Source organism: Artibeus jamaicensis, unplaced genomic scaffold, assembly GCF_021234435.1.
Source record: "Artibeus jamaicensis isolate MK-2021 breed Jamaican fruit bat unplaced genomic scaffold, CSHL_Jam_final scaffold_1019, whole genome shotgun sequence".
In the NCBI taxonomy this organism is placed as follows: Eukaryota; Metazoa; Chordata; class Mammalia; order Chiroptera; family Phyllostomidae; genus Artibeus; species Artibeus jamaicensis.
The window spans coordinates 6,572,438-6,808,328 of NW_026522025.1; the positions used below are offsets into that span (position 1 = coordinate 6,572,438).

General features: G+C 41.6%; 2 protein-coding genes across 3 annotated transcripts; one reads left to right on the forward strand and one right to left on the reverse strand.

The window, feature by feature from the left end:
• Nucleotides 1–47,528: 47,528 nt before the first annotated feature.
• PRKAA2 (protein kinase AMP-activated catalytic subunit alpha 2) lies at nt 47,529–104,916 on the forward strand. The gene is made up of 9 exons (XM_037148516.2): nt 47,529–47,708; nt 70,253–70,394; nt 84,801–84,894; nt 85,463–85,607; nt 87,090–87,177; nt 89,191–89,415; nt 93,553–94,057; nt 95,899–96,025; nt 97,356–104,916. Exons 1-9 carry the CDS (start codon nt 47,615–47,617, stop codon nt 97,592–97,594), a joined length of 1,659 nt encoding a protein of 552 aa, XP_037004411.1. The 5' UTR covers nt 47,529–47,614; the 3' UTR covers nt 97,595–104,916.
• A 3,608-nt stretch (nt 104,917–108,524) lies between these two features.
• On the reverse strand, nt 108,525–213,996 carry FYB2 (FYN binding protein 2). Of its 2 annotated transcripts, none has more exons than XM_053655466.1 (20): nt 213,523–213,996; nt 176,618–177,374; nt 173,404–173,565; nt 171,627–171,657; nt 154,668–154,768; nt 148,192–148,226; nt 145,766–145,797; nt 142,577–142,679; nt 139,821–139,980; nt 129,775–129,889; nt 129,644–129,684; nt 128,106–128,169; nt 127,015–127,110; nt 124,942–124,970; nt 123,322–123,382; nt 117,157–117,234; nt 114,636–114,726; nt 113,730–113,886; nt 113,604–113,637; nt 108,525–113,285 (listed from the first exon to the last, which is right to left on the reverse strand). In XM_053655466.1, exons 1-20 carry the CDS (start codon nt 213,757–213,759, stop codon nt 113,264–113,266), a joined length of 2,406 nt encoding a protein of 801 aa, XP_053511441.1. In that variant the 5' UTR covers nt 213,760–213,996; the 3' UTR covers nt 108,525–113,263. The 2 variants fall into 2 exon arrangements, with proteins under 2 accessions (XP_053511441.1, XP_053511440.1); XM_053655465.1 differs by having other exon boundaries at nt 171,627–171,660; nt 213,523–213,995.
• Between the last annotated feature and the right edge of the window lie 21,895 nt (nt 213,997–235,891).

The following is a 235,891-nucleotide window of genomic DNA, read 5'->3' on the forward strand; positions in this document are numbered from 1 at the left end:
TTCAAAACAGGCAGTACCTGGCTATTTAGTCAGAGTCCTGACCTCTTTCCCCTTAGGCTGTCAAAAAAAAAATGACAACAGCCAACAAAACATTAGCCATCCAGTGTGAATGAATCAAAAATTATATCTATTTTTTGGTCAGATTGGCAAAAAATATATTTTTTGGTGTGCTGCAGAATTTTAGTAAGTAGTTTATGTGTGTCATGAGATAAAAAAGTTGAAAATCACGGATCTACACTGAGTAAACTTTCTCCTCTGTCTAAAGTACACAAGGGAAAGATTAGTGGTCTCTCCAAATGGTACTTTAGCTGTGTGTGTCTGGGAGGGGGGGTGGGGTGTGGGCGTGTGTGTATACACATATACACACTTATGTGTGTTAGTAACTGAATTCATATATATATACATATTCTATATCCATATCTACTGTATATTTATGTCTGTATTTACTCACCCATCAAATTTCATGAGCATCTATTCTATACTAGAATTCATGCTACATGCTAGAGATAATCCAACTAAGGTTTGTGATCCCTTTCTTCAAAGGAGTCATTTTTAGTAGGAGAAAAACGTACACAAACTACGTGCCATATTATCATGGCACATACCACATTTTATTGTAAAGACTTAATTGTTTTCTTCGAAAGGCTTTAATCTCCTCCAGACAAAAGACAGACCTTCGTGCCTACCATGGTACGTGATAAGCCTTCCGAAGGTAACTGCCGAATGAATGGCTAGCAGAGAGTTGTAAGTTCCACACAGGGCAGGTCCGAAAGTCTGCAGATAAGTCAGAGCTGCCTAACACAATTGTAACAGGTGTATGATAATTTGAATACACACAAACCAAAGTGTGAAACTTCTACTTCACAACGTATAAACTTAATCCCAGAGAGATTATTGTTATAAATGTGAGTGATAAAATACAGCTTTTAGAATGAAAAAACGAGAACACAGTTATGCCCTTGGGGCAAAGATTTCTTATACAGGAATAGAAAACATCAATGAAAAAAAGGGATGTGAGTTGGAATTCATCAAAACTAAGAATTTATATTTATAAAATACATTCGAGGGAACAAGCTATGGCCTGTGGGCTAAATTCACCCTGCTACGTAAGCTCAAAATAGTTTTTACACGTTAACACGGTTGAAAAAAGTCAAAATAAGAACAATATTCTGTGATACATGAAATGCACGTGGAATTCAAAATTTCTTGTCCATAAATAAAGTCTTACTGCAACACAACCGGGCCTACTCATCTAGCGCGGGGGGGGGGGGGGGGGCTTCCGCAGCTGCGCATGCGCCATGGAGGCAGAGTCGAGTGGCTGCAACAGAGATCGCGTGGCCTGCGAAGTCTGTAATATCTACTGCCTAGCCCTTTACAGAAAAACCTTGCTTACGGCTAAAATACACAAGTAAGAAACTAAAAAAGCAATTAGGTCAGATTAGGAAAATACATCCTCTTCCACAAAGAGGACTTATATTCAGAATATATAAAGAACTACAAATCAGTCCGAAAAATACAGACAACCTCTTGGAAACTTTAAGAGGGCAAAGGGTCTTGAAGACGTATTTCACATATAAGAATATATGAATGGCCAATAAGCATAGGACAAGCTGCTCAACATTATTAGTTGTTAGTGAAATGCAAAATAAAACCACAATGAAATATTACTATATACCTATCTAAATGGCAAAAATTAAAAATCTCGACACTATTAAATGTGGGCGAAATGTGGACCAGCCGGAGTGAAAATTGGTATAGCTACACTGAAAAATTTTTGGCAATACCTTTTCAAACCAAACACATGCATGTCCTATGGCCCAGCAATTCCACTGTCAGGCTATGCCCCACAAAGGTGAGGGCATATGTTCACCAAAGGACAAGTACAAGAAGCTTCGTGGCTGCTTTATTCATGATAGCTCACAAGTGGAAGCAACACAAATTTCATCAAAAGGAGAATGGGTAAACAAATGATCTCTCATATGATCGAATACTATGCAGTAATGAAAAAGAATGAACTACATATATACAGAGGAGCATAGATGAATCTCTCAGACATAATGTTGAAAAAAGAAATTGGCACTAGAATGTACACTATATTGCTTTACAAGAAATAGAAAAAGAATTCATTAACCTGTAATGATAGAACTCAGAATAGTGGTCACCCAAGGGGCACGGGTAAGAGGAAGCCTTCTGCGTGCTTGACCTGGGTGGTGCTTACACATGTATATACATATGTGAAATATAGTGGTGTGAAAGTAATATGTGAACATAAAGATTTTGCATTTTACTGCATGTATGTTCTATCACATTAAAGGCTTAAACCATAATAAAGTAGCAAAAGTATAAATGAGGGAGAAAACAATTATGTATGGTATGAATGAAAAAAGGGGGAAATGGGTGATTTTTTTCAATTTTCCAGATTGTTAACATTGATTAAATTTATCCACTTGATGTTTGGCCAATAGAGTTACTAATTATTCTGGAAATTGAATCTCGTTCATTGTCCCGACTGCAAAACAAATGCCAGCTGCACCTTGCTCTTGGCCCACATTAATGGCTATTGTTGTATGAACATCTTGACCACAGATAATTCTTAGCTACCTACCTTACTTAGTTCTGCATAGACAATGCCCCCTCAAAAAAACAAACAAACAAAAAACATTTTTCAAAGACATTTCAACTTAGAGAGAAAAAGATGGGGAATGTGAGAAATTCCATACCAAAGGCAAAGAAGTATAATGCTTTTATAGAATGTAGTGAATTAAATGGTTACCACCCCTAAAAAGATATGTTGCTTTTGGGGGGGATCCTCACCTGAGAATATGTATTGATTTTAGAAAGAGAGGAGGGTGGGGGGAGAGGGAGAGAGAGAAACACTGATCAGTTGCCACTCACGCGCGCCTAGTTGGGAGATCAAATCTGCAACCCAGGTATGTGCCCTAACCGGGAATTCAACCCACAACTTTTTGGTGTAAATAATGGGGATGCCCCCACCTACTGAGCCACTCAGCTAGAGCCCAACAGATATGTTTCTGTCCTGAGCACCAAAAACTGTGAATATAACCTCATTTTGAAAAAAGGGTCTTTGCAGATACAATTGTTAAGAGTCTTGAGATAGGATCATCTTCGATTACCAAGACGGGACCCAAATGTAGTAAAAAATGTCTCAGTAAGAGATAGAGGAGAAGTCAGACGTAGAGAAGACCGCGTGAAGATGGAGGCAGAGACTGCAGTACCGGCCAATAACGCTGGGGCACCGCCCCCAGAAGGCGGAGTGGGCGAGGAGCGGATTCTCTCCTAAAGCCCCAGATGGAGTGCCCTCCTGCCGGACTTTGGGTTCTGGACTTCCAGCCTCCAGAACTATGAGAGAACATATTTTTATTGCTTTAAGCCGCCCAGCTGGTACTAATTTGTTAAAGTAGCTCTAGGAAACTCATATATTGAGTTAATGAATACATTATCTTCTTCAGCTCAACAGAAACTTTTTTTCCCTTTAAATGTTGGAGGGATGAGGAATTGGAGTACAGAAAAACAGGTGCAGGAAGACGCAGCCTTTGCCCTAAACATTCCCTCTGCTGGCACGTTCTCTAGGCCTTTGCTTTACTCACCATATCCACATCCCTCCTGGCATCCTGGCTTTATTTTTCTTCACAAAATGTATGTAGTTTTACTTGTTTCTTTCCTGTCTTCCTCACCAAACTGCAAACCTCCATTAGAATAACAAGTTTTGTCTTTTTTTCCCTTTAGTCAAAATGCCTGGCACTTAGCAAATATTTGTGGAATAAATGAGTAAATGGATGAATGCATGAATGACTGGGAAGACCCACACAAAGGCCTCAGGAAGAGTTCGTGATAATTTTAGATACTGAATCAGAGTCGTCAGGTAAGGAAGCCTACTTCGTTGTCATTCACCAGCTAAAAGACACAGCTCTGGGGCTCTATCTCTTAGCAGCCGAAGTCCCGTACCGAATTCACATTTGTCAGGAGTTTTACTGTCTAAGTTGAGTTCCATAGTTGCTGACTGCATTCTGTCTCCCCAACTTGGCTTGTCCCTCTCCTCTTAGACAATCCTGTCTTCATCTTCCTCTCCTCGGGCAATGTTCACTGGCCTTTATCTCCCATCTTAAACTGTTGAGCAGTGTCCTGGGTGTTCCCATTTTACGAGAGTGTCTCAGGTTAATCTAACTTGGATAAAAGTTAAAAGTTTCATCAGCAAGAATTCAAGTGGAAAAATAAGGAAGGAAACTTCAGTAACATTCTTTGAATGTCTACTACACACTGCTTCCTTTCATATGTACTATGTCATCTCTTCATGTTAACCCTGTAAGATAATAATAATAGCTACCACTTAAATTGTGCTTACTATACGCCAAGCCCAAAGCACTATGCATGTGTTATTTAATGCATACACTATTTAACAACCCTATGACTTAGGTATTACTATTATTCTCATTTGGTAGTTAAGAAAATGAGATTCAAAGAGGTTAAGTAACTTTCCCAAGGTCACGCAACTATAGTCACGGTGGAGCCAGGATCCGAATCAGGCAGCTGGCATCCAAAATTTGTGCTCTTAACCAACAAGCTGTAATAACCCAGTAGGTTATTATTGGCCTATTAAAAGTTATTGTTAGCTTCATTAAGAAATGAAAGAATCAGCAGGCAGAGAGCTGAACAAGCGGCATTGTTCCTTCTCAGACCCCTCCCCCACATAAAACTCCACAACACAGCAACTTGGGTTGCCCTGCCCTGGCAAATACCCAAGGCTCCACCTTTTACTACATAACAGGCACAGAAACAACAACAAAAATGGCCCAAATGAAAGAACAGGTCAAAACTCCAGAAAAAATACAGCTGAGTGATGAAGAGATAGCCAGCCTATCAGATACACAGTTCAAAACAGTGATGATTAGAATGTTCACAGAAATGGTTGAGCATGGTTGCACAATAGAGGAAAAAGTGAAGGCTATGAAAAGTAAAATAAAGGAAAATGTACAGGAAACTAGCAGTGAAAGGAAGGAAATTTGGACTCAAATCAAAGATTTGGAATAAAAGAGAGAAGTAAACATTCAATAGGAGCAGAATGAAAAAATGAGAGTTCAAAAAAATGAGGAGAAGCTTAGGAATCTCCAGGACAACTTTAAATATTCCAACATCTGAATCATAGAGGTACCAGAAAGAGAAGTGGAAGAGCAAGAAATTGAAAACTTATTTGAAAAAATAATGAAAGAGAACTTCCCAATCTGGCAAAGGAAATAGACTTCCAGGAAGTTCAGGAAGCTCAGAGAGTCCCAAAGAAGTTGGATCCAAGGAAGCACACACCAAGGCACAGCATAATTATATTACGTAAAATTAAAGATGAGTACAGAATCTTAAAAGCAGCAAGAGAAAAGGAGAGTTACCTCCACAGGAGTTTCCATAAGACTATCAGCTGATTTCTCAAAAAAAACATTACAGGCAAGAGGGGGCTAGAAAGCAGTATTCCAAGTCATGAAAGACAGGGACCTATATCCAAGATGACTGTATCCAGCAAAGCTTTCATTTAGAATGGAAGGACAGATAAAGTGCTTCCCAGATAAGGTCACCAAGCCCTTATTACATGAAATGTTAAAAGGACTTATCTAAGAAAAGGAATAAGATAAAAATATGAACAGTAAAATGATAACAAACTAAGAACTATCAACAGCCAAACCTAAAACAAAACAAAACAAAAACAAAAACAAACTAAGCAAACAACAAAAACAGAAACAGAATCACAGAAATAGAGATCACATGGAGGGTAATCAGCAGGGAAAGGAAGGCGGGGAATAGGGGAAAAGGTACAGGGAATAAGTTGCATAAATGGTGGGTAGAAAATAGACAGGGGGAGGTTAAGAATTATGTAGGAAATGGAGAAGCCAAAGAACTTACATGTATGACCTATGGACATGAACTAAGGGGGGTGGGAAATGAGGGTGGGAGGGTATGTGCAGGGTGGAAGAGAATAAAGGGGGACAACTGTAATAGCATAATCAATAAAATGTATTTAAAAAAGAAATGAAGGCATCAGAAAAAAAACTTTTCTCAATGTCAAATAGCAAGTAAATGGCAGAGCCAATATTTGAACCCAGTGTAAACTATGTTTCACAGCACCTGTGTGCATATCTACTTGGTTGTTTTCGAATGCATCTCAAACTTAACATATCCAGGACTACATCACCAAAAACCACTCTTCCCCTTAGGGGTCTCCATCTAAGTAAATGGAATCCCCATCTACTTATCTACTCCATCCCTCATGTCCTACATCCAATCAGTGACCAACTTTAATTGATTCGTCCTCTAAAGTATACCCCAAAATTAGTTTACTTTTGTGTTCAATTCAACCATCTTTTCTTCCTCATCTACTGCAATAACCTTTTCCTTACTATTTCTACGTTTGTCCACTGTTAATTCTCCACAGACCAGCCAGAATTTTTTAAATGGAAATTTGTGTATGTCATGTACCTGCTTCATTCCCTTTACAATTTTGAGGTATATAATAAAATTAAATATCCTTCATAATGTGGTCATTATTTAACTCTCCAGCTAATTTCTCAGCTTGATCATACACTCCAGAGACACTGGCTTTCCCTCTATTTTTCATAGACATTAAGTTCCTTCCTAATATGTGGTGTTTGCATATATTATTCCTCTTATTATGTTCTTTCCCTCTTTTCTTTTACCTTCAATTTTTAAAGAACAGCTGTAGAGAGATGTAATTCACATACCAAAAAATCCATTCATTTAAAGTGGTTTTAATACATCTACTGAGATGAGCAACCACAACCAAAATAAATTTTAGAACATTTTTTATCATTTCCAAAATAAACTTGTACACATCAACAGTCACTCCCTATTTTCTCCAATTCCTCCAGCCCTAGGTAGTCACTAACCTACTTTCTGTTTTTATGGATTTGCTTGTTCTTGACACTTCTTCATTTAAATGAAGTGTCATGCAATACGTTGTCTTTTGTGACTGATTTCTTTCACTTAGGATAATGTTTGCAAGCTTAATCCAAGTTGTAGCACATACTAATACTTCACTTTTTTTTTTTTACCAAGCATTATATATCCATTTGGTGACATTTGAGTTGTTATTATGAATAATGCTGCTATAAACATTTGCATGCTTGAAGAGACTTTAGCCTTTATTCAGAGTGAAATAAAATTCTGGTTTTTTATTTGATCCTTATTGTATTTTTTCCATTACCATTTAGTTTGCTTATACTCATCTTCCCCCAGTAAAATTCTGTTTTTAGAGCGAGGGTCAGAGGAGTGATGACTTATGTTTTAAAAGAATATTCTGGCTGTTTTGAGAATAGTCTGGGGGTAGGCAAAGGTAGAAGCAGAGAGTCTAGTTCCAAGAGACAGTTGTGGATTGATTTAGGTGGTAATGGTTGAGAAGGTGGTGAGAGAGGTCACATTCCAGAGATGGTTTAAAGGTAGAACCAAGAGGACTTGTTGACAAAATGGATATGTGGTAGGAGAAAAAGAGAGACATCAAAGATGACTTCCAGGTTTTTTGCCTGAGTAACTGGAAGAATGGAGCTGCCATCTATAGAGATGAGAAAGACTGAGTGAAGACAGAGGTCTGGGGAGGCAATATCAGGAGTTGAGTTTTGGACATGGGAAATTTGAAATACTTATTAGTTATTCAGGGTGTCAAGTAGACAGATAGATATATAATATAGAAACAATTTTATTTGTCCTTCTAACACCAAATAACTTGTGTACCAGTTTAATCTTGTATTCACTCAGTAAAGAATTAGTAGATTCCTATTATGCATAAGGCATAGCTGTAGATATCCAATAAAGATAGTCCAACTCTGATTATGCCGGAGACGGTGTTGTACATGCTGCCAATAATCAGTGAGCAGAACGTGGGGTCAGGAGACATGAATATTAGTTATGTTTCTGTTCCAGCTGGTTTTGTCGTCTTGGGCAGTATCGTCACTTATGTGTGCCTCAGTTTCTTCAACTTTAAATGGAGGGTTGTACAAGATGATAGTCAAGATCACTACCCCCCCAGACACACAGAGCACCCAAAATCATTCCACTTGCTTATATTAATTGGAAGCCAGTGAACATCATTTGTTTGGAACTTTGCTGGGGAAGGAATTTCCTTTTGTCAATTCACTGGGCAAATAAAAAGTTGGTCTATATATTCCTGACTGTCCAGGCACTTCTATGCCTTTGTTTCTCTTCCATGAATTTAATAATCTCTAGTCTTTAAAAAATAAACAAGCAAATGAGTCTTTATTATTATTATAAGACTAATACCATTTCGGTGTGGGTAAAAATAAAAGTTATGTTGCCTCGCCTTTTTCTAGGCTGATTTCTCATAACACTATATTTACACATCTGGTGTGGCATTTACGACATTCTGCCTGCTATTACAGTGGTTTGTGTGCTTGGAGATTGTACGTTTCATGAGACCAGTGACTGTGTTCCACTCGTTTTTACAGTTCTCATAGTGTTTAGCTCAGTGCCCTGTCAGTAACAGACACCTCCAAAATGTGTACTGAACTCATAAGCAAGTCAGTAAACTATCTGTATTAAAATATATTTTTAAAAATTTAATATACAATAAAATAAAAATTTTCAGAAGGGCCCTTCTAATGTTTGTGGGTGGTTTCTCTGCTCTTCTGAGCCTTTATGTGATATTATTATACCTCTTCTGATTTTATGCCCACCTATGAATGAGGGCATGGAATTCTCTCTGGCACATGAAAGATATTTTCAATTTTTTAAAGTAGCACAATGAAGATATTATTGCAAATATAATCAGCAATTTGAATCCCAAGTCTGTCGTTAAGCCGCTGTGTGACTTTGGGCACGTTACCACCTCTTCCTGAAGCTCAGCCCCCACGTGGCGGTGAGAAACGCACCTTGCACACCAGGTTAACACGGGAACACGGGGAGAAAGTAAGTGTGGGGCCTGGTGGTGGGCTGAGAGGACTTCGTTAAAAATTAGCCTTTAAAAAATGATTTATGAGAAAATAGACTATTATTGCATTACTTTTGCTGTTAAAATGATCAAAATTCTTCAATGTAATACTTTAGTAGACTCCTACTTTAATGCTAAGATTCTATAGATATTTGACTTGAGAGACATGCTCTATAATTTTCAAATTATATTTATTATTAACATGAATATATATAAATGTAATATGCTTACATATATTATATAGTTATATCTTATTTGTGGACAGAATTCTGTTCAAAGAAAGTTTACAATTTATGTCACCCCGGTCATCACACGTGGCTGCACAATCCCAGGGTTCCACCCACGTGCACGCCCAGGGGGCTCCAGCCTTGCGCAGCAGAATGGTCTTGGTAGTCAGCTGTGCAGTTATGAAAAGAATGGGGGACTTAGCACAAACACCTAATAAATTCTGTGAGCATTTTAGGAGACATATTTATAATGATTTTTTAAACTGTATGTGCCAGTGTTCATTATTACTAGTACTAAAAACATAAAGAAAAAGCTATGAGACGAACACTAACAGAGAGTAGACTGAAGAGGTAGAGCTAACTAGATAGAGGTATAGGCGTAGGTATGCCCATGACTTCTTCTTTGGCAGAAGTGCTTCCCGTCATTCTGTTAATGTAGGTCTGGGTGTTATTCTCCAATAAGAAGTGTTCTCACACAGAGGTGCAGTTACACTTAGTTAAAAATTATATATCTCAATAAATAAATCTCAATGTCTAAAAATACATGCAAATATATTACATAGGTATATTTAAATGCATAAATGTTGTACTATACATCTTTTCTCATGCCTACTTACCTGTGTTTCAACAAATTATCCATTTATTCAATAAATATAATTGAACATTGACTCTTACTAAGTCCTAAGAACAAAAAATTGCCCTCAAGATGGTCACAGATACACATCGTGGGTCCCAGAGCTCATGAAAAACCATGAAATAAACTTAAAATGGAATGTGTGTGGAATCCAGTATATGGGGTTAAGCCTCGTAAAAAAGGGGAGTGGGGTGGGATGTAAAGACCATCCCTAATTACCCTGGGGTAAAATCCTCTTAGTAGAAAAGAATTAAGACACGTGAGTCAGACCAGAGCTCAATCTGATCTTTTGACAAAAGGAACTGAGTCAAGTAGGACATTGACTCACTATCAGATGTATTGTTCCAGCCAATGGGGAAGAATGTACAAAGCTCTTTGTGGGCCAAACGCAAATGCTGGAAGGGGAAGACATTCTTTTGCTCCCAGGCATGACCTGCGATACCAGTAAAGGCAGAAGCAGCAGAGCTGGAATGAGCCCAGCTGGTGCCAAAGCAGCAGGGACTCCTGGAGCAGAAGCAACACCAGAGAACTTCGTTCAAGGCCCCAGCAGAAAAGGCTTGGGGACCGGGGATCCTAGTGACTTTACTGGGAAAGTTTAATAATGCTACTGGAAGTGCCTTGGTAGCAAGAATAAAGAGTTTCACAAAGGGGCTTTGTTGTCCCTCAGTCTCTTACAAGAATGATAAACCTATTTATCCTTAAAAAAAAAAAAAAGGTGGGCCTTCTTTTCTACAATATTATTTAAACTCATTTTCCCCGTGTTTTAACCAGTTTGTCCTATAGAGACATTATTTTACAGTGGAATCTGGGCAAAGTATCTCGTCTAATGCCCTAACCTGTGGGTTGGAGTGGGGATCAGAAAAACTATCCCAAGGTAATCTTTTGTTCGCCCTTGAGCATTTTTTCTAGGTCTTTTTCCTGGGATAATTGGTAGTTATTCAGGTTGCAGGATTTGATATAGATACTCTCTTAGAACAGGGAACAGGGGAGAAAATATTAGGGCTGTTTGAGGAAATTTCTTAACCCTTAATAGGCATGTTTCTAAATGTTTAACTTTGGAGAAAAGTGGATGTTTTCCTTAAGTTACGTAAATGACACAGTTGATGTATTGCGATAGTGCCGAGTCAGATAGGATGTACTACTTACCAGCATGTGTGGCCATGGGCAAGCTATTTCTTGACCTTTCTGATCCATAAGATGAGTTACATCTGCTTGCATATAGTGTTCCCATGCAGACTAAATATTGTACATAAAGTGTTAAATGAAATGCTCAACTCATGGTAACTTTTTATAAATCAGTGACATCCTGGGACTACTCCTTAGAAACTACATTCTTTTATGAAGGATTAATACTTCAGGTTTGGTAACTAGATGAAATGCTCAAGTTTCTAAAGGGTACAGACAAAAGAGGAAACAAGTGTATGGTGATTCTGTATCAGGAAAAGAGAGGCATCTAAACAGAAAAGGCTAAGGACAAAAACACAGGACTAAGAGCTCACACTCTGGTAGGCCAATAAAACATTGCATCTGAAAAAGCCTGGGAGACTGTTTAAATCTTCCTGGGCTTTGTAATCTGACCTCCAGATTACTCTATAGCATCTAGAAAGAAGAAGGGGTGATAGCTCTGAACCACTGCCCTCTGTAATTTACAGGTTGCAAAGCTGGTCTGTGTATCCATCTTTGCTACAGAAAGAAGGCACCTCAGCAAGATTATTTTTCTTTTTTTTTTAAGATTTTATTTATTTTTAGAGAGAGGGGAAGGGAAGGAGAAAGAAAGAGAGAGAAACATCAGTGTGTGATTGCCTCTCGTGCACTCTCTACCCGGGACCTGACCCAGCCCATGTGCCCTGACTGAGAATCCAACCAGCAACACATTGGTTGGTTCCCAGGCCAGCGCTCAGTCCACTGAGCTATACCAACCAGGGTGAATTACTTCTTGAATGCATTAAAATCTCTAAATGTTAGAGCTAAAAGGACTCTAAATTGTAGCTTGGATTTCATTTTGTACTAAAAAATCATCTTACAGAGACTAAGGGGCTTGCTTAAAACGATAAAAAGCCCCCAAAACAAGATCCAAGATCTTCTCATCCCTTGTCCTGTGTACTTTCTACTGCACATTGTTTCTGTTTCTGCTTTGCTTTGAGTGTTTTGGGGTGGGAGGTGTTGCATGTGAAGGATTATGTTTCAACAAAGAATCAGGGGAAAGAAGGAGCCTTTACAGCCACACTGTAGTAGGCAGTTAGACAGACATGAGCTGAGCAGGAACGACATGCCACGTACAGAAGGTCTCCAGAACAGAAAGCCCCCAGTGCCTAGCAAAGGACAATTGTGGGCTGGGACCTTGCCCCCAGAGTACTGTCTCCTAACCTATCATATCACTGGTCATGCAGTTTAGACCCCCCTGACCTTTCCTATGGTAGTCCTGTGGTAGACCCCTTAGAGGAGGATCAAGGGGGCTGGAGAACCATCTCATAGGACTCCCATGCACAACCACTCCCTTAAACATTAAGCCCTAGAGACATGGCCCCTAGGCCTCAGCTGTGTTTCAGCTGCAGGCCCAGAAAAGCAGCCATCCAGCAATGTTGACACCCTGGCTGATATCAGGATAAGCACCATGAAGGACCCGCACTGGTGCCGACCAATCAGGAAAGGCCTGACAGGACACACCTGGAAAGCTAATGACTGTTCTCTTTCTATTGAGATCCTCCCCTGAGGTCTCAAGATAAAACTCCTTAAGATAAGACTCAAGAAGGATTCCCAGTCTTCAGGAGTTTTATCTTTCTCTGGAGCACACGTTGCACTTTCCCCCCTGCTTCCCCAAGGTGTGTTCTCATTGCCTACCTTTTTCCTAAGTTTCAAGGGCCCTTCTTTTGCCTCTGTAACTTGTTTTGTAAGCCCACTCAGTCCAACTGGCTCACTTTTCCTACTTCTGTGACTTTCTAGATAAACTTTCTGTTATAATTTGAGTTTCTTCGCTCTGAATTCTTTCTTTGCCAAACTCAGGTACTGAGGTTCCTGTACCGAGGTCCAATAGCATCCCAGTGCCCTTTTGCTGCTAACAGTAGGTCTAATCCTGTGCCCCTAACCCATAATTTTTACATCTGTGATTTTCAACCAGAAGTATTGGGAAACACGGGATGATGTTTTTACAGTTGTCACTATGACTTGGAGGTTGCTACATGCAACCCATACATGCGTATAGTGCGTGACTCAGAAGTGCTACAGAATTTGGCACAATAAATCATCACGCATAAGTGCAGTCGTGGTCCTGATAGAAAAAAATGATGTGCTGACCACGTTTCAGGCTTCGTGCTGCTAAATATTTAAATATATTATAGCCTATTTAATTTACACAATAAATTAGTAAGATAAGTAATATAAAATGTTTGTTTTACAGAGTAGAGAACCAAGGCACTAAAGGAAAAACTTGCCTGTATGTATATGATACATTTGGTATATATGTGATACATATGGTATATCCTATATGGTGCCATATATGATATACATGATACACATATGATGTGCATATATGTGTGATGTGTATATGTACATGTGTCATATATTAAATACATATAACACCAAACCACAAAATATCTGGAGCATGAAAAATGAAAAACCATTAACCATATCTTACTACATTAATACAATCACTTTTCACATTTTTATATATTTTCGTCTAATATTATTGTCTACATGTCTGGCTTTTAAAAATACAATAATATGAGCCCTGGCTGGTGTAGCTCAGTGGACTGAGCGCGGGCCTGTGAACCAGAGGATTGCAGTTCGATCCCCAGTCAGGGCACATGCCTGGGTTGCAGGCCAGTTCCCTGCAGGGCAGTTCCCAGCAGGGGAAGCACTAGAGGCAACCACACATTGATGTTTCTCTCCCTCTCCCCTTCCCCTCTAAAGATAAATAAATAAAATCTAAATAAATAAATAAAATAAAAATATAATAATATGTACAGAAGTGCAACTTTACATTTTTAATTTCCATTAACACATTATAAACAACCCCTCACTGCTATGTAGTCTTCATAGCCATTATTGTTAAAGAAACTATAGCATGCAAATTAGTGGCTGTACCATAATGTTATCAAACATCACTTTTTGGTCCTCTTTATTCATTACATGCATAAGAAGAATATTTATCATTTATCCTCTCCTAAATAACCTCTTATATACTAAACTGAGGGTCCTTATGACTTTGATTGAAATTGGCTTTAAATCCTAGCTCTAGAGTCAGTCCATATATACCAGAGGCCTAGCCCTCACCACCCACCCCCCATCATCAATAACCCCCAGGGCAGCAGAAGACACTAGCCCAAACCTCTGGCAGGCTAAGCATAGCATCTTGACCTGAGTTATGTTCCAGCTCTTCATCCCTAAGGTGGAATAGCCCCTGACTACTTCTCTGTGAAAGTAGACAAAGGGACACTGAAAAAGACCTCTGAGCTGTCCTTAAGACCTGAAAAAGTTATTATCCTCACCCCACTCCTGACTAATCAGCTCCCAGCTCCCAACCCCTAAACCACAGTGTCTCGTGAGTTTGCTCTATAGAATCTGTAACCTACATGTCATTGGAGAGTTGAAGTTTTTGAGCACTAGATTCCCATTTTCCTGGATGGCACCATTCACAATAAAATAGCCAATATTTTCCACATTTCTCTGTATCTACTGTATGGCTCTGCCAGCAGCAGGTAGACAAATTCTTTTTTGTAACATATATTTCTCTCCCCCCCTCCCTGAAAGTCTTACTCAGGTTTCAGCTACACTTTTGATAGTTCTAGACTCCCTCTCTGCCTCTGTTCAAGCTAGTCCTGTATGTGAAACACACTTTGACCTTTCTATTTTTGGCTTCTCTTTTAGAGGAAGCCAAAAATAGTTCTATTTAGTGCATTCTCTGAAAAGTTTTTTTTGAGAGGCTACTATAATTTGAGAGGCTACCTGTGTGTTTAGGTATACTTTGTGCTCACATTTGTCAGAAAAACTTATTATAAAAAATTTTTACTTCCATCATAATGGAATAACCGGTAATAGACTTGTCCTCCTATCCTAAAAATAACTAGAAAAAAGAACAAATATGTGAAATGATTGTTTTCAGGATTTGAGCAATAGGCATAACAACGCTCTGATTACTGAAAAAAAAAAAAAGAAACAAGTGAAGATCTCTGTGATTGCCCATCTTTGTTCTTGAAGTCACTCTGCAGAATATGGTGCAGGGAGAAAGCATAAATAGCACAGCAGCCTAACCGAAATGAGAAGAAAAAGAGATCAGAGGTCGAGGAAGCTGAGATGACTAGAATTTACAGAGCCGAGGGCCAGAGCAGTGGGAGCTGAACAGAAAAAGATCTCCAGTGAGCTGCATGGAAACCTACTGAGACTTGATGAATACTAAGCTGTAATAGATAGAGTAAAACTTCAGGGGGCTGGAGAAAGAATGATGAAGGACTGCATGCTGAATAATTCTCAGAACTCTCAGGACGTTGGGGAGATACTGAAGTTCCAACAACTTAAAGAGACATTATTGAGCATCTATAGCATACAGTAGAAACCTGAAAAAAATCATACCAAAGTAGTAGAACTAAACTAGTTCTAGAATAAAGGTTACTCTGGGTCAACCCTACTAAAATTTAAAATCAAGTCTCAAAAGTATTAAACTAATTTACCACTCTTTTAAAAAAGACATCAGAATTGATGATACCTGACACCATAACATTACCAGGTCTAACTTCCAATGAAAACTTTCTACACACGAGAAGAAGGAGGAAAATGTGATTCATAACCAGGAGGAAAATAAGTTAGTACTAATGACCCAAAAATGACAGAGGTAGCAGGAACTTTAAATCAGTTCAAGGATTTAAAGAAAAATGTAAGTATAATATAGAGAAAACTAAAGACTAAAAAATAAAATAGAAATTATACAATTAAAACATACAGTATCCCAAATAAAAAATTCACTAAATGGGTTTAGCAAACTAGATAGTACAGAAGGAAAGATCAGTGAATTTGAAGACGCAGTAAACTGAAATATGCCCAAAGTGAAGCACAGAGAAGAAAAAGACTGAGCAAGAATAAAGAGTAACAATGACTTGTGGGATAATACCAACTCACACAGTATACATGTATTTCAATTCCCAAAGGAGAGGAAAAATAATGACTAAAAAGTGTCCAGATTTCATGAAAACTATAAACCCACAGACCCAAGAAATTCAACAAATACCAAGCGAAATAAACATTTGCGTGCACACAAACACAAACAACAAACCAAGGCATATAGTAAATTACTTAACACCAGTGTTAAAAATAATATATCCCTGACTGGGGTGGCTCTGTGGATTGGGTGTCATCCTGCAAACTGAAAGATTGCTGGTTCTATTCCTGGTCAGGGCACATGCCTGGTTTATGGGTTTGGTCCCTGGTTGGGGTTGTGTGAGAGGCAACTGATCAATGTTTCTCTCCTTCTCTTTTTCCTCCCCTTACCCTCTCTCTAAAAACAAATAAATAAAGTATTTTAAAAACTATCTAAATGCACCTAGAGGAAAATAGACATATTACACAGAGGGGGCATTGTCAGAAAAAAAAATGCTAGCCAGAAAAATTAAAATGTATCACAATATTTAAAGCATTGAAGGAATTGGGGGAGGAAGTCAATCTGGAATTATATATTCAGGAAATACATCCCTTAAAAATGAGGTTAAATATAGCCCTGGCTGGTGTAGCTCAGTGGATTGAGCATGGGCTGTGAACCAAAGGGTCGCCAGTTTGATTCCCAGTCAGGACACATGCCTGGGTTACAGGCCAGGTCCCCAGTGGGGGCCGGGTAAGAGGCAACCACACACTGATGTTTCTCTAATTCTCTCCCTCCCTTCCCTTATCTAAAAATAAATAAAATCTTTTTAAAAAATTAGGTTAAATATAGATTCTTTCACACAAAAACTGCATGAATATATTTCCAATAGACCTGCACTGCAAGAAATAATAAAAGAAATTCTTTAGGCTAAAAGATTATCATTCCAATGGAAATTGAGGCATAGCTTGCCCCTGATACACAGTAGTGGTCCAGTTGCTAAAATGTTCAGGTGGTGATTTAAAGAATATTTTGGTGAAGGAGGATGACTTCTTAGGTGTGATGGCCCAACCATGAGAATGAGAGAAATGATCACAAGGATGATGGAATTGTGGACAATGGAATTGGCTAGTTGTCACTAAGTTGTATCTTACATATCCTCTGTCTTGCATAGGGATAATGAAAAGCTAAAAACAGTTAACAACAGAAAACTAATTGTGAAGGCCAGAGAGCCTCTGTTACCTTAGAAAGATGCCCTTATCTGCTGTCCTGAGAAAGCTAAAAACCAAACTCAGAATTAAATAGAGTTCCTAGCTTCAAAGACCATTGAATACATAAATAAAGACGGTCTATAATGCCACTATCAAAACCCTGGGTGGGAAAATCTGGGATCCTGATACATCGGATGGGGGTAATTGTGTAGATGCTCCTAAATAACTTTCCCCCTAGACTTATTGGAGCCTGCAGAGGTGGCCTACCCCTCCTCACTAAGAGCTAGCACTCTGGAGACCTCTCCTCCATCATTCAACTCAGTCCCAGATGCCAAGTCAAAAGCTGTACAGAGCGGCAGCACAACCCAGCCAGGTTCATTTTGGACCTGATAAGGTAGGCTAGGGTCTGTATTCTAAATGAGCTGTGAGAATTAGCCAGCATGTTCCAGATGGAGTCAAGGGGATGTCACGTGGGACTGAATTTTGAGAGCATTTTATCCAAGGGGCTGGAACATAAGATTGAGGAAGAGTTTATTGACTTGGGGAACTTTCTTCAGCCCTGTGCTAGAAAGGGCGGATTCCCTAGGGCAATCAGGGAAGAATGCATAAAATCCTGTGAAGCCTACTTCACTAATACTCTCAATTTAAATGATAAGGGACCAAGCAAGAAGTGAGTTCGTTCCCCAAAGTTTTATGACCCTTTGGCTATCTGACCCTGATTCAGAATAAGCCCTCAGAGTTCCATGAATGTTATCTATTGTTTAATCATTTTTGCCTGACAATGATAGATGAGCTTTACTCCTATGCAAATGGAACCCAATAAAAGCTTGTCAAGGCAAGGACTGGGGCGCTGCCCCCTGAGAGAGTGGCCGAGCCATCCCTTTTCCTCCACAGGACTCAGCAGTCCATGTGAATTTGTCTTGTATCTCATCCACAATGCAGTGGACCCTGCTTGCTGGTGCCCATGTCAGAGGACAGAGAGAATAACATGCTTAGGCAATGGGCATGCTGGAGCCAACATATCATGTGAGACCCATGAGAGGACTTCGTTTCATGAAGGTTCCAAAGATCACACAATTGACTAAGGTCTTCAGGTGTGTATCAGTGAGAGAGACATCAGCATCACTAGGAAGTTTGGTGGTAGCTCTCTTCTAAAGGCCAGGGTGGACAGTAGGCCGGGTAGGGGAACTTGGTTTATTGAGAGGAAGGGGGCTGTGGCCAAGTGGTGTCACTTAACCACAAGAAGCCCAGGGTTCACCATTGTAATGAACAAAATTGATGTGCCATCCAAGAGGACTTGACCCACAGAGTTGTGAAGATGGTTGCTAGAACACTGTGTCTCTAGGGGAAAAATAGATAAGCAGTCAAAAATAAAAAAGGTACTGCTCTATCTCTAATCAAAACAAAGCAAGAACAGGTAAACAGGGGGCTGAGCACAGTTGCTTCAATAAAAGTTTATGATTGTTTGCTTAGTTTCTGGGCCTGTGCCAAATACCAAACCTGGATTCTATCTCTTTCGGTGGGGGTCCAGTCAGGAGACAGAAATAACACTGTGATTTAATAAGTGAAATGCAATATAAAACATTACCCAGCTATCATAAAAGAGTAAGTATAAGGGATAAATGTATCTTGGGATTGAGGAGAATAATCAAGGAAGGGCAAACATGGTCAAAAGTTCAGAGCTCATTGGAGAAGGTGTAGAAGTCCAGTACATGATCAAAAATTCTCTGAATTTTCAGACCAGAGCTAGTCCATAGTCACTGGGGAAGCAGGAAGTACCGTCTGGGGCACAGGTAAGCCACAGCCAGTGGTTGTGCACAGGCTGTAGGAGAAAGAGACTTCCATAGCTAAGGGAGCTGAGTTTGTCATCTATTTCTCTGTGAGTACTGGAGTGATCTCAAAAGAATTCATCCCACACCATATCCTTACAGGCATTCTGACTCCATAAAGGTCAAACAGTAATCACTCAAGCTTCCGAGGCACAGCCTTCCACTGGCACTTTATCACAATCAACCACAGCTTGATTAATTGTGAAGCCATTGCGTGCACGGGCTACTAATATCCGTTTCCCATTAGCAATGCACTCAGCATGGCACTAAAAATAAAAATGCCACCTCTGGAGTCAAGCATAACAAGAACCAAAGGGCATGAGTAAACTGCATAATCAGATATTCGACATCCCCAAATAACCCTCCTTGTGGTTAAGTATCCACTCCTTAGGCAGAAGTGGACTGCATGGCACACAGGTGGACTGAAGTACCACTTACAGGTGCACCATTCAGGCTTCGAGGGAGACCTTGCTGTCCAGCTACAGTTGCAAAGACAGCTTCCATTTTCAAGGCCTTCAGGATTCATTGAACTGAGAATGAAGTTCTTCGTTTTTGAACTGTGACCTTACTCTTTCAGGCAATCCCAAGCCAATGGCTACAGTGAGTGTATGTATGTTATGAACTGAAAGCCGTGTGCCCCCAAATTCATATGTTAAAATACTAATGCCCAGTGTGATAGTATTACTAGGTGGGGCTTAGGTCATGAAGAGGAGCTTCTTATGTTGTGAGGGTAGAGTCCTCACAAATGGGATTAATGTTCCCATAAGAGGCCCACAGAGTTCCATAGTCCTTTTCACCAAATGAGGACGTGGCCTGGGGTCTGTGACCCGGAGGAAGCTTCTCGCTCAGTCATGCTGGCACCCTGACCTTGGACTTCCCGTCTCCGGACCTGTGAGAATTAGATTTCTGTCAGAGTTTGTACATTTCCTAGCCTCGGTGTTTTGTCAGATTGGCATTTGCAGCCTTACGTCCTCCCTTTGTTGGTAACCTATCAAAATATCTATGGTTTGTCTTTAAAAAAATATGCAAATACTAATAAATGTGTGCTTGTGTATAATACATATATAAATCCTCCTCTCCCTTTTTTAGATAAATGGTAACATACCATACATGCTTTCTCCTCCTTGCTTTTTATACTTAACACTGTATCTTAAAAATAACTCTATAGTAATAAATAGAAATCTTTTTTCCTTTTTTTACATCTGCTTGATATTCTATTATATGAATGTGTATAGCATGTTCATCTAACCCTCTATTGATGATCGAGGGTTGCTTTCAGAGTATCATTATCAGTTTATCTTTAGGACAGAATTTGAGAAGTATATAATTATTAAGTCAAAGAACAAATTAATACATAATTTTACTAGATATTAAGTGGCATTCATTCTTTAGTTTGCCATGAAATCCATTTCTGCTCTTTAACTTGCTATCTCCCTTCAAGCAGCCTGTCTCGTTTCAATCAAACAGGACAGACAGTTGAAATTTCATTCAGCATTTCTTTTATTCCCTGCCATCATCAAAGTAGACACAAAATTAAAATCATTTGCCTTCTAGGGATGTTTCAAATTGAGTTCTGGCTTTCGATCCCTGAAGCCACCGCTTTAACGTAAACCTTTGTGAACACTTGGTGTCTTGGTACACAGGCCAGAGTACGTGAGAGGATCTGACTTGGTTGGAAGGTCAGGGAATGCTTGTATAAAAAATAAATGCTAAATTTGTATCTGAGGACCAGACAGCCATTTACCAGAAAAAGGGCATTCCAGGCAAAGGGAAAGGATATGTTAAGGTACTGTCGTGAGAGGATGCACAGAGGGTAGGGAGAATGGAAAGAAATCCGATGAATTAGAAGTATAACGAATAAAAGAAAATAAACTGGAGAGGCAGGTTGAGGCCAGAATGTGCAGGTTTGTGAGCTAGATTAGGAATTTTTAATTTTATTCTAAAAGATAGAGAGACCATGTAAAGATTTGAAACAGCAGGGCAACATGATCACATTTGGGGATTGAAATGTACTTCTCACAGTTCTGGAGACTGGAAGTTCAAGATCAGGGTGCCAGCGTGGTCCTCCTGGCTGCTGGGTGATCAAATACTGAAGTACTCCAAGTGGAAGACATTGAGGCACCTTGGCAGCAGTGGGGGGTAGCACAGTGGACAGATTCAAGAAATATTTTTTAAAGATTTAATATAAATTAAATTAATGTAAATATTTAAAAATCTCTACAAACAGGGCCTAGTAATGGATTGTTAAGGAAGTGTTTCTCTTCATGTTGTTTCTGCTTCCATGTCTTGATGGACAGGGATACCAATCACTGAAAGACAGCCAGGCTGGGCAGTGAGTCAGGTAGGTGGGAAACAATGCATTGGGTTTTTTTGAACAGGTTGAGACGGAGCTGCAGTTGAGATTCTAAGATAAGATAGTAAGTCCTTGATGGAAATCAAGGTCAGGGGAAAGAACTGGGTTGGTGTTATACACGTATGAGTCATCTGCAAATGACATCATGGGGGTATATGAGAATGCCTTGGTTTGTAATGAGGAGGGCAGAGGCCTAGACCAAGTCTTGAGGACTGACACTAACAGCCAGAAGAGGAAAAGCAGCACACCAATGTAGGAAAGAAATCACAACATGTGAGCAGGGTTAAAAGGAAGCAGGGAAAATAGAATGTATCAAGGAGAAATGCTTACTTGTGTAGATTGCTGTTTGAGGTTGAGTTAAAACGAAGCTATAAAAAATCATCACTAGATTGAGCAACAGAGAAGTCGTTGGAAACTTCTGTAAGGGCAGTCTCAGTGAAGTAGTGGAGCTGGAAGCCAATTTAAAGTGAGCTGAGGAGTGATTAGAAGGAGAAAAAGTCGAGACAGCCTTCCCTTTAGAGTCGTTTGCCTGGAAGAGGAAGTACAGAAGTACAAACAGAATTGCATGTCGACCTGCAGTGAAGAGAGGACTGTTACAGATGGTAGGGTGTTTTAAATACTGATGGGACTGATACAGTAGAGAGAGATTGTTGCTGCACAAAGGAGAGGAGAGTGAGGAGGCAAGCCCCTGAGATGGCCAGGTGGGAATCAGATCTATATGGAGGAACCGGCTGACTGTAGACAGGGCCTCTTCATCAGATGAAATAGGGAAGAAGGAGGAGACGAGGGCAGGCAGAGGTGGGTTTGTTGATCAAGTGATAAGATAATGAAAGAGTACCCATCTGATGGTTTCTATTTTCCCAATTAAATTTGAAGTGAGGTTGCCCATTGAAGGTGATAGTGATGGGGCCAGGAAGTATGAGACTAGAGAGCCTTTGAAACAGGTATCTCAGAGAATGCAAAAGGGAGCTCCTAAGACTAATGTTGGATGGTGGTTGGACAGCGTCAACAGCTCACTTTACTCGTCAACTGACAATGTTCCTATTCTTCTGTATTTGCCATCCTGTCTTGCAAATTAATCCAAATTGATCTCTACAAGAGTTTGGTCTGAATTAACCAGAAAATGGTTTTGATTCTCCACTTATGTCTTAGCCTGGATCTCCCACAACAGAGCCTGAGCAGAGGGCTTCTGTGCTCTTATTTTACTAAGGAGTTCAGTTCCTGGGCAGAAGACTGAAGGGCAAGGAGGGTTTAGCGAGGAGTTGAGAAAGTTATGTTAGTCATTGCAAAGTGCAAATGGTTGCTGGATTTCAAAGATTGTGCTCTTACAAATTAGGATGTGCTGTATCTCAGGACTACCCTCGGGAAGGAAGCGCATAGAAAAGACGATTTTATCCACTGGCTATGATCTGAACTCCCAGGTTGTAAATGCCTGGGTGTAGGCAGACATCTAATAGGAAGCTCTGGGCTGGGAGGAGAGACAGCAAGATGGAGTTAAGAGATGAAGTGCTCTCAACTTAGGTCTGTGTGAATTTAGAGCCCTTACAGAGCTGGCTGACCCCACAACAGCTGGAATGAGGGACAGATACATCCAAAGATATATCTGATACAATTCACAGCTTGGAATATCGCTTACTTGATTTGACCAAACACAAGAAAAACTTTAGAAACACAGGCAATCACGGAAATCAACTAGCTGTTTCTAGCCTGCGTGGTGAGCTGACCAGAGGTTTGAAGATGCTTTTTATATAGTAGGAGAAGTTGAGATTTGCTTTGGGTAGACTTGTTATGCAAGAAACAATTTTTGAGTTATTTTAACAGAGCAGAAGAGAGCCAGGGTTTTGAATGCTGACTTTTTGGCCTTGATCATAAAGCACTCCTGTCCTGCCACTAGTGTTCACAAGTTCATTGGAGGGAAATGCATAAGGGGTGGTTCTGCCTGGGTCTCAGTGGTGGTACTACCAACATTGTGTGACAGGACAATTTCTAGTTACATGGTACTGCCCCAGGGGCTTCAGGATCTTTTTGTCTCTGCCCCCCACCTCACCTCACTGCATAGCAATTGCTACCCCCGGAGGACTGAAAATACTGCCACACATTTTCAGATGTGCCCTGGCACCTGGACCATTGAGAACCTGCAGGAGCAGTGGATGGGAAGCTCCTGGCTTAGAGATGAGGAACTAGGGCTTAGAGAAGATATGGAACAAGGTCACCTTAGAGATAAGCTGTGAGTAGGTACTCAATATCTAAGTCCTTTTCTAAATCCTATTTCTGTATGGAGGGCCTTTAAGTAACTTTATAGCACTCTGAGTATATTTGTCCTATGACACAACGCATTAAAAAATTCTATTTTTACATAGCTGTAGTCCATAAAGTGAGATTCAGTTGTAAGAGTGTCACGGTAGCAAAGATAGAATGGATGATGCATCAGAGAAGAGTCACAACGCACGATGACTGTTGCCGGTGACTGCTAGAGAGAGCACGGAAGGAAACTGAACAAACCACGCTGTTTAGCCTAGACATTAGAATGAGGATTTGGTGATGGCCTGCGAGCATATGAAGGGTTTCCAGGCAGAGACTGCTGTGTGCCTGTGGTACGTGGTACAGTCTGAGGGGTTATGAGTTCATGGCGATCGCCTTGGGAGAGTGTCTGTACAGTGTCTGAACGCTGATCAAGCACTTCCATATACATTATCTCATTTTAATAATCTTTGTAGCATTGAGTTAAAAGTGTAAATGTTGTGTGTATCTTACGTACACATGTAAAAGATGAGAAACAAACATTACTAATAAAAATGTGAGAAGGGACTATCGAATATAAACATATCCAATAACCCAGGTTTTCATTAGGCAGGAAGGTGGGAGTTCAGGCCTGACTACCTAACATCCAGGTGATATAGGGAGCTGATTGATTTAATTGAAGGTATAGGTATGTATTATATGATCTGACTAACTGAACAAACCAACAAAACATCAATCAAAGTGAAATTAGTTTAAAAAATATGTATGCATGACAAATTGCTTTCATTGAAAACAAACCCCAAATTTTAGAAAATAGTGGAGTTAGGAACACAGGATTATGGGCAATGCACCAGACACAATAAAAAGGCAGGGCAGAGATGGTATACGAGGAAAGTCTGGGAAGAAGAGAGTTTTGAGAACTCCTTATGAGAACACAACTACATGCAAGTTGCAACCACGTATTTAATTGTTCATGAGAAATTGCCCCTTCTGTTATCTGTGTCTGTTAGCCCCCCAAAGTAGAAATGGGCGCCTGATGTAAAGGGTCAGAGCGATTGACTAAGGATTTCCTGTTTGCTGCATTTATTATCTTTCTCTTTGACAGTATTCAGTCAACAAATAGAGTGCCCTGTGTGTTCTATTTGCATGTGCCAGGCACACTTGTAGTTGCTGGGGACACAGTAGAGAACAGAGTAGATATATCTATTCTTGCCCTCATGAAGATTACTTTCTTGTGGGGATGGCGGGGGAGGGATAAGAAATTTAAAAAAACAAAGTAAAGCAAAATAGTATGTAAACGGTGATGAGTGTTACAAAGATAGCAATGCAGGGAAAGATAATAGGGACTATTGGCACATCAGAGAAAAATTATAATATTCGTTGCTCAGGATAAAATATTAAGTGAAAATGCAGGACTGAAAACTGCATGTAAGTACATTGTCTATTATTACATAAAACTACACTTAACACAATACACATAGAAAATAGAATCAAAGGGAATACTGCTAAAGATTAAAGTGATTTTTTAATTGATGAAATTAGGAGTGAAATTTAAAGTGCTTTTCTTTATATTTGTCATTGGATTAGTGTTTCTATGATTAGCATGCATGGCTTTTATAAATTAGAAACAATAAAAATTAAAAAAATTTCCACCTTACTAAATAGAATGGTTCACATTTCAGCACAGTATAAATGTATTGTACTAAATAGAAGCTAAATAGCTAAATGTATTAGCTAAATAGAAGAATCATTAGCTAAATAGAAGAATTAGCTAAATAGAAGAATCATCTTCTACAGAGATAAAATAAAACCTTCCCGAAGCACCCCATAACTTTTTTCATCATCATTCACATTTCTTCAACTGAAATGTTATTTAATTTTATTTGTTTTTCTTTCTTTTTAATTCTTCTTTATTGCATTCATTGGTTGATTCTTGTATGTGCCCTGACTGGGGGTCAAACCTGCAACCTTGGCGTATCAGGACGACTCTCTAACCAAATGAGCTACTCAGCCAGAGCAGGAAATATTAAATTTAAAATTTTTGCACCCAAAGCCCCCGAGTTCTCTCCCCAACTCACCTAACTGCGCATAGGGTAGTTATTAGCTGTTTTCTTGTGTTATTAGCCTCCCCTGAGTGGCAATACAACATAGTGGTTGAGAACCTAGATTCCAGAGACCGGCAGCCTGGGTTTGAAGGCCACCTTGCTGCCCACTAGCTATGTGGCTGGCCACGTTACCTAATTTTTCTGTGTGTTTCCCACTCAGAAAACGGGATACGTATAATTTCTACCTTATAGATTATTGTGAAGAAGAGTGGTTTCATTCATGTAGAGTGCTTGGAACGATGATCGGTATATATTAAATACTATTCACTATTATTCTAAATTTAATTTTCCGGAAGGCAGGGACCACATCTGATACTTCTCTATATTCTTAGCTACAGTTAAGCACAGTGCCAGGAATGCATCCGTCCATTCCATCTGCCTAGGACCTATCATGCGGGAAACAGGTGAGATCTGGTGTGGGTGAGGGGAAAATGAAATGTCCGGCATTTTTCTCTATTATGTCTGTAATCCACTCTATCATTGTTTCACGTAGATAGCAGATACGAAGGCAGAAGCTCTGAGAACTTAAAACCGCTTGCCTGAGATCGCCCAGCTGTGAAGTGCAGATTAAACCCATGCTGGACTCTTCTCCTTGTACTGTGTGTTGGAAATGAATGTGAGTAAATGGATGAGTGAATTTGAGAAGGGTCTGGAATTGCCTTTTCAGCTCCTTCTGTGTTTGTTTATTTACCAGGGTATTCTCAGAACTTCACACAGTGCCGACTTCACAGGAAGAGCTCAATAAATATTTATCATTAGGCGAATAAATCAGTGAAGTAAAGGACAAAGGAACAAATCAAGGAATGAATGGGCAAAATGACCTTTCAAAAGTTACTTTCAGCTGTAATATCTAGTCTCCTACATTCAGTACATGACAGATTCATGATAAACGCTTCTATTCAGTACCTGGAGAAAGGAATTCATTACCTGTTTGCTACATGTACAAATTCAGACCGACTGATACACAATCACCGCAGTTTTTTTTTTTAAGATTTTATTTCTTTTTAGAGAGAGGGAAAGGGAAGGAGAAAGAGAGGGAGAAACATTGATATGCAAGAGAAACATTTACCCTTTGCCTCTCCCACATCTGGCAACGGGGGACCTGGGCCACAACCCTGCCAAGGGCCATGATCAGGATCAACTGGCGACCTTTCGGTTCACAGGACAACACCCAGCGCAGTCAGCCACGTTAGCCAGGGCCCATCTGAAGTTTTATTTGTATAAAATAAAGAAGTAGTAAGTCTCTAATTGTACAATGATAAGCTTCATTTGTTTGTCTGTTGGTTCTCTTGGAATAGATAAGGAAATTCAAATGAATCTGTCTAGTATAGCCCAAATATTTTTTTTCTTGTTTCTGATTTAAGGAAGTTTGAGAAAACACTTTTGTTTGTATTTTAGATGATCGTATCTCCTCCTGGAAAAAGTATTACACGGACTTTTTTGGTTCAAATGAGTCCTCACTTCCTCTTAATATAAATATGAGAGAAACGCCATAAGTTTACCATAAAATGGTTTTGTTTATAATCATATGTTGACATGATAAAAACATGTTAATACATCTGCAGGGTACAGTGAAAATCTGCTACAAAAATCAGTTGTAAAAATAATTTTTATTCAGATGAAAAATACCAGATAGTCCAGGAATGAGCCAACACATGTCTTTGTAAAGGAAGTGTATATCCCACTGGGGCTTATAAAACATATTTTAATTTATAAAAATATGCTTTCTTGCATATTTTTAGAGTATATAAAAGTACTCCTATTGGAAATGGCATAATATCATTGTTTTATATGATTACAATTTTTCTACTCACACATAGAGATTTACAGCATTGTAATTCGTTTTAGAACAGGGAGATTGCTTTGAGATAGCAGTTAATGACCATATGCAAATATTGTGTAGTGAGAATAAAAAGATGAGTGTTAGTCATAGATGATTTAAAAATTTTGTGGTCTACCACCAATGTATTATATTGAACAGGAAATCCTTCTTCGTGTTAGAACTAGAACCTTGTTTAAATGAGAACATTACTGTTTGGTATTATTATTATTTTATATTGACATATAATTATATATATATAATTTAATATATTATTTATATATCTGAGCATGTAGTTATAGATCATTGTTGCCATAGAACATGGTTTCCTTTCTTTGTTTTGTTTCCTCCGGTCATTGGTGAATAGTAAAAACTGAAGTGACTAATAAGTCTAAATCTCTGTTTAATTAGGATGGAACTCTTTTTCCTTCTGTAATTTTCTGCATTGAGGTGGATAACAGCAACAGATTTTATTGTAAAAATGAGTCACTGTCCTTCTAAACTTGAGAGTATAAAGGGAGTCACGACCGACATGTAACTATTAATTATTGATATAAACATACGGACACATAGGCCTGCCTGCAGGTTATTGTCTGGCTTCTAAATACTGGCATTCCGTACATGCACTTGGTGCCACAAGGCAGACATTGTGCAAAGGATGGTACAAACGAAGCATATTCCACAACCTGCATATAACACTTGCATTTTGTTTGTTTTGAAAGTCACTTCAAATATCCTGCCTTTCATTTATAATGGCTTATGATTTTTACACAAGTGTACTTGCAAGGTTGTATCTCAGATTAATCATTTTTTGCTGAAGTAACAAACAACCCCAAAATTTCATTGGCTCATTCTAATAAAGGTTTATTTCATGCGTGCAGGCCTGTGAGTTGCCTACAACGCTGATGAGCTCTGGGTGTTTGTTTTTTTTCTCCACTGTGGGACTATCTGAACAAAGCTCTTGTTTTGGCAGAAATCAGAAGAGACTCAGAGCCCAAGTCCTCCTCTGCAAGGATGGGCGCACATCACATCTGCTTGCATTTCATTGGCCAAAGCAAGTCATATGGCTACTGCTCTTAAGAATGCCAGGGGAGGGAGGAAGAAGAGAATAAAAAATTAGTTGAGAAATAACACACTCTACTGTGACTACAGATTAAAAAGCCAAGTATATCTCCGAGTTACAAAAAGAGTTCAATGCTAAACTATTATTGCAAATGAATTAAAATTGTAATACTCCTTTGGACAACTACTTACAAAGGACTTGATTGTACGGGAGCCAGAGTGGAAGCTGAGAGAAGTGACTACATTTAAGAAAGTACAAAGCAAAACATGTCCATCCCTCTTTAGGGATCTCGTAGCACCTATGTTTATCTCAAACATGTTTCTTATTACTATGCTTTCTTTTTTTAGTTTTTAATTTTTTAGTCATTCTAAAAAATTGTTACTCTATTACAGTTGTCCCAGTTTTCCCCCCTTTGCCCTCCTCTGCTCATCTCATCTTGCTGCACCCACAGTGCAGCACCAATGTCCATGTCCATGGGTCATTCATACATGTTCTTTGTCTAGTCCCTTCCCCTTCTTTCCACCATTGTCCCCCTCACCCCAGCCACTTTCAGTCTGTTCCGTGTTTCCATCCCTGTAGTTCCATTTTGTTCATTAGATTCCTCTTATAGGTGAGATCATACGGTATTTGTATTTCACTGGCTGGTTTATTTCACTCAGCATAATACTCTCCAGTTCCATCCATGCTGTTGCAAAAGGAAGGAGTTCCTTCTTTCTTTCTGCTGCATAGTGTTCCATTGTGTAAGTATACCACAGTTTTTTGATCCACTCATTTCTGAGGGGCATTTGGCTGTTTCCAGTACTTGGTTATTGTAAATAGCACTGCTATGAACATTGGGGTGCATAGGTTCTTCTGAATTGGTGATTCAGGGTTCTTAGGGTACAATCCCAACAGTGTATTTGCTGGGTCAAAAGGCAGTTCCATTTTTAGTTTTTTTGGAGGAAATTTCACACTGTTTTCCACAGTGGCTGTACCAGTCTGCATTCCCCACAGTGCACTACAGTTCCCTTTTCTCCACATCCTCGCCAGCACTTGTTGTTTTTTGATTTATTGATGATGGCCATTCTGACAGGTGTGAGATGATATCTCATTGAGCTTTTAATTTGTATCTCTCTGGTGACTAGTGATGTTTTTATTTAATAATGGTTCCAAAGCCATTTGCATGACTTTTATTACAGTGTATTGCTACGATTATGTGTTCTATTTTATTATTAGTTACCATTGTTAATCTCTTACTGGGCATAATTTATTAACTAAACTTTATTATTGGTGTGTATGTATAGGAAAAAAACATGGTATATGTAGGGTTCAGTGCTATTTGTGGTTTCAGGTGCCCTTGAAGGTCTTGGAGTGGATCCCCCACAGATGAACAGGGGCTGCTGTATGTCGTTCTTATTGCTTCTTTTTTTCCTGAAGAAGTTTCTATTTTATAACATGGGATAACTAACATTTTATTTTTGCCTTTGTGTTTTTTCCTCTGTCTGGGGCCTTCCATTTTTTCCTTTCTAAAGTGAGCTTATTTTATTTTAAATAAAATAAGTTGAACATACTTGGTTTGATAGAACTCAGATATTTTCTTACAGGTAAGCTTTGTGCACATGTGTGCCTACGTGTATGTGTAAGAGAGAGAGAGATCTATGCAAGTAGTTTATAATTATACATGTTGGAGATAACTAGAAGGGATTCACTATTTGTTTACTATACTACTGATAGAAATCAGTTCTTGAAACAGGTTCTTTCTGCACTTTATTTTGTGATTTGCTTACTGGCAAAAACTTCAGAGATTCACATTACGTACCTCTGAGCCTGTCAGGAGGATTATTAGCATAGCAGCACAGTTAAAAAGACTTCAAATAGATTGTATGATATAGTGCCTTCATAGTAGATAGCAGGCCACAATCTAAAGCAGTGAAAAAGGTGATAACTCAAAAAAAAATAAATGGAAATAAGTGTAGAGCAAACTGGTTTCTATTATTATTTAACACATATGATAAACATTTCAATTTCTATAAAATGTTTGTTAAACTCACTTGGCTCAATTGTGTATTATCATGATTTGAACTTCACACAGAAGTCATGAAATAGTTTAAAATAAAGTTCATACAAAATTGCATCTTTGCAAGTCATCCAGAAATAATATCTGTGCCACTTCGCCTGCTTTCCCAAACTGCAGCTTTCCAAGTAGCTAGTTTTAGATAGACTGAGTATGTGACAAGAATAGAAAATATTATTTTAATGTAGCTGCACAAAAGGAAATAAATGTATTCATAATTGTTACATATATATTTTTTCCTACTATGGGATCTTCATCATTCATGACAAAACTTTTGAGGACTCAAATGGATATGATTTCTTAGTTCAAGTGAACTTGGCTTTTTATCTTTATTAATTATATTTTATTGGCTCTGCCAGTACAGTTGTTCTGATTTTTTCCCCTTTGCCCCCCTGCCCCCAGCACCCCCACTCCCTCAGGCAGTCCTCCCACCCTTGTTCATGTGCATGTGTCATGGGTGTAAGTTCTTCAGCTGCTCCCTTTCCTATATTGTACTTTACATCCCCAAGGCTATTCTGTAACTACCTATTTGTACTTCTTAATCCCCTCACCTCTCACCTATTCTTGCACATCCACCCTCTCATCTTTTTATCTTTAACCTTTAGCATTTAAATCATGCTGTGTCTCGGAGTGGGCCTTTTTGTGTGCCCATATTGTTAGGGAGTCTCTGTGCTTCCTGGACTTGCATGTCTATTTCTTTCTCTAAATTAGGGAAGTTTTCTTTTATAGAGATTTATTTTTTCAAATAAATTTCCAGTTTCTTGCTCTTTCTCTTCTCCTCCTGGAACCCTGGTGAACAAATGTTGGAATGCTTAAAGTTGTGTCACAGGCTGCTTACACTACCCTCAACTTTTTGTGATTCTCTTTTCTTCTTGTTCTGGTTGGTTGTTTTTGCTTCCTTATGTTCTAAATCATTGATTTGATTCTCGGCTTCATCTGCTCTCCTGTTGTTTCCCTGTAAATTGTTCTTTATTTCAGTTAGGGTATCCTTCATTTCTGACTGGATCTTTTTTATGCTGCTGAGGTCCTCACTAAGTTCCTTGAGCATCCTTGTAACCACTGTTTTGAACTCTGCATCTAATAGATTGCTTCTCTCCATTTTGTTGAGCTCTTTTTCTGGAGTTTTGGTCTGTTCTTTCCTATGGGCCATGTTTCTTTGTCTCCTCCTTTTGTCAGCCTCCTTGTGTTTGTTTCTATGTATTAGGTAGAGCTGCTTTGACTCCATGTCTTGGTAGTGTGGCCTAATGTAGGAGGTGTCCTGTAGGGTCCAGTGGTACAACATCTGCTATCACCCAAGCTGGGTACTTGAGGTGCACTTTTCATGTAGTCTGAATACACCCTCCTCTTGTAGTTGAGCCTTGGTTGCTGTTAGCAGATCAATTGAAGGGATTTTCCCAGACCAGTCGGCTGCAAGGACTGGCTGTCACCACTGACCACCAACCTCTGCCCTCCATGGAGGATCAGCTGTAGAGGGGCAGGGTGGTGGTACTCTGACGTGGTCTGTAACTGTCCAATTGGTATGCTGGCCCCCAGCGTTTCCCAGGTGGTGCTGGTCAAGGTCAGCCCTCACCTGTGTTTTTCCCAGGTCCACCATGCCTGAGTTATAAAGCAATCTGAGATGGCTGCTCCTTGTGCTGGGCTTGGAGATTCCCAGGAGAAGCCAGGCTGTGAATCTAAGCTGCTAGTTCCAGGCCTGGGAGCTCGCTGAGGCCAGCTGCTCCTTATTTGAGAGGATTTAAGAAGCCATGAAGCATGAGCCAAAGCCATTAATATAGAAAAGCAGCTTGGGTGGGCCTGTAAATTGGGTGGGGCAGAGTTTCTGAGGAATCTCCAAGGCAGGTCTGTTAGTGCTAGCCAGGTTGATGGAATCTTAGATGCAGCACCAGTCTGCTGGCTCTGTGAGGGGAGGACCAAGAAAAGGGACAATGGCTTCTGCTTGCCTTGATGCTGGACACCTCAGACTCTCCTGCATGCCACTGCCACCCTATTGCTGGAGCCCAGAGGGAGGGAGTCTGAGTAGGTGAGTCCGTGTGTGGGTTCTTTAAGAGGCACTGCTTGGGGCTTTAGTAGTTTCTTCCACCAGCTGAATCCCTGCTGGTTTTTGCGGCCAGAAGTTGTGGTGACTTATCTTTCTGGCACTGGCAGCCTGGGCTGGGGAGCCTGGTGTGGAGTTGGGACTCCTAGCTCCTGAGATATTCCTCCCAAATTTTTATCCACCACAGGTGGTTGTGGGACCAGCCCATTCCACATCTGTGCCCCCCTACCTGTCTGGATAGTTGTGGTTTCTTTAATTCCGTAATTGTCAGACTTTCATTCAACTTGATTCTGTCAGTTATGAGTGACGATTGTTCTGCACCTTAGTTATAATTTCGTTGTGGTTGTGAGAAGAGGCAAGTCGTGTCTGCCCATGCCACCATCTTGACGGGAAGTTGAGCTTTTTAAATATTGTTTAAAATCTGAAAAAAGTTTAGAGACTAGATGAATTATGTAAATCACACAGCAAAACCAACTTGCCTCATGAAATATTAGATTTGTAATTAATATTTAGAAGATTTTAATTTAGGAACTTAGACATATTATGGCAGAAATGAAGTAATTAAAAATAGTTAACATTTGAAATCTCAAAATCTTTTCCTTAATGCTGAGAAATATTTGCCATACAATTAGATAAGTCGTTTTTCTCTGATACTTGACTCTGTCCTAAGGATTCTGTCAGATACAAACTCACTAACACTCATGACATAAAGCTATGATGCAGAGCTCTGAACAGCAAAGGAGAACACACAAATTCTTGTAAGGATTTTATTTTTTAATTTATATTTTAAAAATGTTTCAAACTCATGGGAAAAAGTAAGGAGCTATTCATAAAATCTTTGGCTTATTTCCACGAAAATGCTTCATTTATTGAACAGGAAATAGGTGTAGAATGTTCTAAATTTAGAATTCACTTCTCCAATTTGTAAAAGCTGCTCATTCCTTCTACTATCAATCCAAATATTTCCTTACCTGATACCTCTCAAAAGCCTTAACTTTCTAAATAAAGCTCAATAATAAGTGTTTATGGCACCCTTTTTTCATGAAGAAGAGGAAAAAGCAATACCTTTTCAATGTTGATAAATTCTAGTTGATAACTTTGGGGTTAGTTGGTGTGACAAGAGAAACTTGTATGTTTCTGGTTTAATTGGTAATACAGCAACCTTTTCCTGGTGAAAGCTTGGAGTTTGCTAGAGTGTGTCCAGATTTTGCAGAATGAATTTGGACTAGTGGGAATAAGCAAGAGATTGTCGAGACCTTTAGTCTTTGGAGCAGGAATGGAAAACCAGGGGTAAGTATCTGTAATGTAGAAGAGACTTGACCAGCAAACTAAGAAGCAAAATAAGGAACAGTTGGTGAGAGTTAACAACAGGTGGCTACACAACCAGCAAAGAGGCTTTCCAAGCAACAAATTAGGGTTGAAGCTGAGTTTTGGATTCAAGGGACATAGCCAACGTGGGGACTTAGATTTGTTTAAAACAGGTTTGACTAATTCTGTCTCAAAATTTTTTTCCTTGTCTTGAAGTTTTGGGTTTTTTTTTTTTCCATTAAACAATCAACATTCAATTTAGCTTTTGCCCATGGGCACCATAAAAATGCCATTAGATTTTAGAATGGAGGAGTAAAAAACCAGTAGAGAGGATACATAATTGTACATTTTTGCTTTACAAGTCTGTGTTTTTTTGAGGATATTCATGTCATAAGCAATGAAAATAAATTTAAAAAATTAAGTAACTTCCTATCTGAGAGTTTGGTGACAGAGATATATAATGAAGTGCCATTTTAATCCATGTGATAAAAAAATAAGTAACTTGTGCCCTGGTCAGGTAGCTCAGTTGGTGAGAGTATTGTCCTGATACGCCAAGGTTGCAGGTTCAAACTCCAATCAGGGCACATACAAGAAGCAATGAATTAATGCATAAATAAGTGGAACAACAAAATCAATGACTCTGTTTCTCTCTCTCTATAATCAATTAAAAAAATTTTGGAGCAATTTGTTTTTACATGGTTTGATGGGTGTAAGTCTTATCCTTGAGGTCAGAGCTTTTGGCATTGTTCATGAGATACTTCTTTGTATCTGGCATGGTAGGCATTAAAAATTCCTGAGGCTTGGATTGCATTCTGAAAAATTAGCATTTGACTTACCCAAACAATTTCTCTAATGATTGCACTTTATAGTAAGCCAAATAATAATCTGAAAAGAGTTATAAGATTATAAGTAGTTGCAAGCTTTATAAAAAGTGGATTAGAATTAGTTAATTAAAAAAGAATACCTTTAATTTATTTCTCTTCATTGTTCCCCCAAACAGCAGTTGACATATATTATAAAAGACTTGGAATATTAAAAAAAAAGAAGACTTGGAATATAACTTTAAATAACAGAGGAAGATACTTAAGATGATTTCTTTTTATTCCTCATGAGGAAAATTCTGAAGCTCCATTTCCAAGAATATAGTTGGAGGTGGCTTTGACACCCCCCCTTTTTTTTCTGGTAAACTCATAGGTGATGCTGTAATAAATATTTCATTACACATTATAATTTTGATCATGTCCCTAACCTACATCTGTAGCCAAGTAAGCCTGAAATTCTGTACAACTTATTACATAATCTATGTGAGACAGCAGGTGGATCCAATAATGAAAGACTATAAGAGCAGGATCATAGTGAGATGCCAACCACATGCTCACCTTTCAGATTCTGGCAAGGGCCCCAAGGTGTCAGATTTGCATGGACGCTTCCTCCCAACATGCTTTGTTCTCCTTCCTCCCTTTCCCCAGCAGGAGAAGCTTCCTGGGGCACTGGGAGGATGACACAAAGAGGAAAAACAAAGTGGGGAAATAAAAGCTACCTCCAATCTCTGGGAAAGTGGAAGACATTCCCAGAGAAGGTAAGAATGAGCCAAGTGGTAGATGAAAGCCTCAAGACCGGTGCTCTAGAGTTGGACTACTTGGTTATGGTTTGTAGGGGCAACTTTACTTGTACGATGTCCACATGTTGCTCAGTCCTTTTCCTGAGAATTTTGTTTCAAGTTCTGCTTTGTAAGGAGCCTATAATCTAAGAGAGAACACAATCACCTTTTCAGTCATTAAAGAGTAGTTGTCACTGGGAGAAGAAAGTAAGCCAAAAATCCCCTCTCCTAAATTTGGAAGATCACAATGAGTACAGAGGGCCTCTCATGGACAAGCAGGGCTGAGGAACCTGGGAAATAAGAAAGAGTATGGGTTGCTTTGTTTCCACAGAGAATGGAGAGGTCAGAACTTGATAAAACTTCAGGGAAAACTTAGTTCCTGCAATATTTCTATTTGTTGCCAAGGCTAGCATGGGTGGGGAAGGAAACCTATTATTTTTTTATAAAGTTAAACTACTATTTTAGCTAGTCTGAGAAGGACAATATCATTGTCCTCTAGCCCATGTAAATAAATTATTTCTGGCTCTAAACAGTAATCAATGCAATGAGTTGACTAATTTTGTACAAAAGTCTGAATTCCCTTTGAACTTGGAAGTGAAATAGTATTCCTTTCTTCTGTTATTCATTCATCAAGTATTTAAAGAATGCTTATAATGTATAAGGCTCAGTGGGGCAAGAGTTGTTAGAAAAAGTTACTAATGATATTATAAATTCAGTAGACTATTAATCATTTATTTTAACAAAATAATTTGTATCAGATTTGGGTGTTGCTTTTATGACTCGCCAATAGAAAAAGGTAGAATTATGCCAAGTGCTCTTGAGTTGGTAGGTGTGTGCATTACCCAAGTATAGCAGTATCCAAAAAAAAAAGAAGTTGAGAATCATACAGTATGGGAATATAATGAAGAATAAAAGTTTTCTTACTCTTAGGCTTTTGCAGTCACTGCATATCAATAACTGCCCTAGAAAGTGATCATTACAAAATAGCTACAGCTTAATAGAATGCCAGAGTGAAAGATGAATTCCCTAACCAAGGGTGATTAGGGAACACTGTGTGAAGGTGGAAAAAGATGGGCGTGATTACATGAAATAAGACTTTAAAAGGTAAGATAGCACTTTAATTATTAAACAATACATGCTTAAAACATTTATTGAGAACCTAGGTGCTTGGGATACAAGGATGAACAGGATAAAATCCATGCCTGTGAATATTTCAGGCAGGGGATATATATATCACAAAAGGGGGGCGGAGGTGGGGGGAGAAAACAATGCCCAAAAGCAAATGCAATGATATGGTGCTAGAACAGAAGTGATACAGGGCCTTACAGGAATAAACAGAAAGAAGCCTTTAGTGCTGCCTGGTAGAGAATAACTAGATGAAGGTAAAATTATGCCTGAACTGAGATTTCATTTATTTGTTACTCATTCATTCAACTTACATGTATTACACGCCTACTGTGTTCACAATGCTTGCCCTCAGAAGACTAATAGTCAAATTGTGGGCCAGACATATAAGTAAATAAAATGATGGATTTAAGTAAGTATAATGTACACAGCATTATTAAAGACGGGACGGTCAAATGTATCTGGGAGTTTAAGGAAAGGCTGTATGGAGGAGGTGAATTTTGAAACATGGGGGATTTTTTGGGCAGACTGTGATTGATGGTACCAAGGAATAAAGAAGTTCCAGACAGAGAGAATCATGGGAGAAAAAGTACAGCAGCCTGTTAGTGCTGGGTGTGGACACAGAACAGAAATACATTTGACATGGTTAGAGTATTGGGGGAAAAAAACAAGGCAAGAAATTAGGTTGGTAACTGGGGGCCAGATTATAGAGGGTCTTGAATGAAGACTTCATGATTCTGTAAAGCAGTATTTTCTTTTTTTTTTTTTGTCTTAATATTGCATTTAATATTGCATTTCAGTTGCTCTGAGAAGGATAATTGCACAGGACATGCCCTTTGGGTAGAGTTGAACATAGTTCTCCTGCTTCCTGAGGAACCTTAAAAACGAGTTAAAGCTTTTCCCACACTGGGGGGGGCATTGCCCCTGCCTCTTCTCTGAACTCATCCCAAATCATTCTCTTCACTCTCTGGCCACAGCCTCTGTTTCTGAGCACACCAGGGCTTTTCTGCCTCCCCATCTCTGTATTCCCTCTGCCCGGCACCCTCTTCCACCAGCTCTTCTCAAGGCCACTCCTGTCATTGAGGTCTCAGCTCAGATGTCCTCTCTGCAGAGGGGCCCTCCTCTATAGAACATCCTTGCCCAGTTACTTTCTGTCTCATTCGTCCTGTTTACTGCCTTCGCAGCACTGGCAGTAATCTGTAACTATCTGGTTGATTTTTACTTATTTTGCATTGTCTCTTTCCTTTCTAGGCTTTCGTTTTCCTGAGGGCAGGAGTCCTTCCCAGAACTTAGCACAGGGCCTGGCGGGTAGCTCCTCCATATTATTTGTTCAGTAAACGAGTGTTTTCAAATTGGATTCCACTAACTCATTGGTTCCAAGGAGGTGTCTTAGAAAGGTAAAGGGTATGCCAAAAGAGCAGATTTTAGGGGTTCCAGAACTTTAACATGAATATTTAGGCAATGTAAAGTCTTTGAACTTTTTTTAGGATTATTTATTTATTTATGTATTTATTTATTTATTTTTAGACAGAAGTGGAGAGAGAGAAGGAGAGAAACATCAATGTGTGGTTGCCTCTCACACGACCCCTCTGGGGACCTGGCCTGCAACCCAGGCATGTGCCCTGACTGGGAATCCAGCCAGTGACCCTTTGGTTCACAGGCTGGCACTCAACCCACTTGAGCCACAGCAGCTATGACAAGTCTTTGAACATTTCTAAGGAAGGAAGCAATAGGCTAGGAAAGATTCTTCCACCGTACCATGCCAGAAATCTGGAAGTCATACAAAATCACTCCATTTCTCTCCTATTTCATAAATAAGCCGTCATTAAACCCTACTCATTTTTTTCTTAAGTAGCTCTCAAATCCATCCCTTCCCTTTCTTTCATACTGGAGCTGCCAGCGGTTGGGGCCCTCATCATTTTTCCCCTCATAAAATATAAGAGCCTTCTTACTACTCCACAGTTTTCTGTCCAGTCCAAAACATTTTCATATCATTTTATTGCACCATTTTGAAATTTATTAATCTAAGTGTATATGTTTTCCATGAGAGAATAAGTCCCTTGAAAGCAGGTATGGGGTTTCCTGAAGGATCTTCAAATCAGAATTCACTGCCAGATGTTCTGTAGTTATTCCCTCCACCTAACACCGTCACTTTGTCCTTTTCTGCAAGACCGTTCCCATCGGCATGCAAGCACGTTGTATTTTCCCTCATCCTAAAACATCCCCCCTTGTCTCCACATCCCCCTTCACAGTAAAACTCAAAACTTCTCTGCTTCCTTTCATAGCAAGACTTAAAGGAATTGTATAGACTCACCTCGTCTATTTCTTCACTGTAATTTTCTCCTAAACCTGCTCCACCCTGACTTTTATCTCCAACATTCCACAGGGGGCAAACGGAAGGCCCGAGGGCAGAATCTGACCCTCCACTGTGTGTTATCCAGCCCGGCACCCTGTCCCTACCCAGCAGCAGTGCCAAGCTCCTCGCCCCTAGTTAAGGAGTAGTTATATTTACACTGTCCTAAAATTACATTCGGCCCTTTGAAGGCAACTGCGAGGCTGATGTGGCCCCCGGTGAAAATGAGTTTGACAACCATGGTCTAGGGCATCAAACCCCATGGTCAACTCTTCACTCTCATCTGACTTGACACATGGTAGCAACAGACGTGGCTGATAATAGTGTCTCGAAATACTGATACTTTCTTTTTTGTTTTTATTTTTTATTGAATTTATTGGGGTGACATTGACTAATAAACTTATATGGGTTTCAGGTGTACAATTCTATAACACATTATCTGTATTTTGTATTGCCTGTTCCCCACCCCACCCCACATTGCCTCCTTCCATCAGATAATACATCCTTAAATTTCCTCCTACTTTAGTGGATATTCCTTTTCAGTATATTTTGCTAACATCTCTACTTTTTACAGATTTCTAAATCTGGGCTGTCTCAGTCTGAGAACCTCTTTCTTTTGTTGCTTAAACTCACTTCCTAAGAGATCTTCAGTTGTATGATACATATGCTGATGATTTTAAAACCTGCATTTTCAGTCTGAACCTCTTCCCTGAAGTTCACACTTTTGTGGTCAACTACCTACTTGATATGCCCTTTTGAATTTCTATTAAATGTCTCCAACTTACCAAAGGCAGCAGAATTTTGTCCCTCCTTCTGCTCCCCTTCCTCCCCACTTATTTCTCATAAAGTCTTTTGCATTTCAGTCTATGGCATCCGTGTTCATCTAGTTGTACGGGCCAAAAATCTGAGCCTTTGATTCCTCTTTTGAGATTCTGCTCACACCTCCCATCCAACCCCTGGCAAATCCTCTTGGTGCTAGGATAAAAACATCTGCCAAATCTGAATGCCTCTCACCATCTTCACTGCTGTTACTCCACTTTAAGCTACTATCAGCACTCAAATGGCTTACTATTCTTACCACCTTAAGACTCTTTTCCACTCAGCCATCTAGAGAAATCCTTTGAGTTTATAATTCACATCACATCACTCCTGTTCAAAAACCCTCCAAAAATATGTAATCACAATGTTTAAAAAACCCAAAGTCTTTAATTTAGTCAGTCCAGTATGATGTGGCTCTAGGCAGTCTACTTGCATTTTCATCCCTGTACCCCCCCTTCTGGACACACTGGCCTTCTTGCTGTTCCCCCAATATACTACTGTTCCTGTATCCGGCTTTGTACTTGCTCTTCCTTCTCTCTGGAATGCTCTTCCCCCAGATATTTCAATGGCTCCCTCTTTCACAGAATTTCAGGTCTCAATTACTACATTCTCAGAGAGACTTTCTTTGATAACCTATATAAAATGCTTGTTTTACCCTTCCCCCCATTTCATCTCTGTATCCACTTGTTCTGCTTGTTTTTGTTTATAGCACTTGCCACTAACATTATATTGTTATATTATTGAGTAGTCCTGCCTTATCAGTGGTTTCACTTTCCGTGGCTTCAGTTACTCTGGTGAGTCAACCATGGTTCAGAAATATTAAAGAAAATATTCTGGAAATAAACCATTCAGAAGTTTTAAACTGCACACCGTTCTGAGTAGCATGATGAAATCTCGCGTTTTTCTGCTCTTTCTTGCCCCAGACGTGAGTCATCCTTTGCTCTATGCACTCGAGCTGTATGTTCTGTCCACCCAATAGTTACTTGGTATCTGTCTGGGTTATCAGGTCAGTTATCAGATATTTTGAGAGAAAGTAATCATATTTACATAACTTTTATTACAGTCTATTGTTTTACTTCATTATTATTGTTGTTCATTTCTTGCTGTGCCTAAATTATAAATTAAACTTTATCATAGGTATGAATATATATAGGAAAGAACATTGTATATATAGGGTTTGGTACTGTCCCTGGGTTCAGACAACTAGTGGGGGTCTTGGAACGTCCCCTCCATGGATGAGGTGGGGACAACTGTGTATCCCGTTGATTGTTTACTGTCTGGTTCATCCAGGGAAATGTGACAAAGACTCTCTCCTTGACCTACTCGTCAGTCTCCACTAACCCAGCTGGGGTCCATCTTTGGGTATGCCTTCGAGAGCCCAGTTTTAACAAGAATCCCACTAAGTTGGTGTAGCCAAAATAATCATCTTGATATCCAGCAAAATTCCTTATTTTAACACTTGACCTGCCTTCAGCAAGGATCCTGTTAGGTCAGTTTAGCAAAGAATTACCCTATCTTTTACTGATTTTCCACCCAGTGACCCACCCACCCTGCTCCTTGGCTACCAATCTCCACTTTCCTTTATTGACTCAGAGTTAACACCGATCTTTCACCCCCCACTGCAAATCTTCATTGCAGTAGTTGCTGTACCTATCGCAGGAGTCCTTCGTAAGGTGTGCCGTACCTTCTTTAATAAGTGTCACGTTTAATTTTTTTCTTCATCAACACATGTTAACACCAGTGATAAACAGGACATATTAATTGTCATGACTGTCCTGGTCATGCTGTATCTCCAGTGCCTAAGCTTGTGCCCAGTACTCAGCAGGCATTCAATACATCTTTGTTCAGTGAATGAATATATTTAGAACCAGGAACAATACAAAGAGAGAGAGAGAGAATCTGGGGATGTTTAATTGGCAGAATGGCTAAGTTTACACCACTTTTTAAAATATTTCAATATTTTAAAATTCAAGAGTAAAAAGTTTATTAATCAATATTTTAAAAAATGTATGAACACATTTATAGAACCAGAACCCCAGAGTTAAGAGCCTTTAAAGAGCATATAGTGTAAACCAGTATTCAAATTTTAATTTTTTTTAATTAAAAAAAATTGAATTCTCTGGCTATTTTTTAAAGGTCTTTATTCTTGGAGGGAGAATTATTTTATTATTTACAAAGCATTTGGAAGTTTTGAAATTACCTGACTGATCTTAAGTCGGCACTGATTAATCACATCAAAGCTTTGTAGCTAATGTTAACAGGATGGAGCCAACGGCCAAAATGTTAACACTCACTGGAGATCATTAAAAGTGTGTTACTGAAGACTTCAAATAATATCTGTCCTGTATAGTTTTGTCAAGGGTTGTTTTCATTCCAAAGCACAAGCATAACAAAAATGCTAATCAATTCAAGGTGACATTGGTATCTCCACAGTCAAACCTCACTAGTTTAAAGTGTTCAGCATGTTATAGATGGGCACTGAATCCATGCCAGGGGGAAATAATTGATTTAACTGATTTAAAAGTGTGTTTGAGCTTTTTTCTGACAAGCTGTCAACACACACATGAAAGCAAGATTCTAAAAACACTGTTAGATCCATAATGTTTATATAGCAAAGCAAATAACTTTTGTTATTCCAATTATGTATCTGCTCATGGAGGAAATCTGATCCAAAATGTTTTATTTTTTTCCTCAGCTACACTGAAAATTACAATGTTGACTCACATTGAAGCAATTTAGCAATGTATGCAGCTACAAAATGAAAATGGGTTATGTTAGGTTTAATATTTGTTACTAGGGTAGCTGCTAAAAAATAACATTTCAAAATTATGTATACCATTTTCTTGAAAGGGTTTTAAGTATTGCCTCTACTAATGTTTTTGAAGAGGTCAGACCAGGTAACGTTATTCCCTCAACCTTACAAACCAATAATAATAAATGTCAAGAGGTAAATGCATGTAAGAAAAAAATGTACCAACTTTAGTTTGTTGAGGTACTTTAAACTATAGCCTAGCCTATCTTTGTCCTTTGATAGTTTCATTCTAAAATGAGGAGTGGGATTTGGGAGTTGAGTTTCTGAACAAAGGGGAGAAGGGCTGTAAATATAACCCAGTTCAACACTAGTAGTTTTACCAGTGAGATGTGAAATGGCCTATTTAAAGACACCACTCAGTGGCTCATGTGAACATGAACTTGGGCGTTTTGCTTCTAAATAATTATTCTTGATCACCATATACCTCTTGTTATAAGAAATAGTTATTGAGCTAAAACTAACAGAGTTTGGGATATTCAACAGGTGAAATGGCCTGATTTTTCAACAAATACATTTTTTAAAAAGAAAGGGAGGAGAAACCATTACAGATGAAAAGAGAACCAGAACTTTAGCAAGAAAATGGTAACTATAGACATTTTTGGTACTGTTGAGAAGGAACCCAAACTAAAACTGTATTTTTAAGACAATCAGAGAAAATGTGACCTAGTGGGTATTCTGTAATAGTAAGGAGTTGTTGCTGACTTTGGTAGCTGTGATGGTGAGAGCTGGTTACGCTGAAAAGAAGTTCTTGTCTCTTAGAGCTATATACCGGTACTTACCAGTGAGGTCATCCATCTGGTCATTTTCTTTTAAACACCCCAGGAAACAAACACATTTTTTTAAATGCAAAGATAGATTGGTAATTATTGACAATTTTGACCATCATTGAAAGTGGAGATTATTTATATCACTCTACTGTATGCTTGAACATTTTCATAATAAAAATGAAAAAAAGAAGTAATTATTTGGCTTGTATAACATATCAGATTCTATCAACACACTTCATTAATCATTGAGTATCCAGATTTTTTTATTTTAAACTGGATAACAATAGAGGAACACCTTATTATAAATCTATAAGGTCCAGAATGTTCTGGCTTATGCCCATCTCCAGCCTCACTAATGACCACCACACACAGATGGAATATTATGCTTTGTATTTAATGCATACTCATATATGAATGAAATGAATCTGCTATTAACTGCTTTGACTTCTTTTTAGAGTGCTCTTTCCTATGCTCTTGTTGCTTGATTTCATAGCTTAGTGACCATCTTCTTTATTTTAATTCAACAAGTATTTCTGGAATGACATACCAGGTTGTGTTAGGCCCTAGGAATAGCAGATGGAATATGTCATTTCATACATAAGTATATGAAATGTTCATTTACATGTATGAAGTACATATAAACATAAGATATGTTATATATCTTATGATAATTGTAGTTATATACATATATAATAATATATATAATAATAGAATTGATAGACACTATATTACCTACAGGGAGAAAGTGCTTTGGGGCCCTGATTGGCATGGCTCAGTTGGTTGGGTATCGTCCTGCAAAGCAAAAGGTTACTGGTTCAATTCCCACTCAGGGCACACACCTAGGTTGCAGGTTCAATCCCCAGTCCGTGCACCTAGAGAGGCAACCAATCAATGTTTCTTTTGCATTGATGTTTCTCTCTCTCTCTTTGTCTTCCCTTCTCTCTCAATATAAATGAAGAAAATCTTTATAAAAAGTGACGTAAAAATCCTGAAGAGAAGCATTTGATCAAAAGCCTGCTCAGTCAACATAGAGGAAGGACACAATTATCTTTCTATTCTCTCTATAAAAATATTATAAAATATGAAGAGGCAATAGAAAAATATGCAGCCCCAAAATGTAGAAAACAAGTATTACAAAAGTATATGAGATAGTTAATTTATAAAGGTTTGTTTTTCTGAATTTGAGGAAGTTTTTGTTGTCAATTATGTCTAGATAGGTTTTTTCATTTTAAATAAATATTCACTTTCGAACCCAATTTGGCAATTTGTTTTCCATAAAGAAGTCCCCCACATTGTATAGACTTCAAATGTCCCAGAATCGGAATGTACTTTGGTGCTTACAATTTGTAAAGCACTGCTTTGGGCACTGAGGATATATCAGTGAACAAAACAAAGGCAGAACTCTCCTATGAAGCTACATTCTAGTTCGGGGAGAGAGACAAAACAAAAAACATAATAACCGAGTCAATAGTATGTTAGTAGTGAACCGAGGAAGTTAAGCAGTACAGGTGAGACAAAGCTGCAGTGTAAACAGGGCTGGTCTGAGCAGGCAGGCCTCGCTGACGCAACAGCCCTGCACAGAGACTTGGAGGAACCGGGTACTGATGATGCGGGTGGACTCCAGTGTCATTTATCCGGTCAGTGGTACTCCATCATTCACATATTCAGGCCCCACTTTAGAACATTTGAATTGAAATAATCCCTTACCCAGCACTAGGAGAGTTAGGCAGTAACAGTTGGACTAGGGTTAAAAACGAAAACATCATTGGAAAATAATACAATGGGGAATATTGTGTTTAATAGAACATCTTGGGAGAGTGAAACCCCCAAGGGGCTTGACTGTTAAAAAGAGACTTCATCTGAGTAACTCTCAGGGTTGCGTTGCTGGGGAGGGAGAGGCAAAGCGGCAGTGCTCTGGGCAAGCGAAGGCTGAGGCTGCTCCTAGAGTTTCCTCTCCCACTCCTCTCATCCTCCGAATGCTCAGCCTTTTCTCTAAACAAGTCAGGACAAGAGCTAAAAACAAAAGTTTAAAGGGTATATTATTGGCCTGTCCTAGAAATAATAAAAACATGAGAATGGGCCTATAACTGGGGAAATTGTTAACTTTCATTGAGCACCATGTTTTTATTAGGCAGCTGTGGTATAATAGAAAGATGAAGGACTAGTCAGAACTAGGTATGAGTTCTGACTCTGCCACTTAGCTGACCAGCCTTGGGCGAATCAGAAAGGGTAAAACTAAGTTTTTACCATCTGTAAAATGGGGATAATAATGTTTCCTTTGTGACAATTAAATGAGATGATTGCTTAAATGTGCTTTTTAATCAAGTTATACACTTGTTTGGCATAAAAATAAAGCTGTAAGTAGTTCAAAGTAGCTAGGCGAGGATCACAGTTGTGAAATATACAATAATTTAAATTGTAATTGTCAACAAATAGTTAAGACAGTGCAGAATATGTCAAAATCTCTTTCTATAGTCTGTCTTCATTTAGCTTCAAGAAAGGAATCCAATGGACTTTTCAACATCTTGTAATGGGATATTAGAACGAGAGACAGATACACATCTTGTGTCTCAAAAGCTGAATAGGTATTTTGTTCTCTTTCTCTCTTGAATGAATACTGATGGAGTGACCTTCCACCAAATGAAGGTTTGGTATCAGAAATAACTGGCTATTTTCTCCAAATTGCCAGCTAGGTAGACTGATTCTTAAGTGATACTCCTTGTCAGCAAGAAAGATGATCTCAAGAATGAATAAAAATAGCCTCTGTTAACAGCTGTGATTATCTATAATTTATAAGCTGTGATCAGCTCTCAGATTGTTTCAGTGTCTAAATGAGAATGGATGTATGTTTGTCATTTGTGTATCACTTCTCAGAAAATAAACTTTAGGTACATCTTATTTTTTTCTATCAATACATTTCTCTCTTTACATATAAAGTGTGATGAGTGTTGGAGGAATGTGACCTTGAAAGTCTATTATGCATAGTATTAAAAATGTTCAAGTAATCCTTAAACATTTATTATCAAACAGCAAATAATTTTTAAGCATTGAAAGATAGGCAACATTAAAGAACAGGACAATATGGAAGGAAGCAAAGGAGGGAAAGAGGAAGAAGAGGAGGGAGGAATAGATAATACTTCATTACTAAATTTTTGTCAGTCTTTAATACTGTATCTGGGCATCATGCTTCTAGTCTCCTCTCCCCTGCCCTCCCTTTCTACCCCCACTTCTATCTTTATCACATTTATTCTTTCTTTAATTTGTGTTCTTACATTGCCCTTTCTCTTCACAATCCCTCTTTTTCCGTATGTGCATGATTTTCTATGCTCGCTTCATTCATTCCCTTTTCACATCTTTCACCGTCTCTACGGAGCTCTATCACAGACTACTACTACACTATTTATATGACGTGTTCGAGGACGGTTGAGCAAATGTCGTGGCTGTGACTTATTGGAGAACATTGTGTAAATTACAACGAAAGCTCGGGAGGACAGAGTGTCTTGCGCCTTTACGACAAAATAACTGATTATAATGTACGGAGAGGAGGACGATTGAAGAGAGCCAAGAATGTCCTCCATGTGCCACGTCCTGTATCACAAACCCGCACGCAGCCTGAGAAACTGCCCTGGGGTGGAGGCCCCGGCCCAGCACTTCTTACCCGGTTTCCCCTCAGATCCCTGTTGTTCTTTTCCACACCCGCACAGTCCCCACACTTTGGGCCTGCTTCTGTTCAAGTTCTAAGTCCACCTCTTTCCGTTCTCGAGGACGGTGCCCTAATCGCATCCTCACTTTTTCACGCCCTCCTGTGTCCTCCCTCAGGGGTCCCACTCTCAGGTAAAGCGGCGCTGTCCACCCCACCCTGGCACACCTGTCCGCCGGGCACCCACCCCTTGTTCTCAGCCCTCCGCTCCCCCAGCAGCACCTCCCACCCTGCCGTCTCACGCCCCCTCTGCTCCCGACACCCGGCCCACGCCGGTCTCCACCCCCACCCTCCGGCTTTCTGCTCCAGGGCCTAGGCCACCTGCCTGGGCCCCGCCCCGCGCCCCCCACCCACCCGCTGGAGCGCGCCGGCGCCCCGCCCGCCTGTGCCCCGCCCCGCGCCCCGCCCCGCCCCGCGCCCCGCCCCCCGGCCCGCTGCACTGTGGGTAGGCGGCGCGGTGGGACCGCGGAGCGCACGGAGGTGGCTGCAGCGGCGGTGGTGACTGAGCGGGGCTGGCCGCGCGCTCCGAAGATGGCCGAGAAGCAGAAGCTCGAAGGGCGGGTGAAAATCGGACACTACGTCCTGGGAGACACGCTGGGCGTCGGCACCTTCGGCAAAGTGAAGAGTTGAGTAGCGCCGCCGCCGCTGCGCGGATGGGCTGTGCGCCCCGCGGGAGCGACGGCTCAGCCGGGGAGCCCGGGCGCCGGAGCCGCGCGGGCGGGTGGGGGGCCGGCGCGGGCCTGGCGGCAGGTGGAGCGGCCGTCAAGCGCAGGGGCGTGGGAGGGCAGTGGGCTGCAGCCAGGCAGGGGCCGCCGAGCGGGACGAGGCGCAGGTGGGGGACCAGCGTCGCCGGCGCGTGTCGGGCAGCGAGGCGCTTCTGTCTCCGACACCGCGGTGCCGCGTCCTCCAAAAGCCGGGGGTCGCGACCAGGGCACTTCTAGCTCTGAGAGCTCGTGGACCGGACCGGGGAGCAGCGCGGGTTACGGATGGTTCGAGTTCCCATTTGGTGTCGGCACCCTTCTGGGCGCTTTCCGTGGTTTTTTGTGCAGTCCTCACGGCAACTTGCTGCAGGTGGTGGCCTCGCCTTGAAGGCGACAGCATGAGGACCCCGCAGGGTTGGGGCCGCGCCCAAGGTCACCCAGAAAGGGGCAGAATGGGGCGAAGTGTAAAATGTCTGCCAGTCCCTCCGGGCGGCGGGAGGTCCCTGTGGTCTGGATTCTTTCGGCTCCGACTCCGGGTGGGTGGGGCTGCGCTGCGGGTGCTTCGCAGGCGAAGGGGGAGGCCTGCGTGCGGGGAGCGAAGGGCCGGAGGGCCGCTGGGGTCGGGAGTTGTGGGAATGGTGGCCTCTCGGGGGTGACACGGTGGTTCTGGGGGCTCCCGGCGAGGCGGGTGGCAGAGACGAGGTCCCAGGGGTTGGACCCGGGAGGGCGCGGGGCCGAGGCGCCAGAACTACAGAGGCAGATGCTGCTGTCTGTTTTCGTTGGGGATAGAATCCCATCCTGAGCGCGGAAAAACAGGCTGCTTCAGAAAAAAAAAAATTTTTTTTTTACCTCTTATTAGTTAAGTATTAAACTTTCCTTTTTGTTGTTGTTACCAAGAGTCACATGAGATTTAATTAATTTGTCTTCTCTACAGAACTTGAGCCAGCTTATTAAAAATATTCCCTGTTTGGTTGTTGCAGATCCAGAATTATAAGTAGAACGTTGGCTTTTTTTTTGGCTGTAGAAATGTTGGATAGACGATCTGGATATTTTATTCCGAGGCTTTTGTTTTCTTTAAAATTCGTCCGTTAATCTGAAGTCTGTGAAATAGAAGAAATATATTTCTGTGGCAAGGATCAGTTTATTCCATATTATGTGATGATACCTTTTCGTTTGTTCAGAAAACTCTAATTATACGTCTGTAATATGCTAGGCACTGTTGTAGGCAATGGAGATATAGCCAAGAACAAAGACATTAAAATTTCTTCTTCTGTGGAAGTTTTACCCGAGTAGGGGAAGACAAACAATAATCGCTGTATGTGCAAGAAAAACCGTATCAGGGGAGGGAGGCCAGGCATGTGATGAGGGTGGTAGTTTTTGGTCAGGTGTTAGGCGAGGCCTGACAGACAAGGCGGTATTTGTGTGAAGACCTAAAAAGTTTGTAAAATTCTTTGAAGTCCCACGAAGGCTGTGAAGTTCTGGGTTATTTTTGAAAGGTCTCAGAAGTAGGGTGAACAGTTAGGAGAATATATGTAGACTGAATATAGGAAGTTCCAGGGATTGAATTAATGCCTGAAATGTTGCCATTGGATATCATTTTTGAGGACAATTGTGTTTCAACATTACGCAGTTCATCAAATGGTGTCTTTGCTGTCTGGACATGCACAGGGCATACAATTACCCTCTGATCTTCCGAATCGCGTTAAAATTTTTGTTTATTTAAAGAATTCTTCAACTGTCATCTGAATGGAGACTGAAACACCCATCTGATCAACTGGCCCATTGTCAAAGCACAACTTAAATCTCTTTTGTGTATGCTATTCCCCAGCTGCTTCCAGGCACCGGCTTCTCAAAATAGAAACTAACATACGGTACTTTGATTTATGAGAACTTCTCTTTCTGGAGGACCCCTGTCCAGTGAGAAACCGTTCAGAGGGGTGTTCCGAATACTTGTTGGAGCCTCTCTAAATTAGGTGGTGGTTTTCCCGTCCAAAGTTAGAATTAGTACAATTGTTTGTTTAAGACAAATTATAGAAGTTGCTGTAATCTAAGGTTACTCTTTTAATTCTTCAAGAGGCAAGAAACAAAAGCACATGCAATTTGAAAACAGCTTATTGAGATATATTTTACATATCGTAAAATTCACTCATTCCAAGTGTACAATTCAATGACTTTTAGTAATTTTAGCAAGTGGTGCAACTTTCATCTTCGATCACTTTTAGATTTTCATCATCACAGTAGGATCCCTCATGCCCGTTTAGAGTTAATGCTCATTCCTACCTTCAGCCCCAGAAAAACCACTGATCTATTTTCTGTGTATACGAATTTGCTTCTCTGGACATTTATAAATGGGATCATCAGTACGGAGTCACTTAATGACCGGCTTCTTTAAGAATGTTTTTGAGGTTTCTGCGAGACATGGCGTGTGCCAGTAGTTTGTTCCTTTTTATTGCTGGGTAATATTCCAACCTGTAGGCATGTCACGTTCTGTCCACACATGTGCCAGTTGACGGATATTGTCTTTGGATTATTAAAAATAATGCCGCCACAGACTTTCATATGCAGGTCTTTGTGCGGACCTATGTTTGCATAGATCTTGGCTGGATAACTAGGAATAGAGTTACTGGGTCATATCATAGTTTTACGTCTATGTTTTTGAGGTACCGCAGACTGGTTTTCAAAGGGGTTGTACTATTTTACCCTGCCATCAACAGTGTATAAGGGTTCTCATTTTTGCCACATCCTCGGCAACATTTGTTATTGTCAAGTTACAACTTGAATTAGTTTTTACTATAGTCTATGTTCTATATATGGACTTGATTTTATTTATTGCCCAGAGTGATCCTGAGTTTGGCATTAGCTTCATTTTACAAATGAAGAAATTGAGGATCAGATACTTTAAGTTTTCCAAGGTCACACTGATAGTGAAGGGCAGAATTGGCAATCACATTTAGGGTTCTCTGGCTCCAGAGTCTGTGCTATGTGAAATGTAAAGTCAAAATGCATTGTATGAGGGGGGACCCAAAAACAGCCCAGAATTTATTTATAAAAAATGGGTATTTATTCTTCCATGTTTAAACCCCATTTACCTTCAAAGCACTCTCCATTTGATGCAGTACACCTACCGAGATTTTTTTTTCCATTGCTCAGAACGGTTTTTGAACTCATCAATTTTGATTCCTTTTAGTGCTTCTGGGTTTTTTGTTTGTTTGTTTGTTTGTTTCACTCTTCCAAATTGGCAAAATGTTTCCCTTTGAGAATTTTTTTTTCATCTGGGGAAACAAAAAACGTTGTTCTGGCCAAGATCCGGTGAATAGGGATGTTGGGGCATGGAGGTCATGCTGTTTTTGGTCAAAAACTGCTGAACAAAAACACTCAACATGGTGTGGGCAGATGCACGTGTAAATCACCCATTGGGAAGTGGGCAAATGTGTTGAAAGAGTCTCCAAAAAACTTCCTGGAAGTCGAACGCAGCCTCTTAGAACAATGCCAGCTGGTCCACTGATGCAGACAAGTTCCTAGAACCCTCACCTTAGTAGGGGAAGCCTGTACTACAAGGGCTCCACCCTCCAGAAGACAATTCTGGTTTATTTGGGTCCCTCCCCCTTGTATATTATCTTGTGAGTTTCAAGTCTACAAGGACATAATTTTACATGTCCATAGGTCTTAATCAAGGATTGAAAAAAAAAAAAAGCTTTAACTGTCTTTTAGTTCACATTTACAGAGAATAAGTTTTTTTGAAACTCCATATATATGCTTAAAGTATATATTTTTATATTCTCAACTTTATATCTCAATCCTTCTATTTCTTATATGATGAATGTGCTGAATTCTAATGATTTTCACCCAAATTTGTTAGAAATACTATGGATTTCCGATTTTTTTTCGTATTATAAAAGAAACCTTGACTAAGATTACTAGCAGCCTTCAGTAACCATGCTAAAGAGAACATGTAACAATGGCCTGATGCCCTAGAAAGGACGTGATGTTGGAAGGCATTAGTCAGCCCTGAGCTGTAACTCTGTGGCCTTACTCACTACGTGGCTCTGGGAAAACCATTCAGCTGCACTGAGCCTGTTTCGTCCTTTGTAAAGTGGCAGTAACAACACTTGGCCTACCTACCTTCTGGAATTTGTATGAGAATTAAATGAGTATGAGGTACATAAAATGGCTTTTAAAAAGATAAATGGCTCTTGTGAATAAATTCTGCACCCTGTGTGATGTGTTAAGTGTTTGCTATGTTTAGAAATCCGTCATTTCTGATATCAACCTTGAGACAGAGCTGTAATAATCTGTGCCTAGATTTTGGTTGCCTACATTGAGGAATGTTCCAAATGACTAATTTATTTGTGCTATATGATACTTAATTCTTAACGCTCATGTTAAAATACAGTATCCATTTTGGGTAAGTGATGGAATTTGTTTTTCAAAGGTATGGAAAATCAATAAAATTAGAATGAAGTGAAAATAAAAGTGAATGTTTATGTAAATTACTAGCTGGCATGATTTTAATTAAGAAATAGTTCTAAATAATGAAGCTATACTCTTATCCAATACCATATTAGTGTTTGAAGCAAAATCAATTCAGTCATCTCCCTTAAAGAATTAGGTAAATGATATGCTGTTTAAATTCTTTTTGTTGTTGTCATATACCATATATGTTTTGACATGGATAATTTTGTCCTTAACTTGGTCATTTTGTGAAATCAGTTGACTGACTCTCAAAAACGTATTTCTCATAGGAAACAATGTTATAAATGTAGATAGATTGAGAGTAAGTCCAAAAAGGCAACATAGTATATACTATAGAGAGCATTGGATTTGGAGAACCTGGTATGGAACTTTTGCTGTTATAAGCCAGCTGTGTAGCCTTAAGCTAAAGCCACTTGATCTGTTTTAAAAAGGGAGAATAATACCATATATTCCCTTACAGTGTTGTGAGAAGTACATGAGAAGATATAGAAGATACTCAGAAGTACTTCAGCCTGATGTACTTTTATGTACTTAGGACCTGTTGTGTACTTAAACTCATTACTGGCTAAACTCTGAGAATAATCTATGATCTGGTTCTGAGACCAGAAATTTATTTAATGAGGAGGAGGAAGAGTTTATGACCTGTTTTGTTTTTCCTAGGTCTTCTTTTATATTTCATTCAAATGTGTGCAGAAAACTCTAATTCTCTAGATGCTGCTCACTCATCACCCTCCCCTGTACACCACTTGCAGTGCGTGTGTGCGAACACTGTAATGCACACATTCCAGAGCCTGTGGTCGCAGTCATAGAACGCTTCAAGGAAGGAGGCGAAAATTGGGGAAGGGAAGAGGGTGTGAGCCGCAGCTGGCAGTTTTCACATGTGGGTCATATCTAAGGCTGTGTCTCATTAAAGTAGAAACAAAGTAATACTGTTTATTATTTTGAAATTATAGAAAATACAGACTGATCTGTAAATGCCCTCCTGCAAACCTTGTCCTAACATATCTATGTAAATTAGAAAGGGTTGTGGTAGTTTGATCGGATACTGGGGTAATTACCTCCCTTCCTTAGACTTTCTCCCTTTCCCGTGCCGACACAGCCACAGCCATAACTGGGTTTGTGTGTGTGCACATGTGTGTGTTTCACACAACAAAATATTCACTTGTCTTGTGGGTCATGTGAGCTTTTCTTAAAGCATTTGGTATTATTGCTAAAAGCAATTTATTTTTGAGGTTTTTGTGGTGTTCTTGATGATAGAAAAATGCTTTGTAGAGAAAGTAGTTAATTTTAAAAAGGCAAACAGATCATTTGATTTAGCAGAAGATCTAATTTCAAATCCTTTAAGAGCTAATGAGTAAGTAAGTACAGGACTTCTAAAATAGTCAATGTGTTATGAAAATGAGGGTGCATCTCCCTAGTATATTTATTAGATGCAAATTTAAGAGAAAGCACCTTGAATAGGGTTGAGTAGATATTTACCTATTTATGTGATAGAAATGCATATGTAAAGCAATGTGTTTATTTTGAAATGTTGTGAACCACTTTATTTTTAGTATAGTGTTATTAAGGAAAGAATTTCAGGCAGCTCTTATCTCTGCTAATAATAGAAACCTTCTTCACCCCTTCAAGGGAACAGTACTTTTGCTCCAGTAGTGTCTTATGTTTAACAGTGTTTGCCTCTGATACATTTTACTGTATTTCTTTTGGTGATGCCTTTGTTTTTAAAGTGCTAATAATTATTTATTTGCCCTTAGAGTTTTAAAACCACCTTTTATGTGGTTAAAGACAATTATTTGATCTTGCTATATTATGTGTTTTAGTCTGAATGCCAGTGTATCAGTTTATTGAAATACCATTTTTCATAATCTTCTTTATTCAGACTATTAGAGACCCCATGAGCAATATGTTCTCAACATCTCTGCATTTCTAAATTACAAGTTAATTGCAAGGTAGTTATACAGCTGTTATAATAGAAAATAATGGAATAAGAGGGGTGGGGGAAGGTAGAAGAGGGTGTGGGGGTACAGGGTGGTGGAAGGAGACTTGCCTTCGGTAGGTAAGTAATGTATGATGGAATTGTACACCTGAAACTGTATAATTTTATTAGCCAATATCACCCCAATAAATTCAGTCAAAATGAAAAAATAATAATGGAATAAAATATTTTAAATATATCGTATAATTTTATAAATTCTTACCTTAACTTGATAAATACCATAAGTGTGAGTTAATTTTGTATCTTTTTCTTAATGTGTTTGAGTATAACTTGGTACTATATTGTATTCTGTAACTGGCTTCAGTTCTCCTAGACTCAGTTAATGAAATAATAGGTATAGACTAAGCATTTCCCATGTTTTAGTTATACTGGATTTTAAGCAAATGTTTCCATGAGTGTTAAAAATGTTGCAATGGGATTACAAAAGATAATTTGTTAATTTAAACCAGTGGGAACTATTCCCAGAATTTACTTAAATTCCTGACATTTGAGTTCTAAGTCAGATATGGTACAATGAATCCACATGTTTACCAGAGTTACACCAGTCCCCCTAGTGTTCTACTAATTCATAGACAGTGTAACAGTTTTACTATATGCTATGAACTTGATTTCAGTGAGAAGTTAGACTTCGTGTATTATGGTAGCTTTGTGGGTAAATGAGGTAGTGTGCTCCGAATGGCTTGTTGCTGCTGAACAACTGTTCCCAAAGAAGTCAGGTGTCTTCTGAGGAGAAATCTCAACCATTGACTCTGTTTAAAGAGTATATAGTAAGAGCTCCTATTTGGGAAAGCTAGATGACATAATGAATACAACAGTTGCAGAATCAGAATTTAAATGTAAAAAAAAAAAAAAGTAAAAAAAAAAGAATTTAAATGTATATTGACTGGATTGCTAGGTGAGAACCAATACAGCGACATTTAATAAGGACAAGTGTCAAATCTAGCACTTAGGTAAAAAACAAATACAAAAAAACAGGTGCATAGGTAAAAAACAAATACAAAAAAACAGGTGCATAAAGCAGTAGAACAGTTGGTAGTAGTTTCTAAGGTGGCGAACTTTCAGCCAGCCACAGCTTACAGAGTATATGTTATGAATGCGTAGATGTAGGAATTTCTTGTGTACAGGATGGAAGGTAGCTGTATAGAGGCTGTTTTAATTGGTAGTTGTAGGGGTAGTGTAGTTCTGCTCTGCTTTTGATTAAACTAAATTTTGAATATCGGGTCCTTTGCACTACATTTTGGAAAAAAATTACCCAGTTATATTTCATTCAGAGAACTGCCATTATTATTAGGGTAGCCCCAAAAGTATTCCATATGGGAATGGTGAAGGAAACATGATATACAAATTGTTTCATTCTATGAGAAGATGTATTTTAAATGTGGTAGCTTTTGAAGAGCTAAAATACCATCATCTGAGAAAAGGAGTTAGCATATTCAATAATGCTTTGAAAGACAGAGCGATGACTATTGGGTGAACGTTTTAAGGAGGCAGATTATACTCCAGAGAAACAAGGACCTTACTATCAAGGAGGTTGTCTGGAAGTGGTAGAATTTGTGCCACAGAGCAGTTAGTGTCTGTCATTGACATATTTACTTAGATAGTGGGTGGTAGTCTTTCAAGATTAGGTGGAAGTTAGGCATAAAGAGATAATCTATGAAGTCCTTTTTAATCTTAATATTCTGTTATTATATGTATATTTTTTCTAGTGCAGTTGACTTTCATACATGGCTATAACTTTTAACCTTTATCAAATCAACTTTAGTCAAGAATGATTAGGAAATCTGGAAAAAATTTAAAACTCTGTTTGAAGGTAGCCAGGGCTTGAATGGTCCATATCCCTGTCAGAAGAAAAATACACTGGAGTGAGCCTGAAATTTTATTTGGCATTTGAGTCATTTGCTAATGTGTAAAAGTAGTAAACGTGAGAGTCTGAGCAAGAGAGCCGTGGCTAAGGACAGAACAGCTAAGCAGAGTTTAAGTCCTGGAGACTTAAAGCAGAATTTACAGCCTATCGAGAAGGAGGTCCCTTGTAGAGCTGAATTTTTTTATTGCAGTTCTCTGAAGACTGGAATTCTTTCTAGAGTCAGCTTAATCCTAGACTCATCAAGATGCTCTGTCTCTTATATTTATTCTCTGGAGGAAAATTAAATCAGCTGGAGCCTCTACGGTTTTTCACACACAGTGTTCAGCATTCCAGTAGACAAGACCAACACAGTAGAAGCAAACTCGTAGATGATTCAGACATCAGAGTTATCAGACACGAAGTTTAAAATAACTTGAATCAATACATTCAAGATGTAAAAATTTAGCAGAGAACTAGAATCTATAAAAAAATGTTCAGAGGAAATTCTGTAACTGAAAAATGTAATAATTTACCTAGAACTATGGCTAGTTTAACAGAGATTATATTCTGTTGAAGAAAGGATCAGTGAACTGGAAGACAGGCTAGAAGAAAAGCATCCAGATCGAAGCCCAGGCCAGGTAGCTCAGTTGGTTCGAGGGATGTTCTGATAACACCAAGGTTGTGGGTTTGATCCCTGGTCAGGGAGCATAAAAGACTCAACCAGTGAATTCATAAATAAGTGGAACAACAAATGATGTCTGTCTGCCTGTCTGTCTCTCCCTGCATCTCCTTTCTCTCTTTCCAATCAATAAATTGGAAAATTTTTAAAAATATCCAGATTGAACCACAGATAGACAAAATGATGGAAAGAAAGTATGAGAGATGTATGGGAATGCAGTGAAAAGTTGAACATATATATTTTGGAAACTGTAGAGAGAAAGTTACCATATTTTTCAGACCATAAGATACACTTAGGTTTCAGAGGAGGAAAATAAGAAAAAAATTTTTGAACCAAAAAATGCGGTCAAATATTTAATAACATAAATTAACATAATATTTTGCCAATATAAATGTAAACAGAACTCAACAACAGCATTAACAACCCTTATTCCTCCTAAATTTTTTTGGGGGGGGAAGTGCCTCTTATACTCCAGAAAATATGGTAAGTGAAGGCTTAAGGTTTTCTCTTTCTGTGGAAAGATCTCAGTATATCTTATATTAATTTCTCAAATGTTTTTTTTTTCCTCTGTGCCAAACACCAATATTTATTGTGCAAATGGCCTGTGATTGGTGAATTACATCTGCACTGGAAGGATTGTAAAGAGAGACATGTTAATACTCTAAGGGGCTACATTATACTGCTTTGTTTTACCAGCAAAACATTTGTAGAGAAACAGACCTCCAGCTTCCCTTATGATATCTCTTCCACATCAGTGCACCCCTGGTGAGGGGCGTAGAAGTTGCATGAGTGGGCAGTTTTATGATGTGGTTACCACTTGGATGCGGAACACACTGTATTTACACATGTGGGTTTCAGCCCCACAACCTAATCTGCCCTGTGTGATGCAGGGTCTGGGAAACAGCAGCTAGATATTTTAAGGACTCCTGCTAGAGGCGTATTTGGTTCTACCATATTGATGTGGTATGTTTACATTCCTACATTCTTCTACAGACTTAAGTAAAATTGGTGGTAGATTACTACCTATAGGGTCCTGTTAATGTGAATGTTGTTTTGAACCAAAGGCGTTGGTGATCATACAGAGTAGGTACTAAACAATTCCAGAAGGGGAGGAGCGACTGAAGGGGACAAAATCAGTATTGGAAGAGGTGATGGCAGAACATTTCCCAAAACTGATTAAACACATCAAGCCACAGATTCAGTAGCTCCATGCATCCCAAGCAGAATAAGAACAAGAAGACCATTCCTAGGCATTCCCTTGGAAAACTGCCCAAAGCCAGTCCTGTTTGCTTGAGGCTTCTCTGTCCTGGGGTGGACTCCCTCTGTCACTGCAGAGATGAGAGGGAATGGTAAGAGATAATCCTACCAAAGTCAGAGGATGAAAGATGGATATTGTCTTCAAGCAAACAGCAGTGAGCTGACTTTCTCAACAACAAAGGATGAAAGTGAGGGAGTTATCTTTAGAGAGGTGAAAGAAGTGTACTGCCAACCTATAAAAATGAATGCAAAGCACATTTTCAGAGAAGCCTGAGTTGAGAGAATTTGTCACCAGCAGAACAACAGTGAAAAGAATATCAAGGAGAATTCTATAGGCAGAAAAATACTAAGTATACAAAGTAATAGTTTTGTGAGGTTTAAAATATATGTAGAAATAAAATACAATAGGAAAATATGGGAGAGGAAAAATTAGAGTTAAGTCCTTGCGTTGTCTAGGAAATGTTAAAACTTTTCATTTATATTAGATTCTAATAAGTCAGGGATGCCTGTTTTAATCTCTAGGGTAACCACTAAGATGAAAATCTAAAGGTCCTGCAGATAGGAAACAGTTTGTTCCTCATTTTAGAAAGAGTTCTAAAGTCATTTCACAGTCTCCCTTTAAAGAGAAATTATATGGCCCTGGCTGGTTTGGCTCCGTGGATTGAGTGCCAGGCAGCCTGCGAACCAAAGGGTCGCTGGTTCCATGCCTAGTCAGGGCACGTGCCTGGGTTGTGGGCCAGGTCCCCAATAGGAGGTGCATGAGAGGCAACCACACATTGATGTTTCTCCCCCTCTTCTGCTCCCTTCCCCCCTCTCTAAAAATAAATAAATAAAATCTTTAAAAAAGATTATATAGAACATGAAATTATATTTAGTAAATATATTCATTACGGGCTGTTAATGAGGATGGAAAGGAAGATGTTTGGAGGTAGGAAAAGAACAGAGTTTGAAGGAGACAAAGCATGTACAGGAGAATAAGATAAGCACAGAAAGAAAACAGACACATGAGGACCAGAGCGGGGAAGACATGAGAGAAGGGGTGAGGATATCTGTGAACATGTTTTCAGATTTTTCATGTTTGACCTTAGTGCTAATTCTCTCTCTAGCAGTGTTAAATAATTACTTCTATACTGGAAAACTTGTTCTGTCTCTGTGTAAATGATTCATCTTGTACGATTATATAAAAAGTAAGTTGATTCTCCTATGGAATTCTTGATTAACTTAGTTTTAAAGAAATTCTTTCAAGTTAATATCTAAAGCCAGCATAAACTTAGGTTTTAAAATAAAGTGGAATGCAGCACATGTAATCATTTCTCCAAGAAGTAAGATGTAGAGAAAATCTTTGCTAAAAATTTGTATCTTCAGGCCTTTAGCAGTTTATGTAAAATAGCCCATTTCCCTGCCTCCACTCTGTGACACATATTGTGCTTTCTTTATTTTTGCCATCGTCTGTGACCATTGCATATTTGTTGACTGTTGATACTCTCTACCATAAGTCAAGTTGCATTGTTACAGTATTTGTGTTCAGCATTTGGAGCCATGCCTAGGACACAGTAGACACTCAGATATTTGTTAAATGAGTAAATGGATGACTGAACCAGTGCGTACACACACCAAAGGCAGTAAAAGCAACTAAGGAGAAAAAGTCAAGGATACATGAGTTCTTGCAATAAAAATTGAGTGCATGGTACATATGTTACGGGGCTGTTTCAACACGTTTTATTTTCTTGACATTTGGCAGCCCTTGATGAATAACTTTAGTATATCTGATCCAGAGCAAAGGGCATAGCCCTCCCCCGCCTGTGGTTTAACTGAACACAGCAGTTTTCCTTACACGATTACTCTCATCCATTGTCCTCCTTTCCTTTGCCGATCACGGCTAGACTCCGTCCCTCCGCAATGCTCTAATTTCCCAACTCCAGTGCTGGAGGTAAAAGGATATATAAACGTGCAAGTAAGCGTTCCCATTGTGTTACAATCAAGAGAGTCTGGTTATTAGGAGGTAAAGTAGCACACACCATCTTCCCGATCACTGATCTGCTGATCTCTGATGCCTAGTTTCCTCATCTGTAAACTGTGTGTAATAATGTTGGGTTGGCCAAAAAGTCTTTAACATTTTTTCCATACGATGGCTCTAGTAATGCTTAGTTGTCTTTAACTTCATTTGAAACAATTTTGTGAGATTGTATTGTGACAGCTGTCATATTAGTGTGCATTTAAAACAAAACTTATCAAAATTGGTGAGTTTTTGTGCAGCCATTTTAATATTGAAGATGAAAGAAAATACACAACATATTTGACGTATTGTGCTTTACTATTTGAAGAAAGGTGAAAACACAGTTGAAACAGAAAAAGACTTGTGCAGTGTATGGAGAAGGTGCTGTGACTGATCGAATGTGTCAGAGTGGTTTGTGAAGTTTCTTGTACTATTTACATTTTGGCCAAATGATTCGTTGCTGTGGGCTGTCTTATGCATTGAAAGGTGTTTAGCAGCAACCCTGGTCTCTACTCACTAGAAGCAAATAGCAAGAGGTAGCTGACATACTGAAAATATCCCAGTCAATAAAGTTATTGGTAAAAATGAAAAATGTGTCTTTTATTTTGTGGGGGAAAAAATAATAGACTTTTGGGCCAACCCAGCATTTACCTCAGAGTTCTGTTAGTACTTATTTAATCATTACCAGATCAAAAGAAATAAAGTCTTTTTGGTTGTTTTCTCTATTCTCTAGAGAAATTTAAAATTCAAAGGACTTTCAGGAAGAGGAAATCTGGAAAAAAGCAATGAGGCTGAGTTTTGTTTCACTGTGGGTGCAGAAGAAAGGAGCCTTGTGTCCCTTTGGCAGGAGCCTGACAGTGGTGTAGGGGTCAGAACACGGGAGTGAGATGATTCTCCCAACTCCTTCCTGGAAGCTCTTGATACAAACGAGTAAAGGTTACTGACACCTGACAAGGCCCCGCTCGCTGACACATACGGTGCCCTTGACTTGGTATGGGTATAATGGGCACACTCTCTTCAATTTTTGTATGTGTAAATATACCACATACACAAACAGTTACATGCATTCTAAGTGACTTTCTGACATAAATTCTCATTGAAATTTCACAAATCGGACATACTGATGTAACCATATTTCACAAAATGACCAGTGATCCACAAGTCCCCATTGTGTCTCATTTTTGTTATCTTTCTATCCTCCACCCTCACTGAAGGTAACCACTAATGTCAGATTCGTTTCACTTACCTAGTTGTAAACATTTGAGTCCAGGGAATGGCAGAAGATCATACTGGAAAGATAGGCAGTACCTCAGTATGTACTATGTAATACATAAACAATCTATAAAACTGTATGAAGCCTCCAGTATTCTATAAATCAGAGTACCTCCTTATTTCAACTTTCCAACTAATTGCAGAACATTCTATAGATAGAGGACAGGGCCCCTCTTCCCAACAGCAGTGAGCCTCCATTCTGTGTGGTGCCGTAATCTGGCCTGGCTCCCAGACCTCTGTCAACACCATCCTAAACATTTCCTGAGTCTTCGGATCTGTAACTGGAGGGGGTGCAGAAGACTAATATTTTTTTGCTGCTGAAGTATTTTATAATGCATGGTCACTGGTCAAAAGCAATTAGCAGTGGAAAGAAAGTGTTTCTAATCCTGGAGTCTGCAGATAAAATTCAGAGTTGGTTGAGGACCGATAAATGTGCCCTCCCCCGGGGCCTAAAACTTACCCGTGCTCATTCCTCACTTCTCTTATTTCTGCTCCCCAACTTTTCCCCCCACTCCTTAAACCTAGGGCCAATTTCAGGGTCTCATTGTAAGATTGTTAGAGCCATAACAGGATCCTTTTATCTGGGGTGGTAAAGAATTTCACTGTAACTGGAAGAACTATGTCTCTTGCATCTCGACATGCAAGAGAAATTCTGAGTCTCATTCCCCCCAACAGTAAATCATGTAACTTTTTAACATTATAGTGTTATTTTAGATGTTAACAAGTTAAATCTTTGCTTGGGAAGTCATAGGATACAGCATAATTTAATCAATAAGAAATGAGGCTTTAGAATCTGAGAGACTTGGATGCAAATACTGATTTCATCATTTCCTTGTCATGTTAAGCCTGTTTCCTCATCTATAAAATTTCCTCTCAGGGTTAGTATAGGGTTAAAGTGAAAATGTATATAAAATATTTAGCGTATGTGCATACACCTGCTAGTTGTCCTTCCTAGATTTGTGGGGAAACCATTAACTCATTAACTGTCTTTACATGACCCCCACTGCAAATGACCCTGGAGCTTGTTACTGAAGTTTGTGCATGGTTTCGAGAAACGTCTGGGTGACAAACTAAAGGGTGTTGCAACTCTGAAGGATGAGGCCCATCTCCCTGTCGTTTCACATGGAAAACTTCCTGAGCAGTTTAGTGTACATTTTTGTAACCTAGGTTTTAAGCCATACCACCCCAAATGTACCCTGAAAATTTTACGAAACTTCTCCCAGCTATGTTCGGTAATGTGGTGGTAGGCTTGATTTTCCTTATGTAGGTCCGTGATTTCCTGGCAGCAGGGCATTGCGAATGCTATATCCCAGTGAGATGTCTTTTCAGTTGCCAAAAAAGTTGCTTACAAACACATTTTGTGCCCAAAATGGACTTTGTTTAGGCAGAGAAAATACCACGCATAACTACTAGTCCTGTGGAGCACATGAAATTGAACAGATTTTCTCTTGGGCTAAAGCGTTCTCTTTCCTGACGTGGTTCACTTTATTACACAGCATGTCTGTGACCCTTGTAGTAGGAGGGTATTTTGACAACTATCTGTTTGAGCCTGGACAATACACCTATTATATTGCAGGCCTAAAATAATCAGTGCTTTATTTTTTAATGGTTCCTTTTTAACTTTATTAGATACAATAATTTAAATTATATGACATACTAAATTTCAATGAGGAATTATTTTATATGAGTTAATAAGGAATAATATATAAGAAGAAAAGTGGTCCAAATTACAGTTCATAAAAATATAGGGTCTGTACTTGTAGTAAAAAAAAAAAAAAAAAAAAGGCTAGACTTTATCGCAAATGCTCCTGGAAATTTGAGAAATTATAATCTTTTTGAAAAAATGGTTGTGTATTTACAGCTACACAGTGCAGTTACATGAAATCCTGCTTCTTGTGCATCAAGAAAAATGTGTCAGCTGGAAAGCATCCAGAAAATGGCAACTGAAATCATCCAGAGGCTGGAGCGGCTTAAAAGACTTGCACCTGTCAGTGTGGAATGATCCTTGGGGATGGAATTAGAAAAATCTTAAGAGTTGGAAAGGGAATTAGGCTTGATCTAGTCCAATCTGTTACTTAATGTGGGGATTTGTCTTACGGTAATCCTGACAAATGGCTGAGCTTCTGCTATTTAAATATTGTGTGGTGCGCAGTGCTGGGTTTAAATCCCAGCACTACCACTTCATAGCTGAAAACCCATGGGCAAGTTCTTAACCTCAGGGACCTGACCTCCAGCCCTCTACCATCTAGTATTGAGAGGTGAACTGAGAATCAAGTAAATGTTAGCATTACACATCCTGTGGAAAAAGTGTACTGAAGGACAGCGGTTACCCTAGAAAGGAAATTTTCAGTCTCGGCTGTAGTGGTGAAAAAGGAGGTAACTACAGGCTTCATAGGGCAATCGACTCAGTTGGATTTCTGTTATTCCCAGTTCTACCTGTAGAACAGTATAAAGCAGTTTCATTCTTTCTTCTGTATGACAGCTCTTTACCTTATCAAATGTAAAATTCTAAAACACATAGAATGAGTAAGTGTGGATTTTTTTCCATAAAAGTCCATAGATTTAGAGTACTGTTTGTAATTTGTCTATAATTTAGGAAAAACAAGATGAACCATTAGTGGATGATAAGTTTGTAGAATCTTTAGTCCAAGAAATTGTATGGGCTGTAAATTATAATTTATTTTCATTAATGCATGGATGGTAGTTCAGCAAAATTGTAGATTTTAAGACGTTCAAGCCTTTTGAGATTCAAAGTACTCTGAATAGTGTATTATTTAGACTTAGCAGTGAGTGACAAACATTTTCAAAATAAGACTGGCTTAAACAAAATAATATTTTGCTGCTTTACAATGATCCGAACAGGTAGTTCAGACTGTTGTCATGCCTGATGGTGTCGGAAGCATGGACTTCTTTCTCCTTTTGTTCCCACCTTTTTAATTCTGTCCTCACGGTGCAAAATGGTGGCTTTGGAATTCCAGGGTTCGGGATGGAAGAAAGGATGAAGAAGAAGCTGCCAAGGACATTTCTGCTTACGTGTCATTGGCCACAGCAAAGTCACATGGCCACCTGTAGTTATAGGTGATTCTAGGATACAGCCTTTACTCTGGATAGATGGGCTCAGGTGTAATTTGGGAGTTTTATGTCTGGAAAGAAGAGTGAAATAGATACTGGGACACCAGCAGTGTGACAGGACTACTTTGCTCACTTAATCCCAGTTGCTTAGCACGGCTCTTACTGCAGCAGGCGTTCGTGAGGCAGTTGTTCCAGGGAGGAAGGTTCCTGGGTGCTCCTGCGAGAGTAGGTACTGATCGGAATGTTAACTTATATACATAATAAATCATGGCAGATTTGGCCATCCTTGGCGTTTCTTAATGTTCATTTTCATCTGTGTTCTCCTTTCACAGATAAGGTGGTCCTAACAGTCTTCAGACAGGTTTCGTACCATAATAAAACTTATTGCAGCTGCTTATTGCTGATGTTTTCCCCTCCACTAAATAGAGATCTAGTAAATCTTTTTTTTTTTCATGATGTCTTTGATCAACGTAGTCCTAGTGTGTTGAAGATACTCAGTAAAATGTTTTTAGATTGAATAAGTAAGTAGGAATAAAGCTTTGGTGAATGAAAGCCTTTTCTTTCACTTAATTTCCTTGAAAAGTTAATGGCTACAACACACATGGAAGAAATTCTCAATTTTAAATCTGTTTATATTACATGATTTTAGGAACATCCTTTGGGTATCAGGTGGAATGCGACTGTGAGACAACAATTCGTATTTAATTATAACTAAGTGCTAATTCATTTTAGAAATTATTAAGCAGTAGAGGCTAATATAGTTCAGCAAAATGAGGTGGTATTCTTAATCCATTTGATTCTTGACATCGGATGCACAGTTAGTTATCAGTGCTTAACTCTTTCAAGGGATAATGTAATTGCCATTGTTTCATGTGGAAAAATTTCTTTAGGTATAAAGATAAATGAGTCACATATTTCCTCAGATACCATAGACACGGTAATACTTTTAAATTTTTTAATTTAATTAAATTTTAGCTTTATTGAGGTATAATTGACAAAATTATATTTAAAGTATATATCATGATTATGTGATGGAGATAAATATGGTGAAAAGATCCTTTCCACTAGTTAATTAACACATCCATCATTTCACATATTTTGTAAGAATATTTTCTGCTGAAGAGCAGAATCAAATTTTAATTACTATACAATAAAGTGTTATCAACTGTAGTCACCATGTTTTACATTAGATCCTCAGGTCTTATTTATCCTACAGCTGAAAGTTTATGCCTTTTTCCCAACCTCTCCCTATGTTCCCCATTGCACACACAGCCCCTGCCAACCACTTGATTTTGTTTCTATGAAGATTTGACGGTTTTTTTAAGATTCCAGATTTATATACACATTTGTAACATACAGTATTTGTCTTTTCTCTGTCTGGCTTATTTCACTTGGTATAATGCCCTCAAGGTCCATCCATATTGTTGCAGACAGGATTTCCTTCCTTCTTATGACTGAATAGTCTATTGTATATGTATGTACCGCATCTTCTTTATTTATTCATTTGTTGATGGGCACTTAGTTTCCACATCTGGGCTATTGTGAAGGATGCTGCAGTGAATATGGAGTGTCGACACTTTTTTTTAAATGTCCTGTTTGCATGTCCTTTCAGTAGCTGTCTGCAAGTGGGATTGCTGGATCATATGTGAGATCTGTTAATATTTTGTTAAGGAACCTCCATACTCTTTTCCACAGTGGCTGCACTAATTTACGTTCCTACCAGTGGCGCATGAGGGTTCCCTTTTCCCCACATCCTTTCCGACACTTATTTCTTGTTTGTTTTTGTTTTGTTTTTTAGGGAGCCATTCTGACAGGTGGTATCTCATTGTGGTTTTGATTTGCATTTCCATGATAGTTAGTTGTACATGTTGGCCATTTGTATGACTTCTTTAAAAAAATGTTTATTCAGAGCATTTTTTATTAGAAGGGGTTTTTTTGCCCATGTTTTATTAGAAGTTTTTGTTTGTTTGTTTTGCTGTTGATGTGTGTAAATTCATTATATATTTTGGATATTAGCCCCTTATCAGATATATGATTTGCAGATATTTTCTCCCCTTTAGTAGGTAGGTTGTCTTTTTATTGTGTTAAATGGTTTCATTTGCTGTGTGGTTTGTTCATTTGATTTAGTCCCACTAGTTTATTTTCGCTTTTGTTGCCTTTGCTTTTGTTGTCAAATTAAAAAAAAAAATTATTGCCAAGACCAGTGTGAAGGAGCTGATCTCCTCTGTTTTCTTCTGTAACCTCTATGGTTTCAGGTCTTACATTTTAAGTTTTTAATCCATTTTGAGTTGATTTTTATGTAACATGTAAGATGAGGGTTTAATTTCATGCTTTTGTATGTAGCTCAAAGTTTGTCCACCACCATTTATTGAAGAGACTGTCCTTTCTCAATTGAATATTCTTGACTACTATGTTGTAAATTAAATGACTATATATACATGGGTTTATCTCTGGGCTTTCTATTCCATTGACCTATGTGACTGTTTTCATGTCAGTGCCATGCTGTTTTGATTACTATATCTTTGTAATACTGTTTGAAGCCAGGAAATATGCCTCCACCTTTGTTCTTCTTTCAAAAGATTGCTTTGTCTGTTCAGGATCTTGTGTGGCTCCATCCAGGTTTCAGGATTGTTTTTTCCTATTTCTGTAAAAAATGAGATTGGAGGGGTTTTTTAAAGATTTTATTTATTTTATTTTTAGACAGAAAGAGGGAGAAAAAGAGGGAGAGAAACATCAATGTGTTGTTGCCTCTCACACGCCTGGTACTGGGGACCTGACCTGCAACCCAAGCAGGTGCCGTGACTGGGAATTGAACTAGTGACGCCGTGGTTTGCAAGCCAGTGCTCAGTCTAGTGAGCCACACCAGCCAGGGCTGGAATTTTGATAGGGATTGTATTACATATGTAGGTTGCTTTGGGTAGCATGAACATTTTCACAATGTTAGTTCTTCCAGTCAATGGCCACAGCATATCTTTCCTTTATTTGTCATCTTTAATTTCTTTCATCAGTGTTTTATAGCCTCCCTCCCTCTCTCCTTCATTCCTTCATTCCTTCCTTCCTTCATTCATTCATTCATTCATTCATTCGTTCATTGTTCAAGCGCAGTTGTCTCCATTTTCCCCCTGTTTTATAATTTTTATGGTATAGATTTTTCACTTCCTTGGTTAAATTTATTTCTAAGTATTTTTTTTTATGCAATTGTAGTGGGGATTATTTTCTTAATTTCTGTTTCTGATAGTTTTGTTAGCATACAGAAAGGAATTCAACTGGTTTTTGTATATTGATTTTTATATCCTGCAGCTTTATCAAATTTGTTGGCAAAGTAATACTTTATAGTACTTTATCATACTTTATCATTATATTATTTTCTGAGTGAAATCAGTCACCTTTTGGTACATATGTCCTTAGAAAGGAAACACTCGCCCTGGCCAGGAGGCTCGGTTGGCTGGGCATCCCCTCCGCCTCTCCTTCCCCCTCCCCCTCCCCCTCCCCAGTCCCCTCCCCCTCCCCCTTCCCCACTGTACAGCAGAAGGTTGTGGGTGTCATTCCTTGTTAGGGCACATACTTAGGTTGGGATTCGGTCCCTGGTTGGGGTGTGTACGGGAGGCAACCAACTGATATTTCTCTCACATCGGTGTTTTCTCTCTCTCTCTCTCAAATCATGTCCTTGGATGGCGGTAAAAACCAAACACACACCTGTCTGTTTGGCTGTTGGCGTGCTTGGTCTTCTTTGATCTGGAAGGATGACATACAGAGCCGGGCACAAATAATGCTCCCTTTTTATTAAAAAATCTTTACTAAAAATTATAAGCATGTAATTCTGTAACATAACAATATCACACTCAAGGCACACTATGTGACATTTCGGGTGCACTGTTCAAATTAAAACCATAAATTATTACACCCATAATATCATCCTGCCAACCACACTGTCACTCAGGCGGGTGACTTCTGCCAGACTCTGTATATTCTCAGTATGCAGTAATTTTAATTCTTTACTGGGAGTGGAAGAACTAAACTCTTTTTTCCCTGTTATAGATGAGGAAATTGCAGCACTGGTTACTTTTATTGATGCTGTCGGGGATTTCAGGGGAGAGACGTACTTGTTAGGCCACCCAGGCAAATGGATGAGTATTACAGAATTCCCAGAGGTTAGTAGTAAACAACCCAGGCATCGGCAAACCATTCAGGTTACCTTATTTGAGTAGAAAGTCCCTGAAATCAGCAGTGGTTTTCTAGCATCCTGGAAACATGTTTTGTAACATTGGTAAATGAGATTGCTTGAACTTGGCTTTTTCCATTTTGTTTTATATGTAGGGAAAGTAAGTTTCTATCTTTATGAATGATTTTGAGATTATAATTTGTTATTTGAAAAGTTATACACATCAAAATAATCTCCAGTGTCAGAAGAAACTCAGTTCTTCTTAGGTTAGCCCATTTCGTACTTGGATTGCTCTGACTGGGGCATCATTATGTTGTGGTTAAACATGCTACAACATGTGAACTGAAGCCAGGCCATTGGAGGTCACCTGTAGTGCGACCACTTCCTGTGTCAGCTTGGACGGGTTTGTATTTAACTTCTCTGTGCCTCAGGGTTCTCATCTGTACAATCAAGGATAATGGTGTAGAGTTATGGGGTTGAGAGAGCAGGGCATTTAGCACTTAGAATAATGATTTGTCAAAAACACAAATATTTAGTGCTGGCCAGTGTGGCTCTGTTGGTTAGACATTGTCCTGCAAAACAAAAGGTCATGGGTTCAGTTCTCAGTCAGAGCACATTCCAGGGTTGTGGGTTTGGTCCTCAGTCAGGGTGTGTTCAGGAAAGGCAACCAACCCATGTTTCTCTCTCACACCAATGTTTTTCTCCCTGTCTTTTGCCTTCCCTTCCCCTCTCTCTAGAATCATTAAAAGAAAAAAGAAATTAAAGACATATTTATAATAGCCTAAAAACGATGATACGTGAGCTTTATAAGTATACTGTGAGGGTTTGAAAGGAGTAGAGAGTCCAACAGGGAAGGGGTAAAACAAGGGTTGGATTTCTTCCAATAGGGGAAGGCTTTATGGAAAAGGCCAAAAAACAGATTATATGTAAATTTCCTGAGGAAATAGTGATGAAACTAGTTACCAGTTTTTAGGTTTACAGAAATCATATATTCTTCTATAATACAATCACTGGCATTCACCAGAAGAAGAGAAATAAAGAGATTAACAGAACATTGTAAATTGTCTTCTGTCCAAGGCTGTCCATATGTGCTTATATTTTTATTTAGGAATACAGAATTTAGTAATCTTTTTCACAACTCCTGTGAACATCTCAGTGCTAGACAGTGAGGAAACAAAGGTACAGTTTCTGTCTCCAAGGAGCTCGTACTACAGTAGAAGAAGAGATGGAGTGAAGGGAGGTAACTTCAGCTCTGTAACATAAATGATGCAGAATTGGTGTGCGGTCATCCCTCGCTGTATCGCGGTTCACTTAGTGCGGCTTCACTTCGCCCCAATACAGTGAAGCCGCACTAAGTGAACCGCGATACAGCAAGGGGTGACTGTGCCCTTCACTGGTGGAGCACCCGTATAGAATCTCATATGTTGTTAAAATTACGTAGGTTTAAGAGCATATGACGTGTTTATAAGAGTGCGGGAAAGGTTTATAGGAGTGTGGGAAGGGTTTATAAAGCCTTAAAATACATATAAATAATAGAATAAATATAACGCCGCTACTTTGCGGATTTTCACCTATCGCGGGGGTCTCTGGAACGTAACTCCTGCGATAGGTGAGGGATCACTGTATGTGAGTAGTGGAACTTGGTGTTACAGGGGAAGGAAGTATGAATAAATGACTGTGTTGCTGTGACAGCAGTTTTTTCCTCTTTCTTTTTTTAGTTGGTGAACATCAGTTGACAGGCCATAAAGTGGCTGTTAAAATCTTAAATAGACAGAAGATTCGCAGTTTAGATGTTGTTGGAAAAATAAAGCGGGAAATTCAAAATCTAAAACTCTTTCGTCATCCTCATATTATCAAACTGTAAGTATTTTTGTACCTGATAAAACAAAAGAAAAACTGTCTTGAGATACTATTTATGAATTTACAAATAATTTATCTTTAACCTTTTATAAAATACTTTTTTCATATTTATATTGAGCATGGGTTCATTTATGCAACTTCTTTCAATTTTTTTCCTGCATGCTTTTGGTGTAGAATTAAAGTTACTGTTTCAAAACTGGTGCTGTTTTCAAGTGATGAGTGCAGCTGTGGAAGTTGACTCTTTCTTCTGATACTCACTTCGAAGTTCTTTTAGGGCTTCAATAGTCCCTGATTCATTTTGTAATGTTTTTTGATAATTTTTGTTGACATACCAAGGTATTTTCTGTTTGGGAAAGGTAAAAAGTAACTTAAAGATTATCTACAAAAATATGTTATTTGCAAAACTGCAGTGTTTCTTTAATCACTGATAATAAAGATCTTTGGAAGGCAAATGAATTTTTGGGGGATAAGACAAGTTACAAATTTAAAAGATAAGTAAATATTAGAGCTTAATAAATGAGCTAACTAATAAAATTGAAAGATAATTTAAAATCAGCTAGACCCATAAAAATTTCAGACATTAAATATACAACATTATTCCTTTAAGTCATTAGAAGTTGTAGTTTAATATTTACTGAGAAAATATGATATGCCAAATACTGGTAACTACCTTTGTTTCTTGTCTTAAAGTTTAGATACAATTTTATAGCATAAGTATTAATGTTACTTATTAAGTACCTGATCCTGGCTATAAACTATATTGAGCATTTTACATATAAAATTTCATTTCATCTTCACAATAAGCCTGTAGGTATTATTACATATTATTACCTTCATTTTGTAAGTAAGGATATTACATAAGAGAATCAGCAACTGTCCAAGGTCAAATGCTAGTATAGTAAGTTGAAGAGCTGGTAGTTGGGTTCATACCTGATTCCAAGTTCCATGCTGTTAATATCTACTCCTGTACTCCAGCCTTCACAAAATTCAAGTTATATAAGTCTCTTTTAAAGGAAAAATAATGTTGTGCTCCCTGTTTTGACCAATGGAACATGTATACTATGTTGGTCTCATAAGATTATAATGGAGCCAGATTTCCTGTCAGAAACGGAAGCTATGTTGTTCAGGAGGAATTTTGTTTTCTCTGATGGGAGTAATATCTGTGGGGATTGGCAGTGGATTCCTTCTCACTCACGGCACCTCGATTTGAGTGCACACATTACGTCCCAGTCAGTCAGTCAGTGACCTTTCAGCACAGAGGAGCCTGCTCCCCTCAACAGCCCATATTCAGAGGGTGCTATGGCCTTTCCAGGTCTAGCCTGATGGTCTTCAGAGCACACTGTTGAGGATTGCTCGTGCAGGACCTCAGATTCTGTACAATGACACAGGTCGCAGGAGCTGCCTTAACAAGTATCAGGCGCCACTGCCTCTTTAGTAAAAGCTTTCTTCAGGCCTGTGGAGCCAGCCTGTCCCCGTAGTTTGGAAATATTTTCAGGTTGTAATGATGTAAAGCACAGGTAAGTTCTATTTCTTCCATTAATTCAGTGTCAGGCCTTTGTGCCTTGTAGGGTCAATGGCACAAAAAACAAATTTCCAAAGTTAAAATACTGAGTTCTCAGTTCTGTATCTTCTTCATGTTAAACTCCCTCTTTTTTTTTTTTTAATTGAATACTACAAAATTTCTTTATCGGACCACTGTTCCAACATGTGTTAGCCAAAATCACATTGCCAGGTCAGTCCCTTCATTTGATTTCTAATTCCTACTGGTCCTCAGGCCATCTTTCACTTCCTCCTTACAGTCATTGTTACGGTGATCTGTGCCTCACCCAGCTAGTTTCTCCTTGGTATCTCCAACTACTCCATCCCACATCCCTGTTCCTGAAGCAGTGTGAACAGCTTTGATGTTCTATTGTCGACTCTGTTGGAAGGGAGCAAGGGGGCAGACTGTGGGACTGAGTGTGTAAAGTCTACAGTAGTGTACTGTAGTGTACAGTACTGTCCTAGGCCTTCACACTCATGCGGCACATACTCACTGACTCACCCAGGCAACTTTCAGCCCTACAAGCTCCATTCACGATAAGAAGTGTCCGATACAGGTGTACCATTTTTATAACATATTTTTACTCTACCTTTTCTGTTTAGATACACAAATACGGATTGTGTTACAGTTGGCTATAGTGTTCAGTACTGTAACGTGCTGTACAGCTTTGTGGCCTCGGAGCAGTAGGCTGTAACATACAGCCTGGGTGCAGTCGGCAGTACCAGCCGGGTTTTTCTGAGTGCACAGTATGATACTGCACAAGGACAAAGTAGCCTAATGATAACCTTTTCAGAATGTATCCCTGTTATTAAACTGTTACTTTAGTATATAGAAACAAGCACTCAATATAAATGCCATATTCTTATAGCTTTGACACAGTTATGAAACCAAAATAAATTCACAATTTAGATACAACTAAAACAATGAAGACTGAAATTCAAAGTAGTGTCTATAGTGTAATGTGGCAAATAATGGTGTTTTACAAAACCAGATCACTGTTAGTTAAATAGTAGAACTAGTAGAAGGAGGTCCAATACTCTATTTTTATTTTGTTTTAAATAATACGGCAGAGAAAGCCTGTTTATATAAGTGTACTCCTAAAAACAAAGCAGTTTTAATATCTTAAAGGCTTTGTTTCTTAGTTCATTATAATCAGAAATTATGTGTACTTTTAACATTGTTACTGTGCAGTCTTTGATGTCAGTGTTAACGGGGAACATCTCGATAACCCTGTAATTACACGGTTTCTACCTCAAAGCAAGGCTAGCGTAGTAGCTGTAGTAGGTGAATAATGGCCCCCAAGATGTCCTAATCCCAGAACCTGTGAATATGCCACATTACATGACAAAGGAACATCAAGTTACAGATTTATCAGTGTAAGAATGTCTACACCAGTAGAAAATTTTTATAAAAATTTGAGTCAGAGGATACTCCTAGAAGCAAGATCTCAACAGGGTGAGAGAAATGCTTCAGACAATAAGTTTGCTGTTTCTTTCATGCATTTGAGATTAAGAAGGGTTAAGAAGATTAGGTTAAATAAGGAAGATTACGTGAAGGTGGAGAAAGCAAGGCGGGGACTAGATTATAGTAAAGAATCTGTGTTCTCTGGAGAGAGGTTATTCTTTAGAAGGAGAGGTCTGAGAAGGAGTATTTCAAAGGTGTGTAGCCCTAAATGTGCATAAGGCTTGCTTAAGGCAGAAATAAGCCTTTTGCTAAAGAAGTTATATGCCTGGGGCATGGCTGCCCACTGTGATCTGCCCAGTTAGGAGTTTATGATCAGGTCACCTGATGAGGTTACTTTCCATAGAACCCCTTTTTAGTCACAGATTTAAGGTTGCTAATTAATGGAATCAAATGCTCCTTCAAAGTAAGAGAGGGAGTCAAAAGAGTCAGAGATTTTAGGTGGAAGCAAGGTCAGAGGGATAAGATGTGAGAGGATTTTGCCTTTGGAGACAGGGGTGAGACAGGAGTGCAGGTGGTCTCTAAGAGTTGGAGAATACAAAGAAGGCGGTGCAGCCCTCCTGACACCCTGATTTTAGCCTTGAGACACGTATCAGACTTCTAACCTCTGAATGTATAAGAAAATACATTTTTGTTATTTACAGTTACTAAGTGTAAAGATGGAAACATTAGGAAACTAATAAAGTAGCATTCTTGAAATCCTTCAATCAGTGGGGTTGACCCTATTATTGCTAAGATTTGGAACATGCATTTAGTCTTTACTATCACTGGTTATATTTATTGCTAGTGAACTCTTGCAAATTTATATGTTCAGTGATGCGGTCCCTTCAGTGCATCTTACCAACAGCATATGAATATGCTCCTGACTGTATAGAGAAAGCTTTTCTTGGGTTTGGCGTGTCATTGGGTAACCTGTGATGACGAAGTTCTCAACTACTTCCATGGAAACCTCATTCTAACCGTAAGCTTCAGTGTTATTTGATCTTCCGTTGCCGTGCACTCAGTCATATTCATAGATAAGAAATGGGGCTCCAGAAACCGCATGGCACTACTTGGTTGTAAGGTTATCATCTAGGACCTATGTTCCAGATCCAGACTGTGTATATACAGGATTTTTAAGATTATCATAAGAGCTAAAATATAAGCTATGAGCTTCAGCCACTCACCTCTCCTGTTCTTTGTTTCCTTAACTTTAAAATGGGGACACCTCATGGTGTTATTCCTCACTTCTTTAAGTGTTTGCAGTGGTATAATGCCTAGTGTTTGATATGCATTGGCCCAAAGCAGCAATTGGCCACTTATGAGCTGATTCTAATTCTCTTGCATGACTCTGAGTGCTTTTATGAAATAGTTCATATGTGCTTTTGACTCCATGTTATTAGTGACTTCATTTTAGTTACTGAGTGACTTCTAAGCTGTGTCTTTTTGCTCTTCCTTAGAGTGGCTACTTCCTGTAAGAGGAGAAAGCCAGGAAGCCAGACTAAAAGTATCACATGCCAAAGAGAGTGGAGAAGGGAGAGAAATATGTTTTTATCTTGTTTCTTGACCTCATCACTGAGAATGCCAGCCTCGAAAGATTCCAAGCAAATTTTGCCCATTTAGAGCACGAATCCTTGTTTCTGTCCTGTTCTTACAAACACAAATCAGACTTTGTCAGTAAGCAGTTGCAGTTGTCCTGAGGATTTATTTTTTTATGACATACGGACCAGTGTTTTTTTGCCTCAGTTTTTATAATTATTTACAATTGTTTAATTTTGGTTTGACTGTCTCGTTCTGGTTTAGAATTATTTAATTATTTGCTATTTTGTTTTGTTGCATGGGTTATAGAACATTCTCAGGGTTGGTCAAAAAGTAATTGGCAGAGGTAAATTTGATGTTTAAATCCCACCTTGGGATTAATCCATTCAGCTACATTTCCTCTTTAATTGTGGATCTGAATTTAAAAAAAAAATAGAGCACTTTCATGTATTCTTGATACAGAGCAAGGTTAGTGACATAGTTTCTCATAATGTTAGTGATTTAAACAAACAGAGAGACCTGATCCTTTTAGTAGTTTTGTTCGTTTCCTGCAGTCTTGGACCAGCTGCCAAGAGCAGTTTCCTTGTTACAGAGTGGGCCTCTAGGATTCGCAAGAAAGTTTCAAAACTGAATACCAAGAATGAGGGATATTTATTTCACGGTTTATTTATTAACTCAAATTGAGGGGGGCACCCCACTAGGAGGAAATGAAGAGGTGTAAGCAGGATTGAAAGGAAACTCCAGATTTTTTCATGAACTAAAATTTGTTGCATTAATATGTATCCTTGTCTTTATTTCCCCAGTAGTTCTTAGGAAAACTTTATTTTAACTGATCAAAAGATCAGTACTTTCTAATTTGGTAGTGATGCTTTTCCCTGTCTGCTTTCTTTAGTTGTTATCTTACTCAACCTATAGACAGTTTTTTAACATTGCTCCACCACCACCACCTTGAACTGTTGTAGTTCCAGGTCTCTTTGACATTACAGTTTTCTGGGTTTTTTTTTCTTTTAATTTTGCCTCTTAAGGCTTTCTTTTACGGGCCCTTCTTTATATCTGCCTGGCCATTAAATATTGATGTAAGTATTTCAGCTTCTGATGTATTATAATTTTCTGAGTGTCATTTGTCATCTGTATGCTAAGGATTTCCAGATCTGTGTTTCTGCACCGTCATTTCTTCTGAATCCTGAACACACTTATCACACTGTTTATTGGGTTCACACTGTTCGTTCTGCAGTCACAGAGTCATCTAAAACTAAGTCGAACTTTTCTTTCTCTCTCAGACTTAATCCCTTACTCCTCTTTCTGTTTTTATTGTTGTTTTTAAATGAATGAAGATACCTTTCTCACAATCTGAGCCTAAAGTTAGCCATCATTTTTATTTTCCCTCATCCCTTAATCTTTAAGTTCCACCAGCTCTTTTGCCCCAGTGTCCTGTGAATGCGTTCATTTCTTCTCTCACTGTAAGATCACCATCTTCTCTTGCTTATTACAGTTCAGCTGTTACCTGTACTTAGAAAACTTTACCCACATCGCCCATCCCCTAGGCTTCCAATTCCAACTTGTCATTGAGATCTCAGCTTTTAAATACAGGTATCTCTAGAAACCGACTTTATTCCTTAAGACTACGTTAGGTTTCAGCCTCTCTGCTCCTGCAGCACTCGGCATTCAGCTTTTCCAAAGCCCTTGACGTAATTATGTTGTAACGTCTTATTTTCTTGTTCGTATCTCCCATAAGGCTGAATTCTTTAGGAGCAGTTACTATTTTCTTTTGTTTCTTTGTTTTCAACAGAATTTTATTGACTATCCGCTGTCTGATGGGTATTGTTTTAGGCATTGGGGACATAATGGTGAAAGACAGACGAGGGCTTTGCTCTTGTAGAGTTTATGTTCTGGCGGTTTCTAGCAGCTCAAGATAGTAAACAAATTAATAATATTAAGTTGTGATAAGTACTATGGAGAGAGTGAAACGTGGAACTGTCAGCTGATGGTCACTGGTGCCAATTTAAGTGCCTGCTTGGGGTCTGGTGAAGGAAGAAACTTTATTTAGTGCCAACAGCTCGATGGTAATACAGCATGGTTATGAAAGCAGCTCTGCTGTGGAACAGCTCAGCAGTGCCCCAGCTCGGGAAACAGTCTTCAGCCTTTGGTGGAAAGTGCTTTGTACCAGCAAGAGGGGAACTAGCTTATATAGACAGAAGTTTCCTCCCCTGGACCCTGATTGGTCAGATAGAGCCACTCTGATTTCTCAGAGGTATGTACCTCCAATTGGATGGGGAAAGCCTCAGTCCTATTGGTTGAAATAGGACTCCAAGAACTCTTTTATAAGGGCTGGCTCAGATGGTGGACATACAGTGCAGGCAGGCAGTGTAGCCACACAGAAGCTTCCCAGTGAACTGTAGTTTGCATGAGAGGTCCCTGTGCAGAAACGGCTGGTAGGCTCTTCCCCCCCCCCCCCCCCCAGCCCAGGTAGCCACCAGGAGCCCTTCTTAGTCTTCAGGATTCACAGTACTGTCTGGAGTGTAATTAGGAAGGGAGAAAGTGCTAATCTAGGTTAGGTTGTGGGGAAGGCCTCACTGAGGAGGTAAGGTATGAGCTGACACCTAAAGGATGGTAAAGACCTAGCCGTTTGAACATCTGGGACAGTGTTGACAAAGCAAGGGGAGCAGTAGCCTCAATGGGGTGAAGCAAATTTTAAGTGTTGTAGGAAAAAGATTTCTGTTATGTTGGGAGTGGAGTGAGCAAGGGGAAGAGAAGGTGGTTCATGAGATCAAAGAGTAGACATGGACCAGATGTTGTAGTATCTTGAAGGCCTTGCTAGGGGGTTTGAATTTGTTCTAAATGGGAAGCTTTCAGAGAGTCGGGGGAGTGACATGATATGACTGTGTGTGGAATGGATATGAAGACAGAAGTGGAATCAGAGAGACCAGTTGGGAAGCTATTACTGTAGATCAGCTGAGAGATTATGGTGGCTTTAACCAAAATCATAGCCCAGATTTGTGCTGCCTAATACAGTGGTCACCACCCACATGTGGCATACATTTAAATTAATTAAAATAAAAAATTTAGTTTGCTTGTGTCAGTAGTCACCTTTCAAGTGCTTCATTAGCCACATATGGCTAGGGGCTATTATACTGGACAGTGAAAATATATAAGATTTCCGACACTGCATAAAGTTCTGTTTGACAGCACTGGTCAAGATAAAAATGAATTGATGGATTCAATACATATTTTGGAGGTAGAACTAATGATTTGCTGAGGAAAAGAAAGGAAGGAATCCCTTTTTTTCCCTGTGAGCAACTGGGATTTGGGATTTTGGCTTGAGTAACTATTGGGTTGGCCAAAAAGTTCCTTAGGTTGTTTCTGTAAGATGGTTCTAGTAGCACCTACTTATCTCTAATTTCATTCGAAACAGTTTTGTTAGATTGTATTGTGACAACTGTCATATCTGTGTGCATTTAAAAAACTTTTAAAAATTGGTGACTCTTTGTGCAGCCATTTTAATATTGAAGATGGAAGAAAAGCAACATTTTTGGCATATTTTGTTTTATTATTTCAAGAAAGGGAAAACAGAGATTTGTGCAGTATATGGAGAAGGTGCTGTGATTGATTGAACTTGTCAAAAGCATTTTGCGAAGTTTCATGCAGATTTATCGCTGGACAATGCCGCACGGTCAAGTAGACCAGTTGAAGTTGATAGTGATGGAGACATTAATTGAGAAAAATCAGCATTATACCACAGGGGAGATAGCTGACATACTCACAATACCCAAATCAATAAAGTTTATTCCTGAAAATGAAAAATGTGTGTTTTATTTTACAGAAAAAAAACTAAACAGACTTTTTGGCCAACCCAAAAGGTAGTGACGATAATGCCATTTTCTGAGACAGGAAGAATGGAGGAGAGGCACACTGGGTTATGTGTGAACATTAAGAGCACTGTTTTGGCCAAGTTAGTAGACATCTAAAGGGAGATTTCAAGTGTCACCTTGATCTTCCTAGCACCTAGTGGAGCAGTTAGGTGTTAATACTCACTTGTAGCGCATACACAGAGATGGCATGCAATCAAGGTCTCGGTGCTTCTAGGAGGACAGGCAAGGACAGAAGAATGAAATTGTAAAGAGTTTGGTGTGTTAGGAACATGTGGTCTGGTTTGGCTGAGGCACAGAGTATATGTAAAGAAATGGAGGAAAATAAAGCCAGAAAGTTAGCTTATTAATCCATTTGTTCAGCAAATAGCACCATTTAGGCATTGGGGATATAATTAAACAAAAACATGAAAACAAAATTTCTGCTATTATGGAGTGCAGTGAGGAGATGGACCATACACCCTATACTAGTTAAACACCATGTATGTTGGCGTAGAGGTGAGGGAATATGCCAGGCAGAAACCCAAAGAAGGAAAACAACAGCGGGAGGGAACAGTGAATACAAAGGCTCTGAGAAAAAAAAAATGTCTACAGGCCAGAGATCAAGGGAGCAGAGTGGTCTCGGGGGAATTGGCGTGAGATGATTTCAGAGACATAGAAGGGAGCCAGATTGTGTAAGTCATTGTAAAGACTTTGGCTTTGACTCTAAGATGGGAAGCCACAGCAAAGTTTTGATCAGAAGTATGATATAATCTGACTTCCCTTGAAGCACAAAAACCAGATAGGAGTTAATTGCAGTATTCTGGGTAAAAGGGATGGTGGCTTGGAACAGAACATTGCGTGGAAGGTATTGAGAAATAAGTAAATTCTCGATCTAATTTCCAGGTAGAGATACCAGCATTCACTGACAGACTAGATGTAGATTATGAAAGGAGAGAAGTCAGGGATGACTCCAGGGTTATCTTGGGCAAATAAAAGAAATGGAGTTGCCATTAACTGAAGTAAAGAAGGTGGTAAGAGAGAGAAGTTTGAGCTAAGGTGTCGAGGGGAAGTATCAATAATTTGATTCTGACTTTATGAAATTGAGGTGCTTATTAGGCATCCAGGTAGACATATAAGACTGTTGAATATGTGAGCCTGATGTTAAGGGGAGAGATGTAAACTAGAGACTGACTCGGACGTCACCACGTAGATGGTATTTGAGATATTTAAAGCCCTAGGACTGGATGAGATCACCAAGGATGTGAGTGGTTTCTTCAACACAAGAAGGCAAGAAGAAAAAATCAGATGGAGGAGCAGTCTGTAAATGAAAAGAAACATGAGATACATATCAACCAAATGCATTGTGTGGATTGTAATTGAACCCTAATTCAATAAAAATATAAAAACAAAAAGCATTATAAGCTAATCAAGAAACCTGTTTAAGTGTTTGGTACCTTCATAATATGTTAAATTTACGCATGATAACACTATTGTGTATGTACATATATTTTTTAAAGTTACTATCCATTAGAGCTACATACAGACCTATTTATAGAGAAAATGAAAGCCAAATTCAGTGTGTACTGATGATTGAAAATATATACTTTTATAAAGTTAATAACTTTAACTGGACATACTAATTATACTATAGAATGTTACAGAAAATAGAGATTTCTGTGTTACACATAAATAATAGAAGCATGATTAATCCATTAAAAATGGGCAGAAGGCACAAGCAAACATTTCATAAGAAATGTGTATGGTTTCTGGAGAATATATAAATCTACAGCCTCTTAAATATTTTAGTGTTTCTAAAATCTGTTTGGAAAGCAGTTGGCATCATCCTACACTTGAACATTTATATCAACTATGACTTAGCAGTTTCACTCAGGTATAGATCAAAGAGAAAATCTTGCCATGTATGACTATAGCAAACAAAACAATGTGGATGAATCTCAATAAAACAAGTCCCCAAATATTATACATAGAATGATGCCTTTTTTAAAGCTAAGAAAAATTACATAACGGTGCACATATGAATAATATTTTATATATATATGAAGGGAGGGTGATACACATGCCCATATATGTAGTTACATAAATAACACTATGAAAGAAAGAGTGATACACAAACACACGTTTGTAGATACATAAATAACATTATAAAAGAGAACAAGAGAAGGATGAACGGGGTTTCAGGATGATGGCTCCGTTGGGTGAGCACCGGCACTGGTATGGGAGGGTGACTGCTGTGTGGTTAAACCACAGGTGGCAAACACAAGGCCGAATCCCACCCTCCACCTTGTTTTATCAGGTCCCCACCTTGTTTCTACCCGGTGGCAGCGGCAGTGACAGCGTCAAGCTCTTGCTTAGCTGTTAACGAGTAGTTACATTTATATGGCTCTAAAATTACATTCGGCCCTTGGAAGGCAACCGCAGGCTGATATGGTCCCCAGTGAAAATGAGTTTGACACCCTTAGGTTAGATGGAAGGTATTGCAAAGGTCCTGGTGCTTTGTTTGGGTGATGGTTTTGTACAGACTTATATTATTAAAATAATAAAAACAGAACATTTGTGGACTAATCAAAAATAAGTGCCATGGGCCAAGGATGATTATTTTTTTCTGAGTTCTAATTAAAGTATTTTGTGTATATTGCTATATAAAGAATATTTAAAAATCTCTATAGCTATAACCATCAAAAAGGTATACTCATGAATGTTGATTTTTGTCTAACTTTAGATAAAGTTTTTTGTTTGAGTTTTGTATGTTATTAAGTGGCTATTGCCAGAAATGTGCCCACATTACTTGGCTACCTGGGGAATGCTTCAGGTTTTTCTGGATGTTTGATTTTTTTTTCTTAGTTAGAGATAGCATTTCTAAAAAAATGTGCTAAAGCACATTAGTTTTCTTTTCTATCGTATTATTGATTCATGACTGAATTTCTTATAACACTTCTGTGGTGAATTAGTTTAGAGGGCACAGAAGATTGGGCCTACTCTGGCCAGACTTAGAACATATCCCAGAATTTGTTTTTTCCACAAAATCTTTGAAATAAAGCTGTTTTCTTAGGACCTTTTCTTTTTAAAAAAGCATGTTTCCCTTTATCTCTACCTTATCTAGTTAACTGAAACTTTATTACTTAAGGTTTTGTGGTAATTTTACTGTAATTTTTCAGATTATTCAGTCTCAGATTAAGGTGCTAATTCATATATTTATTTAAATAGCTACTTTGTGACAGATACTTTGCTGGGTGTGTACTCATTTATTAATCTAATCATCATCCTAGTAAATGTGTAATTAAAAATTGAGGTGCATACTCTGAAGCTAAGTGAGTTGTTTCTGTGAGGGCAAAAAGGACTCAATCTAGATTTCAAAAGGGACTTTTAAGCGGAGCTCTAAAGGATAACTCGTAACCAGTTCAAGGGGGAGTATCTGCAGGTCGTGGTATAAGGTTTAGGTTAGCAGAAGCAGGTGCGGCTGTGGCGGCAGGAAGTCCAGCGCGACTGTAAATCAAAGGAATAATGTGCGGTAGCGACGGGAATCACAGGCAACACCAAAGTGTAGAGACAGGCAGAGGCCTGATTAATTCAGGACCTGGGAGGGATGGGAAACCCTAGAGGATTTCTAATTAGGAATCTACTGAAGAATGGATTCATGTTTTGAGAAGAATGCTTGCTTAATACCCATCTTTGCATAGATTGTGGTCTCCACAGGTACAGGGAGGAGCTATTGACCTCACTGAGTGTCATAGAAGTGAGTAGGTACTGAGTGAACATGAAGTGTGACCATTAAGTGCTCAGTAATGTTAGCTGTGGGCTTCATTACTCTCGACTGGCCTTCGCTGTGGACAGTGGCTACTGTAGAGAGAGGGATTTCTCGAAATAGTTAAATCTAAAAGTATCTGTTGAAGACCTGTGATGTACACGGAGGAATCAGTAGCTGACTGCAGTAGCATCTCATCCCTTCTTTTCTCTCATGCCTTCGAGATGGACAGAGCAGAAAAGTGGCTGAGAATTCTGTTAATAAATCAGCTTATTTATAGCAAGGAGACATAGGTGCTTCTGCTTCACACTATCCATTTTATTCAATGAGAGTTTAGTGCTTGTTACTGTGGCTATATTTATAGTTGGTTTTTAGGATGGCTTCTAGAGTTTTCAGTAAAATTCCCTTTCCATACCTCATTTGAAATAGTCTCAACATTATTCCTCAGTAATACTAGTTTATTTTATGTGAAGTGGGGGTGCCTTGTCATTTTTCATATCAGTGACTGCTTACTGTTAGAAATTGCTATTAGAAATATTTATTGTGAAAATCTATCATTTGCAGTACCATAGCTTTAATATGTTACTTTTTCAAGTGTTTGCATGTGATGTGTCTTCTCTTAATGTATAGTATGTAGTTATATCATGAACTTCCCAGCCACCCCCCCCTTTAATAGAGAATAGTATTTGACTTTGTGCACTTTAATAAAAGGTGCCCCATCTGGGTGGACTTATTACCAAGAGGTTCCCCTGCTTCTGACACACCCTGTGTCAAGCTGTACTGCTTGAAGGGTGGCATCTGGACCACTTTTCAGCTCTTACCTGGCTGCCTTTAAGCCATGCAAAAACTACACAACTATACTTAGTGGCCTTAGATAGTAACTTAGTGTAAATTAGATGTTGCTCACCATCAACCAGATTATAGATAATCGTTTATAAACAAAGCAAACCTACTTTAAAAAGTAGAACAATTGTTCATTTGTAGGTATTAAATGCAACCTTCAGTTAAAACATTAATCGTTATATTTAACTTGTTCAGATCTTTTGTTTTTGCTCATGGGGGAAGTTGTAATTTTTCAGAAAACGTTTATATTGTCACATGAAGCTGTGGTTCTTTTTTTATATTTTAGTTGTTTGAGTTTTCTGTCAGGGTCTTTGCTATTTTTTAATGTGCCTAGTTTTCAATGCCAATAGATAAATTAATTAATTTTAATACATCTATTTAATTTTTATTGTGAGATTTTTAAAATATATACAAGGTAAAGTGTGGAAGCCTCATCTTCCATTCAGCTTCAACGGTTTCGGTGGATTGTTTTATTCACTTCCTTCCACTTCTCCCATCCGAGATTATTTTGAAGCAAATTCCAAATATTATGTTTTTAGCCTGCAAATTTTTTAGTATCTACTCTGGGAAATAAAGACAATTTTTTAACATTTTTGTAACTTAAGCACAGTTTATTATAACAGCTAAAAGTTAATATTACCCAGTCTGTATTCAGACTTTTTCTTTAAACATGTCTTTTTTTTTAAGTTAATTTTAGCAAGGGAGAAGAAGGAGACAGACAGAAACATTGATTTGTTGTTCCACTTATTTATGCATTCCTTGGTTGATTCCTGTATGTGCCCTGACTGGGGATCGAACCTGCAACCTTGCATGTTGGGACAATGTTCTAATCAAAGGAGCTACCTGGCCAGGACAAGACATTCTTGATTGTTCATAAATGGTTTTTAAAGTTGGTTTGTTTGAGTGAATCAAAACAAGTGTATGCAGTGTAAACGCTTAGTCTGTCTCTTGAATTTAAATCTATAGCTTTCCCTGTCTTTTTTTTTCTTGTGATTTACTTGTGGAGTAAATGGTCAAATAATTTGTCTACTTTCTGGAATTTGTTAATTGTATCCCTGTGGTATCATTTAACCTTTCCAAGAATACTTTTTATTCATGTTTAAATATATATTATACCTAATCTCGATATGCTATAAGCAAGTTTTTATTTAAGTGGAAAATCAATGCTTAACTTAGTTGTTGAAGGAATTTAAATATACCTGTAAACATAAAAGGAAGAAGCTGGAGAAAAGTCTATATAGGCCTCAGAAAGTAGTTGAATTTTGTTAAGCTGTGTGTTTATAGGTCTCTGATCATTTTGGTAAGGTAAATTTGTTGCCATTTTAATATATTGTAAAATACTGGAATTTGAAGTTGTAGCAAGAATAGATATAAAGGTTGATTTGGGCTACAGTAATATTTTTTAAATTAATTCTTTCTTATTTACAAAAAAGATACCAGGTGATCAGCACTCCAACAGATTTTTTTATGGTAATGGAATACGTATCTGGAGGTGAATTATTTGACTACATCTGTAAACACGGACGGGTGAGTAACACTGTCTAAAATTCCTAAGCCAAAAAAGAGGGAAGTAGTGGGAAATAGCAAACCACAAACATATTTGTAAAGTTGGGGTTGCTTCGGTCATAATGCCCAACTAAACATATAGGCTATTAGACATAGTTTCTTTCTTAAAAAGTAGATTCTGAAATACTGATTTCAGGGAGTCAGTTCCACTTAATCGCTGACATGATTCCTGCACTTTTCAAAATGAAACATCTGTTCCCTGACATTGTACTGGAGCCTCAGTTATTTTCTTTCTTAGCCCTTTTCATGTAAGTTCTATTTTGGGTTGTTTTTTTTTGTGGATTCCCCAAGACTTGTGCACATTTAGTAATATTAATTGAAAATTAAATAAATATTGCTGCCTAGCAGCCAAGAAAAACCTGTTGATTGACATGTTGAGCTTTAAATGCAAGCTTTTGGTTTGATTTGCTGAAAATTCTACCACAATCTAATGAGCTTACTCAGTTATATTTAGGCTGATTTTGAAACTGAAGCTCTTGCTGTGTCGATGTCCCAAATATTTTTAGTGCAGCTTGTTTTACATTGATAGGTGGAAGAGATGGAGGCCAGGCGGCTCTTTCAGCAGATCCTGTCTGGTGTGGATTACTGTCATAGGCACATGGTCGTTCACCGGGACCTGAAACCGGAGAACGTGCTGCTGGATGCCCACATGAATGCCAAGATTGCTGATTTTGGTATGTTACTCAGAGCTGTGCAGAAATGTACTAGCTGCCTTTCAAAAGTGTGTCAATAACAATTCTTACAGAACTAAGAACTTTCCATTTCAGCCTTGTAAATCCTGTTCCATGAAAAGGGATTAGTTGCACAGTCTTCTCATTTGCTGGTTCTGTTTATTTAAACATGCTTTAAAAAAAAACCCTTTGCGGACACAGACAGCAGTGTGGTGATTACCAGAGGGGCAGGGGGTGGGGGAGGTAGGAGAGGTAAAGGGGGCATAAATGGGGATGACTCTGGGCGATGAGCATGCAATGTAATATACAGATGATGTATTAGAACTGTACACCTGAAACCTGTATAATTTTATTAACCAGTGTCATCTCAATAAATTCAATAAAAAGAAAGAAAAAGAATAAAAATTAAAAATGCAACAGATACTTCCAGAGAAGTTACAGGGCTAGGTAGTTGTCAAAGTAAACCCATTCAATCTGTGTTTCTTCTGAAGGAAATGAAGCTTCACTGTTTTATGTGGGGGTCACGAACTCGGTTGAAATTGAGGGCACTCTCTTTGATAAGTGCACTTAGACAGAAGTACGTGAAAGTTTGCATGCAGTTTTGGAGCTTTAGAGTCCTGTGAATCAATGGGGGTGGTGTCAGTGGATCTCAGGGTAACATCTACCATTTGGTAAAAAAGTTGGAGTTTTTGTCAGGATTAAAATAAAGGCCAAAATGTAATTTTTATGCATCATACAGTTTTTATGCACCATACACTTTCTGGGGTAAACATACGTGGACAGGGTCCCGTAATAGGGTGTTTTGGGGGAAGGATTGGGAAGTAAGAGATTGTAGAAAGAGATGGAAGCGTGCCATTACTTCAGCTTTGCGTATTTAAAAACTTTTGTTAATACTTTAATCTGTAAGCCAGGAAACTAGTTTTCCTATTTCTCTTCTCTAAATTGCAGAACTCATTTAGTACTATAGTTCAACTAGATATTTGGTTCAATCGATTATTTTTTTATGTTAAATTAAAGCTTTCCAAGTTATAAACTTTTGGAATGTAGCTTACAAATTGGAGCCTGTTTAATTGCTAAAAAAAATGGAGCTGTTTTTCAAAAAGGCTTTTGAAAGCATAGCATAAAAAGTAATAGTCTTTATTCTCTCAACTGTAGAAGTGGGTAAATAATATTTCATTGCATTTATGTTTGGAAAAGTTTGTATAGTTTAGGATAGCCTTATATTTGTGAAGCAAATCAGCATTTTTATTTAGAAGAGGAATTCCATTTCAATCGCATGTGTGAAATTTTAGTTGTTTTGTCATAGTGTAGCAGCACTTTGAAATGGTCTTTTTCTAGTGTGACCAATGCTTTCCACTGCTTTTTTTATTCATTAAAACATATGTCTGGAGCATTAAAGACTCGGCATTTTTTTTTCCTCATGCACTTACCAGTGTCTACTTTGGGAAGTACCTAGCGCCAGGTAAACATTACTCTCGTTTCCAGGTTTATCTAATATGATGTCAGACGGTGAATTTCTGCGCACTAGTTGTGGATCTCCAAATTATGCGGCACCTGAAGTAATCTCAGGCAGGTAATAATATATCAGTGAAGAGTAAGCTTTTTGTAATCTTTTGTTCATTCTGATGAGACTTAATTATATATTCTCTTTACAAGGTAAGATTTTTAACACAGTAGAAACAAAATGTGCCTTTATTTTTTTATTGTTGAAAAGATATTGATATTAAACATATTTTAAACATTTAATTTTGTTATGAATATATTTAAGGAAATTTTCTATTAAAATGACTGAGATAAATGTTAATACTTTCATTTTTAAAAAAGTGTAGATAATCATTTGCTAAAGTTAAGCTAGTGAGATTTGATCCTTTCGTGATATTTTACAAATCCTTTTATAAAGTATATAGAGTATTTTACATTTTGTTTTTGGAAGGATGAGGTTTGGGGAGGACAGTTATGTCATTTTTTTGATTTCAACTGTGCACAGGTGGAGATTTTATAATTTTAAAATTACATGTAATTTTCTCATTGGTACATTCTTAAAATGTTTCTACAGATTGCAATCATAAACCCAAGTCCTCTATAGAGACCAATGTCTGATTTTAAAAGCTAACAGAATTCTGCCCTGACTGGTGTGGCTCAGTGGATTGAGTGCCAGCCTGCGAACCAAAGGGTCACTGGTTTGATTCCCAGTCAGGGCACATGCCTGGGTTGCAGGTCCCTAATAGGGAGTGTATGAAAGATAACCACACATGGATCTTTCTCTCCCTCTCTTTCTCCTTTCCCCTCTCTGTCACAGTAAGTAAGTATAATCTTTTTAAAAGTTGACAGAATTCTATAAGAGAAAAGATAGGAAAGATACTATCACAAGTAGCAGGTATAGGAGTTTGGACAATGCAACCATGTAAATGATGGACAGCAATTTTGATCAAAATGGATTATATTCTTTTAATTGAAATTGTAGAGATTTACTTTGTTACCTCAGACCCAGGTTTGAGTTTGGTAATGTGCTGTTGGGAATTTTAATATTGTATATAGAAAAAAGTATAACCTAGGCATAGGTTTTCAGGAGCAAAGCTAATTTTAGTCCCCTGAGCTATCTATCAAGTGATTGGAAAGAAAGTAACAAGTACTCAGGGTAATGTGATACAGGATAAATACTGTCAAAGACGTTGCCATAGGACTCATTGGCTACTTTACTACTTCAGATATTTTTTTTAAATAAGTGTACAGGGATGAAATTCTATTACATATACATATCCTTTCTTGTAATAGTTGAGTAAAAAATGATTTAGCCTGTATATACTATAGTATTGTTTTTTATTGTTATTTTTCAAGTTTATGGTCATCTAATTTGATGTTTCAATAAAAAATCAGCCACAGTAAGTTTTATATATATGTTTGAGAGAGAAAGAAACATGGATGTGGGAGAGAAACATCACTCGCTTGCCCCCGTGAGCTCCCCAGCCTGGGACCTGGGAATCAAATCCCCCACACTTGGTTTACGGGACGACACTCCACACTGGCTAGGGCAGAAGTTTTATGTTTTTTTACTTAGTCAGTGAATAAGTTCACGGAAATGAATTTATGCCAAAAAAAATAAAAATACAATTTTCTCTTGGAAAACTTGAATAATAATTGTTTAGAAACAATTATTTATTCTCCCTGGGGAACAACCATTGAGTGTTAGAGAGTGACTGCGGAGTTCATTAAAGACCTTGAAATTACTCTGGCTGTGTGGTTCATTTGGTTGGAGCATCATCCCGTAAATCTGAAAGGTCATTGGTTTGATTCCTGGTCAGGGAACATGCCTTTGTTGAGGGTTCAGTCCCTGGTAGGGTTGCATACGAGAGGCAGCCGATCAATGTATCTCTCTCACATCAATGTTTCTCTCTCTTTCTCCTTCCCTCCCTCCCTTTCTCCTTTCTCTAAAATCAATAAGCATGTCCTCAGATGAATATTTGAAAGAAAAATAAAAGACTTTGAAAGCAAAATGTACCCAGTCCGCACTGTGTATGTGTAGAAGAGGGGAATGTGTAGGTGAGGTGACCCCGCATTTCAGGTTGTGTGTCCCCGTTCTCCTTAGATTGTATGCAGGCCCTGAAGTTGATATCTGGAGCTGCGGCGTTATCCTGTATGCTCTTCTTTGTGGCACCCTCCCGTTCGATGATGAGCACGTGCCCACGTTATTCAAGAAGATCCGGGGGGGTGTTTTCTATATCCCAGAATATCTGAATCGTTCTGTCGCCACTCTCCTGATGCATATGCTGCAGGTTGACCCCCTGAAACGAGCAACTATCAAAGACATAAGGTGACTCTTTTATTTTGCTACTATTATGTACATATTCTGGCATTAATGATAGTATCAGTAATTGAATGCCTTCCTTATTCTGGGCCCTATAACACTTTACACAAAATTTACTTCCCATAATAGGCAAACGTGATCATGTCACTCATCTTTAAATATTTCAGATTGTTTCCCAAACTTTGTAGTTTAGGTAGCAACACATACAAGGTCCTTCATAACAAGGCTCTACTTACTTCTTCTGAAATCTCATTTCCTACATGCCTTTACCGGGGCTTCAGCCACGTTGAGCTTTTCCTTGTTTCTCCAACATATTTGATGCCTTCCTGTCTTTGTTAATGATTCCTTTCACTTCTGATGCCTTTTCTGCCGTTTTTTTTTTTTTTACTTGATTTCTATTCATCCTTTGATCAGGGGTGTCCAACCTGTGGCCTGCAGGCCACCGGCTACTCAAGATGAAGATGAACGTGGTCCAACACAAAATCATAAATCTACTTAAAACATTGAGGGTTTTTTTTTTTGGTGTGTGACTGCCTATTGCAGTGTATTTAATGTGTGGCCCAAGATAACTCCTCTTCAGTGTGGCCCAGAGGTGCCAAACGGCTGGACTCCCTGCCTGCTCACGAATCGCCTCCCTTGTGAAACCACTTTTGGTTTCCTAGGCAGTGTTAGTTGCTTCCACATCTGTGATCTCCATATTTTGTTCATGTTTTTTATTCTTTCAGATCCATCTTGTTTGTCCATATTTGCCAGTGTGTCTTTCTTGCCCTTAAATTGTAACTAAGTGAGGGTAGAGCGAGTCTTCATCGTCTTTGTACCTGCACTGCTGGAAGGCCTGGGTACAGTGTATGCCCAGGAAGTGTTTGGATAAATTTCAGATAGGAAAACCGGGTGAGATTTATGTATTTTACACATGGTCAGTGAAATAAAGAATAAAAGTTCTGCTAACATTTTGAATCCAAAAATAGCTGCTAGTGGGTTTGCCGCGAAGGATTTCTCGTCATGTGAGACACTTTGGGAAGTGCGGTTGCCGTGTTACTGTGGGCGTGACTTTGATGTCGTCCGCACGAGCCAGGATGACTCATTGCTTCTACTTTTACTTCTCATGTCACGTTCCTTAGAGGTGTCGTCCTTCTTACCTCGCATTTTATCAGGTATTTGCTTTTACAAACACATTCTTTTGACATCTTTCCAGAATATTCTTTCTCTTCATAAGCCAGAGTGACTGTTTAAAGACCTGGGACTCTTGGAATATTTAAATGATGGCCGAGGTGGTTGTTCATGTGACCGAAAGCTAGGGCCGATCCCTTTTATATTCGGTGCTGTTTTCTCCCCCCAGCCTTTCCTCAGTGTTCCAGGCCTTGTGCATAAACGTGGGACATTGTAAATTAGCACCAGGCTTAGTTATGGAAATGCACTTAGTTGGGGGAAAAACCTTTTGTGTTCACAGTTCTTTAGAATATATAGTTCATTTAGTTGGCTTTTCTTTACAAAGGAAATTAGATATGCTGATATATATACTTGTATCTGTTTGTATCAGCACATTTAGAAGAGCAAAGTATTGATTCTGTTATTTTAAAACAGATGTTTGTATACCTACATGCTTTAGAATAAAAAATGTAAGTAGAAGTGTACTAGGATGCAGGTGGTATAGAAGTGGCGTTCATTTCTGCACTTAATAGAATAACTTGAAATAGTAGTTTTCATCATTTTTTATTTATCTGAATTCAGTTTTTCATGTTTGGGAATTTTTGATTCAATAAAATACAGTTCACAGGGAAAGAACTAGTAATTATTGAATAATTGTTGCACACGAGATATTTTGCTGGATGCCTGACATGTTTTGTCGCATTGACTCTCAGTAGGTAGTTCTTGTTGACTTTGTGTACAGACATGACACTGGTGCCTGATTTAGTTAATGTAACTTTCTATCTTCTGTTACTTCTTCTGAAAAAATCCTATCAGCCATTTTTATTACTTAACATTTGTTAGATGCTTATTATTATCTTGATATACCAAATGACTTGCATCGCTGAATTCATTTTTGTCCTTATGTGTCACGTGTGTCTTCGTTTCTTTATTCTGCATTTTGGAGCATTTGCTCTCTTGTGGGTCTCGGAGTACAGCTAAATATGACACGGTCCCTGTTTCAAGGAGTTCTGAGGTCAGGGGGGAGGTTAAGGAAAATCACACCTGTGACAAGGTGTGAGGTCACTGGAGGAAGACCCACTAGAAGCTGCAGAAGTTTGTCTTTGCGTGTTGGCGTTGGAGCCTGGGGCCCTGGCACCTCCCACTGGGACCGTTGCACTCACTGCATCCCTTCCATCATCACTGAATTTATCTTTCCATTGAATTTCTGTGTCACAAGCAGAAAAACATTGACAGAATGCAAAGTACATCCTGTCGCCCCTTTCTCTTTAACATCTTTCAGTATTTTCCTTAATCATAGATCCAAATCCCCAAACCTTTTTATAGCCTGCAGCTATCAGAACTCTCTGATATCTTTTGCCACTCCAAACTGTAACTCATTATTCTCTCATGATAGTGGTTTGTGTTCAGTTCCTTGAACTTGGCAACCTCTTGTCTCAGAGTCTTTGTATAGATTACTTTTGCAGGGAGTACCTGTTCCTCAATTCTTTTGCTTAAGTGACTTCTAATCATTCTGATATCAGCTTAAATATTACTCAGAGTGGCTTCTCTAATCATTTGCCTCCCATTCTGAATTATATTTTCTCATTTTACCTTGTGTTTTTCACTCAGAATCTTAACATGTGATTTTCATGTTTGTGCATTTGTAACTCTATACTTATTTTTGTGAGCATTTGTTTAATCTTCATCTGGCTAGAATGTAATCTCTATGAGGTGAAGGAGGGTGTCTTTTTCCATTGAATGTCCTTAGTAACTATGCATGAATGAATCAATCAGTCAATAGAAGGTAGCCAGTGACAATACATGTTGATGTGAATTTAACTTCAGGGAGTGCCCCACTCCTCCATGTAGGAATGCGTACACAATCTTGAAGGACTAGTACATGTTAGATAAGAGGGGATGGGGGATCCTAGGGTAGCAATAGTAACATCACATACAAAGGCCCCGACTGTGAGAAAATAAGATTTGGGAGACCGTCAAATTTTTTGGTTTAGTGCCCCTGCACCCTCTTAAAGTTGAGATCTCCAAAGAGTTGCTGGTTTTTCTTTTTAACGCAGGTGTATTTATCAATATTTACCATATTCGAAATTAAAAATGAGAAATTTAAAAATTACTTAAAAATAATAAACCTATATATGTTAAGCTAAATAACATCGTCTTTGAAAAATAACCTTATTTCCCAAAACAAAAAATAATGATGATGACAATGGCATTATTTACACTTTTAAAACCCTCTTCTTGTTTGCCTCAATCGAAGGCAGCAGCTGGGTCCCTGTATCTACTCCTCCATCCAGGCTGCTGCAGCCTGTTGGGTGAGTTACAGTCTGTGAACTTAATCTGACCTCACTTGTGTAAGGGGTTGGGAAAGAGACCATTTTAATAACTCCAGGTAATTGTAGGTATTTTTCTTTAAAACCAAAGCTTAACATTTTAGCTACATCATCAAATCAGAAAATGTGTTAATTAGCTATTGTACTTTACGATATTGAAACCTATAGGTCTGTTTTGCATTTTGAGTGCATCTGTGGCCAAGTATAATTCTGTGACATCATGCATTGGTCATTTGGAAAATACTGGGTTATTGAGTTGTAGGGATTTTCCAAATGGTGATGCATTTTATTGTACAACATCAAAAATCATATTATTATCACTACAGAGTTATTAGAAGAGTCTTTAAATGCTGGGCAGTTTTTCAGCTTATGGAGACAGACACAAAATTCTAAAATTTTGCTTGAAAATTTGGATTTTATCATTGGCATCGAATACTTCCAGTTGTCTCCTTCACACTGACAGTCTCATTTTGTTTATTTTTGAGAAAATGTCAGCCAAGTACTCAAGTCTGAATGACCACAGTTATCCACCGATAAGGGTCAACAAAAGTGACCAGAGAACGGGTCTTTCTGACTGTGTTATGTTGAATTGCTCCATGTCTAAATTACTTGGGACTTGCCAAAGCATGTTCTTACAATAGTGTATTGTGATATTTTTTCCTAGAGAGCATGAATGGTTTAAACAAGATTTACCTAGTTACTTATTTCCTGAAGACCCCTCCTATGATGCTAATGTCATTGATGATGAAGCTGTGAAAGAAGTGTGTGAAAAATTTGAGTGTACAGAATCAGAAGTAATGAACAGTTTATATAGTGGTGACCCACAAGACCAGCTTGCAGTGGCTTATCATCTTATCATTGACAATCGAAGAATAATGAACCAAGCCAGTGAGTTCTACCTCGCCTCTAGTCCCCCCACTGGTTCTTTCATGGAGGATAGTGCCCTGCCTGTTCCCCCAGGCCTGAAACCTCATCCAGAACGAATGCCGCCTCTCATAGCAGACAGCCCTAAAGCAAGGTGTCCATTGGATGCACTGAATACAACCAAGCCCAAATCTTTAGCTGTGAAGAAAGCCAAATGGCATCTTGGAATCCGAAGTCAAAGCAAACCGTATGACATTATGGCTGAAGTTTACCGAGCTATGAAGCAGCTGGATTTTGAATGGAAGGTAGGAAATTATATATTAAGATCATTTGTAGAAGCTATATATATATATATAGTTGTTGTTCTATAAGCTGCTCTGAGCTGCTGAGTACTGAGGTCTAAAAGTTGTTTTTGATTCAGATACAAATTTAGTGGTCTTAATGATCCTGGCTATAAGTGCCATTATTTGCAATAATATACCATTTGCATTCAAAACAAAACTAACTTGTTCAAGGAAGAAAGAATGTTGTTGGGGACCTACATATTTTTGAATTATGAAAAAGCATTTTTGCCAAAGAAACAAAAAGTAATCAACTCAAAATCACCTGAGGAAAAGTCTACCTGTTTCAGCATTCATTATAGCAATAAAAAAAGTCAAGCATCTTTAAAGATAGTATGTTTTTCCTTTTCCTTTTCTTGTTCTAAGTGGTGTTTTTCTTTTTGCCATTAGTAGTGGCAGCTAGTGGGCAATACCAGTTATACCATCAGTATATATTTATTCAGGCAGCAAACACTTTTCTCTAAGTTGAGGAAGCCTCTCTTTTTTGGCTGGTGCTTTCAATCCTTAAGTATGGTACATTTTTCTTACTCTCAGCCCACATTCTACTTTTTAAAAAAAAATATGTGCTCAAATTCATTGCAGTTGCATTTATTTTTGGTAGAGGGGAGCACTTTTTTTATTTCAGTATCCCTTGAACTCTTGTTCTTTCTTGAGGACTGTGAATGCATTTTTAAAGGTAGAAGAAAACATTCAAACATACCATGTAAATAGTCACCTGACATGTTTGAAATAAATCAGTCATTTTCATTTCATTTTTTTTGTACATGAGATGCATAAATAAAGTATTTCTTTAAACCCATTTATTTATTTATTTATTTTTGGAGGGAAGAGAGGTTACTGATTGATTTGATATTCCACTTACTTATGCATTCATTGGTTGACTCTTGTATGTGCTCTGATTGGAGGTCAAACCTGCAACCTTGGTGTATTGGCTTTACCCACTGAGCTCCCTAGCTAGGGCTTACCTAAACCCATTTAAAACTCATATTTCTCTTTTCTGAAGTAGTTATTATTTAGTTAAACAGATGTTAATGTGTTTAAAATCCTTACTGAAAAGTTTTCGTAGCTAATTTGGTAGATGGTTTTGCAAACCCAGAATCTTCTTTATCTGAGCTGCAGTCATCTTCAAAAGGCAGGTAATAGCTTTCTCGTAGTATTTCTTGTGATACTTGAATTTTGTGACAGTACCCATTACGGTGCCTGGTGCAGACCTGTAACATGTTAGTTACCCTTTACTTCTTTTACTCTGTATTCATGGGTAAAATTGTTCAGGTTGAATCTGTGCAACCAAAATTACTATTTATGTTTTGGAGTGAAGCATATCCAGAATGAACGCTGCACTCTACATAATCTCTGAGTTCCCTTTAATTGTAACTGCTGTACACAAACAGCAATGTTATGGGGATTAAAAAGACTAAATTACTCCCTGGCCAGTGTTGCTTGATTGCAGCATCATCTCATAACCGAAAGGTCATGGGTTCAATTCCTGGTCAGGGCACATGCCTAGGTTGTAAGTTTGATCCCTGGTCTGAGCGCATATAAGAGGCAACCAGTCAATGCTTCTCTCTCTCATCGATGTTTCTGTTTTTCCCTTCCTCTCTCTGAAAGTAATGAAAAAATATCCTCATGTGAGGATTAAAAAAAAAAACTAAATTACCATGTAATATAAAAAAAGAATCCTTCAGGAATGTCTTCCCTGTTCTACCTCTATCAATGATTTGTTTTGGTAGTCTGAAATAATAACAGAGAGATTTTATAGTTTGTTATTTTTAACAATTTTCCTTAACAAAGAGTTCTCATTTTAGGTAGTGAATGCATACCATCTTCGTGTAAGGAGAAAAAATCCAGTGACTGGCAATTATGTGAAAATGAGCTTACAGCTCTACCTGGTTGACAACAGAAGCTATCTCTTGGACTTTAAAAGCATTGATGGTAAGGAAGCTATGTAGGCATGAGATCTGAGAAGGTAAAACTTGGCAGTAGTTGACAAGATGTTAAAATCACTTTCAGAAGCATGGTGGGTACGTCTTTTATACTGGTTTTTACGTAATTGAGATCCAGTCAAAATGTAAGTGAAATGAAAGGATCAAAGACACATGTCATGTCTCGGTCCAGCGTCTCTCCGAAAGAAGTGCTTCCTTGCTCCCAGAAAGTCATTCGAGGCAGCAATTTTTACCTAAAATTGGCTGATGTTGTCAGGTTCTTTGTCACATTTCTTCATTCATATTTTATTGCTGTTAGCAATATAATATCTAACCTTCCCCCCTTCATCAGCTTCTCTCATCCTGCTTGGGATTTAGGTTAGAGTTTGGTGCCCACGGTCGACCAGGAGCCAAGGAGTCAGGGAAGGAGGTCCCGTCCAAATATGTAGTGTGTGCCAAGACTTAAACCTGGGTGAACCAGATGTGCCCACCTTGTTCATAGACCAAAGTAGGATAAAAATAGCAGGTCAGGTGCTGAGTGGAATGAGAAAAGAATTGAGTTCAGACACAGGGACATTGATTTAAACAGAGCTTTTAAATTATTTTAAATTCTTTTTTTTAAAGTCCTCACCCAAAAAATGTTTACTGAGTTTTGGAGAGGGAGGGAGGGAGGGAGGGAAAAAGTGAGGAGGGGGGAGAGAGGCAGAAACAGACATCCACGCGAGGGAGAAACACTGATCAGTTGCCTCCCAAATGCACCCTGACTGGGGATCCAACCTGCAACCCAGGTATGTGCCCTGACAGGGAATTGAACCTACAGCTTGCTGGTGTGCAGGACAATGCTCCAACCAACTAAAAGACCTGGCCAAGGGCTAGATTTTACTCTTGAACTAACATTCTCTATAGCAGTGTTTATATGGTGCCAGATCACCTTCATCAAAATTACCCAGAGTCCTTATCGAAATGCAGGGGCTTGGGAACTGCCCCCAGATCTAAGTCAGAATCTCTGTGATAGGAAAGTGGGAATCTGCATTTTCCAAAAAGATTCCCCTCCCTCTCCCCCCAGGTAATTTCAGTGTGCACCAAAGGTTCAGAATCACTGTGTGATGGTATCTTTTATTTCGTTGATATGCTGAAAGAAAATAAGCCTTCAAGGATGGGCATTCTTCATATGCAAGGATATCAGTTTGATTTCAAGGTTAATGCTGAATTCTATGTTGACATTTATTGCTAAGTCACCGTTGCTAGATGTACTTAATATTGTGAATGTAGCATTCACATAGGAAGGGCTTAGGCAAATGTACCTTTCTGATAAATTGCTCTTCTTTGGTCCATTTCAGATGAGGTGGTGGAACAGAGGTCTGGTTCCTCAACCCCTCAGCGTTCCTGCTCTGCCGCTGGCTTACACAGACCAAGATCCAGTTTTGATTCTGTGACTCCTGAGAGCCATTCGCTCTCTGGCTCCCTCACTGGCTCCTTGACCGGAAGTACATTGTCTTCAGTTGCCCCTCGCCTGGGCAGTCACACCATGGATTTTTTCGAAATGTGTGCCAGTCTGATCACTACTTTAGCCCGTTGATGACCTTTCCCTAGTTTATATCTTTCTGTTATTGCACTGTGAAAATCACATATATTCTTTAAATTATTTACCTGTGCGTATCACATACTCTGAAATGCTGATTGACAGACAAGAATATTACCAGGGGAGACTTTAATGCCATTGAATTACTAAAAACAGAAAAATGTGACATTTTATTTACTTGTGGAAATCTGTGGTTCTATTTTGTTGGTGATAAATTCCCATAGGCAATATCTTGAATACGTAAACACTGATGGAGATTGTTGATTAAAATCGTGAGTTCACTACACACGATTAATACACCTTCGCTGGCGAACTTTCTCGATCAAAGGGTGTTCTGGCTGAACCTCCTTGCTTTACTCTTTGGTGTAGGTAAATCCAGTTTACAGAGTCCTAAAAATTTCAGCCATCTTTAAGCTGTGCTTTTGCACCTAATTCTTTTGCATAAGAATATTTTTTAAAAAACATTAGTAAGATAGATTTTAAATGTTGAAATCTTAAAAGCCTGCTCCCCAAATTTTCGAAGCCAAGTTCTAGCAATTTCTGCCTAGTGTTGAACAGAAAGGCTGGTGGTCCTGAAACAGGTGACCATGATTTCCCGGTTCCTGAAAAATAACTGTAACCAAGTGGAGGTTTTATCTTGAGATTTCCATGAAAAACATACCAGTTTTAAGAGCCTTCTAGGTTCTACTCTGTACTGGAGTATCTGGAATTGCAACAACTTTTGTCATAAACGTCCATCATTTTAAAACCTGCTGTCAAAATCTACCATTCTCAAATTCTTTTTGGACCTGTTTATTTTTATACTTTGCCGAGCATTATAAAATTGACAGTTACATGAAACAAAGCAAAATATCAACAGTCCCTTAAAAGAGAACTCTGTGATTGTGTGTCGTGGCAGGGTGTGTGCGTGCCTGTGTGGGAGATGCTGCATCCCACGTGTGAATTCTCCGTCTGAAGTTGAAGTTTGTCCTTCTAGCCACCACTTCCTCACTCTCCCTGGTCACCATGTTCTTTGTTTATTGTTTGATTCTCAGTGGCTGATTGGTTTAGCTTTTAAATCTCTGGTTCCTTTTCTTTGTTTTATGTCTTCATTGCTAGCCATCCAATCTGAAAACACTGTTTTGGCCTTAAGGGCTTTTTATGTAATTCCAAAGCTTGATAGGCTATGACCTTCACTGTTGAACTTTTTAGGGCAGGGAAGCCTTAAACATTAAAAAAAAAAAAACCTCTCTTGTATAAATATATGTGTTGTTTACATATATACGTATATGTATTCACACTCCAATGCGTTTGATGGAAAACCAAACAGATTTTTTTGTTGTTTTGTGCAGGTTGTGTTATTTTGTAATCCTAAAGAAAAACAACCTGTATACAGCAGGGTAGGTAATAGCTTATAAATTATATTTTGTCTTAGTAGAAGTATTTAATTTTTAAATTATATATAATTTATCTAATTTGTATTTATTCATTTGTTTTCTTTAGTATGTTGTAATTAACAATCTCATTCACCGAACTTACCCTAGAGAAGATTAAGCTCTTGAAAACCAAAAAAGACTAAGCTTTGACAGGTTTTTCTTTGCCAAAAAATGATGTTTTCTACCAGAAGCAGATGAGAATGAACGCTAGACCAAATCTCTCCTGTGTTTATGGAAGACAAGCACGTCTACCTTCAAATACTTTGGAGTGGAGAGTGTGCAGTGTTACATCACGTTGTTTTGTAGAACTTTTAAGCAATCTGAACTTCTTAATATCAAAGGAATCATTGTTGGGAAAGAGGGTGGGGTTGCAGTTCAGGTTTAAGTTTAAACCTTTGAAAGGTTGCCACCTAGTGGCACCAAAGGGTGCTTTTTTTGTGATTATTTTTATAGAGATAAGCAGTAGTCCTGTTGTTAGTCTGATGTGCATTATAGATACCACATAATTTTCCCCTCTCCAAATGTGTAAATATTTACCTCTTTTGCGAAAAGCTAGGCCACCTCATCACATTTGCCTGACTGTGAATGGGACGACCTTAGCAATAAGGAACGAGTCTGATTCCTTGTCCTCAGTGATAAAACTCCTAGTAATTGTGAAGGTGGAGAAACAACAGGATGGAATCCAGTGGTATTTTACTTTGTTAGTCTTAATAAATCGTATATTAGAAACTTATTTATATCAAAATTACTTTATATGGATGATTGTATTTTTGGAGAGTTAAAATATTATTTACTATTTTCTCATTCTTGCCCATTTTCATGAATATCTACAGTTTGTAGTTACTTGTTGAATTTTAGGAGAACCAGGGGTCACAGTTTTGGGTTTTGTATGCTCAAGTTTTTAAAAGCACAGCTATTTTGCGAATCTAGAATTGTTTTGTGGAGGAAGATTATAGGAGGCTTAGTCCAGTGTCCGAGGAGCTAGAACATTGTCCAAGGAGCCTTCTTGTTGCTGATGAACAGAGGGGGAAAGAATCAGCACAAAACTCCCCACTTCAGACTTACCAGCTGGTGTGTTGTGGGTGTGGTACGTGGTGGGCAGATGCGGGGTCGGAACCATTTTTTTCTAGTTAAAATTCGGGGAGAGAGCTTCTGTTATTAAGTTACAGATAAAACCTTAGCTCTGTGGACTCCACAGGATTCTAGAACAGCATTTCCCAAATTGTGTCCTGTGTGATGCTCTGCAGAAAACGATTCCCCTTGAGCAAGTCTGGAAAACGTTCCACGCTGCTCTCCCTCTGGAGCTGACAGTGGGTGTGGGCACTAAAGACTTTGACAGGTCCTCTGAGGAAAAAGAGACAACCATTTAGCTTTAACTCTGCTTGGCCAGAATCAGTGTAACCATGTTTTTAAACTTACTATCCATGGGGAAAAGCAAATTTAGAAAATATTAGTTTAGGAAAATTATTGTTCCAGGTTGGCATAATTAGTATAGTTAAGAATTAAGATTTCCTTTTCCTTTTTCAGCTGTTAGCATCTGGTTCAAAATCAGAATAATTTCATTTTTAACCTGTGGACATAATCATCTTGTGCCGGACTTAAATAGAATTGTGTATGTCTGCAACCTGTTTCATAGCACCTTGATTTTCTTAATCAGGTTGTGTGTTGTTTGGGAGCAAAATGTATTATTTTTGTGTGTGTGTGGGCTGGGTAATCGAGAAATCCTGAACAAGATTACTTGTAAGAAAGTACTAAAAGACTAATGACTAAAGCTTATGGCTTTATGGATAATGAGTCAGTTATCACTAATTCTTACTTTCAAAAAGTGTCATCAGTGAACATTTTCTTAATACTTTAAAATAGGGCACCATATTAGAACTCGTTCCTATTACCCTTTAATGTAAGGACAAACAACATTTCAAATTGGAGGCAGGTAGGCAAAGTTACTACAAGTGGGGTTTTTGTTTCAATCAACAAGTTTTCAAGAGATACTTTTGTAACTTTTAGTGTTTGTATTCCTTGATACTAGTCATCTATAAAGAGAATCCAGGAGCCTAAATTAATCAGAAATGATATTTCCATGTCAGGGAATTGGCTATATGTAGTACAGAAAATTTCCTGTTTTTTGCAAATAGGTTTTCAATGACAGTTACGTAATTCCAGGCTTGATTTCTCATATTCCCTGGTCAGTTTATACTCAGGGAATAGACACTGATTTTTAGCATTAGATGAGACATGAATGAGAAAATAATCATCGACAATAGTTATAAGTTTTTTTTTTTACTGAATTTGTAGCTTTTATGAATGTGCCCCATAATGAGTTAATATAAGCACTGCACCTCCCATTTGTGAAACACGAAAGCTTGGAATGTGTCTACTACAGACACTTCCTCTTTGTTCACTGGTCAATAATTTAAATTCCATTAGTGGTTGTGAAATCTCATTATCTAAATGCTAGGCAGAGTTTTGTTTTCAAAGACGCCTGCCTTTTTAATCTGGCGTTTCTCTACCTGGTCCTGTCACTCTGTGACTTTGTAGATAAGGAATGTAGTTTATTTTAATTACAGTTCTCCGAGACCCTCCTTTATCAGGAACTCTGGGTGAGGGGTATGTGCAATCTGTTGGTAAGTCACGTCCTGTGTTGGGGTTCATTTTTGTAACCTGTAAAGTGAGAGGGATAGATTAAAAGACTGAGGTATCTGAGCATGAAAATTCTTTCTTTTCCTGATTTGCATCGCTGTCCACTTTTTATATTTTTAGAGTGTTTATACTAGTGAGAATATTCTGTATATGTTTGGCAAGGCATTTTGAAGGTATATACTTGAAGTTTTCCTAAATACAACCACCCTCTGGAATACAAATGGCAGAAATGCGGAAAACCAATCTTGTTAAAACATCCTGTGTATTTGACATAAAACACAACATGATTAATTCGAAGTGATGGAAGCGTTCCATACATTTTTATAGTGAATTTAGATCCAGAGACCCTCCATATCTCTTAACTTAGTGAACACATTGCAGTAACCTGGTAAGGTAACCACTTCTAGGTGAGGGAGCAGGACCAGCGAGCTCTTCGCGAAGATTTCGTGCCCTACAGCACCCAGCGCTGACCACTGCCTTGTGTGTGCTCCCCTCCTCCGGGGGCCGTGGCAGCCGGGTCCCCGAGACGTCTGGGGAGCCCCTCCGAACAGCAAACGCAGGCGTATTGCTTTCAGGTCTTGGATGACGTGATGCAGTCTTAACTGAGTGTTTCTTTGTTTATTGGAACCAGTTGATTGTACTACCTAGATGTAATTATCTAAAGTATTTAAGATTTGTTTAGCATATTGATTTTTACAAGTACTTCTAAGTTATTGAGGGTGCTGAAAAATACCGAAGAAACTTCTTAGGGCATGCTTCTTCCTTTAATTTACATGGTTCTATAGTACAGCCTTTTTCAAAAGTAAAACTAGCACCAGCCCCTATCCTAAATTATCATAGTTTTTGACTATTATGTGAATTAGGCTTATCTAAATTTCATATAGATTGATAATTCTTTATTTTGTATGTATATTAGATGATAAAACACTATTTTCATAGAATATATTTCTATTAATGAACTACCTAATTACTATCTGTTGGATAGAGATTCTCCCAAACCTTATACAACTTTGAAATGTAATTTTTGTTTTATGAGCTTTAAAAATTGTATAAAGCTTATTTAAACAAGTTGCTGGCTTCCTTACTAGCCTTTCCCACATATAATTATGATGCATTGGATGGCACTGAACACAGTCTGGACTGGATTGGGTTTAATTAAACTTTCCCAGCCATAACCTGATAAGAATCAGGCTGGTCTAGAAGTTCACTTTGTGAGCCGATGGTAATGTTTACTGCCAGCCTTGCGTAGCCATGCCAGTTTGCAGCCGCAACTGTGTGTGTGACTTTGGGTCACCATGGTTTATATCGAAAGCAATTTAGATTTCATGGAATCAGCTCATGATTATTGGGACAAGCAGGGAAGGGAAATTTTAGTTACATTTAAAGTGCAATTAAGGAAATTTTAGAATAGAGTGCTCTTTACAAGAAAAAAAATGCATTTGTACAATATCGTAGCATGAAAACTTTTTTGAGCATTCGTAGAATTTCAACAAAGTTCATTCATACAGTGTTTTGTTTGTTTATTCAAGGTTTGCTAATTTGCATTAATTTAAAATTTCAGGGAGAAACAGGAACGTTGCCAAGGAGAATTACATAGTTAATTTTTGCTGCTAATTTATGCATGCATTTTTCACAGCTAGTAGTCCCTTTTAAGTAAGTTTTGTTATGAAGAAAGGCCATTTTTCTAGACAGATAACATTTTTCTAAAATGAAAAAGCAACAGGTCCACTGATGTAAAAACCACCTTAATTGTGCCTTCTGTTTTAAATTATAGGAACAGTAATAATTAGTCACAAACTTGTTCGAACTGTATTTTCTTCTGACTCCTCCCCCTTGTCCCTGCACTTGCCCTCTGTGACTGGCTGCGGTGTGTGCTCGAGTCTGTTCTCAGGTTCCTGTGGCCAGACCTCACCCTGGCACCGTCGGAGGTCGGCCAGTAGATGTATTTTTTCTATTTCTCTTGTGTTGCTTTGCTTTTTAAGTCACCTTAATAAAAGTTTGGCTCGCTTACGATGTTTTTAAAATGAATGCAAATGAATAGAAATCTTTATATTTCAACCCTTTAAAAAGTTTGTAAAGGAAAGAAGCGATGGATGCAGAGCAAAGAGTGGAATCTCACTTGGAGTCTGGTCTGAGTCGGGCGGCTGTGGCAAGCACAGGGTGTGTAACCTCATTGTTTTCTCACCTACAAAAAACGAGGATAATAACCTACCTCACAGATGGGTGTGAGAGACTTTCTGAAAGCCCATGTTTAAGTACAGGGTTTGTCATTCTCATATTTAATGTAAATCCTCCCTTTTCAAAAAGAGATCTTTGATATTGATAGGATGCGTATCTTGATTTTAGGTGAGTCTTATGTGGTAAGAATATAGTGATAAAAATGTTTAAGACCACAGTTTTACAAATTATGGTTTTCTTTAAGTGACTTTTGAAATTTCTTGCAAACGCTGAATATTAAATTATCAAGTTTGTCTTTTGTTGCAACAAATACTCAGAACTTCTTAAATTGTTGGCTGAAGCTGCTTTACTGTACCAAAATACAGCTTTCTCTCAAGACTGTTCACAAATCTGTGGTTGTACAATGTTTGGAGTGTTCAATGTAAAATTGTTAAAGAACTGTAAACTCTTAAAGTATAGTAAACTTAATATTGTTTTAGGAAGAATGCTTGTGTTATCATGTATACTTAAATATCATACAGTGAATTTTGAGTGCAACAAATGAAACTTAAGATTGACAGCCATTAGGTTATATCCATGATAATCATAAAAAATGTAAGATTGAATATTAATGATTCCATTTTTCCCAAGAACATCCAGCAGTCTTTTTTTCTTAGCCCATCTTTGAAAAAGAAAGAAAAATTCCATAGGCTAATACATTAAAATATTGAAGCATTTGATTACATATTTATTATTTTTTAAAATATTTTTGGCTGTTGAACTTGGGATCACTTTTTGTAATTTGTGTCAGGAAAAAAAAAAGAAGCAGACTCCCAGTGTTTTTGTATTTTAATAACCATAGATTCAAATTGCAGTTTTGTTTGCTATGAATTTTTCTGTGTTTAATGACCAGTGGAAAGGATGTGTCTTCTAGTAACTGTGTGGTAACCTTGAATTACACAGCATTTCAGAGTTACACGTTCACCCTAGTTAATATCTGTGCTGTGCCAACTCATAGGTTACAAACACAAAAGAGAAAGGAAGCATATCCGATTGTATATCAGCTTTTTTCACAAAATCAAATTAAACTCTCTCGTTAATTTGGAAGTTGTTTTTGTTTCTGTTCAATTATTAAGCTAATTATTCTGCATAGCAGTTAATAGTTACAGAGAAAGCTGTTAGGGAGAAAGATTGCCCATGACTCCTTGGAGATTTCCTACTATCTTAATCTTCTGTGTTGTACATTGTGGTTTCTGACTTAGCCACTGTATTAGTTTTCTATTGCTGCCATAACAAATTTCTGCAGACTTAGTGACTTAACACATTTTTTTTTTTTTACTGTTGAGGTAACATGGGTTAATAATGTGACTTTCAGATGTACATTGTAATTCAGTTTCCGTTACACTAACTAGAGTGTGCTCATCAGCAAAAGTCTAGTGCCCAGCTGTTACTGGATATTTGACGCTCTTTCTGTGATGTGACATTGAACGTCCTTCCATGTGCCCTCACCCCACCCCACTCTCCCCAGTGACCATCAGTTTGTTGTCTGTATCTCCGTGTTATTTGTTTTCTTGGTTTATCTTTTGTTTTATATATTCTTTATTTTAAATTGCACACAAGTGAAATCATACAGTTTTGTCCCTTTCTGTCTAATTTCATTTAGCATAGTACCCTCAAGATCCATCCATATTGTGGCAATATCTTCTCTATTTCATGGCTGAGTGGTATTCTAGTGTGTGTTTGTCCATTCATCCATTGATGGACACGTGGGGTGTTTGCATGTCTTGGTTGTTGTAAGTAATTGCTGCGGGGAACATAAGGGTATATGTATCTTTTCTAATTGGTGTCTTCATAGTCTTTGGATAAATACCCATAGGACAAGTTGGTGGATCATATGGTAGTTTTCTTAACTTTTTGAGGAATCTCCATGTTGTTTTTGGTGTTGTGGTTCCAGCATCTGCATTCCTACCAACAGTGCACAAGGGTTCCGTTTTCTCCACAGCCTCTCTGACAGTTGTCCTTGACTTCTTGGTGACAGCCATTCTAACGGGTGTGAAGTTAATATCTCATTTTGGTTTTGAGTTGCATTTCCCTAAAGATAAGTGATGTTGAACATCTTTTCATGTGCCCATTGGTCATTGTTATGTCTTCCTTGGAAAAACATCAATTCAGATTCTCTGCTCATTTTTTTAACTGGATTATTCTTCTGTGCTGTTGTTAAGTTGTATGAGATCTTTATATATTTTGGATATTAACTCCATGTTGGAAATACTATTTGCAAATACCTTCTCCCATTCAAGCGGTTGCCTTTTTGTTTTGCTGATGGTTTCCTTTGATGTGCAGAAGGCTTTTAGTTTGATGTAGTCCTGTTTAGTTATTCCTGTTTATTTACTGTTTTTGTTCTCCTTGTGAGTCAGATTCGCAAAAACACCACTAACACCAATGTCCCAAGCTTACTGCCTATGCTTTATTTTATGTACTTTATTGTTTCAGGTCTTACATTCAAGTGTCTGATGAATTTTGAGTTAATATTTGTGTCTGATATAAGATAGTGGTCTAATTTTATTTTTGCATTTAACTGTCCAGTTTTCCCAAACCATTTATTGAAGAGTCTTTTTTTCCCTCTTTCATATATTTTTGCTTTGTCATAAACTAGTTGTCCATATATGTGTGGGTTTTTTATCAGAGCTCACAGTAGTATTCCATCGGTTTGTGTATCTGGTTTTCTGCTAATACCATGCTGTTTGATCAATATAGCTTTGTAGTATAGTTCGAAATTGGGGCCTGTGATACCTCCAGATTTGTTCATTTTTCTTAGGACTTTTGTCTCCTTGGGGTCTTTTGTGGTGCTGCACAAATTTTAGGAATTTTTTGTTCTGTTTCTTTGAAAAATTCCACTGAAAGTTTGAGAGGGACTGCAGTAAAGTGCAGTATATTGCTTCAGGTAAAATAGACATTTTAACAGCTTGTAATCCATGGATATGGAATATCTTTTCTTTGTATCTTCCGTTTATTTCAACAACATCTTGTAGTTTTCCGTGTGCAGGTCTTTCAGCTCCTTTGTTAGGGTTTTTCCTGGGTATTTATTCTTTTCTGTGTCATTGTAAGTGGGATTGCTTTGTGCCTTTCCCTTTCTGATACTTCATGTTTCTGTATAGAGGTAGCAGATCCAGTGTGGGTGTGGCCACAGCTGCTTTATTCTGGATGCCATTTTCCTGAGCTGCCACCTGCCGCCCCTTCACTTTGAGTCTGTGTGTCTTTGGAGTTGAGGTGGGTCTCCTCTGAGAAGGATCATGTAGTCGGGTCTTGTTTTTTATTCCATTCATCTATTCTGTGCCTTTTGATTGATGAGTTCAGCCCATTTACATTCAGTGTGATTATTGATACATGTAGACTTACTACTGCCATTTTATCTTTTGATTTCTGATTGGTCCGTATGTCCATTGTTTCTTTCCCCTTGTGTTTACGTCGGATATTTTAGTTTGGTGGCTGTTCTATGATGTTTTTCTTCATTTCCTCTTTTTATGTTCATATCTGAGCTCTCAGATTTTTGTTTGGTGTTTACCATAGGGCTTGTATAAAGTGTCTCACAGATAAAATAGCCTTTTTTATTCTCATAGCATCTTCAGTTGCCTAAGCAAGTTCATTCTCTCTGCCTCCTGTTTGTTTTTGTTGTCACCGATTATCCCTTTATTTATGTTCATTACCCAACTGAAGTCGCTCAACATTTTTTATAGTTCATTGTATTTTTAATGGCAGACTTACAGGAACAGCACAGAAGACAGACAGCATTAAAATCACGCACTTGCACGTAGGACAACTCAGAAAATTACAGTGAAGGGATGGAATCTACTGTATGTGAAAAATGAAGTAGCTGAAGTTTTTAATGCTTTTTTTCCTTCGTTATATGTAAGTGTTTAACATTCTATACTGAAGGAAAGTTATGATTTTGCTTCTGTTAGACACCTTACTCAAAATTTTGTGTGTTTTTCTTTTAGGTTGAAGAGCTTCTTACTGTTAGAGTGTTTTTGGCTGGTGATTTTGTCTCATATTCCTCTCCCTCCTGTCCTGTAGGGTTTCTGGTGAGGTATCTGATAATTTGATGGGGTTTCTTTTGTAGGTTACTATTCCCTCCCCACCCATCCCCACCTCCCAGCAACCTTAAAGAATCTTTGTCATTAACTTTGGGGTGTTAATATAACGTGTCTTGAAGGAGGTCTCTTTGCACTGAGGTCATCAGGTGTTGTGTTAGTTTCGTGTACTTCTCCCTCTGTTCTGCTCCTGGGATGCCCTTGTCCTCGCATTGCCCTTTCTGCTGGAGTTAGATCGTTCTCATAGAGTTCTTCACGTTAAAAATCTCAGTCTTGTCCCCTCATCAATCTGAATCACTTCCGGATTTCTGTCTTTGAGCTCGCTAATTCTCTCTACTTTATGACTTGTCTGCTGCATTTCCAGTTCTTTCTCATGCATTCTTCATCTCATCTACTAAGTTCCTCAGCCCCAGAATTTGTTTTTTTGTTTTTTGTTTTGTTTTTTTTAGAGTTTCAATCTCTTAGGTAAAGTACTCCTGTTCATTCATTTTATTTTTTTTTTTTACTGTTGACACTATCACAGATGTCCCTACCGCCTCCCTGTTCGCCCACCCCCACCCAGCCTCTGCCCCCACTTCCCTCTGGCCGTCACCACACTGTTGTCTGTGTCTGTGGGCCATGCGTATGTGGTCTTTGGCTAATCCCTTCACCTTCACCCAGTCCCCTCCCCCCGACCCTGCTCTGACAGCTGTCAGTCTGTTCCATGGGTCCGTGCTTCTGTTCCTATTTTGTTTATTAGTAGTTTACTTTGTTCATTAGATTCCACATATAAGTGAGAAGGTATGCTATTTGTCTTTCTCTGACTGGCTTATTTCCCTTAACATAATGCTCTCCAGGTCCATCCATGCTGTTGCAAATTGTAAGATTTCCTTCTTTTTTACAGCTGTCTAGCATTACGTAAATGTACCATGGCTTTTTTATACACTCATCTACTGATGGTCACTCGGACTGTTTCCATATCTTGGCTATTGTGAATAATGCTGCAGTGAACACAGGGATGCATATATTCTTTTGAATTAGTGTTTTGGGATTCTTAGGATATATTCCCAGAGGTGGAATTGCTGGGTCCCCTCTTTCTGAGGTTTTTGTATCATGTTGAGTTTCTTTATGACTGCTGTTTTGAAATCTCTGTCATTTACATCACAGTCTTCCATCACTTTGAATTTGGTTTCTAGGGGATTGTAGTTTTCTTTTGGTAATACAGTGCTACTTTGGTTATTCATGGTATTTAATGTGTTGTTCCTCTTCTGGAGCATTTAAAGTAATGAACGTGCTCCGTGTTTATGTACTATGTTGAGTTTAACAGTTCAGCAGGTTGATAATGAGAGGTTTTTTGTTTGCCAGTAGAAGATGCCACAAGATGGGTTTCGGCTCTCCCTTCCACGCACGCTGCTGTGTCTTCCTCATCTCTGGTGCCCCATGCTGTTGGCATCTTTGTGGTGGGGGGGGGCGCGGGAGGACATCACTACCGCCTGGGTGATGAGGGTTGTGGGTGCCCCTGTGTCTGCATTGCCTGGGCCTTGGGTTACCACCACCATGGCAGGGAGAGGTGGCAGGTGTGGGGGTGACCAGATTTGTGAGTGTTGTGCTATTACCTGGTTTCCTGTGACAGCTGGTGCTGTGGCTAGGAGGCCTGTCTCCACTGCTGCCACAGGCTCTGCTGGCAGAAGGACCACAATCCATGCGAGGGAGCCAGGTTCTCAGGTGCTGACGCTGGCCTATACCTCCTGCCAGGCTGTGGTGCAGGGGCCACAGCCCAAGTCCTGCACCACAGCATTGGCTGGGGATGCGGGCTCCACCCTGGCATTTAGAGAGTCCCCACCTTCTGCCTCTGCGATGCATGCCAGTACACCCACTTTCAGATGTGCTGATGTGTGACTCTTTCAGGTGTCCCAGGGTGCTGAGCAGAGGAAAATGTATTGGGTTATAAATGTCCTAATTGTTGATTTAAGGAGATATACCAAAGGGGTTGTTTCACTCTGCCATGATGCTGATTCACTCCCCAAACACAACTTTATCTCATAGTTCTGTAACTCAGAAATTCAGTGGGCTTAGCTGGTGTTTCTGCTTCCAGTCATGCAAGGCTGCAAATCAGTGTTTGCAGGGCTCAGGTCTGGGGGAGAATCTTTCAAGTCTCATTCAGGCTGATGGCAGAATTTCACACTGCTGTGGGACTGAGGTCCGCTTCCTTTCTAGCTCTTGACTAGGGGTCATTCGCAGGTTTGAGAGGCCATTACCATTATCTGGACCATGACTCCCTTCATCATCACATCATCAAAGCCAGCCACAGGAGGCTCATGGTTCAAATATCTCCTGCCTCTTCTTCCGCTGCATAGCTGGCTGGTTGACTTCTGATTTTAAGACCTATGTAGTCAAATAGTCCTCACCTGGTTAGCACCTTAATATTATCTATAAAGGCACAACACATATTTACAGGTGCAGTGCCAGGGCATGGAGACCGTGAAGGCCAAAACTTGTTCGACCACAGCCATAGAACAGGCAGGGAAAGGCCTGGAAGATCACAGGGAACAGCAGACTTTTATACTGACAGCCACTGGAAACAGAGAACAAGCGATGCAGATGCGACCCCATGTGCTGCTGATGGTGGTACCGGCCATGTTTACACACCTGAAAGCATCTTTTCGAAAAAACATTGTGCTTTAGTTCTTGTTAACAACACATCGAGAGGTCCAACTATATAAGTCAACATTTTAATTTGCTGTTCCAAACTTAGAAGAAGGAATTTGTATTTATTAGTGAAAATGAGCCAAATGCAATTTTAACCCCTTAACAGTTATTGAGGAGTAGTTACATTTCTACAGTCCTAGAATTATTTCAGCCCTTTGAAGGCAACCGTGAGGCTGATGTGGCCCCCGGTGAAAATGAGTTTGACAGCCCTGCTGTAAAGCGTGGAAGAAGTGGGGCTGACAGTGAAATAGAGACAGTTACATTGAGTATGGATAAAAGCAGTTATTTTTTCTAAAAATATAGTTCATATCAACAAATAGTGACTGGGTACCAGTTTATATGGAATCAAACGGCTTATACTTTAAAAACATAGAAAAATGTTTAGTTTTAAAGTCCTATGAAATACATCTATGTAAAATTATTCCATCCCAGCCACTTTTTTCTAAGTCTTAAAATTTGAATTGCAAAACATTTTTGTTTTTAACATCTTCCAACTTCAGAAAAGGCCAGGTACTAAAATAGCAACACTTGGCCCTGGCTGGTGTGGCTCAGTGGATTGAGCATGGGACTGCGAAGCAAAGGGTCACCAGTTCGATTCCCAGTCAGGGCACATGCCTGGGTTGCAGGCCAGGTCCCCAGTAGGGGGTGCACAAGAAGCAACCACACGTTGATGTTTCTCTCCCTCTCTCCTTCCCTTCCCCTCTAAAAATAAGTAAACAAACTCTTTTATAAAACAGCAGCACTTGCACACTTTCAGGACACATTGATTTATGTTACTGCATTTCAGCCAGACAGCGGCCCTGTGCAGCAGACAAGGGGAGTGTTCTTAGCCCTGTGTCACCGAGGAGAAAGCAGAGACACAGCCAAGTCGGGGAGTTAGAACAAGAGGCCAAGTGATGAGATGGAAAGTGTGTGGGACAGACCCATCTCGGGAAAGTTAGTCCCATTGCCACTGGAGGGTTTAAAATTCTTCATGTTTTGGCCAGGTGGCAAGAGTACCGTGGTGTAGGATTCTCTTTTTTACAGGGTTATTCCACGACAGGGCTCTGCTCTTCACCTCCTTCCTTGCCCATAGGCCATGCCTGTCCTGCCCTTCTGCCATAGTGCCCACGGGGCAGGTCTGAGCATGGTGCGGGAGGGGCTGCAGTTACCCGAATGCCCTGCCTCTCACTGAGTAGGTCATTTAATCCAGGGGGATCCAAATAGAAATATATTCCCAATTTTGGTACCTTAATCTCAGCTCCCAAAAAAGAAATCTTGGAGTCATTCCCTCATTCTTTCTCTCACGTCTAATAAGTCATCATGACATCTGTTTCCTTACCTTTGTAACTAATGGGGCTCCTGTCCTGTATGTTTGTATTGCTGCTGTCTTGTGGTCAGATGCTCTTTTGCCTAGAATACTGCAAAAACAACTAGCCTCTCCTCTCTAAGCTACCACCCATATTGCTGTGATTGTTTTTTCTTTTCTGCCTAGACATCTGGCATCACCTTCCTGAAGAAGACCTTTGATAAGAACTCTGTCACATTCTACCTCCAACTTACCCCATCCCACCTCTTGTCCTTTCCCACCAGACACAGCACAGTCCATTTCCCTTCGGTTTCTTCCCAGTTGCCAGACGGCGTGGACTTGCCATTTCTGTGCCTTGTCTGGCAAATGTGCTGTGATTAGACCAGGCTTCAACGCCACCTTCTCTGTGAAACCTTAATCTTCTAGGCATTTCATTCATATCTATTTCCCTCTCTGAACTCTGTAATACATTTAGTTCTTGTCTTCTAGAATGAGGTTGGCCTTTTTTGGCAAATGCCACTTGGAACTTGAAAAAGAAAGAAACTAGAATCTTAAGAAATAATCTCATAGTATAAAGAATAAGACCATGGAGTAAATTCACACCCCAAAGGCCAGAATCTCCCTTCTTAAGAGGCAGTGTACATCATTTGAAATACAGAATGTTAACAGCTCAGCTTAATTTTCTTTACTTTTATATAAGTAAAAATATATGTGAATTCTGTTATTTGAATAGACAGTAAGTATCACTATTTGGACAACAAGCTATTTTAAACCAATACAGCATAATTTGATGTTGGGTGAATTTATGAATAAATTACTTTCCAGTATATGGTTCCCAAAAGAAACCAATTCTGAGCCACATTTTGGGTCCAACTTTGGTTTTGTGATAAAGCGGAACACTTAGATCTTGATTTTTTAAAGACTGAACTGTATTTCAAGATTACACTTCGAGTATTTAAAAGAACTTGGTTATGCTATTTTTCCAGAATTACACCCAATTTAAATGGACAGCATCTTTTAGAAATTCTAAACACTCATGGGCTGAGACGAGAATCGTGCTCACCATCTGTACAGCTCACTGGGTAGTGCTGGCAGGCGTGATTCCCTACCGTGGATGCGGCTCATTGAGAAGTGCCCAAATGCTGGCACACACAGTTTCACATTCTGAGCCAGCCAGTGAAATAGATTCTTAAAATACACACGGAAAGATAACCTTTTAGGAGCAAAATGAACTGAATGTGGAGGGTTTGTTTTCTCTCCTAAGGTCCTAACGGAAGTTTCCACCATCTCATTTTGACAACGTAAACTGGAAGTGGTGTGAGCAGGACTCGTGTCTTACTTAGCACTGGTTCTCACTTGTGCGTCCATACATTTGATGTCACTCTTCCTAAGGCGACCAGCCTTGATGCCTGAGGAAAAATAAAAAGTGTATTTTGAAATATAAACCAGTTGTGTAGTGAGCAGGAGATTTCTAGGGGATTTCTTACCCAGTTTAATATTTTTATGGGCCTTTAAAATGTCTGTTTGTAAATATGCTCTGTAGAGGAGTTCGCTAACACACTCAGGAGACAGAATAGTAAAGCCTCTTCCAAAGTAACACAGAATGGGGCATTGTGTGTCTAATTTTCCATTTTTTTCTGAATGTAAATAAATGCAGTAGTATTTCCTTTAAATTCACTCAAATATTTAGAATTCACTATTTCAAATATAAAAATCAAACCACTTACTTGAAATTTAGATGTTCAATTAGCACATGTCCATCTATAGAAACAAAAATGATTGAAAGTTAGATAATGCTTTGAGGGTTTTTTTTTAAACAATGACATTTTAGGGGCAATAAGCCAATAACTTACATTTGCCTTTAGAATTGCGACATATCACCAGATTTTCTTCAGCGATATCAATGACTTCCAGTTCTTCTCCAGGGGTTATGGGCAAATCAAATGTTCCCTTTCTTGAATTCCAGGAACAGGCCACTGCTGTGTTGATGACAGTGATCTCTTTGTCATACTGAAACGAGACATTACTGATCAGATATGCTTGCGGGGTTTTTATCTTTTCCTTATAATAAAATTAAGAAAGGAACAAACTCAAGATGCTAGATATTAGTTAAATATCTAAAGGAGTAGAAAATACTAGCAAGACATTCAATGAAAGAATTTCAGGAAATAATGGTTGAATGCTACAATTCTGTATTTACTTGGTATGACTGTATATATGTTCAATCCATTACCTCATTGTACAAGAGTGAATTCTGGTGAATGAGAGGGCTGTAACACAGGTTTACATGAACTTCTGTGGGTAGTAATGTTAACTCTGGTAGTAATAAAGTTACCACCAAACCAGGAAAAGGGGTGCAGATTTTAAAAGGGGGCAGGGAGAGAAAACCCTCTTAGAGCTTATAACATTCTTACAAGTGTTTCTAGGTGGCACTCTCCACTTTTTTCTTGGATGGGTTTATACTTATATTTAGCTATGACACACATGTAAAGTAGTAGGAATGAGTGTGCTGAGGGAATAACTCTTCCTGGAGGAGAGGAGTTGGGGAGGAGGAGGTGGCATCTGAGCGGAGCAGTTTAGGAATTTCTCCAGGCAGAGGAAGTTGCATATACAAAGGCGTGATCACACAGAAATGCACCAGAACACAATAAAGATATTCATGCCTTAATCCCAGAAGGGCAGAACTGTAACACACAGGATCTTTAGAGACAGACATTTCAGCCTTCAATATTGATTCTTACCTTCAGAGGAGAACATACCTCAAATCTTTCTCTAAAAAGTTTTTCTCTCTCTGTTCTGTCCTTTTCTAAGTTTTGTTGCTTGGTTCTGAAGAAATTTCCAGGTGATAGACTGGCAAGAAAAATGCAGGTTGGGTTAAATAAAACTCAAGTTTCCAAATCTTAGTCATCCTACTTCAGGATATGCTTAGGTATAATTTGTGTGTGTGTGTAATTTTATGTACATTGTATTACATTTCCATCAGAGCAGATTGTCAAAACCACTGAACAGAGTAATACCAGTTCTTTCCCCATACAATTAAAAACCTTTTTTTTTTGACAGCAAGATAACTTGAACTAACATCTTTAATTGGTTGAACAAATTAAGTTAAGAAACTTCTCTGAATCAGATTTACAAGTATAAATTTAAGAAAGAACAGATGTAAGGAAAGTTATCAATTGTCCCACTCACCCTCAGATTACTTAATAAAAAACAGTGAGTAAATAGCTTACATCTCACGGTTTTCCAATTTTTCAAACCTAATTGGAGAATCAAAAATCTCTGTACATCAAAGAACTTTCCAGGTTGCTGAATGATTATGAAGACAATAGAATTAAGAAAATAGCCCCTGGCTGTTGTGGCTCAGTGGACTGAGTGCCAGCCTGCAAACCAGAGGGCTGCCAGTTCAATTCCCAGTGTAGGGCACCTGCCTGGGTTGTGGTCTGGGTCCCCAGTAGGGGGCGTTCAAGAAGCAACCACACAGTGATTTCCCTCTCTCCCTCCCTTCCCCTCTAAAAATAAATAAAATCTTAAAAAAAATAATAAAAGTGCAAGATGCCACAAAATACATGCAAAGACTTTGGGACATGAAGGTGCATAACCATACAGCAGAGGCTGATTACGGGCTCTTTCTGCCTTCTCCTTCCACTCTACACATGGGGGTTGGTGCTCCACCATAGTATTTTTAGGTGTTGATGGAGGGGAACAGGCCAAGCAAGTCTGGAGAAATTTACTCAGAAGTCTAACCACCTCTATCTTCTTTGTTCCGTCCGAGATTACAGTCTCTGCCATGCTTTAGGCCACGACCGCTTTACACCGGAAATATCACCTTCCTCCTGTCTTTCCTTCTGTGTATGCACCTGTACACCTGCCTCCAGTCATCCTCCTAAAATTTAACTGACATGTCACTCTCTCACTTAAAACCTTCTAATCTCTCTCTACTGCCTACAGGAGAGTCATATTCCCATGGTGGGAATGCCTTACGAGGTGGGCTATCATACCTGTGAGTTTACACCTGCCATGTCCTTCCCCAGCTTCTCTGAAAACATCATCTTTGATTAATAAAGGGATAATGACAGGATTGTACTAATATCAAAAGCGTTTCTTATTGGTAGAATATGTTTCAATAGAGACCATTCAGAAAGGAATCAAGAGTACTTGAAAACTGAGATGTCAATTTAGGTGTAATGATACCTTCAATCTGCATTTTAAAATTTAACACATTTTCAAATTTACCCAGTTGAGAATAAAAGTAAAGGATCAGTTTGTCACAAGAATTAAAAAAGCGCCAGAAAATTCTTTTCTAAAAAGACGTGTATAGACATTAAAATACTAAAAAGCCTTTTTTGAGGGGTGGAGGGTGGGCAGTAAAAATTTCTATTATTTCCTCTCTTGGAATTCTGCTGTGCTCTGTTATGCAAAGGTGTGAAGTTCAAGGTGGGAAGTGCTTTCTGGTCTGTGAATACATCTTTCCAATTTGGAAAAAATAAATTACATCAAGTCTAAACCGAAAGAAAGTAAACTTAAAGGAAGGGTCATTGTATGCCATCTCTGCATTTAAATTTTGTATAAACTGATGTCTTATTTCTTTGGGGGTGGCCCTGCAGGACCTTCCTAGACAGGTTTCCCAAAGCAGGGAAGCCACGCAGTATTCCCATCCTAATGACTTTTTTAGACGAGGATTTCCCGAAGACACTGGGTAAACCTCAGATCTGCCCCACCTCCTAGCGAATGAGGGGAAGACTGGAGCGCTGAGCACCAAGAAACATCGGAGACAGCAAAAAATCACCTCCCTGACAGCCAGCCGGGAGCTTGAACCACAGGAATGAAGGTTAGATTTTGAATTGACGAAACACTGTTTTGAAATTCTAACACTAACATAGACATAAATAAAATTATATTGTATTTTAGGGAAATCAGTCTTACTGTATGACACCTAGTTTATTTAAGTTCAGATTGGTGCATTGTTTAAGATTTGTCTTATGGAGGGGAAGTTCTCTGAACCTGAAAGAAGACTGAAAATGTTTCATTGTCTGACTAGGGCTGGTATGAAATCTTTCCTTACTCCCTGTTCACCAAAAGCAGGGATGATGATGATGAAGACAAATGTGTGTGGTTCTTTGTACTTTCATATTCTGTGTCTCTCCTAGTCCTCTCAGCTGTACTATAGTTGAGATGCGAATATTTTCATTTTGTAGATGAAGAACCTGGAAATCAGACTTCCTGACTTGCCTCAGTTGACGCAGCCAGTGCGCGGTAATGTAGGTTCCCCTGTGTACTCACCGTTCTGACTCTTCAGCGCCTTTTTTCCCCTTTGGTTTAAAAAGCTTGGGCTTCCAAATTTTTACTTTATCTTCATCTCTGAGGAGAAAAGTAGTTTTGATCCAGTAAATTAAGATTGAACTAAACCAGTTGTGAAAACCATCGGTACTCCCTGGGCAATTATGTTTTGCTAAATAAATACATAAATAAATAAATAAATAAATAAATAAATAAATAAATAAAAGTCATCTAGAAGTATATTTTGATAATCTATGACAAGGCCAGAGAGTAAATACTTTAGGCTCCGGAAGGCATAACATCCCTGTGGTGACCACTGAACTCTGCTCCCGTGACTGTGTTTACAAAGAGAAGTGGCTGCTATGTTTCGCCCACAGACCATAGATGGCTGACCCCGATCCGTGAGGATCTGAGTTTGAAACCAGAAGCAAGAGATCAGCCCGCTTATCATCCCACTTCCTCTCCTTTCTGAGCCTCAGTTTCTTTGCCTCTAGAATCTGAATAATAATACTAACCTCCACCAGGAAAAAAACTAATCCAACTAGTGTTTGGCATTAGTAGGAAAGGATTCATGGAGGGGTGAAGGTATTAGAAAGAACTAATACTTTTTGAGCCCCTATGTGGCAAGTTGTATGCTCTTACATATGTTACCTGATTTTTCACAGTATCCTTTAAAGTGGTCATTCATACAGTTTTACAAAGAGGGAAATAGATAAGCAGAGAACCATCATGGTCACAGAGACAGTGGCTTTGAACCTCCAGGTGCCTTTGACCCTGAAGACTGTGGTCTTTTACCATACCTGCTGCTCCAAAGGGTTTTTTTGTTTGTTTGTTGTTTCGGTCCATCATCAATATGAGCAAAACAGGACCCTACTCCATAGAGCATCTGTTTGTCCCCAGTGTCTGCATGTCTGAACTCTTCATCGGGTAAATTAGAACCACAGGATATTATGTCACAGGGATTTTTGAGATTTTCAGAGATGGTGTGTTACCATTCCCTCCAGATTATGACCACAACCGCCCAATGGTACGTCAGGAACACAGCGTTTGACCAGCATGGAAGATGCAGCCTAGGGAAGTCTTTCAAGAAGCCTTCCAGGGCTTGTCGAAGGATTTGCAGTCTCTCTGTCTTTTTTTACGTCTGTTGCCTTGGGAGCCTATAACATGGGGCTCAGCAGTGACTGGTTTGCTAACTGTCCACTGGCCACTCATTTCCTCTCCCCACTGTAGGTTCCCAGAAGATGGGAGCCAACCACATACTCCAGTGCATCCAATGGGCTCTGCTCTGTGCTGGGCACACAGTGAGTGTGCGGTGTGAACTTGTCCCTGGACTTGACTGGAAGCAGTGCAGCTGTGAGGGCTGAGAATGGGCAAGGCGGATGCCTACTTAAAAGCTTATTTTCTTTACTGATTTGAGAGCAGCACATTCTGAGTATCTAAAAACTGGAAGCAGAAGTAGAAAACAAAGTAAGCATGATCTGAGCTCTCCAGGACATCTGAGTCTCCTAAATATTCCCAAGCCTCTTAAAATGGGATTGAGATCATATTATACCTACGAGTTTTCATTCTGGTATTTCTGCAAGCATTTCTCTATGTTACTGAAAACTACTTAGGATGTATTTAGCATATATCTTCATGCTTCTGCTGAGTAGTATACTATAATATTCTTATCAAATTATTGGAAATGTGGGTAGTTTTAAATATCTCATTTTTTTATAAATAACCTTGAGGCAGATATTTCTGCACACAATTTTTTCATGTTTCCTTTATTTTAATTTTTTTACTAGAGTTAGTTTGTTTGAGGTAAAATTACTGCATTAAGGATTTGCACATTTTAGATATGCATTGCCAAATTATTCTTTCAGAAAGATTGTATCTTACCAATTCATACCCATGCTGACCATGTGAATATTATGGTCGAGTTTTTGCCTCTTTGCCAACTTATTTTTGCTTTCTAGGGACCTAGAGGCCTTAATGAACTTGGCAGGCTTCGGATTGTTGCCATCATGCAGGTTAAGAAACTGAGGTTCAGATAAGTGAGGTGATGTGCTATAGGTCCCACTGGTGCCAGGCTGTAGAAGCTGTTCCAGTGTCCTTTTCAAGATCCCCCTCTTCCTTCTCTTGCTGACTCACCGGGGATAGTCTAACGAACAGGAGGAAATGAAACATAAGACAGAGGTCTGGATTATCTAGCCACAACTCAGTCCAGAGCAGGTTGGGCTACTCTTCAGTCCAATATCCACCCAGACATGATGCGCACACTAGCCAGGCTTATAGGAACTCAAATGCCATCTTCCCTCTCTCTTCTCCTTCCAAATTGTTACTTCCCGTCAATGTTCTATCTGCTACAAATGCCATTAATAGTTGGTGTACTTGAAGCCAAACCGAAGGTTTACTCTCTCACATGAAAATCAGTCAGACTCTGACAGGCTGAGTGATTTGATAAACATCATTTGTCCAGGAAACATTCCTCACGTGCCCACCACATCTCAAGTGCTGCATCAGGAGCCGGATAATGGGGATAAAGAAGATACGGTTTCTCCCGAGGAATTCACAATTCAGTAGCATCCATTTAAGTTCTCTGGAATAACTTTGCCTTCATTTCTTTTACCAGCCTAGAACGCATTTCGATCATCTTTCACCTGAGAGATTGTAATGATAGTCCAACATATGTTCCACTTCCGACTTTCTTCATTCTGTGAGAGGGTAGGATTACTCTTCGGGCAGTGGAGCTCTGATTACATTGTACCCTTGCTCAGAGTTCTGTACTTTTTCCTTCGGCAGTAGAGGGCAGAAGAATATTCTGAAAGGGCCCTCCAAATTCAAAACTACTAGATCATGGGTGAAAGTTTTTGGTCTCGTTTTTATCTTAACAAATTGCTACACTTTACACATAGAGTAAGTACTATGCATGGTATAGTCCTCATGGTATAGCCCTAACAGTCCTCACCAAATCAGGTGAAACCAGGCAGTGCACTCAGCAGTCTGCAAGCGCAAGACAGGTGTGTACTGAGGAAAATGTTCGTATCAGCACCACAGTATTGCACAAGATTGACATTAGGTCAAGGACAAGGTAGGAGATAAGAAATTGCTATGCTGGAGTTTTAAAAAGCCAAATTCAGCTCTATGCTTTTTATATTAGAGAGAGAGAGAAAGAGAATGCAAACATGAGAAACAGAAAATTAAAGGATTAAAAATGTATACTAGGGAAATAGTAACTAAAAGATCAGTAGGTATACAGTATCAGGAAAATTACACTGTAAGACAATGAGAATCAGCAGGATACAGAGCACGGTGTATAGGAGGTAAGAGGAAGGACTGAGCATCCAACACGTGGGTTTGAATCCTTGGTCCAACACCAGCTGCGTGAGCTTCAGCACATAACTTAACCTCTGTGCTTCAATCTCTCTTCTATACAGTCTGTGTCATAACAGTATTTACCTCACAGGATTGTTGTGAGATTGAATGAGTTAATACATATTAAACACACAAAACAGTGACTGACATGTAGTAAGAGCTATATAAGTATTTTTGTTAATAGTATTGTCAAGGTACTAATAAAAACTATTTTCCCAGACCACAATGCACTTCAGCTGGAAACGACACTGGACTGGAATAGACAGCATGGAAATCTTCAGATTCTGGGAATGGGTATGACCCAGGTGGCACTGCAGATTGGTGGGGGAAATAGGGACCACTTAATCATGCTAGGGCATTTATTCACGTGGAAGAACATTTAGTCAGGTCTCTACTTCCCTATGCAGAGGAAAAGTCATTCCAGATAGATCTAAGGTTTAAGTATAAAACACGAAACTAACAGTTTTAGAAGAAACTATGGCAGAACAGCACGTGATCTTGGGATAAGGAGTTCTTTAAAAGATAAAGCAACAATCATAAAGAATAAATCGACAAATTCAAATACATTAAAATTCAGAATTTCTGTTTATCAGAAGCAATGAGCTTTCCCAAACACCTGTTTTCTGTTTACACAGTTGTCTCCTGTTTGTCAAAATTGTTACCTAACCTTCCTGTTTCAGCTTGGCACAAAAACTTCCTTCACCCCCTAAGCAATGGAAATGGCTCCTTTGTCCTAGCTCCCAGATTACTTTGCTCATTTTTTAGGTCCCTTGTTAACTGAATTAACTAACTATGTTTTGGTATAAGGTCACATGATACAGTCCCTACCTTGGCGAGTTTCCATTTAAAGGAGGAGAAAAGAAAGAAGATCACTATGACTATGAGAAAAGTGTTCTGATAAGAAAGGGGTATCTAACCCAAGTATATAAGGTCAGAGAGCACTTCCTGGGGAAAGTAAAATCTGAATTCAGTTGTAAAGAATGAGATATAAAATAGCTAACCAGGCAAAAACCATGGCAAAGTGTTACAGGTAGAACCAGTCTATTTTCCTTAAATTCTCACCTCCCGGTAAGGGCCTCCTCAACTATCGACTCTGAAATGACTGTTGGCCCTCTCCCAACACAAACGCCTTATGTCCACTCTCTTTCAAAGTATCCAAACAACCACGTTCCAATGTGAAATTATGGATTTATTTTTTATTAACTTATTTGTCTCCAATCAGACAGGAATAGAAGTCCTATCTGTTTTCACTGCTGTGTATCCACATCTAGCAGAGTGCCTGGGACATAGCGCATGCTCATTAAATATTTGTGGAATGAATCGGTGACGTTGGCACAAACGTGAAGCTTTAGAAATGCTGGATAGCTTGTTGAGTTCCAGGAACTCCTAGTAGTAAAGTAGGGCCGAAACACTGGAGTGGTGCATGGGTGGGAAGTACAGGTGAGGCCGAGACTTTGTCAGGGGCTGGATCGCTGATGAATTTTATGTCTTCCTAAACAGTTTGGATTTCATTCTGAGAGAGACTGGCAACCACTAAATATTTTTAAGCTGGGGAGGATTGGTTTTGTGACATGATCACATTTGCACTTGAGAAAGTCTGAGAAATAAACTGAAGCAGTGGGGAGATGCATTCAGAAGGTTGCTGCGACAATCCAGCTGAGAAACAAGGAGGGCCTGCATGGTGGCTGTGCAGGGCGGATGGGGAAGCGGCAGTGTTCTGAGGGTTAGTGGAACAGAAGAGGGTGCCGGGCAGGAGAGGAGGCAGCTTGGACTATGCCTAGGGTTTGGGTTTCAGCAACAGTGTGCTCACTGGAAAAGTTAGAAGAAAGAGGCCATATTTGGATGACAAGGGTTGAGGTTACGAGTTATTAGGAATTCCGAGTTTCAAAGAGAGCTAGCTGGCAGGCTTATTGGAGTGGAGAAGAGAAATCCAATCTCAAAATGTAAATTTTGATATTGCCATAATGATTACTAATAAAGCCTTAGATGTGGAAGAGAGCATTTAAGAACACATGAAGAATAGAAGAGAACTCACATAGGAAATCTGAGAAGCATAATTTTGAGAGAGTTGCATGGTAGAATTAGAACCCACACAATACACACACACAACAAAAAACAAACAGGACGAGTGACAGCCAGAGATGAGAAATAAGCAACAATGATAATATGGAAACCTGGGGAAAAGTCAGTTGTTTTTTTAAGGTTGGCATTGTCAACAGTGTAAGCTTTATAGTGAAGCCAAGAGAATTGAGCACTTAAAAGCACATACTGGACTTGACAGAGAAGTTATTAGTGACCTTACAAAGAACGAGTTCACTAGTGTGATAGGAACAGAAGCTCACAGTCAGGGAGCTGGGGAAGAGGAGCAGGCCCTTTTTCAGCCACTTAATGGAGAGGGAAAGGACAGATAAGTAGCTAGGGAGGGGCAATCAAGTTCTGGGATGCTTTTCTACTTGATAGACTATAGCTCTTTAGTCTCTGAGAACAAAGGTGTTGTCAGGGAGTGTTTGCTGTCTTCCATGTTGCCTTGTCCACAGGAGAGTATTAAATCAGGGTTTGTTGTATTGAAATAAGTTTCAAGTCTCCAAATTCGAAGATAAGAAAAAGATTTTAGAACTCCAGTGACTTTTGAATCACCTGTCACTGTTAGATCATCTATGTTTCTTTATTGTTTTCCCTTCTTGGTGGGGGGATAGAACAAGCTGACTTTCCGTCCAGACTCCAAGCATCGGAAGATGACCCTCTAATATTTAACAAAACACCAGGAAATGGATAAAATAACAGGGGTAAAAAAAAGGTAAATTGACTTACTTTGACTCTTTTTCACTTATGTTCACATCATGATGGATGATAACTTCCTGAGACCTAAGTTCTAGAGTCAAGATGGGATCAAAATAGTCCATTAGTAGGTGGTTTATACAATCCCTGGTTTCTCAACTCACACACAACTGCCTAATTGTCCAGGTGTCTCCCAAAGCCTATTTTATCAAAATCTGATCGTAGACTACAGATAGGCTGAAAGGATCAAAGAAGGAAAAGGTTCTCATTTGGGAAGAAATTCAACTGAGGAGCATCCTGATATCTCAAGCACACACACACGCACACTCACATACATACATGTTTATAGCGATTTGATTTCCAGAACTATGAGCTGCCAAAAGGGTCAGTTTAACTAGGTTTCCATCCTCCTAGACCTGGACAGAGATGTTATACTGCTAGAATAATAAAAGGTTTTTTTCTTAATTCCTAAGGGGGGAAAACAGTTTAACAGGATATTAATGTTGATTTTCCCCCCATGATTTTTGTTTGAAATTATTGGCAACTGCTACTTTATAATAATTTTGTATTAAGTTGAATCTGACTTAATACTTAACTATAACTAGACATGTTCATTTTGGGATATTCGCATTCCTTGGTGCTCTGCATAGAAATTTATAATGTTGAAGTGATTCGCCACCTGAGTTTGAGACCTTCTGGCCTAATTATTCATAGTTAACATTCAATTATTCATAAATTTGAATGGGGTACAATGCATGCCTATTCTAAGCTGGCTTTATTTGAAAAACATAGATCCAGAATATTTGGGGAGGCTTGTAGTTTTGCCAGGCTCATAAAACCATTTGTTATCTCATCCAACAAACTCGTATTTATGGAATACAATCTGTATTTGAATTGCCAAGTTAGACTGAAACTGAAGTAGCCACCACGGCTAGAGCCCACGAAAACCAACAAACAACAGCAGAAGTGACCCTCTTTTACTGACGGCTTCAGTTTCCTGGACGTGTGTTGAGAGCACACCATGTGTTAGGCTCTGAGCTAACTTGTGCACTATTGTGTCTATAGCAAAGCAAACAACACTGCAGTGACCCATCCTCGATTCATTAATGTGTGTACTGCACTGCATGCAATTGTGCTCAACTTATCACATCTTAATCAGGGTGATATGGCTATCAAATCCCCCAAGAGGCGGTGTGGTACAAATGTGTGAGCTTCGTAATCGAAGAGACTTGGGTACAAGTCCCAGATCCCTGAAGTCCGGAGGTGGCTCTTGGTGCCTCCCTGAAAGACTCAGGAACATCATTTTTTCTGGGAGTTTAAGAGGCCTGGTATAGTATAGGCACTCAAGAAACGTTACTCAGTACTTGAACAACAATTATAAATAGATAGATATATAGATAGATAGATAGATGATAGATAGATAGATAGAGAGATAGATAGATAGATAGATAGATAGAACTTCAAAATAAAAAAAAGAAATGTTACTCGTCTTCCCCAAAGTCATTGCTACTTTGTGTACAATTGGTTCATTGACTGGATGTATTGATTTTTCATTGCATGTGGAATGTGGGAAGGACAAGGGCTCCTCTCTCCCTGCCCCTGAATGTGCCGACGCTGAGTAGTCGGTGCCAGCAGTAAGTGAATGTCACTTACCTAAATTGGGCAGCGAAATGGAAAATGCACTGTTGATTGACAAAAGACACAACAGGGTTAGGAAAGAAAGCCATGTTCGGAATAACAGGTTGATGACTAGGTTTCTTGATACAGCTGCTTCCAGTCAAAGAGGTGAAGCACATCTTTCCTGCATCTTGTTCTGCCCATCCCCCACCTCCCTTTAAATGGGCTTATTCCTCCCAGGTGACCACTTATGCCCCCTTTCCTAACCAGACAGCCCCAGGCCACCCCCCAGCCCTGCCCTTCTCCATCCACAGAATTCTATTTCCACACTCTAACTTTCCAAGATGTCAATCAGGCACATACAGTGTGATACGAGTATGGTGAGAGTGGACAACCCTCTGGGGACACTGGACCCTGCCTGTCTATGTGCAGAAGCCAAGGGGGTGAGGGGAGAATTCCAGACCAGGTACAACTGGAAGATAGTAAATTGCTAAGAGGAGAGGACACTGTGTGATTCTCCTTAAATCTCATCATTAAGATGACATGAAAGGAAATATGATATAATAGAAAAAAATGCCCATGTATTTTAAAGCAATGAAGTTCAGCCCTACAGGTATTTTGAGGACACTCACCATGGACCAGGCCCATGTGTTGCTAGGTATGCAACACAGTTAGACAGAGTTTCTGTCCTGGGATTTAGTGAGGGAGACCAAAGTAAATTAATATAGCACTCAGAGCGGGGGAAAGCATAATAAAGGAATGTCCAAAAAACAGCACTTTTGGGAAAATCAGCTAACCTTTATGCATGCCTCAGTTTCTTCATTTCTCAAGTGCATCCCGTCACCTATCCGAGAGAGCTACTTTCCTCTCAGATGAGCATGTGGAAGGGAATGTGCCTGGGACACAGCTGATGCACAGCGCTGCTCCCTGCCCGAGTGCCTGTAAACCCGCCGGATGCTGTCAGCATCAAGATGTGCAGGGTGCAGCAGAAGTCAGAGAGAGCGTTCTCACCTGTGTCCAATGTATAAGGGACTGTAGGCGTCTTGTTAACAACTTTTATCAGAAGCACCTAACCTGCTAAGACCAGGCAGGAGCTGCTGTTAGGTCTCACCGACCACTGGAGCTAAGTGCTCTCTTCTTCCGTGGCCAGGACTACAATTTATAAACCCTATAGTCTGTTGGATCTGTTGGTTGATCTATACCCAACAGACAATTAGACGTAAAGCTGCATAATTTGAAGTTTTATAATGGAAAAGAACTTCAAGGTAGAACAACATAATTCCATGTTAGTAGTACATGTAGTGACCCTGGGTAAATTACTTTACCATCTCCTGCTCTCACAAACTATAGGTCTGTACATGTATCTATATACCTGTATCTATGGGTTAGGCAGAGAAGTGCCTTCAGAGATTACCAGGCCCCCTTTCACTGTTTGCAACAGGAAATGAGCTCTACAGGTACAAAACGGAAGCCAATTGCCCACAGTTACATACTGAATAAATGGGAGATCCAGAACCAGAAGCCAGACGTTAGGCCTCCATCTCTTGCTATTACCAGTAAAAATGTAACCTTCCAAACATTGGTCATTAGCTGGGGTGATCTTGGGGGTTCTTTCCAGGTGTAAGACTTTGAGATACATGGACCATTCAGCTGAAAATTGCATCTTCCCTCTCCACACACTGCATTTCTCAAGAGAGGCAAATTAGAATGTAGACAAATAAAAATCACTGGAGCTTGTTGGAATAAGAAAGCATAAAAGGATGTAATTAATAATATAATGCTTAGAGATAATAGGAATATATGCCAAGGATGATAAGGTCAGTTTCCTTTCTGGACTTTGCTGAAGACTTTCCCTCTACCCTTGTTTACAACCTTTTCTCACTGGTCTTCTCAAAACAGACTTCATTATTTTTTTTATTAGCATCTGTGGTGTGGTTCACTCAAGGATTGGCAAGAAGGAGGGAGGTGATAGCCAGGGCCTTCAGCTTTCCTTTCTGATATCTGCCCTCACTGTGTCTGAGAACAGGATGGAGACCATCAAACTGTGTAACTACCAGGCCAGCACTATTAATTCTCTCCTGGAAACACAAATAAAAAGGGACTTTTTACCTTACATTTTCTTTCAACTTGGTCGTCTTCATTTTAAATCTATCCTTTTCTTTCTTGAAGAATCTCTGCAGTCTCTTAAGTGCCTTTCCATCTAAACTAAGAGGAATCAGAGAATATAAAGACAGCGTTTGAGAGAGTACTACAAACGGCAGGCATAGTCGAAAGGATCAAGGGCTTTGGTGTCATTTCTAAAACACCCCACTCGAGGAAGAGCAGGAAAATGCCTTATCAACACTTCTCTGCTCTTCTTTGTTTTGGTGCCCATATGAAGTAGCACGAACCAGTCAGCCACAGAAGGAGCTATTACACATCAGTGCAAACTTTCATTGATGATGAATGGTCTCTATTTTGCAATCTGTAGAGGAAAGTCTTCCTTTCAGAGAGGATGACTCGTGGAGGCAGAGTTTACAAATGATACTAGAAATAAATTATAGGACTTCTTGACTCCTAAAATTCACGTCACTGATTTTTAATTTTCTGAATGATATCATACAACAATGGTGGTACACTGACTGCCCAGCTGATGAATAAGATCTTTCCAAATGTGCTCTTGGGTTTCAGGGGGTAGGTAGGGAGAGGGAATGAAGCATCCACACCCTCCCACCCAGCACTGATCCCCCCTTTTTTCTTTCAACCCTTATATACTTCTTGCTTTTGACCATGGCTGTTTTCTCTTCCATAACATGCCCCTAATAACTAAACTTGACAAATAATACCCACTTGAATAAATATTCTTGACAACCATTGATTTCTTCCTGGGAAAGTACTATAGAATTGAAGCAAGTTTTATTGACAATTACTTCTTTCTCACTTATCTTCTAATGCAATATCAAAGTCCTCTACTCTGGGAGATGGACATTTTCTCAGAAGTGAAAGCAATGTGATTTGAAGTTTATGCCATGTGCCTGTACATAATTACGAGTATTCCATGTACCACAATGTTGTATTACCATAGCTTACCTGCACTCTCTGGGCAAGTCCTCCCTAAAGAAGGTGGGGGCAGGGAAGGGAGTCACTTCTTACAGTGATTTTCCTGGATAGACTAATAGGAGATATCATTAGCCAGGAAGCCAAGAAAGAGAGAAACTCACTCTATCTTGGTGGAGTTGCTCTTTGTTTTGTATACATCTTCATACATTTCTTTACTATTTTCTTCTGAAATTAAAAAAAAATTCACCCATTAATTGACAGTGGTTCTGGTTCATATTTAACAAAAAATTATTGGATACCTACTAGGTGCTAGAGTATTTTGACCTTTCTTTTGTTTGTTAAATAGTTTTTATGGAAGCATTCATGTTTTTGTAAGTATATGGTAAAAGTACTTAAACCTCTGGAATAGTATGTGCAAACAAAAATTAATATTTGCTTCCACCCCCAAGTCACAGTGGGACTGATTTAGTAAATGAAAGTTGGTTTATTAGCAGATTGCTTCCTTCTACCCTCCCCTTTTGCACGTTTAGTATGTAGCGATCAGAGTCCACTAAACATCATTGGGTTGAATTCTACAGAAATAATGGAGAACAAATACATCTTGAACGGTATTTCCCTTCAGAGCAGAGGCTTAGCCTACCCCAATGCATGGGCTTAATAAACACAGATACATTTTGAGTCCCCCAGACCACAGAGAGTCTTCATGTTCACAACCTGACTGATACACCTTGAATGTAGAAGAGTCACTTCACTTTCCTGTGCCTCATTTTCCATTTCAAAATGAGGGTACTGTGTTTAATGATCTCTAAGATGGTTTCTCCCTCTAAAATTCGGACATTTTTAAGAAGGACAAATGCAACCGAAGTAGCATTTGATTATCCCTCCTCCATTATTTTTTCATCCATTCATTCAACAAATATTTTAACAATGTATTGGATGTACCTGGCATTATGCTGGGGGAGGCTAAGGAAAATGGTAAACGTAAAGGAGGTAACCATCTCAGGGGGAAGACAGTCACTACGCAAAGAATCACGTAAATATAAAACTGTACCTCTGAGAAGTGCTGTGAAAAAGAGAGCCATGTTACCTGAGATTATACATCAAGGAGAGTCTTCCCTGGAATAATGATTGAGCCGACATCAGAAGAAAGGTTAAGAGTCACTTAGGCAAAGGGGTACAGGAAGGAGATAAAATACCAGAAAGAGGGAGCAGCATGGGCTCACACCCTGCAGCAGGAGCTTGGTGGGTGCCCAGCAGGTCGGAGGCACTGAAGAGGCACGGTGGATCTCACAGGTGGAGACTGAGCGCAGAGAGCAGGCCGCAGAGGCAGGCAGGTGCCAACCTCCCCTCCCAAGGCCTGTAGACCATGTAACGTGGGCCGTACAAGTGTTGGGAAGCCCTGTAAGTGTTTTAAGTAAAAGCATTCCTGTAATCAGACTTCCACTGGGAACAGATCAGGAAGGAAGCAGTTTCACAGTGAAGCTGCTTTTTTTGCCCCCAGAGCCCCATTACCAGCATCTTCACCTTCACCTGTCGAAATGTATTTACTAACACAGGCCTCAGGCCGCTTCCCTTGGCTTCCCGTCACCCCGCACCATTGGTAATATTGAAAATATGTGCAAGCAAAAGACAGTTTATCATTAATCAGCCACAGCTGCAGTTCCTACTGGCAGTTTCAGAAACATCTTCCTATACTTACCACTATCGGAGACAAATGAGCTCGAGAAGTCTGACCTTGATCTATGGGGAGAAAGGAAACAAAGACCATGAATCGGTCCCGCTGTGCCTTTAAAGTCTCACCCCACAGCTGAGGGGCTGGAATGAACTTACCCCTTTCTCCCAGGGTACTCAACATCATCATAGGTCTCTTCTGAGGTGGAACTGGGCTTAAAGGGCCTTTGGCCTGGTGTTCCTGCAGTCACCTCCAAGGCCTCCACGTACCCACCTGCCGGGAAAGCAGAGACAGCCTCTGAAGAGAAAGCACTATCATGAACGCATTCACACACACCATGGTGACAGAGGCAAGAACAGGAAAAGGCAGGGTACATGGGCTGAAACTGGTTTATAACCTTGGTCTCCACGATCCTTTGGCAAACCACTTCCCCTAGCAGAGGCTCTGTTATGACTCAGAAGCTGGGATAATGATGCATAACACCTGCTCTTCCATGACTGTGGCGAGAATTAACACCTGTTTATGAAAGGGGCTAGTTACCCAGAGAGCCAGCAACTCCTCTCTCTTCTTAAATGGCTCTTCCTCTAACCCTGACCTCAAACGCTGGAGTCCTCTAGGGCACAGCCCTGGGGCTTCTCTCTCTACCTAGATGACCTTACCCAGTTCTGTACATTTTTTTCTTAAAGAAAAATGTGTTGGACAAGGTGATTGAATATGTGTCAACATTTAATATTCATTAACCCTGGAATCAGCCAGGAGATTGTTCACCCAGGGGAAAATGTGGAGGGTTGTCTGCACAGGTAGCTAGGCTGTGAAAGGCAGGGACTGGTTTATGTCACAGAACTGTAATTTTGTTGTAACTGTAAAAAGGTGACAAAATTGTCACCTTTTTATCTGTTGGCATAATTAATGGTTAGATTGTGGGTGTTTCAGAACCATTTTGAGACATGAACTAGTAATCAGAAATAAGTAGTAATATATCTGCAAAGTTAACAATAAGCAAATTGAGTTATGTCCATTAATGAAATGAACCACGGAACAAGGTTCTTCCCTCCAACGTGAAGTCAATCAGCATCTAGCCCCAAGTTGTGTCAGTGAAGGTCAGCTCCAAAGGCAGGAGGCCCTGCTTTTTACTTAAGAAGACATCAGTAAACTTTTCCCACACAAAACAAAGATGCTGAACACAAAGTTGCTTAATTCTTAGTTTGGGACAATTTTTTTCTTTCTTAATCCTTCCTTTTGGCAAATACAGACGTAGAAGTTTATGATTTCATTTTACAAGCACAGACAACTCCACAGCTGACAGCTCTCACTTGGACATCTCCGATGAAGTCTAGATACTCCGTCAGCCTTCACACCATTTCCATTTGCTTGTCTAAACATACTGTGTTCCAAAGCAAACTCAGATTTCTCTCTGCAAATTTGCTCTGCCTGAAATTTGCTTAACTCAGTAAGAAGTGGCAACTCTGTCCTTTTGGTTGCATCCTGTCTCACATCCTGCCTCCGACCCACGGCTCCACTCTCAAGTTACATCCCCAATCCAAACACACCTCACCAACCCTACTGCGGCCCCCTCTTCCATGCTACTGTGGTCTGTCAGCTAAATTATTGCAGCAAACTCCTAACGGGTCCCCTCATTTATCCCACATTCTATTTTCAAGACAGCAGCCAGGACGATTTTTTAAAATGCAAGTAAGATCATTCCATGCTTATGCTCAGAACCTTTCATTGGTTTTTCAAATCTCATTTAGAGTAAATACCACAGTTCTTGCAATGGTCTACAAATACTCCTGCACCATCTGCCCCGCACTATCCCTGACCTCATCTCCAGCTGTACTGTCCTTCAGTCACTCTGCTCTCCTCACACTGGCCTCCTCGCTGTTCCTCCAACACAGCTGGTAGGTTCCTGCCTCGGGATATTCCACTTCTCTTCCCCTCATTTCAGAACATCCTTCCCCGAGGTGCACCTAGGGCCCACTCCCACGTCTGGTTGTGCCTCCTTATGTATAAGGTCTCTGAGGCCATCCATGAGCACTTTAAAACTGCAGCTGCTAATGCCTCCACCAGCCTCCCTAATTCTCTTTCCTTTACTTTTTCCACATCACATTCCTACCATTCCACACAGTGGTGATGTTATTGTTTGTGTGTTTATTATCTGTCTCCTCTGGTCAGAATGTAACCTCCATGAAGACAGGACTTTTTGTCTGTCTTGTGTACTGTGATACCCGCAGCACCTAGAACAGGGCTGGCACGCAAAAGGTACTCAACTACTGTTTTTAATTTTGAATGATTTCAATGCATAGATCTCCTAACAAGAGAATTTTGTGTAGTAAATTTAGAGTGTTTACTGGTATTTTAAAATCTATACTTACTATCTTATTACATGATTGCATGCCTTTTACTTGCTCTATTTTTTTTGCTTGTCTTCCTCTTTCCTGATTCACTGAAATTTATCTTCATTCGGTCTTGTTATTTTTTTTGTTTGGAAGTTATGTGTGCTGTGCTTATATTTTAACAGTTGCCATACTGTGTTCTTAAATTTAATTAAAGTATAATATACAAGAAAAGGCACAAATCACAACCTCAACATATTTTCTCAAATTGAATATATGCATGTATTACTAAGCACAGAGATCAAAAAACTTAACAGGACTAATGTCCCAGAGCGCCCTCTTGTGCTCCCTTCTAGTTTCTATTCCCTCCCACAAGAGAACCACTCTCTTAGTTTCTTTCTTTTTTTAAAAAAAAAAAATTATTTATTTATTTTTAGAGAGGGGGAGGGAGGGATAAAGAGAGGGAGAGAAACATCAATGTGTGGTCACCTCTCCAGCACCCCCTACTAGGGAACTGGCCCACAATCCAGGCATGTGTCCTGACTGGGAATCAAACCAGTGACTCTTTGGTTTGCAGGCCCATGCTCAATCCACTGAGCCACTCCAGCCAGGGCCATTCTCTTAGTTTCTAATACCAGAGGTGAATTCTGCATATTTAACTTTATATTAATGAAGTCATTTAGAATGTCATCTTTGGTGCTGCCTGTCATTCAATATTATGTTTGCGAGATCCATCCACATTGTTGGGTATAGTTATACTTTCTTCATTCTTATAACTGTTGTGCAAATATACTATAATTTGTTTCCCCATTCTACTTTTGATGGATATTTGGACAGTTTCAAGTTTAAGGCTATTATAGAAAAAGAATTCTGCCATAAACAAGTTGTATATGTCTTGGCAGACTGAAGTATGCACTTCTGTTGGGTATGAGAATAGGCATGGAATTCCTACGTCACAGAATATGCACATGTTGGGATTTAATAGATATCACTGAACAGTTTCCCAGCGTGATCATCCCAGTTTATGATCTCAACAGTGTATAAATAAGAGTTCAAGTTGTTCCATAACTTCACTAATACTTGATTTATTTAGTCTTTTTTTTTTTTTTTTACTTTACACATTTTGGTGGATATGTAGTGTAATTTCCCTGACACTTGTACAGCTTTATATAGTGTATTGGCCTTTTGGATAACAACCCCTTTGGTGAAGTATCCATTCAAATATTTTCCCAATTTCTCTAAATTTATGTTTTTCTTAATAATTTCTATTTTATATAGTCTAAATATAGGATGTTTATAGAAATATAAACTATTTCCATTTCATATTTTCTGGACAGAAGGGTATTTATAGAACTCACATATATATTTCATACATGAGTCCTTTGATTCAGTCCCCTGTCCTAAATCAAATACCTTCCACTCTGTAACATGACTTTCATTCTTTGATTGGAATCTTTTGATGAATATATCCTAGCTATTCTAACTCTCTTCAAGGTAAAGTAAATTAGTGTTGTTACTGTCAGTTGAAAACCTTAGAAGTCTTCAACTTTGATCACCTCCCCAAGGTATATACTATTAATGTCAGTATTTTAGTTCTCTTTTCCCTAATTTGACATCAATGTTTTATTTGGTTGGTACTTTTGCTCAGCTTACTTTCTTGCATCCAGAATTCTCCATGTGGGATTATTTTCCTCTTGCCTCAGTACCTGCTTTAGAAGTTCCTTTAGAAAATTTTGGTCATTAAAATAGCTCGGTTTTTGTTTGTCTGAAAGTGTTTTATTTTTTTTCCTTCATTCTTCACAGATATTTTCACTAAGTTACATAATTCTGGGTAGACATTTAAGATCTCACATCCAGACTTAATTGTTATGTTTGTTCTTCCTCCTCCTCTTCTTTCTTTGACTAACTAGTTTTGAGTGCTTTGTAGGCCTTGCTTTATTTTATTTTATTTTATTTTATTTATTTTTTAAATATATTTTATTGATTATGCCATTACAGTTGTTCTATTTCCCCCCTTCATTTCCCTCCACCCTGCACACCCCTCCCCCACCATTCCCCCCCTTTAGTTTATGACCACATGTCTCAAGTTCTTTAGATTCTGTATTTCCCCTCCATTCTTGCCCTCCCCCCTATCTATTTTCTATCTACGGTCTATGCTACTTATTTTCTGTACCTTCTCCCCCCTTCTCCTTCTCTCACTTCCCTATTGCTAACCCTTCATGTGATCTTCATTTCTATGGTTCTGCTCCTGATCTAGCTATCCTCTTAGTTTGCTTTTGTTTTAGGTGTGGTTGTTAATAACTGTGAGTTTGCTGTCCTTTCACTGTCCATCTTTTTTATCTTCTTTTTCTTAGATAAGTTCCTTTAACATTTCATATAATAATGGCTTGGTGATGATGAACTCCTTTAACTTGATCTTATCTGAGAAGCACTTTATCTGCTGGGAACTGGCCTGCAACCCAGTCATGTGCCCTGACTGGGACTCAAACCGCAATCGTGTGGTTTGCAGGCCCATGCTCAATCCACTGAGCTATGCCAGTCAGGGCAGCACTTCATCTGTCCTTCCATTCTAAATGAAAGCTTTGCTGGATAGAGCAAGCTTGGTTGTAGGTATTTGGATTTCATGACTTGGAATACTTCTTTCTAGCCCCTTCTTGCCTGTAAGGTCTCTTTTGAGAAATCAGCTGACAGTCTAATGGGAACTCCTTTGTAGGTGACTGTCCCCATATCTCTTTTTTTTTTTTTTTATCTTAAAATGTGACTTTATTTTTTTTTTAATTTTTTAATTTTATTTAGTTATTTTTCAAGTACAGTTTTTTGTCTATTTTTCCCATCCCAGCCTCCCCTGCCCCTTGCTCCCCACCTCCCTCCCATTTCCTCCCCCCCCCTTAGTTCTCGTCCCTGTGTCCTTCCTATTTGTTCCTCCAAATCCCTCCCCCTTTTTCCCCTTAACTTCCCTTCCTTCTCCCCTCTGGTCACTATCCCCTTGTTCTCTATTTCAGTGTCTTTGTTCTTTGGGTTTTTTTTTTCTGCTTACTTGTTTGTTTTGTTGTTTAGCTTCCTGTTAAAGGTGAGATCATATGGTATTTGTCTTTCAGCACCTGGCCTATTTCACTCAGCATAATGCTTTCCAGTTCCATCCATGTTGTTGCAAAGGGTAGTAGCTCCTTCTTTCTCTCTGCAGCATAGAATTCCATTGTGTATATGTACCACAATTTTTGGATCCATTCATTTACTGATGGGCACCTAGGTTGCTTCCAGCTCTTGGCTATTGTAAATTGTGCTGCTATGAACATTGTGGTGCATAGGTTCTTTGATATTGATGTTTTAGGATTCTTAGGATATAATCCTAGCAGTGGAATTGCTGGGTCAAAAGGCAGGTTGATTTTTATTTTTCTGAGAAAAATCCATACTGTTTTCCATAATGGTTGTACCAGTCTGCACTCCCACCAACAGTGAACTAAGGACCCCGTTTCCCCACAACCCCTCCAACATTTGTTGTTTGCCCATATCTCTTGCTGCTTCTAGAATTCTCTCCTTCATTTTAATCTTGGCTAATATAATTATGATGTGCCTTAGTGTGTTCCTTCTTGGGTCCAACTTCTTTGGGACTCTCTGAGCTTCCTGGATTTCCTGGAAGTCTATTTCCTTTGCCAGACTGGAGAAGTTCTCCTTTATTATTTGTTTGCATAAGTTTTCCACTTGTTGCTCCTCTTCCCTTTCTGGTACCCCCTATAATTCAGATGTTGAAACACTTGAAGATGTCCTAGAGGTTCCTAAGCCTCTCCTCATTTTTTTGAATTCTTGTTTCTTCATTCTTTTCTCTTTGGTCATTTCTTTCTTCCTTCTGGTCCACTTGATTGATTTTAGTCCCAGTTTTGTTTCCATCACTATTGGTTCACTGTGCATTTTGCTTCATTTCACTTGGTGTAGCCTTCATTTTTTCATCCAATTTGTGACTAAAATCAACCAGTTCTGTGAGCATCCTGATCACCAGTGTTTTGAACTGTGCATCCGTTAGGTTGGCTATCTCTTGGTCACTTAGAAGTATTGGCTCTGGGGCTTTGAACTATTCTTCTGCTTGAGCCATAATGTTTTGGTCTGGTCACACCTGTTACATATGAGGGGCAGAGCCTTAGGTATCACCAGGGTGGGGCAACCCATGTCCCTGGGTTGTGGTGCTGTATGTGGGGGCAGGTTCAGAGAGGGAGCAATGGCGTTTGTTCTGCTCTCTCTCAGCCCCTCTGCCACTTCCCATAAGCAAATTGGGCCATTCTGGTGCTGCTTTCTGAGTGTGTGGGCTTGTGTTTGTTCTAAGACCCTGTAGGTCTCTCCATTGAACTCTCCTGTGAAGCTGGGAACCTCTTCTGGCACCCCAACCCCCAAAAGTTTCTCCAATCAGTGGTTTTAGGCTTTAATTCCTATTGCTGGGGCGCTGGGTTGCACGGTCTGTCTCACTGACCATTTTTTCGCCTGGTTTATCTGTGTGTGAATATGTGACCTCGGTCAGCCAGCCGCCTTGCCCCCTCACTAGATCTGCCTGTTGCCACCCCACACCTGGGATCTGCCAAATGTTTCCTGCTGAGACCCCTCTCTGCCAGCTGCCGACTCTTCCCCTCTTACCAATCCCGATGAATGGTTCATTGTCGTCAGATTTTGGTACAGTTAAGTTTTCTGTCTGCTTTGGTTGTGTTTTTGTTTCTAAATCTTTCTTGTTCTTAAACTTGGTTGTGTGAGGAGGTACAGTATTTCCACCTATGTCTCCATCTTGGCCAGAAGTTGCAGGTTGGTTTCTCTTGTCTGTTCTTCTGCTAGTTTTTACTGAGTGTGATTTGTTTCCTTGTGTGTTTAGTTTAGTTTAGTTTAGTTTTGTTTTTGTCTATCAACTGTTAAATTTTTAAAAAATCACTTTGTGGGAATTATTTAAAATGCAGGGTAAAGGCAGAATTTGATCGAAGAGGATTTAGGTTCATTTTTACCAATTGTCTGGGAGCGCTACCAAGCCAGTACCACTTAAGATTCAACTGGGTTTCTCTTGGACCACACCAATAGGGTAAATTTGACCTACAGATACACGTGAGGATTAGCTTTTGATAACTAATTTAACATAAAGGTAAAAATGGGCAAATTTGCTTCTTCTCAGTGGGGTTTATATTGCTAGTTCTTTTTTTTCCAGTCAAAGAAGCAATATTTTTATTTTGTTCATTTTTTTCAAGCGAGGTCTACTTGAATAGGATTATTTAAATAAAAACACTTGCATTTTTTTCTCAAACTTTTCTGTTTCATACTGACTCTCTTCAACTAAGCATTTTGTGCTACCCATCATAAGTACTGTAAAGACTTATTAATGGGCTCAGCAACTCCCTCTGCACTTTAGTGATACATGTGGACTAGTGAGAATAATCCTCTTCAGACTGTTCTCATCATAGCATAATCCCCACATCTACAGTGACCCTCCATGGACATTCTGTAATTGTATGAGAATGTCTTTCGCCCCCAAATTCAGGGCTCTCCTTTAGCTATTTTATTCACTGCAACTTAATTTCTTCTCTTCCACTTCTCCCCCTATAATCTAAATAATTCTGTCCATTTCTCATCTTAAGTCAGGAATTTAAAATTAATGCTACCTCTGTGCTTTCTCCTTCACCTAACCAGAAATGTCTCCCCTGCCCCAAATCTTTTTTTAATTAAATTTTTTTTTTACTGTGAGAGCTACCATCTTAGATTTATAAGTACACAGCACAGTAATGTTAAATAAAGGCACAGTCTTGTTTATTCTTGAAGTGTGGCGGTAACCTGTTGGGATGCCAACTTTATGCAGGAGTCTCCCATTATAAACTCCCTCTGGGCAGGCCCTGGGATGGAGCCCCTGCAGTCCACCTGCGAAGCAGTCAAATGGGAGCTCAGGGGATTCAGAGCTCAGTAAAAACCCTCAGGGCAAAACTAATTTTGGAGCTTACTTCTTCCCAGGATTCCTGGTTACTGCAGGTATGTAAATTTTTTTTATATCAGTTCTATGATACTTCTATAAATTTTAAAAACTTTTATTCTTGTTTCTGTCAGGACAGCCAGATTGTCTAATCTACTATATTGTCAGAAACTAAAGTCTGATTTATTCTTTCATTCCTTTACTTACCAAAATTCTGTTAGGCAGCTCAAGTATGCCAGACGCTGTGCCAGGTTATTGGAGATACAGAGAAGAATACCAAATGGTCTCTGATCTCAAGATGCTCACAGTATGCCATGGGAGACAAGCATGTGCATGACGAATTATAATGCAAGGCGTGCTGTAATTTTTCATAAATAAAAACGAATGAAGAGCACTAACACTTATTTAGCATATGAACCAGACACTTTATATGCAGTGACAAACAGCACTGGGAAATACGTGGTAGTGTCCTCATTTACACAAGAAAGTAAGGACATTTTCCAAGGTTACAGGATTAGTATGAAGTGCTCCTGGGTCCCAGAACTGGTCCACTCTATAGCCTCACACAACAGCGTGGTCATCCAGTTGTTCAGTGTCATGGAGACAGGGGTGGGAAGACTTGTGGTCCCTGGAGTGTGGGAAGGAGGAGGATGGAAGGAGGTTAGCGAGGCCTCAAAGAAGTGACTTTTGAAGTATACCTGAAAGGACTAATAGGACATCAGCAGGTAGAGAACAAGCATAAAGGCATTTCAGACAGAGGAAAGAGATCAAGCAAAATTACAAGAGCTCTTAAGCACATGCCATAGTCAGTGAGCTGAGAACAGAGCAGAGAGTGTGCAGGGAAGAGGGTGTGTGGCTAGCCTCAGGCGCCTGGAGTCCATCTTATGATCGCTATACATTTGTCCTTCTATAACTGGGTTATGGCACTTTATGAAATGTCAGTGGTTGGCTGTGGCTTACTGAGCTGAAGTGGACATCTGTTTTCTTCGTATGTCCTGTGTCTTCTCCCCCCCCACCTTTTCTGATAACAGCCCTCTTATTTACCTTGGGAAATCTTTCAATCTGGGATTATGTAGTTTTTCCAGAACCGACTCTACTCCCAGCTCTAGGAGTGAGTTTATGACCCAGGCTGGGTTAACCAGAGCATCACATCCCCCTCTTGGAATGACTGGTTCAGGGATGGCACGTGATCCAAGCAGAGCCAGCGAGACTCAGATCTGGGCCTTTCCTTGTGACTGTTGAGAGTATAACAGTTTGTTGTTTTCCTCTGGGGTTCCTGAGAGGATAGGGTCTAAGTCTGTCATTGTGTAATGCCATCTTGCCTCCACAAGGGTGGAATGTGTATAAAAATGGAGCTGACCCAGAGCGAAGCAAGCCAGGAGTACAAAAGTAATATCGAGTCCTTATAATATTGTTTGTGTCCCTGGACCCACCCAGACTTTCTGCTAGCTGAGGCTCCTTTTTTTTTCTTTTCCTCAAGACAGTATGATTTGACTATTACTCACTATTACTTGCAATCAAGGTAAAATGCAACCTAAATAAAGTCAAATAACAATATCATACTATTATATCGTCAGGGTAACAATTCTTGGACCTACACAAAATACCCAACAGGAGCTGGTCGGTTAAAAAGGGACTAAATATTTGCTGAGTACCTATTGTGTGACATACCTTCCAATTTAGTCTTTTTATAAGTAAAGAAATTGAGCTACAGGAATATGAAGTTACCACATGGCTAGCAAGCGTTAGAATCCAGATCAAACTCAGGTCTTCTGCTTCTAAATCTGGTGCTCTCTCCACTACTGCTCAGCTGCCTCACAAGGGCAAGTGACTTGGTACATAACAGATGTTCAAGAAATACTTTAAAAAAATTGAAATCTTGGTAATGCACAGCTTTAAAATAATTTAGTGGTAGAGAAAAGCAGGGAAAAGTTGAACTTACATTGGCTTTGGAAGTGCCTGGCCAGCTTCGGGTCCTTGGGGTAGGCCTTTGTCCGGAAGGTGTCAGTCACAGCATCCTGCTTTCTGGCCAGCACGCTCTCCATATGTCTGTGAACCTTCATCACTGGGACTTGGCCTGGTGTCTTTTCATAGGCACCCACCTTAAATTCACGCAACAGGGACAGGGCGACAGGGCTTTGACTTAGCTGTTTAGTTCTTTGCTTACTCATGCTGTTATCTATTCATTCCTCAGAGACAGCAATTATTTATGATTTTATTTAACACTCTCTTACTAGGCTCTCAGCTTCCTGAGGACTCATACTGCATGTTTTGCTCACCTCTGAATGGCCGGTGAAAGCTGGGCACAGAGGCAGCTGCAGCGGGCAATCAGAATATAATGGAGCACTGACTACAAGGCAGGCTCTTTAGCTATTTAATCACTCTTAATCTTTATTGGTCCTCTTAATAAAGAGTTTGGAAAGGTTAAACAGCTGGCTTCAAAGGTTGAGGCAGGACTCAATCTTTGACCCCTGTGCTCTTGAGCCCTAAGGGATGCTTTATTCTTTTTGCCTGATGTTCCCTCTTTCCACTTACCATTTTCCTCTTCCTCCTCAATTCTTTCCATCATTTGTTAAACACTTACCAAAAGTGAGACAACATGCTAAGCTCCAGAGATAGGGAGATGCAGTGAACATGGTGGTTTATGCACAAGGAGCCGATACGCGCAAATAACTAAGGTATAATGGGGCGAGACTTTTACAGCAGTATTGTTCACTGGGATGGAAACACAGGGGAGGAGGTCAAATCTCTTGGCTCAGAAACATGGCTGGGGAAGACTTCAAAGGCAGGTTTTATTAAACTGTGTTTTAAAATGGAAGGAAGACATTGCTTGCGGGGTAAAGGAACACCTGGCAGATAAAGCAGCGAGCGCGGAGGCCCGGGTATCTGAAGAAGTGTCCGTGTCCTCGTGAAGGCAGTATGGAGGCCACAGACCAGGGAGGATCTGAAGGGCCAGTGCGAAGGGCAGGGGAAGACGGACTGGAAATGAGACTGGGACTGAGTTGTAAAGGGCCTTACATTCAAGAAACCGAGTATGGGCTTCACCTCATGCTGCAGGCAGTCAGGAGGGAAAGATCCTGTTCCGATTTTTATTTCAGAAAGATCTGGATAGAATGACAGGAAGAGACATTGGAGACAGAGGAGAATGGGAGAATTCTGGCCATTAAAGTGTTTTCGACTTACCAGACGGCACAGGAGAGGGGAACCCTGTCTTTCTGACTACAAGGGGACATGATGATACCTCTGAAAGCACTTGGAGAAAGCTAAAGTAATCAATAGACATAAGGCATGGAGTTTCCTGCATTCTTAGTGGGATCCAAGCAAACTAAGAGGAGAATAAGAGGAGGGAAATTCTTTTTAGTCATACAGCCAGGAAGGAGTCTTTTAAATGGGAAAGGTGACAAGGAAGAGATGAAGTCGATGTTTCACACAGGTATGGCGGCCGCCTTCTTTCAGTTACGTATCTACCAACTTATAGCTTGTATTTGACCTCAAAGAGCACTGCCCGGCTACACCACCCACCACATCTGTCTAACACATTACATATAACATCTTACAATATCTGAAACTCAAATCCACTCTATGAACGTAGGAATATGTCCCTTTGGTGGTAGCCCAACCCCACACCTGGCCCTCGTCATGTGGCCCACACCAAGAAAGAATGCAGCCTGCTCTTGCTCTTGCTTGATCAATATTCCTAAATCAGGCTCCTCTCTTGCCTTTCCGATAAACCTCTCCCTGACCTCTGGCCTCATCACCCATTTATGGCCCTGCCCCTCTCCCCTCTGGCCTTGACACAAGATGCTGCTTTCCTGGCTCTGGTCCCTGTCTTTCATAGTTAATGACTTACTCCTCTGAATCATGCTGCTTTGTGAATACTCTGTAAACACCTAACCTGGTCCAGCCTGGCCTCTGGGCCAACCCACCAGTGTGGGCTCCCACCACCACCACACTGATTTCTCCAGTCTCTGCCAATGAAACTGGAACAGTTTGATATTATAAGGTATCTATACAGGCAGCTATTATGCAAGTATCTAGAATGTTTTAAGCACTGGTAGTAGTCCTGGTAGAATCTATTGGTTAAGCCTCCAATCACACCACTTTGGAGGGAATAGTGTCAATTGGATATTGATGCACACAAATATACAGTATTTACTATTAATAAATATTAATCAGCCAACTAGTTAATTAATTGACAACAATAATACATTTCATTTTTATGGTAGCTTCTGGCCTAAAAAGCACTTTCATACACATTATTTCATTTTATGATCATGACTGAGGATAGTCATGGGGATGGTAGTTGGGTAAGATTATTTATTCTGATCTTACAGATGGGAAGACTGAGTTTAGAGGCTGTCAGTTTTCTAAGCAGAGTTTAAGAGCACAGAACCCTCCATCTGGGGTTGTGCAAGGGCAGGGTCGGCCCCTGGGTGTCTCTTTGTATTTTGTCCACTGAGTGCCTCGCTGACCTCACACTAGTCCCTGCCCTGCTTCTAAGGCCTGGAAAGTGCAAGGCTGGAGCTCAGTGTGAATCGTCACATTCATATCCTTGATAAAATGCCTTCAAAACCCACCGCACCTCCTGACTTTGTCTCTGGAGAGCTACATGTCTCAGCCTCCAAAGTCACCCCACGAACTGCTCCGGTCACTCAGCTGAGCAGTACCGTTTGGTCTGGAGCCCTAGAATGCGGATACCTCAAAAAGGTGGCCTGAAGGTAGGTCCCTTTCTCTTTTTTGAGGTTTCAATTCATCTGGCTCTTTTTCCTTTATTTTTTTATCATCATCTTCACGTTCAGGGCTGAAATGAGAAGAAATACCAGGAAAAAATTAAGTTTAGAATATTTAAATAATAGTGTACCACAATAGTGTATCTTTGCTCTAGTCAAGACTCCGGTAATTCCCGAAAGCCACCGTGCTACTTCGAGCAACTCCCCCTTTTTGTCTCTATTTCCTGGGTCAGACACACCTTCCACATCTTCTATTGCTGAAATACACCGCACCCTTCTCAGCCTGTCCAAATCATCTTGTCTCAGAATCTTTTCTTGATTCTCCTGAGCAGCCCTACCTTCTTATCTGCTGTCCCAACACATTGTCCTTCTACCTTGTATTATAAAGGACTGCCCAGAGATCTGTCTCCAAACCTCCATGACCCCTTGTCAACTAACTGAAAATCAAGTTGCAAAGAGGCAGCACTCTCTTATTTGTGTGTGTATCCCCACTGGTGCTACAGAACCCGTGGTAGCAATAGCACAGCGCCCGGCAGAGGGTGTTCCCCAGTGACGTGAATGGTGGCCACACACCAGTGTGCAGACAGCGGGAGTGGAGGACAGAGTCAAGGTGGAGAGCGTAGTGAGAGCAGGACCAAAAACAGAAGGCTGGAGAGCATCGACTCCATGTGAGAAGTTCTTTTACTGGCATTGTGTGAACTGGATAGCGCTACAGCCATGTCTCCATGGAAGGCAGAGAAGAGCCGTCAGATGAAAAGGAGTGGGCACGAAAAAAGGAGAAACACCGACAGCTGTGCTGAAAGACAGCGGGAAGGGTCTGAAGGAGCTTCATTTGCTAATCTAATTACTATGCACTCTTCTCTACCCTTCAGGCCATTCCTGGTTCTTCTGTCATGAACAAGGCTGTGAAGTGAGGGCTGGGTTCTAATTCACACTGTTTGTCTTTCTAAAAGTCTAAGATTAACCTTTCTAAAAATCAAATGTTCTCATCCGTAAATGAACAGTCACAATGCCAATTTCCAGGGTTGCTGTAAGAATGAAGTATGATAAATATGTTGAAAGCCTCGCATTGTTTATAGCACGTAATGGGCCCTTAATAATTGTCGGTGTCCTTCATCAAAGCATTTGCTGAGTTAGAATCACCCGATTTTTTTCTTTCCCATTGCAATTGCTATTTCCTGTAATGCGCTTACCTGCCTGGTTGAGGCACATGTCCTCTGTCATGCGTCTTCCCATCCCCAGACCCTGTCCAGCAGTTTCTTTCTACACAGCTGGGTCTCCATAACTAACACTCAAGTTAAATTTAACATTGTGACTTATAGGAATAATATTATCGGGGGAGAGGGCACATTATCTCTGCTTGGAAATTCTTTTGTAATTCTCCCTGACCTACGGGACAGAATCTAAATTCGTGCTGTCCGACCCTGTGGCCACAGTCCACACGTGGCTACTGAACACATGAAACGTGTCTGGTCCCAACTGAGCTGTAAGGGTAAAATGAGAATACATTGGGATTTTGAAGACCTGCTATGCAAAAGAAGAATATAAATACCTCGGTAACAATTTTAATAATGATTACATGTTGAAATAATATGCTGGTTAGACAGAATAAATATTAATAAAACACATTATGAAAATTAATTTCAACTGTTTCTTTTTATCTTTTAAAATATGGCTAGCAGAACCAATTTAAATGACACATGGCTTGCGTAGATTTCGGCTGGAAAGGGCTGGTCTAAATGGTGCATCAGGGAGCACTGGCCCCTCCCGCGTCCAGCCCGCACGCTTCCCCAGCTTCCTTCCTGTGGCACGTTATGCTCTGCACTCTCAAACCATTCGTGGGGGCCTGTCCCGGCCTCACTGGTCAACACTTGGTGCCTCATACTTCTCCGGTGCCTGGGACCTGCATGCCAACATGTTCACCCGACCAATTCCTACGTGTCTTTCAAGATTCAGCTCGGCTCCCACTCGTGGAGGAAGCATGCTGGAAGCCCCTCCTCTGTCTTTACAACTTCCACGGCAGTGACTGTATTATATTGTAATTTCCCACTTACATGGTCACTATGCCCTCCAAGTGATCCCCCCCCCAACTAAGCACTCCAGCCTTCAGTCCTCCCATCTTGAACCAAGGCTAGAAAATATATTCTACTCATTTTTGTACCTCAAAAGCTTGCAGTGTCTGAACAAAGTATGAGCTCAATACATGCTGAACTGAGTAATTACTTATTTGACATGTGCCCATCATATGTCCACACTGTGCGAGGTGCTAAAGGGTTCATCATGGGGCCCCGGCAGGAACTGAAGGAGAGGGGCAAAGGGAGCTGAAGCAGGTGCCCATAATCCAGCGCCTGTGTTTCTGATCTCAGCCAGGAAATTTTGATTCTTGCTCCTCCAGAGCTCACCAACTATGTTTATTTTAATGCATTAAAAATAACTCCAGAGGCAAAGTGACTCTGAAGAGGCAGGTATGACCACTGCTATGTGCCAACACCCTGCTCTGGGCCAGGAGGCATGAGAGGTGCCAGGAATACCAAAACAAGGAAACATGGGCCCTGCCTACTGGAGCTCGCAGACAAGAGAGTGGGGAGAGGAGTGAGAATGAACTGGCGTGTTAACACACAAATGCACTGTGACACTAATGCAAACACATGTGTACCTCACAGTGGTACCACAGTGAAGGAACTGGTTACCACTCCCTTAGAAGGGGAAATCAAGGAAAGCTTCTTATAGAAGGAGGCATTTGATGATCAGTAGGAGTTTGCCAGATCATTACGTTGGGGTGAGTTTATTAAATGAGCAAAGGCAAAGAGACTTGAAATAGCATGGCGCATTTTGGAAATTTTAAGTTCTTGGGGATTCCCATGATTGTCACATGACTGTCAGATTGTGTGACATATCCTCCAATCCAGGAGTCCCTGAGGGTGGGGGCTAGACTTCTGTCACTGCTACAGTCCCAGTGACTCTCACATGCTGGGGACTCAGGATGTGCTGAGTGAGAGCAGTGGGGGCGCCTTCTCTGTACCAGGCACCCTGCATGGCACGGGGTGCTGACCCAGGTCAGGCACTGGAATCAGAGTGGGCTCGTCCAGGAACACCAAGGCAGTCATCAGAGAGGCAGTGCCTGGGTTAATCCTTTCCTTTGAAGATAAAAACTCACCTAAGTTCGTGGTGGAGAAAACTCTTCCAAGGCTGAAAGAAAAAGGAAAATGGTCATTTTCATTAGTCTACCCTAATCAATCTGGTCTCAATAGATCAATCTCAATCAATCAATAGATCATTAGAGACCAGATGAACAGGTGGGGTGGGTGTGATCTCAGTATAAGCAAATGTAGACACTGACAGCAGAAAAAAAAACCGATTATTGCCAGGGGGGCTGCTGGTCGATCCGAAAAGAAAACAAGCATTTCTGAGGTTATGGTGTATGCCAGAGGGGATGTATGATTTCACTTAGAAAAACAAACTGTTTTCTGCCTACCTTTCTAGGAATGCATCTGTAGAATAGAGAACGGTTAAAGGTCTATGAGATAGTATGAATTTGTGATATTTGAGCAATACAGGGGTGGGCAAACACAGGTTTATCGCTGTTCATATGGATAAAAAAGGCATACAGGTTATGATTATTGCAATGGCTTTATTAACTCAAAAGAATATCACAGGGCAACTGTGAACCTACTTTTGCCCACTCCTGTATTTCAGCGGATCAAAAATCAGGTCTCGCGAGATCTAGGTTTGGCTCCACTAAATTACGTCGCAGTGATGACGACATGGCCCTTCAGGGATTTAGTCACCACCGAGTTGATGCCGTTCGGCGTTAGGGAAGAACCCTGAAGGAAACAGAGAGAACCGCGGCGCCCAGGACGCTGCCGCGCCGTCCAGGTCCCGCAGTCCGCTGCTCTCCGGTTAGGGGAGCCCCCCGAGCCTCCACTCGGGAACCGCTGGGTTTTATTTTCCGTGTAATTCGAGCAACCCGGACGGCAGCACCGGTAGATCCAGCCCCGGTCTGGATCTCTGCTGCGTTCCTAACAGGTTACTGACCCCCTGGGCCTCGAGGCCTCACCTGTGAAGTGGAAGCAGTGCTACCGTGTGTGCCCACGCGCCTGGCACGCAGCAGGGACCTGGTCCACGCGGGCCTGACCACGCGAGAGACCCGGTGTTAGACTCGAAGATACTGAGAGTGGGAAGGAGTGACGATTGTCAGGAAACAATTACAGTAAACAGGCTCCAGGCGGTTTGGAGTGAAGGCGGCCAGCGCTGAGCGCTCACAGGGCCCAATGGCGTCTCACAAAGAAGAGCAGGGACTGCGGCCACTCAGCCCCTTGTGCTCCAGTCACTAAGAAAGGGCAGCCACGGTTTCCAGCCACAGAGAGTCCAAATGCGGAGATGAACATAGTACACAGCTGAAGGCTAAAAATGTAATTAAAATTAAAAATACTTTCAAGCTTTTTTCATTTTGCATGGGATAAAATTTGGTCCTTTGGAGAGTTCACTTTACAAAAAAGTTCATTACTTGCTGATGTTGCTAGGTAAGTGAAGCATTTTAATGGAATGCTTCTGTGTTCATTAACAGGAATAATAACCATTTATAGTTTTCTGGCTACAGTGAGCAATCCTTTCCAGTAAGCATAAGAAAACTGGAGCAGGAAGTTAAAAGATCTAAACTAAAGGTACTCAATGAGAAAAGAGCAGAACCTTAACTGACCCAGTCTCAGTATTAGGTAAGTGCCTACTGTGTGCCAGGTGCAGTACTAGGTGCCTACCTCCTCTGTCTTAGTTCTCCCAGCAACTCAGTGAAACTAGTGTTGGTCCCTCGCTGTGCTGAGCATCCACTACTACCGATATACAGTAACCACAAGGCACACGCTTCCTGCCCTCAGGGAGAAGACACCGTTTTACAGAAGCTACAGAGGAAGCTCAGAAAAGCAAAATGCATGGAGCAGACGCCAGGCACTTCCTATGAAACTGCTTACCTGAATTCACCTTACATTCCTTCTCACAATGAGCCCAGATGTGGGTATTTCTGTTATCTCTAGTTGATTGGTATGGGAATGGAGGTTCAAGCTTACACAGGCCAGTAGCTGGGATTGAGGCCAGTGATTTCTGGTTGGGCCCTAATCAATTTGCCGCATTGCCTCCAAGGGGTCACCCAGCACCCCCTTGTGGATGCCGTTGCCGCCCTTTCTTAGTGACTGGAACACGAGGGGCTGAGTGCCCACCAGGAGCCCAGAAAATGGGCCTCCAAGCGTATGGTCGGTCACTCTCTGAGAGCACGGGGCGTACAAATTTGTCCTGGGCCAGAGAACCCTGCTCTCTGCAGAGACAGCGAGGGCCGGCTGCCGCTGGCTGCCACAGACAAGGGGTGGGGGAGAACGAGGACCCCCTCTTCCCACCATTGCATCACACACCCGCTGCCCCTGACACTGCAGGGCTTGGGCCTCAGAGCTCGTCAGCCGGAGTCTGGAAAAGCCTCAGAAATCAGAGGAAAACTGAAAACAATGACCTTTTCTCCTTCATAAGACACTACATTAGAATCAACTCTGCACCCTTGTTTTAGTTAGAAATGTGTTAAGAACAGAGGAACAATACCTTTTGGAGTTCTTCAATCCCAACTTCATAAGTTGCTAAAATAAACATGAAAAACAATTATTTCAAGGCAGTGTCTTATAATACCAGTTTCTCACCAGTACCCAGTCTCAAATCAACTGTGAAGGACGGCAGAGCTCAGTTTTCTTAACCTTCATAACAACGGTTTGGGTGAGGCTTTGTCTCGGTGGTTTGGGAGATTCTCAGGTCACTGATGGCAGATTTAGTTTCCATGGGGATTTCCCTGATGGAACGTACAGTCAGTGGAAACATTCAAAACAATTTTGAGTTTCCTGTTTTGGCAAATACATTCCTTCGCCATGATTAAGAGAAAGAACTGAAATTTACTGGGAGCACCTTGGAAAGCAAACTCGAAGGGGAAAGGAAAGGAAAGCCGGTCAGAGGGAGTCCGAATCCCACTTCAACAGAACGAACCCCACTGCAGGCCCCAGAGTGCTCTCTTCCACAAATGTTTGGTTTCTCAGTACAGCTTGGCGAGAGGAGACCGACCACCAACTTGGGCTTGAATACCTGTTGATTATATTTCAACAGTTCTGTGGATCTTATTCAATGACATGAAGCCAATCTAATAAACACAAGCAATGGCAAGAGTTTGGGTTCAAATCCCAGTCCTGACACTTCCTGTGGGATTGTAGACAGATTACTTCCTTTCTTTGAACCTCAGCTTGCTCATCTGTGAAATGGGGTCAGTTGGTAGCTGCCTTAACAGAGATGATGAGATTAAAGCAGGTGATGTAAGAAATGGAACATACTGAGCAGATCACCATTGTATAGAGAGTGATGTGTTTTTGATAAAATTGCTAATTTGATTTTTCCTTGCCTAAAAATGATCAATAAAAGTTTTCTCCTGCTGTTCATAAGTATGCAGGCATAATAAGTAGGACTCCCTGCCCTCACACTTCTCTTTCCTCTCCTTTTGCTGGAGTCCTGAAGCTTTCACTTAGAAAACTGACCAACATGTTGCATTCCAAGCCGTTATTATTCTAAACACCCAATCAATTATTAAAGGAAGCCCTAGGTTTTCTTCAGGGACCACCTACATGTGGTTGTTCACAAACAGACCTGAAATTCTGTGTGGATGATTCACCATATGTATGCCAACTTGGGTAATTGTACATATTACTTTCATGTGTTTTGAATTAAAATGTTCTGGTATTACTTGTTTTAAAAACTTTGTTTATGCCCTGGCTGGTCTACTTAGTGGGTTGAGCAGTGGCCTGTGAACTAAGGGGTTGCCAGTTCGGTTCCTGGTCAGGGCACACGGCCAGGTGCCAGTCAGGACGTGTGCGAGAGGCGGCCAATCAATGTCTCTCTTGCACATCGATGTTTCTCTCCCTTTTCCTTGCTCCCTTACCCTCTTGCTAATAAAGAAATAGACACATAAAATATTTTTTAAAAAACTTTGTTTAGCTATTAATACATTTAAAAATGCTGCTTATGATGCAGATGACCTCATTCAAAGTATAGACATTTTTCCAATTAAAGAAAGTGATAATCTCTTCCTTCCTTCCTCCAGTTCATTAAAAAAATTAACAAATCATGGTGTGTTTGCTTCTCTTTGCCACTGGATGGGGAGTTGTTGCTATTCTGTCTCAGAAACAGAGCAACCGAGGCTTGGCAAGGTCAGAAAACAAGGACGATACACAAAGTTAACAATACATTCATAATTTAAGTTTTTTTAACAAAATGGAGGTTATTCAATGATGTTTTGTGATCCAAACTTACTCTCAAGTCAGGAAAATAAAGTACGGAGGACCCCCGATGGTGAGGAAGGGACTAGGAATTACAATGAGAGGACTCAGACCAGGCTTGCTTTTCACGCAGAGTCAGGTAACTCTCCCCACCGAACAGCTTTGCCCCCAGCCGAGAGGAAATGCCGCAAGGTGGGCCTCAGGTCCCCTCCACCTGCTGGACATGGTCATGTCTTGCAGGCCCTTGGGTCTTTCTCTGTGTACTGACTCCCTGTGTGACCTTGGAAAAGTTTCTTTACCCCATTTACACCAGGATGTGAGATGATTATTACTCATGTTACAAAAACAATTGATTTATACCGAATTGTGGTAACGTGCATTTTGTAAGGAATTGTTGCATTTTTCTAAGTTGTCAAATTTATATGTGTCGGAATATTCCCTTACCCTTTTGATGGCAGCAGGGTCTGAAATCACACCTGTTTCATCCTGGAGGGTGTTAACTTGGGTCTTCCTCCTTTGCTCCTTTGTAAGTCTTGCTAGAGGTCTGATAATTTTTTTTTTTGATCTTTTCAAAGAACAAGCTTTTGGTTTCACTGATTTTTCTTTATTGTTTTACTTTTTTCAAAATCACTTATTTCTGTTCTTTATTTCTTTTCTTTTACATGCTTTGGATTTATTTTGCTCTTCTTCTTCTCTGTTCTTAAGGTAGGACCTCCGATCTGAGGCTTCTCTTTTCTGTGAGCAGCGGGTCTCCAAACTTCCCTCTCGGCATTGCACGAGCTGTGTCCCCCCAATTTGCATATGCAGTATTTTCATCTTCATTCAGTTCAGATACGTGTTTCGATTTCCCCTGAGATTACTCTTTAACCCATGGACTGTTTAGAGACGTGTTGTTTTGTTTCTATGTGTTCGGAGAGTTCCTGTTATCTTTGGTTATTGATTTCTAGGTGCCGTGTTTGGGCCGTTTTCAGTAACCATTTCTGCAGGTGGTTTTTCATTGGGATCCCCGCTCTCCTTTCTTCCCAGGACACCAGTTTAAGACTTTTGCTATCGTCCCACAGACAGCTTGAAGCTGTGTTCATTTTATTTTTCAGTCTATGTCCTTCTTATTGTTTAGGCTGCGTCATTTCTGTTGTTTCATGCAAGTTCATTGATTCATCTGCTCCCTTTATTCTGAAGTGGAGCCTATCCATGAGCTTTTTATGTTTCTTGTTACAGTCTTCAGTTCTAAAATGTTCATTTGGGTTTTCTTTCTTTTATTGGGGAAATAGTTGCCCCATTTCCCCCCATTACTGTCCCCTGTCCGCCCCTCTCCAGTTCAATTCCCCCTGCATGGTCCTTGTCCATGGGTCTTCGTAATTTCTCTTCATATACATTCTATTTCTTCAGTAAGACTTTTAAAATTTGTTTCCATTATGTTCATAATCACTCAGTGAAACATTGTTATCACAGCTGCCTTAAAGTCTTAGTCAGGAGGTTCTAGCACATCAGTCGTCACAGTGTGGGCATCCAGTGATCACGTCTTTACATTCACGTCGAGACTTCCCTGGGTCTCGGAATGATGAGCAACTTTCTACTGAAACCTGGACATTCTGAGTATTAAGTTATGAGACTCTGGATGTTATTTAAACATTCTGTTTAAGCTGGCTTTTCCTGGCAGCATGAGTTGGCAGGACTGCCTTTCTTCTGCCAGGTGGAGACAGAAATCTAGGTTCCCCACGTTTTGGCCTCCTTGATACCCAGGTGAGAAAAGGGTGCTGCATCCCTGCTGGGCAGGGTGGAAGCTCTAGCTCCCCATTTGCTTCTGCTGCTAACACCCCGGCTGAGAGGAGTCAGAGTATCTTGTTACTGCTCCCCACGTGTCCTCCTTCATACCCTCCTGGGTGGTGGTGAAAGTCCTTAGTCTTTGCTAGGTCTCGGCTGATACCATCCCAACAGGGAGAGGAAGAGGCACCTTGTCACTGATGAGTGGGGCGTTGGAGTTCACATTCCCCACGTGGTCTCCTCTGAAACCACTTCTGCAAGAGGGACAGGTGTGCATGGTTGCTGCCCGAGTAGAATGGTATCTTGGCCTGCACTCAGCATTTCTGTGGGGGCCACAGTGTTTTCCGTGGTGTTCGGCTGGAGCACAGTGGTTATGTTCTAGAGGCTTTCTGTCTTTTTAGGCGTCCCTTTCAGCTAGAAAGCGGAGGCTTTGGTTGGAGCTGTTTTTGTTTCTGCCCATTGATGCTTCCAGGTTGCCGGCTTCTTCAGCTCCAAGACTGGGACACATGAGGCAGGAAGAAAACCAGGGAACTCACCACCTGCCCTTCCATAAGTCCTGAGGTCCTGGCTGCTTCACCTTCTTCTTTCTGCTTTTTCAGAGTCTTGTAATTTTCTTAGACTTGTTTTGTAAATATCCAGGGTTTTAGTTGCATTTAGCAGCAGGATGGGGGAAAAGTATAATGTATCTGCTTGACCTTCCCCAAAGCAGAATTCCACTTCAGTTTAGATGCCTTATTTTATCGAACTCTTGGGACAACTCTGCAAAGGATGTATTATGCCCATTTTCTATGGGAAGAAACTGAGGTTCAGATGTTACGCAACCAGTAAGTGGTGCAAAGAGGAGAGTTAAGTGAATAGGTACGAGAGGGAGTAACCCTTTCTTTTTTCTGTAGGGTAACTGCAGCTTGTCACTTTAGAGAGAGGCTGGGAAAGGAGTGGGGACATATAACAGAATCATTTTGATCCCAGACTTTAGTTCCTCAGTATCTTCAACCCTGGCAGGTCTATAACTATGTCCCACAAGGGCGCCCTCTCTGGCAGGGGATACCCTCTCTACCCTCACCCTTTCCCTCCCTACTTCTTTGGTATCAATTGCCCTATGCTTCTCAGTGAGTGGTGTTGCTGGCTTATTTTCTGGGCCCTCTCTTCTTTCAGTTCGAGACACTTGCCTCCTTAGCAGCACCACCCATGAAGGAAGTACACAAAGAATCAGTAAGGCTGAGAAGAGTCTTGGGTTAGTGGTTCTTTCTTTGGGTTTCTTGAATGATGCTCCTGGCCGGCCCACCTGGACCGTTTGCGGCCTGGAGAGAACAAACGTAGGTCTCGAGACCAACTTCCTGTTTCCAGTCTTCAGCTTTACCCTACACCACGAGGAGCCCTCTCTCTATGTGCAAACCCCATCCCTCCAGCCATGAAGAGCTCACCCTGTAGCCCATCTGATCTGAGGGAAAAGGACTAAGGCAACAGACCTGAGTAGGATCTCAGGAGCCACCTGGGAGTGGGTGATTCTCCGGGTCTCATGTAGTCCAGAGGGAGAAGTTGCAGGCCTTAACTGGAGCGCCTCCTTGGCCCTGGGAGCCCTAAGCCTTGTAGAAAGGCATGCAGCTGGTATGTAGCTCGAATGGGGCCCATAGCCCTTCTATTCAAAGTGTGGTTTGTGGACCAGCATTAGCATCCCCAGGGAACTTGTTAGAAATGAAGGCTCTCAGGCCTGACCCAGAACTGCTGAGTCAGAATCTACATTTTCACACAATCCCCAGGTAATTCATGGGAATGTGAGAATTTGAGAAGCCATGCCGTCATTCAGCATCCCAGACAAGCCAGGTATGGGCCATCATTGTCTTTAGGGGTAGTGGGGGCAGAGTTGCTCTTCTCATGGCTAGCATTTTACAAGCCATGTGGGAAAACCTAGACATTGCCCATGTAGGAGAAAGTGAGTTATTTTCCCAGTAGTTCTTCAAGCCTTTATTTCCTGGGGGAAAGTTCAGTGGGTCCTGTCACTTACCCCACAAGCTTCGTAAGAGTGTATTCCCCTAAGTATGTATTCTGTAGGCAAATGGCTTCCTCTCCCAGAACCTTGGGCTTCTTGTCTATACCATAAGGAGGTCGGACCAGAGGATCTCTTTCTAACCCTCCTGAGGGAAGCTAAACCTCCTTGAAAAAAAGGCAGCATAAAATGGCAGAAACAGTGTGGCTCTCAGAGGCAGGCTGAGCCCATTTCACATTATGTCTCTGCCACATACCTCTTATGTGACTGTGTGTAACTCAATTTCTGACCCTGAGTCTCCTGACTCTAAAAGGGCGTGAAAATCGCTCTATCAGCAGGGGTATACACAGAGGACTTAACACAACCTTGGCCCACAGTGTGAGCTCAGTAAACAGTAGTGTTTATTCTGGCACAAACATCTATACCTTTTGTAGAGAATCAGCTGATCCTATAGGCAGAACAAAGAGAAACTTGTAAAAATGCTGTAAGTCTCTGCTTCTTCATCTTCTTACCTGACAGGGTCTCTTTTTTTTGAAGAAAAGTCTGAGCTTTTCTGGAGATACCAGGGGCAGAAAGACTTAGCCCTGAACTAGTAGGTCAGATCCATTCAATGAATCCTGTGCTCCTATTCAGGTTAAACACAGGACCCTAATTCACACGGTCTATTATCTCCCTCTGCACACATATATTTACCAGGGAGCTCAAAAAGGACACCATAAGACAAGGAAGGAAAATGAATCGCCATATCTTCATTTTCCCTCCCACATAGTGACCAAAGGCAAGCATCTCAGTGGATTGGTGGAGAGATTAGATGTAGGTAGAGAGAAGGCAGCACTGATGCCCAATGAGATGTATTTATATTTTGGGGAGACTAGACAAAAAGCAAAAGAGGAAATTAGATGGTAAAGCAGCATGGGTGTGAATGTTAAACTTATAGTGAGCTGAAGGAAAATACCATTTCTGACACTTTTTCATTCCATATGACGTTACATTATTAATTGGCTTAGTAGACTTACGATCAGCAATTTCTTCTGCGGTGCACAGGTTAATAGAATTGCCAGAGTGTCTCAGATATGAAATTGTTGTCTCATAATTATGCGGTTCTTCCAATTCGGCACTGAGAAGCATAGAGGGAAAAAGGTTAGTTAAACTAAAATGTTTCATAAAACATATTGTAAAACTCTTTGTATTTTTTCCTATTAGAGAGGTAATATAGGTATGTCTGGCCAATATGGTAACCTCAGCAGATGTGAAAGTCATGCCAGCTCTGCTCTAAATACATAGAAATTCTGGATGAAATATAACAATGCAAAGAAGTACACAAAGAATGCATAGCTCATCTGCAAATCAATAAGGTAACCTGTCAACTCCTCAGGTGACATTGAGAGGAATCTCACAATTAAAGATGTAAATGAGAACTGGGTGGGGCAGGGTTGGGGGGAGACTTAGGAAAATTGGAACCAGATAAAGGTCTTAGGTTTGTTCTGCTGGGGATTCAATGTCTGGGTCAGAGGTCTGAGCCACAGGCCTCATCTGAGTGGGAAGCTGAAACTGAGCCATCAGCATGAAGTCCAGAGTCACAAAATGTCATCTCACCTGTAAAACAAATTCTAAAAAATATCTGTGCACTCTCCCAGGACTAAGTGTGTAAGACTGCTATCTGCCTGTGTCCACAGAGCTAAGTAAGAGTTGCCATGAGAATTCCGAACCTTGAACACCCACCACCAAAGCACAGGTATGGATTCTAAACACCCACTATCTGTGTGTGTCAGAGATGCAAAGCCAACAGGCTACTCGAAGTCCAGCCCCCACCTCTAGTAAAGCAGATGTGAGGTCATTTGGTAAACATGATCGCACAACCCATGACACCCATGGTTTCTAAAAGAAATGATTTCCACTCAAAACAAGCTTCCAGTCAAAGTGCATGCCCCGTGAGGAAGTAAGCCACTGGAGAGTCAGAAGATGTAACTTATGGGAGAATTAAATAGCAGAATGACATGAAAGCGACTTTAATATTAGCACATTTTATGTGTTCAAAGAAATAAAGTGAGAGATAGAAGGCATTAAAGTGTATAAAAAGAGAAAGTGCATATTGGAAGACTTGGAGAAGGGGTCATAGAAATCATAAATATAGTTCTTGAAATAAAAAAGCTCATGTACAGGTTGAAAAGTAGACTGGATGCCACAGAAGAGAGAGCTGGTCAGTTAGTTGGATCCGAGGAAGTTACCCAGAGGGCAGAACAGAGAGATTAAAAGATGGAAAGGATTAAAGGAAGAGTTAATATTAAGGAGGCTAGAGGGAGATTACACACACACACACACACACACACACACACACACACACCAATTAGAGGTCAGAAAGAGCACAAAACTGGAAATGTTATGATCAGTTCCCTGCAAATACATTTGAAAATCTAGAGAAAATCAACAAATTTAGAGAGGAACATAAAATTACCACAGAGACTGAAGAAGAAAGAGAAAGATGGATAGGCCAATAAACCGCCCAAGGGCTTGAATCAATGGTACACACTCCCACCGTTTCCCCACCCACCTCCACACTTCACCCCCTGTCCCTTCTCCCTCCACCTAATAATAGTGTTACCAGCCAGGTTTCGTGACCAGTAGCAGAGAATAGAAAGAGGGAAGCTGCACTACTCATTTTAAAATGGTAGTATAATTTTGTTACGAAAACCACAAAATGACCAATTAATGAAATAAAAATACAGCCCAGTCTCACTTAAGACATTTCAGCATGAATAAAATAATGGAAAAATGAATCAGTAATAAAAGTAACTAAAACAACTAAAAATTTCCCAATACTTAAAGGATGACTCAACAATCAGAATTTCTGTTACTGCAATTAATCATATTGGAACAACGCAAGTGAAAAGAAAAAACCTATCCAGATTATTTTAATAGATACAAGAAAGCATTCCAGCTAGATAAATTTTCTTAACTAGATTAACCTCTAACAAATTTAACAATAGCAAAGTGGAACAAAGAGTTCATATAGAAACTGTACTGGAAATTCCTGCAATAGAAAGACAAATAAACCCATATACAATTGGGCCAAAGCACATGGTGGACATCATGGAAGCCAACAACCTCACAGTAAACAGGGAAATAAAAATCAAGACAATGAGAATTAGTTTCACACCCCAGTTTAGTAACAATCTTAGCTGGAAAAAACATCTCACTTAGCATGAAAATGGAAAACAGGAACTCTTCACACTGGTTGGAGAGTAAGAACTGGCACAAATATTTTGGAGGATAATTTTTCAATATTTAGTAAAGCTAAAGTTGTTTAATTACTCGTTTAGCACTTCTAGGTAAAAACAACTAGAGAAACTTGCTCATATTCACCTGTAAATACATAAGATAATTACTGCAACAGCATTTGGAAGGGCGAAAATTTGAAACAATCTTAATGTTCTTTGGTAGGGGAATACATGAGAAAACTGGCGTGCTTAGTAAAGAACTACAGGCAATGTGTAAATACAATGACTAAACTAGACTTCACATGCATTAACAGACGATATGAAAACACAGCTCTGGAAAAAAATCAAGTTGCATATATAGTTTAATCAAGGATAAAATAAGATGCCATATCTAGAAAAATGTAAACTACATCTTCAACAGATGCGTGAGTTTCTTCTACTTCAACTGAAGTAGCAGAAACACACTAAACGGCCACACTCCTGCCTTCACAGCTGGAGCGGCCTCTGGGAAGGGAGAGTGACACGGAAGGGACTCCAGCTGCTCCCACGGCAAATGCAAAGGAGCTGTGTCACACCTGAGGTGGACAGTCAAGAGGAGAAAAATGGCCATAATTCTCCCACCTCAACACAAGTAAGGTCTTAGCATTTTGGTATTCTTCCTGCTTTTTCCATTTATAGGTTTATCCAATAGTTGTTCGACAATGAAAAGGTTAGAGTTTTCTCTTTTCTTTTTTTTACCCCATTTATTGTTGTAACCTAAACATGTTTCACCCAATTGTTTTCCCTCCTTTGTTTGGCCATTTTGGATTTTTTCAGGTATCTTTTTTCATGGATCTGTAATATTTTAAATATGTATGAATAGTTAATTATGCAGGAAAGAAAAAGTAACAAACTGTAGTGCACCAACAATTTTTCCCCTCACTATTTCGTTCCCTTACCCCTGCAGGAAGTAATCAGAAGAAACTTTCTTAAACTACAGACTATCCCATGTATCTCATGCTTCAGGGCCTAACGATCTTAGCGGGTCTATGGTGTATTAACTTTATTAATAAGAAATGGTTTGTGGAAAAATTGAAAGATGTCAAATCAACTTCTCGTACTACTGTTGTCAAAAATGAATAAATACCTGACTTCAGCTGATGAAAAAGAATTTCACTCAAACGTTAAAAAAAGGCATCTTCAGATCAATTTTCTTTACAGAAAGAAAGACTCAGGATTAATGTTAAGAGGGAAAAAGATATTGTAGATACATTTAAACCTCCCTTTTTGCTACTGGTGGATGTCTTTTATCTTTTTCTTGGTCCATTAAAACCAGATTTGAGATCTGCCTTGAGTTAATGCAGTGTGGGTTGATATAAAGTACTTGAATAGCAGGGAAGAAATAACTCTATGAATTAAATATGTCTATGCTTCAATTTCTTTCTTTCCACATTTATTAAGCGTACAGTCTATCTCCAGTACTGTAGACATTAATGAGAGGGAGTGGGGAATTACAGACTTGGAGCTTGGGGTTAGACACATTTGAACTTGAATCCTAGCTCTTCTACCTTCTAATGATAAAGTAGTCGATACATCCCTTAACCCTGTTTCCTACTCTGCAAAACAATAATAATAAAATCTACTTTAAAGGTATATTGTAGCTATTGAATGAAATATTTTCCCTCTTCACATAGTCCTATAAAAGTGTACTAGTAACATTATGTTAGAAGACAGAGATTTTAGTGTTTTACTTTCAAATAAGTTTTGGGGTTTGCATTTGGAAAGTTTTGTTCATCACTGGAATAAGATCAGGTCTCTATCTTTCCTGATTTTCTTATAGAAAACCTCTGGTAATTTAAATGCTATATAATAAAACATGTTTTATTATGATATATTTTTTATAAAGATTTTATTTATTTATTTTTAGAGCGAGGGAAAGAGGAGTGAGAGAGGGGGAGAAACATCAATGTGTGGTTTGCCTCTCAAGCTCCCCTACTGGGGACCTGGCCAGCAACCCAGGCATGTGCTCTGACTGGGAACTGAACCTCAATACTCCGGTTCACAGGCCTGAGCTCAATCCACTGAGCCACACCAGCCAGAGCCTATCATGATATCTTGATAATATCTTCAACATTATCTGTGTTCAAGAAGAAACAATAGCTCTGTAAACGCAATTCGAGGGTTAAACATGGCTTACAAAAGCAGATTCTTTTTCACTGTGTTTGGACCCTTGGAGATCTATCTTCAAAATGAATTTTTGAACAAGTGGGCTCTCTCTGGCTGAAGCATGGACTTGGGACCTCTTATATTTGTCAGCATTTGTCATGTCCAGCCTTGGGCCACAGTATTTTCCTTTGGAGAATAATTTGGCAACCTCTGTATTAGGCTGTACATACTGGAAAAGTGGGACACATAGCTCGTTCAAACATCTGTTCATTTGATCAAACAGTTACCATATGTTAGGCACTGGACTTAGATTCATCGTATTCATCTCTACTTGGATGTGTGGTCTGAGGCAGTCATTTGGGTTCTCAGAGCCTTAATTTCTTCATAGGGTCATTGCAGAAATAACTGAGTTAACATGTGGGAAATACCTGACAGGTACATTTCCTTTCTCACCTTCATCTGCGTCACATGAGGGTGGGTTAAAAAGGTCCACTGCAAGACAGTTTTGGAAAATCTAAAGACCTTACATTGAGTAGAAAGATTGAGACTTGAATAGAAAAACCTGTAATAGCTGCACTTCGGGGTTTATTTGATTAAGGGGGTAGACCTAAGTTGAAAATCCAGCTTCTTCCACTTCTTATTTCAATGGGACACACATTTTGGAGACAAGAAGACCAGGGGTAGCTTAGCCAGGAGTTGCTGTGTGTGTCATTCTACAAGTTCTTGGTGACAGGGAAATATGAGACCATGTGACTCCTCAATGTCCCAAAGTCCCGACCTGGCAAAATTCCTATTTCCAATAAATATTTTTTGCAAGACTATTCTCCCCCCATGACTTCACCCTAAAAAATCTTTCTCTTCAATTAGATAACTGGTGATTAAACTTTAAAAAAATTACATCCATGCTATCTAAAGTGGATCTCAAAATGTATTTGCACAAGGTTCACAAAAATATGCACAAATTTTTAAAAAATAATGTTCTCCTTTCACGAGCTAATAAAACTTCCATCTTCTGCCTTGACTGGTGTGGCTCAGTGGGTTGGGCATCACCCCGCAAACTGAAAGGTCGCTGGTTTAATGCCTGGTCAGTGCACATGCCAGGGTTTCGGGCCAGGTCCCCGGTTAGGGGTGTGCAAGATGCAACTGACTGATGTTTCTCTCACACATAGATGTTTCTCTCCCTCTCTTTCCTCCTTCCCCCCCCCCTTTCTAAAAATAAATAAGTAAAATATTTTTCTTAAAAAATTCTATATTCTACACTTTAAATGATTAATAAAGATGAAGAATCAATGAAGCAGTCAGGCAGAATTGTGATAAGGGGCCATAGGTTTTGGAAAGAGAGATGTGGGTTGAATCTCAGCTTCACCTGTGATCATGGATGGGTGATTGGACTCAAGTCTCTTCTTCCTCGACATAAACAAAGTAGTAGTGGTGGTAGTGGTAACAAACACTTTGTGGAAATTGGCAAAAAGTGTTTACTACCATTACCACCACTACTACTTTTCCTACCATTCCACACTTCCACCACTTGAACATGAACTTCTACCACCTCTGCCACCAGCTCTCCTACTTCCTCCATTTTTATGTAACACACACACATCTATGTTTGTGCGCAGATATTCTTATATATGATATGCATTTACATATGATACACATTTATGTCTATAAGTGTGTCATATATATGTAGATATGCATTTATACAGACACAGATGTGAGTATATACACCTGTGTATATAAGCCCAACCCTCCCACCATATGTATCATAACCTTACTGCTTCTACTACGACTTCTACAACAACAACAACTAACAAACAAGAAAATACAATGCTGCCAATGTTGGGCAGTAGGGTTGTTTTTTTTTAATTTATGAATTTATAACCCAATTCTTTCAATAAAGGGTCACAAAACTATAATGATTGTGAAGGTTAATTTTATGCATCATTTTGACTGGCAACAAGCATCCAGATTAAATATTATTTCTGGGTGTGTCTGTGAGGGTGTTTTGGATGAGATCAGCTTTTGAATCAGTGGTCCGTCTGAAAAGAAAAAATATAAAGAAGGAATTTGCTCCTTTTCTTCTGCCTTGCTGTTGAGCTGGACATCTTGCCTCATTTTTTTCTGGCCCTGAGCTGGGATTTACACCATCAGCCCCCCTGTTCTCAGGCCTTTGGACCCAGGCTAAATTACAACACCAGCTTTCCTGGGTCTCCAGCACACAGATGGCAGATCATGGGACTTCCCAACCTCCATCATCATGTGAACCAATTGCTTATAATTAACAAATATACATCTATACATGATATATCTAGATAATCAAAGCTATATATGTGTGTGTCTGAGTTGTATTTCTGCATGCATGTATATACATATGTGTATATGCAAGTATGCATATCTCCTGCTTCTCTGGAGGATCTAATACAATGACCAAGTCAATGTTGTTAAAGAGCTATCTGATTTACAGAGCTTGGCACCTCCTCTGGCTTCAGTTTCAGGAGTAACATGGTTAACTCTGAAGCTATAGTGTCAAATCAGAGAGCTCATTCACAGGAGGACATGTAAACAATAACAACAGCTAATGATACTGAGTACTTACCAAGTGCCAAACACTTCCAAATGCATGTATCAGTTCATTTGATCCTCATCGGACCCTATGAAGTAGATACTGTCATTCTTTCCTTGTTCAGATGAGACATAGCTCAAGGCCACAGAGTGGTAAGTAGCAGGGCAGTGATCAGAAGCCGAGTATTTGACTCCAGAATCTAGGGTCATAACCACTATGTGATATAGCATTTCCCCAAATGGAGGCACCAGTTAAAGTCAAGCACAGCATGAGCATCTCCCACCTCAATGGAAGTCATCAAAGAAGGAGGTCAGAGGAGTGCATAGCACAGAGGACCCCAGAGGACTGAAAAAAACAATTACCAAAACCCTAATGAGGAAGATCGTGTCTGCTCAAGATGCAAAAGTAGAAAAGCTCCGAGGTTCCTCATTTATAAACTCAAACACTCATTCGGTCTTTGAACAAACTACATTCATGCTAACTGTTGTCTACATTATCGCATTTAACCACCTCAGTAGACTCTGAGGCATTTTACAGCTGAGGAAAATGAGGCTCAGAGATCTTCAGCGACTTGCCCAAGACAGCACTCTTGTTAAGAAGCAGAGTGGGTCTGGAAACCAGGCCTTCTGATTCTTAGTTCATTGCTCTTTGCCTCCTAACCACAGACCGCTCTAGAACCTAGAAGAAACTGAGAAATGAAAATAATGAGGCACAGGGTGAGGGTGAAGGCCAAGAAGCTTACAAGTGGGTTTTGAATGATATTTTTCTAAACTTTATTAGGCCGATCCAATAGTTTGACAGATGAAGTCTTCCATTAGCCATTTGAATGGGAAAAATGTGATGGGGAGATCCTTGTACTTCTCTGGGCCTGACATCATCACCTATAAAAAAAGACCAGTAGTATTTAACCTGTATCTTGAATCTAGGACAAAATCAATGAAACCACTGGTGAACTTAGGAATGGCTCTAAAAGCATTTGACTCCCACCAATGCCACCGCTAAAGCAGGTTCTTAATAATTCAGTGGCAACTGCTTCAACATGAAACAAAATGACCTCAAGCCCTCATTTTCATCATTAAAACCAATCTTTAAAATATATGCATTTCAAATTTCAGGGCATCGGCTTTCAGGTGGGCCACATAATTTAATCCCATTTTCTTTATATCAGGTCTCACCTTAGATGTGGCCTTCAGGAAAGTCCTTCTCCTACCTTCTCCAAGTAGCCCTTCTGTCAACCTATTTCCTAACATTCTTGACCATTGTTATAATTTTAAAATTATTTAATTGCTCTTATTAGTTGAGTTTTGTCTCCCCTGCTCTGGGATCTTTTTATCACTCACTGCTGGGTCTCCCGTGACTAATACAGTGCCTGGCACATCACAGGCTCCTGCCTGTGTTCATTCTCCTGTGATACAGAAATACTATAAAATCCTAGGCAGACAGGGAGAGGATGTCCCATCATTCTTTTTCTCATCGAGCTCCTCCTGCTCTAGAATATAAAAGCAAATAATAGACAAGGCCCTTGCACTCAAGACTCTCATGGTCTTGCATAATACAGAAAATACATAGAATAAATGTTATTATTTGCAGCATTAATACATACTAACAGGAGAACAAAGCAGCCTTCTATATGGAATAGACAGTACCTTGAGAGAGGAAATGTGAACTATGTAGTCAGGGAGGCTGACATTTAAGCACTTAACATTTCCTTGTATTACCATTTTTTGCTCACTTGTTTTTCTTCCTGACTAGAACGTGTACTCCATGGGAGACTTTGTTTTGTCACCTATGAATTACCATCATTTAGGACAATGTCTGGCACATACTGGGGCTCAATGAATATTCATTGAATGAATGAACAAATAAATGTGCAAATGAGTGAATGAATAAATGAATCCTGCATGATGAGAAGGAGCCATCAGGTCAAGACCTGGGAGAAGACAACTCTGTGCACAGGAAAAAAGCAAGTCTTTCTGCTTGGTTAGATTGTGCTTGTTGTGTTTGAGGTGATGCCAAAATGCCAGTCAGGGGATTGAAGAGAGGAATCAAGGGAGAGAGGGGATTAGGAGAGGGGTAAGGAGGGGAGAGTAAAAAGGAGCCAGAAAATCTAGGACCTTTTCAGCCCTGGTAAAATTTGCAATTTTTGAATTAGTTCTAAACATAAAGTGGAGGTCAAGTGCTCAGTGGTTAGTTTGATTAAGTAAACATTGAATTCAAAGTATACTGAGTCCACAGAAGAAGGGAAAGGGAACCCTGACAGCTAAAATAATAATGACAAGCTTCCTGGCAGAGTGTTGCTTGTTGGACAGCAGACTAAGAAAGAACAAAGAGAGGATTTCATGTGGGTCCATATCTTCACACGGCAGAACTGCTTACCTGGTGCACAAGGGCAGATAAAGAGCTCAGGTTGTCCTAATTATTTAACTTTGTTTACTATTAAAAAACTAGGACACTGCATATGCACATCAATGCAAAATATACAGATAACAGATAACATTCTTGGAACGTTTTCTTTACTCATATAAAAGTCTAAGGAAGGTAGTATCATTCGATCTGTACATTCTTCTTCCCATCAATCCGTTTATCTGTCACTCCACTGGCCTATTACTTATTTAGTTATTAAATAATTATTACTTGTATGTCAACTTCCTGGGGGAACAAAGGTGAAAAGGATGGGCAATCCTTTCTTTCATGGAGTTTACAATCTAATAAAGATTTCCCTGAATCTTCATGTTGGAAAAATTCTGAGACAGGACAGTCTAGCTGAAAAATCTCTATAAACATGGAGTCCTGAGTTCACATCCTGGACAAGCTCTGTATTATCTTGTAATTTAGGGAAAGTCATGACATGTCTGAGCCCTTGGTTTCTCACCTACCAAAGAGAATATGAATTTTGCCCTCCTAAGATGGTCAGGGGGTGAAAATGAGTCTGACAGATGTAAAGGATGGAGCAATGCCCCACAGAAAATTAGCTTCCCTTCAGCCTTTCCTTACACCTCTGTATGTACAAAAACAGGCTCCAAATAGGCAACTTGTAGTTGTTTGATTTGTTCCAGCTGATCGTTAGAATGCCACTAAAGAGAGAAGGCAAGGGCTGGCTCCAAATGCTTCTGTACTTTAGCTCCACTGTGGCCAGTTTCCCACACACAGACCTTTCTGCAGACAGAAAACACAGTCCTAAGGCAGGCCTCTGAGAACTCTGGCCTGGAGAATGTCCAGACTCAGTTTGCAGAGTAGGCCACGAGTCTGTCATGCCGTGCCCAATTTTGTCATAGGTAAAGGACCCCTGTGACTCCTCAGTAAGGTAGCTGGGAGTGGGGGGTGAGAGGCTGTGCTCTGGAGCCAGGCTGACTGGGTCTGTCCTGATATTACTGATCCAGTTGCATTACCCCGGATGACATAACTTGACCCCCATGGTCAGACTGTATACTCACTGGACAGGGTAGCTGTAGTTGAAAGTTTTAAAATTAGAGAGTGGACCTAAGTATAGGGTACAGGCTTTGTCTATAGAAAATTCTCAATAAACAGAACCTTTAGGTAATTTTTTAAAAAGGAATAGTGTTTGAAAACACGAAAGAAGAGAAAAACCCTAAGTAAATCCACTGCTCCTACCTTTGAAAGGCAGGCCAAACAGTGACCTTGTTGTGTCCCTGAAGTCCAATTAAAAAGGGATAATAAGTTATTGAAGCGGCTTAAGCTGACGCCACCTGAATGTTCTGAGTCTAAAACTTCATTAGGCACAGACTTAAACAATTCCTTCTTTTCACTCTTGCCCCAAAGCAATTCCATTTAGCACACAGGGACCTGGGGACCCACTTTCTTATCCCGGGTGTCAGGCATATGAGGAGCCTGCCTTGCTGCTGGTCAGTCAGAACAGGTCCACACCAGTCACAGTCACCTAGAACACAGCTGTTCAGGAAAGAGCTCTGCCGTCGCAAACAATTTAAAACCCAGCCTTTAGAGATTCTGATCTCACATGCACAAAGGCACAATGACATACTGCTTTTGTTTTAAGTAGAAACCAATCCCAGATAGCTTTCAGGAAGGGTCTGTCTTGTACTGAGCACTCTGTATGGGTTCATATCAACAATGACAGAAAGAGCAAATCACCTACAAGTTTCTCTAGATTCCTATCTTTCTCTCACATCTCACTCCCCACAGCTGATCCAGCCATTGCTGGCATTCCTCCCAAACATAACTTGAATCCACCGATTTATCTCCATTTCTACCAATGTGAACGTGCCAAGTTACTGCACCTCTCTGAGACTCAGTGTCCTCATCTGTGAAATGGGATGGTTTCATCCACTTCTTGTCATAAATGGCATCATATATGTACCTCGAACAGACACTACATAAGCAGTGGTTGCCCATTTAATGTTATTATCACTGTTTTGTTGTCCTAGTGGTTTCCTAGGCTACCTTGCTCTTTTCGTGGCTTACAATTTTCCTATGGCTTCCCAGTGCATTTTGAGCAAAATTCCAATTCATTCCACGACCCACAGTGCCACTGCCATTCCCCTGGCGCACTGTGTTTCAGCTGTGCTCCCTCCTCTCTGGCTCCCTAAATGCAGGGAGCGTGTTCTGCCTTGAGAGTTGGCACCAGCTGCGCCCTGTCCCGAATGTTCTTCTCCTAGGCCTTCCATGACTGGGTCCCCTTAATTCAGGTCTCAACCCAAATGTCACCACCTCACCCAGGCCTTTCCTGATCCTATACTTTCTCAATTTCAACCCCCAAGTATTACCCTAATACTTAAAAACAGTTTCCTTTAGGGCACTTACTACTATTGAGTTAGGAGTGGAAATGCATTTTGTTTGGCCACAAGGCCATTCTTCTGATATTATTATTTTACTTGAGTGCCTCTGATAAGGCATTTATTCCCCACTTCCACAGCATCTCTCTTCCTGGCTGTCCCCAGGGGTCTTCAACAGTCCCACGGTCTGCAGCCCTGGGAAGAAGGCGTAGGTATTTCCCACTGAGCATGGGGTAGAAATATCAGAAACACAAATACAAACATGTGTTCCAAAGCAGTAGGTTGAAAGAGACCATCCTGATTCATAATAGACTTAGAGTCTCTTTTAAAGACCATCATCAAAACAAAAACACAAAATTTAAAAGTTCAGGAGAGAAAGTGCGAGACTACTGAGATCCACCCATGGACCAGAATCTGAGAAACCCTGAACTGTCTGAGTCTTTTCTGCTTCTGAAATAAACAGCTTCTCCCTTCCTTAGTGTCTAGTCTGAGATTTCCTGAGTCAGCACGATTCTGATACTTCCTACTGGGGGAAAAGGCAGAGTTATAGCTAATGAATAAAATATTAGCCATCTCTGCTAAGTACTGATGGAGACCCAGTGTTGAGGGCTGCTCTGAGACTAACCTGCTTTGCTCACACAAATAGGGACTGTGAGTCAAGAGGGATGCCAGCCAGCTTGGTTCGTGTAAAAAGTGGTGGCAAAGAACAATCTCCAAGGAGTCATTTCACTGTTGTGAACTAAGGAGATATTAATATTCCAGAGACAGCAGAGGTGGGGGGGGCCAGGGTTGAGGAAACAAAGACTCAGCGAGCACCTTCTGTATTCACTGTGATTTATGCATTTCATCTCATTTTCAATAAATTACGTATTATTGTGTCCCCTCTGCAGATGTGTATGTTAAAGTTCTAAGGGCAGGTCTGAACCTGACTCCAGACCTGAAGTTCAGGAACAAAAATGGTTACTGCAAATGCACCAAGTTCCTAACAAGATGATTAAATATGTATGTGTGTGTGTAGGTTCCACTGAAATATAGCTAAAACACAAGGACTCTTGTTTTATAAATGATGGTTGAAAAAACATTTTTTAATTCAAAGAAGAATACAGCCCTTAGATTTTTTTTAAGAACTGTCTTGCAGAGAAGGGGTAAAGATAGTGTCCTTGGTGCCAATGAGCAGATCTGGGCCAGGTGGTTGTGAGTCTGGGGTAGGAAGGTTTTTGTTCTTCCCAGCTCACTACAATTTCTGAGTAAACAAACCAATGTGTGTGCACAGGTGTGCGTGTGAGTACATGTAAGATATTTTTTGTCTACTTTATACACTGCTGTATTCTCAATGTACAATATATAAGAGGATTTGGCATATAGTAGATGTTCAATAAATGTGTGTTAAACAAATAAAACCTGCCCCAACAGAGAAAAACGCTGGACTCTCCAGGTAATGAACTCCCCATCAAAGGATTTTTAAAGAGACTGAGGTTTTGAGCATAAATCCTTGCCTTTGGTGGAAGGTTGTACAAACGCTAAGGAAGCTTTACTGGATACTCTAAATGCTAGGCACTGCACTAAACACTTCACTATCATGATTTCATTTAATCCTCACCACAATGATATGACTTAAGAACTACCACTACCCTATTTTACATAAGTAGAAACTGAGGTTTGTAGAGGTGAAGGCATTTGTCCAAGTTTACGTAGCTGGTAAGTGGTAAGGCATGAATTTAAAACCCAGGTTTTTGTTAACATTGTACCACATGCCTCGGCGACACCAGATAATTGCTGGGTCCCCTTCTGGCAGTGAGGTCCTGCTTGCTCCATTGCTAACACAGTATCTGTACTGAAGATTAATTCTGTGAACACAGGTTCATCCCAAATAAGCACCAGTTTCCGTGGAAGGTGTATCTAAGGTTGTTCAGCATCATGGCATTTACTCATTCAAACTAATTTCTTTTTTTTTTTCAGGAAGAACATGACAATAATTTATTTTGGACTATAGGACTTACGCAGAAACCACTGGACATTTTTTTTTTTTTTTACAAATCTAATCACCAATGCATTTGAAAAGCTAGATGATATGGAAGATTTCTAGCAAAATACACTTCATGAATATCAACCTTTCCTCCAATCTCCAGCAGAGATAGAAAGTCTAAAGAAAACATTATCCATAGAAAGGCAGAAATTCAGAGATGATTCTCACACATTTAAAAACACTGGAATCACATGGCTAAATAAGCTGATTTTGCAGTTGCTCATTTATCAGTCATGTCAATGTTACTTCCTCAGTTCAAGAGCAATGAATATTTGCCAGTGATACAGGGTGGAGGGAGGGATGGTTCCCCAAATCAGGAGTCAAGTATCTGATTTCTGTTCATTGCCCAAAACAGGGGGGTCGTGAGTGGCCAAAATATATGTTGTCACCTGGGCTGAGATAATTAAATAGATGAGGGTTCAGAAATCTGGCAAGAAGAAACAACACCCTTTCCTCGCCACTTTCACAAAGATGATTAAGGGTGGGGCCAAAGTCTGCAGGTGCCTGCAGGGGACCAGCGGCCTTATGCTACCTGCAGCTAGAGGAGAACATGCAGGGTCACAGATATTTATGGGGTTCAAACGAATTTCTCATTATTGACGAAATGAAGTTCAAAGTCCTTAGTATGGCACTTACTGCACATTAAGATCCAACCTCACCTCTTATTTTCCCATATTAGAATATTTTGTAAAGATTTAATTTATTAATTTATTTTTAAACAGCGGGGAGGGAAGGGAGAAAGAGAGGGAGAGAAACATCAATGTGTGGTTGCCTCTTGTGCGCCCCCTAGTGGGGACCTGGCCCACAACCCAAGCACGTACCCTGACTGGGAACCAAACCAGTGACCCTTTGCTTCGCAGGCTGGAGCTCAGTCCACTGAGCCACAGCAGCCAGGGCCCATATTAGAATATTTTTGTCTGTTCACATCCTCCTTTTTGTTATTATTGCCTTGCTTTCAGTTATGTTCTAGCTCTATACTAAACAGGCATTGGTCCATCCATTGGTCTGTCCATCCATCCACCCACTCCTTTATCCACCCCTCCATCCATCATTCCATTCACTAACCAACTGTAAGTCAACAATGTGGTTATTTCCAAGAACAATACCCTGTCTTCACCCATCTTACAACCTCACAAAAGGGAACAAAACAGCTGTCTAATCCCAGCCCACCAAGCAGGGTACATCTCAAGTCCTTTCTTCTTCCATGAAGCTGCCCCTCAGATTCCTGGTCCCTCTTCCCCTCTTCTTTCACTCCACAGCACTATGCCCCACGTGACGTTTGATACACAACGAATCTCACTTCAGATGAGAGCAGATTCGGTTCTGTTGTCAATATGAAAGAACAGTACAGTCAAACTGCCCTTGCAAATCCCTAGGAACAAGGTGCCACACTAGAGACTGACTGCTGTTTCCCAGTACTTGCCCATCACAGCAAGTCTGTGCCCAGGGCTGAAAAGGATGCTGTTTCTCTGATGAAAGTGTGAGAGAAGTCGGCTCAGTTCAGCAGCAAAGATTCATGTCTAGCTAAAGTCTTCAATCAGGGCATATGCAATCACACCGAGATGCTCACAGTATGTGAGGCATGAGGGAACCATGGCTGACTCGAGGTTCATCAGAATGCCATTGTCCCTTCCCATTGTCACACAGGGGACGAGGCTCCTCTAAGAAAAAAATGCAAACCGTTGTTTTCCTACATCCAAATGCATGCACAGAGAACGCATTTCTACTGACCCACCTGGTGCTGTCCTGTAACCGGAGCCACTAACCTAAGTGTTCCTGGAGCACATGAATCGCACAGTCAGCTCCTTGCTGAAGACGATTGTCTCACCTGTTCCGTGGTGTACAAGATCCTCCATGATTTGATTCCTATCTATCTTGGCAATCCCATTTTTCTTCCCATCCTTATAACACTTTCTCTACTCTAACTCCACTTAACTATTGCATTTCTAGTTTCCAACATAAGATGTGTCAGTTTATCCTTCCTTCCTCTGCCTGTGGGCCTCTTCCTGTGTTATCCAGCAGATGTTGACTCTCAATACTCATGTCAAATATTTGCTCTTCAGTGCTAGGTTGACTGGATTGATGCTACTATTCTTCACCCCTTCCTAGAACCCTGCATTTCATTATGTCAAGTTTCAGGGCCTGGGACCCCACTGTGACTCTGGGTTGGTCATGTGACTTGCTTTGACCAACAGGATGTTAGCAAATGTGATACAGCAGAGGCTTGGGAAATGTTTGTGCAGGTGGGCTTGTCTGCTGCCACTGTCAGGAGGGCATTCCTCAGTTGGCTGGAGGGTGAGACGGGCGGTGCCAAGTCGGGTCACACCAGTCATCCCAGCCCCGGCAATCCCAGCTCAGCCAGAGGCAAGCTGACCCCAGACAGAGGAGCAACCCCAGTCCATTGGCAACTAGCACATAATAAGTCTGAAGGGCTAATGCACAACATAGTGATTACAGCAAAAACAAATATTACAAACTTCAAAGTTACTAAGAAACTAGATCTTAACCGTTTTCAATACACAAGAAAGAAAGAATTATGAGGTGATGAAGGTGTGAGCTAAGGCTGCTGTCGAAATCATGTTGCGAAATATAAATGTATCCATTGGACAGGGTGTGAACCTCAAACTTACAGTGTCATATGTCAGTTATACCACAATAAAAAAGTTGGGGCAAACCTGAGTCAAAATCACAGCTTTGCCAGGGGCAGACGTTCTCAGCCCTGGTGTCTTTAGCTATAAAATGAAGACAGTGGCAGCAACTTCACTGCCTTCTTGAGAAGATGAAATGAGAACATCTGTATCAAGCGGGCAGTTCAATGCACAGCACACATCAGAGGGCTCGACAGTCCTGGGCTGAGTGCATTAATGAATTGCCGCTTCCGTGATAAAGTTCTTAGAATGAGTGCACCAAAAACAGGAGGTCCTCTGTAACATGCCAGCTGCCCTCGGTATTCTGTTTAATATTCAATATTCAGCCTGTAATTCAATTTGTTACTATGGAAGTGGATGTTTCAATTTACTGAACCCAACTGTACAATAAATAAAAGTACCTCCGAGGACCATCTTTGCAACTTAACATCAGCATGCTGTTAAATGCGGTTTATTTAACCTCTCATTTAAAACAAGAGTGGCAATTTGTAGCTTATAAACCTGCTCTTCCCGCAACCCTTTGGAGAAATACCAACCCCTGGCCTGTGCTTGCTGCCTGCTCTTGGGCAGGCTCAGCAGCTTTGCTGGCCGGCTACCCTCTTGCACAATTAAAAAACAGGTACTTACCTCTCTAGAGGCAGGTAGCCTTCTTCCACAGCTGCTGCAAAAGCAAAAGGAAAAGTGAAAAACAGACATTAGTGGCAGCCTTATTAAAGCAAGTTACGTTTGTTGCGGTGACCTAGCCCTGGAGACAGGATGTGGATCGGCAACTCACCTGTGCGCCAAGCCTCCCGTCCCCCATCACTCGGGGGATCATCCGTCCTGCCCTGCAGCCCTCCCCTACACTGTACGGGGCCTAATTAGGAGTACAGTCTCTTGTATTAGACCTTGACCTCTTGGAGTACCAGAATGTCTGCTGGGTTTTTCTCTTAGTCTCTTCTGCATATCTCGGCGCCTGGCAAAGAGAGTATAGCCACTTAATGCATGACTGAAATAATAATACTGCATTTACTGAGCACTTACTCATGTGCCAGTAACTCTCAAGTCTCTCCATGCCTCATCTCATTCATTTATCCTCTCAAAAACCCTAGGAGATGAGTGTTATTATTACCCCCATTTATAGGCAAGGACAATGAGGCTCAGTGAGTAACATTCGGAAACTTAAATAGCTAGTGAGTGGGGAAGTAGGGATTTGCAAAGCCCGTTTTACAACAAAAACCTCAGTACTTTGTTCTATGTTCTCTGACAGCCTTCTTCCATTTCAGAGAGATGGTTTGAGGCCTAAATTATTCAATGTTTATAAACATCATACTTAGCCTTCTCTGATATGGAGGTGGCCACAGCCTTAAAGTATAATCCTAAGAGAATTTTACTCTAGGATAAGACGTCAGATGATATAGAGCAGTTTTTCTCAAGGCGTGGTTCCTGGACCAGTGGCACTGACAGCCCCAGACAACCTGTTAAAAAGGCAAATGCTCGGGCCTCTAACCCAGACTTCATGAATCAGAAGCTCTGGGGCCCAGCAATGGGTTTTAACAGGTCTTCTGGGTGATTCTGATGCATGCTGAAGTGTGAGAACCTCTGAGTTCAAGAAATGTAACCATGTGGCTGCCCAAGGCTGTCAAATGAGCAATGAACTTGAGGTAGCTCTCTTAGTGGACCCCCTGCTGGCCCTCACGGTCACAGTGAAACAAATATTAGCCCAGCAGTCTGTTCAACACCAAAGTGTATGTTTACCTCATGTCTCATTACAGCAAACAGAAGCGAAGGTGTTTAACATGTCAACAGGATCAGACTGCAGCGGGGGTGCAGCGGGCGTGAGTAAGTGCTCCTTTGTGTGGCAGAGGAAGACACGTAACAGCACAGAGAAACAGCACAGGGAAAGGGCCAGTAGGGGCAGGGATGGGAGCCCTTCAAGAATTACTGAAGGCAGATCACAGAGGCCTGAGGGACCCCCGTCAGGACTGCAGGTCAAGTTCATTCTGTTTGCTTCCCCGCTTCCCTTTGCACTCCCTCTCCCTCCTCTGCTGCGCAGGTTGTGTTGACAACACAGGCTTTATAAGAAACACAAAGGCTCCCTGCCTCCCTGCCCTGCTCCTTTTCGGTTTCTTCCTCTTGGACGGATTCCCAGTTATCAAATGCAGAGCTCTCCGGGGAAGCGGGCTGGCTCGGGAGCGATAAGGGGCCAATTCCCGCAAATTTGTCATTTCACGGGCAAGCTGCCATGGCCTCTACACAAGAATAAGCAGTGATGGATGTCCAACCCCATGGAAAAGCAGTTCAGCATTGTCACCTGGGAGCTCAGGCGGAGAGGGAGGTGACCGGGGAAACCCGTACCGGAGCCAGCTGAGACTCCCCTGGCTGGCTGTGGGGGTGGGGGGAGGGGCGCAGCGCGTTTCCTCACCTTCCCTGTGGCTCTTGGGAAAGGCAGCTGTCGGCCTCTGGAAGGCCTGCAGGTTCACGGCTGGAGGCTTTGGTGGCTTCGTGGGAGGAGGACCCAGGGATTCCACGGAAGGCAGTGGCTTTGTTTTGGGAAGCTGGCGATGCTTGACATCCAGCTGTTTCTCTGAACGCAAAACAGTCCAAAATGTGGGTTATTAATCATTCCCATCACATGGCTTGTTGGGTGAAACTGACCAGTTTCCTTGTCTCATTCTCACTCCTCCCCTCCGGTCCGCTCTCCACCCAGTAGCCAGCAGGCCCGGATCCAAACGCAAATCAGATCTAGTCGCCATCCTGCGGCCCCGAAGAAGAAGCCTGATTTCTTCAGCATGACATCTGCTCGCTCCCTTCTTCGGCGTTTGAACAGCACACCACACAGCCCCAGTCGACATTTCCAGATTATTTTCTTATCGGACTTCAGTCTCCTACTTCCCTGACCTGCAGCCCAAATGTCTCCCACTTACACCACAGGCAGGGTTCTCAGTTCTCTAGATTTGACGTTAAAAGCCTTAAAAGGCTCTTGTATGTCCAAGGTTTTGTACATGACATTCCTGGTTCTAGAATGCTGTTCCATTATTCTTTCTTGCCAAATTTCAACTCTCTTTAGGCCCTGCTCCAGTGACACCTCCTCTAGGAAGCCTTTCTTGATTTCTATCAGAAATCAAGTTCAGAATCGATAACTCTAACTGGTATCCGCAATGCACATCACTAATACCTCTCCAGCGGTGCTGTGGTGTATAGAGGGGCTGGTCTAACTTCCCACTGAATGTGGGCTCCTGAGGGCAGGGCCTAGGCCATATGGACCTTTTCCCAGCACCAAGCACAGGGCCTGATTCACAGGAAATGGACATATCTATTCCCTGAAAGAATTCTTCAGGCACTTACGACAGGCAAATAACATGTGTGCTATGAAGAGGAGAATTAATCTCTGATTTCCAGGACTCATAGCCTAGGACAGCCTTCAAGGCTGACTTTGGTACACAGGCACCTGTGAATTTTGGGTCCTGGAATTTTGCAAGATAGTCCCAATTTTTTATATTTATCCTTCTGCACTAAAAATAAAAATTCCAACAGAAATTCCAATATGATACACAAAAATTGTATCTGCTGCTTCTGAAAATAGCAGAAAATCTTCTAGTGCCCTAGTGCTTTGATTTTGGCTCACACAATGCAGTGGTTGATTAAATGGGAAACTAAAGGACCAGGGCTGTGTGTCCCGAATACACCAGTGTGACCTTCTCCAAGTCCTGCTGTCCCGTGTGAGCGGGGAGGGGGGCTTCCTTTTTGCCCTCCCAGCAGGGCCAAAGTTCCTCTCTTCTTCGACTGTAATTTTAAGTTCCAATGTCAGTAACTTGTCTTTATCAGATTAAGGAGAAGACACAGTGAAAACAAATGATCACTAAGGTATTGGGCCCCTCATCTTTACCAGGCACTGTGCTCAGTGTTGACGTGAGTTGTCTCATTTAATCCTCTTAATAATTCTACTGGGTAGGTAACCAATCCACCCTTCCTTCTTTCCACCCACTCATCCCCTCTTCCTTCCTATCTCTTCATCAATAACTGTTTGTCCACTGTGTTCCAGGTATGGTTCTAGGGGCTGGGGAGAGAGTCATGCCCTCAGAAATCTTTATTTTAATAGGACAAGACTGATGAACATGTAAATAAATAAACAAGGTAATAACAGAGGTCTATTAGTTCTATAAAGGAAAGAAGAGCAGGATGGTATAAAAGAGTGCAAACTCGGGGTGGTGGGCTAGGGGTCTTTAGCTGGAGAGGCTAGGGAAGGTTTACCCGGGAAGGCGTCCTTGAGGATCACTGCGCCTGTAGGAGGAGAGTGGGCTGTGAGAGGGCAAGGGCGGGAGAGCAGGAAGACCAGTGCGGCCGTCGCGGTGGTGCAGCGAGAGATGGTTGTGATGTGGGCCTGGGCAGAGGGCAGAAATGGACAGAAGTGGAGGGATCAGAACGTATTTTTGTAGTGGAACCAAAAGCTTGCTAACAGATTGAATGCAAAGAAAGAAAGGGAGGGGAATAGAGCACAATTCCTAGGTTTAGGGTGTGAGCAGTGAGGAGTGTTGGGGACTGCTCTGCCTGGTTTCAGGAATTGTAACTACTCCCCATGGCTAAGGATGAGCGAGTGACCTCCGAAGTGATGAGCCACAGGAGACAAAAGCTTGCCTCAGGTAGCAAATGCTGCCTTAGTTTCCTCTCCCTGTCCCCAACGCATGGTCAGAAGTCCATGATGGGTGAGACTCCTCACAGAGAGGGGGGCAACCTAAGCCAGACTCGATCACTTGGGAGGCCATCATGGAAGGACTGGGGGGGGGCTGCAACAAAGAGGGAACAATGGACCCTGGCCCCCTGGCTATGTGACATAGCCAGAGTCCCCATGTCCTCTGGGAGAAGTGCTTCCTGGCTCTAATCCACTTAAGCCTGAAAAACTGATGGAGAGGGGGTGCAGCTCCTTGCCTTGCTAAAGTGGATCTAGGGGAAATCTGGCATTAGAAAGAATTCTTAAAAATCCTGTGGGATCTGCTTTGCTAAGAGTGCTTTCATTCATATGTTAAGGGTCTGAGCAGGACATGAGCATGTCTCCCAAAGTTTCTGCAACCCCTTTTCCTGACAGACTGTGATTCAGACTAAGCTCTCAGATTTCTTTGAAATGTTATCTACTGTTTGATCCTTGCTGTCCTGTATTCACGTGTATTACAACCCAATAAAAGCCTGAGAAACTGGCTACCTCTCCTCCCCAAGCGAATCATGTCTTGGTAGTGTTTACTTTCATCCGTGGCAGATGGGGGGGACTTGAGAGCAACGTTGCCCCCACAGAGAAGGATGGTTGTCCCATTTACCAAAACAATGAAGATAGGTAATGAATTTGATTTCTAGGACAGCAGATCTGGCTCTGTAAGATTACTAAAGTTCATGCATCTTGTAAGAAGGAGAACTACAATGCAAATCTAAGTTTGCCCAAACTGTGTCTCAATTTAATTCTAGGAGATTAGTCACTTTGCCCGAACCTGAAATTACCATATAGCAGATGGTCCTAGAATACCTGTATTGTAGTTTAGAGCAAATACTGCTGAGGTCACATACGTGACCTTCTCAAGTCAGCAAGATTTAACTTAGAAAAACACAGTGACCTCTCCCCCCTCACCTGTGCGGACTAGATTTCCTACCTGGGGGCCAGCCGGCAAGCTCCCTCTCGTAGATAGGCCGGGAGGTGCTCCCCACTGGGCCCCTCTCAGGATGGGACCTTTCCAGGCTCTTCCTTCCATGTGGAGAAAGTGGAAAAGTGGGATCTTCTGAGCTGGTTTTCTTTGCACATGATTTCCTTTGGGCCATCAAGTGCCTCTGGGAAGGAAGAGTCTGGGATCCTTTTATTTGCAGCTCTTTCCTGGGCCCCTCTGGAATAGTAAGGCCTGTGCTTTTCTGGTCTCCTGGATGGAAAGCCCTGCCTCCACGATCGGCGAGGCGGAAGGCCGATGACATTTCACTGCTCTGAGATGAAACCTTCTCCCAGTTCCAGAGCTTGTTTCTGAAGCTGCTGGTCACCACCAATTTCTTCTCATTGGTTATCTTAGCGTTTGCCTGATTCATGTCTAAAAGCAGAGAAGCCTTCTGTGAATTCACTGCAGGATAAGCAAACCCTCCCGGAGGGCCTGGGGAATTGAAACACTTCTGAATCTCACTCCTCTGTGCCAGCTGCATTTTCTGGGCTTCAAGAGGCTGGGGTTCACCACCGGAAGGATATGGTGGAGGCTGACTGTGGTCGGATGAGAGCGGATTCCCGCTGGCCCAGGTCCTCACTGACTGTGTGCTTCCAACGTCCCCCTTGTGAGAAACACTTGCTGGGAACTGAATAGGTCCTGGAAGAGATGGCACATCAAGCTTTTGAAATTTAGCTTGTAGTTCCTTGAAGTTTCTTAATCTTTCCTAAACATAAAGGAAAATAGAAAGTCTTATTATTTTGGGAAAAAGCAGCAAGATTAGCTGACACCACTGTGCCTGCTGAGGGGCTCCCAGTACCAGTGCAACGCCATTGCTTACTCACTGAGCAAGGTCAGCCGGCAGTGCCACGGCCTCTGAGAGACGGAGTGAAAATAACTGTATCCTCTCTGAAACCCTTTGAATATGTTATTTCTTCACAACATATAAAAAACATCTATAAAGGAGATAATATTGACAACTGTTGATAAACCTCTTGTACAAACTTTTTTGATGGCTTCCTCCTGCCTATGTAAACAAATTCTAAACCCCACAGCATGGCATTCAAGGTTCTTCACCCTGCGGTGGAACTGTCTCCAGGCATAGCTCAACGACGACCCTGAACCTGAGCAGGACAATTTACAGGCTTTCCGAGAGACTCTGTACTCTCCACCACCCTGACTTGGCTGTGTGTTCTTGCTTCACACAATGCATGCCCCCAGCCTATTTCAACTGCTTTTTCTTGCAACTTCAATGCTCATATTCTCCTTCCCCTGGATGCCAGGTGGAACTATCTCCTTCTCTGTCTCCTTGGTTCTTGCATAGCTCTTTCTAACTTGGCTGTGGAAATTAACACTGTTCAACTGGAGAAAACAGCAAACTTTGGAACCAGGCCAGTTTGTGTTCCAATTCTGACATTGCTCTTTATCACCAAGGCAAATACTTTGGAAAATTTGGTATTAGCGGGGTAGTCTCATTTTAAAAATAAATTGCCAACTGGTAGAAGGATGAGGGCTACCTTTGTAGAGTATCCATCACTTCACATAATAAATAAAAGACATTTGTCAGAGGCTAGATGATCCTCTTGTATTTTTGACTCCCCTCGGAAGCCTGTGTCCTTCCTTCTAAGCTCAGTTGGAATCTAATTAGTACACAGACGTGGTGGCAGGAACAGCAGGCCAACTGTGGGGGCAGAGGGAGGGGTGCGCCCAGGACTGCACAGTGTATGGGTGGTCCCAGTAGGGAGGGTTAGGCTCGACTCCTGCTCAGTGCACTTTCCATTGCTCACTAGCTCTACTTCATTTTTGTAAGTTCATTTAGTCATCTTTTGTCTTAGTAAGAGGACATGTGGGAGGAGAGTTAATGCAGCCTTTTTGAAAGAAAGAGCCCCCATCTTCTCCTGATCATCTTGAAGTGCAACAGAACCACCCCGGGTTCCATTCCTCTGGGGTCTATGGCCCAGCACCCATAAGAACTATGAACCCCAATGCCAGAGTCTTATGAAAAGGAAAGGAACTATTTATTCAAAAGTTATACAGGTTTAGAATAAAGGTGGAATTCTGCCATGAAATACCACACCCATTAGAAATAAAAAACACCCACAAACACACAGTCCTACCTCCCCTTGCCAAACCAGGCCAGTCAGAGGTACCGCATCTCAGGAAAAGATACAGAAGTCTGTAGCTTAGTGGGGCTGCATTCCATCTGTGTACTGGCTTGTCATCTGCACTCAGCTAGGCTTCTGCCCTTCATTCAAACTCGTGTGGCCCCTCCTCATGGTAGGCTGGTGGGGGTCCTTTTGCATCCTTTCAAGCTGTGTGGCCAAAACAGCCTTCACCACTCCCAAGTCACATGGTCAAGAGAGCAATGCCTGCCCCACACTTGGGTTTAAATCCTGGCACAGATCTTCCTGCATAATCCCATTTCCAACTCCTTCCACACTGCATTACAGCTGCCCTTCCTCATATCTCCAGCCCTTCTTGGCTGCCATTGGCACTGCGGGCAGGCATGGCCCCAATGCTGTAGGAGCTGCCTCCAAGCTACTCTAGCAGGTGCAGCAAGTCCCTGCAGCTATATCAGGAATTAGAGTCACACCCATTTCCCTGACGCCTAGTGTGGCCCACTTAACACTACAGAAACACTGGCCAAGTTCTCTAGTTATGCAAAGTAAGTCTCAATGGCTGTCCTCCACTTCCATTCCCCCAGCCATGTGAGTGGGGGGGTTCCTGTTCAGGGGGACCCCGATATTCCATGTTACAAAAGTTCCTAATGGCATATACACAACTCCATGCCAACGACTTCCAATTTTGCCAGCGCGTGAATGTTGAGTGACCTTTTCTCACTGTACTTACAGATGACTCACACCTGCTGTCTGAAGATTTAGGAAGAGAGAGAAACTTAACAGGAAACATAAAGTAAGTGTCGCTGTGTGGTAGGCACGAGCACTGGGCATGCAACCAGGAGATCCGCATACGAGGCTCAGCTTTTCTATTTTCTTGTTGTGTGTCTTGGACAATTTACTTCACTCCTCTGAACCTTATTTTCCTTACTGTGTAATGGGACTGTTCTACTGACAGTCGAGGGTTATCACAAGGTCTAAATGAGATAGTAGGTGTACATACTTCAGTGGTTAATATTTTTAAAAATGTGACAAGTACACATAGCTTAAAACGAACCACCTTAATCTATTCAGCAGTGTTAAGTGAATTCCATGGGTGTGAATGTCCAGAATCCTCTTCATCTCGCAAAACTGGGGCTCTATGCTCGTTAAGTAACAACTTCCTATTCCCCCTCCCCCAGCCCCTGGCAACAACCATTCTACTTTCTGTCTGTGAATGTAACTACTGCAGGTGCCTCATGTAAATGGAATCATACGTACTTGTCTTTTTGTGACCAACTTATTTTACTTAGCATATTGTCCTAAAGGTTCATCCATGTTAGAGTACATTGCAACATTTCCTTCCTTTTCAAGGTTGAATAACATTCATAGCCTGTATATACCACACTTCGTTTATCCATCCATCCGTTGATGGACACTCGGGTTGCTTCCACCTTCAGCTGTTGTGAATAACACTGCTGTTCACATGGGTGCACAGAACATCTCTTTGAGACCCTGCTTTCGATTCCTCTGGGTGTATTCCAAGAGGTGCAATTGATGAATTATTCCATATTTAATTCTTTTTAAAAACACCCTAGTGTTTTCCACAGTAATGGTACCATTTTACATTCCTAACTGGAACATTGGTTCCAATGATTTTATATCCTTGCAACACTTGCTTTTTGTTTTGTTTTGTTTTTATAGTAGCTATCCTAGTAAGTTTGAGGTGGTCAGTGGTTAATAATTTAAAGGAAGTATAATGCCGATTACTTTTAGCTCTTTACCACCTGAAGCCACATGCACTACAATGTTACTGCTCAGTGAATTCTAGTCTCTTTATGGATGACTAGAAAAAATTCTGACAGGAAATAGAGTTATGGATTGATTGCCTCTAAGCCAAGGTCTTGTATAAAAGTCATTGGTTCAAGAGGAGGCAAACTTAATTATACCTGGCTCATTCTATTTTTAAACAAATGTTCATTAAGTGTTTACTATGTGGGGAAAAGATTGTTTTAGACAGTCCAGAAGTCTGCTTTATTTGTTTATTTATTTATTTTTAGAGAGGGGGAAGGGAGGGAGAAAGAGAGGGAGAGAAACATCCATGTGAGACAGAAACATCAATCAGTTGCCTCTCATATGCCCCCCAACCGGGACCAAGCCTGCAACCCAGGCACATGCCTCACCATGAATCAAGGCAGCAGCCTTTTGCTTTGAAGGATGACAACCAACCAAATGAGCTACACAGGTCAGGGCAGGACTCTCCTCTTTAATATTATATTCTAATGGCAGGTGTAGGTAGAAAATATGCTAATACACAAGAAAATATTAGAGACAAGTACTATGTGGGAAATTAAACAGATGGTTCAATCAAGGGTGACCCTGTACCCAGTCACTGATTTTCACAATTACCATACAAGAGTCTTCTTTTTCTTTTTCAGAGTTCATATATCAAATCAGGAGTCAGTCTGGGTGATCACCAAGCCTGTGTCCAGCTTTAACATTTAGACTTTATTTTCCTTTAAATAAGAAATAGATGTGATGAGTCCTATTGTTTATTATTCATCACCCATCAGTGAGAGGTCAGTGTTAAGAATATGAGGCAAATTGAGTGAAGATGGGCTGGTAGGTGGCTGAAGGGGAGTTCCAGTGAAGACCATGTTCCATTTCCTTGGGCCTGTTGGTAGTCAGTAGCCACATCCTACTGATCTTCAGTCTTAAAAAGCTAATGAGTCTGTACCTTCTTCATTCAAATACCACTGCCTTCGAATCCTCTTTACTTATTAAAATGACTTCCTCATGGTCTCTCGGCTTTTACTCTGGGGCCCCTCTAATCCACCATTTACCTAGCTGTTAGACAAATCTGATTAAAAACACAGATCTCACCACGTACTTTAGAGTTTAAAATCCTTCCTCGACATTTTTAAATACAGCTCAAATTTTTTGCTAAGCATATAAGGCCCTTCCTAATCCCAACTCGGTTAATTTTCTGATACCCCATTGGGCACATCACAGGCATGCTTGCTTGCTGCTGGCCTTCCTGAATTACCTACATTTTTCCAAACTGATTTTGCTCCTTCATGTCTCTGTACCATTGTATGTGCTGTTTTCTCTGCCTGGAATTCCCATCTTTCTTCCAATATCTTGAACTAGCAAACTTCTGCTTGTTCAAAATTGAACTCATCACCTTAAAATGTTCACTAGTTTCCTATTCTGTGCCAAGCATCAGGGTTATAAACATGAATAAGACATTCAAGGTGATACACATTAACAAAATGAAAAATAGTATCATATGATTATCTCAACAGATGTAGAAAATCATTTGACAAAATTTATTACTCATTTTTTATAAAAACTCTCAACAAAGTAAATATGGAAGAAACACACTTCAACATAATAAAGGCCATATATATAACAAACCCACGGCCAACATCATACATGTTGGAGAAAAACAGAGCTTTTCCTCTAAGACAAGGAGCAAAACAAGGATGCCTACTTTCACCAGTTTTATTAAATACACATAGAAAGTCCTAGCCAGAATGACAAGGCAATAAAAATAAATAAAATGCATCTGAGTTGGAAAGAAAGAAGTAAAACTGTCTTCATTTACAGATGACATAATATTACATATAGAAAAGCCCAAGGATTCCACCAAAAACTGTTAGGACTAATAAACAAATTCAGGAAAGTTGCAAGATACAAAATTAACACACACAAATCTGTTGTATTTTTATACACTAATAAAAACTATCAGAAAGAGAAATTAAGAATACAATCCAACTGACAACTGCATCAGAAAGAATAGAATACCTAATAATAAAATTAACCAAGGAGGTTAAAGACTTGTACCTGAAAACTGTAAGACAGTGATGGAACAAACTGAAGACAACATAAAAAAAATAGAAAGATATCTGTGTTCATGGAGTAGAAGAATTAACATTGTTAAAATGTCCAAATTATCTAAAGCAATCTACACATTCAATGCAACCCGTATCAAAATTGCAATGGTATTTTTCACAGAAATATAAAGAACAATATTTTAAAAATTGTGTGGAGCCACACAAGACTCCAGATAGAAAAATAAATAAATCTTGAGAAAGAAAAACAAAGCTAAAGGTACCACACCCCCTAATTTAAAACTATATTTTAATTTGTGACAAAGGAGCCAAGAATGAACAATGAGGGAAAGGACAGTCGTTTCCCTAAATGATCTTGGGATAACTGGACAGCCACAAGCAAAAGAATGAAAGTGGACTTATGTCTTACGCAATCCATAAAAATCAACTCAAAATAAACCTAAACACTTGAACGTAACACCTGAAATCATAAAACTTCTAGAAGAAAACATAGGTGGTAAGTTCCTTGACATAATTCTTGGAAATGATTTTTTTGGATCTGACTCCAAAAGTAAAGGCAACAAAAGAAAAAAAAAATAAACAGGTGAGACTACATCAAACTTAAAAACCAGGACTCGTGCACATGTTGTTTTGATGCATGACCCAACAATTAGTGTTGAGGGAAATGGGTTTTTATTTACAGGATTTCAAACACGGAAAGCCGGGATGGTCATTGAGAGCATTCCTGCTCAGAGCCCTGTTCTCCTATGAGACACAGCACCTCCTTTACTCCCCATCAGGCTATAAGACAAAAATATGCCCCAAATTTCCCCATATTCTTGTCCATTCTTAAGCCAGCTGTGCAAACAGCTCTCCATCCCCTCTGGAAGGCAGACTTGTGGGTTTCAGAATCGCCACCCTCTCACAGCAGCTCTCTCCTTTAGGATCCAGGGGACATTGTCCTCAGCCTTCTCAAGTGGCCCAGGAAAACATGTGCCATGTTCTCCAGGCAGGTTTTCCAGCAGGTCTCTTTCTTTCTCCAGCTGTTAATCCAAAACCACGTGGCATCTCCTTACTCTGAACTGCATGGTACCTCCTTACACACCGGACCTCATGGCCAAATCCCCATGCTCCCCACTCATGGTTCCCTCTCACATGGTTGCCACCTACTTCCAGCCCTGATGGTTGACCACCTCAGGGGAGTAGACATAGCTCCTCCCTCACTGCATGCAGCATGGATGAGTCCTCAGAGAAGCAGAAGTATCTCCTGTCTCACTACAGACTGGCACTGCTACTGGTTGCTTCCTTACTACACCATGGAAGAACAGCCTTCCTCTCTCTGCCTTCTCTTATTTTAAATGCCAACCTGGAGCTTCCTCTGTGACCTCATATCCAGCTCCTCCTATAATGAGCTACTCTTGCCAGTTACCCCACATCTATTTATCTTCTTTTGGCTGCCATCTTTAGTTAGGGCAAGAGTACGTACCCTGTGACTCGGAGGCCTCTGCCTCTCTACCTCTCATACAGGCACAATAGAAGTCCCCCCCCAGCCCACCACATCAGGAGTTACTAAACATTCTGAAAGTCACACAATCCAATTGACATAGCACAGCTATTGTGCCATTAGCTGTGCAATAGCACAGCTTTCAACTTGTGATTTGTAATGCAATGATATCTTAACACATATCATCTGCTTCCCCCATCCCCCAACTGTGGGCTGTGAGAAATTTCTCCTATACTTTGGGGATCCTTTGCTCTGTACCCCATTACAGAATGGCTATGATCAAAAAGACAAGAGATAACAAGTGTTGGAGAGAATGTAGAAAAAAGGAAACTTTTGGTTGGAACTAAATTAAATTTCATTGTTGGTAGAAACCTAAATTGGTATAAGCACCATGGACAACAATACACAGGTTTCTGAAAAAATTAAGAAGAGAACTACCATATGATCCAGCAATTCCACTTATGAGTATTTACCTGAAGAAAGCAAAACACTAACTCAGAAAAGTAGATTTACCTCCATGTTCACTGTAGCATTGTTTATAATAGCCAAGATACAGGAATAATTGATGTGTCCATCAATGAATGAACAGATTAAGAAAATATTATATATACATGGAATATTATTAAGTCATAAAAAGAATAAAATCTTACCATTTGTGACAATATAGATGGAACTTGAGGGCATTATGCTAAGTGTAATACATCAAAAATAGAAAGATAAATATTGTATAATCTCACTCATATGTGGAATCTAAAACAAAACAAAACAAAAACTTACCAAGCTCATAAATACAGGGAATAGATTGGTAGCTTCCAGAGGTGTGGAGTAGGGGAGAAATGAAATGGTTGAAGGGTGTCAAAAGGTACAATTTTCCAGTTATAGGTCATGGAATGGAGTGTTCATCATGGTGACTATATAGTTAATAATATTTTGGTGCATATTTGAAAGTTGCTAAGAGTAAATCTTAAAAGAGGAAAATTGTAACTATGCATGATCATGGAGTTACTAGACTTAATGTGATGATTATTTTGCAATGTACAATTATCATACTATTATGTATATACCTAAAACTAATATAATATAATGTCAATTATACTTTGATTTAAAAAGAAGACATACACACAAAACAGTCCCTGGCCTTTTAGAGCTTGGTGGAATGATGGAGGCAGACATTGACTGATTGTTTTACCATGATACATAAAGTTATCAGATCATAACGCAGAGTCAGCTACGTGAGCACAGAGAAGAAGCCATGATGCTGGGGGTGGGGGTGGGGGAGCACACACAAGGCTTCCTAGAAATGATTCCTCAGCTAAAACAGGCAGTCAAGCAAAGAACAGTTGGGAAAACAAGTTCTGACAGAAAAAGGGCATGAAAAGACAAGACACGGCATATGAAACAGCATGACATATATGGAAAGAGTAATTCCATATAAATGGAACCCCAACGTTAAGGATGTAAGACTGGAAAAGAAGGTCAAAGTCATATCTCCTTGAAGTAATTAATCTTTTAAGAGGATGGGAAGCTACTGATGAGTTTTACACAGGACTATGCCATGGTTAGATTTACAGTTCATGCTGATTAAAGCCAGGAAACCAATTAGAATGTTGCTACAATGGTCAAGTAGAAATGATGAAAGGCTGGAGTTGGGCAGGGTTGGTAGGAGTGGAAAGAAGGTGAGGAGATAACAAAATATGCAGTGAGTAGTTCAAGTATGTCCTTGAACTGCATCTGAAGAAAAGGGAAGGGAGGACTCCAGGATGATAACCAGGTTTCTACATTGGGCGAGAGCACGTTGGTTCCTGAACCTAAGACTGAAGACTGGAGATAAAAGTTGGGGAAAGATGATGAGCCCAGTTTGGAATATATGAGTTGCCTTTTTGGGGGTACCATCCATTTAACAGGTAGTTATTTACATAGCCAACTATTGATACAAGCAGCAGATACACCTTTGCGCTCAGGATTTTGGGACGCTGTGGAAACAGAGGGTTTTTTTTATAAATGCACCTGGAAAACCAATAAAAATATAGCACTTATGTAAAGTTGGATTCCCAAAAGCTTTAATAATTATAAAGATGCCTGGACCCATGAAAGGTGATTCAAAATTAGCAAAAGGAAATGCAACGGCAGGTCAAGCTGCAAAACTGCCATGACGCAAATGCCAAGGCAGCAATGAATAACTTTAGCATCTTCTAAAGCTGAACATAGAGAAATTGATACAAAAAGACAGCAACAAGGTTCCTTAACTAAAGAGGAAGAGGGAGCAGAAGTGAATGGGAGTTGGATGTAACTACCGTAAACAACTGGGTCTGTGGTGTGGCGTTGACTCTTCATGAGTTAACTCATTACAGCACTGACCATCGTTACCATTACCATTACCATTCTTAGGGCCCATCAGTATTTCTGAAACCCCCTCGCAACACTGCCTCAATCACACATAAGAAATGTCTTCTTCATCACAAACATAATCCCAGAAAACTTTGATATAGTTCGATGGCACCTTTTCCCTTACCTTCCAGTCCTTTTGAAATATGGCAACTTGATTTTATCCAATTACCTCAAATGTCTGGATACCAAAAATGTGTTAGTAATGATTTGCATGTTTTTTTTCCATTGGGCCGATGCTTTCCCATGTAGAAAAGCAACAACTCAAGCAGTAGCAAAAATACTTTTAGCCCCCCACCCCCCAGAACTCCACAGTGACAGGGGAGCTCATTTTACAGGACAAATACTGAAGCGTGTCTGTGGAAGGTGGCTGACATTACAGCCTTTTCACTGTGCCTGCCACCTCCAGTCTTTTGGACTGGTGGAAAGGACAAATGGAATAATAAAATCTCAACAGGCACAATTTACTGAGAGTATGAATATATCCTGGCTAAAGGCTCCACCAATTATACTAATGAATTTATGTTCCGCTCCTTTCAGACAACATAACTTGTCTCCATTTCAGATAATTACTGAGAGACCTATGAAATGGATTTTCTGTCAGAAAGAGTCAATATTATTATAAGGAGGTATAATACAACATCACAAAACTCTTACATAGATTTGAAAAACAACACAGAGCTTGTAGGGATCCCTCAATAATAATAAAAATAGACAGACTTATGAACTAAAACACCATGATCTCCAACCTGGAGACTGTGCACTTGGGAGAAGACACCTAAACCAAGATTCTCTGCGGCTCTGAAGGAAAGGGCCAGATCAGGTTTGGTCGACAATTCCTTGTGCTGCTAAGTTAAAAGGTGTTGACTTACAGACTCATGTTTCTCATTTAAAAAGGACAGATCAGCCCTAGCCAGTGTGGCTCGGTGGGTTGAAGAGTTTTCCCGTAAACTAAAAGGTCATGGGTTTGATTCCTGGTCAGGGCACATGCCTAGGTTAGGGGTTCAGTTCCCAGTCAAGGTGCATATGAGGGGCAACCAGTTATGGTTGTCGATGTTTCTTTCTCACATCAATGTTTCTCTCTCTCCCTTCAGCTCTCTCTAAAATCAATAAGCAAGAAAAAATATACAATAAAAAATTTTTAAAAGAGGTCAAAAATTTTAAAAAAATAAAAATCAATAAGCACAACCCAAGATGGAGACTTAAAACAAGAGGGGATCACCTCAAACAAAGACTATAAGGCAACCCCCATGGTCTTGCAGCCGCGTTGGAATGTTGACTAAATAGCTGTTTCTGTTTCCGTTATTCCTTCTTGCTCTTCTTTTAATAGAAATGTTTTTACTCAGTGGGCTTTTACTTTTGCTTAAAACAAAAACCAAAGGAATTGTTGGGTTTATGGTTAAATACCCATATCTGGTATATCTAGTGCTTCAGGTTTACCCTGGCGGGTTTCTCACCCACCCCCCGCAAGGGACCGATCCAAGGGACTGATCAGAAAGTCTTACAAAAATTGATTGTATAACAACAAAATCAAAGCACAAGTTGAAGTTCAGCGGGAGTTACATTGAAAACACCTGACAGATGACCTGCAACAAAACCACGGAAACAGTGGGTCACGGTGTCCCCTCTTCCTGCAATGCTATTTTCCTTGACGACAGGCACTTGGGTCAGGATTTGCTCGCCGCTGCACGACCAGAGCCCAGAAGCATATATTTGGCCCATAATGTGTGTTCAATAAGGATTTGGTAACTGAATGAACCCTGCATGTACAAGTCTTTCAGCATCCGTTTAAGAAATGGACAGCGCCATGTGTACCCCCCTACTTCCAGAACCAGCCCCCCGGGCTTACAAAATGTTTGATGAACACAGCAGTGTGTGAACATTTAAAAAATGAGCAGGTTCCATAATTCGTGAACTGTAACAAGAGAATTTAATTTTTTTCCTAAGGGTATCTTAGAATGCACATGGAAACAAATGATCTAATTGTTATAACGACAGAGATAACTCTAAAACAGCCCTGGAAGAGAGCCTGGGTGCTTCTGACCTGGACTGGGCTGCATGGGGAAGCACAGGTCAGGCTGATTCCAGAGAAACTGTGGTAACAACCTAAGATAAAAGGTAGTGTGCTGTCCTCCAAACAGAAAGGGTTTATCTCTTTGATATGGAAATTAACCAAGAAGGTAGCAAGGAGCCAAGAGAAACAAAGGCACTGCTATTTCAGAAGAACAGGGAGACCAGTTTGTAAAACAGTTACAAGCCCGAATTCCCGTTCTTTAAATGCAACATTGTTGTATTTACCTGACGGTATTTAACCAAAGCAGGAGAAAGGGCTGCATCAAACAGAGGCCTCTCATTTACAATTTATTTTATGGAAACCTAAGGAACCATGAAAACAGTAATAATAACAAAAGCAGGCATTGCATGTCTTTGACATATAAATGCCTTACATGACATTCCCATGTTCCGGGTACAATCGTAATTTTATTGCGTCTTTTGTTTTTGTATTACCATTTAACCCCCTTATATCTCCTTCCTTCTGCAATAAGCATACTGCTGTTTATGTCCATGACTCCTTTTACCTATTTGCTCCATCCGTCCATCCCCTGCCCTCCCTGCCCCTTAGCTGTCATCTAAGTCTGCTCTCTGAGTCTGCCCCTACCTTGCTTGTTCATTCAGCTTGTACATCAGATTCTACATTTGAGTGAAAACATATGGTACTTGTCTTTCTCTGCCTGGCTTATTTCACTCAGCATTGCAGGTCCATCCACATTGTTGCAACAGTAAGTTTTTTATTTTTTTATGACCAAGTAGTATTCCATTGTATAAATATCCCATAGTTGTTTTATCCACTCATCTACTGATGGACACTTGGGCTGCTTCCATATCTTGCCAGGCACTTTTCTAAACACTTACTTTATGTAAGCCTTTTGTATAACCCTGTGTTTTTTTAAGATCTAAATGAGGATATGGAGTGAGGCATTGAGATAGAGTCTAAGAAACTTGTCCCCAGTCACAGCATGGGAGGGTCAAACCTGACCTTCAAACTCACGCGTCAGGGGTCCATACGGCTGCTCTGTTTGAATGTCTTAAACTTGGTATTTGTTGCTGGGTCTAGAAATTTGGGGCAGGACTATTTTTAGAAATAAACTAATTTCTAAATTCCAAGGTGTGTCCCTCCTTGGGTCCAACTTCTTTGGGACTCTCTGAGCTTCCTGGACTTCCTGGAAGTCTATTTCCTCTGCCAGATTGGGGAAGTTCTCCTTCATGATTTGTTCAAATAAGTTTTCCACTTGTTGCTCTTCCTCTTCCTCTTCCCCTTCTGGTACCCCTATAATTCGGATGTTGGAATGTTTAAAGATGCCCTGGAGGTTCCTAAGGCTCTCCTAATTTTTTTGAATTTTTGCTTCTTCATTTTTTTCTGTTTGGTTGTTTCTTTCTTCTTTCTGGTTCACTTTATTGATATGAGTCCCAGTTTCCTTTCCATCACTATTGTTTCCCTGTGCATTTTGCTTCATTTCATTTAGTGTAGCCTTCATTTTTTCATCTAATTTGTGACCAAAATCAATCAATTCTGTGAGCATCCTAATCACCAGTGTTTTGAACTGTGCATCTGATAGGTTGGCTATCTCTTGGTCGCTTAAAAGTATTGGCCCTAGGGCTTTGATTTGTTCTGTTTGAGTCATAATTTTTTTTGGGGGGGGCACGAGTCTGGTCGCACCTGTTATGTAGTGAGGGGTGGAGCCTTAGGTGTTCACCTGGGCAGGGCGACCCAATCTATTTAACATTTCTTAACTTTTCTCTCTGATGGTTAATAACATCATGGGGAGATAACACTGGCGACCTCTAGACCAGCAGAAGTAGCAAAATGGGCTGGAATGAGGAGGCTGAAGTACTGAGGCAAGTCAGGAGCAGCTGAAACCTTATTCTTCTTTCATGTCCTCATCATTGCCTACAATGGCCACTCACGCTCTCAGCAGCAGACTGCCTTTCAAATGTAACTCAGGACAAGAGCACATGTCTGTGTTTCCAGGCAGGATCTCTAATTACTCCAAAGCCATGTGGCACCTTCTCACGGTCCACTGGCAAGAGTTCTTTGTTCCCATCTTCCAGGCAAAGTCTCTCCTGCTTCCCAGGCCATGTGGCCAAAGGGAGCACCCCAAAGCTGAGTGGGCCTCTTCTACTAAAGCCGCAGGGGTCTGCACTTTGGCCAAAACCACATGGTTCTTTCTTCCATCAGAGCTGTGGGGGTCTGCACCCTGGCCAAACCCTGTGTTTCTCCCTTCTTCCACCAGAGCCAAGACGGGGTCCTCACTCTGCCAAAAGTGCGTGGTTCGCCCTTTGACATGGCTGCAGGGGTCCCCACTCTGGCAAAGCCATGTGGTTCTCTCTCTAATCACATTTTTTTAAACTAACAAAAATCTCAGGAAACTAATTTACATTTGCTTTGAAAGTACTTTCTCAAGCTTTTGGTTATTTATTCTGAGATGAAGAAAACACTGGAACGAATATAATCAGAATGTTTTTAGATTGTTAACAAATTATATTGTTAATGTGACCATGCATCTTGGATGTTCAAGGTCGTCCTGATTTAATGTAATTTAAAAGGTGGTAAGAAAATGCAGAGCCAGATAAAAACACAATTTAGTGTTAGACCCTTTCAAAATGCATCTGCAAATGAGCACAAATTCTGAGTCAGATCACATCCTGATTTCTATTTTAGAAAATACAGTTCAGATAGCGCCTCCCCCACCTCCAGAGTTTACCCTGATGGGGCAGGCTGCTTGGTGACCCTGTCCCACGTCACAGCTCCCTGGGCTCACACCTCTCATTGCACACAGCGCGCCAGGCCACTAGCGGCAGGAGCAGGGGTCGCAAGAGCTCAGTGAAGTAGCCGTGATTCAGGAGTTGACAGTCGTCCGAAAAATAATGCACATATTCCAAAAGGAAAAGATACTATTGTGAGGCAGATTAGTTGATTTAAAAAGAAAAGCCATCTCATTTTTGATTTTCTGCAAATTGCTGAATAGTGCTTTCTGTGAGGGAGAGACAATGGCAACATAAAACATTCCTCTCCTGGTAAACAAACGCAGGAGACTTACAAAAAAATGTAAGCTCAACATCCGAAGCGCAGAGATGGCAGCAGAAGCCAAGAAATTATGAGCCCGAGAAGAGAGGCAGTAATAGTTGTCAAATCCCACCTAAGACGGAAAGAAATAAAAGGCCATTAAAAATGGCATCTGACTCATCCTTCAGGAATAAAAGGGCTTCGATCCAACCTTCACTGGTCCAAGAGCCATAATAATGGCAAAACAGTCACGTTCCTGGAACTGGAGATTAACTCTGAAGCCCCCAGGAAAACGTAGGGACAACAGAGCACAGAGGTGCCATCTGAAATCTTCCCACCTGTCCCCTGAACAGACACAGGACAGAAAGGTTAAAAGCTTACATCATAAAGGTGTAAGAATCAATAACTGCACACACCATTACCCATCAGGTCAAATCAGTACTGTTTTCCAGTCTCAATGTTAGGTATGAGCAACAATCCCAGCTCTGCTAGAGGCGTGACCTTGAGCAAGCTACTAAATCTTGTGCCACCTATAAATCGGGTTAGGAATGCCCACCACATGGGGCTTTTGTGAGATGTCAGTTAAGTGTGTACAAAGTGGCTAAGCAAGAGTCTGGCAGCTGATTGGTGCTCTTGGCAAGGCTGCCCCGCCTTGAGCTGCGACCCCACAGGAGGCAGCCTGAAAGGGAGGTGTCTAAAACTCACCGCACCGCCAGTAAAAGTCCCCCTCCCACAGCCTTGACACTGCCCACTGCTGATTTAAAGGTAGCCCACAGAGTCCTTCGATGTCCTAGTAAGACCACCATGCCTCCCTCACAGCACCCACTGAATCACGGATTAAAACTGCCTAAGCCCCCTACCCTTACTCACGGGCAACTGTTAGCCAGCAGCTCCTCCCCTGAAGGAACAGCCCAGCACGTTTCGTCTCTGTTCACTGGGTCGTCATCGGACAGGCACACTAGCCCGCTGACACCGGCCCTCATTTCCCACAGGTCTCTCTAACACGCCCAGTTGAACCCCATTTCTTACCCTTCCCTCACCTCCCGACCCTTCCACTGAGCAACGTGGAACTCACAACCAGGGGTTAGCAAAACTCCTCGTGCCCTCGATCTCTCCCAAGAACATGCCCTTCGCCTCTTTGCTCTGACTCAGACTGGTCTCTCTGTGAAGACGCAGCTTCCCCAGATGCAGCTGTGTTCTTCCACACGCCTCGCTCCTGGGCTGGGAGGTGGGGAAAATGTTCTCTTCGCTCCTCATTGTCACTTCCACATCATTTCTCCTTCCTTGGAAATACCAATTCCTACAAACAGGGCCAGCAGACTCAACTCCCGGCTGCTCCCACAGGCACCTGCAACAGTCCTGGTCACTCCTCTCCATTGATTAAGGCCTTCAGCACCTGCCGCACACCTCTCCTTCCACGCCACTCTCGTGACGGTGAGACACTTACAAGCCTCACAGATAACCCTCTAATCCTGGTTCATTTCTGATGGTCTTGCCTTCCATCCTACCTCAGCCACAAATGTCCAAGGACACAGCTTGGGCTTGGTCATTACCAGTACCTGGACCCTTTCCAGCTGATCAATGTCAAAGATCCCGCTCTTGGATCTCCACCTCCTATCTCACCCACTTTTTGCTGGAGCAAATATTTGGCCCCATTGAATTAACTCCTGGGTCTCAATGCTTCTTCCCCATCTACTATCCTGTGCTGTCTTCATTTCTCCATACACGCAAATATGTCGACTCCCATGGATGATAAATCGACATTCTTGCCTCCCTCCCACTTCATATGTATCTGTGTTTAGGTAAAAGTACATGTAATGGGGGATGCCAGAGTTGGATTTTAGTTTAAGTAATAGCTAATAAGCTTGGTAATCAATGCATGTGAAAGCTGTTATTCCAGAACCGAAGGTGTGACCCGCCCTGACTCCAGGAGACCACAGGCAGTTCCACCTTTGTGTTTAGGAGGACTGCAAGCAATTCAGGATGGAATCTGAGCCCTTGTGCTCCTGGGTGAGACCACCACTAACCGGGACATAGCTTAAGACCACCGCCCAGGGTGAAAATACTGCAGTTTTTCAATCCAATTAACTTTCCCCTGAATCCCAAACCCCTTACCTACATTTTGTTCTCCTTAAGAAAAGGACCACTTTAAAATGGAATTCAGGATGGTCTGTTAGGGTACAAATCGATCGCCAACCATCTGAATGAATTTCCCATAAAGATTCAATCTCTGTCTCTGCTTATTGGGTCTGGTAGATGACGGGCCACCTGAACACTGGTTTTTCCAGTTACACCTGTGTCTAGGATTCTAACCATGGTTAACCCCTCTTCCTCTTCCTTATTTGTACCTGGGATTTACCCCTGGTAGCTCCTACTCTGCAAAAGAGCTGTGTAAGAGCTGGAATTATCTGTTGGAGCAGGAGCATGCAAGAACTCAGAGTCTAAGTTAAGGAATTAACAATTTTACTCAGTAGTCATTGGGAAGCTCGTACCGTTGTGAGCAGGAGAGTGACACCCTGGGCGACCAGGACTCATTTGCGACACTGTAGCCCCCGAACCCCTGACTTCTATGGGTCAAGTGTCTCTGCTGCATACTTCTGTCTCAGTGCTCATCATGATGTAACTCAGGCTTGTTTGCTGATCTGTCTCTCCCACCAAACTCAACATTTTTCTGCTGTAACAACTTCATCTTTATATCACTTCATCTTCAGCTGATATCTGGGCCAGCTAAATAGAGCAATTCAAAACATTTGACCCATGTGTAGTTAAGGCACCTATGTAAATAATTACCTAACCAAAGTCTACATGTGGAATCAGTGAACATACAGTGAAGTAAAGAATTAGTTTGCCTTGGCCCATTCAGGCAATTCTTCCCAAAGGAGGTGAGGTTGACGAGTAAGTGGGTTTACACTGGAGGGAGGCAGGAGCTATAAAATCACTTTAGGCTGAAGGAACAGCACAGGACAAAGGCGTGGAGGCATGGAGGTCCAATGTATTTTCAGGTGAGCAGATTGGAGTGTAGAGCCAGTGACACAGAAGAAAGAACGCCATTCTCACTTAACACCTTTGGAGCTCTCACTCAGAGGAGGAACCAGGAATTCTAGCTGCCCCTAAAGGGCAGTAAGTAAGAGAGTATTTTGGTGCAGAGAGCCTTTCGGTGGATTTAATAACCTATCACTCCGCCACTTTCCTGTCTACATCTGCCTGCACCCTGTTCTCCCTGAGGGCCCTTCTGCCACCCACCACTAATTGCAGAGCCATTAGAACCATCATCCCAGAATCCCAGTCTACTTTGGCACCATCTCCCCAGCATCCAAACCGCAAACCTGTGTGTCAGCCAATCCCGTACACAGTCCCGTCCGCCCCTGCCGTCCCCTTCCCAGAAGCTCGGGCTTCAGTTCTTCCTCTCTCTTCGGAAGATTGCTTGGGTTGTCTAAGATTTAGTTCCGGCCTCTGCGAAACAATACCGATTAGGTCTATAATCCCTATGCAAAACCCTTGGGCCAGATGTACTTTGGAATTCAGAAATTTTCCAATTGTAGGAAGGTAATGTATTACGAATTTTACATATGTGGTCTGAGGCAGCATGCTGTGATCCAACGTGGTGCTATTTCTGCAGTAAAACACATTAATATTCATGTAATGCAGGATAAAGAGCACGAATGCCTCCTGTCACTTTGTGTAGGCTTTCGAACCACACCAGTTACGAGAAGGAGGCAGTTTTCAGAGCTCGCTGTGTTTTGGCACTGTGGGTAAGGGGTCGTGGACTTCTTCCTGTCCATTTCCCAGGCTTCTTTCCAGGCTTAAAGAAGAGTAAAAAAAAAACAACCAGAAGCAATTATCCTAACTCCAGGCATAACAAATAGTAGCCGTTACTACAGTTACTCCTTGCCCACTTGGTCACCTTCTACTTAGATTCCATTCAGTCATTTTCTAACTGGTGACCTGGCCTCACTCAAACGTTTCTTCAGTGATCTGATGGCTCTGAAATATAGTTCTGGGTATGTCCCTTCGTTTCTGAAAAATTGGCAAGGTTTCATGACTACCTGTCAATTAAGTCATCGACTCCTTTTCCTCCTTGATCTGGTCCCAAACCGACATGACACCTCTCTGCGTGGCAGTTCTGCAGAGCTCCTGGGGTTCCCCTGCCAGATGCCTTCATTTCCAGCCCCTACCACAGCCGGGACTGCACCTGCCACCTGCAATGTCCGTGTCAGACGCCTGCCGTCCCCTAAATTCTACTCACCCTTCTAGGCACAGCTCAAGTGCTTCCTGCTCCAGGAAGCATCCTCATCACTGGCCCCTTTAAAACTTAACCTCTCCCTCCTCAGACTTCTCCTGGCGGTGGTACCTAAATCAGACTCACAGTGGACATGCCTGAGGATTCCTGAACCCACTAAAATGGAGCCTCTGGGCAGTTCATATTCTATGAATCACCTTGAATTCTTACTGTGTAGCCAGCTCAGTACTTGGCCCAAGGACAAGATCGGGAAACATGTCTGATTGCATTTCATCTGCAAATCTCTTGGTCTTGTGTTCCTTACCACTTGACATGGCCTACCACTTTCTCTCAAGCAGATGTGCCATCTTCCCTAAGAGTCTGTGAACTTTCTGATGGCAGGTAGGAAAAGCTACCTTTGGAGAGAGCCCATAGGCTCAGACGCATGGGCTTAATCCTAACACACACTCAATAATTTTTTGCCAAATTTTTGAATGAAAGGAATGAACAGATTTTGGGGGGAATGGCGTAGAGGGGAATGTTCTTTCAAAGAGCTTTCTTAGAGACCTACAACCCTAAGTTCACATCAATGACACATCTAAAATGCAGTTCCGACATTGTTACTCCGGTCAAACTCGGCAACGGTGCCCCATTAGGCTGGCGGTAGATTATATGATAGATTATACGTTCCTTGGCCGTACATATAAGGCCCTCTCATCCTGCCTCCGTATACGGCTTCATTTCTCACCACATCCTGCCTCTAACTCGCCCCTCCAGTGAAACTGAACTTGCCTCTGTGCATTTGTTCATGCTGTTCCCTCTTCCTGGAATGCCTTTTCAATTCTTACTCGACTGGCTACACTTATTCAATCTTTCAAGATTTAGCCAAGTTATCAGTCCCTCCCAGAAGCTTCTTCTAGCACCTGGGTTGCGCTAAGAGTACCTGTTCCATGCTTTACAGCACCTTTTGCTTACTGCTATTTTTCCATTTATTGAATTTTGTTAAAACTACGTGTCTGCTTTACCCACACCCCTTTCACACTGTGAGGTCCTCAGGGGTATGGACCAGGCTGTATTTTTTTTATTCATACTTCGATCACTATGCCTACGCTCACAGAGCATAGATTGACAATATGTGTTCTTGTGAACTGACATGAGCCAACTAGAAAGCATTCGGATGTATTTATGGATGGACAGAACTGAGGAAAAAATAGGAGTAATTCCAGACCAAAAGATATGAAAGGTGCATTGAATTCTTATTACGTTGCATCTCAATGTTACTATGTTTTTAGGCACTGTGCACAGCAACATGTGTATTTTGTTTCAATTACTGTAACTCTTACAATGGGCTTCTGAGCCCTTGAAGATGGGGACAAAGCCAAGGACCAGAGTTTTCTGAAGCTAGCTCAGGTGGCAGAGCTGATGAGTGTCTGATTGGAGGTCACAGCCCAGCCCTGACACCAAGCCTGTGACGTTTTCAAGGGAACTCTATTCTATAGCATGCCTTTCCTCTAATCACAGATCTTCATTTGTCTTTTCCCAAACTCAACTAGTAATTATTTGCTGCATGCCTACTGTGAGAAACATAAATGAATAACAAAACATGGGGCTCTTCTTCCTGGGGTCCACATCCTTTTGGAAAAGATGGATAAGTGAATGGGATGACAGCACCCCACAGTCACTGCTGCGGTGGGGCAGCGCCAGGGCGGGCTGAGGGAGAGGCTGACCGGTTGTGGGGAGTGCAAAGACCTTCCTGGAGAAAGCCAGCCATGAAGAACTAGAGCTGGACCACCGACAAGGTGGGGGATGTTAAAGGCAGAAGGGCATTTGTAAGACCTGAAACCTGAGGGAGCCAGGACTGTGGCTGAAATGGGAGATGGGGAAGAATAGAAATGGGGCTGGGGCTGCATTAGAAAGGCCCTGAAAGCCATTGAAAATAAACTTATCAACCCACATTTGCATTTTTATGGTTCAAAGTGCCTTCAGGGACCATACAGGGAGCTGGTGCCTCAGAAATGGGTACTTAGCAACCTTCGTACCTGCATATCCTCACACTCAAGGCTCAGGCCCATACAAAACCCTCACCCTCAAGCTCCGTGCACTGTGAAAAACAAAGGCAGACAGCTGTTGATGTCAAACAAATGAGGTTTATGATGTGTTTTAGGAAATCAGAAAACCAAAAGTCCAAACGAAACCCAAACCACGGTGGGTTCACGATTGCTTCAAGATAATAAAATGTTGCTGGTTAACTGCATTTTATGGTGGGGGTGAGGGCCTCAGAGGAAATCCTGGGCTATGCCTTTCAGAAGAAGCCAAGCTCAAAATGCAGGTCCCAGCACAGGGGCCCACATTTGACTTAGTTAACAGTGTGGAGCCCAGGACCTGAAGCTAGAATTCACGGTAGCTGCACATGGGCCAGTTCCCAAACTGCTCCAGCCTGGCCTCCCCAGCTACATTTTCCTCGTGCTCCATTGGTATTGAAACTGGGGGAGGGGGGTGGCCAAGAAGAGGGAAAGTTCACTAGGAACTGGCTGCCAGCAAGTGGGAAAATCCGACCACAGAGCGTCCTTATTGGAAAGGGTTTCCTGCTCTCCACGCCACCCGCTCGCACCCCAGACAGAACAGTCGCTCAGTGTCCTTTGGGTTTATGACAGTTTTATTTAAAGTGCAATTTACCAAACACTGAAAATAGAAGGCTTGAATAACCTCTTTGAGCCCCTTCATTGCTTTCACCCTACACCGTATGATGTAAACGCTTTAGCCAGTGTGGCCGTTTTAATCTTAGATTTGCTTTTTATATTAGAGCCCCAGCTGCACGAAGCAACAGCCTAGGAAATCAAAGACACCATTCTAAATTCAACCGGGACAGACTTTACAGGTGTGAGATGATTTTTGTTGTGTTTTCTAAAGAAGAGAAAGCAGCTTCTGTCTGGCTTTCTGTCCGTTCAGCACCTTCTTTCTCCAACCGTAGCCGTGGAAGTCGTTAAGATCCGGGGTGCCAATTACCCCCATCATTATCATCATCTCTGCCACTACCACGGCCACCCCCACCGTGGCCAGCCCCCACCGTCCCCCGCCCCCCACAATGCCACGCCACCCACTGAGCTTGTGACACCGCAATAGTTGCTTTTCAGAAACAACCTCAGATTCTTCTAAAACCTGGTAGGGCCAATATTATTAACCCCATTTTATAGATAAGAAAACTGAGGTTTGGAGCGAGAGCAGTTTAGCTAAGAGATGAAAAACTGTTTTGTGGATTTGGGAGCCAGATGACCTGTGTTGGAATCCTGACCCTTTCACTTTTAGCCAGTATTTGAACTTCACCTTCATCACCTCAGTTCTCATCGATAAAGCAGCAACAATAGTATTTACTCTATTGCTGCCTATTAGTTTAGACAATCCATGTTAAGTGCTCAGTGCCTTGTACCTATTTTTTCTAGAAATGCTAGCTATTATTATTATATCAATTATTATTAGTGTTGTCAAAGTTTGCATCATTATTCAGAGTTAAATTTAGACTTAAAGATTGAATCTCACTCTAAAACTCGAGCTCTTCACTCTGCCACGTTGGGTTGGAACTTTTCACGCATTATTTTGTTCAGTCTGCCACCGCACCAGGAAAAATGATTAACTCCATTTTACAGATGAGGAAACCAAGGCCAGAGGGCCCACCTTGCTGACCTAAGACTGAGAGCTGGTGAGCGGCTGATCCAGACCTGCAGAGCTCAGGCCCCCGGCTCGTTCTAACACATGACCGCAGCCTCAGCTTCTGCCTCCGCACAGCCCATGAGTGCTCGCAAGGGCCTTTATCTGGGACGCAGTTTCTTCAGCCAAAATTGATGCTCAGCAGTCTTTGGTTTTCTGAATATATACTCTGCTAATCCACTCAGTAAACCTCGGGATCCTCTTTACTCAGAGAAGTCGCGAAGCCGGAGCCCCTTGTGAGAGAGGTTGACAGCTGCAGTTAGTTACACACCAGTCCCCGACAGGGACTCCCAGCTGTCCTCCCCCTGGGACCATGCCAGCTGTGTGCGGCCAAGGGCACGTTTCTCAGTCCAGCTGTTTCCTAAGAAAGAAGCACCCTTGGCACCTTGGAGGCAACCAGAAACTGATGGCTTTACAGAGAAACTGTGTGCCGTAGTTAAAAAATAAATAAATAAAAGCATCGACGAGGGGAGGCCTGGGCTCCTCATTTGGCCCTTCCACTCAGTACATGTGTGTTTGGAAGCAGTCACTTTATAGCTCTTCCCTACCTGTGAAATAAATACGCTGATTTACAGCCAAGAGTTAACTAATGCTTCTTGCATGAGTACGAGGGTGAATAGCAGTAATCTCTGTCTAGCCTTCCTACACGCCTTTTCAGTCCTTAAGATTACTCAGTCGACACGTGTTAATCCTCTGTATTAGCTGTAAGCCCCACCTACCAAACTGCACATCTGCAGGGACACCAGTCACACGGCGGGCTGTAGACCATTCACCTGCCCTGCTGGGTAAGCCGTGTGCCCTGGAAGCTACAACACCGTGGCCCCACCGCAGATGTGAGTGTGATAGTAGAGAACCAATGCTCTGTCTCATGGAGCTTACAAGCACATGGGCTGTTTTCAAGGACAACAGAAATCATTCATCAGTCGTTCATTCAATAACTAGTTGAGTACCTGCTATGTAGTAGGTGTGCAGAAATGCACTGTAAAACACAACACAGGTATATTATCTTTTTAAAATATTTCATTTATTTTTAGAGAGAGGAGAAGGGAGGGAGGGAAAGAGGGAGAGAAATGTCGATGTGAGAGAGAATCATTAATCGGTTGCCTCTTGCATACTCCGAACAGGGGACCTGGCCCAGAACCCAGGTATGTGCCCGGACGGGGAATTGAACTGGCAACCTTTTGGTTTGAGGGACGACACCCAATCTCCTCAGTCACACCAGCCAGGGCTGGGCATACTATTAAAAGCTTATTTTTCTCTCCTGTTCCCCTCTGAATAATTAAAGCTTCTCGTCTCATGTCCTGTAGTTCACTCACCGCGCTAGAAGCATTTCCCCTCTTTGGGACTCACTGTGGGTTTCCTGACCTCGGGTCTGGAGCGGAGACTACGGTCTTGTGCCTCCATGCTTTCACACACATTTCATCCTTTTTTGTCAGAAAAGTGTCTTGCTTGACTGAGTTCCCTGAGGACACCCTCAGGTGTGCAGTGAGAGGAGGGATTCCTGTGTGCTCGGGAAATTCCTGTATTTGTTACACTGTTACCACCTGTTACATCTTTCCCTTTCTCTCTAGACCAAGAGCTGCTTTAACTGAAGCAGCAGGGTTAAGAGCCTGGGCTTTAGGGTTGAAAGTCTTAGGTTGGAATCCTATTCCTGTGAGTTCTGGCTAGGCTAGTAGTTCAGTTCTGTTCCCTGTCTCCCAAGGGGTAAAATGGGGATACAACTACTCACATCGTAGGAAGGCCATGGACGTGGACAGTGGCCGGCTGCCTGGCACAAAGGAGGCCCACAGTAATGATATTTCGATAAAGAGAGCTGTGGTATGGATGAAGAGACTGATGATGGGGATGACGATGAGGAGGAGGAGGTGGAGAAGGAAGAGGAGAGGGACAGTGATGTTCATGATGGTTTTAATTACCACGGTGGGTTTGAGGGTGACGAAATGATTACATGTGGCAAAGGACACGTGTTTAGGAAATATGTATCGAATTAACTAGCTCATGGTCTCAGATGGGAAAATCGATTCCGATGGAGTGGCATTTTAGTTTCCAATCATCGAAATGCTTCCATTTTGGCCCCCCCTCCTTCTGCACGCACTGACCTGGCGGATGCATCGTTTTTCCCGGAGCTCTCACTCCCGTCCACCCCACTGCTTCTCCTCCTACTGTGAAGCCATCACACAAAATCGCCCTCTTTCTCCCACGCCCCTCTCCGTGGCCCACCGCGCACCCTGTCCAGCCAACGATGCTGGTTCAGAACAATGGGCAGCAGCAGCAACAGGACCCGCTCCCCACACATTCAGTTCTGTTCTACTTCAACCCACACGGCCATTCCACACTGCGCCCTGAGAGTTGCCCTTACCGCTGTCACCTTCATCTGCAATATACTAAAGGGGACCCTAGCAACGAAAAATGACAGTGGCAACTAGACAGACGTGGAGTTGAACTCATGGGCTCAGAGACGCCGGTCTGAGGAAGCCACGGGCAGAGTAATCGAGGGCAGAATGAGGTGGCCTCCACTGAGAAAAATGCATGGCTCCACCGAACATTAACGGGGATTGTTTTTTGTATTAATTGACAAGAGGAAATGATAGGCTCTGATTTCAGGTGACGCTGGCAAAAAGGAGAAATATCATACACAACGGCTTTGCTTTGAGAGAAGATAAAGGTGAAAACTAGAAGTGAGGTGATCTGGAGCCTCAACGTGTTCATCTGTAGATTGGGGTACTTTCTGATTCTGGAAGTTTGTGCTAAGGATTAGAAATCCCTGAGTCTGACTTGATACCGGCCTCAGAGCAAACCGTCAACAAATCCATATTGACCAAATGAACACGTATACCTAACATGTGTTAACCACAATCTTACAGGAACACACAGGAATGATTCCTCACAGAACTTGTCGTGGCCTGAAAACTTCAGCTAAAACACTTATTGACCAACTGAAGATCTAAAATCCACTCTTTTTTTGTTAACATTTAAAATGCAAATAACTGTATTTGTCCTGTCCACCTTACAAGATTCTTATGAATATCAAATAAAACAAAATATGAGAATATTTTGAATAGAATGAAAAATTACAAATAACCATAGCGCAACACAGATTCAAGACATTATCTTTAAATACGTATAAATGATGTCAGTCTGACACAAAAGCATTTTCCAGATAGAAAGAGCAGTTTATACTCAGAGTTGGCAAACCAAAAAGGAATGATTAGCTTGCAGTTTTGATGTCTAATATTACACCTGCCACATGGTGGGGACTGAAAAAATACACGCTAAATTAATGAACAGCTGAATAAATTTCTTGGGGGCTGGGGAGAGGGAAGGGGCATTTGCTAACCATATACCCACCGGCTCGAGAGCAATTTGAGGAGGAGAAAGACAGGTAATTCATGTCGGCTGTCCCCTACCCCTCGGCCCCCACGCTGCTCTCACCCTGGTACTTGTCTGGCACTGTGTGGGGGGTGCAGTCCTTAGCAGAGGCACACGTGTCCCCAAGTTTCTCTGCTGCCCCTGTTCCCAAACACAGCGTGCTAATTGATGCCGCAGTTCCTTTGTACATGCTGTTCCCTACGCCTGGGATGCTTTTCCCTCTCCCAGCACCCCCCCACCCAACTGCCGGGTGACCGTTTTCCATCTTTTAAAACTGGAATCAGAAATCACCTCCCTTCAGAAAGTCTGACTCACCCAGGTCAAGTTAAAACATTCTTCCTCTCTGCCCTCTCAGAACATAATGTCATTATAAAGATTACATTATAATTGTTGCACTGCATTACAATTGTATCATTTTTGTGTACCTTATTCAACTTAACAATTTGAGGAAGATCTAAGTTGCGTTTTTATTTCACGAGTCTTTGGTCCCTTGCCTGTTAAATGAAACACCTCTGGGGTCAGGCGGACTTGGGTCAGCTCCCAGACCCATCACTGCATCCTGGGGGCGAGTGGCTTAAACCCACTGAGGTTCATTTTCTCCGCTTGAAAACAGGAGCAGGAATGTTACTTGTCTTTGCCAGGCAGTTGTGCCGATCACACTATACTACTCACTGCCAAGCGCAGTGTGCCTCGCCCCCCAAATAGTATCCAGGGTTGTGGTTGTGTTCCTTTCTGCTATTTAACCATTTAAGCCATCGGAGTGGGAGAAATTAAATTGAAATTAATTTACACAATTTTTCTTTTTTTACAATGTGTGACATATACTCTGAAAGACACATACCAACTGGGAGGTGAATAATGGTCAGGAAAGGCTAGGACTGGGACGGGCTGAATGGTAACCCCTCCCAAAGGTGCCCATGCCCTAACTCAGGATCTGTGCACACCCCCTTACCTTACATGGTAACGGGGGCCTTGGCAATGGGGTGGGGAGATTATCCTAGATCCCCCAGTGGGTGCAAAAGAATTAAGGGTCTTTGTAAGGGGGGAGAGGAAAGTCAGAGTTTAGAGGATGCAAGGGTGGAAGCAGAGGTCAGAGAGGAGGGAGACGCCAGGCTGCTGACGATGAAGCCTGAGGAGGGGCCGGGACCCATGAACGAAGGCGGCTTCTAAGCTGAAAACGGCAAGGAAACGGACCCCTTCCCAGAGCCTCCAGAGGCCCATTGTGGGATTCTGACACCTACAAAGGCCGGAGAATGACTCTGTGGTCCCCGAAGCCACCAGGTTTGTGTCACTTGTTGGAGCAGCAGCAGAAAACCAAACACATGCTCTGAAAGGAAAGCTGCGGGGTGTACAGTGGTCAGGACAGGCTAGATTTTGCTGTAACTAAGCAACTCCTTAATCTCAGAGGCTTAACCTAAAGGCCCGTCTCTGTCTGTCTGTCTGTCTCTTTCTCTCTCAGGCTCTGTGTGGCTGATGTGAGTTGTGTGGGGGGTTCAGCTTCTCATACCCCTCAGGGACCCCCCCTCTCCAGTGATGCCACCATGCAACACGTGGCTTGAAACTCATGGGCCCAGAGTTTGAACCAGATGTTTGACTTGAAGCTGTCGGATGCTCAGTAGCAGCTATCACACTGCTTTTTGAGTTTATGAGCCAGAAAAGGGTAAAGAAACATGGGGGGAATGAAGCTAGGAGTTGTTTCAAATTCTACTTGCAATAAAATAGTGGGCTTACCAATAAATAAAATAGTCACCAGTGATCTTAACCTCCCCATGAACCAGAAATTCTCTTTTGAGATCAGGTTTGAATATAAAATCTTTGACTATCAGAAGTCAGCGTGATGTTTGAGGACTCCCTGACTCAGCCCATCATTTTACAGGCGAAGGGTCCGAGGACTTGCCCAAGGTCCCATGGACCCCCTGCCAGGGTCAAGGCTGGTTCTCTCAACAGTGCTTTTCCTACCCGTCTGGGCAGGAGAACTGACCCAGAGAAAAACTCACATAAATCTTTAAACCACTTTAATAAGATGTACCCAGATATTATTATTCCAGTTTCTCAGTTAGGAAAGCTGAAGTTCAGGGAGTTAATGTCTCAAGGGATGGAGCTTAAACTTGAACCTCTGGACCCCTTGCCCACACTCCTAACCTGCACTACACAGCTTCCTCTGAGTGTATATGGCCCTCTCTCACCTGGTGCTGGTGGCAAGAAAAGGCAGTAACTGGAACACCCTCCCATCCCTTATAGGCCCTGCCCCCTGCCCCTCCCCCTCCTGCCCTCCCCCACCCACCCCACTCCACCACACTCCTGGGCTGGAGTAGAGCACAACCAACATTCCCAACAGTGAACCCACAAGTTGAATATTCCTGAGTCAGTCCTGTGAAGCTAAAAGTCAGTTATCTCCCCCTCCCCACCCCCGGCCAGGTGGCTCAGCTGGTTGGAGCATTGTCCCCTAAACCAAAAGTCTATGCATTTGATTCCTGGTCAGGGCACATTCCTAGTGAGGCTGTGGGTTCCATCCCCAGTCGGGGTAGTACAGGAGGTCACCGATCAATGTTTTTCTCTCTCTCTCCTCCTTCCTTTCTTTCTAAAATTAATAAAAGCATATTCTCCAGTGAGGCTTACAAAACAATAAGTAAAAGTCAATACCTCTTCAGCACTGCTAAAGGTAGCAGAGATTTGCACCCCAAGAAGTCAGGACGAACACCTTCACCAGGTGATCTGTTAAAGTGTTCATTGGAAAACACCCAAATTGTTGCAGCAAATTGTTAACAATTTTGTAGATGAGGGCATGGCCAGTCTCATTTGTTCTGCATGGAGATTTATTACCACTTTTCACTGTGAATGCGTAATGTGAAGAGATGTCTTTTCAGAAACTGTTAAGGAACAGTTACAATGTTTGGACGATGCCATTTTTCCCCTGGAGGTTATACAGGGTCAAACTGCTTTTGTTTTTCCCAGCAGAGACTCAGAGGCAAGTTGCGTCCTTGGGTTGCATGGCGCTGGGGGGGCGGGGGTGGGGGAGGGATGCTTCTCTGCTTACAGCTAGCTCTGTGCCTTCCACGGCTGATGCTACGCTCCCAGAGTGCCTGGGAGAGAGGACCTTTTATGAACATGTCCTTCCATCCTTCAGCTTCTGCCCTGTCTGGTGTGGCTCAGTGGACTGAGTGCCAGCCTGCGAATCAAAGGGTTACTGGTTCAATTCCCAGTCGGGGCACATGCCTAGGTTGTGGGTCAGGTCCCCAGCATGGGCCACGTGAGAGGTAGCCACACACTGATGTTTCTCTCCCTCTCTTTCTCCCTCCCTTCCCCTATCTCTAAAAATAAAAATAAAAAATCTTAAAAAAAACAATAAACCTTCAAACCTTCAGCTTCTGGATTTGAATCATTTGAATATCATGCCACCACCCACTGTGTGTTCCCCACTAGCTGTGTGTTATTTAACCTCCCTGGGTCTCTCAATGGCCTCTCAATGGGAGTGCCCACCAGCCTAACATACAGAGGTGGGCAAAAATGGGTAAATAATACAACAACAAATAAGACAAGAATGAACTGTGTTTCATGTGTGTTTCATGTACTCACAAGTGTAAACCTACTTTTGGCCACCTCTGCATGAAGCACTTAGCATCAGGCCTGATATATGTTCATAAACAGACTACCTCATCGGTGTTATTAGATACACGCAGATAAGAAAATGGAATCTCAGAGAAGATAACTGACTTGTTCAAGGCTATGTAACAAGTGAACAACAGACTTAGACTCAAATGCCGGTCTTCTGATCTGACACATTTTTATGAACACCTGTCTAACATACTGCTTATAACGATCACAACACAGAGGACCCAAACCAAGAGTTAAGAACGGGGACTCTGGAGTCACAGATGTCTGGGGTTGTGTCCTGACTCTGCCTTATCTGTAACATGCGGGAGACAGAACAGCAATATCAAAGAGAAAGAAGTAAGACTTTATGTTTTTCCAGTATTATGATCTAAAATTGCTTATTTATAAAGCACATTATTTGTAACTTCTCCATATTTAGTATTCCTAACAAAATGTTCAAATTAATCTTTAAAAATTATCCCAAGAATTTGCTATTTTGGGGTTTTGACAGGAGAGAAAAACCAAATCCAAGAGTCAGCGCTCAGGGAGGGGAACTGACTATGGCCCTGAGTATTTCCGTCCATCTCGAGTGTTCCATGAGAAGTGGTAATAAGCACTTCTCAGATTTCTCCTCTGAAAAGCCAAACACAGCTGCTGCTTTGGGGAGGTCAAAATATCAGCGTGGCACAAACTCGCCCCGGGATGATGGCCGAAGGGCACCGCACAAAGCACTCGCCCAGATCCTCTCAACTAACTTGCTGATAAGGCCCATGTATGAGTTTGCTAGGCCTGCCGTAACAAGGTACCCTTGATTCTGTGGCTTAAACATTAGGAACTTGTAATCTCATGGTTCTGGAGGCTGGAAGTCCAAGACCAAGGGGTCAGCAGGGTTGGTTCCTTCTGAGGGTGGTGAGGGAGACTGTTCGGGCCTTCCTCCTTGAGTGGTAGGGGCCGAATCCACCTTCACAGGTGTTCTCCTTGCATCTCCACTTCGCCCCCTTCTGTGCATCTCTCTGTGTCTGTGCTGCTCCTTTTCATAAGGACGCTAGTCACATTGGGTTGTTAGGCCTGCCCTAATGACCTCACTGTAACTTGATGACCTCTGTAAGGACGCGATCTCCAAATAAGGTCTCCTTCTGAGGTACTGGGAGTTAGGACTTCAACGTATGGGTTTGGCGAGAGGGGACACAGTCAACCCATAACAATCCATTTATTATTACTATAACATATTGTTATTTTAGTTGATAGAATTGCCTTTTTGAGCTCGACGAGCTTTTCTAAGCTCTTTATATAAAACTCAGTAGATGGCTAAGAGGTGCATAAATATAACAAACTCCCTTTACAAATGGGGTAACTGGGGCACAAAGAGATTAAGTGACTTGCTCAAAGCTGAACAGCAAGTACATGATAGAGCCAGAGAGTGAAAGCAGTCAGGCTACCTTCGTCCACATCTGTGTGAGCAAAACCTAGTCCTTTCTCTCTAGGATCTCACAGCCCAGACCTTGGTCTATTCAGTGGGCTGGGGCCTTGCAAGGCAAGGAGAGACTAGCTGTGACCCAGCAAGGATTGGGAAGGGATATATCACTTGAGCCTTAAATGGAGTGAAACTAAGCATTTTGGAGAAAAGAATGTGCATGTAGAAATAACAAGTTGGAACACAAGAGATGAGGGGCCAGGAGACTGGACTGGGAGCCATAGGGCCGGTACCCGACAGAACACCTTGGCCTTGTCAGCCAGGCTAAAGGCCTGGGTTCTACTCCATAGGTAATAGGGGATGACCGAAGGGGACTCAGCAGCAGAGGGACATGATCAGATTCACCTGCTAGAATGATCTTCCCCATGAAGGAATGTGGGTATGCAGTTTGGGGAAGAGAAAGCTTGACTCATGGGAAGCAAACAGTTGGTTCAGTGCTGGGGCCAGTCCTGCTGGATAGGACGGGCTGGACATCAGCCCTGCAGTGGTGTAGGTGCCTAATGTCTCGCCATCAGGGACTCAATGGCACAGGCCAAGAGGACTCTGCAGTACAGTTTCTCTGCAAAGATGGAACTGAGCTGGCCAGTCTTTTGGGACTGTGAATAATTAAATGGTCTTCCCTTTTCCTTCTCAGAAATGAATGACCCGACCTAAATCCCAGGGCTCCCGGGAGCAGTCTCGTGACCAAAGGCCATCTTTACAGCATGGTCCTTCTCACCTGGCTGCTCTACTTTTCTTTTCTTTCTTTCTTCCTTTTTTTAACATGTTACTTCGTCTTGTGATTTATTCATTAAGAATCAGATTATTCAGTTCAAAATCTCTAAAACTGTTCTTGAGGGCTTGCTAAGTGGTCTCACAGGAATTCAGGACCTGGCAAAAACAAGTCACATATGACCTTGAGGAATTCTGCAGGCCCAGAAAGTCAGAGTATGATTAGACCTCGGGGGACATTTAGTTCACCTGACTGGCCCCCTTGGTTTGTGAGATAAAGTACAAGTGGATTCAGGGTCTTTCAATATCTAGCCCCAATTTTCTTACTGGGATTTGATTCTGGCCGCTCTTTCTTTTTTTATTTTAATTAAAAAACTTTTTAACAATGCCTGCTTCATCAACCTCTCACTGCAGGAGGGTCCTCTGAACTTTCGCCCCATCGTATTGCTCACACCTGCTCCCCTTGTCCCCTGCTTTTTCCCTCTTTCCTGATGAAATGCTACCTACTCCCACTCCGACGTTCAGTTCAGATGCCAGTTCCTCCAATGCACCCTAAGTGAATCCACATGGGCTCGGCACCCATTCTCAGGCTCTCATTGGAGCTTGTGCCTTTATCGTACTACTTCTCATATAATACTGCAATTGCCTGTATTCTTGACACTCTCCCATGCAAAAATGAGCAACTGGATGGCATCTACAACCCTCTCAGAAATTCTAAGATACAGCCTGACTCATAGAAGATGGTTGGTAAATATCTATCCAATAATAAAAGAATGAGGTATAGTGATCTGTCGTCTCAGAGTTTACCGTCAAAATTAAAAAGCTCATTAACGAGCACATCCACTATGTGTGAGGTGCCGTGGATAAGTAGCTACAACGTATGTTGTCACTTTCTCCTTGTGGGCCTCGAGTTTTCCCATCTCTAAAATGGGACGTGTTAGACCGGTCAGTCTTTCAGAAATCTCCGAACTCCTACATTTTATTATTCAGTGACTTGCTCAAATCACTTGACTAATAAGAGGCAGAGATAAACACAAATATAGGTCTTTCAACTACAATTTCAATTTTCATTCTTTAAAATTCAAGGGCCATTTTGTAGCCTTTCAACTAGAAACATTCACAGTTCAGAAATGCTGTGTTTTCTTTTACCGAGACTGTGTGACTAAGCGAAAACTCACCTGGCTGTGGAAGTGCCACAGGTAGAAGCTCACTCTCAGGTTTAGAAAAGGAGAAACTCACCAACCATCCTCTGTTTGGGTGTCTATACCACACACTTGTTCAGATAGGTACTGACGCAAAACGAACCACTCCTGAATGGAGTGGCCTGAAACTATAACTATTTTGGCATATCGCATGATTTTGTGGGTTAAGAATTTGGGCAAGATTCAGCGGGGCGATTCTCCAGGCCTAGAGGGCCTTGATGATATTCACTCAGTGGCATCTCACCAGTGGGTGGGCTGGTTGGGAGGGTCCTGCTTCTAGCCTTGCAGGAGTGCTAGGGTAGGCTTAGCTGGAACTGTCAATCAGAGTGTCCTCAAGAGGTAACTGTAGCAGGAAAGCTTGGGGTTTCTTACAGGGGCCCGAGGACTATGAGGATGAGCGTTCTCAGCCTGAATGAGGCAGAAGCTGCACGGCCTTTTACGATACAGACGCCAAAGTCACATAATGTCCATGTGTCCTACTCCATCAGCCAAGGCAGTCATGACTCTGCCCAGATTCAAGGGAAGGAAACACAGACTCTATCTCGGTGGCAGAAATCTCAGAGAACGTGTCGGCGAGTTTCAGAACCACCGCAGCAACACACATTCAACATTACGGCGCACCCGACATCATGCTGGATTACAAAGATCTACCTACCGTATTTTGCTGTGTAGAATGTGCTTTGGGGTACAGTGCTCAACCACGTTTTTGGCCCAAACTCTCAGGAAAAAGATCTTTTGTTTTAATTTTTAAGTTCAATTATTTATTTTAGAAACAAAGCTGTTTTTCGTATTCCAGGGTATTATTTTGCACACAGATATCATTATTGCTTCCTAGAGCTACACTTTTAATGCAAAAGCATAAATGAAAGAGTTAGAAACATATAAATACGGAGTTAGTCCTATCCGTGTATAATATGCATCCTTAATTTTTCCCTCAGAAATCTGGGCAAAAAAGTGGGCATTATACATGGCAAAATATGTTGTCATCTTAATTATTATACACCCTGCCCGGGCCTCTCTCTTGAACTAAAAGCCCAAATATCCAGCTGCCAACTTGGTCCCTCACCTGACAGGTCACTCTGTCCCAGACTGACTCCCGACCTCTTTGCAAACCTGTTCCATATTAAATCATCTCATTAAATGTCAACCCCATTCTTCCAGGTGCCCAGGCTTCACACTTGACACTCACTTCCTCTCACATTATGTTTGTCCTATCCATCAGTCAGTCCTGTTGACTCTGCCTTTTCTGACCAGAATCTGACCATTTCTGGCACCTTTACCACCAAGACTCTGGTCTGAGCCACTGCGCCTCTTAGATTTCAACAATAGCCTCCTACCAGGGTAAACAGCTTCTAATCTTGCTCTCCTTTATAATCTGTTTTTAAAACAACAATAGCCAGGCGATCCTTTCAAAATATAAATTGGATCATTCCACCGTGCTGCTCACGACACTCAGGTGCTCCCCATCTCACCCAGGGAGAGTTCTGGAGTCCCTGCACTGGTCTCCAGAGCCCCACATGGCCCGACCACCACGTCTGAGCACTCCCTCCTTTGCTTCCTCTGTGCCGGCCACTCCGGCCGTTTTCTTGCTCCTTGAACATACCAGACGAGCTTCTGCCTCCTGGCCTTACATCGGTTGTGATCTGTCTAGAAAGTCCTTACGATATCCACAGAGTCAACCCCCACACCCCCTCCAAGCATCTGCTCTACACTTACCTTCCACTGTTGCCTTGTTTGAAATAATCCCGTTTAAAATAGCCTCTCCCACTGCCTCACTGTCCCTAAACCCTTCCCTGCTTCGTGCTTTCACATGGCACTTGCTGCCACTTGACCACATACATGTGTATGTTTATTTGTCTTCCCCACTAGAATATCCGTGTTATAAAGGCAGGTGTTTGGGGCTGGTCACTGCTGAACCTGCAGCACCGGAAACAGGACCTGAAAACACAATGTGGATACTTAGAATATATATATGTATATACATATACATATACATATATATATATAAATGAAATTCACTCAGTGGCATCTCACTGGTGGGTGAGCTGGTTTGGAGAGTTCTGCTTATAGTCTTGCAGGAGTGCTGTGTGCAAAATAATATCCTGGAATATAATATGATAGTTTTGTATACATACACGCTCAAACTATATATATATGTATATATATATTTATACACACACATACATGTAAATGGGTATTTGTTGACTTTTAAAATAAGTAGATTTAAAAATGGGGAATAACCCATATTTCTCCTTTGATCTTCTTTTCCTTTTTCTGAGCAGAAAAAAAGTTGCATAACCACATTTGCTTATCCCATAAATATGGGATTAGCTAACATGCCCTTTTGTAGATTTTTCTCTAAATTGCCCGACATTCTATCTGTTCTCTGTTGTAATCCTTGCTAGTGGTGTCTGGCTTATAACTGACACTGAGCATCATTACTGACAAATCTAAAATCATGCTCCTGCCCTGCCACTGACCGGCTGTGTGATACTGAGCAAGTGACAACATTCTGACCATCTGGTTCCTCCTCTATTAAAAAAAATGGGTAAATGGCATTGACCTTGCTGTACTGCCATGTAGATGAACTATGTGACATAGTTCACATACTTGAACTGGAGTGACCTGCCTCTGACAGACCAGGCCGCAGACCCTGAGGCGAGGCGGAGCTTTTCCGGAGGGGCAACACCGAAAGGGATCCCCGGTCTCAATCAGTGTAAAGCCACGCCTCCGAGAAGGAAGATGCAGGATTCACCTCAGAACACGGCTTAACCCCAAATGCCTGATAAAGAAGATATGGAAGCAAAACACACCTCTGCCTCCCTTTGAAAGAAACGGATTTCTTGAAGAGAGGAATGAAGAGGTACAAAATCGGAGGAGGAGAAAGCAAGATGCAGTCTGTCAGGCAAAAGGATTCTCCAACTATGCAAACAGCACCCTGTCATCCAAGGAGAAGGGAATTCCGCCTGGCTTTGGGCTGTGCACTTCCCCAGAGGCCACCTCCATTTTTACAAGCACCTTTAATAATCTCACAAACTAGTTATTCTGGTAGCACCCTGAGTCCTCACTTAACATGTTGAAAGGTTCTGCAACTTGAAACAACCAATTTACAATAGGCTATTTGATATAAACAAGAGTTAAGTTCCTATGGCATCTCATTACTGTTATAAGGAAAAGACCTTGAATGAAACCTGCTGGTAATCCTGCTTTGGAAGTGAGGGACCCTGGGACCCAGGAGGAAAAACTCACTTGCCTCAGGCCTCACAGCTAATAAGGAGCAGAGCCCACTGAAAAGCCACAAGCATCACCAGACAGCTCTGTCCTACACCCTCTGTCCAGGACACCCACTAACCACCACCAGGAGGGAGAGTCCAGAAGAGCAAACTAAAGAAGCCAACAGGCGCTCAGACCAGGCTGCAGGACTAGGTTAGAAACCCAGCCAGCAGGATGAGAGCTGGAGTCCCTCCTGCCAGCAGTCCTGAGGGCCTCGGGCCCACTTCCCTTCCTAGGGGCCCACAACACAGTACAGCCCTGCTTCAGCCCCACCTTCCCCGGGAGCAAGGCCAGTACAAGTGCTTGGCACTAGCACGGGATGTGTTCATTCCTCTCCAGGAGGCGGGGTGCACAGGCAGCCTTTCCCCCCGAGCTCTGTACTGGGAGGAACTAGACCAGGTAAGTCAGACACAGAGAAAACCACAACCAAACCCACATGCCTTACCTCATCCATGGCTTTCCTCTGAGGCAGCGTCTGGGAGACAAACCCAGCTTCCCAGACCTGGATCCTGAGTCCGAGGGCAGTTTTTGGTGTGTCTGTGCTGGCCGGGGAGCAGTCACTTCCCACGGCCTGGGACTCACCTGAGCCCAGGCTCTGCACCTGCCTCACCTGGGCGGCAGCTCCTCCCTCTCCTGGGGCCGGAGCATTCTCACAGGCAGCGGGGCTCGCAGAAGCCTCCATTGCCAAGTTTTGCAGGACCAGGCACCTGCAGCGGGGAAAGGGAAACTCTTCTGTCCAAAGTCTGACTGAGCCTGGCCCTCTCAGCGAGGGCCACTCCACACTGTTCCCCAGCGGGCTGATCTGACAGTCACTCTCCCAGGGAGTTCCCTTTGTACTGAGGCGGGGGAGTCGATGCGGAATGGGGGTGGCAGGGCTCTTGTTAGTACATAACACTCAGCTGGACAGTGTAATCTCCAAGGGCACAGCCTTGGCCTATCCCCGACCACAAGGATGGCTGTGAAGGGAACAGAGTGTGCCTACCTAAGCTTGCAGGGAGCAAAGGGCACTAATACTGTGAGGAGCAAAGGGCACTAACCAAAGCTTGCAGTGGGCACTAATACTGTGAGGGCCAGGAAGGGAGCTGCTATGACGGAGCATCTGCTTTTGGCCAGGGACTATCTAAGCACTGGGATACATTATTATACTTAAATCCTACCACAGCCCTGGGAAAGGCTATTAACTGAGGCCCAGAGGGATCCTATAACCCACTCACGGTCACAAAGGTAAAAGGTAAAAGCAGCAGGATTTGAACCCAGGTCTGCCTGACTCTGACCTGATTTTGTTTTGGTTTTTGCTTTTGTTTTTCTGACAGCTGGCACTGGAAACCCAGTCCTCAGTTGCCAGTTCTCACACCTGTCCTGGGGAGTGGGGGGTTGGGGCTGGCACAGCATGTAGTTTGTGCAGCGGCAACTGCCCTCTGTGTGACTTTTCTTGCTTGTCAGGGCCAAGCTGGTAGAGTGAAAAGCCTCTCCTGCCCTGTGCAGGGGGAGGAGTGGAGGGCAGGTGAGGAGAAGCCCACCCGTGTACCCATTTCCTATAGGAGGTGGTTCCTACACCTGGCTCATCATTACAGCTGCCAGGGAATCTGTGAAAAATTAGGTCTGAGGTCTGGGAATCTGGATTGATTTTAAATAAGCTTCTTAGGTTAGTGTGTTTTAATAATTAATGCCTTGCAATAAGATACAGCTTTTACATTGTGACTGGGTACACAGACATACACACTAAAATAAAGAAATTCTCAAAACTGTTAATCACTCTTCCTTTGTGCATGACGCACTGGTGTTTCCCGTCCTTTTCTAAGCTATGATGTACCACTGAATTTAAAAAAATCAGAGGGTAGCACACACCACTACACTGATTTCATGACTCACAGTCTGACCCATGCTGCCTTGTGGGCACTGCACACAATCAGACTGCAGTCCACTCCTCCAAGCTAAACGAGGGACTGGTCAAAGGCACCCCTGTCACTTTCCCTCACACCCCCGTCCTCACTCTAGTCCAAGGCAAGAATGTCTTGCATACATTTGCAAACAGTATAATGAGGAATCTTCTGCAGAAACTCTCAGGAGAGCATAGAGCCCTCGTCCCAGCACCCGCTGGTAATTGGGTGGTCAAATTCCCTTTGCTGTTAATGCAAGGGCTCCCCCTGGTGGCCTCAGTCAACATACAAACGAGGAGGGGGAGGGAGTGGGCCAGGAGGGCTCTCACCTCCCTGGACCAGGAAGGACTGGGAGCTCTGTGCTTTTTGGTTTGGTTCAGGACAAAGGACAATGGTAGGTCATAGGATGCAGTGGGCACTAATACTGGTTGGCTCTCAGGGCTGAAGAAGTAGGCTTAAGAACCATGACTCTTGGAACCCTGCAGGATTCTCTATTATTACCTAACGATCCTCTAGGCGGTAAACCCAGTTTCCCCAGGAGCTGTTGACCTTGGGAATGTCAGCAACCCCCTCTGAGAGTACGTCCCTCCTCTGTAAACCTGGAGAAGAGGGCTGGCAATCTTGGCTTAAGGATTAATGTGCCATGTGAAAATCTCTACAGCCACCCAAAATTCAGTTCCTCTTTCTTTTCCCTCTCCTCCTCCATTAGTGGTGGTGGCTGGGTCAAGGTCAAAATGCACATGCTATGCTTGGATGTGCAAATGAAGTAGCAGGGTTTTATTTCCCTGTAACGACCCCAATTTGCTTTGGAGCCCCGTCCTTGCCCCTAGCTTGAGGCGAGGAGCCATCATGCATGCTGCTGCCCTGGGAGGGTGGGAGCAGAACAGGCAGCTGCAAAACACAGCGTGGTGGGGAGTTTGGGGTGTGAAATTCAGGGCTGGACCCAACTGGATAAAGACGTATGAGACCCCGTACATCCACAAGGTGCTTCGATGGCTTGCTGCCAGTTCAGGTCAGGATGACTCTCTGTGATCTGCACTTAACATGGACACAGAAGTGCCTGACCGAGTGCACTGCCTGCCGGGGACAGTGCCCCAGCCCTTGCAAACATCACCTTATTTAGTCCTTATTTTAATCCTCATTTTCCAGGAGAGGAAACAGAGGCACATACGAGTTAAGTCGCAGATTCAGGGTGACACAGCGGGTGGAGGAGCAGACGTTCCAGTACAAGCAGTGTGCCCCCGAGCCCACGTTCACGACCATTCTGGTTGCTTCCTTTTAAATCTTACAGAAATGCAGAATAATAAACTCAGGGTCTGGGAGCATAATATTTGTTCTCCCCAAACTCAATTTTGAAAACAGTCAGTGAGAAAGCTTACCAGATAGCTGGGCTCAAAATCTTCTAGACCTTTCTCTCTTTCAAGCCCCTAGCTTCAGTTGGCTTCTCCTGGTACTGGGGATGACGTGGCTCAGTCCCCAGGAAGGTCCCATCCATGCTTTGGCATACTGAGCAGTAAAAGTCAGCATTTCCAGCATGTCCTTGGTGCTTCCATGCCTTACTTTCAGCCTTAGATATTGTTTGTATCTTTTCAGTGTTTCCATTCATGTCTCACTTTGTTCATTTCTTGGGAAACATATTGTTTACCCTTTGCACCATAAGAAATGGTTCGTAGCAGAATACTGTGATGTGAAAAAAAGGATTTTAAGAATATCTGAAAATGAGCCCTGGATGGTGTGGCTCAGTGGATTGAGTGCCAGCCTGTGAACCAAAGGGTCGCTGGTTTGATTCCCAGTCAGGGCACATGACTGGGTTGTGGACCGGGTCTCCAGTAGGGGGCGCAGGAAAGGCGACAACACATTAATGTTTCTGTCCCTCTTTTTCTCCCTCCCTCCCCCTCTGTTTAAAAATAAAATATTTTTTTAAAAAAGAATACCTGAAAATGGGAAATCATATGCATTCACCTCTTTCTAGCATAAACTTTAAGCACTAGATTTTACATGACGACAGAGCCAGAGCAGGTAACTGATTGTCGGGATTAGGATGGTGCTGCCGGGGTACCCTGTTCTTAATATCAAAATTATTGTCGGTTACATTAATCATTTCTGAGGATTTCCAGTGTAATATGCAATTTATTTATGTATAATTTATATCCTGACCACTTTCAAAAGAGAGAGAAGAGGGAAGGAACTTGAATTTGAGAGCCCACTGCATAATGAGGTACACGGTTTGCATGTATTTTCTTCTTTTCCTTGTGACAATACGGTGAGATAAAAGATGTTATCCTTAGTTTACGGGTGAGGAAAATGAGGCTCAGGAAGGTCCCGACAAGTGCCCTGGCCAAGCAGAATACACACCTGACTCTCCGTCTGGACTCTGCTCCGCCCCAGGCTGTTGCGCCCTCCTCCACTCCATGCTGCCTCCAGAAGGACTTGAGGGAGTGGACAATACAAAGCCAAGGAAAGCAGGGTGGTTAAAAGTGAAGACAGTAGCACGTAGAGGACAGGGCGATGGGAAGGTCGAAAGGGGTGGATAAACCGTGCAGAAATGTGGTGTGATTACCACAAGGTATGCAGTTACTTAAAGACAAATCACTTAAGGATAAAATTACTTAAGGATAGAATTATGTAAGGATAAACTTATATGGGTTCAAGAAAGGGTCTCCTTCCTTTTTTTCACTAGTTTGTAAAAACTATAATCCAGCTTGTTTATCTTTTGCCTTGCAGGAAGCTCACATCTCAATTTTGTGCTTATCTAGGTAATCATCTTCATGGTGTATCACAATTTAGTGAGAGCTCTCTGGAAGGGTGTTAAGCAAACAGGACCAAGGCGAGTTGCATTCCTTTTCATGGCCTGTCACCAAGAATCTGAACACCTACTTTGTGCCAGAAGCTGTGCTTGGATGTAGTGACCCTTTAGATTCTTATAAGGAAAATGTCTTTGTCCACTACCATCAGTTATGTCATGGATAAAGCACCCAGATGAATTATTAAGATGTTTTCTCCTCTGCTTGTCTTGTTGAGATCAAAGGAAGACCACTGCCCTGTGGGAAATTTGTGGGTTTCCCTGCAAGTAGGGAACCTTTCCCAATATCAGCAGCCACTCCCATGCCCATCACCCAGAAACGTGACCCCTCAGATGGGAAAGTCAAGCCGGGAACACTCTCTCTCTCTTCGAGGCTTCTTTTCCTGGGTCTGGATGTCAAGCCACAGTAATGCCACATGTTTGAAGGCTCAGAGGACAAAGATATAGGACAGGTAGTTCCCATAAAGTCTATCGGTCAAATGGTACGTGATTATGAATCATGATTTGGGTAGTTGAGTCCATATGTGTTTGTCAGCTCTATTAAAAGTATAAGAGTTAGAACAGCTTTCCTCGTGAGGAGTTTGGGAGGGATGGCGTCCCCCCTCCGCTCACGTGACCATCCCCTCCTCTCTCTAACTGCTCCCCCTTACATGCCAAGCTTATATTTTGTGGGCTTAAGACCTGTGTGTCATCATTCCTGGTGGCAGAGGTCAGGTGACCTCTGACCTATCGCTATAAGACAGGAGTGTGGCAGGGAGGTGGTTCAGTAGAAAACTCAAGATAAAGATGCATAAATTCCACTAAAAAATTAGCAACTCTGTTTATTCCACATACATCAACCCCCCAGTCTTTGGTAAAATGCAGTATAGTGAGATGTTTAACCTCACTCTGGCAGAGTGAAAACAGTGTCCTCTGAGGTCAGCATGGCCGCAGTATCGGTTAGCGAGAGACGCCGCAGGGCTGATGAGCCTGGAGGAAAGTGAGGACACTCAGGTTTCTGAGCTACAGCTCCCGCTACTCATGTGTTGTGGGGCATGGAGGTTATTTTATTAGGGGAGGTAAGATGCACAGAGAAAATGCTGGTATTCACCAAATCCCATTTCCTTTTTCTTTTCTTGGTTCTATGAGAAAACTACATTTTCTGACCTCCCTTGCAATTAGATTTTGGTATGTGGGAAGTTCTAGCCAATGGAATGTGGGAAGAAGTAATGAATGTTGCTTCTAGTCCTGCTTTCTCTCTCTTTTTGCAGCAGTCTCGGAAGACGTGTTCTTAAGACAACAGAATTACAGCCCTGGCTGGTGTGCCTCAGCGGATTGAGTGTGGGCTGCAAACCAAAGGGTCACCAGCTCGATTCCCAGTCAGGGCACATGTCTGGGTTGCAGGCCCCTGGTAGGGGGCACACGAGAAGCAACTACACATTGATGTTTCTCTCTCTCTCTCTTTTTCCTTCCCTTCTCCTCTCTCTAAAAATAAATGAATAAAATCTTAACAAAAAGAAGAGAAAAAAATGATAACAATTACAAAATGGAAGGAGCCTGGATCCCGGAGTCCCTACTTCTAAGAGAGCTAGTAAAGAGATCTGTCATCAGATTATGATAGAGATAAATCTTTGTTATATGAAGCTATTAAAATATGGACTTTATTTGTTACTGTAGCATAGCCTGTCTTATTCTGATGAATACAGCTTCCTTACAATTCATTAGTGCGCTACAGTAAAACTTTGGCAAAATTTTGTGATTTTGTCAAAACTTCGGTAAAAAACAAACTTTGGCTATAATAAAACAGTTGGCTGACAGAAAAAAAAAAACAAAACAGGAAGCAGAAGGGTGGGGTCAGGAGATAAGGCAACTAATTGTGACGTGGGTTTAGCCAGTCTCTGGAGGTTTGAATCAAAGACCAGATTGTTATGCCCAAATGACGTGACCTGGGCTGCTGGGAGCAATGACAGGCTTCCTTTATTTATTGAGTACTTACTTTGTGGTAGGCATAACAGTTCATCCTTCATGTGTATTAAATATATAGACCATTCAACTTCTCTATAATCTTACAGCGAGGGTGTCATTACCCTCATTTTATACATAAAGAAACTAAGGTACAAAGAGATCCCAAGCTTTTTTTCCCCTCAAGGCAAAACAGGCCATAAGAGATAGAACTGTGTTTAAATTCAGACCTGTCTGACAGGGGTAAAGTCAAGTGCTGTTAACAACGATGCTACCGGTGGTAACTGCGTGGACTCTCACAGGGGTGGCATCATTGCCATTTGGGCGAGGGATGGTGTCCGCTGATGAGAGAACTACTGACGCATCTGGGGGAGGGACGGCGACACCTAGGGGAAGAACCAGGCAGCGCCTAGACAGTATCAGGGCATCCGGCACACACACTAGGATTTAAGGCCCCACAGGGAAAGAAGAGTGAATGTCAAGAATAGAGGCAGATGGATAGTCAGGAGAGCCAGCTGCACAGAGGGAGGGCTGGGGGACAGATGAGGCACAGGGTGCACTGATGACAGAAAATTCACCCCAGGGAAGGAGGCCCCCTACCAAGCTTCCCACTCGGTCAGGAGGTCTGAGCAGGCTGGGCCTTTTGGTCAGGGCCTTCAGACCTGCTCCCTGTAGAGCAGGGATAGGCAGGGAGATGGATTAGAGGGGATCCTTGCCCTGGAAGCACTCGCCAGTAGACAGATAAATCTAAAACCACACATTAATTCTCTATTAGAAATGTGGAGAAAGTGCTGTGATTTTTCACCAACCCAGCTGGCTGTTCCTTCGCCCAAGGGACTCGTGTCTTTGGCTTCCAGCTCCCTGATCTATAGCAGGGGGCTAACGAACTCAACCCCTAGATGGTTCTGTGTATGAAAGGATAGAAGGTCTCTAAAGAATCGTGCATGGTAACTGACGCCTGCTCTGCATGCAGCAAGGGCCAGATCTCTCCCCTCTTTCCTCTTCATAGAGGAGTGCATGTCTATCTCTGCCCGGAGGTAGAAGGGAGGCTTCACGGTGGGAACAAGGCTTGCTCTTAGTCTGAAAATCATAAAGGATGTGGCAGTTTGGGGGAGAGGATAACTGTGCAAAGACCTGCCTTCAGCAATCAAGTACCTCAAGCAGGCTGTTAGTGGGATAAAAGTTTTCCAAAGCTTGGTCTCTGCTTACCGGACTTGCTGTTTCTGTCCTTGGTCATCCTGGAAGCAGCTCTACACGTTGTACAACCTTCTCTGCTTTCCCGTCTCTTTTCTGGGCTCAATAGCTAGTTATCAGAGTGGCCAGCGGCTTGGGCCCACCCTGCCACAAGCTGGCAAGACGGCCTGTCGGGAGGTGGGATGTGGCCGGGCCCCACCACCATGGCCCCTTACAACAGATCTTGGTCAACTCTGAGTGGGGGTTCGGGATGGGACATGCTATGGGGCCTCGTTCAGGTTGCGAGATGGGAGTCTCGTCATGGAAGTAAAGGGCTTCCTGGGAAGGTGTTGGTGGCGGCATATGTCAAAGGGGCCTTGTTTCCCACTGTTTCCAGAGCAAGTAGGAGGATGTCCTCTGTCCTCCCACAAGCTGCCGTTTCAAGCCAGGTAACACTGGACCCCGTCAGTGCATTTATTTAAAGGCATTCATCACTGTGGCATTTTGTCACCTAGGAAGACATTTGTGGACTCCAATTACCTCTTGCGTTGCTTGGAGCCCCCTAATGGAGGAGACGGGGCACTTAATATATTTATAGATGAGAGAGCAGCAGCTCAGAGAAGTACTTGAAAGGATTTGATCAGAACTAAGATTTGGGGTATGGCATGGAGGGTAGTGGAGGGAATTGGGAAGTTTGACGAAGAGTGTTAAAAACAAGGAACTTTGAACCGAGAAGCTCCATGCTTCACCTGGTCCCCCAGCTCACCAACACGTAGACTTTCGGCTTCCACCTAATCCCACCCACAACCACTTCCATATCTGTAGCCCTTCATTCATTCAACAAATGTTTGCCTAATCTCTACTCAGGGTCAGGTGAGGCCAAGACATGCCGTGAAGAATAAAATGCACAGGACCTGGTATTCGGGAGTTGGGCATTAAACAGGTGAATCATTGTGTGATTACTCACACCCATACATGTGAAGAAGAAAAATAACAAGGAATAAGTTAACGGGGCCCTGCTGTGTAGAAGGTGGTTAGGCAGTCTAGCTCATACCTGAATTCCAGGCCCATTCACTCATTCATTCAGCCAGAGGCAGGCTCAGTTCTGTTGGTTTAGTCACAGATCCAACTACCTGCCGAACTGCTCACTTCACCTGGGTCTCCGTGGACACCTCGCACTCAACAAGGCCACAACTGAACCAATGGCCTGACCCCCCACACCGACTCACGGGGCAATGGGTACACCCACTTTCCCAAGCAGAAGCGTTGGACATTCCCGAGTCCCATCGACCCTGCAGGTCTCTGATGCAGCTGATGGTGCCTCATTCCGTGACATGCAGCACATGTTCCCTCTGTGCCCATCCCTCTGTGAGGCACTTGGTATGCCCTGGCTCAGAAGAGGGACAGTCATTACCATCCAGGGGCTTGTAGAAGGGGGCGTAGGTTTAGGCTTCCAGTGCCCCTGCTTCCAATGTTCCACCTCACACCTAAAGAACCTTCTTACCCAGGTAGTCTTCCTCAAGACAAAGCTGACCTTTAAACACCTCCTCTGACCCTCTAATGCCGCAGGGGAGAGTCCAGAGCCTTCCCAGGACACACGGAATCTTCAGGCTTGGCCCCAGGGGCTTCTGCAGCCTCGGGTCCTGTCACTTGGCCGCCTACCATCGCTGTGCTGAACTTCTTCATTCCTGGGCTCACAGTTCCATTTTTCCTCTGGGTATTTGCTTATCTTATTCCCTTCACCTGGCACACTGTCCCTGGTACACCTGCCGTCCACCTGTGCACCCCCCCTAACTTGAGCTGTGCAGGAAAGGCTGGTGTCGACCACAGGCAGGGGGGTTACCTAATCTTCTGTTCCCCTACTTCTCTCATCTTTCCTCTCCTAACCTGGCTGTGACTACTCGATGCTCCTGTTTACACCTATGTGGTAACACCTCTGAACCTTCCAGAAACTCATCACAGACCCTGGGAGTGCTGAGGATCTTCCAAAGGGCGTCCCAGGTGCCCACCAAGAAGGCTGTCGGCTGGAGTCCGCTAGGGTCTCCCTTTCCAGCGCTGGCTCGTCCTCGCCATGTCTAGGGCCCACAAAGATAGCGGAGGAGCCTCCCTCCTGTCACCTGACTCAGGGCGCCATGACTCAGGGCGCCCGTCATGGCCACACTGGTGTCCTTGGGTTGACCTTGCACCAGACAAAGTACGAAGCACTTTCTGTGCATAAACTCATTTTATACTCACAACAACTCCAAGGTAGGCACTAAGTCCCCTTTTCCATGTGAGAAGCTGAAACTCTGAGACATCACACAGATCGAGGTCACCAGGCTAGAAATGTGTGAGCTGGGATCGTCCCCTGGCCTTCCTCGCCCAGACCACATATCCTACAGGGCTGTGCGTGGACCACACACGAAGCCTCTGGGCTCTGGTTCAGCCCATCAGCCTCCCTTTGTCCCTTTGTTTCTGTGTCCGTCTCCCCCAAGTGGACAGTGAGGCCTTTCAGGGCAGGAAGGTTCGTCCTTATCGTCTATATTTAACTCAGCGCTAGGCCAGCAGCAGATGCTGCTTCAATAACTGTGTTACCTTTCAGGGGAGGTTGCATTACACAGCACTGTTTTCCTTTACTCACTTTCGTGTTAGGCTTCTTATCAGTAAGCCCGGGAGGGGTCAAAGTGATTTGAGAGACGTGAGGGGCAAGAAGGGGCAGAAAGGTGGACTGCACCATCCTCGTTACTGTAGCAGAAGCTTTAACCTCTACCCATTCCCAGATCCCTTCCAAATGTATTTATTTGGCCTCCAGACCATGGGAATGAAATCATGTTTTGGGCAGCATGGAGGAGACCATCGCGCCGTGTGCTGGCCTCATGCACAGGGGAGCATTTTAGCAGCCAGGCTAATACTCAAATCTCCCACTTTGGCCACAGATGTGAATTTTCCTTTTATCTGCAAATTGCACTGGGCTCCAGGAATAACTGTAAATTGGCCTGGCCCTGGCTTAAGTCATATATCAGGCCCGAGGAGTGGGAAGATAATGAATCCTTCACCATTGTGCTGTGGGTACCGGCCAACAGCCCCAGTTTTGGGATCCGGCAACTGTTCTGATCTTGACGGTCTCACTCCACACGCAGTGTCTTCGCCATCTGTCAGCGATGCAGACGCCATGCCAGACCCGAGAGCGGGTCAACCCGAACAACGGGTTGGGGGTGGGAATCCAGCTAAGAGAGTGAACAGGGCTCAAAAAAGACATTTTGGCTGCAGGAGGAAAAAGAGATTGATAGGAAGTGCCATGAAAGTTTCTTAGAGAGTGGAAATAAAAAAAAAACTCTTTGAGAATTAAACACGGTTGTCTACTTATCCAACCCTTTTCGTTGCTGGATGAGAGGATGAGCTGATGGAGCAGTTGGAGTCCAATTAGGAAAGCAGAACTCTGAACCCTGGAGAACAGAAGGGCTTTCGCACAAAGAACTGGTAACACCTGGAATGGCAGAACCTAGAGACCAAAGGGGGGACTGTCAGGAAACCCAGAGATTAGCAACAGCTGGAAGCCACCAGATTGGAGGGACAGTGAGGAGGCGATGGTGTCAGGACCCAGGAGCTGGAATCACTCAGAGGAAACTAGAACCGCTGAGAGAGAGATGGACACTGGTACGTGAACTTTCTGAGGCTTCTAGAGAAAGGAGGAAACACATTGGTTTTTCCCTTCCTCCCATCCTTCCGTCTCCTTTCCCTGCCTTTCAGGGCCAAGGCCAGGCAGAACCAGCTGACGCAGGAGCCTGAGCAGGCAGCCTGCAGGGTCAGACGCTCTCCACACGGAAGAGAGCGGGGCCAGGCTGAAGGACAGGTCTGGGTGCGGTCTCTCCTGGGCGAGCAGAGTGATAAATAAAAACATTGCAAGAGAACAAGTAAATGCTAGAATAGGCTTCTCTTCTCTTCTCTTCTCTTCTCTTCTCTTCTCTTCTCTTCTCTTCTCTTCTCTCTCTTTTTTTTAAGTTCCAAGATAAAAGAAAGCAACAAAGTTCTTTTTGTGGAGGAGAAGGTTAGGGGAGCTTCTTGGAGGAGATAACAGGTAGGCTGGGTCCTGAGTGAGGTGAGAAAGCGTGAGGTGAAAGCCGGCAGGAAGGCATGTCAGGAGAGGCAAGGGTGTGAAGCCGAGTCACAGCTTCCAGAGGCGTCCTGGCCCCCCCGGGAGCAGAGAGAGCTTTAGCAGGGCAGGAGTGCAGGGCGTGTGGGCCCCTGGAAAGTAGCTCCAAAGAGGCAACAGCAGCAAGTAGGGGTGGCTCGAGGCCTGGAGGGCATGCCGAGGGGTTCAGACTTAGCCTGTAGTCCGGGGCGATTCGGCTGGAGGGTGACTGACTGAACAAGGGCGAGGGCAGCGGTCAGGTCATCTCCGTTGTAGAGAGAGCGTACTCCCCTGGCATCCTCTCTTCTACGCAAATGTAACACTCAGGTGCCCTTCTGAGTCTTCACTCTTCACCATTTATTCAAAATATTTTTGAAGTTCTTCATTAACAATTCTCTTCAGATCCCAAGATATGTTATTTGAAAAGATAAATCTTTGTTTTGGAGGACAGATTCGGGTTTTTTGTTTTTGTTTTCGAAACCTTATAGGGGATTGGGAATCGAATCAGATGCATATGGTGGTCAATTGAGCCAGTGGACTTTTTTGGTTAAAATGAGGTGTCATTAACACCACTGCGGCTGTGGCTATGTCTCTGGAGTCTGACTACCACCTCTCTAGGTGACTGCTCCGAGGAGCAGCTCTCATTCAGAGGTCTAAGCAGTCTGTTGGAAAATAGGTTGCGTTATTTTATGATTAAGCATCATACGATTGACTTCAGGCACATGAAGAGCGAATGAAAAGAACAGTCCCTCCCATTTGTGTAGCATCTCAAGCTTCCTAAGATGCACACAAGCAAAGGGAAGTACAAAGAAATAAAGAGCGGGCCAAGAAAGCAGAAGAGCAAGACTCTGAATTATTCTTAAGAGACTTTTTGAATGCTGCACTGTCAAGAGAGACAGGAAATCAATATCAGAGTACATTTCAAGAAGTCAATATCTGAGGATATTTTAGGAAACTCATTGTTAAGGGTTAGGAAGTTGAAAACTATCATGTCCAGTTAACTTACAGATTTCTGACACATTGGGTGGTCACTTTGCGTGATCACAGAATACATTTATCATCTATGCCTAATGCTTGTTTTTTGCTTCAAGGAAAATAAACATACCAATCATAGCACATGCTTTTTGTAGCTTATCTAGCATTCATTTTTCTCCTGCACCCTCTTTCTCCTGCTTAAAAACATTCTTTAAAAAAAAAGTATGTTCTCATTCTTTCCCCACAAGCCAAAATGATTTAATAAAAGCTGAGCCCACACCTACTTCCACATATGGGTTCTGATTGGCAGGTCTTCAGCATATGATTTCCATGTCAACAAAGTGATTGGTTAAGGGATGGGCATGTGATCTAAGCCTGTCCAATCAGAAGAATCAGAGGATTTTCATTTAGAATACTAGGATAAGATTTCCTTTCACTCTTGAAGCAGACTAGGAACATGTAGTAGCAGGAGCTGTCAGCTGTCTTCGACTGTTAGGTGAGTTAGGTTTGGAAGGAAGCTTACTAGGCAGAAAAGCAGTGGGGACATAGAAAGAACCTGGGTCCATGATCTTCTGGATGGATTAAACCAGCCCAAAGGCTTTATCTGCACTTGGAGTCCCTGGCTCTGGAAGCCAATAAAATTACTACTTGGCTTGCTGGTTGCAGTTGGGTCTTCTTTCCCTTACAATAGAAACCTGGTGATAACAATAAAATACCCTTTTAGAATGAAAATATAGCTTATGTGAGACACAATTGCTTTTTAACCAGCATTTATTGCACCCTAAGCCTGTGCCAAATGTATTCACACACATCATTTCATTAAATCTTCATATATCATCCCTAGTTTTAGTTGAGGAAGCTGTGCCTCAAAGAGGTAAACCGACTTGCTTCAATAGAGTAATTAACGGCTGGCTGTTAAAACAAATAGCCATCAACTCTTAGTGGCTTTAGCATATGCTTGTTTCTTGCTCACATCACAGGTTGATGAGAATCAGGGGGCTCTCCTGGGTGAGTGCCCTTTCAGTGATGACCAGTGAATTTGGCGCATTTCCTTTGTGTGACCCTGACATCTTGCGCCACGTCTTTTCCATTGGCGGGCACACAGAGACAGTGTGTGAAAGCTCACTAGGCCTGCTGCAGGGGTAAGGCCTGAACGTGCTGGATCACCCTGCCCGCATCCCATTGGCCAGAACTCACAGCGTGGCTCGCAGTTCCAAGGGAGGCTGAGACATACAGTCTTCCAGTGTTACTATCTGTCTCCCGTGTGGAGGGCCATCTCCGGACGCTGAGTAACTCAGCTTGTCTGTGGAGCTGGGATGCTAAACTAAGCATTGCACTGCCATGGCCTTCTATCGCTCCCGTTCCCCGCTCCCCGACAACTTCCCCCGCTCCATAAATGCTCCATACACATTTACGTTGTGTTAATCCCCTCAGTCGTCAGTTACCCTGCTTCTGTAAAGGTCAGTTTGCATTTTTTCCACAGTATCTTCGCGAGGGAAGAAGAAACTCGCAACTTCCCTGACATTTGGCAGACCACAGAAGCTGTTACTACCGCGGAGAAGTGTTCGCTTGCATGATAATGCATCAGGGACTGATCATTTACTTATCCTCAAAGCTGATGGACTTTACAGGAAGAAGTGCTCTGTAATGCAGACGTGACTGTGAAGAATAAATCAAATTTCACTGTGTGCTTAAGGGGAAAGAATTATTCAAACGCTGTGTCTACAGCTTCGGGTCCATTTACTGAGCCTGCAATCCTGACAGTCGCCACCAGGAGGAGTGCTCGGCCCATCCCTGCACAGTCAGCTATTTTTAGAGGCTGCTTCTAGCCTCAAGGAAGAGGCCAAAGATATAAAAGACTATGATATATATATATATTTTTTAAACCGGACCAACTTATAAATTATTTGTGAGTCCAATAAAAGGCAATTATCAATATTTCCTACTATTTCAAGAGTCATATATTGTGTGTTAGAAAAAGATTCCATTTATTTCATGACTATGACTCGGACAATGGAAATTGGGAGCGACCACAACCAAAGAAAAAAGATTGTAATCCTGTGTAAATCTCTGTCTTTAAAACTCACATCAGAGGATGTGAATTCTGGCCTGGTAGGCACGTAAGATTTGCCCTGAGGCAGTGGAATTTGATGGGCTTGGGAAGGGGGGTGTGTCTGTGTGTGCCTGTGTGTGTGTGTGTGTCTCCACACAACCACAGTGAATATGACCCCTTATTTTTCCCAGCCCAAGGAGGGGGACAGGAGAATTTTGTCCAAGCTATTGAACAGTGAGCACTATAGAAGTCTCTGAGGAAGTACAGTTTTATCACTGCCAGCTCTAAAGACATATAATATCAGGGAGCTCAGTAGATCCTGGTTTTCACAACCAGGTTGTTGTGTTAAAAAGAGCCCTTCTTTTGCCCTGGCTGGTATAGCTCAGTGTATTGAGCATGGGCCAGTGAAGCAAAGGATCACTGGTTTGATTCCCAGTCAGGGCACATGCCTGGGTTGCTGGCCAGGTCCCCCATAGGGGACACATGAGAGGCAACCACACATTGATGTTTCTCTCCCACTCTTTCTACTTCCCTTCCCCTCTCTGTAAAAAAAAAAAAAAAAAAAAAAAAAAAAAAGCCCTTCTGCCTGCCCCAACCAGCCTGGTGAGCTGCACCCTTTGTAAGCAGCAACCTGGGGTAATGAATGGGGCAGGCATGGTCTTCGAAAGACTCCAGCGAGGCAGAGCTTGAACCTCACCTCTGTGAGGCAGTAAAAGTGAGACTTCCGACAGCTTACTTAACCTCTCCAATTAAGTAAGTTTCTACAATTTCTACAGAATGAACAGAAAGATGATATGCAATGAATACCTAGCACATCAGCGGTGGGCAGTAAATATTAACTTTCTTTGATAAGTTCTCTTGTTTCCTGCAAGATGGCAACACATAAATTTGAACTGAGTCTGATTAGGCATTTTCACAGATTCTGAGCCCCGGGGCCTGGATTCCTGAGGATGTACTTTGAAACCCTGCCGGAATTGAGGAGTGGGTGGTGGTGAGTCTCCTGGTGTGGGAGTTCTCTCCTGCATCCCTTAGCTCTGAAACAGGCAGGCTGAGTAGGGGAGTGTTCCCCAGAGCTTCTGGCACTCACCTGAGCAGAAACATGCTTTCTCAAGGACTGGGGACAAAGCAGTGGATAGTGGAAATGAGGACGTACAAACCCCAAGCTCTCCATCAGCTGCAGTGACTGCTTAGAACCCTTCCCCTGATTGTGTGGAAAGAAGAATACAGGAGCTGATAAGGTTGACAGCCTCAGCTAGTATCTGGGGAGCTTGAAAGTGCAAGGTGTGGGGCTTGGGAGGAGGGTGTGCTGCAGTCATCTTGCAGATTGCCGGGACTCTGGGGGCCAGGCCAGCGCTCCAGAACTGAAAGAAAACTGATGGTCCCAGAAAGACCACTATCAAGCCACGTACGTGGTGAGCCCAACATCAGCTCTCCACTTACAGAACTGGTCCTGAACATGTATCTGTTCATGTCTACTTCTTCTGGTCTGATTCCTTTTTTGCAGTCAGGTTCAAGTCCAAGACCACAAGCTCATCACTGCCTCTAATTCTCAGTTCCCCACTCTGTCCTTCTCCTCCAGCACCCAGTCTTTTTTTGTGTCCTGGGAGGCTGACCTGTACCGACTCTACCACCTGGGTAGCTCCCACAGCCCACCTCATGGCCTCGTACCCATTAGGCTCTTGTTATACCTGTTCCTCCCCTTCTTTCCCCAGCCACCCAGGTGCTAATGGCTTTCCACTCTTGCCGATCTCTCTGGGCACCTCACCACCCATTGTCCGTTCCCTCAACCCTGTCCACACCCCTGTGAGATGTCATGCCATTAAAACCTCTCCATCTGAACTACCCGAAGTGAATTGTTTTCTACCTAAATCCTAATATATGCCATCCCTTTGTAAACATTCATTTATGTATTATCTTGTTTTAGAAGGAACTTATAAGGGTATATAAAATATAAAACCACCATAGTTAAATGTGGAAATAAGACATGGGAACGAAGGCATATGTTGGAACCAAACACTAAGAACATCGCATAGCCTCATAACCACTCTGCTCAGTTATTGGCGGGCCATACGTGTAGCCCTTGTTTTCCAGATGTCCGCAGATAAAGTATAGCATCTATTAAGTTCAGAGTCTATAAAGTACAAATAAGCCAATTACCCTGCACAAAGACAACTGGGCAGAGATGAGTGTTTTAGCAGCATTCTCTTAGCTGTAATGAAAAGAGTTACACACACGGCACAAGAAAAGGAAGGAAGTGGGAGGGTGTCACCATAGTGATGCCCTTGGCAATGAGGGAGCAGGGGGAGGTCCCAGGCCTCTAAGAGCAGGAACCAGAGTGTGGTGGCCTCTGTGAGGCAGTAAATCTAAGACTTTGGACAACTCACTTGACTCCTCTGATCTTCAGTTTCTACAATACACATCTCACAGAATGAATGGAAAGATGAGCTGAAACTGTTTACATGAGTACCTAGTACATCAGCTGTAGTCAGTAAGTATGACCGTTCTTTGATAAGTTCTCTTGTTTTCTTAAAGATGGCAACACATACATTTAAAACTGGGTCTGGTTCTGCATTTTCACACATTCTGAGTCCCTGGGCCTGGATTCCTGTACTTGTGGCAGAAATGAGGAGTGGGTGACAGCACCAGAGGGCTCCTGGCTCCAGGGCCCCTCCAGGAAGCTTCAAGGAAAGGCTTGCTGGGTCTGCAGTCTTGTGTCACCATTAGCACACCTGAGCTATAGTCAAGTGTGGGCTTCTCTCTGCTCTTCTTTCCACCGGCAACTGGCTTCTTCACGTGCCTTTGGTCTCCCTCAGAGCTTCTGGCTGCCCGGGCTTCCACAATGTCATGCTTTCTGTTTGCACATCACATCAGCTTACTCAGAGTCTCTGTTCTACCTCACTGACTTTCTCTGGGTGTCTAACCGGCCTCAGTTTCTGCTAACAGCTGGATTATCCTTATATCTTTCAACTCAGGATTCTCAGAACGGAAGTCTGATTGGCAGAGCACTCCACGCTGGGCCCCATCGCAGCTGGCCTTTGGTCAGGGGTCCACATCTAGTGGAATCAGGGGCCACCAAGGAGTGACATGCTGGACATGGTGGCTCAGAGGCGGTGGTGTGTGTGGCCAGGGCAGTGGACAAGCCAAACACTGTAACATATTTGCACTTTGTAAGAGATCGTGGGTGATTTGTAGACATCTGTTGATTCTGCTCCACCGAAGTCCCTGGGGGTCTCTGCCATGGCTCCATCCCCTGTCAGGAATCCTTGTGCTGACGTGCTCCAGCCCTGGAAGCAGGATCCTGGAGAGCAGAGGAAACACGGCCTGGGTCAAAATAGTAGGCATTTGAGCTTGGTTAGGGTTTTGGTCCTCCAGTGCAGCAGACAGTGAGCTCAAGACGGCAAGGCAAATGCCAGTGTGGATGGAGCAAGACTCTGGCCTGGACTGAAGTGGCTCGGGACTTGGAGAAGGTGAGCTACGAATGGGCACCCCGAGGCCCTCTGGCTGAGCAGTGAGGCCCCGGCAAGCGAGCGCTGTCACTTAGCTGGTCCGGATAGTGTATTCCTCTACAATTGGACAGCCAGCAGAGCAGAACTTCCTCAGAGTGATTAATGATGGCAACACTGAAATTCTAATTCTGCCACATATTACCTGTGTGACCTTGGGCAAATTACTTGATTATTGAACATGTTTCTGCAGATATGAAATGCAGACAATAAGATCTACCTTCTTGGGGCTAAGGCAAGAAATACATGATATAGTGATAAGTCCTTGAAGACTAAGCTCTCAAAAACAGACAGTAATTTTTATGATTATAATAACTGATGGAGCTACTGACCTGTTTTCTATGACAAGGCAGCCATAGCATCTTGGGTTAGACAGGGCCAGCTGGGTACTTCACTCAGCTCATCTGGTGTGGGTTGAATAATCTCCTGTGAGGTGCAGATTTGAGAATGATTTTTTTGAAGCAGTAGTACAAGAAAAGATAGTCTTCCCCAGAGGCACAGCAGGCTAGAAAGCATTTTTTTTGCATAGAGATGCAACAGTGGCTGGGTCCATCATAACATTACCCTCCTCCGAAAGCCAGAAAGTTGTAAGGGAAAGTGCAGGCAACCTTGACCTCCTATTCCAGACCCCATCTCTCAAGGCAGCCTTCCTCTCCAGGATCTGAGACCCTTTGTTCACCTGAGCATGTGAGCAAAGGAGTCATTGAATTCCACCTGCACTGCGCAGGGAGGCCTGCAGGGGGCAGGCCACTGAAGACCTCTCTCGTGCCTCCTGGGAAGACTGTCCCTCTTTGGAAGCTCAGGGGGCCATTTCTCTAGTTGGAAGGGAGGGAGCGCTGCGTGGTCTGGCCTCCAGGAACTGGATTATCTCACAAGAGCAACTGGCACCTACTCCAGCCAAAGTCAGTGAGGTTGTAAAATCACTTCCCTGAGGCACTCCAGCAGCCAGTTTGGAGGTGAGTGGGGAGTGTACATGATTCAAGGGAACCTCTCTTTCCAGCACTGGGGCTCAGTGAGTCGTGAAGGGGAAATTTGTGAGCAAAGCTTACTGGCTGTGGCTTGAGCTTCATTCTTGCCTAGAGAGGCTGTAGATGGGAAGGCAGAACAGGCTGCATTTTCGGGCCAATTAAAATCAACAGTCCTGGGGTGGGGTGCGTCTGTTTCACTGCCATCATAGGAAGCTCTTTGGCATCGGGGGAGAGTGTGGGCAAGTGAAGAAAACTTCTGATTCTAAGCCCTCAATGTAGAATCAGAAGTGAGAGACACTTAATATATTGAATATTTATTTGGGGCCTGGTACTGTGTTAAGTCATTTACTTAATAGGCCCTCATTAGAGTATTGCAAGAAAGGTATGAGGTTGGTATTTTTGTCCTCATCTTGCAGATGAGAAAGCTGAAGCTCAGAGAAGTTAAGTGATGAGTCTAAGGTCACACAGCCAGAAAAGTACTCAGCTGACCCCTAGCCGAGGGGGCACTCCTGAATTTATGCCAGGAATTCAAACCTGGAAGCATTTATTTTTCCATATAAGCGTCATGCATCCTAAAGACAGAGTTAGCTGGTACATCTGTTAGCTGGTACTCACAGTCCATGCAGGGTCTGGTTGGAAAGGTTGACAGGCAGGCAAGGAGCTGGAGAAGAGTCGACTCTGTCTCAACACACTGTGGTTTAGGGAATTGGAAGGGACTGGAAACTTTACCCAGACTGAATCCAAACTCACGCCAATCCACTTATGAGGTAGTATGGGATCTCAGCCAAGTCATTTACCCTTTAAAAGCCTCAGTTTCTTCGTCTGCTTAAGTGGACTGCTGAGATGGCTGTCAAGGTCATGGCCTTGTCATATGGTAAAGGCTTTACAGATGTCAGGTTCACCCTCAACCCATCCAATTCTGTATTGCTGTGTAGCTAACCACCTGGTAGAAAACTGCAACAATCTTTCCTTTTGCTCCTGAACCGGAAATGTGGTCAGGGCTCAGAAGGGACATCTCATCCTTGCTCCCTGCAGTTTTGGCTGGTAGCTCATCGGGGGACTCTTTTCCAAGGTGGCTCTCTCACCTGGCCGGCACGGCTGCGTCAGCTCCTTTCCACGTGTGTCCCTCCACAGTGTGGCTGGGGTTTCCGCACAGTATGGTGGCGAGGTGGAAAGAGCCGCTGTCCCAATAGACAGGAAATGAAACTTGTCAATTTATTGAGTCCCGGGCCCAAATCTGGCACAGCGCCGGTTCTGTCACATTCTATGGGCCAAGCAGTCAGCCCCGGAGTCCAGATTCCAGAGCCAGGGACATAGCCCCCCTGTTCATGGAGAGAGCATCAACTAGTTTGAGGTCACATTTTAAAATGGCTGTGCCACCGTCATCCTCGAGCCACAAATTATTTACGTGTATTCTACATACTATCTATTCTCAGCGACTCCCACTAGCCCCCAGACTTCGTCCCATCATGGTGTCAGGTTCAGGCTTGAGGTTCAGGATCTTGTCATGTAAGCAGGCCCAGGTGTCCATGAGGCTCCTTGGACACAGTTCCTCAGGTACAGCTCCTTCTGATCAGAAGTCTTATCAGCTAAAGAGACAAGTCACCTACTTCCTCGTGCAATAATGGGACAGACCTTCCCAAAGCTTCAGAGCAGCGACATGCAGCAGAGGCCTGGCTGCTGGGGCAGAGTCCGGCAGAAGGAGGCTTGTAGCAGCCTCGTGCCGTGGACCGAGCACAGGTCTGGTGCCAGATGATCCGGGTTCAAATCTAGACTCCACCCCCGGTTTTACGGGTGGTAGCGAGGAGGTGGCTCCCTTCCTCAGAACCTCAATCCCCTTTTCTTCAAAGTGGGACTCACACTCTCCATGGGGATGATGTGAGTGCTGGAGACTGGCATATACCAGGTCTTCAGACAAGGAGATGTGAAATACGAGGTCTGCCAATAAACTGGACAGAATGGTATTTATTTCACCAAGTGGATGCAAGACAGAGTGTATGAAAGGGACTTGTAAACCGTGAAGATTTATGAAAGGATAATGTGTATGTTTGTTTCTCTCCTTGAAGCCCATTGGCTGCTCCCCAGTCAAGGCCCCAGCATCAGCAGACTGGGTCCCTTCCTGGGCCCGGTGACAGTTTGGTCCCTGAGGCTGAGCCAGGAAAGGGGGCTGCAGGTGGGACTTCTCCTTTCCCTTTAGGCTTGCCTTTGCCCTGAAGTCACCAGATCTCATTTACATGGGTTTGCACGCACATCTGCTAATCCAGCTTTTTGGTTCAGGGGAGATTTCTGGAACAGATGAGGGAAGATCTCTGGAATAGAAGAGCGGACTGATCTGGACTGGGGCCAAAAGGGCAGACACCAGGGGTGGTGACGTGGTTTCCTCTTCTGGGAGACAATGATGAAGCAGAGTGAGCATGGGTGTAGAATCAAGCAGACCAGGGTTCAAATTCTGGCACTGTCTCTTTTGACTGAGTGATATGAAAAAAGTTCCTTCACCCACTGAATCCTTAGCTCTCTCATCTGATAAATGGGGAAATGATCCTTCCAGCTGACAGAGTTACTGTGAGAAAGCTCCAAGGCCATGCATGTAAAGAGCTCATTCCAATGCTTGATGCAGAAGCCTTGCCAAACAGATGTTGCTTTACTATTATTGGAAGAACGTGGCATAATAATAGGCACCTAATCATCTGGTATGAGGATCGGATAAAGGGCGTGCAGAACATTCCCACAGAGCTAGGCGTGTAGAAGGTGCTCACGAAATGGGAGTCCCTCTTGTTGCCACCATTGCTAATTTTAACTTTAGCAGTAACAGTGTTGACCACATGACTAAATTCCTGATATTCCTTGAAAATTTCTAGAGGCTTGAAGACAAGGTTTAAAAAAAAAATATCTATATATATATGCCATTTGAAAGATTTCTCCTGCAAAAGCCAGGTATATAAACAATAGATTGGCACCGAGCAGGGGAAGCAAAGCAGAAAGAGACAGAGAAAGAGAAAAAGACAGAGACAGAGACAGAGAAAGGAGCCAGAGTGAGCCCAGCGCCCACCCTTTATCAGTGGTCCAGGTGAAAAAGTGCATTATGAAATTTCCGTTTTGTGGGTGACACCCAAGTTTTTAGGCAGAGAGAAGTACTAGATTGAGTAGAATTACTAAACAATTGAAACTAGGGGTATAAACCATATGTTTTCCAGTCATTGTATTCAGCTAAGCTCCGTTCAAACCCACTTTCCCGCACCTTATTGGCAAATGCATTATTTGGGCTGCTTTCAGCAGTTAGGATAGGTCCATCCTAACTGATCTACTCTGATCCCCTTGTCCCAACCATACTACTCTCTGGTCCCTACTTAGCTGTGTTTGTGTCACTACAGCAAGTCTCCTGCCTTAGGAAACCAGGAGAGAAGCAG

Bases quoted from the DNA above. Each gene is read 5' to 3' on its own strand.
- PRKAA2 (XM_037148516.2), top strand. From the start codon at position 47,615: ATGGCCGAGAAGCAGAAGCTCGAAGGGCGGGTGAAAATCGGACACTAC. The intron at 85,608-87,089 runs GTATGTTACTCA...TCTCGTTTCCAG, and splicing joins TGCCAAGATTGCTGATTTTG to GTTTATCTAATATGATGTCA. The intron at 87,178-89,190 runs GTAATAATATAT...CGTTCTCCTTAG, and splicing joins CCTGAAGTAATCTCAGGCAG to ATTGTATGCAGGCCCTGAAG.
- FYB2 (XM_053655465.1), bottom strand. From the start codon at position 213,759: ATGGAGGCTTCTGCGAGCCCCGCTGCCTGTGAGAATGCTCCGGCCCCA. The intron at 154,769-171,626 runs GTAAGTACCTGT...TATGCTTCTCAG, and splicing joins GGCTACCTGCCTCTAGAGAG to TGCCGAATTGGAAGAACCGC. The intron at 113,286-113,603 runs GTAAGTGGTTTG...ATTTTTCCTCAG, and splicing joins ATTGAACATCTAAATTTCAA to GCATCAAGGCTGGTCGCCTT.